The sequence below is a fragment of the Lonchura striata genome, chromosome 1 (genome assembly GCF_050655825.1).
Source record: "Lonchura striata isolate lonStrDom1 chromosome 1, ASM5065582v1, whole genome shotgun sequence".
Lineage (NCBI taxonomy): Eukaryota > Metazoa > Chordata > Aves > Passeriformes > Estrildidae > Lonchura > Lonchura striata.
In genome coordinates this window covers 89,880,976-90,162,500 of record NC_140703.1, presented here as the reverse complement: position 1 = coordinate 90,162,500, position 281,525 = coordinate 89,880,976, and the positions used below count along the sequence as shown (strand labels likewise).

At 37.5% G+C, this 281,525-nt stretch overlaps 2 protein-coding genes and 3 long non-coding RNA genes across 6 annotated transcripts; 1 reads left to right on the top strand and 4 right to left on the bottom strand.

Moving 5' to 3' along the window:
* Window positions 1–60,214: 60,214 nt before the first annotated feature.
* LOC146768761 (uncharacterized) lies at window positions 60,215–215,509 on the top strand. The gene is made up of 2 exons (XR_014949709.1): window positions 60,215–78,746; window positions 212,764–215,509. It is a non-coding gene; the product is annotated as an uncharacterized LOC146768761 (long non-coding RNA).
* LOC144247152 (uncharacterized) lies at window positions 134,404–140,834 on the bottom strand. 2 transcript variants are annotated; one of them, XR_014949689.1, is made up of 3 exons: window positions 137,081–137,257; window positions 134,957–136,988; window positions 134,404–134,802 (listed from the first exon to the last, which is right to left on the bottom strand). It is a non-coding gene; the product is annotated as an uncharacterized LOC144247152 (long non-coding RNA). The 2 variants fall into 2 exon arrangements; XR_014949684.1 differs by having other exon boundaries at window positions 134,957–140,834.
* On the bottom strand, window positions 195,782–212,777 carry LOC110474680 (uncharacterized). The gene is made up of 3 exons (XR_002466142.4): window positions 211,639–212,777; window positions 211,047–211,143; window positions 195,782–198,054 (listed from the first exon to the last, which is right to left on the bottom strand). It is a non-coding gene; the product is annotated as an uncharacterized LOC110474680 (long non-coding RNA).
* A 42,747-nt stretch (window positions 215,510–258,256) lies between the features above and the next one.
* Window positions 258,257–266,706, bottom strand: LOC146768759 (uncharacterized). Its single transcript, XM_085558173.1, has 2 exons — window positions 265,913–266,706; window positions 258,257–259,977 (listed from the first exon to the last, which is right to left on the bottom strand). The coding sequence occupies exon 2, from the start codon at window positions 259,968–259,970 to the stop codon at window positions 258,612–258,614; it is 1,359 nt and encodes a 452-aa protein (XP_085414299.1). The 5' UTR covers window positions 259,971–259,977; window positions 265,913–266,706; the 3' UTR covers window positions 258,257–258,611.
* LOC146768760 (uncharacterized) lies at window positions 263,231–265,913 on the bottom strand. Its single transcript, XM_085558164.1, has 2 exons — window positions 263,983–265,913; window positions 263,231–263,499 (listed from the first exon to the last, which is right to left on the bottom strand). Exons 1-2 carry the CDS (start codon window positions 265,813–265,815, stop codon window positions 263,242–263,244), a joined length of 2,091 nt encoding a protein of 696 aa, XP_085414290.1. The 5' UTR covers window positions 265,816–265,913; the 3' UTR covers window positions 263,231–263,241.
* Window positions 266,707–281,525: the final 14,819 nt, after the last annotated feature.

Sequence of the window (281,525 nt, the reverse complement as noted above, 5' to 3'; positions counted from 1 at the left end):
CATATGACAGTTCTTCCAGTCTCCACAAGGAAAACAGTCCCATTTAATTTAATTCTAACATATTTCCTCTTGATTTCACCATCTGATGATTGAGACAGTGGACTGAGATTCAGAAGAGAGGTGGATAATTCTAGTCCGTGTCACAAATATTTTCCACCATCTTAAAAGACATTTACAGAGAATTCAACAAACCATCTTAGGTGCTGTCAGTACACTAAATGCTACAGTGTTGCCTCAGTCGTTGAGAGATCTCAATACTCCTCAGTTCCTCTTTCTAGTCTCTTGGATGTGTTCTTGACTGAAATGAGTTATCAGTACCCTGATTAGCCCGCAGAAGTCGTATGGGCAGAAGAAGATGGGGAGGGACCATAAGAAGCTGTGCAAGAACTGGAGTTAGGGAGAAAGGGGGGCAGAGTGTATTGGTGGGACCTGGCTAAGAAGTACTTCTTGTTTTGCAGCTCCAGAAAGAACTCCTTTGACCTCATGCTGAGAGTGAATAAAAGCAATCATATCCTGGAACAAGTGTTAAAAGTACAACCTTACCCCCTAAACAGAGTCCTGATTTTGGTTATTCCTTCCATAAACTCCTCTCATTGCACAGAGATGCAAAATGGAGACTAAGGCTCTGGATGCCAGCACAGGGCATATTTCACAATGAAATTGAAATCCTTTAATTGAAAAGACATCTGAAATATGGCTTGCACTGCATCTTGTCAAATGCAAACTTTAGCCTAGGGAAACTAATCATCCCAGGATGACTTCACAAAGTGGGACAAAGAGAAAGAAACTCCAAGGGTTGATGCACAGCCCATCTTCAAGTACTGTAAATCATACTCTGGAAATATCTCACTATAGCTAGATTTTGTAAATAGTCCTCAGGTACCTTTCTAAGTTTGGGTATCTCTTTCCTTCATCTTTGTAAAAGGGATCTAATTATATTTCTTTCTCTCAGAGGAATATTACAAAGATACCCTTATTCATGGCCATGTGTCAAGTTTTCAAAGTATCCATATATCAATAGATAAATAAAATATATGGTTTTATCCAAGCACCATTTTTATTATTGCAGATGTCTAAATGCATAGTGCTTATAAGAAGAAGTACTATCATTGAAAAAATCCAAAAACCAAATCATGGCTACTCTGTATATGAAATCGTTAACTCCTCAGTAGATCAAACAGAGAGACATGGAGAGAATATTTATGTCTGTTTAGTAATTATATTGTCCTTGAATAACTGCTATGAGATTCTTACCATACAGAATGCTTTCTTTCTCAACTGGACAATTAAAGTTTATGATTAAAAAGCAGAGGATAAGATCACTATCCACCCAATAATCTTTTGGTAACTATCCACTAATATGAAGCCAGGACTAAGAAACTAGGTTGAATTATGTCACTTACTTGTGATACACATGAGCTTTATCCTCTGCACGGAAACAATGACAAATATCTGGCTGCCTCTAGTCTTTCAGGATTGTAAACACTTTGCACACATTTTCTTCAATAAAGCTAATCAGGCTTAATATGGATAGGACTATTTAGTACTTAGTACCTTAGTACCAACAGTGCTAATATTTTCTTTGATATCTTTAACATTGATCTGGATGAGAGGTTTGAGTGTACCCTGTGGTGGTTTGCACATGACATCCAGTTGTGTGGGAATGTTGATCTCCTGGAGGGTAGGAAGGCTCTGCAGAGGGATCTGGACAGTCTGAATAAATGTGACAAGGTCAACTGTATGAGGTTCAACAAACTGGAGTGCTGGGTCCTGTACTTGAGTCACAATAGCTCCCAGCATTGCTACAAGTTGGTGACAGAGTGATTGGAAAATTGCCCAGTGGAAAAGGACCTGGGGGTGCTGGTACACAGAGGCTGAACATTGTCCAGAGTGTGCCCAGGTCACCAAGAAACAAATGGCATCCTGGCTGTCTCAGCAATAATGTGGCCAGAAGGACCAGGACAGGGATTGTCCCTCTGTACTCAGCACTGGTGAGGCCACACCTCAAGTCCTGTGCTCAGTTTTGGGCCCTTCACTACAATAAAAATATTGAGGTGCTGAAGTGTGTCCAGAGAAGGACAATAGTGCTGGTGAAGGGTCTGGAGTGTGAGTCACATGAGGAGAGGCTGAGGAAGATGGGATTATTCAGTCTGGAGAAAAGGAGACATAAGGAAGGCCTCATCACTCTCCACAAGTATGTGAATAGATGTGATAGCCAGGTGAGGACTGGTTTATTTTCCCAGTTAATTAGGGAGAGGACATGAGGAACTGACCTCAAGTTGAAGCAGGAAAGCTTTGGATTGAACAATAGGAAATATTTCTTCATTGAAAAGATTGTTAAGCACTGCAATAGGCTGCCCAGGGAAGTGGCTGAGTCACTATCCCTGAAGGAATATAACACAGGTAGATGTGGTACTTAGGTACATGGTTTAGTGGTGAATTTGGCAATGCTGGGATACCAGATATAATTATTGATATAAGACATCTTTTCCAGTTTAAAATATTCTATGAGTATATGAGTCTATATTAGGAGATGAAGGCTTATGCATTGAGAGGGTAGTCTGTCCCCTAGGAAGTTTTTAAATAGCAGAATAAAACTGAGAACCCTTGTCTCCTTTTTTAAAGAGAAAAACTGCAATTCTTGTTGAAAGCATAGAACAGGGTACAGATATTACTGACAGAGCTGAACCACTAGCCAAGAAATTGAGAAGTGCAACATCGCTAGTGATGTTCTCTGATTATTATTCCATCTTGAAAAACAGCCACAGAATCCAAGAATTAGAATTTTCTGTACATTCTTTGGAGTTGCCACTGTTTCACAGCGGTTCTTGTATGTCAAACAGGCTTGTGTTATCATACACTCAAGAAGAAAAGCACTTGTTTTACAGTAAGATACTGCACATATATCTGATATTTTAGACTATTCTAATTTTTAACCATTTCAACAGACAAAAATTGTTCAATTAATTTGCCATAAAAAAAACCAAAACAACAAATCACAAAAAACCAAAACCAAAACAAACAAAAACAAACAAATAAAAAACAACAAAAAAACCCCCAAAAACCCAAACCATGAAGAACAGCAACCAAAAACAAAACAAAAAATCCTAAAAAAAACAGGTAAGAGAAAAAAATGGATGTGTCTTGAAATCTAAGCACAGTCAGTCAGTTAAGAGTATGGTTTATAATCTATAACCTCAGATGTGATTTTAGGTATATTTTTTGGTCATTGTACTGAGATCTACTTAACCATAAAATGGAAACATAACAACAAAAAGTAGAATGGAAATCATTGAGGCATAGATAAGCTGATAATTTGCTATCTTCAAGTTAGACTGAAGGTTAGGTAATAAAAGTTCTTTTTACCATCCTATTACATTTTTCTTTTTGTACCATTCTACTATAGGATAATCTTTATTATTTCAAAAATTTTGTTTATTTGTATGGATGGATGACCTTCTGAAATCGTAATCTGGACAATTCACTTTCAGATCTCTTACTGTACTGCTTAGCTGCAACAGTCAAAAATTGGCACTTTCACAGAGCTAGGCAAGGGTAGAGCTGATTTTCTGTTCTGATTTCTTTCATTTGCTCAAAACTTATTTCAGTTTTATTCTGATCTTGTAGTTTTCTTTCAGAAGTCTTTGGATGATTAGCATATTTTTCTGCAGAACTGAGATGCTGAACACATTCAAATCCCCCACAGAACAGCAGCACATGCTGAGAAAGATTAAATAATACAGCTAATTGCACAGCTAGGATACATACCTCTTAAGTGACTATCACAGCCTTTGGTCATTTAACAGTTAAAGTGTATAATCTGAACTCTTTTCTGTCCCTCTGGGCAATGTTTTTAGAAGTCAATCAATTTCCAGACCTGGGGAAATTTGCATCCCTATAGAGTTTCTTCAGATACTGAAGGCATTCACATAATATAAGCAAATACGCACAAAAATGACTATTGCATTTCCACTTATTAGTGTTAGCAATATTAATCATGACTTTACAGCCTCTACATTCCATGTTCCATAAAATGAAATGTCAGTGGTATTATAAAAGGTCTAAGCCTATTTAAAAACATTAATACCATCAATAAATATCACTATTTGCTCATAAGGCTAGACACTGTAAGTGCTAAGTTCAACTCATCACTTGATTATGATAAGCTTCTTCAGTTTCAGTTCGCAGTTGAGGAAAGAGAAGAACCTGCTTCTCAGTTTGTTTTCTCAGCCTAATCTTCAGTTAAATACTCCTTTCCATATTAAGCCTGATTAGCTTTATTGATGTTTAGAATGTTTGGACCCAAGTGATCCATTTGCCTGAAAGAAAGGTGTTTCTTTTTAACATGAACACAATAGCAGGCAAAGATCAATGTTTTCAAGACTATTAAAAAAACTATCAGATTGCATGTTGGTATTTCTAAATACATCAGATATGTGTATTAATTTATTATTATTTTTACAATAAAAAGTGGTTTGCATAATCATAACAAAAGAAGCAGATTGGCTGCTGAAAGCCTATAGCACACAGTTTGTGTTTGTTACTTCTGGTTTCCAGATCAGAGGTTTCAAATATTTTAGTCTCACAAGAAAATGTTGTGTGTGTACTTCTTGTAAGACTTTTGTTACCAAAAATCACCATATCTTGTAGATGCTGGCCACATTAATTTAGGTTATGAAGTTGAATGACTGGCCTGTTAGCAATTCCTTTACACATTTATAAACAAAACAAAATTAATATATTGATTTACAGATAATTAATGGACTTGTCTGAAGGCACACGTCATCAAAGCATATTCCTTTATCTCAAGCAAATGCAGACAATCAGAAGTGCTACATTGAACCGTGTTTCTCAAATATTACAGTAAACAGTGAGCAACCATGGTCTGATGGAAATTGTACTCTTTTGTATTACTGTATCCCATACATCACATGCTCCTTTCTTTTGTGTAACAGAGAATATTGCATGTTTCATGTTAAAAAATACTGATAATATTATAGACAAAAAGTTTCATGAAAGTTTTGGTGAATTTGGTTCCCTGTGACATGTTATCCTACTACATCTGATGCAATTTAGCATTTGAATGACTGCCATAGAGTAATGGAAGCAGCTGTGGATTCTGGAAGTTTCGCATTCATGGATGACCCCTGGCGCTGTCAAAAACAGGCTGTGAACTAAGCATGCCCCACTTGACTGAAGTGATTAACAGCAACAGAGATATATAACTTACAAGGAAATCACCATACTATCATAACCTAGCAGAATTCAACCATCTAGTGTGATTACCTTCATCCAAAGTGGTCTTTTCATGCTCAGAAAGAAAATAAAAAAACAAATTAAAATATTTTAGGTGAGTTCCATCCAGTTGGACATAGACACATTCCAAATCCCCTAAAACAATGCACTATGTTCATGTAAGTTATGTCTCTGTAGTTATGCTTGCAAACAGACTTCTCTGTTTGCCATTCACAAAGTCCCATTTTGGGTAAGTTGTCACTCCTAAAAGACTCTTGACACAGGGAACACATAGGAGAGAGCAGTGGATATTGCTCACCTTGACTTTAGTAAGGCTTTTGATGCCATCCTCACTGATAAGCTAATGAAATACAGATTAGATAATCAGATGTATTAAAAAGTGACTGAACTGCAAAGCTCCAAGGGTGGAATATGAGCCCATGGTGTCCCTTGCAGCAAAGAAGGCAACTGCTCTCCAGCTGCTTCCCGGGCTGCATAGGAAAAGGCATTGGCAGCCAGTCAAGGGAAATGACCCTTCCCCTCTGCTCAGGCCCAGTGAGATCTGGGTCCATCTCTGCACTTACAGGTACAACAAAGGCACAGACATACTGGAGATAGTCCAGAAAAGGACCACAAAGAAAATTAAGGAGTGGTGCATCCTTCATACGAGGAGAGGTTGAGAGAGCTGGGATTGTTCAGCCTGAAGAAAAGAAAGCTCAGGGGGATCTTATCCACGTGTATTAATACCTGATGGGGAAGTAAAGAGTGTAGTCACCTTTTTCTCATTTGTGTTCAGTGACAATACAAGATATGGCAAGCATAAACTGGAATTTGGGAAATTCCACAAAAAATGTTTTTAACTGTTAGGATGGCTGAACATTGGACAGGCTGTCCAGAGAATTTTTGAAGTCTGTATCCCTGGTGATAATCAAAATCCAATTGGAGACAACCCTGAACAACCTGCTCTAGTTAATGCTGATCTGAGCAGGGAAGGTGGATCAGATGATCTCACAAGGTCCTAGTCAACCTCAACCATTTTCTGATTTGTGACTCTATAAATAGATTAAGATAGAAGAGCACTGCACCACTTCATAAATTGAACCTGTACTAAACTTAATCACTTTCTTTCAGATGTAACACTTGCTTTACAAATTCTGTTTGCTCATTATTTACATTTTATAGCTTGCATAACCTTGACCACATCTAGTTTTCACTGCTCTTCTCACTCCTGAGTTCTATTGATCTTGTAAATAATAATTGGGAGTGTTCATTCCCCAAAAGGTGAGTACATCCTCTAGAAAATCAGACTGGAGTCTCATAATTATAATCTTCAAACCTTCTGGCTATATCTTTTTCTTATCAATCATTTTCCTTTTATATTATCCATTGTTGTAATTGCCTCATGGTCTCTCTATCTTTCTGCAAATAAATATCATCAACAATTAATTGTAACTCTTTATTACCTTTAGCTCTGTCTTTGTAGAGATTTATTTTTCTTATTTTTAAATGAAATACTCTGCTGGAAAATTATGGTTGTTGTGTTTATTTGTATTTTAAATTCCCATTGCTTTGCCTAGAGGTTTGTGCTAGCTTTTTTTAAATGATTAAGTTAGTTCCATTCTTGTGGACTTGAAAAAGTTACTTCAATTTTAACTCTTTCAGAAAGAATTATCCACTCAGGCAAGAATGTGGTAAAAATAGATTTAGGAACAGTAGACTATTTTCAATTCCTTTTGATATTTTGCTTAGAATATTGTGGTGTCTCACCCCCACAAAATAAAAGGAAAAACATCAACAACCCATCAATGACAGCATGAACAACCAAACACTAAACAATTTAACAAGTCCTTTGAGGGAAAGATTTAGTGGCTACATATAAAATTTTCATTACTGTAGTCTTAGCAAAGTCACTGAAGTAAACACATTCAGAATGTTACTAATTCCTTTCTCTGCTGTATATTCTTCTTATTTCATTAATATCTTCCCCAAACCCAAAACTTGAGCTCTTGACCATTAGACAACAGTAAAAAGTTGGTTTTTTTCCTCAGTGAGCTTTGTTTTCAGTTTTCAGTTTGTCACCAGAGACATCAATATTTAACTTTCCATTAGCATTATGGTCATTGACTCAAAATAATTTACAGTGTTCAAGGGTGGATGAAGCTTGTCCAAGTAATGTCTTGATGCTGATGATTGTCTTTAAATTCTACCTGTAAGGAAAGATTATACTGTCTACAAACCAACAAATGCTCCAGCTTACAGAAAAAGAATCTCCATAAGCAGAGAACATGCTACCTGCAGTTCCAGGCTTGTGCAAGTGTAAAATCTGGTCTCACTAACATGATGGTGATAATGGACTGGATCAAGATCTAGGCATATTAAGACTAAAATATTGCAACCAGAAGTTTCATTTTTTACTTTCAATGGCCATAAGATAGCAAACCAAAGAGAGCCATCTTTGTATTGTCATCTACTGGATGCAAGTAAATGTTTTCTGAAGTTCTGAAGTACTTTTATGAAGTATTAAGTTCTTAATAAGAGAGAGTAAAGGAAAAATAACTATTCATGTACATGCAACAGAAGAGCTATTTGCAAAAACAGAACTCTGTTTACAAGTACAGAGAAAGAAAAGAGAGAGAGATGGATAGTTCTGTGTGTTCATAGTTCTGTTTTTATGTAGCATACACTGTTGTCTCTTCTGGCTCTCAGAAGTGTTGGTTGTAACTTGAGTGTCCTCTGTAACTAATATTTGTGATTCAGTTCTCCATCTATGAAACAGGGATACCACAAGTCACATGGGGATAACATCAGCTACTTTGTAAAGCATTCTGAGGTCACTTTTGGGTAGTGCTAAAAAAGAGCAATTCACTGCTCATTAATAAAGTCTTTCTTGCTTAATTTTTTAAAGGGGTTCCCTTTTTCTTGAAGCAGATTTTTGCAGAATTACCATGTATGTAATTATTAAATATACATAAATAGAGTGAATTTCAAGTGCCAGCAGTGGGCACACACTCTCCTTACTCAGAATTTCATAAAGGGTGTTAATATGCAGAGTTGGTGTGTGCACTTGGCAGCTGCACTGACATGATAGAGTGTCAGCTCCTTTGTTAATGATCCGCATAGGAAAGTATCCCACACAGGCCTTGACAATTGACATACCATTACAGTCTATTGCACCAATAATCCACACATTCAAGTGCTCCCCACTCTTCCAGGCAAGCCTGACACAATAGTCCTTAATAGCTCAGTGCAGCATGTGAACACGAGGCCTTGATATTAGACTGTGATGACTGAAAGAGATGATATGGCCTAGTGTATAAATGATCCATGTATTATTATAAGTACACTGATCCTCAAGGATCTTTGGATCTGATACAGTTTCAAGGAGAGCCTTCCTTCTAAAAAAAAATTACACAGAATATATGGATTTTAAAACAAAAGGTTTTCTTCTTGAAAAATTATGGCAGAAATGTAGGCTGACATCTCTAACATCTGTGCAGGGAACTGGAGCTGGAAAATGGTACAAAGTCCTGTTCCATCTTGATGACATTAAACTAGCACCTTCTTCCTTAGTGACAGCTCTCTGTGGATTGAATCACACATGCTGGTTGCTGTGCAAAAATAACCTATGACTCTTTTAGGGCTCTACAGTCAACAAGGCAAACCTGTCTCTACACCACCATCACTGCTGCGACCACAGCAGAGGAGGCACAACGGGATTAGTTATTATTGCTACCAAGAGCAGTTTAGCAACTCCACACAGCATGGAACTTTGCCTGACAGAATGGTGGGTGAATATTTACTCAAGAAGTTCTTACTGAGCTCCTCGTTGTTCCAGCTAGGTTTGTGGCATCTAAATTAGCTAATTTTTAAGCTAACTGTCATATGACAGCACAGTGTGGTCATACACTAAGCATCAGTGATGTGACAAGGCTTTATTACCTGAACCAGCTCTAAATCACCAGGTTCCTAAATTTTGTATGTTATTTTCCTAGCAACAATAAACAACAAACTAAACACTCAAAGGCATGAAAAAAGAACTCATATGCCGATACTGTCTTTGTTAGGGTATCCACAGAGAAATGTGGTAGCTGTAGATGAAAGTAAAAGTTCCCCATTTGTTTTCTATCATAATAACAAGATGCCAGTTTACTGGTTTTTCTGGATTTTCTACATAACTGTCAGTCTAGTTTAACTATAGTGCTGTTTAAGCATCTATTAGAGGCACATAGCACCTTAAAGACTTTTGTGGGGAATCAACCCTTGATTTTGTTCAGACTTTACATATATGTTAATGTATGTTTTGCAGTGATGTGACCCTTTAACACAAAAAAAAAAAACCCACTATCTAAGCAGGGATCATTGAATGACTATCAGAATTCATACCAAGTAAGAGCAAGCCTTTAGACCTTTGTGCAGTATGCATCCTTTAGTGCATTACCTTTCTGTCATTCAGTCCAATTGGATTGCAGTCATTACTTGCTTAACTACTGGTTTCATAAAGTTGAAGCTTCCTGACAAGTTGGAGTTTTGTGAGGTATTTTTAGTTATATTTTTCAGAAGAAATATTTTGAATGGTCATTCAGGCATGCCCTCTATGTTCTGAATGTCTAGGAAATGGAAAATGCCAAATTTAAAAAGCATTTTGTTTTTCCCCTTTCCCTGTTTTATTTAAGATGGGTTCTTTGACTCAATGTTCTCTGAAAAAGGATATTTCTGTGACCCAGGAAGGGGTCAAGAGGTTTCTTTCTCCATTAAACCTTCAAAAATTTCTTTTGGTTCTTTATTTGTCAGTTACTGTCAGCAGCATTCCTGGAATGGAAAGAAATGCTGCTACAGGACCTGCATCTTACCTTGGATATTCAGCACTCTGTTCTTAAAAGGAAAGCAGAGAGAAACTGGTTTTGGTGTCATTTAAACATATGTAAAATGAATGTTATATGGTATAACTCCGACTTGTTCAAGAAAATGGCAATACTTATAATCTACTCAAACTGACTACCTCATTATTGTAACATTCATATGATCATTGTTCAGCAGTCCTTGGAAACAAAGGCTATTTTTAGTTAGTGACTTTTGACATTACTTTAGTATGCATCAGGGCCGGTCAGTATGGTCTTCTGGCATTTAGTACAAAATTGTAATCCTAATCAAGAGGGGCAGGATTTGACTCACCTGACTACAACCCCCTGAAACTTAGATATCTACTCCAAGCAAATCTTCTAGTCTCCATTTAGAGTCAGCAAAGAAGTAGGCACTTCCAAAGGACATTTGATACTATTCTAAAATTGGTATCTAAGATAGAAATAACTGGAAATGCTGATCTTTTGCATAGTTATATTTAGGGGAAAGGGGTTCTGTGTATTTTGTTATGATCCATACACATCATGCTAGAACCTCAAGGTCCCAGCTGGGACTGAGTTGTACTGAACACTGCACGGACTCAAACAGATATATGAGTCATGCCATTATGGATATCAATAGATGTGGGGGGCGAGGGGGGTTCATGCTGTCTAAATTTAGGCACATAACTAGAGCACTTAAGTGCTTTAGGTCACTGCCTAAGCAGAAGATCAGACTCATTGGTGACACTTATCTCCCTTTGTTTTTGGTGGAGGGAGTATCTTGCTTTCTTGAAAGCTCTATGTGTCTGTGATTAAACACTGTGAATGCATTTTCCCGTAGTAGCTGCTCTTGAGAGGTCTTGAAGTTTGTTTGCTGGATCAGGGCTACTAAATATCTCAGGTTCACATCCCAGTACTATCCCAAGGAGGATCAGCAGGTCCACAGCCACTGTTTGAAGGAGGAGAGCTCATTTAGAGCTCAGAAAATTGACATATAAAAGACGACAAAATGGGTGAGAAATAAATACCCTCTGCCTTGCTTTGATTTTTCCCTCTTTACATATATTATGTCATGCAAATAATGACATTAATGCTATGCTTAAGATTAAGTTTATAATTGCAGAAAGTAAAAAATTTCAGATTTAATCTTCCTATCATAATACAATGGAATATTGAACACAAAGTGACAAAATTCCCACGACTGATGATTCTGCAATAAGGCATTATTAGCTGATTTTTTTTCTATTAGAGCCACTAGCTGAGTATTCAATACTAATAGTTTGCTATCTGTACAAAATTTTTTAGGGTGTTTTTGAGGTCTGCTTTTTCTTACAAGACTCTGCATCTGGACCAGAATCCAACCAGTAGAATATAAACAGAGAATGATTAGTGAGGGGGTGTGTGGGGTGAAGAAAGGAGAAGTAATGGGCATTGTGAAAGTTCACTCAAATGGAATGGAACTAAGGAGTTTTGGTGCATCCTTTTTGTTGCTTTTACTAATTTATTCTTCAATTAGAGTGAAAACATTAGTGACATGATATTATTCTAAGCTTATTGAATTAAGCATAACCATGAACTGACACTTTTGGAATGCACAACTCTTTGGCATGGACCTTGGGAAATTAAAATAAAATTCAACAAATATTGATGCCACGAAGAGCTGTACTCAGCTTTGAGCACAACACGTTTTTTTTTTCTTTTTCATTTGAATTAGATGGTGGCAGATTGGTAAGAATTGCATTTAATATAATGGAATTCCATAATAGTAAAAGGTAACCATCACAGATAAATATATAGTAACCTGTTCAGCCTTTTCTTAGTGTTTTATATTGTTATATAACAAAGCTTCTACCATCTATGAACTGCACTGTTTTGCTGAAAGCTTTAGTGTCTCATGATAGGTTCGAAGCACAGTATGAGTCAAAATAAAGTTCAGGGAAGTTATGTTATAGTATTTTTTGTGTCCATCCCCATAACTTCTCACTAGGTATGCATGATATTAGGTATGACTATTTCTAAACAAGTAAGCCATAGAAAATAGTGGAAGCTGTAATTATATACAACTAGGCCTTAGTTCTGTTACAAGTGCTTCAGATTATAAGATGAGCTTCTCTAGATAAAAAAACTAAAATTGATCTGATGGCTAATAAGCAAGTATAATGTATTATCATGAGTTACAGTTGAAGTCTACTATTATAGATGGAGGAGTATTCTAATTAATAATCCTCCTCAGAAAGGTGTTGCCTTCATGAATTGTGGTCTGGATGCTACAGGAATGAATCAAAGAAATAAACACAGCTTTCCCTATTTTCTTTCTCTGGTCTTTCCAGAGTAAACCTAAAAAGTATGAAAGATATGAGTGATTCTAATTCCATGGGTATCTTTCACAATGAGCTTTCATACTTAGATGGGCACTAAAACTGAATAGTTAGAATGTAGAACTGAAGCTTATACTGATTCATATGTATCTACATACAAGGATTTTGTTGTGTTCTGATCTCTACAGAGAGTCTTAAGAACCTGTTATTTTTCTGAAGCTGCTGCCATATGTTCAGTGGTATCATATAAAGCAAGCTGAAAATTATTAAAACTAATCTGGAATAGCAGATGACTATATGGAACACACACACTGATTTTCATCACCCTGCTGGTTTTTGAAATGTGGTCAGGCTAAAAGGCTCCTGGGTAATCATACAAAAGGGTAAGACATAACAGGATTTCAGTATTCAGTAAGAATTATTTCAACAGCGTACATGGGAATTACACCTGAGACTTGCTTTGAAGCCATAGTCCGAAATGCTTGTATTTGTACTTAAAATGTACTTTTTTGCTTATATTATATTGTGGACTTTGACAGAGTCTATGATAGAAGACAATTACCTGCAAAAAACATATATAAAACCTCTAACATATAGGAAATATTAGGTAAATACTGATGAAAAGAGCAGCCCTTCCTCACCACCATTACACACTGATCTCAACTCATCCAATATAATTTGAAATTACAACAGTGTGCTTTACAGCATTAATCTTAGATTTCTTACCCTTGTGCAGCAACCTGTATTGAGATATAATGCACTAAGAGTGCTGCTTTGTATAAACACAGAATTCACTTGTTCATTTTATCCTAAAAAATGTCATCATTTTTCTTGCTATTTACTTGATGTTTATTTACTAACTGCCCAGTAATCAGTTATAATAGCAAAATATGTATGTACACATGCACAAACATGCATACACGCATTATCCTTTTATAAATATTAAGTAAGACTACATATACATTATCTTTTTCTCTTAAAAAAAAACTGAACAGCACAAAAAACCCCATCAAACAATAGAATTAAATGGACCTCATATCCAAAATAAATTGGCCTAACTGCAAATATGCTAAGGATCATATAGAATTAACTTTGAGGAAAGTTAAGTGTAGTGTAACACAAGCTGTGGAATGAATCTGGGCTAGAACATAAAGACATCCAAATGGTGGCTCACTCAGAACACACTTTCCTTAGGCGTACGCGAGGTTGGTTCCTTGACAATTGTTTACTAGCAGCTTTTAAGACACAAACAGCTGTGAGTGACAACAGTCTGTCACAAAATTTGTCTAAGTTCATGGCAGAGAGCTGCAAACTCTGACACCTACTGAAAGAGGTATCGTATTTGCAAGCAGTCAAAAGTGATTGAAAACCAGATGAATCTGTTAGGATACCTCATGCCATTGAACACTGTTGCCTATGCCAAATATGCATTCGTAATCTACAATCTGTTATCTACTAGCACTGATGCTATAAGGTAGCATTGTTAAGTTTTTAATACATAGCCATCTACTTTGAAATAAAAAATCTTATTTAATCAAAAAGAAATAAACATGATTCATAAGATTCAACCAATTTATACCACAGATGGAAGATTTAGACTACTTTCTCTTCTGAGTTGCAACACTTTTTTATGATTTCTTACAGAATATAGAAAAAAAATCAACAAGAGGATTATACATCAGGGGAATATGCTGGAAAATCTATTGCTTTTAATTGTACAGAATTGTGTTTGGGATAACCACAGTTGTAATTACTTTACATGCATAGGCACTCTGCATACTACGATGGGCAACAGATATGGTAGTACTGTTTCTGTTATTTAATTATTAGAGTTGGCCTGGAAACATTTCTCCTTGATTGTAGTTAGCTTAATCAAATATGACTTGAGCATCTGAGTTGGCACAAACCCTGCAGGAACCCACTGAAATGACAAGGAAGTTAAAAGCTATTCTTTCATTCCTTTACATCTTAATTTGCCAATTTCTGGAAGGACCGAGGAACCAGGACAAGCGCCAGGAAGAGGCAAGATCTGTGAGCTCCTTTAATGGAAGTGTAAGTAATACAGCAGTGTCTGCTCCAGGGCTTCTCTACGTGTTGGAAGGCAGTGTCAGTGCAAGAAGCCATGTAGATTCCAAGGCTTGCTGTTACTTTTGCAGTCAAGGGTGTTTGCTATTAATGCCATGGGTGCCCCACTGTGGACAGTGGAAACATGCTAGAGCATGACTTACGCCACAGGGCTCGTCCTGGTCACTCTGTGGGTACTGTGCCCCTATCAAGTTTTCTTGGCATGGCATTTTGCATGATATCCTATGGTGCCTTTGTTCCCTCTGCTTGTCAAATCAGCAGTATTTTGTTTTACAGTCTTATGTGCATTGTGTCAAACACAACCATTACTTGGGGATTTGGGTGTTTATGGCAAGGTACAAAAATCATACATGAGTTTAACTAAAAATTAAAATATTTTTTTTTCAAAGTTTAATACCAGGAAACCAAACAAAAACCTTTATTATTACCATTCTCTTTTTTTCCCCTTCATTTTTTAATTAATTGTCAAAAGCAATTTAGTATTTTTCCACTCTTACCTATCCATTAATACTACCTGTGCAGTATTGCAATCAAGATCATTGTTATAGTCATGGACCCACTCTGGCAAATGCAAAGGATTACATTAAATAGAGAAAATCAGATATAGGAAAAGAAAACACGTTTGATCAGACAAGCAAAGTGATCAGAATAATAAATTCTTCACAGATTAGTTTCACATTTTCATTTATAGTATGATATTTTACTTCCCACAATAAGGAGACAACAGAAGAAGGTAAAAAAGGGCATCACCTCTAACAATTGTTCATTTACTGAATGCATCTGTATTCAGTATGTTACTTGAAAAATGTTTACTACCTTTTATCATTGTTGGTGACTGCATTAGCTGGGTTAATTTTGTTTGTGGGGATTTTTCCCCCATTGTATTTCCTGAAGCTTTTTAATGGAAAATCATGAATAATCTATAATAATAGTGTGAAGCTTCCAGGATTGTTGATATGTTTTTAAAAAAGATGAAATATAAATATTTTACAATAAGTCATTAGAGTTGCCAAGAAACATCTTTTGGGGCACTTGAAATACCCTGATTTTTCATGTCACATTTTGTTTATTAATAGCTCTCAACTATTTGCTCAAAAGATATTTCAAGACTGTATATATTTTACTCCATGTTTAGCAGGAATAAAAATTTTGCGAGAATAAATTCTCAGTCAGGATCCATTTTTGTGATGATGATAAAAGTCTGATGAGTGTAGTCAGCAATGTTTTGGGGATAAGTGTTGATGTAATAGTAGCTTTCTTGGTATTTAATACAGTGATATAAATTAGTTTCAGGTACTAAAAATTCAAGCTCTTTTGTTTTGATGAGTCACAAGTTGGAAGTATAATATACCTTTTTAGCAACATTTTAATTAATATGAGTTTTATCAAAACTTAGGGAGTTAAAATATGACCATATTTTAGTGGCTTTTTGACTCAGATTAACTCAGCCAACTTCTAACATAATTTTCCTTTATCTACAGTCACATGCCAAAGATAAACCAGCTATCACAAAAATTACTCTTTTAGTTTCATGTGTCTCCTTGACTTTCTTGTCAGTAGAAGAAGGCTATAGTGATCTAGAAGGCTTTCTAGATCACTATAAATATAAAATTGTCTCAGTGCTCGGAAGGAGCTTTATTTACCTAAGCCAATATTTGCAACTTTGTTTCTGCTTGTGATTCCAGAATATTTATTAAACAGCTCAGAACTGCTTGCTAAAATTGTTGTCAAGATATAAATGAGTATTCAAAAGAGATTAATATTTTTTTGGTGAAAAAAATAATATAAAAAGTTGGTGCCCATCTTCTCATATTTAGAAGTTTGTTAGAGCATAGTTTCTTAGGTCTTTAATTTTTGGGAGTATTGATTTGGTTTCTTCACTGTTTTTTAAACTACCAGTTTCTATCTTGCCTGTAAATACCCCTCTACTTTCACCTCCTGCAGATCAAACTCCATTTCACTGTAGCATGAATGTTTCAAAGCTAAATTATTAACTCTGTAGCCCACCTCCCCAGCCCCCCATTAATTTCTCCCTGCATCTTCCATGAAACCATTTTTACTCAAAAGTATTTTACTTGCACAAGAGTACCTGCCATGATCAATGAAGGCTTTGCACAGCTGGATTAATACAGGGTGCACTCAATGCTCTTGGGCAGTATTGTCATTGTGAAAACTCTGACAGAAGATTATCCCATCAGAATTCTTCCATAAAACACTGAGATAAAATATTTTTAGTCTGAAAGAAAATATGCACATTACTAAGCACCACAAAAATCAGGGAGTTTTATTCTTTTATGGCTAGCTACAAATATGGGATCTTGCAGGTTTATCTAGTTAGAAAAAGAAATAAGTAATAAACATTCTCAAGCATAGTTTTAAAATGTCTTTGCAAATTCAGTTGTGTTTCTGTTTCTGTCACTGACATATGCTGAGAGACACCAATTATTTCCAGATCCTTCACAGAGTTTAATGTATTTTTTACAACTATCTTAAATGCAGAACTGCACTTTCAACCCTCAGTTTCAATGAACTATTTTAGACAATACACTAAGGAAGCAAGATTAGAAATAAGGAATAGGCCTGTCAGGTAAAAAATTTAATTCAGAGTAGTGATTTTTGCTACTTGTTTTTAAATCACTGTATTTTGTTTTAAACATATGGGGAAAATTAATTTTCTTATATTTCTCTGTGTTCTCATCAGAGGATTTACTGCTAACATTGCTATCAGTTATTATATGCTAAGGTAGTCTCCATACTACCCAATCTAAATGATCTTACAACTCTATTGTACTTGGAATATACCTACATGAAAGTGACTGCAGTGGTGAAAAGCCTCATACAATAAGTTTAAAATATATCCTACACTTTGCTAGAGGTCTTTGAACAACTTGAAGATCCCTTTTTATATCCCTGATGTTTGTATGCAGGCTCTCTACATGAGGAGGATATGTCTTGTATTGTTAGAAAATATTCCAGTTTAAATTATCAAATCTAATATTCAAACAGATCAAAGCATTAACTTTAATTGACTAATTCTGTTACTGGAGGTAGAGAAGTTCCCTTCTTCCTTAGTACAAGCCTAGAAAGACCTGGGTACCTAATGAATTTCTGAGCATAGGATTGTGGGTCAAGGCTGAATATAAATCTCATGTTGCATCATCTGTATTTGGATGGTTTAAAGTATCTTTTTGAATGTTTACATTTGTGGCTTTATCAGTGGAGAAGTACAGTCCTTTCTTATTATATGGAAATAGGATAAATGCCATAGAGTTCTGTGAAACTTGTGGTGTAACACTATTTCTGTAAAACGATTATCTTTCCTGGCTTAATAAACTTGTCACCTGCAAAGCAGTTTATAAAATGTTTAAGCCAATGTTACAGAATAAAAAACTCAAACAATGATACTGCAGATACATAATGGTAAGTGTACTTCAGTATGAATAAATTATGGGAGTCTCAGGGAGCATCAAAGGAATCCATTGTTAGAAGAAATGAGTCTAAATATTTCCAAGCAAGAATATTTTCATCCAGGGTCTCCAGGTTGAAATGACCAGGTAGAGATACTCTGTTGCACTCTGTTACATCCATAACACTACAGGTATTTACAGACATGTTTCTCAACTCTTTCTTTGGTTGAAAATTGCAAGCAGAAAGGAAAAAGGTGCTGAGAAGGACTCAGGGTTCAGAGCCGTGCCTTGATTGAAGTATTTCCCTACCCCAAGTACATGATACACACCACCCCATACTGCTTTAGAGACAGAGCTGTAGAGACAGACTGTAGGCTTGGAGCATCTAGGTTAGGATTTTGGTCTACCTTACAACACATATTTTCAACTGGTAACGTGATTTTCCTTCATTTTACTTAACTCAGATTCTGGCCAAGGGAAATCTCACTGTCAGTTTCTTGCCAGGATGAACACCTTGGAAATATAAATAACTTGCTCTGGCTTAAACTTCTGAGCTTACTTAGCTTTTTTTTTCTTTGTTCTCTTGCCCGCTTGAGTACTGTGCATTATACCTTGAACTGCCATCTGTTTGATGTATGTCTCACATTATATCAAATTTATTGGCAAGCCTTTACTAAAAAGGGCAACACAGGGCTGCTCTGACCCAGGAGCAAAAGTAGTTCTATGTCCTAACTCTTTCCCTTAATTCATAGTAGCTGTTGAAGTAAAATAATAAGGTAATGATTTTGTGCCCAATGGATAGCACAGTTATGATACTGAAGAAAAAACTCTTTTGGTCTTTTTTTTTTTTGCATTTTTCCTGACTGCTTGTTCTCTCATTTCTTGGGAAATAATAAGTCAAAGTGGTACCCTGACAGGGTATTTCTTTTCTCCCAAGTTATTTGAATAAACAGATCAAATTGATAATGCCAGCATGGAGAATGAATCTATCAATTGGCAGACACTGAGACAGCTTTATCAGTCTATACTTGCCATATTATTTTGTCAAAGATCAATGCCAGCCTTTACCTGAGATAAGACAGACAATTTAGATAGACTCTTGGTTTTACCTACTCTGGCCATTCAAAATTATTGTAGTGAGGTTGTTTCAGTCTCTTCTCCCAAATAACAAGTGATAGGACAAGAGGAAATGGCCTTAAGTTGTGCCAGGGGAGGTTTAGATTGGATATTAGGAAAGAATTTTCAGCAAATGGGTTGTTAAACATTAGGACAGACTGCCCAGTAGTTAAGTCACCATCCCTGGAAGTGTTTAAAACACATGTAGATGTGGCACCTGGGGACATGGGTTAATGGTGGACTTGGAAGTGCTGGGAGTTTGGTTGGACTTGAAAATCTTAGAGAAGTTTTTCAAAAGAAATTATTCTACAGTTCTACACTTGCATTTTACATTGTAACAAGCCATAGAAATACAGATGAGCACAGTCTCTCAAGGGTTCTTTGTGCCAGGACATCACTGTTTCTTTATCACTTTTTGTTTTGTTTTGTTTTATTTTCACTTACACCACTTTCAAGACCTCCTTGAAAAATTGAATTTCAATTTTTCTCCCCCTAAAATGAATTTCAAGTGTGCAAACAAACTCTGTAAACACTTTCATGGCTAAACACCACCAAACTGAGAAGTATTAAATGAAAAAGATGTGAGGAAAATAGCTCAGCTCCTTGGAATGAAAAGGGTCCAGCACTAATCATTGTCCAGTTAGTTTACACACGTTTCTTGCTACGTTGTTATTACTTCTGTCCTTTTTAAAATGAAGCAAACATTAAAGTAATATTATTTCAGTTGAGGGTTGGTATCTATAACTTATACCTTGTGATGTTAATTAAAAACATAATTTTTATGTTCTTATCACAAAGGAAATATCATTTCATTAAAATCCAATTAGATTCAGACAATATCTGTAAAGACTACTGAATAACTGCTGTTTGAACATAGTCTGCTTTGTTCTATTTTCATCATCTGAATAAAAGCAACCACAACAAACAAACCAAAGGATTTCTTTTATTAATCTCTGAGGTTACAGATCCACTCGCATTTAGAACAGTGTTTTATGTGAAAAACATACCAAGGATTTTGTTTCACAGGCTGCGGCATGAATGACATTATTTTAGAAAATTCTTATTTTCTTTCCCATATTTATATAGTAAAATATATTTATTTTGTAGAATTGATGTCTTTGTATAAACAATTTGTCTGTGATGAAGTAAGTCAACATTTTCAATGTTACTAGAATGCTGCACAGATTAATGAGTCTGCAAGGAAGTGAGGACTCAGGATAACACATGGAGAGTGAAAAAGAGCAGAATTGTTCCTCCATTTTGTCTCACTATAATTAGCCTCTTGCTGCATAGGCCGTTACCTTGCCATTGATTTACACACTGAATTTCCTTGAATATCCTACTCTAGGAACTGAATGAGAAAAAAAATTTAATGCAGGATGCTTTTTCTGCATGAGTAAAATTTTGTGGGATATTTTTGGCTTTTAATCATGGGAGAGTAAAAAATCAATGGAATCAGATTGCAACACCTCTTTCCAATGGATGAAGAAAACAGAAGGAAAGAGTTGAATGAGCCAGTGAAATTGGGATTTGACTAAATGGAGCTTTGTGTGTTGACTCTAGGCTAAACACATTTTGATCCCAGCTGTAGCTTCTATATTGGATTTTGTTTCTCTGTTTACTTGCTTATTTGTTTGTTTAGAAGTTTCTTTTACTTCTGGTTCCAAAACATAACCCAAAAAAACAAAAAACCAAACCAAAACATCCTAAGGGGAGGAGGGCAGCTAGGCAGCTAGTGTAGAAGTCTAAAGTGTCTGTGTCAGAAGGCTGTTTCTTCTGATTCAGCAGTTAAGAATGGTTGTCACAAAAAGCAAGGTGCCCACAGAGGAATAGCAGTTGCAGCATTTTCTATCTGGAGTATCTGTAATCACTGACACAGGAATGCTGATTCAAGAAGTTTGCAAAGAAAGACATTGATGTTGATAAGAGCTGGAACAAATGGTTTTGTTTGTGCTAAATAACTGAAATTACAACCAAATAAAGATTTGAAGAAAACCTACAGAAAGATCAATGTTTGTATCCTAGTATTTTGCAGGCAACAAATACAGCATTTGTTGAAGTTTGCCTTATCTTACTAAAAAAATCAGTAATTCTATTTGAGAGTAGATTGTACTTTGATAATCTAGATAGTTGGGAAACAAGGAAAAAACAGCTTTTTATCTCTTACAGCAGGACTATGTAACAAAATGGGATTTCCTAGTTTTGGAGGCACTAGTCACCTGGTGGGAATGAGATAAAAATATCAGGACAAGAAAAGACTAAAATGGAAATCTGTGTGTGCTGAGATTGAAGTGAGGTGCAAGACTCAATTAAATCGGCTTTTAGTTAAATAAAGTGTTTATGAAACCAAATAAGAAGTTATGAGACCAAACTTCCTCATGGCTAATATAGGAAATAAGATGATAACCAAAAAATAAGTTTTAATGGAAAAGTAAACAACATAAAATTATACCAGAAGATATTTTAATTGTGCATGTATTTCTTTTGGTCTTGATGGAGCAAAAGCACTTGATGGCAAAAAAAGAAAGAACCCTTCTCTTCTTTCCAGTACTGTGCCTTAAAAATTCTGAAGTTAGAATTCTCTTCTTCTTTCTTATAGTATTCCCCACATTTTATAAAGCAGCAAATATTTTGATCTTGGCCTCAGTTCCTAACTCCTAATAAAACTTTGAAATAACTCAGTTTTAGACCTCACTTTGAAATTTGGTGTCTAAGTAAGTAAGTAAGTAAGTAAGTAAGTAAGTAAGTTTGTAATAGCAAAAGATTTGTGGACAATTTCAAGAACATTATGGGATGGAGCTCTGGCAGAGTCTACTTGGCTTTTCTTTGACATTGTCTGCAGAGAAACCTTCAGTGAATGAGCATGGCATGTTTTGTGGAAAAGATGAGTAACATAGAAATATCTTCAAGGGTCAGCCCAATGCCTGATCCTGCCATCATGCAAAATGGCTATTTAGAGAAAAAAAAACCCACACTGTACTACATATTATTATTGTAACTCTTCATTTCTGGAAGTCAGCATGGAATTGGAAAGCTACTGCACCATTACTATATAAATAAAATATAATAGATGGGCTTCACCAGTCATTTCTGGCAAGAAAAGCTACATGAAGCCTAATGTATCCTCTGCTTTCATTTAGAGAACTGTAGCTTTTGTTTCCCTTGTAAAACTACATATTTTGCCAAAAGTCAAGTTGCAATGGATATTTAATAGGAGCCTGACCTGCTAGAAATGGTTATTATGTATTGTCAAGGCAGAAATAAACCCTGGCAATACCAGCATAAAGCCTGATTTAGTTCTCTTGATAATCCAACTTCTCTTTTTCATTTTTACATCAGTGGGTATTTTTGCTGCACAAAACCCTTCATAATATAATCAAATATTATAATGCGGACCCCATTACAAAACAGTAGCATTCACACTGACTTCTCTGAGCTGTAGGCAATTTTTCCATTAGCAAATTAAACTTGGAGCTGTGCGAAACTTGCATTGTTCACGTATTTGTGTGAGAGAAGTGATAATTTCATTACTACTGTATTCAAAATTCGATTCAAGGTGGAATGACATTTTCCTTTCTTCAGAACTGTCATATTTTATAGGGTATGACTCAAAGCAGAAATGATTGTGTTCTTTCTGTCATCTTATTAAATCTTAGGGTTTCCAGAAGATTTGAAGATTTTGTAAATCATAGGTCATACTGTGACTATAAAAACTTAATGAGAGAAAATAACATATTTTAGAAAGATCCCTTTCAATAGTTCAGGTGATTGTGTTAGTTCAATGGAGCTACAAACGTAACCTTTTTAAGAAGGACAAATTATCTGTTGCTGTGTTTTTCTTCCACTAGCCCAAAATAATTTGTCCATGAAGTTTACTTTCTCTGTTTGCAAAAAGAAGAGGACATGGCTTCAAGGTCACAGCCACAAGAACCCAAAATCATAAGAATGGTACATTTCAGGAGTCAGCTATACAGAGACAAATCAGCAGATCCATCCAGTTTATCTTTACCTCCTTTCTTCAACACTGACAGCTGATCTGCATTTTACTGTTGAGTTGAATTATAATCTGACCAGAATATTTAAGAGAAACTGAAATAAATTCAGTTCAGGTCCTCTTGAGATAGGAAAGCTTAATAAGCTATTCTAGGAAATGCATTTCTGCATTTAAAACTTTTGATTACGTGGTCAGTTGGCTGGTTTTACCTCACTCTGCCTAATGACATCTTTGATACTGAAGCAGAACATGCTGTAGAAAAATCTCTGAGCAGATGTAGAAATGACTGGAAATATTTCTAGGAATAGAGTTCACTATTCCTATGAGTTAATTATAAATAGCCACTGATATAAAACCTCCATAATTTTGATAATTATCGTGATTTTTCAAGGTGTATTCCTCACTAGAGGGAAGCTTAGAAATCATGCTCCCTGAAGAAAAATATGAAAGAAAGTTAAAATAAAATCTTAACAATAACAACAGCAGCAACATTTTTTTTTGCTTGCATTCCAGAGCAGTTACATAAACATGTTTTCGAATGTGTTTTTTGTGATACTGGTGGTGGTAGTGATGGGGATGATGGTTGATGGTTCTGGGCATTGTATTTTTTTTTCAGGTGCCTTGTACAGGAAACATTCCTCAGTTAAAATTATCATGGCAAATATATCATCACAGATATCTCAGAACATACAGGTTAGTCTAATATTGTGCAGTATTAAAGTCTATTATTTAAAATTTTTCTTTTATTTTCTTTCCTTCTTTCTTTCTTTCTTTCTTTCTTTCTTTCTTTCTTTCTTTCTTTCTTTCTTTCTTTCTTCTGTCTTTCTTTCTTTTTCTTTCTTTCTTTTTCTTTCTCTTCTCTTTTTTCTTCTCTTTTTTCTCTTTTTTCTTTTCTTTTCTCTAAAAGAAAAAATAGGCAACCTAGAAATAAAGAAGAGGTAATTTGAAAAGTTGACAGATGGTAAAACATTGTGTCAGCAAATTTGAAGAATTGCTGATGTGGAGAAAGTTGCAAATGCTCTAAAGAAACTTGTGGCATTGCATCATAGACAATCAAACAGTTTAACAATATTGATGACCAAGAAAGCTAAGGACATAGAGTTATATCTGAAGAAAAAATATATTCCAGAAGGTAGTAGGCAGATTTTGGAAATATGTTCTCCATTAAGGTATGTAAGTCAGGATGTATTCCCTGTCATTGTATTAAAGATCTCCCAAATGCAAGAAATTGTAATTTCTCTAAGTTAGGAGTGAATTCAAGTGTCTGGATTATTCCTCCAGCTCCTCCATGGCCATCAGTTGAAAGATGAACCACATTTCATAGTGAGTAGAAACAGTAGAGTAGAGTAATTTATAATTTTCTTAAGAGTTTCCTGGGACTTCAAACACAGCTACACCCTTCATTTGTCGTTCTGTTGCCCCAGTGACCAAGGAACAGCAAAGCCCTAGAGAGCTCTAAGGTCCTTCTGCACTCTTGTCTGTGCTTATGCTCAGAAGCCAGGAACTATGTAAGTAGCATGATCAAGACTATGAAATTGTTTTTAGATCAAACTCTTCCCTTCACATGATTCTGGTGGCACTACCTTACCATGAGTAGTGATTGCAATGTTTCCAGCCTCAGGTGTTTCAGAACCAGGAGAACCCTTACATCCTGTAAATTACACTAAAAATTGAAAGGTTTTTCTTTTAGGAGGGATTTTTTTGTTGTTGTTGTTGTTAACTTTTCTGATTTTTTAATAGAATTTGTATAAAGGACCTTATAGATTGCAAGATATTTCTATTAATTGGGATTCTGTTTTCATTTCCCATCTGGGTTTCTTTGAGCCTTACTTATCCTGTGGGGTTTTGTTTTGTTGTTGCATGGGGCTTTTTTTGTTCTTTTGTCACACTTCTCAAGTCTTAAAGCTTTGATTTTATGTATTTATTTATTTTTAATGAAAGGAAAGATTCTAATGTTACCAAATGAGTAGTGGAGCTAGGGTTTTAAATATCCTGAGACTCATGATAAAATCACTGTAGTTGGCAGCACTGCTTGAATTTGGCACAAGATCCTAAAGCTTTAAAGGAAAAAGTGTGACTCATCAAACTTGCCTGGAGAGTTAAGGGAGCTGGGGGCAAGGGCTAATGGGGGTATCCTTCCATTTCAGTACTTCAGAAAAAAATCCACAGGATACAGTCAAGTAATTGTGCCAAGGGAAAAATCTGTTTGCTATACAGAGAATAACGATTTCTAATTATGTAACTAAATGAGGGGGAATGTAGAATGGCAGAGGTTTTTAAACAAATACAGGTACAAATACAGGTATAAACATTTCCAATTTTTCAGAAATACTTTAGCAAGGAGTTAGTAGTTCATAGGCCGGAAAAGTTCCTCACCTTTATGTGATATCAAACATAAAATTCTAAATACTCTTTAACCATTTGAATTGTTCTTTAATGATCTTTCCTTTCCAGATGAAATGAAATATAGAATTTGATCTTATGCTTTCTCAGGTGAATTGGATATATATTTGTCATAGTTTTGATCTGCCACCAGAAGCTAGCTTTAACTTACTGAATTCTACATGACAAAGCATTAGATTAAGTACATTTACATGTGCTAAGTCATAAAAATCACATCAGTTACTTGCTGCTTTACCTTTCTGTTGGTGCTGTAGTCTTTTGTTAATATGCAAGGTTATCCTCCTAAGCTAAACAAGCCAAACTACATAAGATAAAAATGGACAGAGACCTTTCATTAAATATTTTTCTTCATTCTCAGTTCTTGAATTCTTGCAATTAAGTTTTTTTGCTAGAGAATTTATTTTTATCAAAATGTTCATGCACAGATTATACATTTTAGTGAAAAAAAATCATCATAGTGAGGTCTTTGTAAGAGCCTTCTGGCTAAGCCATGCAAAAGGAAACCATCTCATGTTCTACTCTGTCTAAGATAGATAAAGTTATTTCATTTCTGATTTTCCTTCATCTTTAGACATAGATGGAGACTCTCTAATGCAAAGCTATAGTGGTTTGAAGGTTGGTTGGTTTTTTGGCTATTTTTGTTGGGTTAGCTGGTTGATTGGTTGGTGGTTTTTTTGGGTTTTGGTTTATTTGTGTTTCTGTTTTTTTTTTTTTCCTACTGGATTTTGTATTTCTTTTGCAAAGTATTTCAAAATATTTTACTTTGATGCCATATTGAGGTATAAAATCAGCACTCCAAAAGCAACCATAACTTGTGGTTCCCTAACTTTTGTAGTTTTCAGAGTTCTCTGTATTTAATATATCTCCTCTTTTTCAAGGCACTTGAAGCAGACAGGAGCTTCTAGATATATATATATATATATATATATATATTTTTTTTTTTTTAAGTATGTGTTTTAAAACAAGTATGTATTGGGATTTGAAGGAGCTTGTGTAGTTTAATTTGCTAATACTGTTATAGAACTGCTAAATAGAACTGTTATAGAAGTGTTACTGTGGATCAGAAAGGGAAGATGTTGACCTTGTTCCCAGCTCAGAGGACTCAGCAAAGAGTTTTAAGGATCTCCCTCTCCAGGACAGTTACCTGACACAGGCCAGTAGTCTGGGGGTTGTAATTTACTGCCTGTCTAGCTGTAGTCAGCCTCTTAGCTGGGTTTTTACCATCCCACCCTCCTGTAGTGGCATAGTATAGCTCCTATATGGGCAGCAAGCAGTTTTCATATACAATACTGGGGAAGAGAAGCTCTTTTTCTGGAAGGGTAAGTACTGAGAGCTCTTGGTAAAGAAGTACTTGCCCTTAACATCCTGGGTTTTTGTGTGCCATGTGCTTCCTCCATGCTGTGGGCTAATGACCTGCAAAATGTTAAGCTAAATAACTGCATTTTTTAGTTGGCATTGCACATAGCAACATTTGAACCTGGAGGAAATAAATGGTTTTGTGTAGTTAATTAAAAAATGCTCAATCAATGTAATATGCATAAAGTTTATGGGGCATTTTCTTACAGGCTAGGAAGTTGTATGTACCCAAATTTTAGTCCATTGTGAATTTTATGACTTCAGTTTTCAAGCCTAGAAAATTCTCAGCCAGTGGAAGTGCTGATAGTCCTCTTATCACAGACACTGTAGAAGGTGCCACTGTAATAATCCCTGCTTCTATAGTCATAGTCAACTTTTTTATACCCTATAGAAGTGGTAAATAATATTGGGACAAAATGAGTTAGGATACTTAGGATTCACTGTAGCAAAGAGAATCAGAACAACAAAAGCACTCTCACTGATGAAATTGGAAATGTTTTTTTTTAATTAACACTTCTAATTAGAATTTAACATCTCACTAGCTTCGTATGGGATTTTTCGCTTCCTTAACCTCACGGAAACCTATCTATTGGCTCTAAATAGGCAGTCACTTACCATGCACCACTTGAGGATTTCAATTAATCCCAAATCCTCTAACTTTGGTATGTGAACTTGCATTTTTCTCTGCATGCTATTCCCTCCTGTTTCAATTTTCTTACTAAGAATATTCTCAACATTATTTTTCTTCTCCAATTCTTTGCCTCTCTGTTTACCTGTCTATTTAAAAACTGTAGTATTTTGATTTGAAAATGATGGGACAATGTCATATATATGTAGGCACTGGTCAGGACTGCTTAATATAGGTCTGAAAAGAAAAACAGCTAGAGAAACTTTGCAGAAGCCAGAAGAAACTAGTCTCCATAAATTTTGAAGTGTAAAAAAATTTAGGTGTCCTGAAGTTGTTTGGCCAAATTAATAAAAAGACACATTTGAAACAAGACAAATGTATTGTTTTAATTGCGTTTCTCCTTACATGAAAGTACTTTTCCACAGCCATCTTTGGCTCTGATGAAACTTACCCCTCAACCACTAGCTGGATTTTGAATTTTTCATGTATAATCTCAGTTTACTTGAAATCTTACTGTGAAAGGATATACTTTCTATCATCTGAAATATAATTTCTATTACAAAAGGAAACAATAAAATTAATAAACCAATAGAAAATAATGGAAATATAAAATATTTTAGGTTAGAATGGAATTAATTGATTCCCTGTTGTCCAAACATGACCATTTTAAAGAAATGACAGATTTCTCATTATGGAGATGTGATAAATGATAAATTTCCCTGAAGCAGTGGGGAAACAAAAAAAAAAAAAGACCAAAACTCATGGTTTCCTTGGTATTACTAATTTACCTTCCTAAAGTGTTGAGTTCTCAAGTGCCTCACAGACTGATCACTAGTCAGTCCTCTTTCTGCATTAGCTACTTTTGAAGTGAGTTTACTTTGATGGCAAACTAAATAAAATTCTTGTGTACCAAGGGTTCTCTATGACTCATTATTCACAAATATCCTGGAGTTTGTCTTAGAATTTGCTCTTTTGTTAAAAATGTGACCACAGTGGCACTTAACAATGCCATTGTAATCTAACACATAAGGTCATTTTTGAAGAAACATATTTTAGAAAATATACTCTGTGTTATGGATTTTATGTATTGTTGTCAGTTGAAAAACTCAATCACCCATCCAAGAAAACCAAAAGTTCTCTAATTATAAGCATATGAACTGCCAGCTTCAAAATTCTCCATAAAAATAGCTACAGGATGTCATAGAAATCTTTTTGCTAGGTATCTTATAATACATCCTGAAAATTCAAGAGGGAAAATTAACTACAGGTAACTGTCCATAAAACACTGATGTAAACAGATCATGAGAATGTGCTTGCAAGTGAAATTTTATTCTGTGATAAATAGTATCCTCAGTCTGCTTGCATCTATTATAGCCAGAAAAAAACACACAGAGAAATACATCTCAAATGCTTATTCTTAGATGATGAAGAAAACCAAAAGGTGAAATTTTTCTTCTGTTAAATTCCTTACAAGTGTCACATTAGCCTGGAGATTGTGGGCATCCCAGTCTATATCCATACAAAAAGATCTTCATCTGGAGTTATTTATCTGATGAAATATATCTTGAAATACATCTTCATCTTTTCACTGAAAGTCACTTCCCTCAGTCTAGATCATCATTCACCACTACACATAGAGATATACAAGAGATACACAAGTATTCCACAAAATGCTATATTAGTCTTCCATTTTCTTGTGTCTCTTATGTTTTCTTATGTACAAAATTCTCCAAGTAGGGTAACATCCATGTTCTTGTCAGGAGAAAGCAAAGTCATAGCATCATGTAACTTTACTTGTAACTTCCAGTGCATTACTTTGCCTTGCACTAGAGGTTGATTTTGAAAAGTGAATTTTTTTTCTATCTAAGCATATTTAGACAGGCTGATCACAAGAAATGTTGCACTAAATTGTCTTCCATGTTTAAAAGGACCATACAGAAGTATCTGGAAAGGTGCTAACACAGTGATCAGGTGTTACACAGCTCTTTCCCTCTGACAGAGATGGATGACAGCTAGAGAATCATTTATTTGAATCTCCATGCAGTGCTAATTAGGCAACAAGGACAGACAACTGAGACACAAAGTGCGTGCTAGAAGACACTCATCAACAGTACCACAAAGATTTCTCATTTGTCTTTGCTATCCAAAGGTATCCATTGCACTGTGGAATTGCACTCGACGTTTGCACAGAATCATACCAAAGCCAAAACCAAAGGATCCAGTGGTCCAGATAACACAATGTGGTGAACGGAGAGAGAAAACTATGTCTAGAGCAAAATGATTGATGCCAGCTGTTGTACCTTCTTAATGCATATGAAGAATGTCACATTCCCTCTTTAACTTGCAGGATGTTTCCCACAGGTTGGTAGAAAGCAGCTATGGATCCAGCCATTTTCAAAAGTGGTCACAGAAAGGCAAAAGTTAAAGCTAGACTGGTCTTTGTTGAATATTGAGAAACTTGCATAACCATGAACAGAATATGGTGTATTGATAAAGGACTATGATTGCTTCTTGTTTTCCATCCAGAGGAAGCAACAGGATCATTGTGAGGATGATATAGACCACAATAAACTCTGGTTGTGGAGTGAGACAACTTTGTCAGGGTTGTATGGGGCTTTCAACCAACCTACCATCATTATAAGCTTGGCATCTTCAAGGCTGGACAGATCTGTAAATATACAGAAAAGGTGAGACATGAGGCAGTTGTATAGTTCTAATACTATGTATTATTTCTATACTATTTCTCTATCTAGAGTGTGTGAATATCAGTCATGGGTTCAGATGCTGCCTATTCAAAACAGATAGTTGGGATGCTCACTTCTGAATTTTCTAAAAGTGGTGTTCAAATTACATCAGCAAGAACACACTGATGCAGTTTGATCTGATGTAATAGCTGTCTCTATTTCAACACAGTTCCTGAAGTTAGAGAAGAACTCTTCAGTGAGCTTGGTTTCAACAGCGTACCTGTTCACCTTGCTGTCTTTAATACAATTATTTTGGTGGGAGATAATCCAGAGAGGTAGGTGCAGCACATTTAACACTCTTTTTCTGTTCACCTTGGATTCTCACAACTGAAATTAAATATTGAAAATCTCTTTCTGACAAGTCATAGGCATCCTAACACAAAACTCTTCTCTGATTATAAGAGATTATGCTGGAAGTGCTAGCTTTGTTTCTCCACCAAAAAGTGTATCTTTCACACAATGAAACTCCTTTTTAATGCATGTTAATTGTATTTTCCAGCTAGCTATCACCAAGGTGGATGTACCGCTCAGGGATAACTAGTCAGAGATTAACACATAGGGTCTATTAAAGAAAGAAAGCCTTCAGCAAAGGTGTGCTGGAGTCAGTCTTGGAATGAACATATTAGCTGAGGAAAACCAACCTGCAAGGAGATCAGAAAGCATCTCATCTTTTCTCACCTTTTTCCATCTCCACCCAAAAATCATTAACCCATTTCCTACAATGCTAAAAAAGTGAAGGGTAAAGAAAATAGGTCCGGTCATTTTCATATTGATCAAATTCTACAGAACATATTCTCTCATTCATCCTCCTTCTTATTAGTTCTAGTCAGTCCCCCTGTTTGCTTTCTGCTCCTCTCATGGATACACAGGCCCTCTTATCATCCCATTCTTTCTTTCCATTTTTCTTACTTGCAAAGAAGAATAATTTGCAGCTTCGTGTTGAGAACCTGTTTTAACTTATACTCAAGCTCTTCTAGATGTTGCAAGTGTCCCTGAGAAATCCATCAACACAGTAAAAAATTCATTGGGCTAATAAAACTCATCTGCATGTAAGCCTGTGTTGTCTACAGCTCTTTTGGCAGAACATATTTGCACTCCATGGGAAGGCTGGGCCTGACTCTATGCATCTGAGGAGCAATATTTGCACATTCATAAAAATAGCTATATGAGGAATGAGAAGTGAGGGATGGAGAAAAGCCTGGCTTTTCTCATATGCAGACACTAGCCATACCACCACCTTTCCTCATTCATAGGAGGATGCCTGTGCTGTTTACTAGGACAGCATTTCAGGCCAAATTCAGCCCTGCTGTGAATGGGCACAACTCCACTGGCTTTGTACAAAGGCTGCCTTCCTGAGAGCAGAACAGGGAAAGCTCTTTGAACAGTGCCAATAATTGCTTCTCTTTTTTTTTTTTTTTTTTTTTTTTTTGTATTCATTTTTAAAAGACAGTGGAAGATCAGAGGCAGCAGCTACAATCCACTGTCTACAAATAGCATTAGTAAGAACACAAATGAAAGGCTTTGTGCCACAGTTATATAGCACATCTAACACAAATAGCTAGGCAGTGAGTGGTTGTTGATTAGCTATGAAAGAGTGTAAAAAGCACAGGCGAAAGCTCTTCTATATAAGTCTCCTCTGCTGGGGAAGTAGATGCCATTCCTGATGAGGGGCCACTGGAGGGATGGGATGCAACTATAAACAATGTTTTGAAAGAAACAGCAGAGGTTTTAAATAAAAAATTTTCCATTGGTGTTTTTGGAAGGGCTTTGGACTGCTTTTTATTCAGGACCTGTGTGAGAAAGGCATGGTCTAGTTCTAGTGAGAAGAAAGCAAGGGAAACTACTAGTGGGAAGTAGGTGGAAATTCTTATCATGTGTCATCCATACTCAGCTACTTTGACCCAACATATAAATTGTGTAATTCATGTAGGGCAAATCCAACCATACTGCTAGTGTAGCCCACCAATCTATTGAGGACAGCTGCATAGAGCTTTTAAAAAATGCTTTAATATTTGACCTGAAAATACTCACTCTTCTTTTGCACAAAAAGCCAGTAAACCTAAAGTATTTCCCCTTAAACAACATTGCAAATGTGATTCTTTTAAGAAATAAACAAACACTTCACAAAGTTCTTTCAGGTAGGTATAGCTCTGGATCTCAAAAAAAAATGGCATTATCATGAAAAATTAAACCTGGTTTTATACTTTTTAAATGTCAGTCAGTGCATTACTTTGGGTAGATCTTACCCATTAAAACCAACCTTACAATGAACTTTATATGGGAGTGTGCTTTTATCAAATACTATAACTTCTAAAGGTTTAATTAAGTCAGTGAATACATGCAAACAGCTTTTCTTCTTTATCTGTTCATCTCTTTTTTCCTTTTTATCTGTTCTGCATGCAGCTATTCCTCAATCTGTCACAGACAAGTGGACCTAGAATCAGGAATCTCTCATGATCTTTGCTGGAGTACAGAACTCTGGGGGAAAATTTGCTACAGTCCTTGTTAGCAGGTGATTTACTGTCCTGCAGTTTTCTCTAAGGCTTTGCTAAAACATACAAGGTAAAGCACTGTTTATCACAAACAGTGATGCATAATAGCAGGAGCTGACCAAATTGTAATTATGTCACCAAAAAGTCTGTCAAATTTATCAGACCATTAGTGAGGGGACACATTTGTCTGCTGTGTGTATTCATCTGCCACTGAAGTCATATTTATAGGATTGCTTTTTAAAGGGAACATAAAGAACGTCCGGGAAACCTGCACTCAGATGAAAAACTGCATGATTGCTTTCACTGTTGCCAGCTTCCAAACAGTGGACATCACAGAATTTCATTCAAAAGCAGCCAGGAGTCTTTACAACTTTGTTTACAGCTAAGTCAGGGTTTAAAGGAAGATTTGATGGTGGGATAAGTCATGGCAAAGTCTTCCTTTTGGGAATGAATGATCAGTCTGTTACGTAGTACAGCTCTGCAATCAAACTTTTTATGCGTGATCCTGATCACTTAGAAAAATTTCTTTGCTCCAGTCTCTCCAAAAGGATTATTTCTTTTTGTACTTGAAAAGCAATAAGTGCATGTTTACATTGCATATGAGGTATAAGAAGCCTCAACCCCAAGTCTACTCTAAGTTTATGGGGAAAAATAAACAATTAGCTGGAATAACATTAAGCAGTACCTGATACATGAGAAAGAAAAAGACCCATCACAAGCACCATCTTAAAAAGCTATAAATTCTTCCAATTTAGTTATGCTGAGCCACAGAGAACACAGAGCCATCAGAAGTTAAGTTTTCCTGGAATATTTTTTATAATAATTATATATAATGCAATACATTGGAGATATAATGATACATTTTGATGCCAGACCATGCTGAGCCTCTCTCTTCCTTGCTCTTTTTGTCTGCTGCTACTTCCTGACTTGTTCATCACATGCTCACAATCCTTGTTCTTGCAGGTTTCAACATTCAACAGTAACTGGGCATACTGACTCTGCTCTGTGCCTCCTGCTTGCCTTGAAACACCTCATGCTAGCTTGACCTTGCCATAGGTCAGCTGTATAGCTGTAGCAAAGTATCCTGTGTTCATGTAACACTTGCATTTTTTATCTCCTTACCACTGCAGATAGTTGTATTATAAATACACAAATAACAAAAAAGTCAGGGTTTTTTTTTTTCATCAGGGCAGAAGATTGGCTGACTTATGCTTCTTTTGTTATATATTATGCCATGCTGAGCTACATGGTCCTGTGGGGAAATTAAATTATGTATATACTATTGGTAGGTGTGCTAAATTTCTTCAAAATGCTTTGGATGTGCTCTCCTTCATTCTCTCTCCCTCTGGATGTTATTATTTCACATTCAACAAGGGCCTACACAGGTTGCCTTTACATCTCAAATTCTCTCCAGATGAAGGTGCTGGAATGTCAGACATTTACTTCCAGCAGGACTTTCTATTTCTCACTATTTTTAGGCTACAGAAAAATGTAACAACTTTTTATAACAGTGAGCTTATAGATAATCAGAAAATATATTACAGAATATTCTTGGTCTCAGGAAAGAAATAAATAAAGAGTGACAAAAGTGACCTTGAGTTCCTATGAGAAACTGAGAATACTATAAATAAGAAAAATATGTATAAAAACTATAAGTAAGAAAAATATGTATAAAGGAATTTGACTGGATTAGGATATGCTACACTTAACAACTTGAGTGAACACATGCATCAATCTCTTCGGTGCTGTTTGAAAGTGTTGCAAGTGATAATAGCAATATTTTATTTTCTTCTTTAATATAAATGATGTAGGACTTTTGTGAACACAATTTAGAAAAGTTCTATGTCAAACCCTTAGCAGCTCAGATTTGGAAGCAACAGATCTAAATTCCTGTGAGACAAGAAAGACTAGGAAACACATGAAAGTATTAAGAAAAAAGAATATGTATTCTTGAACTCTTCCAAATTTAGATGAGTAAATTCAAGCTCATTGTTATAGAAGATTTGCTGGTTGTGTGGGTGAGACCAATTTAGTCTAACTGCCAGATAAAGCTGATGTTGAATTTTGGCCGTCTGGTTCTACAGACAGTGAGGTATTAATTGCGTTATTTTGTTTCATTAAGCGGTACCTGTTGTGCAATTTTTTTTTCCTCCTCTTTGTAAAGATTTTTTCCCTTCTCCTTGTGAAACTTCAAGAAACAACAGAAGTAAATTCTTATGTCTCATATTTGGAATCTGTCCAGAGTATACAGAGTAAGGTTTACGACTAAGTTATGTTACTCTAATGAAAATCAACAAGGCATATTTGTCAAGGCATCATGCTTGTTCAAGAATGAAAATTTTTCTGGATGCATCAAATCCATCTCAGCTTGAGATAGAACAGGGAAAAACTTCAGAAAGATTCACAGAATCACCAAATCACAGAATAGTCTGAGTTGGAAGGGACTCACAAAGATCATTGAGTCTCAATCTTAGCCATGAATAGGACATCCACAATAGTCACATCATGTGTTTGGGAGCATTGTTCAAACAGTTCTTGAACTCTGCCAGGCTTGGTGCCATGACCAGTTTTCTGGGAAGCCTGTTCCAGTGCCTGACCAACCTCTGGTGAAAAACTTTTATCTGATATTCAATATAAAGCTTCACCGACATGGCTTCAGGCCATTCCCTTGGGTCCTGTCACTGGTTAGCACAGAGAAGAGATTGGTGCCTACCCCTCCAATTTCCCTCACAAGGAAGTTGTGACTGCAGTGAGGTCTACCCTCAGTCTTTTCCAGGCTGAACAGACCAAGTGACCTAAATTATACCTCATATGTCTTTAGATAAAATAATGCCTCTGACAGGCTCTCTAAAAGAGTTTTTCTTATTTAGAGAGCCTAAAGCATTCTATTTTAGGATGTTCTCCAGGCTTTCAAAAACTTATTAATGACTTTAAGATAAGTGATGGTGTTATAAATTCTGGAAATTTAATGCCCATTTAGAGTGAACCAATATGAAGCAGCTCAAAACTGCTACTTTTGAAAACATAGTTTGATGACCTCACACTTATAAGAATTCTAAGGAACTTCTGGGCTCTGACATCTAGAAAATCCCAGACATCACACTCTCTGACTGTAAGCTGCAGTTACATTAGCAATCTGGCTGTAGTTGCACAGTGAATGCCCACAGGAATTCCATAAATACACTGTCCATCTTCAGTTGGACACAGTGTTTCACTCAGTTCTGGGCCAGATTGTTGGAAGCAGAGGCCCCTGTCATCAGTTCTGGACAGTTGATATGGAATTACAGCTCCTCCTTGGACCATTTCTCCCATTTGAAAAATTGCCATAGTGAGTTCTCCAGCCTGCCAAGTTGGCAGACTCCGTCCTTGAAGCTGGAGACCAGCCAGAAATCTCTGTGCAATTGTGAACCTCCAGTCTCAGTCAGTCATAGCTTTTATCAGCACTCTTGCTTATGTTCATGGAGGAACTTCCTGATCCTAATTTGGGCTCAGCCAAAATCCGTCTTCATTTTAGGAAAATGCTGAACAGGATCCTATTAAAATATTTGGATAGACTTGTACAGTAGACCCAGTCTCTTGATAGATTTCCTGAAGAGTAAAGGAGATTTACTAATAAAATGTGCTGCGGATTTCTTTCTCGTATCTTTTCAGCATGAAGGGACATAGTCTAAATAGCAATAAAGGACTGAGAAATTGCCTGCCACTATGACTCTCATCTGTTTATTTATAATAAAGTCAATCGGTAATTTTGCTAATTTCAGCAGCCAGAAACTTTTCTGGAACTTTTGCATGCCAGCTTTTTCTAATTGTTTAGATACTACAGGGGCATGAAGAGCTATTGGAATGTTAAGTGATATACAGCACATGTAAAAGCTCATAATAACATTTTTCCTTATCCTGAAATGCATAGGTAATTGAAAAGGTAAGGCTTGTAGAAGATTAAGAAAATGGGTGGAATGGTAATGGTGGAGATTACTAATAAAAAATCGTGGGTCTAGTTGAGAAACTGCAAAGTTGGAATGGCAGGTTTTCCTTCTTCTGATTTAAAAAATGCAGGGAAAAGAATTTTCTGTGGAAGTTATTTTCTCCTTTAATTCTGCATATCTGCTTTCTTAGGGGAGGTGAGGTGTGGGCCAGCAAATACTCTGGGAGCAAACTATCTCACATTTACTCAAAATAATTGAGTCTCCACTCAATTCAGCAGCCAAAGTTCTATACATGTGAGTGAAATCCAGGCTGCATTACAGAGTTAAGAGCATCAGAAATTGCAAATCAGTCAGCAGTCAGAATGCTGCAGCCTGCAAGTTATTTAACAAAACCAGACAAAGAAAAAGACGAAGATTACTAGTGTTAGGTTATGTGATTAGAGGCTCATTTCAACAAAGACAGAAGGACCTATGAGATACAGAGGTACCAAGAACCCAGGTACCCTGGCCAAAGGAAGAAACATAAGTCCCCGCCTTGCTCCATCACAGGGGTGGTCAGAAACACAGGCAGAGTGAGACCTATCACAGTGAGCTAATGGACACTGTCTTCCCAGGTGTTAACGCCACACAGCTGCTCCCTCACTCCCCCACCAATAGGATCAAGGAGAGAATCAGAAGGGTAAAGCTGGAAAACTCATGGGTTAAGATAAAGACAGTTTAATGGGGAGAGCAAAGGTGCACAAGCAAAGGAAAACAAGGAATTCTCTGCTTCCCATGGCAGGCAGGTGTTCAGAGAGAGCAGGGGGCTGTCACATGTAAAGGTTCCTTGGGAATGAGCATGTATGTAATGAGCATGATGTCATATGGAATATCCCTTTGGTCAGTTTGGGTCAGCTATTCTGGATGTGGCTCCTCTCAAACTCCCATGTAACCCCAAATTCCTTGCCAGCGTGGCAGTACAAAAAGCAGAAAAGTCCTTGGCCTTGTGTAAGTATTGCTTGGCAATAACAAAAAATATCTCTATATTATCAACTCTGTGTTCAGCACAAACCCCAAACAGAGCCCCATACCAGCCACTGTGAAGAAAATTAATTCTACCTTAGCCAAAAGCAGCACAACACAGCACCTCATGGACTGGGAGGGTATTGTCACTGAGCATGAGGCTCTTTGTGGGATGCCAGGGGAGAGCATTTGGGAATTGTACCTGACTTATGAGGGGAAGTTTGAGTCAGGAACCACAGGTAGGGAAAGGAAAGGATAAGAGAATGGGAAACATAGGAAAATAGAGATAAAAAGGGGTTAAAAGAGGCTATCCTCCTGTAAGCTGGGGGTGTAAGTATGTCTGGTAATGCCCTGTGCCTGATCAGCACAGTTTCTCCTGTTTTCTCATTAAAATCCACTTCTGTTTTCCTGGGTGAAGGGACTCTGCTCTGTGAACACGTGAGTGTATGGGTGTCTGAGCATCAGTAATGGCTATAAAACCACAAGTCATAGGGAGCTGTGTGCCAGCAGCTGGAGAAAACAAGTGTGTGTGTGTGTGTGTGTGTCTGTGTGTGTGTGTGTGTGAGCGAGCAGAGTGGCTGTGTCAGTGAGAAATCACTAGCAAACATCGAGCTGGCCTAGATGCTGAGTAGTATAAGAGGATTAGGAACCAAGTACTGAAGTGCCCATGAGTCTGGGACAGAGACTGGGGAAATCAGGGTGTCTGCATGGTCCGGAACCTCCAGAGCTGAAGAGACTTTGGAATCTGGCATTGGCTACACGTAAGACTGCAGCCTGGACCAGGTACCAGAGACATTGTTTTACATTTCTGTGCATGAGGTAACTTGAGAAGGCCAAAATATCAGTGGGCCAGCTACCAGCATTCTGGATGTCTATAAGTCTGCTACCATGGGGTTCCTTAGAGTGTGTGCTCACCTAATTCTGAGTTCCAGCATCTGCTCTTGGGTCTGTCCCTGTGGGTTCACATGCTTGAGACCACCAAGTAGGAAAATCCAGGGTCCAAAGGCAGCTAGTGAATAAAGTATGAGTCTCAGACTCACTATTGGAGTGATCCACACCCCATAAATGTGTGTACTTTACACTAAGAGCTTATTGTTCTGATTAGCCAGAGAGGGAGCAGGATAAGATCATCAGGGCTGTTTGCTTATATGTGAGCATTGTGCCCTGTCTGTGCTGCTCTCTGTGCCTGGTTCTGTGCATTTGTGCACTGAATTATGGTGTGGGGCTGCCCATTGGAAATACCTGCTCAGCATCTTTGCTGGACAGACTTCAATGCATGGAGCTGTGGCAGCCTAACCTGGTCTGCACTCTCAGTAAGTCCTTACTAATGTTTTTATGTTTAAGCAGACATTACACTGTTTGCCTCTGGACATGTGGTAAGAGAAAAAACAATGAGTACCAACAAAATGGTTTAAGAGAAACATTTTTAAAAGCCCCTTAAAAATTAATTTATATTCTTATGAAAGTTGTAATTTGCTACAAGTATTTGCATTTGTAATATGCTACAAAACATTGTCAGAAGTTCACAATCTACCTCTTAAAGTAGTGCTCTGCTTGCTGGTACAAGTGGCCTGCAGAGCAGAACCCAGCTACAGCTTATTTATCCACTGATTTATTCATGCATGTCCTATCCTTACATTATTCATTCACGTGACTTTTGGCATTCAAATACACCCATGGTGCTGCCAAATACGGAGGATGTTTTTCCAGGGCTAATGTTTGAAGTTATAGCACAGGGTGTTCTGGCTAAAGACTGCCAAACTGGCACGCTGGTAACTGATTAAAACTGTTACAAATACAAATGAATATCATTGTTATCTTGGCTGGTCCCTCTTCACCCTCAAAAAGAAGGTATAAAACTTAAAACTATCATTTTCTTTCAAAAGCCTTCTGCTGGAGGTAAAAAAACAGAGCTGGTCCTTATGAATTGATTTCTGTGTCATTCCATCATTGTTTAAATTCTGCCCATAGCAAATATCTGCCCATAACATGCCTTAATAAACTATTCAGAGAAATATGTTTTTAACACAGTTATTACAAAACTCTCCTGTCAACACCTTTGGAAGTTGGAGTGAAAGAACATCAGTCTACTGAAAGGCTGGAATTTTCTGCACAGAATAAACACCAAAATCTGGTGTCTACCTGTGCATGATATCAGATAGAGTATTGTTGTGGCGCGGCACGCGCTCCTCGCCGCGGCACCCCGAGCGGTGCCGTGCTGGGCGGTGAGGGAAGAGAACGGGCGGCCGCTTCCCCCTGCAAGCTCTGCAGTTCAGTTCGTGGCACGCGGGGACAGACGAAGGCAACACGGGACTTGGGGGTGAACAGGATGGTTTTATTCAGCGAGCCCCAAGACCCCCTCGGGGGCAGGAGCAGAGGTTTTATACAGAACTCAGGAGGACGGGTGTAGGAACAGTAACCAATAAGGGAATAGCAGGGGAGGAGTTTAGGGCAGAACTAACATCTGGAAGCTGAGGAGGGGGCTAGGATGAATGACAGGGAAAGTTCCAGGGAAAGGGGCAGGGAAAGGGAGGATTGGCAACTTGGAGATGAGGGGGTTAGGGGAGAGCTAGGGAAGACTGACACTGGGGAGAGGAGGAGATTAGGGATGGGGGGGGGGAAACAGATATTAAACAAATATTAAATGAAAGAAAAACACACCACCGCATCTTGGAAGAGCCTAGTTCTCCCAGGGAACTCACTCCAGAGGCCAAAGCTGCTTTGCAGAAGGTTCAGGAGGCAATGTCTGCCAGGCAGGCCCACAGGTACGATCCAGGCCTGCCCTTCAGATTCATCATATTGGGCAGACTGCCACACCTCCACGGTGTCATCTTCCAATGGGCAGACACCCTAGGAAAGGGCAAGGATCAGGACAAAAGGGACCCACTCTCCATCATAGAGTGGGTATTCCTGAGTCATTCACGATCCAAAAGGTTGACACGGCCACAAGAGCTGGTGGCAGAGCTAATCCGTAAAGCGAGAACGCGGATTCGGGAGCTGGCGGGGTGTGACTTTGATCACATCCACATTCCTTTGAAATTGGAATCGGGCCAATTCACAAAGGCAATGTTGGAACACCTGCTGCAAGAGAATGAATCATTGCAGTTTGCACTGGACAGCTACACCGGAAAAATTTCTGTTTTGAGACCGGCCCACAAAATTTTCAATTCGGAAATCCAATTCACTCTGTCAACGAAACAAATTCAGAGCAAAAAACCCTTAAAGGCTCTAACAGTTTTTACGGACGCGTCTGGAGGGTCCCACAAGTCAGTAGTAACTTGGAAAGATCCTCAAACTCAGCGGTGGGAGGCAGATGTTGTTGAGGTGGAAGGATCCCCTCAAGTAGCTGAGTTGGCCGCAGTCGTTCGAGCTTTTGAGCGGTTCTCTGAACCTTTTAATTTGGTAACTGATTCGGCCTATGTAGCGGGTGTAGTGTCTAGAGCACAGGATGCAATCCTGCAAAGTGTCTCCAACGATGCCCTTAACAGGTTGCTCTCTAAGCTGATAAGGCTAGTCTCCCACCGAGAGCAACCGTTTTATGTGATGCACATCAGGTCACACACCGACCTGCCGGGGTTCTTGGCCGAGGGCAATCGCCGTGCTGATTCCCTCGCTGCCGCCCCCGCACAGCTGGCGCCGCTCCTGGACAAGTTCCAGCAAGCAAAAATAAGCCACCAGCTTTACCACCAAAATGCGCCTGGTCTGGTCCGGCAGTTCCATCTAACCCGGGACCAGGCCAAGGCCATTGTGGCCACATGCCCGTCCTGTAAGTTGCTCCCCCTACCAATCGGTGAGCGCAGGGGCTAATCCTAGGGGTCTGAAGTCCTGTGAGGTGTGGCAGATGGACGTTACTCATATCCCCTCCTTCGGGAGGATGAAGTACGTCCATGTCTCCGTAGACACCTTCTCCGGAGCAGTTTTCGCCTCTGCCCACACAGGGGAGAAGGCCAAGGAAGTAGAGAAACACCTGATACAAGCCTTCTCCATGCTGGGCGTCCCAAAACAGATAAAAACAGACAATGCCCCCGGGTACACGTCCAAGGAATTCGCAGGCTTCCTGCAGCAATGGGGCATAGAACATAAAACTGGCATCGCCTATTCCCCGACAGGTCAAGCCGTGGTGGAGAGGACTCATCAAAGCATCAAAAGGATGCTTAAACAACAACAGTCGTCAGCTGAAAATGAGTCCCCCCAGGTTCAGTTGGCGCGGGCCCTTTTTACCATCAATTTCTTAAACTATTCCTTCGAGTGCCTCAACCCCCCCATTGCGAGGCACTTCAATTCCTATGAGCAGAGCAAGGTCAGAAAAAAGCCGCCAGTTCTCATTAAAAACCCTGAGACCTGGCGGCAGGAAGGACCCTATGACTTGGTCACCTGGGGATGGGGGTACGCTTGCGTATCCACGCCCTCAGGCCTGAGATGGGTCCCTTCCAAATTCCTCAGACCATATGTCCCTAAGACCCAAAAGAGAAAACCGGACAGTCCTCAAGTTGGGTACGCCGCCCTCCGATGGCGGAAAAGGTCCCCCTCACCTGATCCCCCCTCTTCCCTCTCTGGCTCCCGGGATTCTCTGTTCCCCTTTGAGTTGGACCTCCCCTACCTCGACTATTAATTTCAGTTGCTTTCTAAAAAAACAGGACTTTTGCTGCTGCTGGGACTCATTGTGTTTATTACAGGCTTTAGCGTAGTGATGAACTGGAACCCTTGAACAAGGAAGGGTTTCAAGAAGAAGAATTTCCAGAAAAAGGAAACATCTGGTTTCAAAATGAGCCCAGTGACTGTGAAGCCCCCGTTTAAAGACTTACTTTATCCTCTTCACCTTTCTTTCTTTTTAAACAAAAAAAGGAGGAGATGTGGAGTTGCGTTATTTGTATGTTTTATTATCCCTGTATTATGTATTGGTTTATTCCTTTGTACCCCCATATACAACTTGGTTTACCCCCAGTTTTCCCGCCTTGTCCTCCCTTCCCGCCTTCCCAGTATCTATCCATCACCCTGGAAGGGGCATTTTACCCCCCCCCGGGTGCCTTGTCTGTCACTCGGTGCCCCTTCCCATCTATCCAGAAGCTTCCACTCAGGGCACCGGGTGATTGGACGAGGACCTGGGGCTCCCCCCATATCTTTCCCCCATTGGACCCCATCATATCCCCCCATCCCGGAGCCACCCCCTATCCCTATCCCCATTGATTACCGGTCTTCCCCTCCCTTACAGTTTATAAACCGGTGCAAGCACCTTGTGCTTGTTCCTGTTGGCTGGCACTGTTCTAGGATATTTGGCCCTGTTGGGCTACAATAAACTCGGACATAGCCCCCAGCAGGATCCGCTCTTCATTTACCACTGCGAGGCTTGCTAGCGCTGCCCGGAACCCACGAAGGCACTCTCCAAACCCCAGCTGGGAGCGGCGGAGGGTGCCTCCATCGCCCGCCCTCACCCCAGGACGAGCTAGCCGGGGCTGAGATCAGGGATTTGGGGCGGGAGCGCGGCAGAGTATCTGCTTTGTTATAAGCAATAGAGAGCTTTTCTGAAGCTGAGTTACACCTCATCCACCTTTACTCACACTTTGCATCCATCCGCACTGTGTCCGCCTGTACTTCTAAGTGGAGCTGTATACGTGCAAACAGTCTATTTTTAGTCCTGTTTTTCACCTGATAGCACATATGCCCTAAAAATAAAAGAAACCATATTTGTTTGGTACCAGATTCTCCTACATACATTTGTCATTCAGACCATTCAAATACTCACTCTTTTTTCTGTTTCGATATCTCCTAACAAAAGATACAAGCCACTGTTATTTATCTCTGCACCTAATTGCTTTGAACCTCTTTTTTTTCTTTCTCTTTTTCTTTTTTTTTTCCCTGGCTGGAAACACATTGCCATTGATGCCATGCAAGTTCTTAAAAAAGTAAAATCAGAAATTAAGAACTATGACAGTCAGGCCTGAGACTGTAGTCTCACTGGCACATCTCTCTCAGCTGGCTGCAGGGACAGTGAAACTGATTTCACATTAGAGTTATGCGATTTATAGGAGCATGTTTTTGATTTGTGTGCTATAATCTTCTACAATTTTCTTAATCAGGCACAGAATGTATTTTTTATCAAAGAGTCTGCAAATTTTCATAATGATTTCTTATTTTGTAGAAACAAAAAATGAAAAATCTTTCCATATCTTTCAGTCTTATTCTTCTGCTCTGTCTTCATGTTCAGAGAGAAATTTTAAAATTTTTCCACTTCCCAATTTCTTCTGCTTATGCCAAGGTTCATAATTCTATACCATGCATCTTCTATTACATCCAGCATATGATTCCTTGACAGTGCTATCTAGATTCAAGTAAGTCTGTAGGTTTATTTTTCATGTTTACCATCATCTTCACCTGTCTGCTACAGAACCAATAAGAAATCAACTTGTGTTATTTGATAGAGTTAAAGCCAAATAAAAAACTGATTTACCAGGTTAACATTCATCCTTACAGAAAACCATATAATGGTTAATTTTCAAAGCAGGACTTTTTTCTGTGTTTGCTTGCCATTTATTATGTTCTTCGAGGCTGAGATGGTCTTGTTTGGGCCAAAACTCACATAAGTCTCCAGCACAGTCAAGAATAAAACAATCATCCTTGACTCCTTTTCCTATGCTTTACAATTATTCTGATATTTGTGACACCTGGCTTTCAAGTTACTTCCCTGCTCTATCCATACATTTTAGTGGATGCTTTTATCATTTCGCAGCTTGCTTGCTGACTTCTTGTTGTTGTTGTTTTAAAACCTCTTTACATCAGCTGACTTGTCAGGGTCATGATCTACCTATGTCATATTTTATTTTATAACTAAGAGAGACTTTTTTTTCTCTTCTTCTGGGGCTTATATTCGTTATGGAATAATTCAGTTCATGACAATATTACCTTCATCATTTCTTTGACATTTCCATCTGCATTTGGGAGGCATCCAAATGTTCATGCCAGTTGTGTTCATTGCACAAGAATTTTGGCATCAAAACCACTGATGACACTTTTTTTTAAGAAAAAAAGCTAAAAAAACAAAACCTAGCCAGTTTGTCAGTAGGCTTCCTTCTTCTTATTTTCAGTTCTGGCTGTCAACCCATAATATCATCAAAGTAGCTAGGTCTGTTGAGGATAGAGTAGAGAGAGAAAGAAGTCAAGAAGCTTCAGAGGAATAAACAAAACAGTGGTCAAAGCTGCCCTGTCCAAAAGACTGGGCTGGAAGTTTAGAGAAGAGGGAGCTAATTATATTCCTAAAAAGAAGAAAGGAGGTATGGGTCACAGTATGGGAGATGGAGCACTTCCCTTCCCTTGCCTTTGTAATCTGAAGTCTGTGGGGACAGCACAAGAGCAGAGTTGTATTCCAAGATACTGCATTTTTTAAATATTTGTAAATGCCCTTTGCTGAGGTTTCTGACTCTAGGCACTTCTGTTTGGCTGCCAACAGAGATAGCTGACTACAAGGATTATACAATATTTAAAGCTGTATTGCCAAATTCCCTTTCACCACTTTCTCTTTTCCTTCTGAAATAAAGTGTACAAAAATTACAGCTGTGTTGCCAAACTATGCTGCAGTGCTTCACAGGAAATAATACATATTTTCCATTCAAATAACATCCTACAGCTTTTATAAGAGTATCTGGAACAATACCTCCATTTTCTTCTGTGGATGCATTGGCAGTCTTTCTTGCTTAGTAGCACCTCATCACCTTCATTCTTAAGATGGACATTTTCTTGATGATGCTTTGTGGTGTCCCTGATGCTCATTTGCTTTGTCCTGTGTTAGGTCACTGACACAGGAACGAGATGTTTTGAACAAAAAAATGCATAATGCAGAAACTCAGTCATGGTAAAATTTTACTTGCACATTCTTATCATGCAGTAAATATCAGTGAATCAAAGTAAAGGTAGAGTTTCATGAAAAATCACCAGATTCATGCATTATGATGAAAGTGATAAAATATTTTAGGATTCTGAAATTCCTGTTCATCTAAAAAATGTAGAATATAGAGACCCATATGTGAGCTAGGCTGTTTTATTTGTCTGCCATTGGTGGAGACTGATCCAGCACAGTTAATCAGATTTTGCAATTGATTTGTTCGGTCAGCTTTATGTTGTCCTGCAACTGTTTATTTCTTTGTTTTCAACAGAACAACGATCTGTGGAAATTACTTCTTAAATGGCCTTTCACATTGTAGAATACTGGGTTTAGGTGGCTTAGTGCTGTTCTAGTTGGTCTGAATCTTTCTTAAGAAATGTAAGGCTCTATTTTTTAAAATTAGCAAACTTTTCTGCATAGGACATGTATTTTTTTTTTCTCAGTACCTCAGTATTATCCAGGATTTATCAAGAATCTCCACATTACATTTTCTTAGAACAGCTGAATTTTTCCAACTTTTAATTCTGAAGTAATTTTTCCCATTTGTTCTGAGGTTCTAAATCAGACTCCATTTTAAGGCTCATCCCTTTCACTTGTTAAAACATGCAAATGATACTTCTCAATTGTTTTCCGAACTGAACAGTTTTAAAGATGTTACAGCGTACTCCTTGGGCATTTCTGTAAACTCATGAATCTAAAATTCTCTTGAATCATCTTTCTAATGTGGATGTTGTTTAAATTAAAAAAAAAAAAAGGAGAAAGGAACATCTGCATGTGCAGAATCTCTTGAAGAATAAACAATCATTTGCCTTGCAGGACAGCAAAAGTATAACTTTCAGATGCCTTCTGCATTTTTCTGTCTACCTGAACCAATTTACTTCCTGCAGACTGTCATATCATGTTCTTATTTCAGCTCTTGAATGGCTCTGGGATCTCTTTTGAAGAAGCATTTGTATTGTGTATTTTGATGTTGAAATTGGCCTCAAACAATGTTTATTTCTGGATCCTCTCACTTTGCATACAACATGCTCATGAGTCCTGTTCTTAATCACTTTCTCTTTCTTCAACATGACAAGAGATTGCTAATTTTCTTAGTATTTAATTTACTTTTCTATGTTCCATTTTCACTTCAGAACCATCAGCAGAAGACAGTATAGAATGACCAGTGGTTTAAGAATACAGTTTCATAGAAATATCAACTATCACATCAAAAGGTTTGTCTTCTGGAGTAAAAAGGCTTGTTTTGACAGGCAACAAGTTACAGGTTTCTGTTCCCATAACACTAAACACTTTTTGAAGCTTCTCTGATCAAAATTAGTTATTACATACTGTGCCAGCCTTTTGACATAGGCAATCCACTACTCAACTGATCTATCAAACAAATATTCATTCTTCAAAAGACAGAGAATTTAATTTTTTTTCCCCCTAAAACTATATGGTATTTTAAAGTTCCAGTGCTGCATCCTTCCATTTTCTTAGCATTACACTTTTGGTTTGGGACCTGTACTGGCCCTGGAGAACATGAGTAACTATTCATTCTGGAATCCAAGTATCCACATTTATTAAGTGTATTCAAGTACACTGATTATATTTATTTGGCACTTTACTAGACAAAAGATTTTTATGTATGGCAATCAATTAAAAGACCTGAAGTTAAGTTATTGATGCCCCAATTACTTGTAGCATTGTTAGTTGCTGATGTCAGGCTAAAGAGAATACCTTATCCTTTGACATTTGGATTAATTTAAAAAAACATCCTGGTAGAAAACTGTCACTTAATATGACCAAATATCATTCAAATAAACTCCATCTGACCAGAGTTCTACAGCCTTGGAAGAAATATACATCAACTATATTGGCTTTAACTTTTGTTTGCATATGTGTGCACTTTTGTTTCTACGTGTGTTTCATTCCCCTGCAGCTTTGGTTCAGTGGTTCTTCTAGTGCAAGCTGATTCCTGAGGACCTCACTGCAGCTGGAGAGAAAATTATCTTTGGGAGGAATTACTAATGGATTAGGCAAAATGGAAAGGAAAACACATGCCCATACTAACAAGTTGTCATCAAAGAAAAGCAGCATTGTTCTTCTGTTTAACACAGGAGGACAGCAATTCAATCTAGTGTTTGTGCAAGGCAAAGAATAGGGGATATACATATCTGGGAGCTGCAATAGAGAAGAGTGCAATGGAAGCAGAGGACATCTGTGGAATGGGAGGTGGTATCAAAGACAACTTACTGAGCGTTTCTGGTGTCATTTCACCATTTTTTTGTCCCTAGGTAACTCACATTTTATTCAGGCATTTGGTTGAGAGTGTTATGTGTAAGACAGTATGCTTTCAAGCTGCCTGTGAATTAGTGCAACACAGTAGAGAGGAAAATATCTAAGGGAAACCAAATAAAGCAGAATTCATCTTGTAATCTATACACTAAAGGCAAAGGGAGCCACAAAGGCAACATTGTGTCACTGCTACCTGTTTCAATAGAAGGTGAGACTTTAGAAACTAATAAATATGCTGATATAAAATGAAGTGAGTATACAGGAAAACCTATCTTCTAACAACAGAAGTGTAGCTAGGGATTGCTAGAATCCATTAGAAAGAGGTATCATCCCTATATTTGAGAACAATAGCATTTACCAGTTTTTACCATCGTCATGAACACACATTTGATGGCATTTAGAGTCTGCAGAACACAAAATAATGTTTGTCTAATGTAAAAGATGTTTCTAATCTCCATTTGATGCAACTATATAGACCCAGAGAAGCCTAGACACTTGAGAAGCATAGGCTGGCAAGAAAAAAAAAATTGGGGTTTTGTACATATAAGAAAAACTCAGAAATCTCTAGCCAGCAACCCTTTCTTCCCAGGAAAAATTTAACAGACTGACTCTGTGTCAGGGTACCACATATTACAAAGCCTGTAAAGCTGTTTTGTGTTTCCTGGCATGAGTTCCAGGAGAAAAGTCCATAACCATTTGAGCAAAAAGTGGCCTGCTGATGTGTTGAAAATACAAAGGTTTGGTCTTATTGTTCTTGTGCATATCAATTGTAGCACATTTAAAGCAGTTCAGCACTATTTGAAATTGATTAACTTCTTCATCATGCACTACAGACAGATGCATTTACAGACATGTGAGATTTCTAGCTGTCTCCAGCTTGTACAGATATATCTCACCTACAGCCCAGTGATAAATGTACTTACCTGAAACTGAAGGCACACACAGGGATTATAACCACAATGCTGAAGTAAAAAAAAAAAAAAAGCAACAATTATTTTCACAGTCCTGAGCTCATGAAGTAGTCTGAAAGATCAAGAGAAATGTTAAATATTATTTTAATACTAAGGCAAAAGCAATTCATATTCCCCAGAAAGTCAACTTAAGCATACACAAGAGCCTGACTAGAAGTGATGAAATATGGAGCAGGAAATGGAACCAGAAACTCTTCCTCATCTACTGCTCACTGCAATAACATGTTCTATGAAGAGTGGGTTCTGAGTGAAGGAACAGAAACATTAACCATTTCAGCTGGTTTTGTACAGAGGTAATTGTGTTAGGAGTTGTACAAAAAAACAAAACAGGTGGTCTCTACCTATTGAACTCCATTTTACACCTGTGTGTGCATGGAGATATAAGTTAACTTATACATATGTGTCTGTAGTCAGATGGGAATGATAGCGTAGTACAGCTGAAGCCCACAAACAAAAGGGGAGCACAAGGCAATGATACAGATATGGCAAAAGACATAAGCATTTTAGGATGCATCACACCAGTTCTCTGGCTGTTGACGGTTTTCTTGATGGTCACCTAAACATAAAGATCGTAATTATGGTGATCTCATATAGAGTATACTGTAGTAATCCACATCTGAAGGAAGACTGCATGTTTCCTGCCCAGCAATAAAATAACCTCATTCCTAGTACAAAAAGATGAGGTGATTTGACCATATAGATCATACAAAAATATGGCTGATATTAACATAGGGACTTGTAACACCACACTTGTCTACTGCATTTCTTCAAATATCTTTCCACTTCAATCCTGTTTAAAAAAAAATGCAAGCCATTTACCTATCTATTGCTTTGTATCTGCTGTTAAGCATCACTCTGCTTACAGAGATTTAAAAATGGATTCCTAAGAGAAGCTGTGTCATAATTTGACTCTGTCACATAATAGGGCAAAAGAGGTATGTGCTATCAAGGATGGGGAATTTTTCTGTGTGCTGTGTTGCACACTGCATTAATTCAAGTAATTGAATTTTCAGAGTTTTCTTGTGCTAACAGAGAAATGTGAAAACACACTGCCTAATGAAGAGAAAGACTGCATGCATTTTAGCAATTCAGGCTATTACAATTCATATCAAATTTACTTCAAATTTTAAAGTTGAAACATTTTAAGCAATTGAAAATATTTAAGGCATTTTCAAAATAAGACCAACTTCAATAATATGAGCAAAGTTAATAAGTTCAATAATATGAGCAAAGTTAATAAAGTTAACCTAGGATTTCCTAGGTTTCAATGTTTTTGTCATACCACAGCAAACAATTCAAGGTAAATGAATGACCTAGATAACTAAATCAGTGCTAGTCATCATTAAAAAGAAAAGAACAAAGAACTGCAAGCTGAAGTGAGAGTGAGAGTGAAACAAAGTAAAGAAAGAGAAAACTACATTTGAAAAGAAAAAATAAAATGTGGTATTGTGTGGATTAGATACATTCTATTTTTTTCTCAGTGTTTTATCTTTTTTTATCTGGTTTATCAGTGCATGAGTCACTTTCCTCAAACCTTTGTTTTCCAATGTCCTTAACTTTATCTTGCTTGTGTCTTGAAATTGGACTGCTACTATTTCACATGACAAAGTTTCTGTTTATGTGATAGTCTATTACTTGGCTGTGGGCAATTTTTGTCCTTCTAATTTAAAAATACTATTTTCCTCTACCCTTGCCATCCTGAGGCATTTGGTCTAGCTGTGTGGTTAAAGTTGTCATTCACCCCCGAATCAAAAGATCAGTGGGAAGGCAAAGTACTTCCTGAACTGATTTTATGGGCCAAACAGAAAAGATGACAGTAAGGAAAGCATCAGTCAAATATAACATTTGTGTCTATGGCTGTCATAAGAAAATATCTTTATATAACTAGAAAAAAAATAGGTACTTTGCTCGAGTTGGCTGAATAATTCATTGTGAATAAATTATCCAGCAGATGTACTCCCCACACACTGCTTTTTGTTTGTTTGTGAATGGTTTGTGAACAGACCTTTTCTTCTGCTAATGTATTCCTTATTTGGAAATGTTCACCAGAGTCTGCAAATCAAAGATGCTTCCAGAAAGGTATTTTGTAGTAATGTTACCCTTCTGGGTCAGTCACATGGTGCATCTGAGTCAGAGCTGTATCAGTGGTGTCCATAAGAATGGTAGAGTATAAAGAAATAACATGAACTTCTCATTGAGATTCTTCTCTTAGTAAACCAGTGATTTTCAAACTTCCATGAGGGAGATTGCATCAAGGTTTCTTAGCATAAGTGTTTGTATATTCATTTGCCATGAATGTGCCAAGTTACTTTTTGGCTCACTGTGGCTAGGATTTTTCCTGTTTAATTCCACCACCAGTAATCAGACATTATTTTCTTGTTAAATTTGCTGCTTGGTCCATTTTTCTGTTGTGGACAGTCATAAGTGTTCATAGCTTTCATGATGGTCACTGTCATGTAAACACAGAAAACCAGTTACTTACTGTTGAGGCCACTCATCCCATCCTTTTTTACTCTTTCTGAAATTTTTCATAAACCTCAGCCATCATCCTTTCAGTTTTTCTTAATTTAAACAGCTTGAATCTTTCATTTATTTTTCAGTGGTCCTCTTTGTAGATTTCTTATGTTTCTTTCTTTATTCCGTGTTCTCTCTCTGATGTGGTTCAGCAAAGAATGCTGACCAGAGCTGGACAGAGTACTCCAGCTGAGGCTCTACAAAGCTGAAAGATTTGCTCATTTTTTTGCAAGCTATATTCTACTTACACATCTCAGCATGACGTTTGCCATCTTCAGAACAGCATGATATCCTTGGTTATGTTCAGATCATAGTCTAGTTACTTCTTTGGATCTCTTTCCAAAAACTGCTATCTAGCCAGCTGTTTCCCATCTTTTGTTTCTAAAGTTGATTATTCTTACCTGTTTTTAATACCCCACGCTTGTCCCTGTTAGATTCAGACCAGTTTTCTGAGACCTTTTCTCTAATTAATGACCATGCCTTCTATGCTACTCTGGTGAGATGCCACCTGAGTACTGCATCCTGCTCTGGAACTTCCAACATAAGAAGCGTGTGGGTCTGTTGGAGTGGATCCAGAGGATGGCCACAAAGATGACCAGAGGGCTGAGCTCCTCTCCTAGGAAGACAGTGAGGGAGCTGGGGCTGTTCAGCCTGGGGAAGGGAAAGTTTCAGGGAGACCATATAACATCTCCCAGTACCTAAAGGCGTCCTAGAGGAAAGCTGGAGAGGAACTTTTTAGAGAGACATATAGTGACTGGACAAAGGAGAATAGCTTTAAACTGAAAAGAGTAAGTGTAGATTAGACATTAGGAATAAATTCTTCCCAGAACAGCTGTGGAAGCTGCCTCCCTGGAAGCCTTCAAGGCTCGTTGGGGTGGGGCTTTGAACAACCCAGTGTAGGGAAAGTGGCCCTGCCCATAGAAGAAGGGCTGGAACAAAATTGTCTTTAAGCTCCCTTCCGACACAAACAGTTCTGTGATTCCATGAGTCTAGATTCTAGGTCTGACTCCTGTCTATTTCAAGCATTCTCATCTTCATTTCCCATACAGATTTAAGATTGTTGTGGTTTGTTTGCTCTATTGCTTTCATTGGGGGATTTATTATTTTATTGGCTCTCTGTTCTGTCACGCATTGCTCATTATACATATATATAATTATACATACTATCGTTAATAATAGATATTGAAAGGGTTCATAATCTAGACAGACCTTTTATAGAAATTATGTTTTCTGCTTGTGCCTCCTTTCCAAGAAAAAAGTCATAGCATATTTATTCTTCTCTAAAAACCACACTCAAGTGAAAGCACTGAAAGACAAAATGGATTTAGTATCTTGTCATATGGAAGCAATGTTCTTTGTTCAACTTATTTGATGCATTTTCAGCTCTACAGGATCACTTTTAAGAGGGGTACATTGTAAAGAACACTGTAGATATGCTTGTGTAATCCAGCATCCTGTTTAATTCTGAATCCTTTTTTCCTCAAAAGTCCTAACATATATTAATATTTGAGTATCATACCATGCAATACTGATATTCTTAGAGAACTATCATGACTCTTGGTCAATAGTAATGTATTTGGATCATTTACATTTAGCAGCTAAGTCACTGGATGCTGTTTGCTGTGCTACCTACTGTTATCCTTGAATCTCGTCGATCAGTCCAGATCCAAGCTACAGCAAGAGACATCTGCACAGCTCAGGTAGCCTTCTCTGAGCTTCAACTGTAAAAAATTGTTCTTCTAGTGCTGATATTCTCTAGTACAACCTCTCTCCAGATATTCTTATATCTTTCTCATTTACTCAGTCAAAATTGTTACAATTAAATCATTGTTTCTAAAAAATGAAAATTATAAAAATTTGTATTTTAGAGCAAAAAATATAATGGAGAAGTTAGTTTTCTGATATAAGAATATATCAATATTTCTAAAAACAGGAAACCACTCTCAGGTTCAGTCAATCACTTCAAGAAGGCTAATTGTGCATTTAGAATTAGACTTATTAATTTATGTATTTATTTTACCTTTTGACAAATTTTGTTTGGTTCTCCTCCAGAAGGTTTCAAGCTGAGTAGTGACTGTCATGCGTGGGAAACACAAATACGTACTGTATACATAATGTTCTATATGCAGCAGTGTTCTTTTGAAATCTAATGCTAACTAGTAATGGAGTAAAATTAAAAAGGATTACAAGAGTGGTGAAGGGAAAACTCCACTGCTGTCCAAGAGCTGATCATAAGTTACTACATTCTGGACAAACTGGGACATATAACTGAACTCCTAAAATTAGTGAAATGTTTATGAGTATTTTGTTAAGTTGGCCTTATTATTGAAGAATATATATGGTAAACAATTACCATATATTAAAGAAAGAAGAACAAAAATTATTTCTTTGTGCTTTCACATTTTTTCATCTTCTCTCACTTCCTTTAATAACCTTTGCAGAAAATTTTTAGAGTAATTGAAAATATATTTGATTTGTTTATTCAAACAAATAGTGAACTTAATTGCTGGTACAAATTTACAACGTCTTGCTAAAAGAAGTTCTTATACTTTTTAATCTTTTTGTTGGTGCCTTCTGCTTTTCTATGTCAAACTTCTATGCAGTGTGTCTGAGGTTATATTCAGGGTAAGTTAATGCCAAAATGCTAATGCTCTAGTTTGCTTTCCATTTTTCAAATTCCCTTCTCTAAGAATTTTCTCCCCTGGGAAATACCTTTAAATATGACATCCCAAAGGATAAAAGAACACTAATATGACTCTTTCAGTGTCTGTGTTGGTAATTTCATAATGTTATTTCTTCAAGAGAGAAATAGTTGTACTACCAGCCATAATACCTCTCCTCTAAAATATATAATCTCCTAATGAATATTTTTTGGCCATGACCAGCACAATGATTGGCAGAATAAGATGGAAGAATCATTTATCTTGATGAACTGCCTCTGCTGTCATCAGACCTTTCACACTGGTATCTTCTATATTTGTCAGCATAGATGCTGTAGCTCATCTAATTAACTTCTAGTAGATTCAACAAATATGTAAGAGAAAATTAGTATATTCCGCATTGAATGGCAGTTTTTCAAATGGCCTGTAAGTTTGATGTTCATCTGACTAAGCACAGTTGTTTTATCATAGAACTATCTACATCCTAATTAATAACCTTTGTCTCTACACTTAGTGGACACTAATTTTTGGGACCTGGTATAATCAGCCTAAAGTTGTGAATATTAATATCTCTAAGCAAATTACTTTTTCTGATCAGTAAGAACAGACTGGTTTTTTAAGGAGAAAGAGAGGATGAATATCATAACATGGCATTGACTGATGTGTACTGAAAAGCAGTATGCTCTATGGGTACCTAAAGGTAAAATCTTTGTATGAAATTCACACACTGTGTTAAAACCAAGTTCATGTATGAATAAATTGCATCAACACACCTGTATTGATTAAAAAAAATCAAACAAGAAAAAGAAAAGAAAAAAAGAGTCTATTAAGTTGTTCCATCAGGGTTTAACAACTTTTATTACTTTTTGGTAGCCTAGTTGAATTTTATGAAACAAATATAATGATTACACTCTGCTTTATCTGTGCACACCTTATTTGTAATGATTTCTGAATCAAGTAACTATAGTTCATTAAATTCAGTAGTTTTTTCATGTCTATTAATCCACGTGTCCCAAAACAATACGTGATTTTAATTTAAATATGACTACAAAAATCCAAACTGTTATTTTTTTAAAAGAAAGTCTCAGTGTGGAAGACTACATAGAGGATTATTGATCATTAGAGAAGTCCTGTGTTCTCAATATAAATTTTTCAATAATAGTCTTTATTTTCCTATGCAAGCTCTTGTGCACCAGCTTTCTACTTCATTGGCAATGACATTGTCTTAAATGCCCTCTATTTCAGAACTGTATTGCAATAACATTTTAAAGCATTAATTTCAAGAACTATTGATTATCACTATACCAGGTAACACAGCTCTGGTGAACAGTTGGAAAGAAATTCTTACAATTGCAAACCCCAAGAAGTCATAAATTTCCTTTTAAGAATGGAAACAGTAATTTAGTTACTTTTTCAAAACAAAGACACTAACAAACAAACAAATTAAAAGATGGGAGCTGTAGATATCTTTGTATTCCAGTGACGGGTGACCATGAGTTATCTGTGTCCATGTTGCTCACACTGTGATCTTCCATTTGGGTTGAATCTGGACTTGCCTCTGTCTCACTGAGGTCTGTGGAGCTAATTATCAAATGAGGTGCTACTGAGAAGCCATCAAAGGCAAGCTAATTCTGAGGCTGTCCTCCCATGTTGTACACTACTTACAATAGAATAATTCAAAATAATTTTTAAAGTGGATTTATACTGAAATAAAAAACCTTTATTATTTGCAAGTGGAAGTGACTGGAGTAAAAGGAGAATCTAAATGCTTATGATTTTGCAAACTGATTGAATGATTGAGTATACTATCATTATTATTGCAGAAGGTCTAGAACCATTGGGTGCTACATCAGTAATAACTTACTTGTTGAAGTTTCAGTGTGAGGAACAAGTAGATTTGATTTAGGCTAAGAAGTTCAGAATTATTTAACATTACCTTATCTGTCACTGGTAGCAAACACTGTGTTTTAATATTGAAGAGCTACTTTGAAAATACTTCTCAGTATATTGTACCTAAGAATCAAAATAATTTATAAAAATTTCAAAAGTTATTTTAGAATATAGGCATGCAGTATCTAAGAAATCTTGTTCAGGTAAATTAAAGAATTTGCCTTTGGAGACCAAATCAAGGATACTCGAGTTTTAAGTTTGTTGTTCATCGCTTCCTTGCTTTTCAAACATCAAACAATTATGTCATAACATTTCACTATGATTTTAAGGAAGAATCAGATCAAAAAGATGCTGCCATAACACAATTCCTCTCCATCTCTTTAACAAATGTATTTATGACAGGGTTTTCTGGGTTTCAGATTGTCAAATTCCTTGGTAAACACTGAGTATTCACTAATGTAAAGAGAAGCAAACACTTGGTACTGATGTGATCTCCCATTCACCAGCACAGTATCTATGTTCTAAAATCATACCTTCATATGTGCTATTTATCTTGCGCCTCATTATTATAAATGAAAGGAAACACAATTCCAAAGATAAAGGTTTCTAAGGTCAGTAATATGGTGAAGAGTATAACATATTGAAAAATAATTTCTTTCTGACAAAGAAGTGACAGGAAAAAGGTGAGGCTTTGAAGGCATCAACTTCATTCTGGAGTTACCCACTGAATGAAAAGCAATTATATATGAAAACTTTTCTTAAGCTGTGTATCTGGAAAATATAAACACTATGATTATTCAAAAAATACCTACAGACCTACAATTTTGAATATATTCATTTTAGCAGACAAATTTTTACAATTAACAATTAAGTGAAGGAAATAATATTATAATAAAGAAATATTAATCTTGGTATACCTTAACATTTAAAAAGTTTGCTTCATAAAAGTAAGGATTCTGCAGGATGCTCCTTCAAACTACAAATATATGCTGGCACACCATGTAATCCAAATGGTAACTTGTTTGTTCACTATTTCGATTTAGTAGAAAATCCCCAAATGCAAGCACATTTCTGATACTATCCAGTTCATGTAAATGCAAAATCTTCCTAGAGTGTCATCTGCCAAAATGTTCTGGTATTTAATTCACTCTGCCAGTTTAGTCATCTTTATGGAAACGCGTCGCAACTGGTTTTCACAGCATCCCTAAACTATATTTTACTTTGAGTCTTAAATATCATTGAGTAAATATATTAAAAGGAATGTCATGTACTTCATAATAGAGCAATCAAAAACTGAATAAATGGTGTGTCCAATATTTCTTTGTTTTCTAATCCTTTTGTTTTGCTTCATTCTGTAAGTCCTCTGTGCAGCTGAATAGAAAATGTTATCAATAAAGGCAAGCCATTAATCCACCCATGACAAAAATTAAGATATATTTGTCCTTTAAGGCTGACTGCCTCTGTTCTGTTCAACTATGGAGGTCAATAACCTGTAAGTGTTTAATGAATATTGCTATAATGTTACTTTCATTATTGAATTAGAGATGGCTTTGAAGAAGATATAATGGTTTGATCTGTTTTGTTTTATATTTATTAAACTTTCAAAATCTATGGGTTATATGTCTTCAGTTAGTATTTTGAAAGAGACTGAATATTTACATGAAATTTTCATAACGTAAATATTTAAAATTTTATAATAAATAATAATATTTCTGTCAATTAATGAATACATTTATACTTTTGTAAATCCTAGCAAATCTGAACTAGATTTATTACTGTAGACTATTTCACAGTCCTGGGATTAAATTATTACCATGTAATTTTATATAAATATTTTATATATTCATTATTCCATGTTAGTTAGTCTTTATTATCAGCAGATTGAGGAAATGGAAGGGCCAATTAAAATCACAAAGTTATCACTGTTAGCAGAATAAAAAAGTTCCGATTCAAGGAAGTTCAGAAAAGGAACTTAAACCCAGATGTAGCTGATCTGTTCTTTCTTAATGAAAGCTTATAAAGGCATAAAACAAGATAGTTTCACTTCTGTTAAATGTGCAGTGAAGATGTCTGAGAACAGGTTTACCTCTAACCACAACACTTTTACAGTGATCTACAGAAACTACCCTCTAATACTTTTCTAAACATACCAGACCACATATTGAAGAATGTTTCTGGCCCTCAGCCACTCAAATTGTATTAAAAGACCAAACACTGGTCTCTGAAATTGTCCTAGATATTTACACTGCTACATATTTTGCAAGTTCTAGCAAGGAATGAAAAGGAGGAGTCTCCCTTTCTTCTGCTTCCAGTGGTATATGGATTTTGTTATTTTACATAGTTCTAAGATGACAATTCCTTACAGGAACGTTAATAGTAGTCCTTATAGGACTTTTCTACAGAAAGTCTGATGTTCCAGTTTTCCTAAGAAAGCAGACTGGAACCTAGATTCTTTAGACACACCAGTTATACTGTTCAACTATTTTCAAAAACCTTCCCATATGTTGAAAATGAATAATCCTTAAACAAGCCATTAGATAACAAACTGCACAATAGGAACATTACAGAAATCTAAATTATATTTTAAAGCCTCTTCTACTGTCTTAAGTTGATGTCCAAGATGGCTTAGAGCAGCCAACATCACGGTGCAGGACATTGAACAGATATATTATAGAAGATACTTTTTTTGATTACATATATTCTTAAAGTATGTACAGCCTTCCATTCTTTTGTATTTCACAAAATCTTGACATTCTCCTTTATTTTCTCTTTTTTCTCTATTCTACAACAATATATCAGATACAGCTTAACCCAACTCATGGAACCACGCAGAAGTATGAGTTGGAACCGTTATTGAGTTATTCATTTCAGCAATCCTGTTACTTTGCTTCTATGACAATTTCATGATTATGTTTGTGTTTAATAATTTTTTCCTTAAAGTTTTAATTTTTTAATTTTTTAATTTTTTCCTTAAAGACTTAAAGTTAAGCATGTGATAAGGTTATTCTACAGTAGGAGTCAAATTATTCTGAAATACATATGCCTCATAAAAACCAGACATACGTATTCTAAGATTAGAAATATAAGCAAAGAGGAAAACTAAATCATGGGGTAAAAAAAGCACCCAACACAATGGAAAAATAAAATAATTATTCTAGTGCTCAGAAAGAGGTTATACATACTAATATGTCATCCCCACTCTCCAAATGATATTGCAATCACTTTCAAATGGGAAGGAATAGAAAGGACACAATGAGTGCCATGTCTTAAATGCTGTTACCAATACCTCAACATTTCCATAAAATTTCTCCTGTTGACCATTAGATATCTGTAATTTGAATTTAAAAAATATAGATACATATTTTAAAAAATTGTCAAACTACTAATAAAATTAATGTGAAGTTCAAATTTTTGTGGATGTGTGTGAAAGGACAATTATTGCAATCCATTTTCTCAGCTCAGTGACAGGTCACAGTCTACTCTTCCTGCAGAGCTGTCTTTTAGAAATTGCTGTTTTATTTAGTAGAATGTTTTCTAGCTGTTATAGTTGCAAAGAAAATATTTGTGATGTGAAAAGGGTATTAAATGGAGCAGTGTCCCATTTCCAGATATAATGCCAAGTGAGATCCATTCATCAAACGAGGCTATTAACCTTTATACCGAGAGCCTCACTTGTCAATATCTTTACCTTTCATTCCTATGATCATTTTATCAGAAAATCTGATTTTTTTAGTCCCTCATTCCAGACTGCCAATCACATCTGCCAAAATAGCTAGCTTTCTTGATGGCCTTCTTAATGTAATATGTTGTAAACATAATGATCTTAAATATATGAATCTGTGGAAGAGTATCATTTAAGCTGTACAAAATAAGATAAATAACAGTGCTTCTATTTTTGCTTGATAGTGATATTACTATTTACATTGCTGGAAGCACATTGTACATGATTAGTCAAAATCTTCTGTTCTTCAGTTAATGCATTCTGCCACAGAAGTTTGAGTTTGTCATTTTATAATGCCATACAACTCAAAATCTACATCTTAAAAATAGATGTATGTTTTATATCTAAACATGCAACTGTATCTAAACATGCTACTGTGTGAAAATATTGCTATTCTTTCATGTGTCTAGTCACATCTTTTACTGTCATATGTTTCTTCAGTGCCTGATCTTGTTTCCTCTTTAGATACAAGTTTCTCAGTAATTCCAATGTCCTTTCCAGCACACTTTTTTCAATCCTACAACTCCTTAACCTTTCTCAATTCATGGGATTGAATTCTACTTAAGAAAAGTTCCAGAGTCAGACATTTAAGTGCAGATATCTACAGGTAGACATGTTTCCTAGCTCACTCCCTTGAAAGCTGTCTCTCAATTTGATTGATCATACATGTATTTCTAAAGCACAGAAATACACAGGTTATAATACCCTGTGGTAACCGAAGTATTCACATGCTAGATATGATTAGAGACCTAGGCATATACTACAGTGATATGAGAACTGATCCTCTTCTGGAGCTCAGTTCTAAGCCCTTACTACATGAAAAACTCTCTGAAGCATGTCCAGAGAAGGGCAGCAGAGCTGGTGAAGGGTCTGGAGCACCGGTGTTGTGAGGAGCAGCTGAAGGAGCTGGGTTGTTTGGCCTGGAGAAAAGAAGGCTCGGGGAGGACTTTACTGCTCTCTAGAACTGCCTAAAAGGAGGCTGTGTGGCCAGGTGGGGGTCACCCTTTTGTCCCAAGTAAACAGTCCTCAGGCTTTGCCAGGGGAGCTTCAGGTGGGGCATAAGGAGGAACTTCAAAGAAAAAATTGTTAAGCACTGGAACTGGCTCCCTAGTGAAGTGGTCGAATCACCATCCCGCAAGGTATTTCAAACACAGGTGGATGTGGCTCTTGGGGACATAGTTTAGTGGTAAACTTTGCAGTTCTGGACTCAATGGTCTTTTCTCAATGATTCTATGCCAGAAAGGATTTACAAGAGTATCTCAAATGCCCTTCACATTTAGATGACTGAGATTGGTTACTGTTAAGCATTGGAGTCATAAAGCAGTTCAACTGAATGAAATCAGGTATCTAGTATGAGGAGATAAAAGCTCTTTACATCCTGCTGGCTGTATTGACCAGCTCTCCACTGATTACAATGGGTAATTAAGATTCCTAGGGCACATTATGATGACTATGAATAGACACAAGCAAACTGAATCTTACCTGTGCTCCTTGTTTCTTTTTTCTGATATTTTTCATAACCTTTTGCACCCCTGGCAGATAATCTCTTAATTCTATTTTCCCTCACATTAATTTTTGCTCAAAGTTCAATGTTTTCAGTGTAGATATGAAGTCTAGAGGTCCATCTTTGTCTCACTTTATAGTCAGTGTAGGAAAGCAGGCATTTTCAGAAAGAGATTAATGGATTTGCTCTAGGTAGTAACTCTAAGACGATAATAATTACGGCTCCAAGTTCTTATTTTATTCCACTGAAAATTTATATTAGGAAAACTATTTGTGAATACAACATGAGAGTGCAAGCTGAATAAGTTCTGGAAAGTTAAGGATTTTCTATGGTATATCAATATTATTTTTTGCTTAAACACAGATGAGCAGTCTATTTCTAATTTAATGCAAATTATCTAATAACACATCCATTCATATTTTACTTTCATACATACAGACACCATGCTTGACTTACTAACCTCATATGTATTTTAGAACATTTAATAATAAAAATAAAAAAGAGAAGGACCCCTTGCATGCAGTTTATGTGTATCCGTCTGTTTGTTTTGGCATACTGAAAATTAGAAGAGCCCAGGGAATGCTCACTCATCCTTTGCAAACTTGCCACTTAGCTGCCAATATTTGATCTCCAATCTTACATCTTGTTTATTTTGTTTGTAGTGAATTATCATTATGGCATTGTGCCTTTTGAACAGACTTCATTGATATAAAATTGTGCTCTGATCTGGCCAAGTGAAAAATATGTAATATCTTCTAGCAATGTTTCCAGTGAGAATCCTTTTAGGATCCCTTTTAAAAACAGTTAGCTGGACATAACTCCAAACCAAAAAATGTTCAGCAGTGCAGCCATTGTCAGTCCAAAATACCTTGCAAGTTAATAAGAATGAAAACCAATTCTTGATCAGCTTTTGATTGTGATGTGAGCAACTTGTATATAAGGCCAGACTTGTAATTTGCTTACTGGACTACAAATGGGCACACGTATCTTGTGGCAAGTCCCAGCTAATGGGACAGTGGAGAAACATAGTGAACAGTGTAGAAAGCATAGAATATAATTAAAATTGTGTGCAGAAGAAAGAAATTACTATTCATTAGACGGACATTTTTCTATACAATTAGAGAGGTGTATCAATAATTCCACTTTACCTGTATGTATTGTATAATTGAGAATTCAACAGGCAGTTTAGGAAAGAAATACTCCAAATCCATTTTGGTTTGTTTGAATATGGATTGTGAGTTTTAGTGCTGTGTTACTCTATTTCCATAATATACAGTAAGTAGATGTCAAGGAGTATATTAATTTCCTTTTCAGAGGAACATAATAATTTAGTTTTAATTTCAATGTAATAATTCACTATTCTTTCAGGTTCTAATACTTTAAGAAAACTTTTCCAGAGTTTTGAGTTTAACCTAAACTGGGCACAACTGAAGCTGATCATCATATGCATATACAACCAGTGAACTCTAGTGTTGCCTAACCTGGAAGCATCTCTTGAGATAAGGGAAGGAAATGTCTCTTTCTTGCTTTTCCTCTTAGTTACATCATGATCCAGATTTTCTTATCTCCTTGGTGAAGCATAATTATGGCAGGTGGTGAAAGGACCATTGCTCCAATCCCAAAAAGGATGATGATACTGTCCATACCATATGGAAGGTGTCAATTCAGTTCAATCCTAAGTACTTTGGAGAGAGCATGCATTTAACTGTCCCAGCTTGGTTACAGACAGCTGTAATGATTATAGAAAAAAAAAAGTATAGCTAAAAAAAACCCAAACAAAAACAAACAACAAAGAAAAAACCAACCGAAAATAAACACAAGAAACAAAATATCCCCATTCTTAAGAAAAAAACCCACATCATTTAGAATTAACTTTGCACCTCTGTGTCTAATCACCTTTGTGGTTAGACATCACTCATTTACAGATAAATTATGTACTTCTAGGATAGCAAGAAGGTCTGATTCTAGTAGCTTAACATAAAATAAATTGCAAGATTTTAAATTCCTGCTCTAGGGTTTTGTCAAAGACTGTCAGAAATTACTCAGATACTCTAAGGGGATCAAATAATGTCATATTTACTACCTGTGAGTTGGGGGTGTGTGTATGTGTATTTTTTGAACCATCTGGTACCAGCTGAACACAGAATGACCATTTAAGCCAGGCAGTAGAGGAGCTGAGCCAGGTATATGAACCCTGGGGGTCTAACATCTTAATTAATGACCGGGGTGATGGGCCACAGTGCACCCTCAGCAAGTTTGCTGATATGAAACTGAGAGGAGTGCCTCATATACCAGATGGCTGTGGTGCCATTCAGGAGGAGCTCGAAAGGCTGGAGAAATGGGCTGACAGGAACTGGCTGATGTTTAGCAAGGGAGGATGACCAATCTCACTTCTGGGGATGAGTAACCTCAGGCATCAGTGCTTGCTGGGGACTCACTGTCTGAAAAGCAGCACTGCAGAAACAAAAAAAGCCCAGCAATCCCTCCCTTGTGGCAAAGAAGGCCAGCTGGTTCCTGGGCTGGAGAGGTGTCACCTGAAGGCTGAAAGAAGAGGCCTTTTTCTCTCTTTTGAGCCCTGGTGAGGCATATCTGGATTTCTGGGTCAGAGTCAGGGCTTTGCAGTATAAGAGAGGCACAGACATGCCATAGCCTGTCCAGCAAGCTGCTATGAAGATAATTAAGGGACTGGAAAATCTCTCCCTGAGAGCTGTGGCTGTTCAGCCTGGAGAATAGATGGTTTAGAATCCTACAAATGTATACAAATACCTGAAGGAGGAGTAAAGACAATGCAGGCAGGATTTTCTCAGCGGTGCTCAGTAACAGAAGTGAGGGATGATGTGCACAAGCTGAAATTTGGGAAATTCCACCTGAACATAAGGAAAAGATTTTTTTACTATGAAAGTGATCAAAGACCAAAATAGATGCTTCAGCAAAGTTACAGTCTTCATCCTTGGAGATATTCAAAACCAAACTGAGCATAGCCTTGAGCAACCTGCTATAGCCTGAGCAAGGATCTAGGACTAGACAATCACCAGAGGTTCCTTCCAAACTCAGCTATTTTTTTATCTTCTTATGATATTGGTGGTTAATTTTAATTATAAAACGGATATATCTCATTATTGTCCTAACCAAAAAGAGAAATAAATATAGAAAACAAGATGCATTGTATTTCTTTATCTGAAATACAGAGGTTATCTTCTGAAATTTTCTGTGAAAATTTCCAGCCAGTGCAAAGGAAATTTTGTCTGGGAGATTTCTTAAATAATGGCTGTAACAGAAATCATTGCAATGAGTCTGGTTGGGATAGATTTTTTTCCTTCACAATAACCTATATGGTGCTGGGCTTGGAGGAGGGGTTTGGGGGTTGTGATAAAACAATGGTAATATCACTTCAGTGTTCTAGTTTCACTAATTAAGCTGTCTTTACCTCAATCCACAAGTTTTCTTTAGTTGTGCCCTTCAATTTCCACCCCCACCCTGCTGGGGGAAAGTGAAAGAGCAACTGTGTGGGAAATTAGCTGCTGGTTGGGTCAACCCACCATCACAATAATTTAGACCATTTAGATCAAATACAGATATGAGCTCACATAGTAATCAAACAACAGCTGAGGCCTAAAAAACCTACAATAAACACATTAGTATTTGAAATTCTGTTATGTTAAGCAAAGACAGAAATACCATAGAGATTTCATGACACATGGAGTTGTATTTTGTATCTGCTAGAGCAAGATTAGTGATATGAATGACTCTCAGTCATCAAGATTATTTAGCTATCATTCACAAAATTGTAGCAGCTCTAGACTTGTGCTGTTTGAATATCTTATGATAGTATTCTATTTAATTGACTGTACACAGACTAAAAGTGACAATTTTGTAATATTGCTTTTTATTTCACTTTACTTTGGCATCTGAGAGACCACAGAGACATGAGCAAAAGGGCAGTGAGCAGGGCTTGAGGAAAATTGCAGGAGACAATCTTACATCTGCTGTCATCTGAGTTTCACTGGTAATGCTTGACACTTCTGGGGGAAACAAAATCATTAAATAGGTATGGAACTTAAAATAGTATTTAGCACAAGCAGTCTATTTGGAATGTAGGACTGATTTCAGTTTTTTGGTTCTTCAAGGAGTGCTCGCTCCTTGTATCCCCCTTAATCACTTTTTCCCTAAATCAATGAGCAGCCCCAGTAGATGAACATTTCTTATTCTTCACCTTTGCCTAAAGTTGTACTTTTTAATTATGGGCCATTGCAAGTGAAAAGTAATGCCTATTAGTCCATCAGTTTAGGACAAAGGTGGCTTTGCAAAATGTGTTTCAGATTGAGTATCCCATTATAGCATTTTCTCTGTTTGAAATTTATATCAACATAGTAAAAGAGAGTATCTACTTGGTTTTAAAAGTCACAATAAGAATATTTAAATATAAGAGTGTTCATTAATGTGAAGTACATTGCTATTATATATAGGCCAGATACCAGTGCAAAATATCCTGGTTTATTGAAAAGTTGGACCTGATGCCAGCTTCCTAGGCACTGCTAGAAATGAATACAAAGGTCTCATTTTCAGAAGTGACAGAACTTTTATAACCAGATGCAGCTGGAGCAGCACTGATTTCCCAGAGGCTACTTAGCATCCCATAGTTGATATTCAAGGCACACTTTTGAAAAAATTGGACTAGAGGATACTAACCCCATTTGTCCTTGTTTTTATATTTGGAAATATCAGCGAGCAACATGTCTTTAGCCTGAGAGACATTGAGCTGTTTCTTTATTCATACTGGTACTGTTTCCTAATCCAAGAGCAAAAGGCATGTGTGCATCAACTCCTGCACACCACTCTGAAAGTACTAAGTATACACCACCCTGAAAACTAGTTTTTGTTCAGCTCAAGATTTATCAAGAGTTAGGCATATTGCTTAGAATGAGCTTTTGGAGATTAATTTTCCTATTAAAATTAATTTAATATAAACACTTTTTAGTATTTGGGTAAATTAATTTATTTTTCTAAATCTTCTGCCTTACTGGCTAGACTACATGAGACTATTTAAGAAAAGCTATTGTATGGGAGAGCAAATTCACCCATAGGAATTCAATTCTTTTTAGTCACCTGTATGTTCACAAGACATTTTTAGTTACTTATGCAACTCTTTCTGGTAAATTTTAAAAACTCAGGAGTAAAGAGCTATTTCTTGGCAAATGGTTAAGTTTTGTATTTCACCCTTATAGTAACTCCTACTGCACTTCCCTCAGTAGTAATGCTGAAATAGTTCTGAACTAGTAAAATAAACCTTTAAAAAGTTTCAAGCAGATTTTCTTGATTTAAAAATGATGATTTATGATTATGCGAACTGGGTTTAATATGCATTAGGAATTCAAATGCTGTTGCAATAATTTTTTAGTAAAAGCTGCTTTTTAGAACTACCTTTGCACATTCTCTCCACAAGCAATAATTCTTCATCTATAGAGTAATTTATTTCTTCTGGTTTTAATATGTTACAGATGAATGGTTGTATGTCTTTCCTGTTAGAGCATTACAAGACAGGCCACTTTTGCATTAGGCTGGTACTACAACAGATACCTGTGGTGCTCTTCATGGTTCATGTGGTACTAATTTAAATGGGAAGTTGCACATATTTCATTGAAACACTTGGTAAAGCCAGCTTTCACAGAAGGGTGCAAATGATGGACTGTTCTCTGTGTGCAGCTGAACTGCTCTAAATGTGTCAGTGAGGGTTATGGATCATTTCATTCACCCATCAGCTCTGGTCCGCTGTGTGTACAAATCACAGTATAGTGTCATCCAACAGAACATTCCTGACAATACTAGAACATTTATAGTACTGCCATTTTTAATAGGAGTTCTGCAACCCTGTTTAAATAGTATTACTTCTTTAACTCTTTAAACTCTGAATTTAAAGTGATTTTTGGTTTTCTTCTCTGTTAGCTACAGTGCCCTCAATTTGGATTTTTTGCCCATTTTTCTTGACTTCATGGCTAGTGAGAAAGGAAATAAGAGACAGTCAAGGTTAAGTTAGATCTAGGACCTACAAAGCTTTCAGTCTACATAAATGGTATGTTATTTTCTGGGCTTTTTTCTGGGTTTTGTTTTGTTTTGTTTTGTTTTTTTTCCTTAGAAGTGATCTTTGGATAATTCAATATCCTTTGAGCATACAGTGCCTTTAAATATCAAACAGTCCACCTTCATTCCCTGTCAGGAATTGATTGAATTGATGATAAACATTTTGTCATTAGTGAGCCTTTTGTCTTTCCATTGTCAGGATGAAAAACATTTTTGGCAGTTGCACTACAGTATTTTCCCACTATCTAAACTTTACAGCTGAGAAAAGAAAGAAATGCAAATGAAACCTTGTCAGTGGCTTCTTCACATGAGTGTAAGAGACTGCACCAAGAAACCTAGTATAATTACAACTGTTATAAAAGGAAAGGCATGTATTTTGTTTAGGGAGTGGTCAACTATTTTAGTACTTACTTTTTTTCTCTTACTTTTCCTGTGTTAGACCTGATCCCTTCAATTCCTAATTAAGGCTTGTGAGTATTCAACTTCTCCTGAAGAACTTGGCTAGGTGCAAGGAAGAATTTCACACTGGTGAAGTTAAGGTGGCTTCTTAAATTTTAAACTCTTTTTGAACCAAAGCTGACCATTACTTGACATTTCCAGGCTCCTAACTCATCCTTTCAGGTTTCTCTGTGGACTGTAGCAAGACTCATTGTCTATCTTAGAGACCAAAATTAGGTGTTTGAACCTACACCATATGAAAATCTCCTGGCTGGACAATTATGGATTTAGAAGCTTATATTTAAGACATAGGGTTTGAGAAGTTTTAGTTCAAATTTTGACAATTGGTATTGTCCCAAATCAGTTTACTATATTGTAGCCCTCGAGAGTGCCTAATTTTTGGTCAATGACACTTTGTATACCTAATTTCTGAGTTTATACAGCACAGTGTTCTGCATATCTCCTAGATAAAATTGGGGTTGCTCTGAAAGCAGCACTCATCAGCAAAACAAGGCAAAAAACAGCATTATTTTTTTAATTGGACAACATAAATTTTTTTTCTGAATGTGGCTAAGCTTGCAAATCTGTCCTGGCTGAGGTTAATAGCACCAGAAATATTTCTTTACTTGAAAGTAAGATCCTGGCTCATCACTGGCAAACATTGTAAATGTAAGGGTATCACCCACTGAATATGGGTTACCTATTCCCTTCTAGCTGTGGTAGAAAATAGTTCCCCATGAAAAATGCAGCAAGTGTCAACAATGCTTTATTTTACTGTTTCAATCAAAACCCCATGCTCATGCTATGTACACACATTAACAATAGACCCACAAATAGGACTATGAGGTATTATGCATTCTTTTATTCTTAATTGAAATGTATCATGGTTAAAATTTCTCTTAAGCTCTTCACAGAAACTGAATTTTTCAATGCTTTTAGGTACCAGATTAGAGGTGGTTTGGTGAGGTCACTCTCCAAAACCAATGACATCTTCCTTCTGTCTTTTCTTCCCTTCCTATTGACAGCATGCAATGGCAGCTCAAGAGGTTAAAGAAATAGGGAGATGAATAGAAATGTCTTACAGTGTAAATTTCCCTGTTGCAAGAACTACTTACTTTATTCTCATATTTCATGTCAGGGTAAGGGCCAAGTTCTCCAACATTGGAACAAAATTCCTGTCATAATTTTTTAATTAGTGATAATTAACATGCACTTTATTTGACTTAGGAGTATAGCATAATTACTCCTTGCATACTCTTACTACAGCACTAGCTTTTGCTTCTAAGCTTTTGATTTTTCTGTAAATTTCAACACATATTTGCGAACATATTTGAAAAGAAAATCACACTCTAAAAAAAAAGAAAGTTATTAAGTTGACTGTGAGGACAGTTTTGAACTTAGTTTTCCTCTTATGTGTGTGATCGAAAGTTTTCTACCATTGACTTCACTGAAAGTAATGTGAATTACTATTTCTGCCTATATAAATTAATGAAACTCCATACTGGTGTCAGTAAGCCTGTCAACATATAATAACTAAAGGATTTTATCATATTTATGTCTTTTTCCCTGTGAAATTATTACTGGGTTTTTTTTGTTTGTTTGCTTTATTTTTAATCTTTGTTGGCAACATCTCTCCTCTCAGAGCTAGAGGGCAAGGACCCATTGTTGGCTTCTGCAGATATGCATGCTGTGTTATGGAGATACTCTAGCTTCTCCTTAAATAAACCCTAACAATACCATTCATCCCCTGTAAATTAAAAGAAAAGCTATTATACTTTCCAATTTCTGAAATTAAAGTTGACAGACAATGGCGATATGCTCTGAATATATGATTGAAATTATTTGCAAGATTAAAACACATAAATTACTCCATTTCACACCATGTGCAAATAATGTTTCTTTCTGCCCCTTCATACAAGACTGTATGTTTGGGAACAGTCACTTTTTCTTTAAAAAAATCTATTTGTTAAAAATGAGACATGATTTCCTGCCAGGGAAGCTGACAGAGGGAAAAAAATGGTGATGGAGAAGATTCTTTTAATCTGCTTCTGAATGATCACTCTGTGATGCTTCTTCCTAAATTCCCTAGCTAAAAGCCAGCCTCACTACAGAAAAATTACTCATATCCATTTCCCAAATTGAGTAATGGCAAGCAGAGACTCTTGGAATATGTCTGTGCTTCACAATGAAAGGCAGTGTTGGACGTACTCTGGCGCGCTCGGAGCAAGCTGCTGAGTCTGAATAGTGCAGATACGAGCGTGTGACGCAGGAGCCATAAAACCACATTAAAGTAGCATAGCCCTGACAGACAGGACTAATAAGCCCATATGCAGTACCTCCTGCTCCAAAGATAACCCACTCCCAAATTGCTTGGGTACTGCAGTGTGGGACTTCACACACAGACAGTCTTGTCAAATGCCACACAGGAATTCTATTCTCTATTCTATTCTGCAAGGGGAGGCTTATGGCTTCATCTTTAGATCAGTATAGCCGGGTATTTGAAAGCCTGTACAGAGATGGGGCAAATCAAGAAAAGCATAAAATAAAATTTTGCTGAAGGGGGAAGTTCAGCATGGCTCACTGTTGCTACTGCTTCTAAATTGCAATATTTTCTAAGGGGAGTTCCTATTTAGAAGGATTGAAAATGGGTGATAACTATGATTTTTTCAAAAGTGGGATTTTTTTTGTTGTTTTTTTTCTACACAATGTGTGTCTAGTATTGTGCACCAAGCAATTTTCTTACATAAGCCTGTAGAGAAACATGCTTGCCAGTGACACATGGTTGTAAGAAGTTCAACATTATCTTGAATATGTGGTCGTGGTTGTTTGACAAAGCATTAGTAATGCAGTTTTTGTTTGTCAAAAGAAATAATAATGAAAAATGTGATAAAAACTTTAAGAATCGGGCCACATTTCACAAATACGTATTGCTTAATCACCACTTACCCATTGACCAATATGATTCTAACAATGAACATTTGTTTTCAAGAAGACATGGCAAGTTCTAAACTGATTAACAAAACATTAAATGAGCTTTTCCTTTCCCATTCCTGTGTTCATTTTTTTGAGCCCCAGTACATCGTATTCCTACATCTCACACAGTTATGCAATGTGCAGGTTAGAATTAGTGGAATTCCTAACTCATGAGAGAATTGCAAACTCTTTTCCCATTGATATTCCACAAAGGAAGTTAACTTGGAAACCAATGTGGTTTTGGGGGAAAACCTGAATAGAGGTCTTAGTGGTGTTCGGTTTTCAGGAGTTGGCATGTTGTTCAGTTTTGTCCAATTATCAATAAATAAGAGGGATTAGCTGCTGGTAATGGTGCAGTGGACAAAAGATGCAGGTCACATGCAGTGAATTCAGAAAAGTGAGAGTGTACTTAGGAAAAAAAGCTTTCTTAAATTAGTAATAAAAAGAGATGATTAGGTTAACTGTTTAGTTTCTAAAGTAGATAAATCCTGATGATATGAATTCACTGCTGAATTATACCCTGAGTGATATGTCAAGGTTCATCTAACTTTCATCTTCTTACTACAAAATAATCATTTAGCTCTTCATCTAACTTGCTGCAAAAAAAAAGCCAAGCCTTTGGAAACTGATGAATATGACCTTGAGAACTGAAACTAAAAAGAAGACAAACAGAAAATAAGTGAAACTTCAACTGGTTAAAATGTAGATTAATGATTTTAGAAGTTTAAATGTCACTTTATTTGCCTGAAATTTGCCCTGAAAGGAAGACTAGAAATGCTTAAGTCTCTAAGTACAGAATGTGAGCTTTAACAGAAGGTATTCAGTAAAGAAAGTATGTTGATTTATGTTATGAACTGTTCCTTAGCTTTTATATTCCCTCTTTCAGTATCAATTTAAGCAGTGAGGTAATCAAAGTTAATTAAGAAAAGTTTGGTATTTAGAGTTTAGAGATGCAGATGCTTTGAGACTGATATTTTACACTGTCCAGAAATCTGAGAAACAGTAGATCAGGACTGATTCATACTCACAAATTAGATTGGAGGCTTGGTGCAGGGGGTAGAAAAGCACCTTCTACTGAGCACATAGATTCTAGGTATCCAGTGAATCTTTGCCACACTAGTTCTTCAAGTGAACAGTGGAAAAGGACACAGTAAAGCAGGTAAACATTCTGCATCAGAAATTTTAGCCAGTAGAACATTATCTAAAATATGACAATAACACACTGCCATCAGCTGATAAATCCTACTGGACAACACATCCCCAATAAAATATCATACACAAGTAGTTTCTAACCAATTCATTGTATGTCTGAATGAATAATTTGTGGAAGAAGTGAAAAGATAGCTTATAGTATTTGCAACATATTTTAATTTTAAAATTCCATTTTTTCTGAAAGCTGGAATGATGTACACTCTCAGTTTCTTTTCAGTACATGGAAATTGTTATTTCAAGTTAGTTTAAAGCCATAGGAAACATGACAGGCACAGAAATGTCCACTTGTAGCTCTGTTGTTTAAAATAACTGTCTTAGATGTCTCTTAAACACCCTTTCATCATGCTTGTGCTGAGTGCCAAAAATAGATACCTCTGTCTGCTTTGTGTATTAGTTTTTGTCAACAAGCATCAAAAGAAATAAAAAAGGACATGGCTGGGCAGTTTGTTCCATGAAGAAAATAAGCCACCAACATCTTATAGATATTCTTTGATTCCTTCTGTGTTCCCAGCACAAGATGAAGGTCTGGGAGTGCCAGAGCAGAGTTCCCCTCTTTTATCCTGGAGCTGACTAGAGCTGTTCAGGGGCTGTGCTGATGAACTTCCAGAAGTTTGCCTCTTTTCCAGTCAGCTACCATATGGTATTAAACACAATGCACATAGCAAGAGATGTTGTTCTATTTTGATTAGAGGAGGTTGTAGACACATATTCCATTTTATGAACTAAAATACCTGCTGCACTTGGCTTGTGGACTGTACTTTTCTCAGGTATATGGCCTGGAAAATGGCTGATCTGTGCCAAGTAACTGATGTTTATCAACTTGCAGCTTTTTATGAACGCAGGGGAGAAAAATGTGTATAACAGGATTATAAAGACTTGAATCAAATCCAGACAAACTGTTCTCGTTTTCTAATCTGCAAATGTAAATACTGTTCTAGCTCTTAAAGTAGGAAAAAAGTGTAACTTTCAAAATAAAATTCTATTAAACTCTGCAAAGTTAATTAATGTAATAAATATTCCTGTGCTGTATTGGGTGGCAAACCTAACACTATTATCTCTTTCTATTTTCTTCCTGGGTAACTCCGTACCATCAGTATTCTAAGGCCTTGAACTATATACAGTACACTCACCTAACTGTCACCACCCAAAGCCAAGTATTTCAGGAATACACAGCAGCAAGTTATAAACAAAAAGTGGTTATGATTATATTAATTAACATTTGGAGCCAGGATTTTCTATCACAGTTTTATTGTAGAATGTTGTATACATTCCTTATTAAGAGGCTATAATTGCTGGAAGTGAGATAGAATGTTTGTTTTATGAGACTATGATTCTATAATAAAGGTGGCAGGAAAGGAGATGACTGACAGAAGTAAATGACACATATATTTAAGAACTTCATTCTCTACAATTTGCAGACTATGTCTTGTGATATCAACTAATCTTGTCACTTTTTATTCAGGCTCTACTGATAACTAACTGGTTCACTAACTTGGACTACCTTACAATAATGGATATTCCATGCTTGCTACCAAAATCTCTCTACTCACGGCTTGATGGAGTCACTAGGAGGCTGTCTCTGTGATCAGAGAAATGAGGGAAAGGAAAGCAATGTCAGTCTGCAAACTCCCATCTGTTAGAAGGGTTCAGGCATAGTTTAGTGATTGACAGGTACAAAAGAGCAAAGAAATCAGGAAGCTGAAGTATTTAAAGAAAGGTGTTTACAATGTTTGTGTTCTGATGGAGGATTTCTTCATATCCAAGTATGTCACAAAACTAAGTTTTGTGTCCTTTGGCTCCTAATAAATTAGTAAGTTCTGAATTCAGTGCTTTCACAAAATTTCCCAAACATTATCCCTACTAATGCGATTCACTTCATGCAGTAGTTTATTCACTTTCTGATACTCCCTGTTCCAAGATGTGCTGAATCTGACCCATACTTTTACTAAGCTTGCTGTTCCAAAATTCACATTGATTTTTTGAAATTTATTTGGACTGGCACCATGGAGTAGCACAAAAATGTGGTTCTATATTAATTAAATATATAGTACACTGACAATATTTTAGTTATATTGGGATATAGTGACATCAATAATATACATCTAGATATTTATCTTGTTCTTGGCAGAGAATGCTGGATTATATGTCTAAGTGGAAGACAGTCCTTTGCTCAGCCTGAGATACTGCCAGCTATCTCTACTGTGGAGAAAAGAAATAGAAATGGAATTTCTTCCTTTTTATTGTGGCTATTGTTGTATTTGAGAAGTCATTAGAGCCTTGTTTGGGCTCTCATCCTTTTTTTTTTTTTTTAATTTACTACAGTGGTTGACACTCCAGTATCAATGCCTTGGTTTTGCCATATTAAGAAATCATACATATGCAAGTAGTGGAATAAATTTACACACTTAATTCTTCACAAAAGTTTTGGCAAGAAGTACTTACATTTTATCTTTTCTGTAACTAAACTTTGTTTTTAATACACTAAATTTCCATTTACTTCTGAAATCTCCTCTAAAAGCCGGGTTGAATGAAAGGCAAAACCAGCCTCTTCTTCAAAAAGTGTATGAAAGAAGAATGAGCAGAGAAAATATATATAAAACAAAAAGAAAGGTAATATACACACACTTATGTTTGTTTCCATGTGCAACACTGTGATATGGATACGCTTTTCTGCTCATTTGTTTAAACAAGAAAATAATCTTTCAGGCCAGCCTTTTTTTTTACACAGATGATAATGACACCCAAGTATATGTGGGGGTCTAATGGAAGAGTTAATCTATCTTTGAGGTAATACATTAATTATTGTAAGTAAAAGCTCAGAATTTAGTGCTCTGGGCTTTCATTTATTGTTCATTATTCTTTTTCCCTTTTAACAGTTCTGTCTGTGCTTAGGGATATGCACATGCATTGTCTGACATTTCACTGTAAATTAACTAACCACTATCTTACAGCCATGTAAGGTGTAAAGAGCGAAGCTTAGAGAGGGTAGCAGAACCAACTCAAATAAAGTTCATTCTCCAAGGGCTAAAGATAAAGTTATTGGGTTGAAATCATAATTTTCCAAGGATATTTTAATTTTTTAAAGGAATATAAAATTGTTTTCAAAAATTAAAATCAAAATTCCATTTTTTGAGGTTTCATTACAGCTTCAATAAAAACAATTAGGCATTGTAGGTACCTGAGCAGCAACCTATGACTTCACTGCACTTCATGCATCACCTCACAAATCCCCTGATCCCCAAACCCTTGTATTACTCTTCACAAACACATTTCAACATGTGCATTTCATTTGTTCCCTAAAAACATCCCCTAAGCCCACTACGCTGCATCTGTGTGAAAGATTTGCAAGCTGTGGATAAGCATGCTGTGATTGCTGACACTTGTGAGGCTGGAGGGGTATAAGGAAGAGCAGAAATGTTCAGAAACCTTTAGGTGGGAGAACTTCCCTCACCAGTTAATCAAGCAGACCACAGAGGACTGGTTCTGCGTGGCTCTAAGACAGCTCTAAGTCCCTTCTGCAGCAATAGGGACTGTATAAAAACACAACTGAGGCATGACTACACAAGACAAAAGATCCAAATGGGGTGAAAATGTCAAAAATATGAGAAAATGTTCAGTTCTGAAAGCATTCACTTCACTCTTGCATATGTATATATTTCTCAACAACTTGATTAAAACCCATGGGTGTAAATCTTCCAAAAAGGTAAACCCTTCTACACAAAAGAGTCCTTATCCCACAATTCCTGAGCAACTGATGGTGCAAATAGGAAATCTGCCACAAAAAGAGGCTTAGGTGTTGGACAGCTTCCTATACATTGGGCAGAATTCTCTGCAAAGTGCACATCTTCCCAACCCCAAGAGAAGTCCATGGAGAGTTGGTGCTCTGTACTGAGAGAAAACCTTCAGCTCTGCAACCACACTGGGTGTTGTACCATTATCCTCAAGGACATGAGAAAAACATTATTTTTTATACTTGTGATGTCCTTCTTTCATCCATAGGGTCATGTTTCAGCTCACTGTCATGCACGGGCGCCCTCGTCTCCTGGAATACTGTCCCTTTCCTCTCCTGCACAAATAGCTCCCATCCTCCTTGTTGAAAAGCTCCTTCATTTTCTGGCAAGGGTTCCTGTAGATAAGGAATGGAGGACATGGAGAACATGAGTGGTGGAACATGGATCAGGCCACATTGCCTAGCAAGGCATTTGCTTTTGGAGACAGGAACTTCATAGCTGTGATCTTTCCAGACTCCACGTGTATGTACATGTGGTAAGTACCCTCCAGCACACTCACAAATAACAGATTTTTCTTTATTGTCCCAAATGAGACAGGTTACCTGCAGCCCAGAGACTGTTTTAAACTGTGTGAGCAATTGGGGAAAGCCTAAAAGTACATTTATCCTGCTTGTCTCTGAGATATGGGGTTTACTTGGTGCAACACATGCACATAAAGGTCTAAGGATTCTTTGACAAAAAGAGATGCAGCTATGTATGTATCTGAGAGATGATGGAGGTTTAAATGTGCACTTTCTCACCTTTTTCTTACCATTTTCAGAGCTCTTCCCTTCTGATCCACTGATATGTGAACAAGTATATGTATACTGACATATATTAGTATATAAATATTTTTACATATGTGTGTATAAATGAACTTGGACTTCTTCTCTGATCCATGCATGAACAATTTATGGGTAAATTATACCCCTTAAAATTGCTGAACTTGTCCCAGGTAGACATGGATAAAAAGATCACTAGCTATACCAATTGATCAGAGAATCCTGTTCTTGATAAATAGATATTAAAACAATATCAAGATCCAGTATGCCAATCTGAATGGTTTCAACTGAAAAAATATCCTAATATTGGAAGTCTAAATAACAAAAAACCCTTCAGAAGGGCCCATCGTGGTAAATGGATCTGCACCTGTGGGAAACATCAAAGTCAGCATGTCTTTTCCTTTGAACTGAGTTCTCTTTTATCATCCATTTTTCTTCTATGTGTTTATGTATAAAAATACAATATTATTAGCACTCTCTCATCTTTCCACCAATATCATGAGTTAATACAAGTCAGAGCAATAGATAAGTTATGTTTTCTTTGGAGATATTAGTGCAAGCAGAGGGAATTTATATACCTGTTCCTATCCAAGAACATGATGGCAAAATTTTCAAATGTTTCCTGCAGAGGTCTGCTTCCACTAAAATCAGTATTGCTTCAGAAATTCATACAAACTCTCCTGCTTCCAAAAATCACATTAATTTTCTTTTAGTGGAACTTCCTTCTATGTTGTCTTAAGACTGAGCAAGATATAGATACTGTAAATAGATACAATAAAAATTGAATTCAGAAGGGTTTTTTTTGTTCTGTGATTAACTGTGGGTGGAGAAAGGTTGGGTCACATGCATGGTACAAATACATTCAGTGATACCAATTTCCTGTAATGTTTGCCCAATAGATTGCTCATAAATATTAATGATTTTTCAGCTGTTTTGGTTTTTTTTTTTATGTTAGTGATACCATTTTAGGGAATAGTTATAGATTAAAGGCCACATTTTGACAATCTAGCAAGAAAATTATTCTAAAGACTTTCAAATATTAAGATCCTAAAAATTAAGCTAAATATGCATTCCTTATCCATAACCCCATTATTAATTAAACAGTATTCTTGGAGTGTTCCTTTTCAGAGTTTAAGAATGTAAATTACATCAACTTTAGACTAAATTCTTCACAAAAGGTAGCAATGTATCATGAAGGGTTACTATTCATTTCAAGAAATCTGCCAAAACCCCTTTTTCCCTTTTTTTCATCTAGGCACATGTGTACTGTTTAAAATAGGGACAAAATATTCAACAGAAGATAAAATTGAAGCAAGAATTGCCCATAATGAATAAAGAGAATACAATTTATGAAATCAGTAGTATTGAAAGCATCTAAGAATAGCATTAACAATATCAAATATGAATTTTGAAGACCCTGTCAGAGCTCATCTGCTATTTTTACATACCTTAGTCTTAGCAGGAGGCTTACAGTTAAAAAAAAAAAAAAAAAGACCAAAACCACAAAATTCTCTGCATAGCAGCAATAAAGATGGGAGTCAGGAAAAAGCAGTTTTACAAGTTTCCCCTTGTCCTTTGCTCCACAGATCTCTTTTCCCTCGAAAGGGAGTGTTTAGGACATGTCAATTTAATATAATCTTTGTAAGTCACTCTGTTGGGAAGTTACACTTTCATTCCATGTTTGGTTGTAAGCAATCTACCTGTCCATATCTTGCAGGGAGTAATTAGCAAAAGCATACAGAGCATGTAGGGCAGTCTACCTCAAGTGGAGATTTTGAACCTAGGAGCCTAGAGAAAATGATATCAGTTTTTTTCCACAGGATACAATATACTGCATCCTGTAGTCATGGTATCTCTCTGCTAGAGAATGAGCAGGAACTCACAACCCTGAACACTCCTCTTAGGAGCTGTAATGCACATCTATAGGAACTTTGTGTGACAACATGATGAGTGGTGTCTTTGATGGTATCACAAGCCTGACAATTGTCACAAGAGAATATATCCTTCATTGTTGCCTGTTAAACAACAGTATCTTATCCATAGGGGATACTCCCAGTGCTTGCAGCTATGTTGGAAATATTAGAAGGTCCTTCTTACCTTTATTTGTTTCTTGACTCCTTCCATTCTGCAGTATTTTAGACAAATTATCTATGAAGACAACATGTAAGGGTGATTTTTCTAATGAACTCTTACTGAGACTTCCTCTGCACTCTCTTCAAGGAAAAAAAATTAAATTGTAGAAATTCTTTGCACATAGAATTACCTACTCTTTCTTTATTTTTGTTCCTCTAAGCTTTAAACAGCCTCAGTTTGTGATTCTGAGATCTCTAATTACAGATACATCTCATTACTTCTTGACTGGCAACATTTTCTTCAGCTAAATCCAAAAACATTGACCAGAAAAGCCTCACTCCTCTAGCAGACTGAATACTGCTCACTTATTTGGAAGCTTTCACCTGGGGCTCCTGAGGGTGTGAGCATTGTACCCGGTTGAGCTATTAAATGACCAGCATTTCCCAAAAGAACGTGAAAGGTATTTATGATATTTGCCTTACACACTTGCACGTCTACAACTGCATGTTTTTGTTAACTAGAGCCATGAGTTTCTTCTTTGTTGCTATCCTTCTGTAATATTTACTGAACTGTTGGCACTACATGCTGAGCTCTTTGATATAAATCATCTTTCTACTTTTAGCTTTACTGATATGTATTTATTTATTTTAGATAAAGTTTGTGCTAGAACACATACACACATATGAAACAAATATGTGCACTTTAAAGGAGCTTAAAGAATAAAATCCAAATGTCATGAATTAATCTGCATATTGTGAAAAGAGGCAGTAATTCAGACTGAAAAGATGACCATAGAAAAGTGCTTTTTTCTTTCTTAAGAAGATATAAAAAAGAAGATATACATTTATGGGAATGTTTCTTAGTAAGGGTAATAATATTACAAGGGAGAAAAGAGAAGGATCAGTCATTCATTAGAAACTATTTTTCATTCTTCTGAAATATGAAAAGAGAAAATGAAAGAAAACACAGTAAAATCTCATTTACTCCAGAGAAGCACAGCCTTGTCAAGGATATTATCATCAGGATTTGAATTTTGTTCCACAGTTAACAGGATTTCTTTTTGGCTAAAAAGGAATTTCAAAGCATCATTAAAATAAAACACCGTCTTATTTAAAAAAGAAAATAAATAACCTTAATTCTTCTAAAATGATTTTGACAATTAGAAAACACTTCTGTAGGGCAAGGTCAGCAGCTTCCTTGTTTATTTTGTGTGGTCTAAAGAAAGGAAGAGTAAAATAAGTGCACATCATTATGCTTTTCTAGTAATGAATTGTTATTATTTCATTTTCTCGTGCTTTAAGAATTCTCATTGTGGGAATATCTTTAACTAGGAGTAAACACTAGTTTACTCATTATGAAGGGTGTGAAGCAAACACATATTTTGCACACTTTAAATGGATTGTAAAGATTTGAAAAGTTTTGTTTAGTGTTCATTTTTGATGGTGGATTTATTTCTGAAATAAGATCATGCTTTCTCAGATTTGAGAAACTACCTAAAAATGTTGAGAAGAACAGAAGAAAAAGTTGATTTTATGAGTAACCTTACAAAATATAAAACATGAGGGTATCTTAATGACATCTTTTCTACTGGAAACCATCATGGTATGGGTAGCTGAGTAGAACAGATATTGCTCCAACAATACAAATTTCCATTTTTTGGTTTCTCTCTGTATTAAAGAATTGATGCAAACTGATGAACTGCAGGAAAAAAATATGGTTGTGTAAAATACCATGTATAATTCCATTAATTTTAAAGCATTTTTAGGGTTTAGTTATTTATAAACTATTCTTATTCAGCACATAATGGAGCATTATTTTGAACTGGAGCCAAACTTGGAAATTTTTATTAGAAATGTCAGATTGGGATATTTGACCACTTAAAAAGTCTTCATCTATAAGACTTTTGAATCAGAAGGTTATTCCAAACCATTTTTCCTAAACACAGCTTAATTTCAAACAAATTGACATTTTCTAATGGAAAAACTATTATCTTTAAAGAGAATTTCTGAATGCAGAATTCCTTAAATCAAGAAATACAAATTACTTCAGACACTCCTGTATTGTTTCTACTTTGTTTCTTGAAGACATCTTGATGGGATATCCACTTCCAGCATTTAAAAGGCTGTACTACAACTCATTTATCTTTCACTCCTATTTAAGGGTTGTGCTGTGACCTGTGAGCAGGACTCTTCATGGACATCAACAGAGGATCCATTCTGGCACTTGTATTGCCAGCTGACAGCAAGCAGTCTCTCATTTGGGCTTGGATCCAGCACCTGGTTAGATGTTAGGGCAGCATTGCAGAATGACTGCCTTCCTCAAAAAGACAAATATTTTAAGGATGCTGAACACTGCCACAGGTGTTAGGTCACTGGAGTAAATATTCTAGGGTCTTTAACAGTGATGTCTGAGTGGGTAACTGTCCCAGCATCTTTAGTCTTTCCTCCCTACAATGATATTGTTGGGGATATTGCATCTGTTAAACCTTTGGAGTATAGTTAAATCAAGAGTAAGACATACCCAAATGGGGAGAAAAAAGAGAGTGTCTATGCAATGAAATGTTTGAGTTGAATTTTCTTAATCCCTCTGAGATGTACCTTTCTGTGACTAACATCTCTGACTAGAAAATGTGTAAAGTACTACATGGTCAAGATAATCTGGGCAATGTTAGAAGCATATATGAATGGTATATATTATTCCTATATATAGAATGAGGTGTTTTAAATGGATACTTCATATTTTAAAGATTCTGTCACTGATTAATGTCCTACAAAATTAAATTGTGCAGTTATTAAGGCAGAATATACTTCTCATCCTGCCCACCAAAACACTCAGCCACTGGGGTTTTATTTACTGCTTTTGCAGTCTATTCAATCAGTTCCCATATCACCCCTCCCCTCTGCCTCACCTGTCACTTCCACCTAGCAGGCACAAAGCTCTGCACACACACACAGAGAAATTCAGCATTTTCTGCAATCAACCAAATAGCCTGAAGTGAAAGACAAACACGATGCCTGAAGCAATATTGCTTGATTAACAATGAATAGTTCTTTAAAGTGATCACATGAACTTTAATCTGAAAGATTGCTTTGAATTGTTAAGGGTGGATTCTGTTGCTATGAGAGTTGTCAAACAACTGTGGTGAATTTAATGTGTAATAGATGATAACCTTTGTCGGTTTTAATATTGAATTCCATGTTACTGATCCTAGTAAATAATCCTTACCTTCCCCTAGTGAATACCTGCTACATCCCAAAGCTCTACGCAGTACGCAAAGACATTTTAGTAGAGCGTTTTTCATGTAAAGCACACATACTGTATAGATCTGACCTCATCACTGGTTGCCTCAGGCTATCTCCTGTATACCGTCTGTTTTCTTTATTTTCTCCTGAGGTTGTCATTATCTAAGGTTTGTAAATATTTCAGAAATTTGAGACTTGTGCAGCAACTGAAAATGCCATATTACTGTTATAGTGAATTTTCAGTAGCATTCAGACATTAATTTTTATTTATTTTATCTATTTTAGTTCTGGATAATATAAATTCTATGATGCATGATTTAGGTGTAATTGAATTTGCAATCTATTTACAGTCATTTTAATCAAAAGACTCCAGATAAGCATCATTTTGATCTTAGTTAACAAAGAAACAATATATGTTGTTACTTTATATTGTGCTATTTTCTATTTGTCAAAGTGCTATATAGATTTTATGGATATTTTATGCAAGTTTATGCATGAAACTCAGCTGTTTGGAGAAACTGCTGACCTCTCAATTGAAGGGAAAAAAAACACAGAACACAAACTGAAAACCCTTTTGTCCTTTAAAAATCTGTAGGAATGCAGTATGTATCATAAAGGACACGTGTACTTGAAACAAATTAAAAGAAGTACAGAACCGGTTCCTTCCCAGAATCTTAGTATATATGAATTTCTTTGTATTAAAGCAGCCGTCATTACTGAATACTTTTGCTTTCATGTAATTATGTATATATACTTAGAAGAATATCTTGTATAAAGCAGAAAGCTACAGAAGCCCTTTAAAATCTGCTTTGAAAATCATGTGTGGCATGAATTTTGGCAGCATTATCATCATATTCATATTTGCAAATATACTCTAATTTTTATACCAGCTCTTGTATCTTAGCAATAATTTACTCTGATATTAACATTAGTATCTAATTTTCATATCAGATTCTTCATTCCAGTATAATTTATTTCAATATTACATTGCTAGCCATACCTGCCTATGTTGTTCTACTTTTGTAGTTGCCTTCAATATGCTTCTTTTTAAGATTCATTGTGTTAAGACTGTGATGATACACCACCAAATGGAATAGAGAGAAGAATGTGCATAATGTATAAAAGATGTATTGTGATGATAAGGAGGCTTAAAAGTGTTGACGGATTTTTAAGATTGTGTTAAATTTTTTTATAATTATTTAATTAACTTATTTATATTAAGATCAGAAAGTTCATTTGCTTTTCACCCATGCAAGCTTTACAGATAAGAGGGAATTCCTTGAAATTTTGCTTAGCATGTTCTTATACTGAGTCATGTGGATTTCTACACTTTATATGAAACATTCGAAGTGGAGGCAATAAGTTGTAAATGACATGAGAAAAAGAAATCACAGTATATTTTCTTTTCAAAATATTTAGTGTCTACAATTCATCTGTGAACCAAGTAAATCACGGCTTCTTCAAGTGCAAGGATCGAAACCAATTACCATTAGTGACCATCGGGTGCAGCCGATCCTTTCTGTCCTGTTGCCTGAATCTCAATGATCTCCCAAGTGTGCCCATGCAATTTAACAGGAAGATCAATACACCGCAGCAGTTAGCAGCAGCTCTCTTGAAGTGCTTCACAAAACATGCTACATTTCTCTACCGAATAAATGTCAAAACATTCCAACAGCTACAATTCTTGGGAGAAATTGTTCTTGTGAAACATTATTGACATACTTTAACCCACATTTCCCGCTGCTCTCCAGCTTCCTACAGGCCAGTCAATTCTGATTTGGCAAGGGCCACATCGACACATGTCCCCTGCTGACTTTGTCTGTAGGCATGAAAGATATCACGATGCAGTGCAGAAGTCCTGGGTGTCAGGGGTCAGTGGTCCAGCTCTGACCCAAGGTCAAGGTGACAACAACCTCTCTCCTGGGACTTGTCTTCATCTCTAATATGGCCTTGGAAGCAATCAATATCATTACAGAGCTTACTTTTCTAACAGAGAGTGCCACCTGATCTAAGCATTTCAAGACGATGACTTGTAAGCCTTGCTGCTTGAAAATGTCTTCATTTTCTCACTATACTGCAAAACATCTGTATTAGGTCTGCCATTGTTTTTTTTTCATTTGTTTAATGTGATAAATTAAATTGATTCCTTTCACTTTTTAATGGATTTCTGCAGCCTGGACTTTCTTGATCTTTTCTTGTATCTTTAGAGTTATTGCACATAGCTCAGTACTTTCTCCCACCATCCAATCTCTAAATAATTTTTTTATTTTCTTTCTTATTCTTGCTTCTTCTTATTTTTGTCCCTATTGTCTATTAGTAATAATTTTCTTCTTTATTCCTTTCTAGCTTTCAGGAAAGGAAAACTCAGTGCCACTCTGGATTTACACACATATACACACACATACGGACAAACACACACACATAAAACCCATCTTCAAATATCTTCTTAAAAATATAAATGAAATGCAACATCCTTACTGTTTTTGTTAGGCTATAGAAAGGTAGTGCATTGTAAGAAGTAATTATGCACATTAACAAGCTGATAACCCTGAAATAGACACTTTTATCACCTGTTTGCAAGACCTATAGTAGTTTTCAATACAACGAAATGTTGCTTTCTTCAGAAATCTGTCATGATGCCTCAGTAAAAATTTATTATAGTTGAGGTTTTTACCTCTTTTAATGTTTGGGTTGTTTTGTTTGGTTTTTTTCCAGGTATTAAAAAAGCCTCCAACAAACACATACCCCAAACCAAAGCAAAATATGGCAAAATTTAAGTATTTTTAAAGAAGTGCTTCTATTAATTGGGCTACACTAACAGAATTGTTGGTGACTTGCAACCAAAATATTAGCGGAGAACTAGAATCTACCTATATTTCGTAACTATAACTACTCAGCTTTCTCATCACACGCAAAATTTGGCTTCAGATATATTATACTGCTGTGACTCACATCTAAAGCAATATTTTTGGCTTTGGACTTTGTTTTACTTTGTTTTGTTTTCAGTTTTATCTATCAGTCTGTGTAGGACACAAGAGGTCTCCATAGCAGAATGATGTAAGGACACCTTGATCTTTTTGAATTAAATATTTGCTTTCAGATTTTCTAGAATTTTTGCATTTTCATTCCTGCACAAATGCTATAACAGAAACTTCCAGTGTATGATAGCTAAGGTATGTTACAGACTTACTTCTCTAAAGTTAGGGCAGCTGATCTTCTTATCCTTCATATCTATTTTTCTATCTATTGACCAAGTAAATGACAGATCTGTCAGGACAGAAATTGCCAACCCAAGCAAAGAGAAAAAAAAAGAAAAAAAATCCAACACCAAAATCAATCAATATTGTGAAAGAGAATTAAAGAGAATTCCAAGTTTTCTTTGTTCCTTCCTAATTTCAGATGAAAAAAAATTATCTTTCTATTGAAAGAATTGCAGGATATTTCTTTATGGAATCAAATTATCTTTAATAGGGAATTGTTGGTGGATTTAAATGCAATTGTAGGACATATATAAGGAGACTCCAGTGTGCAGTAAAAAATTAGGCCGAAAAAGAGTCATGTTATGAAAGAAATCTGGATGGTCAAGTAGATTTGTCTGTAATGTTAGTTCTATGTTATAAGAAGAAACTATTAGAGAGGTAGAGAAATGTAACAGTGGAAAGTCTGAAAAAAAAAAAACTTTAATATAGATCTCTTACTTTTTCTGAAGTGACATTTGTGGCTGACATAGAAGTAAGGTATTTTATGCTGTGTCTTAGAATATAATGTGATGAGGGGATCTCCACATGTTGCCACATAACCAAAAAATCAAAATATATGCAGATATGAGTGCTCAGTATTTTTTAAAATATAGATATGTATTTAAATATCAGGGGTTAAACATGTAGCAAGCATTCTCAGTGCAAACATCCTCTCCTTCTCCTCTGCCTTGAAGAACTGCAGAAAATAGTGAATTTGTCTGTGGTAAGGAACACTCATCTTTTTCAGCATTATTTGAAAGAAAGATATCATCTGTTTTAGCATTCTTCTCATATATTTCACTTTCAAGTCTGCTTGGGAATGTGTCTTCTTATTAGGACCATTATCATTTGTATTTTAAGACTAAAGTAGTTTAGTTTTAGAATCTGAGAAGTTACTGAGAGATCCAGAGCTAAGCTCCATTAAACTCTTTGACCTAAACCCTATGAAGAGCCATTAGTTCAGCAGGAAGAACATTATTGTGCCAGCACACAGTGTGAGTACAAATCCTCTTCCGCCTCTGTCTGCCAGCTTCCCTCCTCCTAAAGTATTATGTTTTATATGAAAAAGCAGAGAACTATGTGAGGCCCTAATGGATTATCAAATGAAATATGATCACCAATGGATATGTGTTATAGTTAATGTTTCATTAGTTGTAGTAAGAGCAGACAAAAAAAGTTGGCTTTACTCTATGTTTTTCTGACTTAATTTCTAAATGAATGTTAAATTAATGTTAAATTATTTACCTCCTTAATTTTCAGTGTCAAGTTGTTTTTGTCTTTCCATGTTGCCTTGACGTTTACAGCCCCCTCCATCATAATAAAAACAGCATTTTTAATGGGAGCTTCTGGGTTGAAGATGGAATGAAACAAATGGTTCATGAGAATGCAATTGCTGTCCTTCTGATAGTGGGTGACATAGAACAGAATGACCCCCCATATCAGGAATGTTGCTTAGGAAAGGAAATGGTATTTATCAGTGATTTTACTCTGATATCAGTCAAGGGCTCTGTAACCCTTTGTGGGGACCAAGTGTGAAAGCTTATTTTAGGTACTGTCTTTCTTTTCATAAATCCTTATTGTAGAATAGAGGATTTTGGTTTATTCCACAGCTGAAGTAAGCACCACAGTGTTTTGTGTTGGCTGCTGACCCAAAGACCCATCTTTTTTCATATCTACCTTTTGCAATTCAAGTTATTTCTCCTGAAAGCACTAGCCAGTTGCATACTTTTGGAGAAAAAAAATACAGACTTCGCCATTCAGACAGAACCTACGTCCATTCCAAGAGCATGGGTATGACACACCTTAGTTTGGTGATTCCCTGCAGGAAAGATCAACAGCTGCAACCTGATGATCCTTAAGGTTCATGTGTTTGCATTCACTGTTTACAGCCTGAAAACTGGACAATTCTGTACTAATGACACTGAGAGGTGTTTGCACTCGTGATCTACTACTCAAGCAGAATATTCCTTAGGAAATTATCAAACTTCATAGAATAACAGATTCATGCAATGGTTTGGGTTGGAAGGGATCTTAAAGATTGTCTAGCTCCAACCCTTCTGCCATGGGCAGGGACACCTTCTTCTAGACCAGGCTGCTCAGAGCTCTATCCAGCCTGGCCTTGGACACTGCCAGGGATGAGGGACACACAGTGTCTCTGGGCATCCTGTGCCAGTGCCTCAGCACCTGCACAGTAAAGAATTTCTTCCTTTTACCTAAACTTGCTCTCTTTTAGTTTACAGCTATTACTTTTTGTCCTTTGAAGGTCCTATGTGACTTTCAAAAAGAGCCTCCCCATGTCTCTTCTAGTCCCCTTATTTTTTCAGCATATTGGAATGTGCTGAAAACTCTCCCTGGAGTCTGCTCTTTTCTAGGCTGAGTAGGAAAGTTTCTCCAGCCCTCTGATCATCTTAGTGCCCCTCCTTTGGTCTCACTCCAGCACCTGCTTCTTATGTTGGGTGCCCCAGAGCTGGATGTTCTTATGTTGAGTGCCCCAAAAATGGACTCCAGGTAGAATATCTCATATTATTTCTCTACCCTGTATTACAATGACATTATACAATGATTTCAACAGTGCTGCTGCGGTTTTATTACTCGTGCAAAGTAGATTTCAGTTACAGGAATTGTCTTCTGTCACTCTCAAGTAAGGCTGAGGTCTGAATTTAGTGTAATTTTCTCTAATACTACTACCAGCAGGTGTTTCTTATTCTGTAAATTGAAGAAGCCACAGAGAAGCTCAAGAAAAGTAATTTGCACTCTGCCCTGGAACCCTTTGGCTCTAATCAAGTCCAGAACACTGGGAACTTTGTTCATTTGTGCTTGACAATTTCTTATAAACTTATTTTTGAAGTCAGAACTTATTTTTGAAGTCAGCAGTTGTGTTTCTCTATAAAATGCAGAATTTCAGAATTTGAGACTTATCACCTGCAATCTCAATAACAGTCTGGCCTTTGAAATATCACCTTGTTCTGGATACTAAAATTTAATACTTTACTTCAATCACAAGGGACATTGGCCTATGATGTTGTCAAGACCCATAATATAACAGATGCAGAAAGGCTGACAACAGAACAGCATGTTGCTTATAAAATCAAGCAAAGCACTTTTTTGTTTGAAAAGAACTAAGACAGCAGGTTTTTCGCCTCTTCTCTTTTAACAGTTTTCAAAGAATAATCAAATACTGTTGGAGAAATTGCTTAACTTTGTAAATACATAGCTTTCTTCACTGTGAAAAACCCTCTAGAAATGCTTTCCATGTCATTTTCCCTCAAATAAATCTTAATTTCAAGTGTTTCATGATTTTTAGAGCATCCAACAGTTCAGCATTGAGCAGTACATAGAATAACAGGTGAGTAAAATGATGTTTAACAAATGATTACTTGAAGCAATTGTCCAGTGTAATGCTCTTTTCAGTATCTCCTTTTATACAGTAATGGTCTTGGTTACTAAGGACTGAATGCATTTCAGCATTTTTATGAGCACTTTTCTTAACCCATTCAGTTAGCAATGTTCCACTCCAGTGCTGGTGACAATACAGTTGCTTCAGCAAACAATGAGGTCAGAGACACTTGCTACTGACCTCAGCAAAATAATCAGATAATCAATTGAAAGGAGAAAAAAACAGTTCTGTGCTCATCACCATAGTATTTAACTGTAATATATAAAATGAAAGTCATACCAATTAGCTTTGTCTGTTATCTTTCTCCCCTCATCCTAAAGAACAAATTTCCCTGATCTTCTTCAGGTACGCTATTCCTTGTGGGTTAAATCCTTCATGTTCACTCTGAGGCAGTCACTCCATATTGTCCTGAGCATGAGGCAAACTTTATTTAACAATTTCATTTACCAAACAGAGATATCCAAGAATAATCCACAGCCTGTGCATAGTTTTGGGTTCTTAACCACATACCCACAGGGAAAGGATGCCAGTCCCTTAGTCAAGGTGCGAGCTGCACTGAGAATGGAGACGGGAGATTTTTTTGAGATCTTAGATTTGTAAGTAGGAACCTTTGTGCAGTTTCAAATTTGCAGTTCATTGCTTTCTCCTGAAATTCTTAATTAAGAAATAATAAATTATAGACTCATTTAGGTTTGAAAACACCTTTAAGCTCATGGAGTCCAACAACTAATGAAGAAACACAGGTCAAAAAAAAGTCATGGGGAATAGGCAGAATTAAAATCTGCCTGGCCTGAGAGAGGTTTTCCTTTCCCAGTAAATTTTTTTCTGACCTTGTTGATGAACTAACCATCAAGGCTAGCCAATTCATTCTTCTCAGCACACACACAGCTTCTAGATTTTAGTGAGCTCCCATTTGTGCTGGATTATAAAGTCAGATAAGAGGACTAAAAAGAAGGTCAAGCAACTTGCCTGCAGTCACACAGCAAGTGAGTGGCTTAAGTTCTATCTGATGACAATTAAATGGGCACTTAAAATACAAGAAATTCAGATTGACTAAAAAATAACATAAATGCTTGAAAGTACATAATGAGACTAGTGAGGAACCTGAACAGTCTTTGTTTTGCCCATGAGGTGCTAAACGTTTCTAGCTTCAATTTTTTGTTCTTTTATACATAATCACAGATGGTATTATTTTCAGATGAGGGTCCTTTTCACATGTCTTTTGGAGGTCTTCAGTCCCTGTCTATTGAAACCTGAAATCTGAAAGAACAAGTATTTACATACAAACCACAGGTGGAATGCTGAAAATGTGCATGGGATACTGTATTTTCGATCACTTTAGTACTTATTTATGTATGTATATTGATGTATGTGATGCTTCATCAACATGCTCACCTTTGCTGTTTTCTAGTAAGTGCTATAATTTGATGATGTGGTTTTAGGGGTTAGGAAGTTTGTGTATCCAAGTACTCTAACTCTGTGTTTAATGACACTTGTATAAATGGTAGCACCTGGAGTCTTCCTCTCAGTTTCAGCAAGGTACTTAAGCACATGCCTGGCTTAAAGCAAGCAAGCAGTCCCATTGAAGTTAATTAGACTTCCCTTGTACTTAAAGTTAGGCATGTGCTTAAGTACCTTGCTGCATTAAGACCTTAATGAAGATTGGGGTATAACTGCCTTTGTTGCAGTGTGTGTAATGTGAGTCATTTAGTGCATTCAGTGTGGAGCTGGGAGTACAGTAAAGCAAAGCTGAGTGAGTACAAACACTGAAAGGTTAGGATATAGTTTTGTAGTTGTTGTGGTCAATGGCCAGACTCAGCTGCTTATTTTAGGTAATGGTGTCTCCCAAGGGCTTCTTTTCTATTTTTTCACCTGCATCAGGCAGGGCTCACAAGAAGTGTCTTTGTTGTATTTTAGGGGTTTTAGGTACCAATATTGATAGAAAGATATTGATTTCAATAAGTTCTCCTGGCTGGTTTAAAGATGCACGAATGTTAACATCTTTTTCCCGGAGGACTGGATCTGAGGCCTTCTGAAGTCAATGGGAAGGCTCTCATCAGCTTTAATGGGCTTCAGATAAGATCTTTAGGAGGTGAGAGAATTTCTTTGAGATCTGTGTTTTGTATCTCAGCCAGAAGTCAGCATTTCACTGGCTCTCAGCACTAGGGCAACAAACTGGAGGAGGACGGGGAAGGGGAAGAGAGTGAGGGTACACCTTGGACCGAACAGTGGTTTGAATTGCCACCTCTCGTGCTGTAGCACCTATCAATAAATTAATATGTGGACAATACTCACTGAAGAACTGATTCATATATATAAAAATATACTAATTTACAAGGTATGTGTGGATTACAGCACAAGATCATATAGCATCAGGACAAAGCTAGAAACTTTGCTCTTTGTCATTTACTGTGAAACGTGCAGAGATATTGACTTTGGTTTTAAAGAAATTTTTTAAAGAAATTTTACAGGCTACAAGGATAGAAGTAGTAAAATCAAAACTTAATGCAGTAGTAGGTTGTTTTTCTCATTCATATTCCTGTTACTGAGATGAGTAGACCATAAATGGCAGTTTCTGAGAGGTTTACAAAGAAGAATTCTGGTGCAAATCCCGTAGCTGCTTTTGGTTAAAGAAATTAATCCCATGCTTTTTATAACCATAGTCTTTAACTATTGCATATTATAGATATGGTGTAATGTGGTAGAATTTATTTCCAAATGGACATTGCAAACACACCCTTTATATTTATGCACTTTGTATTTATCAATATAAAAGTAACCTGTAAGAAAATTACACCTGTACAGACAAGTCTCATTGGCTTCATATGAGTGTGACTTTTGGACACTTTGCTTTATAAACTAATTGAAAACAGTTTGGAAGGGAAGAAATGCCAATACTTGAGATACTTTTAAAAATTGTAGTTTTGAGGATGTTGAGGCTTAAGGATGGCAGGAGAGAACATTATGTGCAGGTCATGAATGCTGTGATTTGAACAAAGGAAGAGAGGCAGTTTGAAAGCATTAAACATATATAGAGCAGCATACATTAGACCACATCAGACAGAACCTTTAAGATCCTGAATTTATCAAATGACAACATTCATTTTGTACTATGTAGAAGACAACAAGAAAGTCAGCAACTTCATGTGCTGACATTGCAGTAAAACATGATTTTAATTAGCTCACACAGAGGACACATTGAGGAAAAAGTGACATTTCATTGAGGAATATACTATTAAACACAACCCTCCTTGACCTGCCATTTATCAGGGTGCAACACAAAAGTCACATGACTCATCCTGTCTTTCTTGTTGTCCTTTGAACCCTGGAAATTCAAGGTTCATTTGCAGTGACATGGGATCCTCCTGGTTTCTTGACACACAGAAGTATCTGCTGCTTTTCTGTACAGTGATGAAGAGCAAGATGCACAACTCTTTATTAGTGGCCAGTTTGAACACCAGAATAGCTGCACATCAGGCAGCTTAATTTTTGAAGTTATCAACTGAGAAGAGTTGAGGAAAAATGGAATGAAAAAAGAATCTTCCTTTAGAGAAGCACCAGATTGTCCTCAAATTAGAAAAATTAACCAAAAACAGAAGCACAAAATGAAACTAAACATAGAGCAACTAATTTAGGATTAGTGTCATGCCAAAAATGTGCTAGACTTTGGTTACATGCAAGTATGAAGTATATCAGTTGCTCTTATTATAAACACTAATGAAAAAGGTGTGTTGTATTGATACCCCTATTTAGACCTCAGAGATGAAGAAAAATGTAAATAGAATTTTACCTTTTTTTCTATGTACTAAACAGTTGCTAGACCCAGCACTGTAGAAAAAATAAACAAATCAGGAGTCAAACATATCCAGTAGGATGTTCAGCTTTCTGTATTTCATCAGTTTCATTAATAACCCTGGAGGGAAATTTCTGTGGTTAAGGTTCAGGAATGGAACTCAGAGGCTTGTCCAGTCTCTAAGTCTGCCAGATTCTCCTTCTGAAACCGAGCAAGTTAGTGACCTATTAGTTCTATATCTATAAAATGGAGATTATAATTTTGTATCTCAAAGAGGGGTTGTGAGGGTAAGTCTACTAATACCTCTAAGATGCTTAGATATGAGGGTGATGAGTGCCATAGAAAATCCTATAAATAAATAAAATAAACTGTGAGAGCCTGAGGCACTGGAAGCTGCTGCCAAGGCTGTGCATTTCCATACTCCCTTTCTGCGGGAGATGTGGCTCAGAGCCAATATGCAGTCTGAGAGCAGCTCCTGCATTAGTAGAGTGTGTGTGTTGTTTGTTTATTTGGTTTTCACAAAGGGTATCCACTACATAACCAAGGTAACCACAGTCTGTTTAAAATGAGATGGTGCTGTGATGTGGTGAATCTGATATGCCTAGTTTTGGTTGCTGTCTGTGTTTTTTCTTTTTTTTCAGCGACAAACACATTTCCTAAAACCCTTCAGGAATTTTTTATCTGTGTGGGTTGGTTCAATTGCTGTTATTTTCTTTGGGATTTCTGTTTGTTTATTTGCCTGTTGGGCTGCGCTGGCAGCTGGCAGGTCTGAGGGGCTAGCCCTGCCACCCTGCAGGGTTTCCACAGCACAGGGCCTGAGCACAGGGTCAGCAATGTGAAACATTTTGCCAGTTTCTTTGGCAGATTTTTGGGACTAAGGTCCTGGCACCAACGTGGCAGTGCAAACAAGAGAGGGGACCTCTCACAAAGGAGATGACATTTTCTACAGCAGCTACTAAGGGACCTACAGAACGTTCACTGTTGCTGGGCAGCTTTACCCCTTAATCCTCCTTGCTAATTGGTGACTGGGCATCATATCACACCTACTCTGAGCAGCCAAGAGACTACATACATGAGTGGATGTAAATGTCATCAAAATGGGGCTGGAGGGTGTTCAAGTCTTCTTGTTGACCATGTCTTTCCATGAGTTCTATATCCACCAAACTGTTTCTCTATAAGCCAAAAGAGCTTGCCTAGAAAAAATTCTGATCATTAAGCAAAATACTTCTTGTTGGATTTTGAGTCCAGACCTCCTTTCCAGGTTGAGCAGGAATATGAGTAATGGCCTTTTCCGTTTGTCTCAGAGAAACATCCCATAACTCCTTTCTTTCTTTATCATCTTTACATGAACTAAATGCATCCAGTCTTTTTGAATGTCTTCATAGGCTTCTGATCATTCTTGTCAAAAAGACACGTCAGTTCTAAAGTGTGATATTCAGGTACTTTTACTAATGTCTTCAAAACATGAAATAAATAGATTTGTTTTTTTAATCTTATGTATATTTTTCTCTTGCATTTGCACCACAGAATAAATTTTATTTTTTCTTCAGAAATTTGATGCTTGTAACACATCAAACCTGCAGTAGGGATGATCCATATAGCTACCAGTTTCTAATAAAAATTTCTGTCCATCAGTTACACTCTATCCCATATTCATTGAACATTTATCTTTTAAGTAGTGCTTTGCACTTGTCCTTCATGAATTTCATCCTCCCTCCCTGTATTCTTTTCCAGACAATTTTGCAAATCTGTCAAGGTCATTTTGAATTCTCAGCTTTTCTTGCAGTGTGCTGTGGTTCTTTCTTTCTACCTTCCTGCCATTTGCATGACCAGCAAGGATATTTCTTTATTCAATCACTCTTTGAATGTGTTGTTATCCATGTAGCTGTATTAAAAAAAAATGGGAAGAGTGTAACTTTTGTGAATCTGATGTTGGTTCATATGTTAGAAGAAGAATGAGATGATAGATGTGATCTAAGTGATAATGTTGCTCTGCACCATTATTTTAACTCACTGAAATGGATCATACTTGAAGAAACCAGCTCACTGATTATTGGTAAGTGTTGGTAATCTTAAAACCTACCACCCTTCTTCATGTTACCTTGGTAAAGGGCAATACATACATATTTACATACACTCATATATAACTATATCTAAGTGTACATGCATGTGTATGTATATAGTATCTATTTGTTGCTTCAATATTCCTAATACAAATAAATAATAAATAAGGGAGCTAAATAAATTAATAAAATAAAATGAGCTCTTTGGAGGGACTCCTATATTTCAATGGAAAATTCCCATAATTTCTGACACATCGGTAGGACATCATCTTTCAAAATCACATGGTGTCTTTTTGTTCTGCACAGAGCTGAGACCTGAAAATGAATGTACTGAGGCCTATTTCCATTGCTTTTGAGCACAGGCTTTTTCATTTACTTCTCAGCATAACAGTTGGACTGCACAGAAGCACTGGAGCTTAACAAAAAAGACTCTCATCTCAGACAAAAACTGTAATTATCACAGGGGAACAAATTAAACAGAAAACCCCACTGGAATGAGATTTCCACATATTTAGAGTGTGTTAATACCAATAATATGGTACATACTAACAATAGAATCTTTCTGTAGCTTTTGTAGTATCAGATATGAATAAAAATATGTATGATTACACTGCCTCAAAAGAAACAAGATGCTGAAACTCTTTTGTGGATTATTTCTTAAATGTTTAGGAGGTGGGGAAGTTAATTTGAGAAAATTTGGTGTATTTTATTTATAAGTGTTTGCATTTTAATCAGTACTGATCACAATGGTATTCATCTAGGCAATAAAAGGGAATTAATTTCAAATACATTTGCTAAAGTACAGTATGCTCTGTACAAATATACACTTTTAAACATTTATTTTACCTTTATTTATTATATTTTTATTATTTACAATTATTCTTCCACTAGTACTGTAATCTGCCGATCACATATATTAGGTGCCCATTAAAATGGGCATCTATGAAAGAAGGAGACTCAGAATATCAATCTTTCAGTTTAGTCTATTTTCTTAAGGGAGAAAAAAATCTAACACCACAACATTTGCAGATAAACATATATGTTAGTGCATATATGTGTGTGTGTGTGTTTGTGTGTGTGTGTGTGTGTGTGTGTGTAAAAGATCAAGGTGCTAATGATGGAAACCACAGAAGGGAGTGTGTCAGCAGATTTATTCATGCCATAGGTCTTACAGACAATAATCATTGTTTCAGAGTATTATCAGAGTCTTATGTAGTGATATGTATATAAACCATGATAAGATTTAGTTTTGCTTCAAAGTCCAATGATCCTTCCCCTAACAATGAATTTCATGTGCATCTCTTTTTCTTGAATTTGAAACTATGGCATGTATTAAGCCTGCCTACAAGTGTGCACACATATTTGTGTACATAAATCTCTTTCATGTGAACATAGAAGAATGTTACAGTATCTTCATCTGTTTTCAGATGCACTGAGTCCCTGAAAGATTGACTTTTAATCATTGTATTAGATAATATCATTCAATTCTAAAGTAGTCATAATATTTTTTTCTTTTCTCTCTTTTCCTTTCTTTTAAAATTATCCTACTGGAACTAGACTGGATCTTGGATTTTCCTTGAAATAAATAAATTGCAAAGCTCTGTAAACAGCAAACATTTTTATGGTGGGGTGAAAACATCCTGTTTGAATTTGCACAGACAATATTTATGTTTAAGGACTTATCTCTGTAACATTATTGACACATTTGGATCAATACTTTTAAAGATTTCTCTTTTTTTTTTAATATCAAATGCTGGGATGATTTGTATGTTTACCTTGATAATATACACTTGTCTCTTTAAGGTGACAGCAGATGGTCCAATAAGAAGTGGCAGAACTAAGTGCTGAAAATATAGCAGCCCATCTCAAGCTCCCTTAACCATAAAATCTATGAATTTATGCTCAACTGAGCGATAAGACATACTCATGAAATGTCCAAGGGTGAATCAGGGTGGTTGGAAGTGTACCTATTTCCCTTGCACAATGAGAAATTGTTCAATGCACTGTCTAAGTGCACACACAATATTTAGTAGCTTTATTTATCAATTAACTGCTTCCATCATGCTCAGCCTTTGTACATCATAGTGTGCTGCCGAGAATTGCAGTACTGCTTTGCCTTCCAGGTTTCTGTGTTAATGCACATTTTGTAACTCTCCAAGGTTAGTTTAATACTGGCATTCCAGCGTGAACAGTTTGATAGTCTGGGGATTAAATCTTCAGAGGATATAAGTCAGTGCATATCCACATGGCATCACAGTTTGCATCACAACACCATCAGGTTCACTACTTAACACATAATTTCAGGTTATGTGTGATTTCCCAGACAGGACTTTATCCTTCTTCATGTCTGTATCTGTCTCTCTGTCATTCCCTACACTTCCCATTATAAGTTATATTCTCTGCTCCACCTGTTCCACAAAACACAGCCAAACAGAGTACCAATGCTCTGCTGTGTTAATCAGATGAAGAAACTACATCACAAAAAATATTCTAAGCCATGGGTTTTCTTCTGAACCGTGCTATGTCAGTTTCATGACCTCTTCCTGAAATGACTTCTGGTATCGAACAAGCCGACTGCGTATCTGTTCCTCTACAGAGGAACAGCAAAACCATATTACCTGATTAGCCATTACCTCTGCTGTATATGTTTTCACCATCCTTAAGCTTACTGGAATGTAAAAGTGTTGCCAACATCATCCAGATCGAAGATCTTTGGACACATAAATTAATAAATTTTATTTTGAAAAAAGTCAGTGTATTTTCTGTGGAAGTTCAAGGAAAGTGATTATACCATTTGGTGTTAATAAAGTAGGCAGGCAGACACAGAACATCAGCAGCCAGAGAAAGGGAAAGATGCCATCAGAGAAAAGGACTACTTATCATCCTTTTCTGTCAAGACATTATGGGCCTGGCTGTGATGTAGCATGGCCATTTTCTGCATAAAGTTAATTTAAGCAGCCCAGGACAGATTAATCCCCTGCAAGAAATAATTCCTGCTTATTCTCCAAGCTGCCAGTGTAACAGAGGAAAAGAGCAGAAGCAAAGGGAGGAGGTGGGGGTTGTTGTACCTAATGCACTGTATCAGTCCTCAGTCCAGGAATCTGAAGTAGCTGCATGGTTGAGATTGTTACAGGTATTTTACAGGTGGATGGTTTGGGAAACAAAAAGTTTGAAGTCTTGAATAAACCAAAAAGCAATCACAGACAGTAGGGAACACTGGATCTCCATTCTCTGCTTTCTGAAGGTAGGAGCTGGAGACAGGGAGAGAGAATATGCATAATGTATTTTATATGCAAAACACAGTACTGTATAAAAACAAAGATCACTCACAGTTTTGCCATACATATATATAGCATAACATTAAAGAAATTGCTCATCAAAAAAGCGCAGTGATTACACAATAAAACATTTTGAGAAACAGAGATATAGCCTGGGCCATTCTCCAATGAAGAATTTTAAATTAACTAATGCAATTATTTTGACAACTGTAATTTCAGTAAAATTAAAATTCTTGATGTTGTATTTCATCATTAACACATGGTTACAAGAGCCATATATGTCTCCCTCTATATTTGTCAATGGGTTGTTCCAGAAGGATACAAAAATATCCTTACTTCCTCTAGTTGCAATTTACTCTATATTTTGCTCATTTGCCAGCATGTGAAAGAACTAGTTTAGAGTCTGCCTTTGTGATTTAGAGTCGAATGTAGTGTTGTACAGGGTCAAAGTGTTATAAGTTTGGTAGTTGTGGTAGACAAAAATACATCAGAAAAACTGTATCTCTTTTTGAGCTATTCAAAAAGAGTATTGCATATTACAGCATCCAAGTGCCTCTAAGTGACCAGCCCTGGGTGTGTGCCACATTGCTGGGCTGCCACATCAGTTGTGTGCAGTCCTTACATGCCCCAGTACTGAAACAGAGGCTCCATCCCTTCCCATTGCCCCATTGCCCCAAGAAGTCATTCTGACAGACCAAGTGCTGCAGAAGCAGGTTGTGCAGCTACTTTTCCCTCTTTGCACATCCCTTCCTTACCTTTTCCCAGTTCTGTGACTAGTGCAAATCCTAAATGAAGTGTTTTCAAATGCTCTAAAATCTGTGTAAAGCCATATTCTGCTAGATAAGGAGGAATGAAGTTTTAGTTGTTAATCTTTCACTTTTAATGAACTTTTAAATGAGCCAAATATTCTCAGCCAAGTGACCATCCACCTGTGGAGGGAGTAAAGGTTAGTTCTATTCCTCTTCAAGTTCCACTATGCAAGTTTCAGAATTGCAGTTCCAAATTTCAAAGAAGGAGGTACTCAGGAAGGAAATCTTATGAACAAAAACAGCCAGAGGCTACAGGAAGAGCCTTTGAGTAAACAAGGGGAATGAGAGACAATACTTCCTGGATTTCAGCAAAGAAGTTTCCTTTCAGAATACCTCAGGTACAAACAGATAATCCATCCTATGCATCCATTTCTTGTGTGGCTTGGGGCAGAGACTGCGAATGTCTGTAGGATGTCTCTTCTGGTGGGCCACAATTTGAAAATTCTATTCCAAGAAAAACACCTGTGATCCCGATAGAAGTAATCTTCCTACTCGAGTGCCCTTATGACATTACAGTACATATATTCAAATCACTGAAGGTGTGACTATCCTCCCAGCTTAGGTAAATATCTATTCTCCTGGAGTCAGGCTCATTCGTAATTGCATCTTCATTTTATGCAACAACAGACAGCAGAGACTGCTAGGAGTTATCTGCTGCTGTCTGGTATGTAACAACACTGGTTTTTCAGACCTGATTAATTAATGCAAACTGAGTTATTAAATTAACTTCAGTACTTTCACAGAGCTCCTGAAAATAATTTTGAAAGTTGCAATAGGTATTTTTTAAAATAACATATCTCTTAATTGTGAAGAATATAAGAGAAGTCATGTAACTATTAGAGACTAAAATTCCTGCTTTAACAATCTGGAGGACAATCTGTGCAACTTCTTTTCATGAAATAAAATGATGGCCCTTGGAGGAACAACAGGAGGATGCAAGAAAACTACTCACTTAAATTCTTGCATTAAATAAGCTTAAGAATAGAAGTTTGCAAAACTACATATCTTCTATAGACCAATCATAAATTAAAAGCTGATGCAGTACAAGCAAAATGAAAACAAATTTTAGTCTTCATTTTGTTATATTTTTTCAAAATTTTTAGAGACATTTAAAGCTTAGTATGCCAGTGATAATAAAAGGTTTCAAGGAGCTTTAGATTCCTAACAAAACCATAGCTTTTACTAAGTCAGAGATATGGAGGAAAAATTATTGTGAACTGAGTTAAACTGGGTTTCTCTTTCCAGCACCCATTTACTAACAAATAAATTGTACAAGGTAATACATTTGCAATTCCACTTTGCCATATAAACCTTATTTCTTTGCAGTTGCAGGGTTTGGGGTCCACTGATCCCTCAAAGTTGTTTTCCTCTCTTGCTGATATCTTTTTAGTTACAACATTTTAGTTGCTTGCAGGAATTAGCTCCTTTTGCTGCCCAATCATTACCACAAGTATTAAGCTAGTGCTTCAGTATTTTCCTAGGTGTCTTTTTTTGCTCAAGAGCACTGTCTTCCTGATCCTCAGCACACTTGGGTAGTCCTAAGCTCTCTGATTACCAGCCATGGCCAGTGCCAGTGGTATGGGTGTCCCTCAAGAGTTCCACTATGGGAACATGAAACCACGTACTTCTGGACATACTCACAGCATCTTTGGAGAAAACTGATGGTTTCCTTTGTGATATGCATCAGAAAGAGAAAATCTCAGCTGATTTTACACTGTGGATTTCCTAAGTGTTATTTTTCTTCACTGTCCCTTCCCACCAGGTTACCTTCCAGCTCTGAAGGATAAGAATAGCACCCACTTCTTCAACAACCTAACACACTGCAGGCTGGGCTCCTTGGCAATGCAAACCAGCTCCTAGCCTCTTCTGAAGTTTAGAGATTCAAGCCTTTGCAAGTTCAACCTTGTAAACAGTGAATGGGATAATGCTGATGATTACTTCTGATTGCTGGTCTCTTCTTTTTGTCAAACATAACTCATTTGAGCTGAATACTGCCATCCTTTCTGCCTCTGCTTTTCCTGGTTTTTTTTTTGTTTGTTTTGTTTTGGGTTTTTTTTGTTTTATTTTGTTTTGTTTTTTGGGGGTTTTTTTGGTTCTTTTTTTTTTGTGTGTGTTTTCATTTTTGTTTTTGCATCTTTGTTGTTGCTGGTGTCTTTTTTTTTTCAGACTGGCTGAACTTTGTCTTTTTTAAGATAGGTATGTAATTCCATGCGATTCTTTTCTGAAGAGTGCTTCACTTTCAATAGTGCCCCCCTTTAGCAATTTACAGCCCTAAACTGCTGTGTAAAAGGACACAACAGTCCCCTTCATGTTGTCAGCAGGTTCCTAATGTAAAGATATTCTTTCTCTCTCGTTTCACATAAACTCTGGTAATACAGATGCTTTAGTCCTTCCTTCATCATCTGAGACCTCTTGTCTCCAGTACTGAAGCATGCCCCAGGTCTCACTCGGTGCCTGCTTTAGTGAAGCACACATATGCAGAGACCAGAGCAACTTTGTTCTGGAGGCAGAGGTCAGCCCAGACAGCGTTTGGCTTATGAACATCTGTGCTTTGTGAAGAACCTGACAATGTAAAGCTTATTTCTGTTCAGGACGGTACTGGAGTGAAACCCAAGCTGAGGCTCCATTGAAGTCATAATGCCTGTTAATATAGATGAATTTTTGTGCATGCTTAAATGCTTCCCTCAGCTGAGCTAAAGAATATAATTCTCCTTTTTTTTCCTCTAATAAATAAATTTATTTTCTCCTGTACATTTGTCTGTCTCTCTATTTTATCTTCTTTATTGTTTGTGTTCATCTCAAGTACTGTTCACATTGGTTTTTATTATTAATTTTTCTACCACTTTATCACATGTTAGAGGGGGATATGAGTGGATGCTGAACAGCCAGCTTTAACAGTAGGTCATAAAGTAATGTAATGCTCTGTAGAGATTCAGGTCATGCCTTCAATTGAAGATAAAGTGTTTTTTACCTCTATCATGCCAAGAAAATTAATGTAGCCTCTACTTGCCTCTCTCCACCTTGGCATCCCTTATTAAACTTAGAGCAATTATGATCTGAACATTTTTAGGATGACAAACATCAGGGATCACCTGAGGTTAATGTCAATTAATAGGTTGTGGCAGTTATGGGGTAACTGGCAATTTGGATGAGAAAATGAAAGAAAAAAAGAAGCAGAAAGAGGTAGAAGGGGATAATATTGTATGGCTTAGAAACCAAATATAAAAGTTAAGTAAGCACTGATACTGATAAAGGAATCATTAGGAGTTAAATTCCTTAGCATCTGTCAGTCCATGCTGTTATGTCACACTGATAACTGCAGCACGTGAACGACAGTGTCTCTACAGCCAATATTTCATTTTCATCAAGGAGTTTCACTGGGCACGTGGGAGCTGTCAAGGCCTGGAGAGGTGATCTGTCAGAAAGATGTCTGCAGCATTAAGTGTTTATGCCATTTTAAGAAGACCAGGAACAAATGTTTTGTAATTCCTGTATATACCTGTGAATGGCTGTGCAATGTTTTAAATGTAATGTTTTAAACCACTTCTTCCTTTTTATCTTCAGGTACAACTGAGCCAGATCCTTTACAGACATAATTTGCTATGGTTCTTTTGATTTCACCAGGGTTGTGCCATCTGAAGCTGAGACCCAAGAGATTTAATATCCTCTGAGTACCATATATCCCAGAGAAAATAGATTTATGTAGAAAATGGTTTTCACCTGGCATAACATACTATGAAGGAAAAATGAGAGACAAGAAAACAAACTGTCTGCTTTCCTAAGTTAGGACTTTCTCCATTCCAGTTAAGGAAGTAAATAATAAGACATTATCTATTATTGCGTTCCTCTATTATTGAGTCAGCTTTAAATAAAAATCTTGATTAATGCACATAGATGTGTTTATGCATTTTTATACATATGAGATATAAAAAATGCACATTGAATTTGATTTTTCAATTAGACACAATTAGATTGCAACAAAAAATAAGTGTGACACTGTCAAATTTATATAAATTTGCCATGATTTCATATCTCATGGGAGATCATGAGGTATTTCCAAATCTTACTAAGTAATAAAAACAAAATATGATTTCATGAACAAGGTGTTATCACCAGTGTCACAGTAACTGCACCCAAAAATCAGGCACACAACTGAGCATAAAATATGTGTTAATAATAAATTTGGATTTCAAGCAATTATGTCTCACACCTATCTTGTAATTTCCATATTATTTTTTATCTGATATTAAAGGCCAAATATTTAACGATATTTTGAAGATGTACAGTATCATTTTTAGTTTCCTAATGCACAAATGTTTGGATATATGAAATGCAAGGTAGGTTATAAAGAAAGGGTAAGAAGAAAATCAAAATACATAATGTGCATACAAAAAATACCAAATTCTCTTGGATTGCACCAGTTGTATTCCAAAGACTTTTTCTTTCTTTTTTTTTTTTTTACATTCCTTCTTTCATCTCAGACAATATTCAGGTGCTGCTTAATAGCCTCTATTCAATGTCATTGAAATATTCACTGGTGAGGTTTTTGTTTCATTCAACTATTACTACTTCCATTTTTATTTGACTTCATGAATTTAAGCCTTGCAATTTATCTTAAAAGCATGTAATGAGAATCACAGAACCATGGAATATCCTGAGATGGAAGGGACCCGCAATGATCATCGAGTTTAACTCCCGACCCAGCACAGGGCAATCCTAAGGGCGGCACGCTGTGAGAGCTCTGTCCAAATGCTTCTTGAACTCGGTTGGGCTTGGTGCTGTGACCAATTCCTGGTGAGCCTGTTCCAGTATCCAGCCACCCTCTGGGTGAAGAACTTTTCCTAATGCTTAACCTAAGTCTCCCCTGCCACAGTTTCCCTTGGGTCCTGTCACTGGCCACCACAGAGAAGAGATCAGTGCCTGCCCCTGCCCTGACCCTCATGAGGAACTTGTAAACCACAATGAAGTCTCCTCCAGGATGAAAAGACCAAGTGACCTCAGCTGCTCCTGGTATGGCTTCTCCTCTAGACCTGTGTCTAAGAATGAGCTTTTTTGGAACATCTTCCGTGGGCAGATTTCTAGGGAAAGTCAACTAACTTGGTACCCTATATCCATAGGATTTAAGAAAAATAAGATTCTTTACCTAGCCAGTGCAAGAGTATTTGTAAATAGAAACAGGGAATCATGTTGTACTTTCATGGCTGCTTAAGAAATTAATCTGCAGCTATCTCTGAGACATATTTTAATTTTAAGGCTGGGAATATGATGAATGCCATAAAAAGGATGCTCTGAACACAGCTCCAACATATTCATGTGTGTTTGAACCTCAGGGTATGTGTCTGTTATGTTTGAAACCACTAGTCTAAAAGAAAGAGAAAAAAAGGTACATTTTGAAAGACCAAAAAAATTCTACTTTATCTGTAACACTTTTTAATGCCCACATGGTAGTGAAAAGTAGGGAGATAATATGTGGATTATTTAAAATTATTGCATATCTTCTTGCTTAGAACATAAGTAATTACATTAGTACATTTGACTACAAAAACAAGAAATAAATTCACATTACTTTGTTGAATCTGTGTTAGTGGACATCCTTGGTGTGTAATTCAGATTAATATTTATAGCTCTGCATTAATTTCTTGTACTTGGCTCTGTAAATTTAGCTTGGAGGACACCAACAACTGTGCTTAGTTTGTGATGCAAAGTCCAAATGAAAAAAGTCCATGCTGATTGAAGTCCAAAATTATTTCAAAATATAAATAATTTGTGCCTCTGTCTTTCCAAAGTGGCTGAACTTAAAAAATCATTCCAAGTTATTTTTTTTTCTTTTTCAAAAAAGCCTCTCAGCTTCAAGATATGGTGTTTCTACATTATAATGTGAAAGATGAACTTGCACATGTATGTATATAATTTTTTCAAAGCAAAAAAGCCTCTTTTAACTTTCATATTAAAATCTAAGTCATGCTTGAATCTCCTAGAAAGATTCGTCATCTGTCCATCAGAATTCTGCCCCTGCATTCATGGTTTTCCACATCTTTTTAAATGCAATTCTAAATATTTTTCTTTCTTTCAAGACTAATATTTTGAATTAGCAAGAGACATTTACTTTTTACGTACTTTTCTGTATTCAGAAGTTCTAAGATCCTTCCAAACAAATCAAATTGACAGTGTATTGGGGGCTGCTTGCTGAAGCAAAAGGCAGCAGTACTGGTCAAAAAGACAACCACTTTAGTACTTGAAATACCCATAGGAAAGTTGCATCAAAAAAACATTATCTCATGTGAGGGAAGATGGGCTTTTGAGGCAACTAGAAAATTATCCTAGGAGGTAACTAGAATTGATGAAGAAAAACATGTCCTTTGAAATAAGAAATAGCTTTTAGGGTCTAAGGAAACATTAAACTAATAAATGGTCAGATTGATGCAGGAATTGCAATGATCATGTATTATTAGATACTAACATAAAAGATATGGCCCAGATTAAACAATGTCAGGGTTTGTGCCTAATTTAAGTAGACCCCCAAAAATATTTAAATCATTATTACACTGTCAATAGGGGACACAGTGTCTGTAATCCCAATTAAATCCATGGAAATATAATTGTCTGTCCAGAAAATGACAAAAGAAAAAATCACAATACATCAAAATTTTACTTAGTTCATGAGAGAGGTTTTTTTGCTTTGCTTTTATTTTTTGTTTGTTTTTTTGCTTGCTTTATTGTGTAGCAATATCTAGAGTAGAGGCAAATTTTACATTTTAGCAGTGCTTTTACAATAGTTCCTGGCTTTATTTTCCTAAACTGCACATAGATAGTTTCTGGCTTTACTACTACCATTATGTGCTGGTTTTGTGACATTAATTTGAGATGCTGTAGATAAGAGAAGCAATTCCATTCATGAAATCAAATTCTGCTTGTAAGTATGCCTTTCAAGAAAAAGGAAGATCTGCATTTCTTCTAAGTGTTTGCAGGTCATGCATCTGTGTTAACTCAAATAATGGAAGCCAGGATTGATGATTGGCTGATTCAGTGAAGCTCTTGCCAAGAATTTTCAGAGATTAGGAGGTTGTTGGAAAGATATCAATGAAGGTTTAGGGATCACTGTATGAAGTATTCTAAATTAACAGCTAATGGATGTTTTTAATAGCTCTTTTATAGATGAGTGCAGCTGAATGAAAACTGACAAGAAAGCTCAGCTTTGCTTGGTATGAGCTTTAACTTTTTTTCACACATGATGACCTGCCTCTGCACTTGCTTTCTCACTTTATTTCTGCATAGGGTAAAAATTCATTTATTTTATAGTTAATAAACATATCCATGCACACTTTGATCTTTTTGGGGTTATTTTGTTTTTGTTTTTGGTTTTTTTTTTAAGTAGTAGATAATTTTTTTCCTAAAATGCTGCATATACCCAGTGCTGGACTACTCTTTTCCAAAGATTTGTTCATTCATCCTGCTGTTTCTGGCAATGTTCAGTTCTTGCAGAAATAGTGAGCAGACATGAAAAAAATGAATACTCTTTGATTATAGCTGGTGTAATCAAGTTGTCTGACCTTCCTGGTGCACAAAGAGACATGACTTGGGTATTCAATATTCAATTTCAGTGGCCCAAAGAGATGAATAAATATAAGGGAGACAGAGTTCATATGAAAGTATACCATTGGGACAGAAAATAAATGTCTTGAGTTTGTTTTTTGCACTAGAGCTCATATGATTCTGATCACCTCCGTTGATGCCAATGGGCTGTCAAAAGACAGTATTTTTGTCATAGAACAGGGACAGATGTGACATCATTGCTTCTGCCTAGTTCACAGCTGCTTAAAATTATCTAAATGTTTTAACGCTCAAAATTTTGCCAAGAGGGATTCAGTGACTACCTCTTTCAATATAGAACTCTATTTGTGCTTTTATGTGTGCTCTCTTTCATTTCTGCACTATAAGCATATAAGATGAATAAGAAATATAGTTTAAAATTTTGCATTTACCTTAAGGTAGACAAAATATTCAGGAAAGAAACATCTTTTCTTCATACTGAGGCTTTTCTGTTAATATAGAAACAAATGTTTAAAATATCTAAATGAAAAACAACACATATTCTTAAAATTGACCCGACATCAAAGACATTCCAGTTGCACATCATTTTAGAACTATTTGTCAAATTTCTCTTTTTACTCACAGACAGGCTGTGCAAGGAAAACATGATGTTAGTGTATGTTTATGTGTGGATAGCTAAGTCAAACTACATATTTCCAGTGACTGTAATTGTGGCTTAGACATCTAGGACCAATGTGAAAAATACATTTAGACAATATGTTTTGGTGTCTGAAACTGGAGTGGAATCCTGCTATAAAAATCTTTAGATTATGTATCAATAAAATAACAGTTATTTCATTGTATTTTATCTTGTAGTATTGTAGTACATTCTGTAATGATGAATTCTGAGAGCTATCTCCTATTGATTGATATCATCCCACAAGGACATAAATTCACTGCTTTCATTTTTAATAAGTGCTATGAGAAGCAAGACATTTCAAACTTTTTACAAGCCTTTTAGATTAAACATCTTTATGTGAATCTGAGTAACATCTCAAACAGGGATATAGGTAAAGTATATAAGGAAGCATTACAAAAGATTTTAGTCTTTATTATCAAGACTAATTGCCCTATTATGATCATTTATTTGTAAGAAACCATTAACTTCTTAATGCATTGTGGGCAGTAAGATTCTCATCAACATATTCTGTAGTATATTTAAATCTTTCTTTGATTCAATCAAAAAAAAAAAAGGAAAAACAGGATTGTTTGATTTTGAAAAGGAAGCATATATTCTGGATTTTTCCCTGATACTATCACAACAAAAAATAATTGAAAAACACAATCTTATTGAAGGAATATTTTATTTTTTTTTAATTTTCAAAAATACCTCAGTAATTTCATACAATATCAGTAAGGATGTGCAAGTGATTCCTACCCCAAAAAATCTTCACAAAGACAAAGAAACAGCATTAGTACTGTTTGCATCTTCAGATCTAATTCTTCATTTATCTTTCATTTTGCTTTTTTGCTTTTAATATTTATACCCATTATGGTCAAGTTTTTGTATCATGATGGTGCTTTCTAAGGGAAAAAGGCTGACTTCAATGATAGGGATCTATCACCAAAGTGCCAGTCTGTCTTTTTAAAAAAATGTATATGGAGTATGATTGAAAAGAAAGTACTAGCTAAGTGGAGGTACAGCTTCCTGCCATCTAGGGAAAGATAACTCCTCACAACTGTATTCTTAAGCTAGCACCAAATATTTTAAAGGAAAAAATCTCAGCGAGAAAAGCAGCATCAACATTTTTAACAGATTCAAGGTCCCTATCAAAACAAGCATTCAGGAAATTTGTTCTTTTGAATTGGAGAAGAGTGCAGCAAAGCGTGATTTTAACACATAACTAGGGAAGATATGCATGAATTCCCATCTTAAGCTCTGTAACTGAGTGGCATCTTTGGAAGAATATATGTAGTGTCTTAGCAGCTACACTTACGACCTCTGAAACTAGGCTTACCAGCTTCCCAGGTCTTGCACCTTTTCTCATATTATTTTCCTATCACTTTTTTACTAGTACAATTGCTCTTCATTAATGCTTAAAAGAATCTTATATTAGTAATGCAGATTTTGCTGGTACTTTACATGAGTGAACTGTTCAAACAAGCCATGAAGTAAACACCTTTGGGTAACTGATGAGTGACCTGAAGCTTCTAGGAGTTAGTGGTAGTTGACAAGAGAACTTCAAAAATTTAAACAAAGGGCAAAATAATAGGGCCTTGAATTTGATGCATAAGGCAATGGGAAAAACACAGCTGGTGCTGGCACCAATGGAGATGGGGAGAACTCACAATCTTTTAGGCAAGCTAGATAATCAGCACTGTGCAAAGGACCACTGCCCACGTGGTGACAACTTTTTAGGCCTTTAATTGAAGCATCTGAAGCTCCTAATTTCTCATATAACCTTCCCTGAACCAGGGCTGCTGCATATGATATTGCCTAAATTTGGAACAGATATTCTGGATGCCACCAGGTTATGCCAACCTAGGTCACTCCCATAAGGATCTATGAAGTCAGGAATTAATCTCCTGATGAAAAATCCTGTGCAGCAGAGGTATCAGAAAGCTTTAGGGGGCTGTGTGACAATGCATCCCCCTCCAGAAGAAAAACATCTTGACTGAAGGAGTCCAGAGACCATGAAACACCTGCAAAAGTGCCTCCAGATGAAGGACACTAGCTGGAGCAGTCCATCAAAAGCAATCTAACAGAGCATTCTGGGCATTGTCATCACTATCACTGGGAGTTGTAAGAAGGGTTTGAGGACATTTGTATTATCCAATTTGTACCATCATGTTAAAATACTGCGGTGCATAGTACTGGAAAATGGTATCTGGGAGTCATTAATAAATACCTGGGCCAGAACAAGGCAAGGTTATCACCTTTTTGTCAAAATAATAGAGATACTTCCATTAATGGATGACCCCAATCACCGTTGGACAATAAATATAAAAGCATAGAGATGAAAAGGTTTTTCAGACTACAGAATAATAGGGAGATATTACAAGTTGGTTTCACAGATCCAGATAAAGTTAATTATTAGTAAAGATTCTTTTTTGTCATAAGAATTGCAATAATATTGAATAGAAAAGGATATATCTACAAGAGCATTTTAATTTCTTAAACTCTCCTTCCAGATATGGGAGAAATATATGGAAGTAAGTCTGTATTTCCTGACCTTGGCAGATCAAAACGCAAAAGGTTTTGCCCTCAAATGTCACCAGTGGTTTGGAGTGAAGAACCTTTTATTAACATTTTCAGAGTTTCTGGGTATATTCCCTTTAAGAATTTCCTTTCTAAAATCTGCATGCTAAATTATTCTGCAGCCTCTTCAGATCACCTATGTTCCATTGAATCAGGACACATTTTTGCTTAAGTTATGCAGAGGAACAAATCCTTAGTTTTTAGCCTTCAGCTGGTTTCTAAAAAGTTAGGGTGGAAGAAAGAAATTTTCTGTAATGTTCAACTTAAAAAAATAAAAGCAAACAAAAAGCAAAACCCTTTTCATATTAAATGTAACAATCTAGGCAGAAAAGTATATAAAAATAAGTACTACACCACGGCAGACAAAACATCTATATTTTAAAACATATTGGACTATGTGGTGAATTGAAGAAAGTTTGAAAATTCTTGGCCTATATTTTAAAGAAACAGATGCAATATTAATTTAAATATTATCAAGTAACTAGTCTTCTTGGAGCGAGAAAAATTGAGTTCCTATCTATTTAAAAAAATAACCTTTCAAAATTCTTAAAAAGAGCCACGATATCTATTAATGAAGAACATGATCATACAATTAGTGGAGTTTATGCTTTATCTTGCTATTGTATTTTGACTAAGAAAGCAAAGAAATGTTCCTTAAAATGATTATGTAGTAGCCTGATTAATTTATTTAATCTTAAAGTAAGAAGTAAAAGTACTTTTTACTTTTAAGTAAAAAGTAAAAGTCTGAAATGGGTTAAGTGCAATTTATACAAATACCTCTCTCTTATTCCAATATGAACCAGACAAGCACATACCATTTTGGCAGATGGTTAAAATTCATCAGTGTCAGGAGAAGGTGGAAATACCTTGGTTATAAGAATAAAAGAGTTTAACCTGATGTAAAATTGCCAGACAAACTTATATGTTTGTCTGTATCTCATCATCTTCTAGATTTTTTTAGCAGAAATTATTTCTGATATCAAATAATTGGTTTGATTGACTTTTTCCTGCTAGACTAGATCAACGTAAGTAAATATGTATGAGTATTTAGTGATGGTCTATATATATAATATGGAAATAGTCAATTAAAGAAAAAAAGCTGCATGCAACTGCTAGAAAACAAGTAAAACAACTAAAATGCAAAATTAAATACATTACAGGCATTAAATACAGTCCTGTTTTAAACAGAGTCTGTTTGTAGGTGATGCTTTCCATGCTGATAGCTTCCAGTGGCCTTTTAAGCTTTCAGGTGCACACATTTTTATTTAGGTATCTGTTTAATTATAGTCTGTCTTCAGGGATTGTCATTTGTATAAGAACTAATGTAATTTTTATTTATGTTAAGTGATTGCTGTTGTATGCATAAAATGTGGATCAAAAGTCACACACTTGGCTGTTGATCTGCACTTACCTCTGATTTTTGCCTTGTGGATGAAAATACAAAAGCTTAAACAATAAAGGAATATTTGGATTTTATTACTTTCATATATGTAGCACAGAATTTGGGAGCATTTATGTCTATTTTTTATATACTTGCTAGGAAATCTATATATAATGACTGAATTTAGTAGTATCATGATGTCATGCATATCTTTCATACTTTAACATAGATTTTTGGGAAGGAAAATAGAATTTTCTGCAGGGTCACTTCTTGAATCCCAGTAATAAGAATTCCCACAATGAATGCAAACCGTATTACAGTATCAATGTCAAAAAAAAAAAAAAAAAAGTATAGTTTGCATTGGTGGTCCCTTTTTGCATTGGTGGTCCCTTGTCTTTATTTCCCTTGCCTTGCCTTGCATCTACTTCATTCCCTTTTCCTTCCCTCCCGTTCCTTTTGCCACTTAAGAATTTTAAGAACAAACTATTGACTTACCTGCAAAACCCATTAAACCTTCAACTCAAAGATGTTATGACAGAGTTTGTAGGCAATTTACCCCTTGGGAAAAGCAGAGATCAAAATTCCTCTAAGGAAATTATAGGTTTACTGGTTAAGAAAATCTCAAAAGGCTTCCTCTCATCCACTGTGAAATTTGAGGGATTCACTTTCAGTTCAGCTTTTGTTTCCAATGCATTCCATTCCTACATCTAGAAAATAACCCCAGATGTTTGGATGGAGCTCTTGTGTAGTCAAATAAGGACTGAAGATATCTGTGGTTTCATCCAACTGACCAAATTAAATGGACGGAAACCAAAGCCAGCAATATGGCCTTCTGAGACATTTAGGATATTTAAAAGCTGTCCACTAAGAATGATGATCTTAATGCAATTTTCAGTCTATACAAAGACAAAACAGAAGAAAAGCAGTCCAGCAGCAAGAAGTTGCAGAGCTGCACAAGATATTAATTTTAAGATGCTTTTGAGAAAGATAGAAACTGTAAAGGTGTATAGGAGTGAGCTGGAGTTCATTTTTACCACAGCAGCCCTCACAGTGCTGTGCTCTGCACAGGTTGCTGGAAAGGTGTTGGTAACACATCAATATTTTGGCTTCTTCTCACAAGTTCAGCACTGTCTCTCTAATACCCCTCCATCAAGGGACTGGGAGTGGGCAAGATACTGGATGCACAACTCAGCCAGCAGACCCAAATTAACCAAAGGGGCATACATACTATATGATGTTAGCTCAGATATAAAAGCTAAGGAAAGAAGAAGGAAGAGGGGGTCATTGTTATTCACAGTCTTTGCTTTCCAGAGCAGCTGCTATGCCTGCTGAAACTCTTTCTCCCAGGAAGTGGCTGCCATTGCCTGCCAATGGGAAGTAAACAATAAACCTATTTCTTTTCTCTTTGCTTGTGTGCATGCAAACACTCATTTTTCTCTTAGTAAACTGCCTTATCACAACCTCTGACTACGTTCCATCTCATTTTCCCTTCCCTGTTCAGTTGGGCAGGGAAGTGATGGAGAAGCTTGGTAGCACCTGGTGAATGGTGGGCACCTGGCATCCAGCCAAGGTCAACCCACCACAGATGGGAACAGGGTTAATTAATCAAATAAGTCCAAACTCAGGAGATACAGCAATAAACATTTCCCATGATAGAAGAGGTATTTTCTCTAATATACCATTTGGGATGTATCACTATAGAGACAAAGTTCAGCTGTACTCAGCTGTGACTATCTGACAGCAACCCTTTTTCTTATAAACTCAGGAAGAATGTGTATTTGAAAGTACTTAATGACATTTTTTAACAAATAAATGAAATAATAAAAGAAGTGCAATGCAAACAAAAAAAAAAAAAAAAAAAACAACTTAAAAACCCCAAATGCTTAACTGATAATTTTTGTGGCATGTGAAGGGAAATCCATGCTCTGCTATTTGTTAGGCTGGATCCTTTTACTACCTTCTTGTAGACCAGGGAAAGGCTCCCAGCTCCAGGCATTGCCCATGTTGGGTGCCCACAGCCTCAAAACAAACCAAACTATCCACTAATAAAATATTCTTGACCTTTCCTACATAACAGCTCCATGCAAATGTTAATCTGATAGTTTCCTTGCTTCATCTGTATTTTGTAAAAGCCCCACAAACATCTCTACTAGAAAAATTCCTCTAGAGTGTAATGCTTGTGGATTCATTTGTACATACATGCAAACTTAGGGCGCGTCTAGCATACAGTCACCTCTAGTTTTCCTCACACTTTCTTCTGTTACCAAAAATAAAACATTCTTTAAGTTTAATAAGTCTTTCTCTCCTTTAAGTCCACTCAAGCATTGTTTTGCTGGACTTGTGATGTGCCTACTCAACACAGGATCAAGACCATAGACCAAACATTTTCAAAAAATCAATTCATAGCAGTGAGATTTTCTATGGAAAGATAAGGCATCCCAGGAAACAGAGCTCCCTAACATGAGAATTGACATTGCAAGACTGGCAACATATATTAGATATGACCTAAGACTGAAATAAATTATAAGTATTAATTTATAAATATATTTTTAAAACTAATACCTTTAAAGGCACCATTAACAAGGTGATTTTTAATGAGAAGCTTGATTTGGTAGAAGCAATTTATCATGAACAGGCTGGTTCAGTCATTCACAAGACCTACTCACCTACCCACTTCTGCACCAGTATCCACTACTCTGAGAGACATTCCATGACAGATACATTGTGCCAGATGAAAAAGCCTCAAAGTGCCTAAATGCAGCCTGGATATCACCCTAAATATAGTGGCAGGCTTAAAAATTAATGCTTTTATTAAAATTATGCTAAATTTCAATGGCCTTCCTATAGAATCTTGCATTATATATGCCTGAATACCAAAAGAATTAATCATGATTAAAATTATTGCAAGAAATACCAAAGGAAGTAAGAATGATTTGCCACTTATTATAAATTGTTGCCCATTTTGCAATAAGGGGCCAATCATTACTAATTCATTTGATACTTTTTATAACATTAATCATGACTAATTCATTTGGTATTATTAATGTAGATATAACATGAAATTCCATTGCAATTTAGGTATTTATTTAAATGTATCATTAATTTAAGGAGTTATCAATCCAAAACGTCAGCAGTTTTAGTCAAAGGCTATATGTAAGGCACCTTCCTTTATTTTTACTTAAGAATTCCTTCTTTTTTTTTTTTTTTATGGTACTAAATGATACGAAACAGCATGTATTAGATTTATTTTTAGTACCTGAAAAAGGCAGAAGCAGAGTAATCTACAGTCTAGAACCCCAGTCTTTCACCATGTACGAAACATCATGCTTTAAATGACCTGCTAACATTTTAAGCTGAGCACATGTTTAAAGACTTTTTTCAGAAAAAAGGTTTACTTCATCTCCATCTGGGAAATCTTTAGTCTGCCAAAGTAGCTTTCATGTTTGGAAAAATTGTGGGGAAGAGACCATTTTGACAGCCTGAGGATTTTATAAGTCCTATGGAACTTCTCACAAGTTTGGAAATTTTAGACAGTACCAATTCCAACATCCAATGTCTAAAAAGAATCCCTTAAAAACTACACTTTTTCTGCTGGAAGAATTTACTGTCATGTTTTCATTAGATAAAACATTTGTTTCTTCATTTGTTGAGCAGCACCACTTTGCTCTGTCAAGCAGTGAGACACCTTCTGTGCTTTTACACAGAGTTATTTTCTTTTCCATGTATGTGTAAATGGATGAAACCAAGAGCTAACAAGAAGTCAAGGAATGTTTATAGGACAACTAATATTGGCTTTAAAAAATTCACAAAGTATAAGAGGCGAGGTTCAAGCCATTCACAGAACAGCAGAAATCCTCGGCAGAGAAGCAGGTTATTTACCACAGCACATCAACGGCCTCCAATGAAAACCAGAGATCCACAGACAAAAGTTCTAATGAGAGAAACAAGAAGAGAAAAGTACAGATAAACCAAAAAAACCCCAAAAATGCTAACTAACAATGTTAAAAAAAAATAAAAAGTGAAAATTAATCTGCAGCTCCTCAGATTACTGTGGGGAAATTTGTGAAGATTTTTGTGTTTTAGGCTGCATTAGTCTACTAGAAATGTATATTGTTTTCTTTTATGAGATTTTTTTATATTGCTGGTGTCCTTGTAAGAATACGACTCGAAAGGCCTCATATAAGTTCAAACAATTTTCTCTAGCTCGCTAAACACTCAATGCCAGCACCAAAAGTCAGATATTCATGAATATCTGGGACTATAAATGTTACTGGATGAAGAACAAAGGATTAGCTAAACATCATACTTGTATTAAAATTCCTTACTTACTGCAATTTTTAGTTGCTTGTCTTATTTTCAGCCAATTAAACCATTAGCCAGAGCTTGGAACTCACCAGTGATTCACTTCTTACTCTCACAATATGCTTTCATAGGTTTTGCCTTAACTATTTGATGACCACAAAGGGAAACTGCTGTCTCCAAACCATCAGCAAGAATTTTGTCCAGAATCATGAATCATGAATAGAGAGGAAAGGTAGCATAGGTCGACAACTATAATCTCTCTTCTCTAAATCCATTCCAGTGACTCTTCTGGTAACCCCTGCCAGCAGACAGCACAAGACATCAGCATTGAGGCTTTCCTTAGGGAAGATATGTCCCACTTCAATAGTGCAAGAAGGGGTTACTTCTGTATTTATAACAGTTTTTATCACTGCCATCTTAATTTCAAAATCCATAGCTGGTGTTATTTAATAAATCTGGACAAGATTAAAAAAAAATTTGGACAGCTTTCAAGTTGTGGTTCACCACACTTCTGAGAGGGAGAAATTCTTCTGTGGGTGCCTGCTTATCACAAAGTGATATGAAAAAGAAATATATATAAAACTGACATCCGCTTCAACTTTGCTATAGAATATTCAACACCTTCCACTTTCATTTGTATATTCAACGATAACATTTAAAATTACTGTGGTCACCCTAAAGGATGTTAATTACAATGCAACTCAGCAGCCTTTATACAATATAATTGCAGGTTACTAATGTTCATAGTATCCATTGAGGTTGTAATGGGGAGCAGAATTTAGCTCATGGATTTTGTGATGAAGGTCTTACAGCCATTTCTTGTTATTAATCCTCTTTAACACTCCCTACACATCATCTTTTGTTTGTTCCCTTAATTCAGAGTGAGTTTTATTTTTTATACATAACGGATATCTTACTTATAGGCCTGACAGGTTCAGATTTACATATTGTAGATTTAATTGCTTCACATTTCACTTTTTGATAAGGTTCTCAGATATTAGGCTATATTAAAAGGGGATGGAGACTAATACAGGAATTATTATAATGTCATTCTATAAATGGAGGTTTCATACTCATGTTGAATACTCTACTGGGTTTCAGTCACATTTCAGAATGATACAGTAGAAGAAGAAAGGTCTGAAAAAGGGCAGAAAATACATATTAGTTGGATACGGAGTATTCATATGAAAAGAAATTGAAAAGATTATTTAGTGTGAAGCAAAAAGAATAGGAGATGACATATATGAGTGGTACAGAGAAAAGCAGAGTGTAGTCCTCACTACTCTGTTTTACACTAAGACACAGAGGGCATTGAGGGAAAAGAAGAAGCAACAAATGTAGAAGTGATAAAATGAAATACTTTTTATGGCATTGCATCTTATAATTAGCCTGTTGAACCGACCACTGTATGTTATTATTGAATAATAATTGAGGGCTGCTTGGAAAGTTTCAGAAAAGATAAAGCAATTATGTTAATAAAAATAGCATCTACAGTGGAAGTGGGTAGAACAAGTTGGTAAGCGATACAAGCTCTTGCAAACCAGAGGAGAGTGCAATCAGGGCCAGAGACTGCTCATGCTACTTGCTATCATTTTACTAGCAACTGTACAACTGTAGAAGGCCTTCCCTTCATGTTTTCCATCTAAATCCCTGATTTGAAAGAAAAACAATCCTAAAAGGCACTGGATCCCATCTGGGATCCCACAACACTCTATAGATAATTACCTGGCTGGATTTCTTGATGGACTGGAAACAACATGAACGGGTTGCCTGAGGTGACCACAACAACAAACAACAAACACGTAATGTGTAATGCTACTTGTGTTACAGGTGATAACATCAAAGGGATACAAATAGAATTTAATTTAATGGTGGAAAAGGCTGTGTGGAGCCATTCAATACAGGTGGCAAATGCAATCTCTCAGACAGGAGATGCCCACACCACGAGCTGCTGTATGCATGAAGATTTAGGAGCAGAAGTATCATTTGCTGAATTTTCCTGTTGGATCTGCTATTGGCTACCAGCCAAAGTGAGACAACCCTAAATCTCTTCTTTCCTGTGGTTTTTGCATTCTGCTGATTGTCTTCAGCAGAAGTAGGAAAAAAAAAAATGCAATTCCTTTATGTTCCTGAAGTCCATGTCATTGCATGCCATTTTCAGGACCATCGCTGGCAGCCAAGAGCCACATCCGTTTTGTGCAACAGACGGCCTTGCTATCTTTCAGTGTTGACAGAGGATAAAATCTGTGAAGTTTGTGTGTGATTTTCAGTTTCAGGGAGATAATCTTTAGAACAGGCAGCTCTGATGAAGCTAAACGAATATCCTATTGATAGATTATGGAGGATTTGAGGTTTTCATTCAATGAAAGATGGACTGACTATAATTACATTTGTTTCTTTTGCAAATATTCTCAGTCATATGACAGCTTTGGGTTAATTTGACAGGGTGTTCAGTATCCATCAATATTGATAAAAAATTTACAATTTATGTCATGCCTTCATTGTCCAGTAACTTGTCTTAGAAATTTTCTATTTCCTATTCAATATAATATTAAATAAAGTTCTTGATCTAAATTAGTTTGTTTTCTTCAATACAATCATATCATTCCAAACAGATAATGCAGTATTAATACTGCATTCTCGATTTTTATTTGTTAGAAATATGCCTTTTACTATTCTTTGCAGTGAATGCATGAGTAGCATAAAGCTGTGCTATTGTGTTAATTTGATTTTAGTTGTTGTCTTTAAAATACTTCACTTATTGTTAGTGACATATGAGAAGTTCGAACACAAAATGTTTTTTTCTTTAAATAACAAAAAGCAACCTGCAGTTCCAACAACAGGCAATTTTCTATGGCAAGGCAGCTGATGCTTTGTCATTAAGGATTTGGACTTGTTGAACTCATATGACATGCAGACTCATTTAAGTTTCACTGTACATTTCCTGTTGTGTGGGATGATCCCTACTCCTCTATTTCAGAACTAAAAAAACCTCCAAAAGAATACAGGAACAAAAGAAAGGCTCGAGGTTAGGCGCCTTTCAGCACATTTCTATTTTTTTCTCCTAATTTTTCTCCTAAGAAAAAAGAGGACTTGTTAAAGTTTACTTTTTTGATTTTATTTTAGTAACCTGAAAGAAAAAAGAAAAAATGAATGAATGAATATGAAAATGTCCTGAGTGCTGAGACAAAACCACAAAGTTTTATGGCAAAATATTTCTCTGAATCTTCATGATATTCATATTGTACCTCAAAAAGTTTTTTCTGGTGTGAGCAACACTTCTTGTCTCCCTCATGACTACTCCCAATACACATTTCTACCAGCCCACATCCAACAGTCTTGCCAATCTGTACCACCTGCCCTCCACCCCTTCAACAGGCTCTCTGTACATTCCTAGCTACAGTCTTCATCCACACACCCCTGCTTCAGCTATTCAATCTGTTTTTCAGTTAGGGAAGTGCTCTTTCTTGCATTTTAAATTGTATTTTCATCATAAAAAAGAAATGTCCTTCAGAAAATGTCCCGGTGTCTTTCCCAACAGAATTTTCTTTGTGTAGATTTTGTTTAAGATTCCCTGTTTTGCTAGAGTACTTCAGGTACATATTGTAAAAAGCAAAGGAAAAGAACACATTTTCCGAACATTACAAAGGAAAAGAAAAAAACAGACCACCTTTTATTTTAGATTATGGCCGTGCTTTACGTTTTGCAGTTGGAGTGAATTGGAAGGAATTCTTACATTAGTTTTAATTTATATTTGATTTATCATATTTGTTTTTTGCTGGCATTAGAAAATATATGCATTCCTTCTTTGGTCTAAATTACTCATATGGTCTGGGAGAACATCTGTATCCTCTGGGAGAACACAGGTAGGTGCAGGGCCTGCATGGAGAACAGGGAAGAAGAGCATTCAGCATCCTCCAGCAAAACCTAGAGAAGCAAGTCAACACAAGGACCAAGGAAGTATTAAAACATCCTGTCAAGTTTACAGCATTACTGCTTCAAAAGTTTCCTGTGTTCTTCACTACCACCCAAACTTAATGGGCTCATTTAGTACTTGCTTCTTAATGTAATGCCATGAGCTACTCTTCATAGTACCAAGGGCAGCCCCTGACCCAGTGACAATCCTCAAAAGACAGGAACCATGTTTCTCCTCTTCTCATATCCCATGACTTGTCAAGGGGTGCACAGGTATTCCAGCTATGGGAGGTGTTCAGGCAGAAAGCACTTGCTTCTCACCCCTGCCTAGCACCCATGCTTTACTCAGGCAAGTGATAATAACAATGTGAATATCACTGCAGGCACTGCACTCACTGCCAGATACTGTGAGTGCTGGAGTTGGGAAGCTGGAGAAGCAGAAGCACAGAGACACCTTTAGCCCTGTTACAGTCTGTGCCTAGTCTTACAGGCAAACCCTAATAAATGCAAAGGACTTCAGAACCTAATGGTACTTACAGGGGCAAAAGGCTCCTATCTCTTAAGTCACCAGTCCTAGCCTCAAGTCAATGAATAATCAGAAGCAGAAATAATAAAGTAGAAAGTGTATTAGGCAATAAGTATTTTAAAATATGAATAGTTGTATGCTAAAATCCTTAAATTATAGTAATATGAATATTCTAGAAATATTCATTGCATGGGAGTGGAGGAAAATTATTCTCTCTTTTAACTGTAGCCTCTTTGCAGGTGAATGTGAGACTGATTCCAGCTTGAGTAACACCTGACTCCCTAACAGCTTCCCTGCAGCCCTCTGGAAACGTTCAATGAACAAAGTCTCCCTTTTCCAGGGGAAGTCTTAAGGAAAAATGAGATTATTGTTAAAGACTGTGTAACTTTTAGAGACCTCTTTCCAAAATCCTGATGATTTTTGATTGATGTCACTGTGTGTCACAGAGATAAAGTGCATGTACAGAAGCCTGGGTAGAAAAAGTTTACAGTATTAATTTGTGTTATACCACTGCAGAGAAAAAGAAATCACTTGATGCCCTTGAAATGAGGTCATTTTCACATTCACTAATCAACAATAAAAGAATGCCCAAATTGTCTCATTGATCTAGTAGAGTGTGCATCTCCTCCATCTAAGTTATTAACTGAGGAATTAAAATGAGCTTCCCTGCATATTTATTCCTCCTGATATGTTTTATGGATGCAATATTATGTGGGTTATATTTTTTTTAAAAAATATATCAGCTTAATTACAATAATATTTGTTCTAATTTTTTTGTTTATTTGGTACCTGCTGTTGAGGAAATTTTGTGGGTTTCCTTAAAGTCTAAATGTATTGCATTAAATAGGTTTGAGGAAAAAAAAAAAAAAAGGTTGGGTTCTAGCCTGCTGAGTAAACATACATTTCACAGTTAAATACATAAAATAATGATTACATCCAATGGTCATGAGGGACATGTTTTAGGAGTATACTAATTAAACTACATCCTTCAGACAACATGTTTCTACACTTACTAGCAATGAACCATATCTGATTTGTCATTAAGTAATTATGAATGCTAATGAAAGTAAAGCACCTTTCAAACAAGGCTTCAGAATAGAAATTAATCATATATTATTTTTTCTTATCCTACCACACAAGGGTCATCTAAACAAAAAATGCCAAGGATATAAGACACACACAACAGAAGTTGCTAGTTTTGCTCAGGCTTCAGTGCATACCTTTGTGGAGTTTATGATGCATGCCTATGCTTCTAAACTGAGAGAGAGTGAAAAAAAAAAATATTTTAAAGTATACTCAGTAATTCCAGCCTTGATCCAAAAACCGCTAAAGCTTATTTCAATCTTCCATCAGTAACAATAATAATTAGAAGTTCTTGCTCCTTTTGCAGTTCTCAAAGAACTCTACTAAAGCTCAGGATGAAAAAGCCCACAAACACAAGGGAGTAAGTGGAATGAAATTACTAAGCATACTGAGTATTAACTCCAGAACATACAGTGCATTACAATTTCTCATGCCTTTTTCAGCTGAGAGATCTTAGAAATATTCTGATGGCAAAACCAACACAATTTTTGACCAGACAGGGATGATTTCCAGAATGTAGGCTATCGCTTCACACCTCATTTGCCACCCTGGATATGCCCATAGAAAGTTGGTACTGTTTCCTCTCTCTTTCATTAATAAATTAAGATCCAAAACTGTGGTATGCATAACTCCAGGTACATTAGCAGATGGTCTGCACAGTTTTTCAATCTCCAAAGTAAGTTGCTTGTGGTGGAGACTTCTGCAGCTCTAGGAGAAATTCTCATGAGGTATATTCCCTATACTATTTTTTTTCCCAACTTCTAACATTTGCCCAAAGATAGACATAATTTGGGCTCTTCAACCTAATCAGAAAGACCACATCAAGTTCTGTATTATTCTTTAATAAGGATCAATAGAAGCACTTCATCTTCACAGCTAGAAGGGAACATTAGTTGTATTTTCCATCAACCTATTTGCAGCAAATGTGAGTTGATTTACCTTCTCATTGTGTTGTAAATGTTTTCCTTCCTTTTGACTTGTCTTTGTCATCCCCTTTGTACAGCTAGTGAAGTCATAAGTCCTTTGAAACAACTACCTGCTCATTCTAATTCTTCATTGCATAAACAAAAGGTTGAGTTATGAACATAGTTATCATTGCAAATGCTTCTATAATCCTTAGTTCTGGGAAAGAAAATGGCCAATAACTTGTGAAAGGTACTGTGAATAGATGTGTTTAGGGCAGAATAATATGCTTTTAAATTGTGACTAGCTGTTTAGGACCCTTTTTAAGGCAAGGGTCTAAATAACTGATACGTTATATGCGGCCAATTACTGAGTAAGGTACACTGAAAAATCATGTAGCACATCTTATTCATATAACTTACGATAAGAGGTGCTATTCAAACCCACAGATGTCAGCGTGTAAATTAGTAACTTCTCTGTTGCATAGAAGAGAGAAAATACAAGTGAGACAATGACAAAATAAAATGTAAAAATAGTACAAATGAGAAAAGCATAAAAACTGAGAATTACGAAAAAATGCAATGACCACTAGATCATTCTGACTTGAGATTATTTGGTTAAGCTAACTTTTTTAACCACTACTTACATGTGCTACACAGGTTAATAACCTTGATCAGGTTATTTTAATGAAAATGACCAAGTTTGTACACAGTAGGGTAAAAAAATAACTTTTTTTCAGCACGTGGCACTTCATTTTAAATGAGAAAATAGCTCCAAGGGGCAATATAATTTTCTATGGGAATCCTTTGTCTTCCTAAGATTTTTGAGAAGTCATCAGCATTTCTGCAGTGGGATTCATCCTCTCTGACTCTGGCCTCTGATTTGTGGCCAGCTGCAGGCACCAGCTAAAGTGACTATCCAAGCCCCTTTTACTGTCAATGACATGAAGGCAATTTATCCCATATCCAGGTGGTTTTCTAGGATAACAAATCAAGTACTAAAAGTCTCTTTATAGATGAAGGAGGATAGAGTTGCTACATATTGAGTCTGTGTACACTCTAGATGGCTACAGATGGGCATATGAATCCCACCTGAAATGCGTAACATGTATTTGTCTAAAGCAGAGAGATTTAATCCACTCTGGCTGAATACAGCCATTGTTGCATAGTTACCAGGTGTGACTAGAGTAAGTGGACACTCATTAAGCAGAAACTGATGCTTAAGACACTGAAATCATCACTAGTCAGCCAGCAGTTTTCAGGAGAGTTGCCAACACTACTAGTTATTTCCTAGCCTGTGGGTGTAAGAAAGGCAATAAAAGACGCAGATTTAGTAACTTCAAACTTTCTAGTACTGATTGCTCCCAAGGTAGCAGATTCCTTATACCTCATACGTGCTCCTTCCTCTTTTAGCTGCCTGTTGGGAGTTCCCTGCCATGTACAAGGTTCTCCTGGTACTTGTTGCACTGAGGATGTTTGACTGTAAATGATGATTAGACATTTGAAGTGCAGGCGCATAGAAACTGCAGAGTGATGAAGGGAGAAAAATGTAGAGGTTATTATCTATACTGTAGGCTAATTTGCACTGTGATGAGGAAAGCCCCCATTAACATGTCAGTTCTCCATGGCCATGTACACCAAATATTCTCACCTGTTAATCATTTGGGGCAGAAATCCCTGTTGAATTGATCTGGTTACCCAGACTAGAGATGAGTGTGATGACTCATCTGACTTGTTGTAGATGTCTACCTTGGGATTACATGAATTGCATATCTTGGGTTCCTAGTTCTTTGTAATGTGCTTAAAGAGAGCCCATGTTGAACTTCTATATTGCTCAGTTAAATAAATTCCCGCATAAAAAAAAGCATGTCTGGGTTGATGGATGATCAAAGTAATCATCTAGGAAAAGCTACCTATAAGGATAATACTTCTGAAAATATTTTTTTAAATTAAGATTTATTTTCTTTTTGGTTTTAAAACCTTTTCTAATAATTAGCCCAGTGTTGTGATATAGTTGTTTTAGTCTTCCATACCTTGAGTATGCTGTGATAAATGGCCTGCATATTTGCCAGAATTTTTTTCCTTGTACTCTGGCAGTAATCACTAATTTTGTTCCGGTGCAAAGCCATAAGACTGAATATGACACTTATAATGGAATCCAGTATGAAACATTTAATATGGAGGTATTATTGAGCCACTACATTTCCGGATCATTTTCTAACTTCCTTTGACTCCAAAGTACTCTATCATTTTCATAATTAATATGCTGCAGCAAGCAGCAAGACAGTTACCCAAGAGAACACACAAACCAGGGATAAGAACTGGGCCTCTGCAGCTTCTGAATCATGGCTCTATATCCACAGCAGCATTTGTATTTTGGGGAGGTTTAAAAACAAACCCTCTGTTTCTTGTCACCTCAAGTAAAACCTAAATTATTCAATTATGAACACAATTGTACAGAATATTTTGTGGAAGTTAGTAACACACCTAAGGTACTGAAGATGATCAAATTGCTTTTCACAGAATTATAGTAGCAGTTAAAAGAAAACAATCTAAACTGTGCTAAGGAATATGGGAATAAAAATTGAGGTGGAAAATAAGGGGAGATGGTGAGTTGAGAAGAAACTGTCCATACATGTAGCAGCCCTTGAGACAACATAGATTTCTTACCAGAAGACTCAGAGATGTTTTTCTGCTGTCTGCAGTGTTTGCAATGTCCAACCATGCTTCAGTCTTCCAAAACCTCCAGGCTCCTCATGCAGATTTGCAGCACTCTACTTTAGGGTTGGACTTCATTGTAGAGTCCATTAACAAGAGGTGCATTTGTTTATATCAGCTTTTACTCACTTGTATTTTTCAAAAGTGAGAACTGCGCATCAGACAACACATTGATTTTGTAAATAGACTAAAATACAATTTCTTTGTTGATTGGAGCACCTAGTGGAAAACAATAGCAAGGAAAATGGTTAGACAAATTATGAAGATGACACATTTGAACCATGTAGTTTGTTTGTTCCTCTATCCCTCCTGGTGAAGTGAAAAGCATGTCATATATTACATTTTTGGATGTGGCATGCCTTTCACTTCATTGACAGGTATGTTATTTGTAACAAAACCCAACAACCCTTCCTCTTTTCTATTACTCATCCAAATCATGACAGTAATCATGGTTTGATAAGGGGTCCAGCAAAGGAGAAGTTGTATATATTTGAGGTGTAACTGTAATTTCTGACAGTTTCAGTGTAAGAAGCTAGGATGATCCAACATGAAACATGTCAGATTAGCCAGAGGGATTCCTACTTTTCTATAGAAACACACTTTTATTTCAGTTTATGTTGTTTCTGGCTACTGAGATGAACAAGATGGGTCCAGCAGCAGATGAGAAAGCAATTTAAGATTGCTGTGTAGAATGAAAAAACTCAAACTAAACAAGATATATACCATACAAAAGAGATACTCTTGGGAACTGTACAAGCCAAAGGGATTGTTAATATCTGGGAAAAAGTTCTGAGATAAGGGTCAGCTTGAAAGCACACTATTAAGAGTCAAATGTTGTTACTAGGTGACACGGTAGGCTGTTTAAACAGAACATGCATGATGGTTTCACTCCAGTTAACATCTGCATAATGAGCCAGATGTTCACATTAAACAGAGATTTTAGAGTTGACATGAACTGTGTTGGTGGTGTCAGCAAATACACTAATATTTATCCAAGTTAGACTGCCTTCAAACATTTTCATTCTCATTTTCTGTCTGTATATAGGCAACTAGAAGACCCCTCCACAAGGTCTAAAGCCGAACTATTAACTAACCTCTGGTGAATGCAAATCCCATACATTGATAGGTTTCCAGTTCAGCTCAATGCTCTTATAGGCCTTTTCTACCCTGAGTGATTTTGTGACTCCAAAGGCCATGCAACTGGGTAATGTTCCTCCTTTCTCCTCTGCAGGCTGAAAGCTGTGTGGCAAAAGCCATAAGGTAACAATTAGAGAGGCTCTTGGCCCAGGAGGATTTGACTTTACCACTATGATTTGGCCAGGTATGTGTGATAGTGTCTTTTATACAAATCTACAAGTTCTAGAGTACATCAGTAAAAAATTTTAGGGTCAGGAATCACTCATTCAGCCTGGAAAGAATTCTAATTTGTTCAGGGGTCAGGTCTAAACAACTTCAGGTTACTTCAGGCTGTTTCTCCTACACAGCTTGTCATCTTGGACTAGCAACCTGATTTCCTCTGTTCTCGGATGGTGAATAGTGACAAAACTCCATGCTGCCTTTTTCTTGCAAGAGTAACTCCCCCTTAGCTTGCTTCCAGATTCAGACTGTTAGAACACTGCTTTTTTTCTTTGCCATCTTGCATGAGATTGTAAAATTTATGTGCAAACAGAGACTAAATCTTTTTATTTTAGCTTCCCCTCTGACAGATTCTATTGTATTTTAGATCCAAAACTTGTTCCTGCCTATTTGCAAGAGACGGTTTATAACAGTAGCCAGTTTCCTCACAGGCCTTTCAGTTGGACTCCTGACTAGCTCCTCGTACAGAGATGCTCTCAAAGGCCAGAGAAAGGTCTTGGGTCATACTATCCTGATATAAATAAGACTGTTTCATTCACTTTCTTTTTTTAGTACTGTTACCAGTTATTAGTAGTTGGAACATGAATGTTTATAATTTCCCTGCTGTTTCAAATCAAGAGAATCTTTTTATAAATTCTAAATTTTGTGAAAATTCTGGTCTTTTTTATTTTGCCTTATATCCTTATTTCTTAGGTTTAGTTTTTTTCTTTCTTTATCCCCCAAATATCTTTTGACAGCATCTCTAATGAAGTAAATCAGTGTAGTACTATTGGTTTCATCGACATATGCCAATCTTCAGCTACTAGATAACTGGCTGAAGTTATTCTTAATCCGGAAGGCAATTTTAATATTTTCAATGTTTTTCAGTTTGGGATACTAAATTTATTTGGTTTAGTCTGCAGTTTGTTGATATAAGTGCTAAAAGAAAATAATACTAAAAAATTAAATACAACAAGGAAAAGTGCTGAGGATTGATCAAGCTTTAGATCAAGCTTAAGCACAATTTCTTATGTAAAATAAACAAAATGAAGAAAAAGCATGATATGTATTGCAACATTTCAGCAGTTTTTCTGAAGCACTATGACATGACACATGATGTTCTAAAGCAGTTTTTAACTCTTTCAGTGTAGCTTTGCCTCAGGATAAAACATCCTTTTAACAGCCAGTGTAAGGAAAACGTGAATGGCCTGTAGACGTGCCTGTAGGCTATGTGCTCTCTGTCACCTGCTGTATTACCCTGACTTTGAGAAACATTACTTCCTCACACTTTAAGGAATAGAACATTTCTCTTTCACTTTGTCCACTAAGGAAAGCTGACTCGCCTTATTCTGATGTCCGGGGTTTTAAAAGAGCCCCCCTTTTTTTATCAGTTTCTTTGTTCTCAGATTATTGTAAGTAGATAAAAAAGGCAGTAACAAAAAAAAAAAAAAAAAAAAAAAAAAAAAAAGGCCAAACAAAAAAACTACAATGTTTTGCTTTGGTTGGATTAAACTGTGCTACCTTTTAGCATTGCCTTAGGTTTGAAATCAAGACGAATGAAACTACCCTTACAGGCCTGTTCAGATGGTGTTATGATGCATCCCTGCCCAGCTCTCTATGTGTCAACTAAAATAAATGTAAAATTAGTGAGGCTTATAATTTCCAGAAAAAAAGGATTTTTCAGATTTTAATCTCTCCTAAAAATTGTTATACTTATAGCTTCTAACTGACCCAATTAATCAAAATTATCATGTCTTATGTATTAGTATGTTTCTAAAGACAGCACAGTTTTGTCATAATATTCTTTCATTTATTCACTGCTTAGAAACTGTTCCCAAAACACTTTTCACTGGCTTAATTGTGAGAGAAGTGAGGAGAGACTTGCCAATTGTTTTCAAGAAAACTCCACTGTATTATTAAAGACTGAATATGTTTCCCATTTTATATTGGCAATAAGCTAGTAAATATATTCTACACAAATATGTCTGCTTATATACAAATAAATGCATGTATATGTGTATGTATGTATATAGAGAAGGTCATTTTATACACAAAACAGAGAGGGAGGGAGGGAGAAAATTACTGTATGCCCTTTAAAACTATCAGATTATGTGAGTTAGTTTACAACAAATCATATACTAAAAAGAGAAATAGAGGAATAAGCCCTACTCTCTCTTTCAAGGATTCCGTATGAAAATCACCTTTTCCAGAGAAGCAGGGTAGTAAACTCCACCAATTAATTGCATATTTTTGTATCATCTAAGGTAACAAAGTATGCATTCCTACATTACCCTTTTAGTGCTGTTGTAGTACATGCACTATAATGCTTCCGTATAGTAAGCCGCTGACTTTCTACTTGCATACCCTTTTATAGTTGAAATCTTATTCACTTGTCTTCATGTATCTGTACAAAAACCTCCAGTTAAATTATAAATTCTTTGGAATGTGAGATGATTGCCTTTTACTGTCATCTCATGCTTGAGAAAGAATTGCTTCCAAAAAATTCTGTGAAATTTCTGGGTTTAGGCACAAAAACATAGCTAATTTCAGCTGGATAAATTTCACTCAAACACAACAGAAATCACAGAAATAAAAGTTTGTTTTCAAAACACACTTCTTCACAGAAATGCTGTGCTCTCTCTTCTCTAGAGTTAATTTTTCTGTCAAAACCAGTAGATTGAAAATCTACTTTTGAGTTGAAGTGAAAATTTCTTAAATCCTTTATACCTAGTGATTAATGCCACATGAACATTTTTACTGAAATAGTCCCCTCTACCCTTTCTTTTAAATCTTATATATTCTCCTGTTGATACATTTACTCCTCTGCAGAGCAGTAGCCCCTGATGTCATTTGTTAGACATTTCCTTCAAACTATTAACACACCAGTGTGCAAATGACCAGAGAGGAAAAGGAAGGGTGAAGTTGCAGAGCAGAAAAAGAGGAACAAATATGAAGAGGGCTGAGCAATAATTTAATTTCACATCTTCATTACTCAGGAATTACCTCAGTCAGAAAAATACAGAGGAGTAAACCCATCTGCACAGTCCACTATAATTTAACATCTCTCAAGCTGTAATCCTTCATTTAATGTAACACAGATATTTTATGTAGAACTGCTAAGGCACCACCAGATATATGAGCTACATGCAACTGAGCTTTACAGGCCAAAGGTTTGCCTGGTGAATTTACTTCTACACAACAACTGATGGAAAAATCTTTGAGGACAGATAGAAAGAATAAAGAACTTGAGCACAATTTAGCTCAGCTTGTAAAATCTGTCTATAAATTACCTCATTCAGAAAAACTAGCTGTTCAACAGCACATTAAAGTTCAAAGATACCTCACATATGAAACCCACAAAACAACCCAATAATTTAGAAGTTTGTCTGTTAAATTTTGATTTTTGGTATTCTCCACCACTATCAACCCCAAATACATCAGCTATAAGCATGGGTCATAACATGACTAAAATTAGCAGGAATCAAACATGTCCAGAAGTGCTGCAGTTTCACATTAATTTTAGATCTCAACTCCCAAACATGTAAAAGTATTCCTTTCTAAATTCTCCTACTATCTCACTGGAGGCATAGGAACAAGACATGAAATTTTTCTATGGAAATTATAATGTTCAGTGTTAGGAGAGGTCTGTGTTCTAATCTAAGTTGAAGTTTAGATTCTCCTGCATCCTTGCCAACACTAATAATGCTACTTCTTCAAGAGCTCCTCACTCCAGATACTATTGTTGTACTCACAAAATTATTCATACCTGCCTAAGTATTTCAAATATCGGAATAATTTTACAAACACATACTGAGTTAGAATCATAGACTGAGCCTTGTAAGGCTTATCATCCTCATTTTAAAGTAGTAGAGGTGAAATGACTTGCTCAAGGCCATGACATAATTTGGCGGGCAGAACTGGGATTAGAGCACAGGCTTTCATGCCTCACACCTCATTATTGTACATTGTTCTGTCTCTCAGGTTGAGAAACCAGGAAGGTTTTGGTAATAGATTTCCCATGTACTTCATGTTAGCGTGTTTAGACGAGGTGTCAGAATGAAAGCTGGTCCACACTGTGTGAGCATTATTGAAGCCTGTTCACTCTTCAGCAGGGTTTGAACTCAGCTCCAAATTTACCCCTTCTTCAGCTATCTTCCATGTCTCAGCAATAACCATACTTGTACTGATGCCACTACCTTGGGGGTTGGTGAAGACCTTCAGAACTCTTACCCAGAAGAGATGCTAGGCAAATCTAAAAATAATGCCACTTCTAGTGCTCTACCCTTTTCATTCTGGACTCTTTGATATTACTATGATTGTAATGATTATTATTATTATTGGTGTTTCCATCAACATTTTCCTTTGTTACCGGTTCTACTCTCTGTCAAATAGATTGGTTACTAAATGGATTTATGTCTGTAGAAAGGCAAAACAGAAGTAAATCCATCCTGCTGTTATTAATATGCTATTAAAAACCTATTTGAATCAATGGTAACCTATTTGAATCAATGGTACCTGTTTGCTGCAAATCTCTACACAGAAACAAAAAAAATGTTTGCAGAATCTTAAGGCATGTGGGAAATGCACCTGTGTTGCTAGTTCCCAAACAGTCAAATTGCTCAGTAATAAAGTGTTTCTGTAATGTAGCTGTTTTTTTTTAATGGTGATTTTGAACAAATGCATTTTCATTATGTCTGAATTTCATTTAATGTGTTTTTACAATACATGTTTGTGGTGTATCATTTCAGAAAGAAAGTAAGCTCCATCTAAAATCGCATTTGATTATAAGAGTGTACCCTCATACATATCTAATAAACAAATAAACAAATCAGTTTGATCTGTTATGCAGATAACACTGATATGTAAAATATGTTCAGGACTAAAAATGCATTTTCTGTGCAGAAGTTTTCCTTGTAGAATGCACAGTGAATTTATGTGAACTGTATACAGCACTGAGACTCTTTTATGTAGCCTGTTTCCCTGGCTGATAGCTAAAAGAGGTTAGGCTGAATCTCAGTGGATCAATTAACAGAGGGACCTGTCCTTCAACAGAAGAAGATCTATTTCAGGATTTGCATATCACTGAAAAAAATTACAAAGCTGAGATAAATACAAGCCCGATAATAACTCACTGCAGGCTTGGCTTCATTCCTAGATTTCCTTGGCTGTTTGTCCTAATAAAGTGTCTCCATGGCACTTAGGGCAGGAAGGTTATTAGTAGCTGTCAATCAAAAGAAGGAGTATGCATCGACAGGAGGAGAAAGAGAAGAGAGGTGACATTCATCCTCTTTTCTCACTTATATTGGGTATAAAAGTCATTCAGAGCAAGTGGTTAAAAAGGGACAGGTCCCTCTTCATCCCCCATGGAAAAGAAGAAGAAGGTTGTAAAAAAACCTAACCAACATACCTGCCTTGGTTACCAACAATTTAATAATAGTCTGGAATACATCAGTCACTTCTCTTTAGCTTATTAATGCTGGGGTGTTTATTAATGCCAGGGGATATGAAGGACATAGACACAAAGACCAGGATAAAGATTTCTGACAAAACACTTCTGGTTGGTATTTTAGTATGAAAAAATGATAACTTTAAGCAGCTCCAGTTTATGATAAAAACTTAAGTGCTGCATTAGGAAGTAGTGTATTTATTTCATCTTTAAGCTAGCATGGTTGCGGCAATGAACACCTTTAAAAAGCTAGTTAAAACACAGAATGCACATTTATTTTCTATCTCATTTAAATCAAATACCATGATCTAACTTTACCAAGCTGAAACTCAGAACTGATCTATACACCAATTAATTAATACTTTAAAGGTCTTTAATTTACTGTACCACTTTCTTAATTAAAGTATATCTCCTGCTAAAGCACATCATGTCTATATATGCATATTTTCATAAGTAACAGAGTCCATAGAGTGCTAATTGATATCCTGGTCTCCAGACAATACTTTACTAAATGAAATGACAATTATAACCAATTAAAATTCACTTTACATACCACTTCACCTATTTTGTATGTATTATGCATGAAGACAGAGAGTACATTGCCTCACTGCTCAGGATTTGTGTGCGTCTGTGCAACTGATGGACAGCTCTAAGGTATTTCTTTTAGCAAGCTCTTTACCAAGGGTCATTTTTCAGGCTCATCTAAAACCTATACTTTGCTGTTACATAGATACATCAGTTGATAAAAGCTATGAATTGCTTTGTATTTCATTATTATTGTTATTATTATTATTTCCTTTGACAAATGTGTATCAAATTTGCATTTACACCTTCAACTTGCTATAAAAAAAGGGTTTTTAAAATAGCACCATGCCTAATTAGAAAAGCTAAACTTCTCTCAGACACAATGTATGAGACATATAAATGGCGCAGCACTGCACACCTACTGAGGGGAGTGTGGGAGTAACGCAGAGGAATGAAGTCAGTGGGAGATGAGAGTGTTTGGAACAAGCACCTCAAGCTTGAGAGCACACGGCTAAAAAGAGACATTACACATTTCATGCAAGAAGGAGCTGCTCCCAGTATTCCACTGAAGACTGAAACTCTTGGTTTTGCAACCCACTGTAGCAGAGCAAGGACTGTCTTAGCTGGGGCTGTCACTCTGACCTAATTTCATGCCTGTGGTGGGGAGTAGACATTTCTCTGCTAGCTGAGGTGGGACCTGCCCTTTGATGTGCACCTTCTGCAACTGGGGCAGGTCCCGGTAGCACTTAGATGTAACCTGCTGCACGGGGAAGCCTTGCAGACCTGCCCTCCAGGCAGTACCTATACCTCCAGTGCAGGCCCACTTCTCCAAGCCAGTCTGGAGCAGCACGTGGAGCTCACTGCATTGGTGCCACTGCCAGGTAACCCCAGTGCTTTTGTAAACAAGAAGTAAATTTACCTTTTGGGAGTTTTTCAAGTAAAGCCCACAAGTCGTATAAAAAGTGGTGAACAACATCAAAGCTGATAAACTCCACAAGCCTCTCTATCCCCTTTATCCTTTGCACATATACACCCAGGAGAACCCAGGATCTTGGTGTGATAAGAGGAAAAGCAAAATAAATGGAGATATGTGCCTTAAAAAAAAAAAAATCTAAAAAGAGGATGGACATTTTTCTTGAGGTAGTTTCCAAAAAACCCAAACCCCTCATTTGTCTTCCATCCCTCCAGTTCAGTCACGTGAGCCTATGGGTACTTTTCAGGCTGACTGGTGTTATCTCTCCCAGTCCAACCAGCTGAGTAAACTTCTACATTTTCATACAGTGAATACCACCAAGTAAGAAAACCTTTATCCTACCTTTTAAATCTTCCGTGTTTGCTCAATGAATCATTCTGAATGCTGGATGAGGTAAAAACCACAGAGCCAGATCACCTCCTCCTGTTATCACACGCAGAGGAGAAGGCTTAAGGAATGGTGTGGGTCGTTCCCACACATTTTTTTGAAGATGTATTTGACTGCTACCCTGTCACAGGGTATGGAGTTTGTTTTCTCTGGGGGAGGTCATGAAGCCTTTTAAACACATTGTTTATTTGTGTAATAAGTGGCATCCAACATAACTATCAGCTTCAACCACAGACTCCCTGAAAGTGTTGATCTAGAGCTGTACATGTGGGTTATGTTTTCTCTAAGTCACTCAGGACGAAGAAGAATATAACTTGTCCTTCTCCCTTTTTCTCTGTTCTCTTTACCCAATCCACCTCAATCCCCTTCAAATTGCTATAACTCCGCATCAATTTTCTCCCATGACAAATCGCTCATGGGAAACACCTCTAGGCTCAGGACCAGAGCAGGAGTGGTGCTGCAGGGCTTAGTGAAACATTGCTCTCTGACAGCCAGGGCAAATTCATTTGTGGAGAGGGATCCTTCTGGATTCAACTTCAAGCTCCTTGAAGAAGAAACAAAATATGAGAGGAAAAAACTTGTAGCAAAGGGGCTTGGAGTGTTGGGACTTCTTTGTTTCTTGAGGAGTGGAAGATTGTGCTTTTTGTTTGTTTAGGGGTTTGTTTTATTGCAGGTCTGTTTGTGAAATTGCAATAACTGAAATTAGGGTATTGACATTATCTTGAACTACCTACTTTTTTGTTACAGGGCAGGCTAAAGTCAACAAAAGTGCAAAATATGACTGCAAGTGTTTTCCACAAGAACAGTTTTGTGGCAGTTGGACAAATCTAAGCATAGCTACAATAGGTGACATTTAAGGCTTTATGCACATTTTGTTCATACTGAACATTTGATGATTTCCCTGCCATTATTTGTTTTCATTCTTGCAATAGACTAAAATAAAGTTACAAGCAATAAGTAACAGATTCCCATTTTAATATGTGACCCCAATTTATAAAATCTCTAAATTACAGTTATTCACAAAGTAGGGGAGATAGGATGTGCATCTACCACTTTTTTATTTAATATGTTATAAAATGTTCTTAGTTTTTTAGGTGGAGAAAGGCTTATTGTTGTTTCTGGAAATTAAAATGAAATACACAGTTCACTGCTGTCTGAGTGTCTTAGACTGGAGCCTCTCTATTGAAACTCTAGTATCCTTATATCAGCCGGGGAGGCAGCCTATTGACTGCATGAGCACATCAAAACTGAGTCTATTTTATCCATTACCAGGCCCAACTTTGTTCTGGTATTTGTAAATAAAAATTTTCCTTCTCTTTAGAATTAAGTTCAAAATTCATTTTTAAAAAGATTCAGATTATGGAACTGGGTAGTTCAAATATGTTATTCTATATGGAGTACTGAAATATATGAAAGCTGCATTCAATTCACTGCATTGTGAATGTATGATTTTATGAAAGCTGAAAGTGTCTTTGACTTTCTATTCTAAATGGAAGAAAGATATTCATGTAAAAATATATGAACTGTTAAGGGATAGTCAATCTACAAATATTCATGGCAGAATTTTTTTCTCATCTATTTAAGCATAGTTTAGGGGAAGAACAAATTTTTTAAAGTCTGTTTAATGTAATTCACTTGGAAACAGGAATCTTTCATTTAAAGAAAGGAGGAGGGGAAGACAGAAATGACAGCCAAGGGCTCAGGTTCTCATTTTAACATTGGCAAAATGTGAATAATGTTACTGTTTCAGAATTACTTCAGCAAGTGTCTTTACACTGATATATTTTTTTTAAAAGCAATTCTTTTATGTTTCTCTATCAATACAAGTGCTATAATTTTTTTGTTAATATTAAATGTAATGCTGATCTAGATTGAAAAATTCAATAGGATGAGATTTGTGTTACCTTATTGTTATGGTTTGACACTGGCACAATGCCAGTGCCCCCATGAAAATGTGATCCCTACCTGGAATGCTGTGAAGTGCAATCTAGAATAGAGCAAAGCAGGCCTAAGCTTGATAACAGGAAAAAAACTTTATTAAACTACCACTACAAAAGAAAAGAGAAAATTAAAGAAGGGAAAAGAAAACACACAAAGATCTAAATGAAAACCTTGCAAAACATTCCTCCCTCCACCACCCAACTCCAACAAACCACAGTGAGACACAATCTGGACCCCAATCAGGTTTCCACCCTCCAAGCAATCAACACTCAGTCTATCGAGGGAACAGAGTCTCTCCTGTGCCACAGACCCCCCAAGAAACACAGCTCCACATCCTGTGTTTCCATGTCACACATGGCACCGCCCGGAGAAAAAGTTTGCCATGGTGACCCTTCTCCTTTCCATGCACAGTGCTCTCACCACCAATGCATGGATGGTCACTGCCTTTAGGATTTTTCCTTTCAAGGATGCCCTGCCAAGAGGGGAGAAAACAACAGTTTAGTTTTCATTGTTTGGGACCACAGTCCCCCCCCATTTTCCCCTGGGGCCGAGGGCTCAAGAACAGAGATCTTCTTCTCTTCTCTTTCCTTTCCAGGGAAAGGGGGCGCCACTACAAACCCCCTAACCTTTTCTCTGTTCACTCCACTTTTGTCTTTTTCTTAGCTGAAGCAGGTCTCTTGACTCACTGGCATCCTCCCAAAACACAGTTCTTCTTGACGGAGAAGATTTGGTTCAGGTTGTGGCTAACACGGAAAAGTCCAGCCAAAAGCTACTCCTTGTCCCCCTCCCATCCAGAATTCCTCCTTCCAACATCCCATCCTAGGGTCCAAAGTGTCCCTCTTCCTCTCTTTCAAACCGAGGAGGGGAAAGGAAAATTCACAAAGCTTTCATTTCTCAAGGAAGGGTTAAAAGTCCGAACTCCCAGGATGGCTCGATGCCCGGACATCCAGCAACTCCCACGCACTGGGCACCTTGCAGCTCCCCCCGCTCCTCCTTTCTTGCGGCTTTCTCTCTCCCTCTCGGGAGAGACACTCTGGGGGGGGAAATGGAGACATCCCAGATTTCTTCCACCCTTCCATCTGCAGGGGCCAGCCCGGTTCCAGTCCCTCCACCCTTCGGAGTTACCTCCATCAGGCCATGGGGGCTTCCCCTCCCCCACCCAGCTCGTGGCTGGGCGGGGGAAGGTCTGCACTGCACGCTGACCGGAACCAAAGAGAGCGAGTTTCCCTGGGAATTCTGCTTTCAACCCCTCTGTGTTTTCAGAGGCGTGTCTACTTTCAATTGGTCAATATCTAAATTGACCTCTTCCTTCCGGGAAAAATTATCTTTCCGTGTCAAACTACGACATTCTACCCTTCGCCTCTGAGAACACAGACTACAAAAGAAAAAAAAAAAAAATCATTATCAAAATTACATTCAACACATTCTACATAAAACAGCAATTTACACTAAATCTCCACCCCAATTCATCTTAAAACCCAACACATGCTTTGCTCTTATTCCTCCTGATCCCATTTCACAGCATTCACCTTATCACTATCTTATCTTATCTTATCTGATCTTATCTTATCTTTTCCCGGTCAGGGAACCAAATGTCATGGTTTGACACTGGCACAATGCCAGTGCCCCCATGAAAATGTGATCCCTACCTGGAATGCTGTGAAGTGCAATCTAGAATAGAGCAAAGCAGGCCTAAGCTTGATAACAGGAAAAAAACTTTATTAAACTACCACTACAAAAGAAAAGAGAAAATTAAAGAAGGGAAAAGAAAACACACAAAGATCTAAATGAAAACCTTGCAAAACATTCCTCCCCCCACCACCCAACTCCAACAAACCACAGTGAGACACAATCTGGACCCCAATCAGGTTTCCACCCTCCAAGCAATCAACACTCAGTCCATCGAGGGAACAGAGTCTCTCCTGTGCCACAGACCCCCCAAGAAACACAGCTCCACATCCTGTGTTTCCATGTCACACATGGCACCGCCCGGAGAAAAAGTTTGCCATGGTGACCCTTCTCCTTTCCATGCACAGTGCTCTCACCACCAATGCATGGATGGTCACTGCCTTTAGGATTTTTCCTTTCAAGGATGCCCTGCCAAGAGGGGAGAAAACAACAGTTCAGTTTTCATTGTTTGGGACCACAGTCCCCCCCCATTTTCCCCTGGGGCCGAGGGCTCAAGAACAGAGATCTTCTTCTCTTCTCTTTCCTTTCCAGGGAAAGGGGGCGCCACCACAAACCCCCTAACCTTTTCTCTGTTCACTCCACTTTTGTCTTTTTCTTAGCTGAAGCAGGTCTCTTGACTCACTGGCATCCTCCCAAAACACAGTTCTTCTTGACGGAGAAGATTTGGTTCAGGTTGTGGCTAACACGGAAAAGTCCAGCCAAAAGCTACTCCTTGTCCCCCTCCCATCCAGAATTCCTCCTTCCAACATCCCATCCTAGGGTCCAAAGTGTCCCTCTTCCTCTCTTTCAAACCGAGGAGGGGAAAGGAAAATTCACAAAGCTTTCATTTCTCAAAAAAGGGTTAAAAGTCCGAACTCCCAGGATGGCTCGATGCCCGGACATCCAGCAACTCCCACGCACTGAGCACCTTGCAGCTCCCCCCGCTCCTCCTTTCTTGCGGCTTTCTCTCTCCCTCTCGGGAGAGACACTCTAGGAGGAAAAATGGAGACATCCCAGATTTCTTCCACCCTTCCATCTGCAGGAGCCAGCCCGGTTCTAGTCCCTCCACCCTTCAGAGTTACCTCCATCAGGCCATGAAGACTTCCCCTCCCCCACCCAGCTCGTGGCTGGGCGGGGGAAGGTCTGCACTGCACGCTGACCAAAACCAAAGAGAGCGAGTTTCCCTGAGAATTCTGCTTTCAACCCCTCTGTGTTTTCAGAAGCGTGTCTACTTTCAATTGGTCAATATCTAAATTGACCTCTTCCTTCCGGAAAAAATTATCTTTCCGTGTCAAACTACGACACTTATAGAAATAATTTTAAATCTTATTTCTGATTTTCAAGTGTCTACTTTTTAAATTTGTTTCATATGAAATATGGTGGACATATCTCAGATGCAAAAATAATTCCTGTATAACTTTATTTTGCAATTACCAAGATTGATTTTTCATTAAGTGCTTTTTTGTTGTTGGGTTTTTTATTTTTTCATTTACAAAAGTTGTTTTGTGCAGTAAATGAAGTGCCAACGCAGACAAATGTAACCAACATTAAGCTAGCCAATAGAGTTCAACAAACTGCTCAGGTCATTAATATAATTTGTTTTGGCACTGTTACATTTCCTAGTGGTACTCTGTGTAGTTTGCTGGGCACATCAATTTGTTTTCAGCTATTGTGAAATTGGATATCCTGGCTTTCATCCAAAGCACCCTCTCAATTTGCATATCTTTGTTATCATTTCAGGTTCTCAGAACATACTGTGGACTATCACACCATCTGCACCAAGATCCTCACATCCAAACACAAATTAAAAATGAAACTGTAAAATTTGCAAGGAAACAATACAGACCTTTTATCTCATTCTCCCTCTGTTCATTTTCAAAAGAGAAACTTGCTTGTAGCCAAGCATAGCAAAAAAGGCTTTTATTAATTGGACTGGCATCAAGCATGCATACATAAAATTGTTTATTTTTTCCCTATAAAGGGGTTGCCTGACATAAAAGGGTCTTTGAAGATGACATTCAGATTTTGACATTTGCATGATATTGTATAAATATCAGAGGTAGGAGACTTTTCTGACAAACCAGATGGGTCAAAAAAAGCACTTCCAGAGATAGATATTAGTCTTTTACTTAAAGGATATTAGCTTCTCCTCAAAGCTGTGAATTATTAGGCAGCAAAAACAAACATATTTTTCTCAAACCATGGCTTATTTAATTCTTTCCAATCCAAGTAAACCGAGCTTGGGGAAAATATAAAATAATGTCATTACTTTTGAGGGGGGTTTTGTAATTCAATTAAGATCACAGAATATAATTGAATCTTGTCTTTTGAGTGTCACAGAGATTAAATCTTATTGTTGAATTTACTGCTTCTTGACGGAGCTAATCTCAATTTTAAGCATAAGACTGAGTGTTTTTTGAAATACAAAAAGGCACTTTAGGCCTTAATTCATCAATATTGGAATTATGCAGAGAAAGATTCTTCCTTTTAGCTTCATTCCTTCATGAGCTTTGATAGAAACCCACAGTTTCTGTTTTTATCAAGGGTGCCAGAGGTGAGTGAGGAAAGAAAAAATCTGCAAACCTATAATAATTGTAGAGGCACTTAGTAGGGAGGTTTGCTGACTGTGTACTTCAGCAAAGATTTAAAATGAGGGAAGACGGAACCTCCTCCTTTTGATCATGGGAAGGAATAGCACAAATCTGATTATATATGTTGACCCTTCTTTATCAACAAAGAATAAGCTACTGTCAGCAAGCAGTGCGCAGGAACTAGCTGGTTTCATGGTGCAGGGTGGGAGAATGACCTGAGCACTGTCTCTGAGCTTGCTGCTTTTGATGATGTGTTGCCATGCTGTTCAAAAACTCCACGGTGTGAACCTACGGTGAGAGGAAGAGAAAAGAAACAAGGAAGACAAGAAGGGAAGAGGTAGGAAGGGGGAGAAAATGAAGAATGAAGAGAGAGGAGAGGAAATGAAGCAGAAAGCAACCACTTAAACCCCAGCTTCCACTTGACATCTTCAGAGGGTCATCTTGCCCTTATATTCTTAAAATTCTCATATACAGCTCATGACTGACAGCTGAATAAAGGAGCAGATTCTCAGAAAATTTATCCAATCCTTAGAAATTCTTTTTCTTTCATAATTTATCCTTTTTCATTGATATAAAATCCTCTTCTGAAACGAATGCATTGCCTTCATTCAGACATTTGACTTGTGGCAAAAGAGGTCCAGTTTTAGGTATTTTGTCTTGAAACATAACACTGTGCTGGTCTAAATAACAAGCTATAGCTGACCTGTCTTTATGTGCCTTTTTCTTTTCATTCCATCAATTTTACATAACCCTAAACATATGGCTAGGGGCTTCTTCCTTCTCTGATGGTTCCCCATGTCCCCTTTAATTTTATAAATCAGTAGTGGCTTTCTTCTTCCTTACAATTCTAAATTGGTCACTGCTTTTCATGTCCCGTCTTCTGCATCTGTCCTTCAGCCAGACACCATAATCACAGTGCAATATCTGGTTTTCACACTCGTTTGGCCTCCAGACCCCTACTAATTCCAGTCATGCTCCATACAATTCTTCTTTTTCCACATTTCCTTAGATACACTGCTCCAAATTAATGATACCTGGCTACCATAGTCAGTGACTATGATAAAGCTGTCTCTCAGTTCCTGCACTGATCCATATCCAACATTTCCTTTTGTGTCTGTCTTTCAGTTTGTTCAGATTTTTGCAGAGAAATTCATCCTGCTGTAGGTGGTTGCTTTTAGAAGACTCAAATAACATAGCAATAATTAGTTCACAGCTATATTAATCTGATCAATTATGAAGACTAGTGAGAATTCTTACATTGAAATATTATTAGTAATGATTTGTAATAGTGGCAATACATTTAATAGTGCATGCAATAGTGAAATACACTGTTTACTGAAGGAAATAAGAACTTTCATTTCAGATGATAAAGAAACTTATTTTTACATTGACCTCTTGGGGGCAGAGGAGTAGGGATGGAGTATTTGTGCATTCCTTGGCATTGGCTTTTTCATTCAGAAAGTTGGTGAAAGTAAAAGTGTTGCTGAGCTTTGAATTAGGTCCATGAAAAGTCAGAGAAGTTAGGGTTCACCTGAGGCTGTTGAAACATTGGGATTTAAAGTAGTAGTTGTAAAAACACAGGCACTGAGGTTTTTTCTCCCCAGATAGGATGCTTTAGAAGAGGTCAACTTCAGTCCACCTTTAAGTTGTCAATTGTGCTTCTAATACTTAAGACATTCTGACTTATCTAGCCAGTGACATAGAAAAGAAGCAGCAACACTTAATCCCAGTCTTAATAAACTACTACTCATTTCTATATCACTGGACTGGTGGGCATTCTGCACAAACTAAACCAAAACTTAAGTCTGGGTGCCTGAGCCGATGGGAAGACTCAGCTCTGCACCACTATGACCTGAGAGTAGACACCTCCCTGTCACTCAATACATCTGAAGCACTCTATAGTATTGGCTTACCCTAATGAATACATGGGACTGGTTGGCATCAGCTCGTATTATTTTTCTTGTAAGTACCAGTTGCATGAGGTAAAATAGCCTGGGCTTAATTGAAGCACTGCAGAACACCGTTTCAATACACTTTTAGGTGTTTTATTCCTGATTAGGATTCTTTACTGTAGCTCCCTGTTTCCACTTCTCACCTCCTTCTCTGAAAATACACTCAGTCTTTCATTGTGGCCTGCTATTTTAAATAAACAAATCTTCATTAGAGGGAGGTCAATCCACATGTATTGGAAAAATGCCAATTCAGGAAATTACATTCTCCTTACCTAAATAACCCTCACAGTTTCATCTGTGAGGAAAAAAAACAGACAAAATGTGTTCTTCACTTTTGGTCAAAAGATATAACATAGAAGCAGTATATCTAGTCACAGCTAAGCAAACTGGCTCAGAAGTTGAATCCTATTTATCTATATTCAAAATATGTGGTTTCTGAATTTTTTTCAGAACTGCAGTGAATATTTTAGAATAGTGAATATACAATACACAAACATGAAAATCCAAAGTTTTTTCAATACTTTTTTTTTGCTACAACTTATTCTCTGAGGACTGAGCCCTATACTTTCTAAGGCCCTCAGTCGAGAAAATTCTCAAAGGGAAGATTTATTCCATCCACTTGGTATGAAGAATTTCATAGAACATCAAATGCAGACTTGAAGACTAAGATTAAAATGCAGCAAATATCATAGGATATAATAAAAGCACACATATTCAGACTGAGAAATATTTTCCATTACATATATTTTTCTGTCTGTTTCTGAAGATATTTCTAGACCATCCATAATACATTGAAGGGAGAGTGTCCTAAGTTTATCTATGTTTAATGGAGCAACCTATTGCTCTACAAGAAGAAATCTGCTCAGATTTGAACCAGTTTGCAAGTTGCTAATAATTATTGTTCCTGAATAAGTTTTAGTTACTGGAATTTATTCCTGATAAAGGCCTTGAATTTCTTGGCAGGGTGTCCTGCTATTAACAAGGACTGTCTGGATATGATAAAAGCTGAATTGGGATATAGGTCACACTCTGATCACTATTAAAATATTTTCTATTTTCCTCATAATATTCCTTCATCTAAGGTCTGGGAACCAGGGTATCATTAATTTTAGACTTACTCCTTCTAAAGAACTAGTGCTAGAGATTAAGTAATTTTTAACATAATGATTAATAATCTCTCTTATAAACTCCGTTTTGTATTGCACTGGGAAATTATCCACTATGAATGAAACTAGGCCTTAATTACAATAACCCAAAATCTGAGACAATTGAGACTATCTTTTAAAAAGGAATTGCAAATACAAGTATTTAGATATTTTGTCCCCAAAATTGAGCCATTTGTTATTACAGGCTCTTCTCCATCCTTCATAATGGATAAGACACTCAACATAAGAATCTGTCATCATACATATCATTGGTAATAGTTGATGCTGTTGATAATTCATGAGTTGAGAGGCTTGGACATGTGAGCTCCTTGAAAACAAATTCATGCATGACAGTTTTTTTTTTTTTAAAAACAATTTTTAAAAAGCATGAAAACCAAATGACAACATAGCCTCCTTATATCCTCCAGTTTTTTACCACTTATAAAAAAAAAAATCTGATGGCAGAATCTGGTGGTGTACAGCTGTAAACTTTTCTACGGAAAGTCTCCCCTCCAAATATTGCATGCTGCAAAGTTTCTCCTACTAGTATTAAAGACAAATTTTAGTTGCTTAAGTGAGGGACTGGTCTATAAGTCTGCACAGTGGCATGCACACCTATGGTGCTATATAAGTACATAAATAATAATTGTAATTAATGTGTCTCAGCTTCCTGATCTGGAAAGGATTAATTAGTTGAGGAGGATTAATTAGATATTGTTAGCACAGTACTTTGAAGATGTAAAGTGCTATATATAAGTGCTAAGTACTACTGCATCGTGATTTTCATGTTCTTTGTGCTATACTTAGTAGATTACAAGTTCCAAGATTTCATTTGCCAGAATATTTCTGAAACTGGATGTGTCTGTCTTAGGGACTGAGTCCACGTAGTTATGTTTGCATACAGTTTAACATTAAAGCCTTGTGTAAACAGATCTGCTTCAGTTTATAATTGTTGAAACCATCAGGGTCATATTGGCAACAAAATACTTTATAGGCTTTGTAGTTGCAAACGTCTGGTATACAGTTTTATACAAATAAATACTACTTTGATGAAAACTTGAACTTCTATAGACTAAACAAAATGGTGCTAAAGAGAACTTCCAAGGGGAGGAAAAAGTTTTTTAGTTGCAAGAGGCTTCAGAGACTCCTAGGTGTTGTCGCAATGCATACTAGGTAACATTTCCTGCCTGCCTTAATAAAATATCCATTTTCTTTTACTTGCATGGAATTTGCTCATCAAAATATATGACACCAAGAAGTTAATGGACAACTGAAGTCTGAAATTCTAGAAGTAAAAGTTCAGCTAAAAGTTCTCTAAACTATGGATTAGTGTTTGTAGCATGTTGACAAGAAGACATTTTAGTTCTGTTTGACAGATTAAGCATAAGAATAGAAGTTCATTATGTTACTTCCTATTTCCCCAGGTTCAATTAAATTCAGTCAGATATACAACTATAAAATCATTGAATGCTTCCTTCTACAGCTGTACACAGTCCCGTAAAGCAACACAGTCAACCCTCTTCTAAAGAATGTTTAGAGCAAGATAGAACCAAATGTTTGAAGCAAGAGAGAATGGAAATAATTTTCACCAAGTCCTATATGTGCAACCTAAAACTGGAAACTTGCTACATTTCTCTTATCCTGTTACTTATGTTGATGTGGAAAGACAAGCAGCAAAAGAATTCCTGAATGGTTTATTAAGTCAGTGGGAATCAATGATGCCAGTGTTTCCTTGGTACCATCAGAACAGCAGAGAACATAGTAGGACACCATTCACATCAGTGAATGTTAAAGGCAAGACCAGTGAAAATAACATTTTACTTCCATTTTGCAACCTAGAAATGACATGCATCTCTCAAACCAAAGCTATTAACACCCTTTATTAAAGCCTGCATGCAGCTTCTAAAAGCATGGGTATAATGAAGTGTCTAGTCTCAAGTACGTATCAAGAAGATCTTTGTGACCAACAGGATAATTTTTAAAGCTTTCCATCCCTTGGCCATACATGTTGCTGAAATTTGGTGTACACCAACTCTGCTGTAACTACTGGTTACCCTAGTTATGTAAAGAATAATTCAGATTCTTCAGTCAGCACAACATAATTTTCTCAGTTCTCCTATGCCACAGCCTCAGCTTGAGCTATATCAGTTCATGGACAGATTAGCTGCTTCTATTACAAAAGCAGAAGGAAGCATGGCTATATTCAAAACATTTCAGCCAGGTCCTGAGGTTATCTGTTTAAAATGGTGCAATAAACCACTATATTAGCAATGTATAGTCTGTCTAATTTTGCAAAATGCTGGTCTAGTCATCACTTGTCACTGCTACCTGGTGCACTCCCTCTAAATGATTTTTTAAATTTATTGTTGTAAATATTCTCCTTAAGGACTGAAAAGTATTCATGGAAAGAATGAAAAAGAAACTAATTGAAATGTCCAGCTCAAAAGTTGGCATCAAATCACAGTTAACAAAACAGTTATTCCTTCTCCTTCTTGCTTCATCAGACACTGAGAGTACTCTGCCTACACAGAATCACACAGAATTACAGAACAGGTAAGTTAGAAAGGAACCTCTAGTCCAACCTCTCTGCTCTAGCATGGTCCCCTAGAGCATGTTGCATAGGCTTGCATCCAGGCAGCTTTTGAATATCTCTAGGGAAGGAGACTCCAAAACCCCTCTGGTGAACTTGTCCCAGTTCTTTCTCGAAGGCTAAAAAAATTGCTTTAGACTTCTCAGTATTACTCCCAGTTTTCCATAGAATAAAAATACCAACAAAGCTTTGATTTTGTCTAGTAGGAATTAGGTTGCTTTTTTTTTTTTTTTTCATTAAGGATCTGGGAACAGGGAATTGAATTCTTTGGTGTTTGATAGGGTATGACAAATCATTTTTCTGTGGATGAAATAGAGTTATTGTCTGCATATTTTTTTTCTATGTTCATTGAGAACTGAACTCAAACTCTAAGTAATCTGATGATATGTAAGGCAATACCTTTTACACCCCTTCTAGCAGGTCATTTTATGTCAGTAGCTTTTGGCATAAAACAGAAAGTTTGAGGAGACATGTAACATACTATCATTATTATTATCTTAGAAAAATACTAAACAAGTTCAAATGAGACCTTCTCTCAGAAGCATAAATTAGCAGGTCTTTGACAGTGTTTGCTATGAATTTAACAGGGTTTGGATATTTTTCCTTATTTCTTTTTCTCTGTCTCTTTTGGCAAGAGTCTTCTCAGAGGACCTGAATGCTGCATTTGCTGGCTTGTGGCTGGGTTTTGGTTGATATTAGATGATCGAGCAATGCAGGACACCTATGCCAGCTCGCTTGAAAGATTCAGTTTGCAAGTAAATTACATTAAATAATAAATAATCAATAATAAACTATGTCTGTTTTTAAGCTTCCTGTTTGGGGAACATCCATTTAAATAACTACCTTCTTACAAACATGATTTTATCACATCTGTTATCTCAATAGTTATTTCATTAATTGATGGTTTGCTTTTATTTTGCTTTAGATAATTTCTAGGTCTCTCTCTGTCAATAGAACAAAAGGCACATCCCCAGTGAAGTCTAGTAGTTTTTCCTTGGCCTCTTTCTGGAGCTTTCCAGTTTCCACCTCAGTTTATTTAGTTTTAATATTTATAGTTCTTTCAACTACTCATGCATGCTCATCCTTTGTACAGCTGTGTTGACATGCCCTTTGCTTTGAAACATCAGTAAGTTAATTAGGGTGATGAAAATACTGTTCAGTTTGGTTTCAGTATGACACACTTTGGTTTCAAAGAGTCATGTGAAAATTATCTTATCTTTCACTATATGATTATTGTGATTTATTTTGAGTTTTCCCTGTTGGCTGATGTGCTTGTGGGTGGAGATACAGCTCAGACTAACTTCTTGGGAAGATTTTTAGGTGCACAAAGAATATTCATGTCCTGGAATTAAATGAAGAAGAACAGGACTCTATGTAGCATGAAAAAGTTTTATTTCTACAAGGGTATGTTGCTACAACCTTCATGTAGTCCAGCTGACACTGAAGCCTTCATTGGTCGTTAGTCCGTAACTATAATAACAATAATTATCTAATTGGTAAGAGTATCATTTTGTCTTTAAAGATGTGCATAGCTTTTAAGTTCCTATGTGGGCTGTATTTAAAAGTCAGCTGTGAAATATGCAAATTTTCAGTACCTTTTCTTCAGTATGTCTTGAAGTAAATTTGAAAAGTTGTAATACTCCACTCTCAAACAAATGCACGGAAACAATAAAAGCCAGCCTTTATTGAAAGAGTGCTTGACATTTTCTTTGTCAGCATATCCTACAGCTGTGGATCAACTGCCTACCTGAGGTTAAGGTAAAAGTGAGTACCTGTCTAGCACGGGAGAGCATGGTCACTTCATCAGTGTCAGCTCGTAACAAAATTTGGCTTGTGCAGTGAAGGGGGAAAATAGCTCTCATCATCTCAGACCAGATATTTGTGCAGGCCTTTCCTGCAAACAATAGCCACCATGCTCAAGTCATACTTTCAGCTTGATTTCCAATCAATTTTGAACCCATGACAGACATAAACCAAATTTGAAATATGGATAGGATCAAATGTCAACAAATGTCATGAACATAGGCAGCTGAACAGGATGAGACCTTATAAATATACCACTATAAAACAGACTTCAGCATGAATTCAACCTTTATGAAAATGAAATATTCTTTATAGGAGAGAAATACTGTTGGTGTCCTAATTGTCAAACATTTTGTTTGGAGAAGTACAAAGCACAAATATATCAGAAAATGGGTTTTCTTTGTACTGTGGCATGTGAATTTTTTCTTTGTACTGTGGATCCTTAGTCCTACCTTTTCAGCAACTGGTCACAACAAAGGTAATCAACTACCCTGTTTTGAGGAAGGCAAACCTCCTCTAAAAGAAACAGATATGGAAGAAGAGAGAGGATGTTGTTTTGTAGGGACATAAAAAAAAGATCCTGAAAACTAGGTTATGACTGACATGATCTCCAGGTATTGGACAAGTTCCTTTTATTGGCAGCACTAAAAAAGGCAGATTGCTGTAAATTATCTGCCCTCTTCATTCCCCACTCAGCATTACATCTGCAGCCATCTTGAGAAGACATTTCTTCTCCTGTACTTAGAAACTGAAGAACTGGGACACTGTTAAGTGATATCCAAAAAAACACTCAGAACCACTCATCTCTCTTTTGCATATCTTAAGTCCTACAAATATTTCCAAAATCTACCTTCATGCCAGCAAAATAACTGAACTTATTAATTATATTATAGTGGTTGAAAAATGCTATGGCATCATTGCAAACTAACATTTACTTACCACTATATGGCCCTTGTGTTGAGATCCATCCTCTGCAACCACAGGCCCCAGAAGCCTATAATAATCTGGAGTAATCTTTGCTGCCTGTGTCATCAATGCAAAGAGAAAAACACTTTGAAAGGTGATTGAACCTCATCACCTTAGGAAGACATGAGTTTTACTATCTCAGAATATGCCTTATCACCAAGTGGAAGAAGCCAGGCAGATTGGCTTGACACCTATCTCTCTGGTTGGTTATGAAATATGTAGTGTTTTTAATTAATTCAGCAATGGTTTTGCTATTTTTCTAAGCAGTTCTATAAGAAGAAGTAATTCTGCACTAAATGTCCCAGTCCCCAAAAAGCAGAATGAGTAAGGATTTTTCTCTGAAGGTAACCTCTGCTTGTGACCCAGTAGAAGAATAGTCTGAATTTCCCAGTCTGATCTTTCCAAAGGGTAGAAAGGAGGTGCAGAAATAGAGTTACAGTGTCTTTATAGTTCAGAAAATAGAATCCAGTGCCTTCCCTTTGCCCAGTATGGAAGCCATTCACATTTTTTGTCTGTTCTAATAACATAAGGTTTTCCCAAACACAAACATTTTCTTCAAAAATAATAAGGTCTCAAGAGATAACAAAAAAAATATACTGCTCTTTTTTTACTTTGCCATGTAGGTTCCAGAGTGAGAGCATGAATTTCAGTTTTTTCCCACATAACAAAATACTTTGTGTGCCCATATCCCCTTAAGATTTAGGACCCTATTTCAAATTGTTAAATTGCCAAGGAAGGTGATACTACATACAGAAACTTTAATTCTTTCTATAATGAAGGAAGGGAACTAGTGTATTTAATTTTGGAATCATATTTTAGTGAGAGCAACAAGGTTTCTATTGAACTAGTAGAGTCTTGTCATATCTAATTTACTGATCCAGAGTTTTGTAAAAGCAAACATATATAAATGTATAAGTTTCATCTATAATTGGGAAGCATAGATAAAAATAATTTGACATTGAAATTTACACTTAAGAAGTAGTGCACTTCATTGCAATCAATTTTTCATTATGTTGTTGAGATCAATAGCTACAAATAAGATATAAAACTGTATTATTGATGTGGCACATGTCAGTATAAAATGCACAATTTTCTGTAGCATTTCAGTGGAGGAAAATTGTATTATACTATTTCCAACATTATACATATTGGTCTGTAGAGAATGCTTATTAAAATCAATGTACAGTAAATTACACTCAGGGATATTTTACAAAATAAAGTTCAGAGAATTTATGAATGCTTCAAAACAGACAAAATCACCTTGGTGTGTAAGTATTGTTCTAAACACCTCTTTGGTAAGGGGACCATCCAACTTGTAGGATGAGGAAAGGAATGCATGGTCTCTGATTTCTTGGCCAGCCTAGACTAAGCTGCTGGGGAGTCAGGTTCTACTTGAGGGTACTGCTTTTGCATGAAAACAGTGACTCAGCTCAGACAGAGATGATAAATTGCTGCTTCTGATTACCAAGAGGTATTGGTGAAATAGTGCAGCAGCGTGCTCACCCACCTCAGACTGCAGCCCTGCTATCACTCTTGGACTAAAATGAGCATCTGAAAATGGTCTAGAGATACAATTGTAAAGTGCCTGTGGCAGGGGAGTGCTGACTCAGCTCAGGACAGGTCATAGTCATGGAACAACCCACATGAAATCACAATCAAGGACAGAACATCTAATCTGAGATTATTATTGATAGATGAATTTTGAAAGGTAAGGTATAGAATGAATAATAAAATATATAGAAGAACATTTGACCTCAGATAAAATCATGAAGAATTTTTTCTTTGTAGGCAAATCATGCAAAAAACACAACTTTCACCTGTACCTGGTTTCCAGTGAAAAAAACTATTTAGGATTAAAACATTTTGGAGAAGCAGTTATATTCTGCTTTGTTATTTTTTTTCTGTCTTTCCCTTCTCTCAGACATATTCCAAAGTACACAACAAATGTTATGCTTACCAATTAATGAACAGCTTCAGCATTCACTGAATCAACAAATTTAGTAGTAAATAAGTAGACTACTTTTCTCTGGCAGTTCACCATGTTATAGCCATAATTGTGTTGACTTAACTGATATAGTACTTGATGACATTGTAAATACAGTTTTGTTTCTTTTCATAATAGACTGTTTTCTACAGATATTGGAATGCAGGATACTACAAAACAGAAAAACTGAGGGGAAAAAAGAAATTCTGTTAAAAATAGATAATTCTGTTAGACCTCAGACCTCACTAATTATTCTATATATTTTAAGAGTAGATAAATTAGGCACAAAATGTGTGGATTAAAACAACAGTATTTTGTGGAGATGAAGATGCTATGATTTATGAAGATGTTGTCCATATGTCTATTTCCTTCCACTTCTAGTGTCTCATGACTGATACCAAAAATCTCTCTTACTTTCAATTCAGTGCAAATAAAGTAAAAGGACTAATTATTTGGCTGATCAGTACAAACTCTTCTGGGTTGCTGCTATAGTTGAGTATTACATGTCCTGTGAAGCTTGCAGTTCATTATTTCTATAGAATCAGCTGTGTCTTCTTGTGAAATTCTGATATAAAATAAGGTTAAACAGTTCAATGACAACACATACACATAACCCTAAAAAAACATACCTCAGGTCAACTTGAGCAATAGTTGGGCCCCAGTTTAGGCTTAAAGGGAAAGTGAAGGAGATGGCATAAAATACGGGGCTCTATTAATAAAATTGTTACAAACATTTTTAGAAATGTCACTGTGACGACCAATTTAGATAAACTGGATAAATATTTGTTAGGCATTACAGAGCCATCATTATCATAGCAGTGGTAAACAGCATCATTTTAACGTACTTGAAAATGTTGCCTTGTACATTGATTGAAGAACTAACAAGAACATTTGAAACAAAGCACTGATCGACATCACAGTGATTTTCATTAAAAGTGCGATGATTTGTTTAGATATGCCACTGTGAATGCTAAAAAGCTGCTCAGAACAGTTGAACATAAACTTTACTATCACTGTGTAATAGCTTTACCTGCTAAAGTGGCAGAATTTTTAAATGCTCAACCTACACACAGCATGAGAACTGAATGCTCAAATACTTCCTATCCATCCATCCATCCCCGTCTGCTTTCAAGGGCTGTTTAGAGCCCCTTTCCTTCTTCCAGGTTCAATTTTCTCTCTACAGTTTTTGTGACACCTCTCCTTTTAAATTTCAAAATTCTTTTCTCATGCACCTTTTTGCTAACGATTTTGGATCCTGCGTTCTCTCTCAAATCCTTGGCTTCCAATAATTTTCCATGCTTTTTTCCCCCCTACTATTTGCTGTTGCCATTTCTTGGTGGTTTGCAGTATTTATTCTCAACATAAGAACACCAAGTATAGAAAAACAAGGAACTTCACAGGTGTGATTAGAGGTGGGGGAGGCATTACCTTGGTTCTCAAGGTTAAAATGTATGGCTGAAAACTGTGGGATCACTAGAGCTAATGGGAACATCACCATAGTTTTCAAAAATACTCTGATTTCACTTAGTATGAAAACCATTTTGACTTCAGTCAAGATCCTTGAAGTCTAGATCACAAATATATCATTTTATGTCATATGCTAAACATCTGACTTAATCAGACTTATGAAGTAGGAGTTTAACAAAAGGTTCCACTATTTACACCTTTCAGGATGCTTTTTTACTGACCTCTGATAAAATACATACAGGGAAAATGTTTCCAGGTAGTAGTTAATCAGATAAGTGTACCATTATTTTACTTAAGTAAGACAAAGAGGTGACTTTTTGTACTTAGCCAGGTACTCATTAGACATTTTTTCATCTTTTAAGATAATTGGATCTGAATTTTTCCGCATTTCTTGGAAGTGTGTCAAGAAGATTTCTTTACCTTCATAAATTTAGTTTTCTTAGTAAGAGGTGACCTTACTGTCAGAATTCAAATGCATAAAGCATCAAGTGTCAGGGAAAAGCCTTTAAATAAATAATAATTTTTTTCCTTTTCAGTTCTAGAAGGCTCTTCATATTCAAATGTTTCCAAAAATTATACAAAAGATTAATATTGAGATTAGCTGCAAACTCCAACTTACCATTTTCTGTACAGCCACTTTTTCAACTAATTTTTCTGCAAAACTTAAATGTTTTACAATTCTTATTTTCAAGGGAATTCCAAGAAACTTCTCTTTCAAGGATAAGACTAGAGGGAAGGAGAGCTGCTGGATAGGGGTCATTATGTATATGTAGATCTACATAAAAACTTCTCAGTGCTTGCTGAATATTTTCCTGTCCTCAGAGTCAACGCCTTTTGTGATGAACATGACAAACTTATGAACCATTACAGATTACTTTGGAATGTTATTCTTCAGTGCCTGCATGTACCTAAAAGCTTCTACCATTTTTGCCTAGTAATAAAAGCACAGAGTTGTGATTATGTTTAATATACATCACACTACCTGCATGATAAAATTGCAAATTCTAATATCCATAGGATATCACATATATTTTTCACTAAGTCTTTATTCACAATGTGTAACAAGATTTGCTTAATGAAATAGGTGCACCTCCTTTGAGGAACTTCTAAACTTACTTTTTTCAGAAAGACCCTTTCTGTTAGAATAAAATAAAAAAAAGGCACAAAAAATATTTTTCTTCAAAAACATTGGACTAATAATATGAAGTGACATGCAGATGCAAGAAATAAAATTGTAGGTATTTACAGTAGAGCCAAGTTCTAGGAAAATGTGTATTTCTTTGCAATAGAAGCAAACTAGCAAACAGAGTGGATTTTTTTATTCATATGTAGATCACACAGGCTTTAAAAAAGTTATGTGTTAAAAACACATTTTTAAAACATCAATGATTTATTTTTCTTTGCCAGTTTGGAATGATTAGCTATAATGCGGATTGCCACTGAATGGCAGAAATCTGCTGACCTTTGGGGTAAACAGAACAGCCATTGCTCTAAGATGTAATGATCCAACCATAACTAGTTTATTCGACAATTTCTACTAGAGCAGAATCTGTGTATTTTGTTCCTTCTCAACACACTAAAACTGCACCTGTTTAATTATGCTATTGAATTGGATGACATTTCACTGTTTAACACTCTATTCTACTTTGTACAAATCTGCATGGGATGTTCAGGGCCCTTTCAAGCCAGACCGACAATTGCTGTTCTGGATTTGATCAAAAGGTGGTCATGCAGAGGAGCTGCAGCAATTCACAGAGACAGCTTTTAACTAACATAAGTGTAATGTAGTCACTTTTATGAATAGACAAAACAGATAGAGATGTATCTTACTCCTCCCTTTCTTTCCTTCTGTCTTATATGGGTATGCTTCAGACTGACTGAAAAACATCTATGCAGATGCACAGGGATCTGTTCACTGGTCATATCCCATTTAATGATTTCCAAAGTTTTCATCCCAAAAACTAGGGAAAATTGTCTCCTCCTTACATTTCATTCTGATCTTTACTTCCCTGGAGTAAAAAAATAGTAATGCTATTAAAGGAAATGGAATTTGATTAAAAGCTCACTTTATTTCAAATCTTAGGGACTTTATCAAGCTGTGCCTGCCCCTTCATGTCAGGAGTTGAGGGAAAACATTTAATTTTACCATATCTCCTTCCTGGTCATCAGAAACTGTTTCAAGTCTCAGGCTCGAGAGGAGAGTTAATTTAATAGCATAGCTATTAATGAACTCCAGTACTGGTACTTCTCTCGGTCATACACGACATAGTCAATAGATTTTAGTGTTTCTCTGGTAAACATGGGAGAGACAGCCTATTTTATGACTACAAGAAAATCCAGGCTGCAGGATCTGTGCCATGGTGCGAGCACAGGGAGATTCATGCCAATGCATAACAAGTATAAATCCATTCCATTGAGAGGAAACATTCTGTTCAGCAGGAAAGGGCTTGTGGGCAAAAGCTTTATTTCTCAGGACTTCTGCTCTGTATTCATCAAGCATAGCCTAAGACTGGTCCCAAAGTTCAACTTTAAATATTAGACACCAAACACTGGTTTTGATTACACCAGAGTAAACATGAGCACTTTGGTGGTCTCAGCTGCATAACATAAGAATCAGTGCTGCAGTAAAGTGGAACAGCACTTACCAAAATGGAACAACTTCCCCAGCATTTCAGCAGCAACTGCTTTAAAATGACACGTAGAGTTATATCACTCTAAAACCACAGAAGGAAAAGCATAATCATCCCCTTATTGCTCATAATAATTTTCAAATGCATTCCTAAACTTTGTGTAGGGTCTCTCAATGCCAGTATAGCTTGTCAACAACATTTTGGGACATATGTGACAACAAATGTTTAAACAGGTCTTTCCATTCAACAGAGGAATTAAGAAACAGTATGTCCTTTCAAAAATTCTTTCCTGTACTTTAAATCCAAGAATCTTAATTCTCTTTTCAAAGCAGGGTAAATCAGAACAACTCAGCTGATATCAAAGAAGTTACATTGGGGGGTAAATCTCGCATAATCTATCAAAAAAATCAAATTCAGTGCATCTATCTATACACACTTACCCATGTATTCTATGTTATCACTTAAGATGTCTTTCAGAAAGAAAATTAAAATCTTTATAAACCCCAAGACAGGGTACATTCTCAGCTTCAAATGCAGTTTCAAAAAGATATTTAACCTCTTTATTTTGGAAAGCAATTAAAATATCTGGTGGAATATTTATGACTCAATTAAACATTTAAAATATTGAAAAGCTTTGCAATTATATCTTTGGTTTAAACACTAAATATGGCTATGTCAGAAAATACCTGCAGTCTCTATAGATTCCTGACAGGATTTGTTTTTCACTTTTGCTGAAAAAGCTATTCTTTGTAAAATATTCCCACACATGCCTAAGTTTATTTCTCAAAGCAATACCACAAAGGATATGACCTCTTTACTCCTAGTAACCTTTCATGGTGCTGAATTGACTTGGACATTGGTGCCAGTCAACACAGCTTGATTTGCTATGGTAAGAATAAGATTATATCTAACAGACTATGTCATTTCCAGGTTCAATAGGCACAGATTTAAAACTAGTCCTCTCTTTGACCCTCTGGATTCTCTTGAACTATTGCACCTTCTTTGACAATGTTTGTGAATGAATGAATTCATGACGACTCAAGGTTATTTTAATGATAATGGCAATGCGCTCACAAAGGAAAAAGGAAAAGGCTAGTAGTACTGGCTCTAGTGCTTCTTCACCACAGCCGACTTCCTTTTTGACAGACTGACTGTGGAGTGAATTCCTGTTTATGGTCAAAGGCTGAAAGCTGTTGTGTGTCTGCAGCAGCGCCGCTGCTACTGATCTGTGAACATGACATGCCTGATAATATTGCATTGCCATGGCAACAACAAACACGGGGCAAAATTCTATTAGCTGGAGTGACTCACTGAGTCAAACAGATAATGTGATGGGCCTGGCCAACTGCCCAACAAAGGCTTATGTGAAAGTTGTGATGAATTAACTTTGCCTTGTTATGTCTGTTTTTTGTATAAATTCTCTTCTCATTACTTATCAAGTCCTCATATTTCTGGTGGTTGCTCAAAATATATGTATTGCAGGGAAATACTTCAGCAGCAATTAGCCAGCCTGATGCTTAATATAGGCTTTATGCTGATTTGTTTAAGAGGTGTTTTTCTCTTTTCTTCCTTTTTCTTAATTTCTCTGAAGGTGATTTATGTGGAAAGATAAATGCAATATTTCTCAAAAAAAAACCCCCAAAAAACCAATAGTCCCCTCCAAACTATTTGACAATGTCTGAGGGGTGGGTGTGGCTTGGCACAGTGCAGCATTTGCTTATATATTCATGTAAGCTTCTCTTTTAAATAGATATTCCCTAGTGCTGCTCTCTAATCTGTACAAGCAAGCAAAAAACCTATACCAGGCATAATCTAGACTTTATCTACAGTATTTTAGGTCACTAGTAACTGAAATGAAAGGTGCCAGATAACGTTCTCTTTCATGACTGTTAAAGTCAATAGCAGTATCTCTAACTCACAATCATTTCAGTGGAACAATTCATAACCAGCAGTAATCCAGGTATCTGCCTATGGACACTCACCATCACTTCCAATGTTCATATACTCAAGCCAATAGAGTTAAGATATAGCTGCAAGCCACCAAAAAAAGAAGCTTTGGCCAGAAATGGGTGACTGGCCTTGCCTTCTAATCGCATTCCTATCACAACCCTTTCTGCAGAGAAGTTCCCATATGAAAGGCAAAAGGTCAAAGCAGACACTAAGGTCACAGAGTAAAGAAAATCAATGTATGAGACCAGAATGCAGCAGGGGGCACTAAGTACTTGCAGCCCTTCAGTCCTGGAAGGGAAATCCCAAATGAAAGACTCAAAAGTATAGAACTTTAGTGCTTCAGCCCTAGGTCTGAACATAAGAGCTTGCAATTGTGGTACATACGGAGAAAGGTAATAATCCAAAATAAAAAAAAATATTCACTAAAACTAAGAAAACATTAATTTTCATGTTCAATGGCCATGTTTTACTCTCCTGAGGGGTAAAAAAATTCCTGCAGAAAAAGAGAAGAAAAGCAACCATCTATAAACCATCATACTAGGTTTGGTGTGATTAGGATTTGGTGCAATTTCCCATCACTTCTGTGACACACATAAACACAGACACATCATGATGTCAGAATATGAAAGTCCCAAAATCTGGGACATGAACATGGAAGATTATATTTTTGCCCAAATTCTCATTCTCTTTTTGTTCTGCAACCCATGTACTAGGTCTCACTGAAAGGTTTTTCATGAGGCACAGTCAAGGCTGCCACAATGCTTTTCATGCAGAGAGACTCACAAGATCTTATGGAGAGCAGTGAGAAAATAATGCAGACATGGACACAGTTACACCTATCATGACCTTTCTGGAATCTAGCCTGCTCTTCTGGCTTATCCATTTTGAGCTGCTCCCTGACAAGAGGAGAGTATTTTGCAAGGTGAAAAACAGCATTACTTTACTGAAAAAATGGTGAGATCTACACAGTCAAGGTTACATTCAGTATGCAGATAAGATGATATTTTCTGGTTTTGGACTACAAAAGTATCTGAATTGTACCTGTGGGACACTTAGTAAGTTTTCAGCTTTAGCTGTCATAGTCTCCTGATCTATTTGGGAATTTTATGGAAAAAAACCAAAGATACTACATCATTTTTTCACCATTCTTAACAGAGACTCCTGGCACAAAGGGCATAATTGTTTGACCTACAACCTGTTCTCAGAAAAAATAGTCAATGTTGATTTAAAAATTTTGCTTGACAGAAAATGCATGACTACCCTAAGCAAGCTGCTTTATTATTCTCATCTCAAAATAAGCACTTCTCAGTACTCTAACATTCCTTCTAAAACATGCCACTCCCAAAGCAGTGCAATTTTAAATAGCCATTTTATCTGACCTGTTGAATAATTTGCTTGAAAGTGTCCTTTCTGCATTATGGCTCAGAATTTGAGAAATATATCAGAGCTATTTCACAAACATAGATTACATTAAACATTAAATTATAACACTTTTTTCTCATTAAAAACAACTCTATAGCTCCAACTTCACTCCAAGCTTTTAGATAATGATCTTATCTTGGTCAGAAACATGCTGGAATAAAGTAGTCAGAGAAGAGTTTGTTTGAACTGCTCCTTCTTCCTCTAGGCTGAGAGATATATGTATAAAATGGAAAGTTCTAGCAATTCTAATAGGGAGTCTCTCCCTTCCATTCCCACCTGCAGGCTCACCAGGTGTCCAAAATTGAAACACCAAGATGTTTCCTATCCCCATCCCAGTAGGAGCTGCCTCTGGGCAGTTTTCCTTACCTCCTGTTAATGGCCCATCAATGTCTTGCCCCACGACTCAGAGATAACACTCTCCAGGAGCCAGTTCTGTTTAACAGGTGATTAAGAACACATCTCGTGACTCAGAATAACATCAGCCTATTGTGAGATGCTCCGCCCAGGGGAGAGGAGCTAGGCATTCCCACCTGGATAAATCCAGGGATTTTGAAACAGTGAGGCAGCCTTTCCATAGGTTTCTGAGAAGACACAGCAACCACATCTGCCATCCCAAGAGGACTGCAGCCACTCCAATTTGTACTGCTGCCAGCATGCTGGCCAGAGGGGTGTCAGGTTGTATTCTGACTTTGTCAGTAGTTTTCCTTTTGTATCATTGCATGTATTTTTGTCTTTTTTCCCTTTTCCCATTAAATTGTATTTCTGACTTGGCGTGTCTCACTGGTTTTGCTTTCAAACCAGAACACCAGGGAATTTACAAGTCATCCTAAAAATATGACTTCCTGGGTTAAAAACATCCCAGCAGAGACAAGGTGATAACTGAGACCTTGATCATTCTATTCAGAGACCTACAATGGCATCAGGCAGGGCTCTGACTTGTGTTAGGGTTTTCTTAAATATAATTAATACACTTTTCACGAATTTTAAATATTGGTTTAGTTAGTCCCTTATTTAGCTTAGTCCTTCATTCACAGAAGCTACAGCTGTACTGCGACAAGAGGCTAAGTGCTCAGTGCTTTTGGCAGATCCCATTAATTAACTGTGGCAACTTTTTTTAATCCAGAATTCTCTCCTGCCTCTGCTGCCATCCTGGTCTTGCTCTTGCGAAAGCATTGCCGACATTTAATTAAGTTGATACAGCAAAGACAGCTTCCATTGCTCTCCTAGGAAGCTCCAGTTCCCAGACAGAAGTTCGGTTACTTGGATGGAAAACCTAATTGGTTGCTTTTGTTAGATAAGCAGCTAAGTGTATATAAAGGTACCTTTTTTGTCTAAAAAATATAATTTCAATCTTGAAACAACAAACAAGCAAATAAACAGACTTTTTAGAAAGTTTGAGCTATTTCCATTTGAAAAAAACCAAAAACATCTAATGAAAACAAAGCCACAGCCATAGTATCAGACTATTTTCTATTCAGTAAGTGATTATCAGATTTCAGGGTATAAGACAAAAGTTGATGCAGGTTGCATGCATTAACCAGATGTAACCAAAGATGCTGCTGTCACAGATTCACCACTACACCTCCTTTCTTGAAATGAGCAAATACCAATTTGCTCGCATTTACGCAGTTTAGGGTTTCACCTTTCCAAAACCAGACTAGGAACAACCTGGGTTGGTCTTTTTTTATTATGACTGTTTTGTTGTTGTTGTAGTTGCTTATCATGTAGCTAATAGTTATTCAAACCTGTTGAGTGCGAATCAGCTTCAGTCCTGAGCTCTTTTTGTTCTCTGTAGTCATTTGGATGTACTTAGAGAAGGCAGCTGGGATTGACTTTGGGAAAGATAAAAAATGTGTCATAACACTCCTCCACAGAAAAGTTCATATTTTGCAGGAGCAAGGTCTCAGTGCATCATACCTGGAAGGACTGGGACAGGAATCTGTTCATTTTTTGGCAGATTTTTTTTTTTTTTTGTGAGATATTAATGACAAGGGGGACAGAGGTAAACTTGTGAATGTATCCCTTTTTTCCCACATAACTGGGGACGTTTCTTTGTTGAAGTGCACATATGTATAGATAGGAGGGATTGCAAAGTTACTGTCTAACAAAAGCTACAAGATACGCAACTAATTAGAATGGAACTATGGAATCAGAGATTTATAAAATCATTTAGTCTGGAAAAGTCTTCTCAGACCTCAAGTCCAACTTTTTGGTTTACCCACCACTAAACCATGTCCCTAAGTACCTCAGCTAGTGGTCTTATAATTAACTCCAGGCATGGTGATTCCACCACTTCCCTGGGAAGCATGATCCCATATTTGACAATTCTGGACAAATGAGGAAATTATTTCTAATATCCCATCTAAATCTCTCCTGATGCAACTTGAGGAAGAAGGGGGAGAACACAACTTCCTTACAGATCCTTTCTCAAGTATTTCACTAAACCTGTGGTGCCTGGAAGATGAGCAGCAACTGCTACTCTTACTCATGGTGTTGTCACTGCATTGTCTGGTGTGACCTGAGGATGCTCCAGCAAATTAATGGTTCCCAAAACAAAGCTGCAGTTGTGGAAGGAAGAGCATTTTCACCATCTCCATTTATTCATCACAGGTGAGTCCCTCGGCCTGGCTTCTTCTTTCAACCATGGCTAGGTAGTGCAAAGCTGGATGCCTGCCGCCTACACACGTGGCTGTATTTCACCACATGCTGCTACACACCCAGGGGTGCAGGAAGCCAGAAGGTCAGCTCTGAAAAATAGCCTGAAAGAGTTTAAATAAGCCATGTCACCTTAAATCTTTTGTGAGTACTTACCTCAATTTCAATTGAAACACCCTCATTTTTACATCTCAAATGTCATATGTCTGTTTTTATAGTTTTTCATCTTTGGTCCTGGAATCTAACTCAGATGGAAGAATGTCACAGGAAAGACTCGTGAAAAGAGGTGAAAAAAACTGTACTTAAATTGTCAAACCACACAAAACCAAAAAAGTTACAGGCAATGAAATTTTCTTATACAAAGTTTGTAGCCTAACCCAAGTAGGAATGTTACGGCAGCTCTGGAATAAGCTTCTGTGTGCCTGAGACTTATCTGAACACAATGTGAATGCTAAACTACATGCAGTTTGCCCATCAGTAGGTGAGAAGGATCTAAAAGAGAATAATACAAAGCATAATTAAGAAACAAAAAGTTTTTGTTAATCAGTTTGCCTTCCCCTCACCCCAGGTTAGATTTTCCCTAGCTGTTAATTAAGCTCTGCTGAAGTTACTAATCTTGATGAACTTTTGGTAGGATGGAAGCATAAGGCTACTGCTTATGGTTTTTTATGTATACTCTCTAAATACACTCAGACAAGCTCATTCCTTCTGATCCTTTTCTGCTTCTTGTTTGGATGCACACACACCACTGGAAATTAATTATGCTGGAAGACAGCAAAATATTGGGCTGAAGTACATTGGCTTGGAATCTTATATAGGATGTCAACAAATCAGATTTACACGCAGCAAAACATGCCTGGAGCAATGTTTTAATATACTTCTTTTTCTAAATTTCACAAATTGTATGTTTTCCATTTTTTAATTAATAAATTATCAGGGATGCTCATGAAAGTCAGAGAGTAAATAGCATTGCCTAAAACTAGACACAGAGTTGATTAGACAGAGCTCCTATTTCTCCATGCCAGTCTGTCAGATGAGGAACCTGTTCCAAGGAGCCTGCCCCCATTAACACACAGAAACTGTGCTGGGGCACACACACAGCAGAGCTGAACTGCAACAGATTATGCAACCCTGCAGTGTATTTTAAAAAGCTGTTGTGGGGCAGAAACTGTGGGGTTTTTGTTGGTTCTGTCCCTCTTCCTTAGGATACCAATTTGTGCCTGAGACTTCTGTGTGACACCAGAGGAAGATCAACAAAACAGCTGCCTAAAAAGCAATCAAAGTTGTATAATTTAAGCAGTGTTCTGTCCCAGTTCTCAGAGATAAGGTGTTATCACACTAAACCCTGGTGCCAGCCTAATTTCAGAAAATTCTCATCTTCTCTATTTTTAGCTTACATATATTTAAAAGATGAAGTTATTTTAAATTAAATACATTTAAAATATATAAATAGAGCAAAAAAGGTGCTGCACCCAGAATAGCTTTATCATACTTTCAAAGTTACATTTTCATTTTAATGAAAAAATAACATTAAATAGATAGTAAAATTTGCCTATTGGAAGATGAGAACAATATAACCACAACATTGTATTATTCAGTGGTAGCAAAAGGAGATTTCATCCTTGGCTGTCTAGTGTGATGTTTATTTTGACATCTTCAACAAATAAGAGAGGCCACTGTAGAAGATTGTGAGATGTTTACAGATGCAGGAGTCTGGAAAGTCAAGTCACTGTCAACTAGATTTTTTTTCTTTTTGATGTGAAAGATCATGAGGAGGACTCTGTATTATACGTAGACAAGAAATAAGGCACTGATGCAATTTTTTCATGCTCCCATGAAATCATGCTACAGAGATTAAAGAAACATCCATTGTGGTACTCAGCTCTCTAATCCAATCTAGTAAAATTATCTCTAAGTTATAAAGTGATCAAAATTTGTATAAATTAGACACCCAAATTTTTTTAATAACCTTAAAGGAACCTGATTTTCATGAAAGATTGAACAATTAATTTTGGAACAACTGAAAATAAATAAGTAGTTTGTCTTACAATGAGTTGATGGAATAGGTTTGAAGGCCAATAGGGGTGTTTTGATTTCTAGCTGTTTTAGCAGAAGACTCAGCAGTGGTATTCTCAGGTGACAGGAGGATCATTGTATGGAAAATAAACATCAAAGTCAGAAGCATATTCCATTAATTAGAAACAATGCAAACATTTTGAAGAAAAGGTGTCTGAAAATCTGGACTTACCTGACATTTTTGCCTAACAATTTAATTTTTGTACTAGTATATTATGTATCCAATTATACTGGGAAAGAGATAATATTTATATTGTTTATAAATGCTGATTTATCTTAAAAATAAAAGAAATTGAAATTTTGATCAAGATGTTGAATGCATTAATTCAAGATGTCTCTTGTAACTGCTGATAATATTTTATGTACATACTCATAAAAATGTTATAGATGCCTAAAAAATAAATATATTAAATACAAATAGAATTTATTATGGAAGGTAATTTTAAATATTTGATGATATACTTAAGGATTGTTAATGTTCTTTATTTTCAGATTAAAAATTAATAGGGATTTCCATCCTTTTCATCTTTATTAGACAATGTCTAAGTCATAATTATTTGTTTCATATATTATAAACATTTCATGAATAAAACTATTTAAAATAATAATAAAAACTATTTTCCTTTAATTTTAATGACTGGAGTGCATGATATTATATTGTATGCAGTTACAATGCACATTCAGCTATTATTTCGCCTGCATTTTCTTTGCTTGAGAAAGAGGTTTTCCATTTTTAAAATGGAAAAGCTAAAATTTATCAAAAAGCTAAATATTACTGATTTTTCTAAAAATGAAAAAGGAAAGAAGTTCATATTGAGTTCTTTGAGTTCATATCTGGAAAAAAAATTCTGGTTTTCCCTGGGATAATTTTACTTCTTTAGTATCAAGGTACTTTGGGAAAGTGCTCCAAGAGCACTTTGAAAGCCTCACTTGAGGAAATAATCTTCTGCTTAAGGAACATGGTGATTGAGAGGGCCCTCACTGCCCAGATGAGCTTTTGCTGTTCAAGACTTGAAGAGTTTTATACACAGTTTCAACGCCATTTGCATCCTAAAATCTGTCAGGAGATGACTGAGAGTAATTTGTTTAGGCTGAAGATAAAGCATGTTAGAAATAAGGCAATGCTCTGCCACGTCCAGACCGTCCCTTTCTGGAATTTCTGCCAGTGACATAAATTAATGCAGGGGCTGGGGGCAGGAGATGACCTACCTGTGGCCTTCCTTCCCATTGAACTGCAGTTGAGAAATTTAAAATGCACTGTGAGGTACCTTGTATCCCTAATTTTCCTCATTCTTTGTAAAAACATAAATTTTATACTGTATTTTTTTATATTATATATAAATTATTTATTCTATTGTGATTAAAAGCTACAACACATATATTCCCGAAGTTGAACACTGCCACTTTCTTCAGGTAAGAGCTAATATGCAAAAAAAACTGTTATTCATTAAAAAATGTTAAAGTTTTTCCTCCCTTCCCCAAATGGTGCATCAGCTTTTCCTGTTTCTCATTTGGCATCTATCTTAATTTTTTTTATACTAAAGATTCCTTGGGAGCTCTGAAGGCAGTCCTGCCTTGCTTATTCCAGTAGCTCTGATAAGTATTTAGGCAAAAACAATGGAAAAGCTTTGCATCATCATGAAAATTAACTGTTAGGTATAAGCTTTCACAGCTTTTTACAGGAAAGGGAGAATTTTCCTCCTTGGATGACCCTGGAAGAAGCTGGACTTGGAGGACAATCACACTGCCACAAATAGGAGGAGGTTGAATGAACCTTTCTTTCAGTCCCATGTTAGTGTATAGAAAAGGGAGGCAAAAGGGCTGTGGGCTTCCTTCCAGAGATGTTGTAATAAGTCTCCAATGAATGGAAAGTTTGGAAGTAATTTTCAAGACAAGATCTAGTTGGTGTAAATATCTCCAAGGAAAGCAAAGCATAAATAAGAGTTAAAGCAGGGAGAGAAAACAAAACAGTGAAAAACAATATATGAACTTTAATTATAAAGTCACTTTAAAAAAGATTTTTCTTGCTTTTATTACTTTTTTTTTTTTCCTTTGGGGTATTTTTATTATTTTTTGTTCGTATTTTCACTTTTTTGGAAAGAAAGGTAAGGATAGGAAATTGGAAAAGACAAAAATACATAAGAAATAAGAAAAGAGGAAGGGGAAATAGAACATTGTTTTGTGGTTCAGAAAATGAGAAAAATTAAAAATAATACTTAACACTTTCAAGTAAAATTAGAAAATTATTTTAAATTCTTTTCCTCTCAAAAGATTTTCACTGATTGTAAAAATTTATTTTTCCATGATTAAGAACAGAGCCCTTTTAGATTTTTCTTGTTATAGCAGAAAGATCCTAACTATAAAAATATTTCTTCTAAGTCATTCTGCCTTCCTTCTTTGTCAAAATCAGAGCTCAGGTGTTATGCTCTCAGAACTTGGTTTGATTGAAACAGTGCACATGTATGCTTCACTGACTTTGGACAAGTCATTTTGGATAAGAGTCATCTTCTCTAGTTTAGATTTTTAAGTGTACAGCAAAGCATCTAGACTTTATTCCTTTCCACAAGAAAAGTCTTCATAGGATAACTAATCTCATCCTAAAATCAGTGTATGAAAGATGCTGGTTGAATTCTTCCCTACAACTTTAAAGAGAGCCTAGGGTGATTTTCCAAAGCTTAAATGGCTATATTCTAGTCATCTAAAGTTAGGCAAGATGATTCCCATCCATAATTTCTCTCAGTTTGCCCCTCTGTACAAAAAAGAGATCATATTTCCCAGCTTCCCTGGGATGGTAGATACCTAACTTTATTACAGTTTGCAGAGCAGGTTGCATTTGCTGGACAAAGGTGTTATATAAATGTAAATTATGACAGACAGACTGATTGAAAAAGATAAGATCCTAAACTCTGGCATGCTAAAGTAGCATGTCAGATCATATGATCTGAAAAATCCCAAATACAGAAGTCAAAGAGGTCCAGGCTGAGTTGAGCCACAGGAAGAGCTCTCATCAAAGGGGCAGCGGGTTTAGTTACAGCATCATCATAACTCAAGGGAATTCCAAAAATTTCCTCATTTTTGTTATTATACGAAATTTTATGAAGTTACAGAGGAAAATATTATGAAAAATATGTGAGTTTTACTACTTATGCATTCCTGAACTCATAATTATCAAAAGTTTTAGAAAATGCACAGAATTTCTTTCTGTGGACAAAGTATATAATTGTTCTTCTGATATTTTATCATACTGGTGGAATGAAGGGAATGGCAATTTCAGCTGTGAAATGTAAATTTCACTTATGGTACTGATGGTGCCTATAGGAAAATTAAATATGCATTGTACAATGCCATATGTAATTCACAATTGTGTATATAAAATGACTGATGCAGTAAAAGGTCAGCAAACACAGACACATCCATGCTATAAAAACACTACTAAAGTGATTTAAAAGTGAGTCAATAGGAAAAAAAAAAGAGAAGAAATACCAAGGAAAACTAGTCTAACACAAGGCATAAAAGTTTTGTAGCATGAGTGTGTATTTCTGGACATAACACTGCTCAAACAGAGCAAATTTCCCCATGGCAAAGGGACACAGTGCAAAGAGACAAGCATTTATGCTGTTCCTTATAACTGTTTTATGACAAAAATGAAATTATATTTGCATGTGTCACCACAAGACTTCTAAGTCTCTTTTCTCTCCCATGACCTGAACAACAAATTTTAGTTGGATCTACATATTAGGCAGTCATCTGACTTGCAATACATCTAGAGGCCAATACACAGGGATAGAGTGATTCTTCATGCATACACTGGGCACAAAGATGAAACTAATAAATAATACACTTCAACTGAGGAAGCCTGCAAAAAATACTTAATTAAAGGTATAAATTAATTTTCCAGCACTTTTAGTAAATGCCTTGATTTTTTTTGGTGGTTAATTTTAATTTCTCTTGATATATTTGCACATGCTTCCAGAAAGTATGAGGCCAAAACTTACACTAATTACTTCCTAGTTGCATCCACAAATGTGCCTTTGTACCAGTATTTTTCGGTGTAAAGCTAATACAAAAACCTCTCTGTATTTACAATCACAGAGTGGATTGCACTCTCCACTAACATCTAGGAGGGATTTGCAAGTCATCCTCTTCACAAAATTCTGTGTTTGGGAACACATTTTTTCAGTCTCTGACTGGGGAAAATACCTTTTGGAAACAGAGAAAGGAGAATGATAAGCATTAAGTAGCTTGTGCAAAACAATGAATGACACACTACTAGTCCATCTGCTTTTGAGCATGGTGGAGGAATCTTGAGATCTGTAAAGTTTTTCTTGAATTAACTTTCTGTTGCCTGGATACTAATGTGAAATGCCTAGTATGAAACAGTAGATAAAGCAGAATCATTTTATGCATTTGCAAGTGCATACATAAGTTATTTATAATTATTATTGCCTGCTCTGTTCTGTTACAGATCCCTTGTTATCTCCTGTGTACTAAACAATGAAAACACCACACTACTGTTAGGTTAAAGAGATGAAAGAAGATTTTTTTCATTTGGGCTGAAAAGTGAAAGGTTAGATCAGTCTCCAACAGTGAAAACCTAAATACACTGTAATGAAGGATAAAATGTCCTCTAGCGTCCATATGATGATATGATCCACCCTGACTCCAGAAGGAGAGTCATAGAGCAACACATTTAGAATAAGCATAGGTAAAATAAAATGTTCACTTTCCTCTAAAGATATGAAAATTTCTTAGCCAGTCCATTCTAATCAGTGAAATAAGCACAGAATCACAGAATTATAGTATGGTTTGGGTTTGAAGGGACCTTAAAGATCATCTTCCAAACCACCTGCCATGGGCATGGGACACCTTTCACTGAACCTGGCTGCTCCAAGCCCCATCCAGCTTGTCTTGAACACTTTCAGTGATGGAACAACCACAATTTTTCTGGAAGCTTGTTCCAGTGTTTCACCATCCTTATAGTAAAGAATTTCTTCCTTATAACTAATCCAAGTCTGTATTCTTTCAGTTTAAAGCCATTACCCCATGTCCTATCATTACATGTTCTTTTGAAAAGTTCCACTCCAGCTTTCCTATAGACCCCCTTTAGGCATTGAAATGCTGCTGTATGATATCTCCGGAGCCTTCTGGTCTCCAGAAGGAAAAACACTGTCTTCATGTAGAGATGCTCCAGCCTTCTGGTCATCTTGGCAATACCCCTCTGGACCTGCTGGAACAGATCCACATTCTTCTGATGTTGGAAGCCCCAGAGCTGGACACAGTGCTCCAGGTGGGGGTCTCATGAGAGCAGAGTAGAAGGATGATATCATCTCCCTTGTCCTGCTGCCCATGCTGTTTGGATGCAGCCCAGGACACAGCTGGCTTTCTGGACTGCACACTGTGGGGCCTTGTCAAGCTTCCTATTGGCAATCCCTCCCAAGTTTCTCCTCAGGGCTGCTCTGCACCCATTCTTCACCCAGCCTGTATTTTGTTTGAGATTGCCCCAATCCAGGTGCAAGACCTTGCACTTGGCCTTGTTGAACTTCACGAGGTTCATAGAGGCCCACCCCACGTCTGAATGGCATCCCTTCCCTCCAGCATGACAAACAGCACCACGCAGCATGGTATCATTGGCCAGTGAGCAAACTGGTGTTAACTCAGTGCCAAAGGTGCACTCAGTCCCCATGTCCATGCTGCTGACAAAGATGTTAAGCAGTGTTGGTCCCAGTAGTGGCCCCTGAGGAATGTGATTCATCACTGATGTCCACTTGGACATCGAGCTGTTGACTGCAACTCTGAGTGTAACCATCCAATCAATTCTTTACTGGGGGGTTTGTGCATATTCCAAATGACTTCAGACATGTCAATAGTAAACAAAAGTGCTCTCTACAATTTAAACTGTTCATTGTTACTACTACCAGTCAGTAACAATAACATTGCAGAAAAAGATGTGTACAGCTTCCACTTCACTCTGTGAAAAAGGATTTCCACGTTCTCAAAAATTCTTAAAAAGTACATTAAAAAAAAAAGAAAATGGTGCTGGGAGGCGAGCACTTGATCAACTACAGAAACAATGTCCATAGGTTCATACCACATTTATGCAAACGTACAAATCCTCCAAACTTACAAGACAATATTTCTCTATATTTTATAATAAAAACCACCAGCTCTTTACAAACCTGTATGGCTCACCACCACAGTGAAATATGTACATTTAATAGTAGCTGCACTGCATTAGTTTGGTCAGGAGATTTTACTAAGCTCCTGAGATCAAACTGAACGACCCTATGCAGAGGATTATTGCAACTGACTGCAGCTACCATGATTTATGTCAGCTGTCTTTCTGTCCATGTTGTTCTTTAGGCTCAAATGTTTCTTACCCTGTATTAGCTTCAGAAGTTTCTTTCATTCCTTCATTTTCAGGACAAATTATTTTCCATGCCATTTCAGATTACATTGCCTGAAAAGATCACTACAATGTAGCACGGATTTTATATATGAGTTTTCAAATAACAGTCTTCTTAGGAAAAGCGTTCAGTAAAAAAAAGGAGACTAGGCTTTGCTCTCATTAATTACATATATTACCTTTAACCAAAAAGAAATACTATCTGCTCTACAGAATTTTCCAAGACCTTCAAAAAAGGACTTTATATTCATTTTGATACCACCTAGCACCATGGCATTCAGTTTTGATTGGAGCTTCTTGCTGTAATCACACTTATAAAGTTATGATAAGAAGAGCTGTAGTACATAAATGGTCTAAAAACATTTTACAGTACAATATCTTGTGAAAAGCAGACATCTGAGTATAATATACTTTGCAGCTATCCATACTCCATGGCCCTGTGACATTACGGACTACTGTCACTTCTAGGTGGAGAAATTTGTCATTCATATGATGAGCATTGTCAGTAAGCAGATTTTTCCACCCACCCATCTCCCTTGCTTTCTTTGTAGTGTTAGCCCCCATAAGCTGTTGGTGGTGAATGAGACATGTTCAAGTAGAGTTCCCTGCAGCAACCATTGCCAAAGAGCAGCTGAGAGACTTATAATGATTCACTGGTGCACGATAGCTCTAATTTCCTCTTTCTGTTTTCAGTTTCTCAACATTTTCATTTTCTGATATTCCAGTGCCAGGACTGCTTTGTTCCTTTTTTCATAAGGAAACAGTCTTTGTTGTTTAATTGAGATAGGAGAACAGGACAAAATTTATTCAGTATGTTTCTTTAGACCATTGCATGTGTATTTATATGTATAGAAAAATGTGTGTACATGTGTGTGTATATGTATACATGCATATAAATATATATATGTGTGTATCGAGCTCTCTCACTCCATATAGAGTAGCAAATCCCAGCTTCTGCCATCCGCGCTACCCTCCAAGAGAGACAAGCTTTAAAAACATCTCAGCTATCCAAATTTGCCTGAGGAGATTTTCTTAACTCTCTCCCATTCTGTCCTTCCCCCAAATAACCCAAATATATGCCTTCCTGCACTACCTTCAAGTGCGGTAGATCAGTGACAAAGTAAAACCTTTCTTTCCAAAGATTTCACTTAAAGATTTTAGAAGTCTTTAACTCCATTAGGTATAATATACTTGAGAAAAGTATAGATTTACCTTAGAAGTCTCTCATTCTCTGGTGCTGCCTTTTCTGATTATGTTTCCCCAAAGCACAGTTTAAGGTGTAGTTTAAGATTATTTGAAGTATAATGTATACTTTATACAGTACATAAAATTTTACTTACTGTTTCTTAAACTGTACTTTCTGAGAGGTGTCAAGAGGGCAGAACTAAATCCCAAGACATTGTATAAGTGATTATCAAGTGAGAGAGCTTCAAAAAGGTATTAATCCTTCTTATAATAAAAGATGTTGTATCATACTTTTTCCCTGGGTATAAGAGGAAGTCCCTGCTTGCATCAAAAGAAACTTGTGTTGGTCTCTGCAAAATAACTCTAATAAGAGCTCTCTTGTTAATAATCCAACAAGCTTGCAGGCCAGATTTTTACCCTTTAAGTCAAATAACACATAGTCACATGACCTTATTTCAGAAATTGGTCTGATCTTCCAGCTCCCCTTTTAAAATAAAATTTACATCTCTGAAAAAGGCAGGCATGTTCAAGCCCTGATCATGCAGGAAGTCTGTAACAAGCTGATCCCAGTTTAGTATACACTCAGGCAGACCATCCTGGCTATACAAAATACCACTCCTGCTTTTTCACAGAGTCTGAAGGATGAGAGGGTGTCATTTCCATCCAAAATGCATGAAAATATCTGCAAGAAAGTGAAAGAAGGAGAAACTATGAAATTTATCTCAAACACATTACAAGTAACTCACATAGGCATAGCCTCTATAAAATAAAAAATTAAATCCATATCATGCCACACTATATTTCATCCAATAATTTTGTGTTCTAATTATCAAACAAATCACAGATTTTGTGCTGGTCACACCAAATTTATGAACTGTATAGTACAATAGTTAATGGACTCAGTAGTTAATTCCCCCTTGTATCTTCTCCAGTGATATTCAAGTATTTCAGCTGAGATTTTAATTGATTTTCACAGTAGCCACTCGTTAATAGGATAATTTGTCAATAAAATAATAAAACAATTGTTCCTCCAGTTTAGCAGATAAAAAAGTTAAGGCTTATTTCATTAATTGCAGGCAGCTGTAGGGTTTTCAGGATGAAAGATATAAATCTCAATGGCACTGTGGAAAACTAGGTCAGAGGGCAGGAGAAAATTAGTTAAGCATGATGGACCAACAGTGACCTGCACAGGTGTTTGAGCTCACTTTCTAGTCATCACTTCCTCTGTTCTTATTTGGTTCTGGCAAAGCCCATAGGTCAACACATGTACTCTTGTGCCTGGTTTGAATTAGAAGCCAGCCTAGAGCTGCTCACTCCCCAACTCCAGATAATGTTACCTATTAGAAGTAAAACATTTTACAGTGTCTTTATGTTGTCATGTATTTCCCAAGGAACTTTGTTTACATCTGTAAATGACTCTTGATTCTTAAAATAGGAAAATTAAAATAGAATTCAAATTATCTACAAAAGTGGAAGAAGAGCATTACAAAGGAATAAGTGTTATTCATGAAGTCTAGAAGACTGCAGTGAAATAAAATATCTATTGAAAATCAGTTCAATTGATAAAAATGTGTTCATCAATCACATTGAGAATCCTCCCTTCCAACACTAACAATATAAGAATTTTTCCCTCTATAAGACTTTGAAAGTAGTATTTCCCATGTCCCTTGTTTTCAGTCTTGGATTTTTTTTTCATTTTTAAGAAAAACAATTTGTCTTCATGTTATTTTTTATTAAGTTAAAACTTAAAAGAGCACAAAGAGCTAGCTAAAAACTCTTCTGTTTTATTGTAACTAATTAGGTTCAAGTTTCCTGAAGAGAGAAAAGACTGGTTTGACACCATGCATTCTGTATTATGTGAGCTTACTGTATTAATATGTCAGACTGAATATGCCAAAAACTGTTGTTTGATCTTGATTGAAATCTTTCAGCAATGCAAGACATAGCTCCAACAAGTAACTCAGCCTCCTACATAAGTAAAATAAAATAGTCTTACTGCAGAAAGTAGGACAAGGGCAGTCTTAGTAAAATAGGTGTTTCTGAAGCATAAGTAGTAGAGGGTTTACTTACAGAAATGATGCAGAAAGGGTAAGAATAAGATCACTCATCTTCAGTGCTTCTTGTATAGAATGTTAAGAGATCGGTCATCACAGCTGTGTTCTGAGGCATAATTTGCTGCCCTTTGATGCACCTCAAATACCAAATACCTGTGCTATTTACAAGTGTAAGCAAGTGTATATATTCACCTATGCATGTCTCCTGATTTGCAAATACAGGTGAGCCTGACCATGGCTTTGCCTGATAAGTGTAAATTACTGACTGATGAATGTCTTTGTGCCTGCATTTGCAGAGGTTTGGCAGCAGCCTTTTTGAAATATGATTTTTCTGGCTTATCATGATATCCTTCTCTGTCTCCCTCCCACAGCTGACTTTTAGGCTTTACAGTCTGATTTTTTTATATCTCATTCTGAGGCTTTCAAGTAGTGGGTGACATTGTTTGTTGGGGAATTTCAGAGTCAAATCTCCTATTTCATCAAAGACTATGAAAACTTGAAATAACTTTAGCACAATTTGACAAAATTTCTTTGTTTCAAATTCTCAGAATAAGGTCACAAGAAATTCAGAGGACAAATAATTAAAAAAAAAACCCACAAAACAATTTATGTGATGCTTGACAGTTCACATTTTAAGCAAGCAGGTTCATCTTAAAGAAAGACTTATTTGTCCAAGAAAAACAAGGTAGTTTAAAACCAAAATTCTGCTTCACATTTTTAAGAGGGGTTTGGTTACCTTGCTGCTTCATGGCAATGAATTCAAGTGCTCAGTTGTTTGCTGGTGGGAGTTTCATTTTAACTTCCTCGGTTACAACATTGTTAATTCTTAACCTACCATAGAGAGCACTTCATTCCAAACACCACTGAACAATATTCCTATAATTTCTCAATTCAATCTCATTACTCTTCTAACATAAAAGACATTGGGAAAATATAGTAATGTTGTTTGTTTGCTTGTTTGTACATCTAAGTGCCATAGGTACTCATTAACTCCTCCTTCCAAGGAAACATCTTTTTCAGCTGGGCACTGGTGATACATTTTTCTCACCACAGAAATGCAGAACATGCAGAACATGCTATTTTGCCATCAAACACTTGCACCAGTACCACTAAATTAAATCTTACCTCGGTCTTCTATAAAGGAGGGATAGAGTAAGAAAATAAATAGAAAGCATTTCCCTTTCATAATATGTTATAATTTAATGAAGATGTGCTCATGTCACACAATGCACAAAGAAAATAATATTTGCATTTACATTTCAAAATCAAATTTTAGTAACTTTTTCAAACTAAGTACAATAATAATTCAATGTAATGATAATTTAAAATGTGTGTATATATAGAAAAAGGTGTGTCAAATATTGAGTCAGAACCCCCAACTGCCTTAAACCAATACAGGCATTTTTTCACTAGAACTAGATCAATTTATATTAAATGAAGAGCTGAACATTGAGAACAGATATATTGATAATAGGAAATAATTTTTAGCTTTCACTAAGAACAGACAATTTCTGACAGCAAAATTAAATAATTGTTTTCATGTGTCTTTAAATCTGTCTACAAATGTTGAAAAATATTATGCTGGTTGAAATAAATATTTTCCGAAGCCTTAGAAATCAGGTAATTTCTTTTGCTTAATTTCTGAGTAAATCATATGTATTAATGGAAAAATACAAATGCTGCTTATATCTTTTGTAATTAAAATTATAATTGATTCTGGCATTTCTACAAATGTGGTTTTGTGAAATTGTATCAACACTGTATTAGAAAACCTCCTGAAAAGCTTTTCTTCTGTCACCCAGGAAAAAATGAAACAAAAATTCCAAACATTTCTTGAAGAATCGCATGGTCTAAAAGTTTGTGCCTAGAATGTATAAAGGAGAAAAAAAAAGTATATATTCAGAGAGACAGTACACAGAAGTGAAAGCAGCTGAACTTCTTGCAAACCACCCTCAGTTGTGAAAAGAGAGAGAACAGCGGCTACCATGTGGCACAAAACCTAAATATATATTATTTTGTTCCTTTTCGTTAAGACTGCATAGGGCATAAGTTGTTTTCAAGCATGCCTCGGACTCCTACAGCTCCAGCTGTCATGTGTAATTAAACATTTGGCCTCCACAATTACTCTACAGTGTACATATGCCAGTATTTCAAGCCTGGAATATGCATTTCAAAGAAGAATAATTCCCTGGAAATCCTAAATTGACAGGAGCAAAGACAGCCTGAAGGAAAGTAGTCAGAGAAAACTGTAAGGTCGGGATCTAATGATTAAAAAAGAAACTTCAAGAAGAACTTCAACCCTTAACTAAACCAATGGGAAAAAGAACGACAGTTGGCAAGCAGATTTCTGCATAGGGATCCTGATTAGGGAGCCTCTTGGGTTAATTTAATATTATCAGTGTTGTTCACCTTGCTGTAGTATGCCTTACCATTAATACCATTTAAACAGATTTCTTTTTTCTTAAAGCATATTTGGCATCATTTATTTTCAATGAATACTGATCATGGCAATATTAAATTTGATGATTCATATTGAATCTGAGGTTGATTTATAGCAAAGGGAGTTGGTTTTTTGGTTGGTTTGCTTTTTTTTTTTCTTCCCCTGGTTCACATGCTTGCATTTACTGCTGGTGCTGTTGTCCTAAGTAATGCTGAGTTTGCATTTCAGTTGGGAACCTGGGTTTTTAGAATATTTTATGAGGACCATTTTGTAAAGAAATAACTACATACCCTATTTCTAATGTGTTTCTAATGTAAAAAACAATGTATTTAGAGAAAACAAACTGCTTTTATACAAGGGGGAAAAAAAGAAGTTGGGATGCAATAAAAATTGAGTGAATAAATTTATTGTGTACAAAATCATTTTCCTTTAGACTGTATCTGGGGTCTAAGGATATGTTTTCCACCCTAGATCATCTGCTTAGTAACAGTTAAATATAAAGGAATATGAATCCAACAGCGAGAGGTAGAGAGAAAAATATAGTGAAAAAATGAGCATTCTTCTATTACGACATGTGAAAATGCACTCATCTACTTAGCTTTCCAAAAGTTAGATATTTAAGCCTGAATCGGTTCAACATAGGTTCCCTTTTATACTGAACAGAGAAAAATAAGCATTTCCAGCATGCAATACACTCAATTCATTCTACACTAAAATTATTATGCATCTTTGTAATTATAATGCATTATTCTTCAATAGTTATTCAGAAAGACATTATAAAAGACAGATGCATATGACTAGAGCAGACCTAGGTATCTAAATTTGAAACATCTGCATTAATCTGGGTTGAATTCCTGCTTTATAATTAACCTTTTTTTTCTTGATTCTTAATATCCTTAATGCTACTTAGCTTTAGATAAAGTAACAGGAGGGCAAGAGCACTTCCACCAGTGAAACTGTACCAGTGACAATGGAGAATTACCCCAAAAGACTGCTATCACCCTGCTAGTTAGTACTGTAGGCATGCCAGCCTTTATTTCATTTCTGACTAAACTAAGGCATTTATCTTTAACTGACTGTAACTTACTATCTTAATAAAAAATTAAAGTTCACATCATTGTAAGGTGCCATGGCATGACAGCAAGTTACAATGCCTGTCACTGTGAATGATGGAATGACAATAAATTCATGTGAACTCTCATGCACAAACACACATACAGGGAAACAATTTTTAAATGCAGCTTGGTATTAGGCTCTAGCCTGTCAGTGTTTTATACTGAAAAAGCATCTTTGGGAAAGGAGTAAGAGGACCACAATATGACTGAATCATCAACTTATTTTCAGCCCTGTTCAGGTTAAAGTACAAGTAAAGTCACACTAAACTATGTGTCACTTTTCCCATGATTTTTGGTTTCACTTCAAAATCCAGTTCTGCCAAGTCTGAAGCTGTTGATAAGGAGTTGACTACAGCTTTTCCTCGTTAGAGCTGATCACTGAGGCACCAACTTGGTAAGTAGGAGCTATCAGCTTCATTGACTTTAACTGCTAATTTCCATATTTCTTTTAATAGCTGCTAGTGTTGCAGACTATTCAGGAGAGAAGGCAGCCTACCTGCTAATTCTGGCAGTGGAAGTAGCTTTGGAGCACTGGCATGAGACTGGTCCTTCTGGTTAAAAACACAGAGGAGTAGCTCAGAGATAACTGATCTGTGTTGTGCTTCCCACTGCTCTTCCCAATTCTGCACAAGTCAAGCCTGGAAAGGTTCTAGCTCCTGCACTTCAGCTTTTTCCTCTGCATTTAAAATAAGCAAGCTAAATCCACAGCTTGAGAGAAATTAATAGTATTCAACTATTGGAAAAATGAGTCACAATATAACTTTAAAATATCAGTACAAAATTACTCCTTAGAAGTCCCTGCCTGATTTTTCACTCCTTCATCCTGGGACAGAAGAATTATGCTGTTTCAAAGGAATCTTTTGTTGATTTAAGTTGATCTAGATGTCTCAGAGGATAGGGGCTTCAAAATCGAAGCCCAAACATTCACTTATTAACCACATACTGCACATTAAGGGTGTGGTGTTAAAGCAGGGAAATAATTACCTCAGCTTCCCCCACCACCAATCCCATTTCCCTTTCCTTTTCCACACTTTTTTGTTTTCAAAAGCTATCTGACCTTTTCCTTTCATTCTGAGAAGATGACTGTTGGAAGTAGGAAGGATGAAGAGAGGGAGAAGGTAGGAGAGAGAAAGAATGGGAAAAGAGAGGGTTTCACAGGGTTTAGGAAACTGTCAGTATAACAAAAAGGCACTGATTGTTATAATTCCAGTAAAGTTCCTGTAATTGAAATAAACCATGTGCTGCCTCAAGGCTGTGGATCAGGAAGTAAAATCTTATCTCTCCTCAAGTCAATTGAAAAAATATCATTGACTTTGGTGCACTCAAGATATCTAATGAAACTTCAGAGGTTCTTTAATTGTTAAACATGCTTAATTCTGAAAAATAAAGGCATGTCTGGAAATTTCACTCCATATTCAGACCTCAGTGATTTTCTTTAATGAAAGTGGATGGTCTAGAATATTGTCTTTCCCATTGCTACCTCCTATTGTTGTTCTTTTTGCCTACTTTATTATTATGTTCATTGCCTCTGTTATCAACCAATGTTCTTATCCTCCAGTTGCCTGTCCAGATGAGCTCTGGAATAGCATGATGCTATTTTGATCAATATCCAAAAAAACCAAAAAACAGTATGAAGTGAAAGACACCATTTTTATCTCTCAGTGGATGTTCCACAGAAATTCTTTAAGCTTCTTGTCCCTAAGATGGTCAAATGATCCATTCTGTCCCACCTTTTCTTCCCAGAACTAATTATAAGTCCAAAAGTAACTTAGCATGCTGGAAAATTTTACATTATAAAAAATAGGTTGTAGTAAGTGGAATTTGTCTTTTGATCTTTGGTCCCTTCTTCTTTTTACTGAAAAGTGAAAAACTTTTTTTCTTAATGAAAACTTGCAAATTTTGCACCCTGTGGGGATGTTTGCCCACTCATTTCTGAAATCAGGGGAAGTCTGGAGATTTGGAAGCACTTTTTTCTTTTTAATCTAAAATTCTATGTGCACTTATAAAGTGAGGAATGACTGCCTATGTAGAAGTAGAACAGAAATGTGGGGCTCATAGTGAGTTGAAAAATAAATGTAAATTGATAGCACAATTTTAAGAATACAATATTGTATTCTTATTTTGTGGGGGATTAGCAGGGTTGTCACACATAAAATACAGAGCACAATTCTGTCCACCTACCCTGGTGAGGATGGAGTTCTGTGCCTACTTTTGAACATCACACTTTAAGAAAGATAAATGGGAGAAACCCAGAGGAGAGCATGAAAAATGAGATAAGGTTTAGAAGACATGACCTGTGAGAAAAGGTTCAGAGAATTAATTTAGTCTAGGGAAGAAAAAGAGACTGAGGCAGAACATGACAGCCATACTCCCATACTCTACCACATAAAAGATGGTTATAAAGATACTTTCTCCGTTATTGTGGGAAAAAAGTAGAGCAAAAAGTCTTAATTTAAAAAATCAGTCTAGATATTAGGAAAAAGCTTGTTATCGTGACAAAGTCCCAGAGAAAGCTGCCTATGAAGTTTCATTAATCCCTCCCTTTAGAGGTTTTTAAGTCAAGCTAGAAAAATACACATTTTTCTACGTCCAAGGAAAAGTTCACCCCCTTTAAGGTGCGCAAGATAACCCCTTGAACTTCTTTCCATCTCTAAATTTCACTGATTCAACAACTTCTTCAGACTTACCTAGACAATCATAAAATGTGAGGACAGCGCTAGGTGTTGACAAGGCTCCCTCTTGCTAGTCACACCTAGACCTTTAAAGCCCTTGTGTATGATGCATTGGCTGGGTCACAATACTGTCAAAGATGCTATCATTTCAAAAGAAACAGCACAGCCTCTCTGCTTTTGGTGGAGTAGGTTTGGAACTTGATGATCTTTAAGATCCCTTCCAGCCCAGACCTTTCTATGATTCTATGATTTTGAAGACAACATTGAGTCAAATGTTATTGATGCAATATTATCTTCCTGGTCTGGAGAATTCTGAATCCATTTTTCTGAAATATGTGAATATCCTTACCTTTTATGCATCTTCCTGGGCTCCACTGCTGCTCATGATGGAGTAGGGTGTGATTTATCTCACCTGGCTGAAATAATTTAATGTCAAATATGGGATTCAGTTAAGTGTAATGCTGGTCAAGTCCTCTATACTGCAAATGAGCAATTTCAAATGACTAAATTTAGCAAATTGAAGTCAGATTATGGTTATCTTCAGGCTAGTTAATTCATCCTGGATAGTTTCTGGAGCACTTTGGCTGTCCAGATTACATGCCTACTTGAAGGTGAACTGGCTAGCTCCCCATAGTGCTCTGAATGGATTGACTTAGGTTTCAATGGACACTAAAAGTATCCTGGGCAATTCATTCATGCACAGGCATGTGTGTGGGGTACCTGAGGCACAGTGTATCTGTGGATCCAAAATCTTATTTTGGATTTTTACTGTAGGATGAATTGAATTGGACTAATTCAGATGTCTAGAATGTTTTTCATGCTCTATGTTGTGTGTACAGAAGGATGCAGGTATCAGTATTTCTAACAGTCTGTCAACAGGCACCTATGTTCAGGCAACTGAACTGGACCTGCAATTTCCTAAAAGTGCCCAGTTGCATCCACTGATTATAACTGGAATTTTCTACATAGAAAATTCTCTAGACCAGGAAGATAACATTACATCAATATAATTTGATTCAATAAAGGAATTTGTCCTCAAAATCATAGAAAAAGTAGAAAAAGGAGAAATCTTACTCTGAACTTCTTTACACCAACATATGTGAAGTTAGAGAAAATGAACCCTCTCTACTATGTCTACACTGACAATATAAAAAAGGCTTTCATGTTTAGGTAAGTGATTAGGAAGCATGAGAAGATAAACGTTTTTTGAGAAACGACAAAGAAATGAAAGGAAGGCATATAAGTCCTAAAAAGAAGTAGAGAAGTTGGAAAATGGAAAATGAGGAAAGAAAATAAAAAGGCCAGAATTGTGGTTGTCATCCAGAGAAACTCTTCTCCTTGCTGCTTTTTACTAAGATTAATAACTCTGTACTAAAAAAATATATGTTGGAAATAACTTAATTGTAGCTACAAATAAAATATTTTATCCTAACTTCAGCATCAATACAAATAGCATATAAAACACATCAGTTTGAAAGCCCAGGTGCCTAATATAAAAATGGAATTAACCTCACCCTCTCTCAAATGAGTTTGACATCTCAAATGAGGTTTAAGAGGAATAGTGTGGGTGTGAAGGTAGAGTTCTCAGTAGTCATGTTGCAGAGCATTAGTCAATAGAGAAAGACATCTTTCTCAGTATCATTCACACATACATCCAATCTGCTTGAGCATCATGAGGCAGTGTGTGCTATATTTTCCAATTTGCTTCAAAGCTGAAGAGTTTGGGATTTTCTTTCTTGGATTTCTAGGACTACTTTAACACTTTACCCATTGCTACCATCAGCTTCCTTCTTACCAGAATGAGTCTGTAATTGAATCACACATATGTAATAAAAGTCCCATTTTGAAACTTAAAAACTTACTGCAGCAATGAAAACACTTTATTTATATAAGAATCTGTAGAACTAAATGTTTTCACTTATATACTGTATGAACCTTAACTAATAATTATGTTCAGCAGAAAATTGTCAGTCTTTCACAATAATAGTACAAATAATACAAGAGCTATGAAAGAATAACAAGCAAAGCAATGATTTTGAAATTACAGCATAAAGTTATAAGTTAAAATATGTGTCATTACAATCTTTGTATACTAAGGTATCACTGAAAATTAGTCATTTTGCATGTTAAAGAGTAGCAGCAGAGACTAGATGGGAATAAAATATTAGAATACTCATTAATTTGGCAGGCATAAAAGGTATAACAAAGGATGGCTATGAGGACAGTATAAAAACTCAGTCAATGGTCAGTTCAGAAGTGAGCTTATGAAATATGTCAGGTCACCAGAATTTCCTAGATGTTCATTTCAGCAGCCCAACATTTCCTTAGCACTGACCAGGAGGATTAAGCACCTTTTGATTAAAAATAAGTAAATAAAAATTAAGCTAACGTATTGAATTTACCTTCCCTCTTCCATCTGAAGTGACCACCAAGAAGTAGCACGGTGTCAACAGAGCAACAATACTGGTAGTTCCTGTAATGTAACATTTTACATTAGGAACCAATTTGGAGCTGCCAAAATTGTTTTACATACCATAACAGCTGTATTATGGCAGAGTAGTAAAAATGTCTTTCAGTCAATCAACTCACCTGTGTTTCAGCTGTTTGTGTGCAGATTAAAGTCTCTAAATTCAGCCACCACTTAAAAAGTTCTATGTGCTAAGGCATACTCATCTGCTTGGCAGCTGTTTCCTCACCTAGGAAGTAATTCCCACCCACCATGGGCTATTACCACGCACACATCTACTCTGTTTTGAGTAGACAGTGTTTAGAGATCATACCTCAGTTTTTAGACTGAACTGTGTTCTCCAGTTCTAGAAGATCTTACTGAAAATCCTATTGGAAGAGATTTTCTTCCACAAAAGATTTTTTTATTGAAATGTCAAAAAGCCAGCTCAGCATACCAGTGAATTTATTCAGTATTTTTTAGCTTGTGATTAGGTGGGTATCTGACTTCATATTAAGAACTACCTGGAATCTTTTGTAGCAAGGATTGAAAAGAAGTTCGCAAAACATTTTCCTGTAAGAGTCTGCTTTCTGAGGAAAATAAGTAAGTCAGTAAAATTTAAAATTTGATATTATGATATTATCGGGTTTCATTATTAGGAGAGAGATTGTTATCATCTATGTCATCAATTTGATGTCAGACTGCCCTGTTGTTCCAGACCTGCTAAAGAGAATTGGTGTTCATTACATCAGAAATGTAGTAGTTTCTAAAGAACTTTTGTAAGACCCTTACTTATTTATGTCTTTAATTCCAGAAGAGAGACCCAAAGTCCAATGTGCACCTATACGTTTTAAATATTTAAATTTATAAATAATAAGATTTGACAGGGTCACAGCAAAAGTGGCTCAGATGCAGTATATTTAGGTGGCAGATTTACTAAGAGACTTAGAGCCACTGACTGGCAAATCTAGTTTGGGCTGCAATATTTTCCCCATTTGAAAAGAGCAGAATTTGTGTGCCACCTTTACTCCCTTCATTTACACTGTTTATCGCTTGTTTACAACACCTTAAGTTCACAATTCATGTGCATTATTCCATATCTCAAAGTGTAGAAGCAAGGTTACTGACAACAGAGGATTGATCCACAGAAAACCTTAGAGCCTTGATAAGGTTTTCAAGACACTTTGTTGTGGCAGTTGAATAATCTGAGCTGAAAATTCTTCTGGTTTTTTTAAGTTTTTTCCTTCTTTCCAACTACACGGCAGACAAGATCACAAAAATATAATGTCAAAATAAAACACATCTACACAGGTGACAGCCTCCAGAAGAGTCTGTGACGGACGTAGCATGGAAGTATAATTATACTTTTGTTTTTGTGGAGGGTGGTCTTTTTGCAGGTCAGGACTGAGGTCCCTGGCTGTGTAGGGGAAGTAAATCATATTTAGGTAGCCACTTTATCCTGACTTGGGAATGTCAGAAAATGTAATCTGAGGCAAAAATAATTTATTCTATTTTATTTTTATTTGTTTTTCATCCTTCAAGAGAAATAGATGGAGATTGGTAGAAGAGGGATGTAAAAGTGCACATTTTCTGAATGTTTATCCCACCTCCACCTGTACATCCCCATACAGGAATGTCAGATTACACCTTGGAAGTACAGATAACAGAGAAGGCATCAGCCATGGGTGTGGCTGACTGTCAAGTCAATCAAGCCTCTTCTGGAAAGAAAACACAAAGGATCCTGACAAAGAGAACTTCCCACAGTTTTTTCTCTTTGGCCATTATGCTGTCTGGTTGGTTTTCCTTCATCAGCCTTCTTTGGGGGACTCACAGGTAGCATCAGCTAAAAGCCACACACATTGTGAAGGGAGAGGATCATAGTTGTGGGTCAAGTAATTTTGTGGGAGCCCAAGGGCCTCACTATCCCTCTCCTGCCCCTGTCTTCATAGTGCCACCTACAAGCACTCCGACATGAACCGTGTAATGGTGCTTGTCAGCCACTGTGCCCTTGCACCATGTAATGGCAGGGGAGAACTGTAAGCCACAAAGGTTTATTACTCAGACTGAGTCAAAATAGAGTCAAAATCCTGTCTGACAGGAAAAGCTCATCACTGTGAAAGATGTAAGTACAATCCTACTGTGGTCAAACCTTGTAGGACCCAAATGGAGCACAGAGCTGTGCTGAGTGGGTGAGTTGCTTTGGGGGTACAGCACTGTGTCTAGAGCATTGAGAAGGTACCTTCTTCATCTCCACCCACTGTCCGTCTCAGGATAAACAGAATAGATTGCTGTGTTTGCCAAGATTGCTTCTGAGCTTTTTGGTGGTGTTGGTAAATTGTGATTACACAAGGATTAAGAGGTGGTCTGGGGCTGGAGTCAAAGTGCCTCTGCTGTAAGAAGGAGCATGGAAAAGGAAAGAGTGATATGAATGAAAGGGGAAGAGAGGGACTGGTGAGCCATGAAAATTTGGGTCTGCTGCTTCTACTGCTTGTGCTGATCAGACCCAAACTTCCCTCCACAGTGACTGCAGCCTGTTCTGCTATCTGCAGTGGCCATGGGACCATTCCATAGCCATGATAATATCCAGCACCGTAACTGAAATCAAATATATCCAGATGCGGGATCCAGGAAAGAGAAAGAGCAGAATATTTCCTTCTGTTCCTGAAATAAGGTGGAACCGTAAAAAACACTGAACAACCAAAACCAAACAGAAAACAAGGATTCCTCTTCCTTTTAGCAATTAATCTGTATTTTTAAATCAACACTGTGTTCCCTAACCTTTAAGGGAGTATAATCATAGAATATTCTAGGTGGGAAGGGAACCACAAAGATAATTGAATCCAGCCCTTGGCCCTTCACAGACTCATCCTCAAGAGTCACATGCTATGCCATAAACTATTGTCCAAACACTTCTTGAACTCTGTCAGGCTTGGTGCTGTGATCATTTCCCTGGGCAACCTGTTGCAGTGCCTAAACACCCTCTGATGAAGAATATTTTCTTAGTATACAACCAAAACCTCCCCTGACATAGCTTCATGCCATTCCCTTGAATTCCGTCACTGGTCAGCAGAGAGAAGGGATCAGTGTCTGCCCCTCCTCTTCCCCTCATGAGGATTTTGTAGACTGCAGGGAGGTCTCCCCTCAGTTTCCTCCAGGCTAAACAGATCAAGTGACTTCAAACATTCCTCATAAGTCTTCCCATCTAGACTCTTCATCTTTGTGTCCTTCGTTTGGACACTGTCTAATAGCTTTATGCCTTTTTTTATGTTGTGGCACTCAAAACTGCCCCAGTACTCGAGGTGAGGCTGCCCCAGTGCAGAACAAAGCAGGACAATCCCCCATCCTGCCTGATGCCCAGGGTTGGCCTTCGAGGCTGCCAGGGCCATGCTGGTTCACGTTCAACTTTCCAGCAAAACTATGTACAGATAAACCTGTCACTGGTATTTTGGGAGCTGCAGGTAAAAATAAACATGTGAGGTGATTAAACTTGGTTATTGAAAAATATACACTTATCAAAATATATTTATGTTTATTTGAATACACCAGCAAATAATGGTGTACTGAAGACAGCAGAAACCATAATACTTAGGAAGGAAAGCAATGATGAGATGAAAAAGAGGGATAGAGTACATATTTGATCAAAATTCTCTACTGGTTTAAAAGTATAAAGCAATTTATTCAACTTATTAAAGTAAGAGTTTATAAAATACCCTTGGACTCTGGTTTGTACACTTATCAAATTCAGAACTTCACATATAAAAATGACTGGAACTTGATTTCTCATCTCATATAAAAATGGTGATTTATATTTGAACTAACAATAAGTCTCAAGACCCACAACTATCTCTTAGTGAGGTAGTTTTTCCTCCCTGGGGGAAGAGAAAAGCTATTGGAGCACACATAAAATTTAGGTGCTTTAAGAATTTCTCCAGGACTTCTATTAGATTTGCTATCAGAAGAGACAATAAAATGGGAATTTATGTTTTTTCCTTAACAAATCTTATACTTTCTGATGTGGTACTTTGTCACAGCAATTAAGGTTGTTCCTTGAAGTACCAAACTGAAAAGTGATGCCATGGTGTTTATTTTAGGTTTGAACATTTAAAGAATATGAGGAGTGTTTGGAAAATAAAGTTCATGTATGTTATTCACATATTTTTTTCTGACAGATTGCCTCTTCACAGAGGAAGGGTATGGCTTGATCATGACTTACAGGAAGAAATACTGATTTAAGCTGCTTTCCTCAGTAAAGATTGCAGCCATGTAGAAAATAAATTTATGATTGCAGTAAGAGAAGGCAGAAGAGACTGTACCTCCTCTAGGTAAGAACAACTTCTTAATATGTACTGAAAAGAACTGGCAACAAAGGAGTAGAACAACTGTGATGTGTCATAATTTCTACTGCCAGTGCTGGGTCACTTCTACAGTATGACAGTGTTATGTAAAATATCTTTAAATAGTTTGTAGAGGGTTTATCTCATCCAGGCACTTCTTGCATAAAGTCTGCTGTGATGCTAGGGATACTTACAGGACTTAGCTGGACTTGATATGACAGCTGGCAAATCAGGGCTGGATACAGAAAATATGCTGGGGTACCCTTGGCAAATGTGGCAAACCCTGAAGCACAGACTGCTGGCCTCAGCTGGAGCACAAGTGCAGAGGAGCTTCTTTTGGTTGTCCTTAAGGTCAAAGAGAAATGGTTATGGATACTGGACTGCTTCTACTTTCATTCAATTACTGTCTATATTAGTATATGGAATATATTAGCACTTCTAAGACAAAGAGCAGAACCTCAAAAAAAAAAATCTCTAGCTGTGAATACTCACTATTAAGCTAGAAAATAAATTTCATAAATTTTCTCATTCTCTGGCCCTATGATGCTTTACATTTAGGGTAATGCAGAAACACTTTATTACTCTTGTGGGTCTTGATTAGTTCAGCTGTCTCCCAGGGAGCAAGAAATAGGTCTGAACAAAGTTTATTCTTCTCCTACATCCCAACAGAAGTTTCATGCAGTGCTTTTCATCTCTAACATATTTTATAACATGAATCCAATGTATGACCCATGATTTTCTAGATGCAGGAAGTCAACAGTCACATAAGAGCTCTGCACATCATTCCAGATAGACACAAGTCAAGAGTTAAACTCCAGGCAGAAATCCCATCCTGCCATTTTTTTTTTTTTCCAAGTGAGCATGAAAGAAACAATGGCCACTGACATTTCATTACTTAGACATGATTACTTGAATTGTAAATAGTAGTTTCACTCAACCTACTCCAGAGCCGAGTATCTTCAAGCTCAGGGTTTGGAGGTAACGTTGCCTCCTAACCCCACTACATTGCTATTTCTTTAAAACCCCATGAAGGCTAAGTCTCACATAAGCAACTTGAATATTTTATTTGGAAGGTTTTGCAAACAATTTATTCTGAATTACTTCTTTCCCCCTGCTTCTGTAGCATCTAGAAAACATCTGTTATTTAACGTGGAGACAATGAAGCAAGGGAAGAGACTTGTGATCAATTGAATCAATCTTGAATAGAAACCAAGTGATCATCAAGCCAATCTATCACTCCCCTCCTCAACAGGACAAGGGGAGGAAATGCTACACAAAGCACATAGGTCAAGATAAGGATAGGGAGTTTGCTTTTCAATTACTACCTTCTTCCCAGGCTCAGCTTCACTCCCACCTCTTCTATCATCTCATTCCTCTAAGTGGTTCAGAAGGGCGGAGAAGAAAAGCTGTGATCAATTCATAATATTTTGTGTCTGCTGCTCTTTCTTCCTCATGTTCTTCTCTTGCTCCAGCATGAGATCCCTCTCATGGGAGACAGTCCTTCACCAACTTCTCCAACATGGGTCATTCCTGCGGGCTGCAGTTCCTGAGGAACTGCTACAGTGTGAGACCTTTCCACAGAGTGCCATCCTTCAGAAACAGACTGCTGCAATGGAGGTTGCTCCTGGGGGTCACAGGTCCTGTCAGAAAAACTGCTCCTGCATGGGCTCCTCTCCACAGCCTGCATCTTCCCTTGGGTCACAGCCATTTGCTCTGGCATGGGGCCCTCTGTAGCCTGCAGGATATCTGCTCTACAGGCTGCAAGAGACCTTCTTCTCCAGCACATGTCCTTCTTTGCTGACCTTGGTGTCTGAGTTGTTTCTCTCACACTCAGTCCTCTCTCCCAGTTGCTGGGCAGCAGTTTTTACCCTGTTGTATATATGTTACCACAAAGCTGCTACTGCTGTTGCTGTCAGGCCCAGGTTTGGCCAGTGGCAGGATTTTTAATTTAGCATGGTACAAAGGTGAAAGAAAAAACATAATTTAAAGATATGATATTATTAGTAATTGAAGAGATTGACTTATAACTCTGGGAGTTCTTTATGCTGCAAATCTTTGGAGATTGGGAGAAAATTATTGGGAAAACAAAATATGTGATTTATCTGATGTATTTCACACATTACATCCATATTGACAGTCATGAGATGTGACATGTCTGTAAGTCAGAAAGTATGCCCAGAAGGCCACCTACATTATGACCAGCACACAGCTAACATAGTTAAAGAACAGACCAAGCAAGTAAAAAACTTGTCTTGGACTCAGCTGTCTACATGCTCATCTCACACAGTGATCACCTTAACTAGATAATGGTGTGAGGTTTTCACATGTTTTTTTTAGAAATGGCTGAGAATGGGGGACTACTTTTGTGGTAGCTCTGTCACACCAAAATCAATCTTTTCAACACTGGTGATTCAGCTTTTGTTTCAGGAAAATGGGGAATGAAATACAGAATAATCTTAAAAGATTCTGGGGAAATTAATTAATTTTTAACATGTCTGCAGTGCTTTAAAAAGAAAAAAGATTTATACTTGATATTAGGTAAACTCATGAACCTAATGAGACATGTCTTACATATCACCACTTGAAGCCATTGCTCTCTTCCACAGAGTTGATTATAAAACATGCTCCAAAAATGCAGATTAATTTTCAGGAGATCAGTCAACAACTTTTCACTTCTTATGAACAATCCAAACTCTTCAGATTTCTTTGATTTCTTACAGTCAATTCAATATGAAAACATGTGCAGTAAAGCTGTAATAAACTATCTCTTAAAGTAAAACAATCACAAATCTGGTTTATGTGCCCTAGTGGTCCAAATGTAAATAAGTACTCAGAAAGGGGAAATTAGCATAATAAGCATGAATTAACTGACTGAGATAAACTAAAAATGGATCAAAATAATTCTGCTTAAATAGAAAAATATCTTTAAATTTGTGTATGTCTCTTTAACTTCTTAATATTAACTGAAAATGCCACAATCCTTCATGAAAGGTTATTTCTCTCATATATATCCCTTTGGCTGTAATCTGGGAAAACCAATAAGCTAATATAAAGAGTCTTCTCTGAAAGCAATACTGTACATTAACTAAGACATGGAAAGTACAGGAAAGCTAAATGAATTATTTTTCTTTTGAGGCCATTAAAGAAGTAGGGATATGCTGCCAACAATACAATATGCAATGGATGTGGGTCTTTTTCTCCCTACAGATATACATTTGTAAAGTTTTTCCCTGGACTCATTATGTGGTTTGTTTGGTTGTTTTTTATTTTTTTAATTTTGCCTCTCCAAACATTTCTGAACAGACTTAGCATCCAGGATTGTATATAACACTTGAAAACATTCAGTGGTGATTCTAAACAGTAGGAACCCATTTAATATTTCTGAAGTTCCCAGTATTTGTGTCAAATAGTAGACTTTCAAAACTGATCACTTATAATCTTTCACAAAAATCATGCATGACATACAGTTAGAAGGTTTTCAGAATCACATGCATCAAGGATTTTGTCTGCTCTCCATGGACTTGCAAAATTCCAGCTCACATATTCGGCTTTAGAAACAAAAGAAAAATGTATCTAAACAAAGATTTGTTGGAGTGTGCAAGAATTATATTCATAATAATGCCAGGTATTGCAGTTTAAAATAAATGGTATATGAAGAGAACTTTGCATCTTTGCCCTATTAAGAATATGTCTGGAATTTTTGTAATTGCATCAAATCAGTTTTGATCTTTGCATCTATCTTGGAAGGTTTTGAATAGTTCAACCAAACATGCTTTCAGCATTGATTTGTCATTTTTTTCCTAAATGAATCTGAAATTTTATGTAAATTAATGACACAGTGATTCTTTGAAAATTTTGTGTCCACAAATCTTTTTTTTTTTGAATCTTTTATTCCATTTTCCAGCTGATCAAAGAGATTTCCTTAGACAGGAGAATTTTATAAATAAAACAAGCAAGTATACTGCAAATTTTAAGCAGTTTGGTAGATATGTAGGTAGAATCTAAATTAGCACATTGTCTACACTGACCTATTTAGCTTTAAAGCAGAGCTGTGAGAGAGTAGTAATCAACTATATCCACTTTCTCTACATCACACTTCACAGATATCATTTAAAATGTGTTTATTTAGTATTATCAGAGGACACTATGCAAAATATCCAGATTGTAAAATCCAGGTATAAGATTAGAAATAACAATACCATAAAGTCTAAAGCCCCAAAGCAGCTCAGTATTTTCAAAATTTAAAGATAGGTATTTTGAGTCTCAAGCAATAAGAAAGTGGCTTTCTTTGGAGCAGGAATTAGCAATTGGAAATCTGTTTGCATGTACCTCTTGGGCATTACAATCCCCTAGGCATTTTCTTTAAGAAGGAGGGCTTGGCTAATAATTTTGAATCTGAGTCTTACTGTTCTCCCTTTGCTAACCTAAATACCCAGCTTTTCTTCTGTGTTTATTCAGAGCATGTGATCATCTGCCTAAATATCACTCACATGGGGAAAGAGGGCTTATTGATATTTTTACCAAACCTGCCTCAGGAGACACAGAATCAATTGTATTTTAGAATCAATTGTATTTTTCTCTAGACAAAAGATTAACATACTTGGAAAAAAACACAGTTTCTCATCTGAAAATCTTCTAGGATAATCAGAAAGTGATAAAGTTGGAAACATCAGTGAGATTTGAGGAGAGGTGGGATTTGGGGATTTTTTTTATGCCTTTGATGGAAAAAAGGAGGGGAAAACCAACCAAACAAACATGTTGGGAGTAATTTATACATGCCAGACTGTGCAACAGAAACACAGCTTAGGAAGGCAGTAAAGTGGAAAACCAGGAATCACCTGCGAACGTGAAAAGAGGGTGTCTCATAAAAAGTGCTGCCACCAAAATGCCATAGTAACTAAATCCTGCTTTAGATTATCTTTTTCTGGTCTAAAGGTTACAAAAGAGTGAACAGAAAGGCACTCATATTTTTTCCTGATACCTTTTGCAATCTTGAAAACCTTTATATTTCTGCATGCTGTATTCAGTCTTTTCTCAATTAGGACAAGAGAAATCATTTACCAAATTGTATCTTCACATTCTTCTACTGCTGGTAGCTGTCATTCAAAGTCCAGCCAGTTTGATGTGTCAGTTTCTTTGTTTCTTTAATAATTCCTTTATTGGTAACAAAGGATATACAGGAAATAATAAGTAAACTTCTGAATAGGTTAATGTTTTTAACATCAGCAGTTATGCTGATGTTATCTGAAAACGAGTTAAAATTAAGAGTTCAGGCACATAGTGTACTTGTATTTTAATGAGGTGATTTGTGTAGACCTGTCATTGAGTGTTAACATTTACAAATGCAATTAATTCAGTCATATAAAACAAATATTAGATAGTTATATTTTAATGAATTTAAACCTATGTATAAATGCCAGCAGAAAGTTCCAATCATACTTAGTCAGGAATATGCATTAATCTTCCTTAGTTTTGCTCTATATGGTGCACTAGACAAGATCTTCTGGCAAAATTAAAAATAAATGCCTACATTTGACCTCTGACTCATGCAGTGTGGAAACATACAATATTTAGGTTTTAATTGTGCTATTTTTCAGCTGCACCAAATCGGACCATCTGTCCAAAGTCTAAACTAGATTTGTTTTTCTACATATATTGAAATGCATTTTTTAAAATTAGGTTTTATTATTATTTCTCTATAAAAAGTTCAGAAATATTTGCATATTTCCAAACAGGAACAGCCCAACAGCCAATTAACAATAAAATATGCATTGAATAAGAAAAATAAATATTGATCTGCAAAATACCATGCCAATTTGTTCTCACAGTAAGCATCTTTTCCCTCCAATCAACTGATTTTCTTTGACAAAGGGACTGGGAATAGGAAAGTGCTTAAATGAAATATAAGCGAATGTTGTTTATAAAGAAGAAATGTATATACCCATGGCAAATACTTCAGGCCAGATTTCCCTGCAACTTTCAGTTTTTGTGCTTCACTCAAAACAAAAAATAAAACAGATCCTAAAAATCACATTTGAAAAACTATCACAGATGGTGATGCTTATTTGTATACTTGCTAGATAATGCTCACAGTATAATATATTTGCATTTTATTTTCACTCAGAAGTTGCCTCACCATAATTTCTATTCCAATAGAGAGGTCTCTTCTACAGCATGGAGGGAGATGGTGGCAAGAGGACTTTAGCAGTATTAAGATGTGACCAGAGGCACAGAATGCTATTATTACAGCAAATCCTTTGGAAAGATGTTTGCAGAGCAGACAGGCTTGCAAGAACCTGAAGGCTGATATTCCGTGACTTAAGGCTGGTTGTTCAGGAGACCACTGAAGAATGGAATCTTTGGATATCTGTGCCAATTCACACAAAGCGTGGTCTGTTACCTTGAGGAGTTTGACCTCTCCAGGAAGAGTGAGGCTCCTGTATCTCTGCTTGCTTGCTCTCATCTTGCACTCAAAATGGCAAACCCCAGTCAAGCAGCAGTGCATTTGCACTGCCACATGCAAGCGTAACAGACGGTCTTCCCATCCATAAGAACAAATGTCTGCATTTCAGGAAACACTTGAAATTACTTTAGCCAAATAAATACCCCCAACATTTTTGAGCCGTGCCACCGTTCAGATTGTTCTGCTGTTTTTCTTCCTTATGTCAGCACCACTTCACACTCCAGACATGCTAATCCCAAAATATCTACACAGGAGCTTTAGAATTTCTTATATCTCCACAAGACACGGGGATGAAATGTAGATGTTTTCAAATCCGACATCTGTATCTGAGTTAATCACCTTAGCCTTTATAATCAGTAAGTGGGTAGGATAGGAATTTTTTGGGAATGGTTCATCTCCTCCCAAAAGAGAATTTTGTCAAGTGATTGATGATCTAAATGTGCTTATTAGTCTCCAGAAGACCATGGCATGACTGACTATATGACTAGAAGTTAGGTGAGAAGAATCCCACCCGTGGTGATGTATTAGGTAAACAAATGGTATCAAAATTTCCCAAAATAGATTAAACAGATGACTGCTGTAGTTTAATATCAAGCATCTCCCCTGAAGTGCCCTTTACTTTATCTGTTATTGTCAAAATGAAGACATGAAGACCAATAATGAACAACTGGAAAAGTGCATGTTACATAAAGGTGAAAAACATCTGGAGTGTTCTACAGAGGATTTGATGGAGGTTTGATAGAGATGAATGTAATTCAATGAGCTAGAATTCCCAACAGCAAAATAAAAAAAGCATAAAAAAGTAAAGGCAGAAAGTAAAAGAAAGCTGCCAGATTCCAGACTATTATTTCTGTAGTTGACAAACCCTGAAAACGTAGCTATTTTTGTTAAAGATCCAATAATATTTCTGTGAAAATAGACTTGATTATTAGCAATATTGAAGACCCAATTCCTGAAATAATAAAACTTTTTAATTTGAATATGCACTTAAAATAACATGATGAAAAGAATATATGACCAAAAATATTTTTTTCAGAACATGAAAGAGTATGTTTCAGAATAACCAGCTGCAGGGATAGAACTAATGTCATACAGATTTTCAGTTTTGCTGAAGTATATCTTTCTAACAGAAAAATGGTAAAAATATTTAGTCATATAAGCAACACTGAAGTTATGTGAGTAAGCAATACCTGTTTGCTGTAGTTTTGTCTATGACTTGGGAATGAGTACTGAACTGCAATTAAAATTCTTAATGTACAATATCTGGGGTTCAAAGTCACACTTTTTTAGAAAATTCTTGCTCTAAGATCTGTATTTATTAATAGTGTTCCTATCACTTTAATACTTTAAGATGAGCCAGTAGTGGTATTATGGTATTGTAAAGTTTTAATACTAATAAATGTTCCTATGGAAATAAAATACCTGTAAGTTAGTGCTTTTATGAGTTCGAAGTTGATTTATGTTATGCTGTAACCCCTTTCTGAGGAGGATGTCTTTCTGTAGCTTAGAAATATCTATATTGCAGACTACTGTATTTCTTTTCACCTTTCTAAGCATAATAAACAGTTGAGTGGTTATGTAGAACTCTTAGGAAAACTTGAACTTAAAAAGAATGGCATACCAAATGATAGATATATTTACCTTTTAATAGATTAGTTTAATATTTAATTTATTAACCACCACTTATTTCAAAGATTTTCAGATTATTGACAGTTTATCAGAATTTTCTACTGCATAGTACAGATAGAAAGATAAATACACCTGAAACCATTTCTCTCTAGGATATTTTCCTCTCAGTGTCTATTTACTACAGCACACACTCATTATTTGTGACTAGTGTGTATCCAGCATGAGACCTCAGAGACCACATATAGATTGCTGAACTAGAAATATTTTTTAAATTATTTCAAGTATTGTTGTTTAATTAGTTTTAAATTATGTGTACTCCTTTCATTATTTTATGCTGTCGTCTGTTGTGCAGTCTTCTACAGCAAACCATTGAAAGGCTTGTTTTCTTCTAGACTGTTTTTGTTCTTAGGGGATTTTTAGTGCATTACCTTTATATATCTTATAATTCTTTAAGTATAAAAATTGCTGAGGACTCCTCAGCAGTACTAGAAATAGATTCAGTTGGCTCCTAACTGAGTTTGTGTTTTCCTCTTCAATCTCTTGAATATTGTGTACAAACAATACCTGTAAGACTGGAAAATCAAATCATGAAGCTTATACATATTTTTCCAGAACAAATTTTTCCCAACTAAGATAAGTACAGGCACCTACTACCTGAGTATTTGTTGTGTGCTGCAACTTTACCATCCTTGCTGATCTAAACCAAGAGAATTTAGTCTAAACCAAGAACCACTTGCATGTGTCATTGTGTGTCATCACATTGTATGTGTCATATGTGTCGTCATATGCCTACCATAAGTATCACTGAACTTATTTATTGAACTTCAGATTCTCCAGACCAGACTAACCTACAGCTAAACAGTATGCAGGCAATTTGCTTTTTTAGAGTGAACTCTTAATGCAGTACATTTTTAAACAGCACTGCCATTAAATTGTCACAGAACTGACCAGCTACTCCCATATTCCTTATGCTTCTTCCTTAATGGAGTTAGTCATATAAGTGGGGTCATCACTTCTGCTCAGTTTATTTCCTTGTTTCAGGTTAGGGGGATGAGTAAAGCCAAGGTGTCCAAGGCAAATACCCAACACCACACTCTGAAGTTGATACCTTACAATCAGACAAAATCCTAGCAGTAAACCACAGCAATATGTAGGCACAGTGAACAAAACAAAACATCACAACAACAATTAGGCAGTGTAAACTCTAATCTCTGGGTCAGAGCATTTGCTTTCACTATTTGAAGGGTCTTGTAGGTTCCTGCTTTGATTTATTTACTACCTTTCTAGAAGTGGGTCAATAAAAATGCCTTTATAAACATTCAACACCTACTCTCAGCAGTCTTAGTTGTCAGCATCAGTTGTCTACACCATGTACAATAAAACATTTTTGCCTAGGGAACTTCAAAACTGTGGTTTTCAGTGCATTTTTCTCTGTGGCTTTGTAAATAACTGTAACACGGATACCTCTTCTCTAGGTGTTTTATCTTTTTATTTTTCCTAGAAAATCAGTATTTATAGTCCAGGTGTGTGAAAAATCCCCCCCAGATATCAGATGTAAGTATCGGTTCAGATTTTAGTCATGAGCTTCCCTTTTTTAAGATCAATTAGATCTCAAAACAAGGTCTTCATCTTAAAGCAAGATCTTCGGCTAGATCCAACAAGGACTTCAGCTGTAATTCTACAGTCACAGTAGAAATATTTCTCAGAGGGATATATTGGTTATACCTTGAAAGAAAGTCACTACCTTCCCACATGCTCATCATCTACTCATGTGCTGTTATGATTGTAACAAATGAGATATACAAGTTTTCAAATAATAGTATATAAGAGACAAAAGTAATTGGATGCTTTTGAATAAAGTGTTCAATCTTACTACATAAATGAACAGAAGCATGTACATATACAGCACTACTTGTGCTGTGTACTTTACTATACACCAATAACATAGACCTGTCCATCACCATGAAAAATAGAGAAATTTTAAGGGCTATTGAACTTTTGTATGCCATCACATTACACAGGTGCTTTTCTAATTACCACACACTGATAACATTGTCAGTATTTAGTGATCACCATCCAAATTTCTAGTCCTGTTGCGATGATGATGCAGTATTTATACAAGGCTGGCAACAGGAAAACAAGCCAGGTCAGAGACTCATTTCTCATATTCTCTTAGTTACTTTACATTTTCCCTCCCATTCAGCTGGCAACATTGTCTAGTTTTATGTATGCATCATCTCTGTTCTCTCTCCCACTCTTCAGGTATCTCTCCTGAGCCAGATGACCTCCATGGGTGTACTTTATCTTCATTAATACATGGTGGTGTGGTGTGGTTAATTTGATCCAAACCTGAAGGTTTTTATTTGGTCAGACTGAAGAATTTGGATCAAGCAAGTATTGAAACACACCCACTTACCTTGCTGAGCATCCCAGTGAGCATCTGTATCCTGCTGAGTGAAGTCCTGGTGCTTCCTGCTTTTAGCTTTCCTGAGTGGTTTGCATAATAAGCCATGGGAGCAGGAGAGGGGAGCAGAGTCTAACTCTTTTAACACTCTAAAAGTTGTTGCTCCCTTAATTTATGATGATGCTCTGGAATTCAATAAGACACCATTCAGTGTGAATACAGGCATTGGAATCCCATACTGTGCTACTAGTGAGTTCACTTTCAAGGTGCTGTAAAGCAGAACATGGCAAGTAATTACACCATTGAATAGAATAACTTGCTTTAACTATAGCTGAATTGCTAGAACATCTTTTTAATGTATTGTTTTAAAAACTTTTACTCATATATCCATTTCTCTTTTTCTTGTCTCAAAAAGGACTTATACAGACTTTCCAAGTTTAAAATTTTATTTGCCCTCTGTAAAAGCTCAGATAATCTTCAGTGATAGCTGTGACAGGTTTATTGCTCCAGTAATTTTTGCTGTCCAAGTGCAAGGGATAGCAAATGAACTGAGGGACACCTACCACCTGATAACATGACTCTGACTAGCTTTTACAGTAAATTCTGTGTATAGTCCTCAGATGGCAGAATGCCTGATGAAGTCCCACTTATTTGCCCATCTACATGCCCACAGGCATCGTATACATGTATTTCAGAGACCTTTCAGCAAGCCTACTCAATAAAATTTCAGTCCATTCCAAGTTTATAAGGGTTCAATCAGGCAGATGTTAATCAGTGAATTATGCATAAAAAAAGGAGCAGCCGTTTCCACCGTCTCCAAGATACTTGCCATAGAATCTATTATTCCACTACCACAATTGAAAAAGGGCTTAGGTTTCAATTGAATCTCTTTTGCAGTCTCAAAGAAATTAGGGCTCCTCTAGGCTGATACTTACTCTAATGAGCCTGAATACTGTGAAACTCTCCCTATCCATCCCCAAAAAGGCTTCTCTGACCATAAACAAGACTGTATCTCTGGAGGATTTCCTATGCTCTATTGATCTAAAGGTATGCTTTATAGTCTCTCAAGAATGGTATTTGTCTTTATATCAAGTTCAGAACCAGTAAAATTGCCCCAGACAATTTTATTCAGCTGATAAAGAACTGCTCATTTTAGGAAGAGAGAAGGACTTTTGCTTTGTTGGCCAATTAATCAGAAGCTTTTTATTTATTTCCTGTGAAAATTCTTCTTTTTCAGAAATCAGAAAGAATTTCAGAAATCAGAAAGAATTTCAGACAATCTGACAATTACTTTGCTTTCTGGCATGTCTAAAACAAGAGAATTCAAAGAGCCCTTTCCATATAGGCACTTATATTTAATTTTAAAAAATCCATTATATTTGATACCTAATTTAATTCACATACATGTCAGTGGAAAACTTGTAATTAACTTTATTGGAACTCAAGAAAGCCACATTTCTGGTGAAGTATGTACATACATAGAAATCCAAGTTGACTAGCATTTTTCTATGCTAGATAGTACCCATAAAATGACAGGAGTAATGCTTCAATAAGCATGCAATCTAAATTAGTCAGGTAAAGGAAAAGAATAGAGAGAGAAGGAGTAGGACATGAAGAGTACACAAGGACAAGAGAAGCCAGGGAAACACAATTCTCTTGCAAGTGTAACTAAAGATCATCTCTCACTTCCTCACTGGAGGTGATAGAGGTACTGACAGGTATTACTAAGACATTCAAAATAAGTGGCTGCAACTGTAAGTGAAAACTTAGTTTGCCTAAATTTTGATGTAGTTCTCTTACTTTGCTGCAAGGGTGAAAGTGCACTCACGATGTTGCTCCACTGAAAAAGGTAATATATGAAGCAGAACTCCAAACACACCATGAAAAGATTCATGTCTGTCAGTGTATGTAAAATGCATGTATGTGAAATCTACTAAGTTGATAGGTTTGAGAGATATTGTGACCATTTGCATGATAGAACAGATAAGCTATTAAGGATGAACTGACGTAATTCTGGTAGGATCTAAGTTACTGAAGAATAAAGTATAGAGATAAACATATTAATATATAAGAGATGGAAAGGAAAAAACAAATCATTGGGAATAGGTGAAATTGAAAAAAGATAGTAGCAGAACAGTCCTAATTGCATCTGTATTTGCCAGCATATGCCCAACATAAAAATTAAGGAAAAAAGAATGTTCATTACAACACAGAAATTGTCCTTATTCTTAATTTTTTCACTGTCCTTTCCTTGTGGCTGACAGAACTTCCTTTAGGGATGAAGGAGAGTAGATGGTGTTAAATTCATGAGTCCCAACTTATGATAATTCTAGTTAATTCAAAATATGATTTTTTCTTTCTGGCATGTCTAAACAGACATACTTCTTTCTTATAGGTTTTTAGGATTTTTGGTGCTTTTTAATTTAAAATAAAAACCTTTTCTTCTTAAAATCATATGGTTAATTAAAAAAATTTTGAAAATGTTTGAATATGATTTTGATTTCTGTGTTAACTTTTATTTTGAATAAAGCTGCTTTTAAATGATGTTCCAAGTATGCCTAGTATTTGCTTTTTGGTATCAAAGTGATTTCCTCCTTTGTTTAATGGTTTGCCAAATACTTCAGTTCTCTTACTTCTCTTCACAGTCCCTTTCAGTAGCCTGTCTTTCAAGGAAAAGCTGAGGATCTAACCAGTGGGACACCAGCACCACTGCATCCCAGTGCCAGCAAACATTCAGAGACTCACTGGAGAAATGGAATTGCTTACTGCAGGTGGTTTCATCATGCAGTATTAAGAGTTTAAATCACTAAAGGGCAAACCACAACCTTTCTCTGCGTGTCTGTGAAGGCAACAGAACTGCCAAATACTGAGTAAAGTGAGCAGCGCTGTATTTTAATGACCATCTGAAATCTCCAGTTAATTCCCTGAGTTTTTAGAGAACCATGAGATCTTTGACACTTCACTGAAAAAATATATTGCTTTTGAATTATTTTATAAAACTTTCCTTGATCATGGGCTAGAAAATGCAGGTTTTCTTTGTTTTCTAGGTTTTGTTTTTCCCTTGTTTTCATTACCTCCATAAGTTGATGAGTTTTTCTGGTGACATTCCTTTTTTCTCTTGTGAGAAAAGGACCTGTAAACTGTTTTTATTTGTTTTGATTCAAAAAACATCCTTGTCTTTCTCTTGACATGATATAGCATTGCCATCTATTTGACCCAACTAAATAAGAAAAACCCATTAAGCTGCAAAGGAAATTTTAGCAGGGTTTCAGGACACTTGGCACAGAAGAGAATTGAGCTGCTCTTTAAATTTGGAGTTTTACAGATATACTATTCAAAATACAATAAAAAACATGACATAAACTCAGGAGCGATGAAATACTGGTCTCAGCTCTAGGTTTCTGAAGCCAGAGCACCAGGGTGGTGGTGGCTGACAATTGCTACAATAGTTAAAGCATTCCATCACTCTCATTGTATCTTACCAGACAGAAACCAGTAAAGCTTTATACCACAAGAATTTTAGGACTTCTGCTCAAAGAGTACAAACAGAAACACTACAAATTAGGTAGCAAATCTTGACTAAAGATGACTTCTGGTTGAAGGATGCTGCAAGCCATGGTTGGTTAGCTTTCTTCTTGGGCCACGTTTGATGTTACTTGTCAAGTCTCAGACACAGAGAACTGGGGAGGGAAAGGAGACAGAGAGAGAGAGAGCTGCAATTAAAAATAGGTATTTTCTAAACTGCAGACTTGTATTTTTATAGCAGGTATATTCTTCAGTTCAGACCTTTCCCAGGGTGAAAGGAATTGGTTATTTCTCGTACAATTTAGCCTATGTCAGGAGGGCTATTTTAACTGCAAAGAGAAATATGTGAAACTGTCAGCTGCAGACCTTTAATTCCCAGGCTTATTTTTGTAAACAATGATGCCATATTTTTACGGCACACTCCCTTTCACAGAGATATAAAGATCAAAAATGAATCTTTCATTTTGTATAACTCTTCCACACAAGCATAGCTCTTCCAGAAATATAATAATAAAAACCCCAAAGTGGTAAACAACGTTCACAGAGGGAATATAGTTTAAGAAATTCACACAGTATACAAACATGTAATGGTACAAAACCTGCAACATGAGTTTTTTGTTACATTTTAACAGTGTTTCCTCAAATCTTCAAAGCTTGCTTGATGGTTTGCTGAAGTAATTGAACCACTCTTGAGTTGCTTTATATAGGACATCTTATCTTTCTTTCATTACCCAGTCCGTGGCTTCTTTTCTATTCCCATGAAATCCATGTACACACTTTAGAAGCCCTCCTGAACAAGCTTGCTTCTAACTTTCACAGAGCCCTTAGCACAATTTGAATACGAAAGAGATACTGAATAAAAAGCTTTAATCTCTTGTCTGCTATTCTTCTTTCTTGCCTCTTCATCTCCCCCACCTCCTCTGCCCCCTCCCCCTTCTTCCAAGAGCTTTTCTGTGTTAGTAAAGTGAACACTTTCTGTGTTAAGTAAGTGTAATGCTGCTGAAGATGCATTGGGAGAGTGAAACCAAAAGCCTGGCCTATGAAGCCTCTTTGCCACAATTTAGCAATAATTGTACTGCATTTACTTGCTCTTGAACTTTTTGCAGGTAAAAGATTGGTAAAGAGCTCTCCTTAACAAAATCACTCAATCAGTAGCAAGCATAGGTAGTATCAAATGTGCCCTCTACCTCAAATACTGTGGGGCTCTTTCTTCTGATACCTCTTCCCTCAGTTAACTGGAACTGCTTTGAAAGGGCTTTCTGTTCTCTGCTCTCTTGTCAATTTGAATGCCAGGAAATGAGCCCCCTTTGTGAGATTAATTAATAGCAGGAGCTGATCGGCCCAAGCCCAATTGCCACGCAACAGAGCTGTAATTGCTACTTTGTGGAAAGGAAAGAAAAAGTTTTGGTTGCAGTTTAAGAAGAGGGTTTAAGGAAAGTTCTTTGAACTAGAGGTCTCAGTGCACTGGATTAAGGCAAGAAGCAAGGATGCCTTTGAAGTTTGTTAAGAGGTTTTGGAGGAGAAAAAAGTTGGGTGGCAAATGGGAGCTGGCAACATCAAAAGCATTTAACACCATTCCTCACCTGCTTGTATTCAGAGCAGGGACCACAGGCTGGAAGCATCATTTGCTTGCAGTTTAAGTGGTCACTTTGGGGCTCTATTTGTTTTGATCGGAAACTGTACCATGTATACATCATTATGTGTATAAGGCTTGTTACACCTGGATGTACAAGAGCTGCATGTACCCTGTTACATGAACATGCATATGCATTACATGTAGATGTACCCACAATCATGGAGTTCAAGGTAATAATTGACATCTGTCAGTTTTCCTCTTACCACGTCTCTAATTGCTATTTTGTTTATTATTTGTGCATTGATATAATAGTAGTCACGGATTACTGATATTGCTGGTCCCTCAGTTGATTAAAAGACTTAGTAGATGCAGGTTTTTCTAAATTATTCCAAGCATTACAAACACATATATTAGGCAATATTTCAAAAGTTAAGGTCATCTTCGGACAAAATTTGACCAACGGAGAGTGGACAGAAGTACCTTGCAAATGCCAAGGCCAAAAGCAGGCATGGCAGAAATCTTTTCATGATCTGGAAATACAAACTCTGCGACAAATTAACATCCCTTAATCTTTTTAACATGTAATGGTAAGGGTGAGACTCCATAAGCAGAACACAGCTCTGAATCCAGCAGGGCAATGATCCTGGAAAACTGCCCTAATGGAGGCTGGAGAATTACCTTGGAGCCAGGGGATCCTCAAGTGCAGAGGAGCCAAGGATCTGTTCTGACTCCACCGTACTGCAGACCCCATGGCCAGAGCCCATATATAATGGTAACATTCTCAGAGGCACAAAACTACCTTGAAGGATGCTACTAGCCAGTGGAGCTTAGAGCAGCCTTGAGGTGTTCTGAATTGCACAGATGAGCCACTGTCAGCCCTGGAATGCAGACAGGGCAAAGGTGGGGAAAATCTACTTTTCTGCATTTCCTCAGCATTTGCCATTTACATCATCACAGTCCACAGGTCAAATTCACATCTCGTGTGATCTGAACATAGCTAGGGCCTTATGGAGGATGAATTTGGCCCTGGATCTATATTCTCTTAATAATAGGACAGGGCTGCAAATTAGGCCACACAGGTCTTGCCACAAACTTGGTGAAGTTCTTTAAACCACTTCCTTTTAGAGGATGGTGACAGTTTTGTTTTGTTTTAGTTTTTTGTTTTTTTTTTTTTTTTTTGCTTTCTATTTCTACAGAAGCAAGTAGAAAGGACTTCTACCACTGAAATGGTGTTTCTAGTCAAATATTCAATCCTCTCAACAAGTAGGTGTTTATGCTGTCAATTTGGGTGGTGGAATGAAATTTCAGAGTGGTATCAGTTTGAAAATCATTCAGGTCTCATCTATCTTCCTTACAGTTTAGGAATAATAAGGAAAAAGGGGTTTATTACATTTAAAAAATTCCCAGGGTCAGCAGTTTTGTATAATTTCCTCTTTTCAATCTTGTGTATAAGAATAAAACAGAAAACTAAATGTGCCTTCAAATAAATGTCAGTAGGTATTTGAACTCTGTCTACACCTCTCAGTCTAACCCTTTGAGATGGTATTTGATCAGCAATTTTTCTTCTCTCACCTTCCAGTTCGCTGCAGTACTTTAAAAGTTACAATTAAAAGATAATGTGAAATGAAGGCTTGCTGAAACAAAAATCCAGACAGAAAAACATTTTAATGATGAAGGCTTTAGTAAGATTACAAATTAAATATTGAAAAAGCAAAAACAAAACAACAACAAATAGCAACAGAAAAACGAAACCAAAAAACTGAAACTAAACAACAGTAAGAAAAAGCCCCAAATCAACAAAAAAAAAAAAAAGACAAGCCATTTTAGGTAGGATTCAGAATCCTTTGCCTTCTCCAGCCTCAAGTGGACTCCCACTGCCTATGAAGCACTAATCTGCCCCTCTAAGACAGGTGGGACAATTTGCATGGCTGTCTCTTTCCAGCGTCTATAAAGACAGCCTGTCCGCCTGACTTAAGGGAGCATGTCTTGAAGAAGTTGAGGCTGGGCAGTAGCAAGCCTTCACGTCATGGTTAAGAGAGAGCTTTCCAAACACTGACTGATGCACTGGAAAGAGGCATTCTGTGATTCATGTTCATTAATGGCCAATACATTTTAGTTTATTTTTGTAACTGCTTAGAAGAGCACCAAGTCAGATGCAGCATAAACAGTATCACCAGACAGAGCGCAGTAAACCTTCATGTTGTAGTCCATTTCCAATAGATCCAGGCATCAGTTTGTCTGTCTATCTATCTATCTATCTATCTATCTATCTATCTATCTATCTATCTATCATTTTTAACATCAAAGTACTTCACAAATTAGGGAAGCCCTCTTGAGCAGCAATGATAATTGTCCCATCTTAAGCTCATGGTAATTGTCCCATTTTAAACTCCAAAATATTTATGGCGGGTAGCTGAGTGACTCTACATCATCTCTTCTCCACTTGCATTTTCCTGTTTTATCATTGTACAGCCTTCCCACTGTCCTGCAATACTCTCCCCAGAGCTATTAGAATCTTCAGCTTCTCTATAAGCTTATCTGCTTATACATCACATTAAAAGACAGGGTTTTTTCTCATATAATAACCAAGAAGGAAACAAATATAAAAAATTTAAGGAAAAGACTAATTCTGAGGTTGACTGGATGAGCTGTAGTCAGTATATATAATATTTTGGAGAATATTATACCATTGACTTGTAAAGTTATCTGTTGAACTCATTTTAAGCTATCTTTCATCTCAAATTTCATCATCTCATCTACTAGAGGGTGACTTACTTGGAAGTCAAGCCTTGAAAACAATTTGTAATTCTGACTATTCTAGGAGATCATACGGAGGCCAGAAACAAATGCAAGGTTTCAAGAGGCACCAGTTTTCACCTTAGGACATGTAAAATTCTCAAACTTCAATATCCCAAGGTCATATTGCATGTCATAGCAAATTTTACTTACCTTAGGCAAAGCAGTGATGTAGATCTTTATTTAAACACACAAATTAATTCACAAAATGTGAAAGTGAAAAGCCCCAGCCTTGATTCACAAAATATCTACAAGATACCCAAGCCAACCCATATATCATTGTGTTTCAGTAAGGTTTTCTATAATTACATCTGTTAACAAATGTAGCAAATTCAATTAAAATTTAACTGATAGTGCATTGAAGAAAAACAGGTTCACTTCTATTATGTCAAACACCTTATTTTATGCCATGCATGTTAAGGTTTACCACTCCTTAAGGCTTGCAACTGCAACATTTTAACTGATATCTGGAGGCTTGTAATTGTATGTGTGCACATCAATTATGGATTGGATTCAGCATTTTCAGATAACTTCACCAATCACAAAGAGAGCTCAGTGGTCTCCTGGCATTTTCGGAGCAGTTTGATTACAGGTGTAATACATACAGCCTTGTTAGCTCTCAGTGATGAGGGATTCCCTTCCCTTCTGGGTTCTAGCTGAGGCACTGACCATTGCTTTTCACTAACAATTTCTTTCTGCTCCCAAGAGATGTTTTAATGAGCCCCTCCGACATGGCCAAAGGCAAGAAATGTTCTCTGGGCCAGTGAGGTGAAGAGCCAAAGCTTAGCCTACTAGGCAAGCAATAATTAATAAGGCATTTTTGATTCATCTCAATTCATTAACAAAGTTACTTTTTTATTATTATTATTACTGCTAAGCAACACAACGTTAAGTCTGTCACATTACTCACAAGTATTGAATGAAAAACTCGTGCCAAGGTACGCAAAAAAATTTAATTTATGACAAAAATAAATGAATTTGGAATACTAATTGGGAGAAAGCAACTGACAGATAAAGTGAAAGATTGATTTTAGGGGAAATGGAGAAATCTGTTTTCTGCTTATTTTAAGGACAGGGAAAGAATTCTGATTAGAAATGTATAGCCAGCTAGGTTAGTAGAGGTTTTTAGATTTGTCTGAAATTTTCCTTAAATTCATGGCAATATGCTAATCAGGCAGAGTGACTGTGGGGCTGTGGTCTGTTTGGATTAATGGCAATAGCTCACTGAGCCCTAAGACTCTGTTGCCCCAAGACAAACGGTTTGTCAGGTTACAAGCATTGCTTCTTTCCAGTTAATATCTTTCCTTGCTTCTTTCCAGCTTAATATCAAAGATAACTGATTTACAAAGGACCAAACTTCTGCTGGAATAATCTAAACAAACTGCTAAGAGCTGTTTAAGGGATCCTTCAAATTTTTGTTTTCATAAGTCAGGATCTGGAGAGAGACAACCAGCTTTGATAAGTTGTTTGGTATTTTGCTTTATTCCTCCTTTCCCTACATCGAAAGAAAAAAAAAAAAAAAGAAAAAGAAAAAGAAAACATTGCCAGGAAGGGGAGTAATAAGAAATATTAGTTAAAAACAGGGTGCATCAAAACTGAAGCTCTTTAGAGATATGGAGGGGGCATCAATCACTTCTGTGGGCACATTAAGCTGTTACATATTATAGCCATCTCAGTTTAAGTGGTGTAAGGCTCATCTCATTTGCATTTGTTGTGTTACAATCTTGCTTCAGGCCTGTCTCCACAGTGAATAAGGTGGCTGTGCAAGGCAGCTTGTGGCTGGCATAAAGGATATGTCAGAGTCAAGCTGCTTCACTAATCAGCTTTGCTGGGGCAGATACATGATAGTCTATGTGAAGAAATTTAGATAATAGTATACAGCATCCACTGGAACTGTATATAGTGTATATAGGGCTTTAGACTAACTTCTAATCCTTCATGGAAAATTTGTAAATACTGCAGTGATGTTCTAGTGACCTCTAAAGGCAGCTGGTTCTCGCTGTGTAGCACTTTTTGTTAAACCTCCTGCTTTGTAAGGCATATAATGCTAATGTTCCTGAAGGCTCTACGCGGAGAATTTCCCCAAAACTATGTTTTCTCCATTAAACCTTCCACGTTTCATTGCCACCTTCCCACGCCTCACCACTGTCCGCAGGAGCTGAACCCCGCACCGCAGTCCTCCTGCCTGCCTGCATCCCCTCCTCCCCTCAGCCGCTCGCCGTCCTGCCTTGCTCTCCCTCCGTCTCGGTCACGCTGCCGTCTCAGCGGGGCTGCGGGACCCAGCCGGGGCTGCGGGACCCAACCGGGCTGCGGGACCCAACCGGGCTGCGGGACCCAACCGGGGCTGCGGGACCCAACCCGGGCTGCGGGACCCAGCCGGGGCTGCGGGACCCAGCCGGGGCTGCGGGAACCAACCGGGGCTGCGGGAACCAACCCGGGGCTGTGGGACCCAGCCGGGGCTGCGGGACCCAACCGGGGCTGCGGGACCCAACCGGGCTGCGGGACCCAACCGGGGCTGCGGGACCCAACCCGGGCTGCGGGACCCAGCCGGGGCTGCGGGACCCAGCCCGGGGTGAGGAACCCAGCCGGGGCTGTGGGACCCAGCCGGGGCTGTGGGACCCAGCCGGGGCTGCGGGACCCAACCGGGGCTGCGGGACCCAGCCCGGGGTGAGGAACCCCGCCGGGGCTGCGGGACCCAGCCCGGGGTGATCAACCCAGCTGGGCTGCGGGACCCAGCCGGGGCTGCGGGACCCAACCGGGGCTGCGGGACCCAGCCGGGGCTGTGGGACCCAGCCGGGGCTGCGGGACCCAACCGGGGCTGTGGGACCCAACTGGGGCTGCGGAGCCCGGCCCACAGCAGCCACCGCCAGCGTGGCCCTCCCCGGGGCTCGCCAGTGCTAGCCGGTATCTCGTGCTGTGGTCTCGCCTTCTGTTCCTCCTCTAAACAATTTGGCATCATCATCAACTTTCCTGCATCCAGCAGGTCAAGCCAGGGGCTCTATTAACATAGAATAATAGCAGTACCGTGCCACAGGCCAGCCAGCATAGGTGCTGCTCTGAGTCGAGTGTGACTGCACTGTTAAGCTGGCTAAAAAAAAATGTAAGTTTTTTATAGACGTTACTCTTCTGTTTCATATTTTCTACTCCTTTCTTTTTCCTTTTGGTGATTTTAAAATTACATTTATGAGAGAAAATTTTAAAAGTAAATAAATAAAAGGAACAAGAAGAGAAGGCTAGAGTTGACACTCCATTGCCCTCCCTCAACTCTTTCCAGCACAGCGTTTCCAACTCTCTGTAGCACTATATTCTTCCCACTGTCATTGCCCTTCAAGCTCAGCTAGCAGGTCTAGCGTGCCATTTTCTTCAGTGTTAGTTTGCAAAGATGGCCAGATCACACAGATCAGCCTCGCCTTGTCTGGGCAGGTCTCTCCTGCCATGCACCTCTCCTGCATGTTCAACTCCTCCACTCAGCAGCTCTGATGCTGAGCGTAAGATGCCCTGCTTTGTTTGCTTTAGTCGTGATTAAACAATTAAGCTGGACATTTGGGTCCATTTGCACAATAGTGCACACACACATACACACAACATGTTTAGAAGTAGATGATAAATAAAAAGCTATAAATTGTTTTAAATGCAGGTGAATTCTCCAGAATAACAGGTCGGTAATGTCTTTTCCTGCTCCCCTTTTTTAAAACAACCTCTTCCTCACAACCACCAAGACTCCCCCCGCCCCCCCCCAATACACACACACACACACACACACACACACACACACACACACACACACACATGATGAAAGACGTATAAAGTTGAATAGTGGGGAGATAATAACTCTAATGGTAAAGGTCCCAGCGTACGTATACCACCCTGCCTCTGGCAGTAATCCTGGCTTTGGGGATCTGAATTTCCTAAAGATGTATTAGTGTCTTATACACATGTGCTCTTGTGCACTCATAATCCTTTTCACTAGCTTCTTAGCTGCATGCTTTGTATTTAAATTTTCCTTCTGACCAAGTAAATCCCTTTGGATGAAGTGACAGGAGCTTTTCAGCACCCATAGCTGGGTGACAGCTGGTGTAGAGGCTCTGAAAGACTGCAAAGTGTTCCTTACTAGCTTTCTTCAGGACCAGTGTCAGCCACCAGCTGAGTGATTTGTTAGCTCCCCTTTGGGCATCAGTCAGCTGAAGAGGCTCACATTAAAGGCCAAAGTAATACAATAGATATTAATAAAAAAAAAAAACAAAAAAAAAACCCAAAAAAAACCCACACTAATATCTGGTTTTACTGTGCTTTTAATTAGGTGCTTATTCATTATATGAGAATACAGCACGTTTTCATTAATTCAGGAAACCCTTTATTAATACTGTATGAAGTATGTATGCCTGCCTCAGAAATACACTGTTAAAACTTTGGCTTAAAAGACATAATTGTCAAAAGCTTTTCTAGGAGCAGCACAGCAGTTGAAGCAATTTACTTACAGATCACAGAACAAGATGTTTGTATTTATTTCCCCTCAAGTAAAGTTTCCCTGAAAATGTCCAATGTGTAATATATTCTGTTATTTAATTCTAGATTTGAAGGTTTGCTTCTCAGGGGTTCTGGCAAGTTTTTGCTATTGGAATTAGTAATGAGGAGCTCTGGAACTGTGGAAGTAAATCGTGCAGGGTAATCAGGTTGTTAAAGGAAAAGCAATCCAAAAATGGGACTGTTTCAGAACCAAACTGGGGCTGGATATAGCAATGCAGGACACTGCCTGCACACACTTTTCTAAGGGGGTGCAGGCACAAAGGCAGGGGAGAAATTCTCTACCATTTCTCCAGGTAAAGCAAAGATTAATTTAAAATAAGTCAATTTTGAAACACAGTGGCTTGTAAGATAAAATTTTTAATTATTTATTGATCTCTAAGGAGATGGAAGTACTGAGCTAGGTAAAACTCCCACAGCATTCATGTTGTTTTTCTTGACTAAGGACTGTTGGCTTAGACCAAAGACTTATGAGAATTGCTTTGCAAAAATAGTAATTAATATTCAAAACTTTGTTACTGTGCCACCCACACACATATTTGTGAAAAGAATCTCAACTTTAAATAATAATCCAGACCTGTGGTAATCAAACATGTAGAAGTATTTTAATTGTATTATTTTATATAATTTATGCTGTAATAATAAAATTATCATTTACAAACTGAGATATAGGAAATTGTGAAGTTTCTTTCTCTGGGCTGGTATGGTTTAATAAAGTTGGAATCTGTGTAAAGAGAATGCTTCTCTTTTTTTTTTTTTTTTTTTGTATGTTTGTTTGTTTGTTTCCTTGTTCTAGAAATGATTGGGGGTCCTAAGTGAATAAATCAAAATTCCAAAAATACATTAATTCCTTCAAAGCTTTGAAACATTATTATTCCTAAAACAAATATTTAAATGAAAACTACAAATATCTGAGGCAGTTCCCAATTCAAATTTTGTTCCTGATTACTAAAATTAAACCAAATTTGGGTCTTTAATTCATGCTCAGTAAAATCTTTGAAAGTAATTTCTGTAAGAATGCTCATTTTCAAAGAAATATAACAGTTTTCAATATCATGCATTTCACTCAAAGTTTCTTTCCATTTTAATCAGATCTGGAGGTTTATTGTCTGGTTTTTTTTCTGTGACAGTTGCTAATTGAATAAGATCTATTTTGTAGAAATAATAAAATTCGCAAGGTGCTTCTTATCTGTGAGTGATAGATCACAGAAATGAGGAAGATTATTCAAATGACTTAAAATAAAACATTGTTTTCTGGCTCTTCTTTTTACTTTGGAAGCTTAACAAAACCAATTTACAAAGAAAAAGTGAGGTTTTTTTATTTTAAAACCTTTTCAATTTCTCTGCAGAGGCAGTTACATACATATCACAAGAATGTACAACGCAGTTTCAGTAAAGAGATAGCATTACCTTTCATAGACCAAATCACAGATGTATTTACAGTTCTCACTCCTCCTGTACCCTTTGAATGTATTCTTGCTATTCATTCTTACATCTGGATTTTGACCCTTCTTTGCATACATTTTTCACACTTCCAAAATATACTGCTGTTGAGCCAGAAAATAAACACTCACTAAAATCTCAAATTAAGCTTCGCCCTGAATGAGTTGTTGAGGGACCTGATCCTGCACTTGCTGAAGTCTGTGGAAGTTTTAATCACAAATCACACAAGCAAATGAGACAAGGGGCCTTATAGTCATAATACCTGGTCAACCTTTTGAGCTGCAGAACTGAAAGCTTTCTTGTAAGTGTTGTAATTCTAGAAATCTGCTAATAATAAAAACGGAATTTGGGAAATTTTTAGTTTGAACTCAGGCATTTCACTTAGGTCATGATCCCAAGCACTTCTTCAGCATGTTTTTCCCTTATGAATTATTAATACAAGGCTTGTAATGGGCTCACAAGTCACTCCAGAGTCCTTATTAGTAAATCATGGTCACAATATCAAACTGAAAAATTCACAGGATAGTATAGTAAAGATAATATTTAATGATATTTGACAGAGAAAAAATATACAATAGCAAAATATAAGAGTGTGTCTATTTCCTCTAAATATTAATTGTTGTTTTCCCTAATTGGGTTAATCAAAGTTCCTTAATATTTCAAGCTTTTTTGGTTTGTGGTTTTTGTTTTGTTGGGTTTTTTTAATTCTTCATTTAAGAAAATTTTTTCTGGTTATTTTATAGCAGCTTGTTTTACAGTTTACTAATTCACTCTCTATATAAAACACCATTGGTGCTGTTTTATTTTTATTTTAAATATACAGCAACTTTAAAAAAAATATATAGGGCATACCTTAATGTTTGGTGTCTGTTTACATTTTCTGTAATGTAGTCATTAAGCATACAACGTAGACTTAAAGGATGTCAAAACTGACAACCACACTATGATTGATGATGCTGTGCTAGACTAATTCTTACCAGGTGTGGTGTGATGTGAATTCAAATGCAGCTCAGGGTTCTTATTTGTATTAGTAAAGTTGTGCTTTGTCAAAGTTCTGTGACTTCTTAACACACTAAATCCATCTTCTAATCCAAGTTTTTCTTCGCCTTTTTGCTGTATACAATATTTTTTTTCCTCTTTCTCAGCAAAGCAATCCTTACGACTTCGTCTTCAGCCAGGGTTTCTTAAGACATCCAGTTTGTGCAAATTCCAGAAAATACCAAGTCTGATGAGGTTATGTTAATTAAGTGTAAAATCTACATAAAAGCTTCCTAAGTGACTTGAGCTAGGGTAGGCGAAATTATGAAGGATGAAATTCACTCCATCAGCATAAAGCATAAACAGGAAGCTTTATGTGGAGAAGCAATAAAATACAAGATCTTCAACCAGAAAAAGGGCTACAGAACAGACTTCTTTGGTCCCTACATAAATTGTCTTCATTGTCACCCCTTGTCACTTGCAGAACATGATGAGGCAGCTTCAAGTTATTATGTCTTGTTAAATGTCAGATGTAAACATTGGGTGCCTGCACCGCACCTTTGAAAAACAAATAAACTTTTATGAGGTAGCAGAGAGTGCTGGACCTAAACTTTTACGCTTTCAGTCTTTTTTTTTTTCTCTCTCTCTTTCTCCCCCTTCACCCTCCTACATTTTTGATTCAGACCTTACTGGCACATTCTCATCAGCTGGATCATTCACTGTCAAGCCAAATGTCCAGCACCTTTGGTAGCAGAGAACTGTGTTGACCTGGGGTGGGCAATTGAATTGTATCTTTTTGTTTTCTGGCTGAGTGATTTATTCTGCTTGATTGTGTTTATCTTGATTATATTTTATTAACAAAAGATATTGATCTTGCAAGCGGAGCCTCAAGGAAGGAGAAAACATATAACAAAATTCTTCAGAGTCCAATTTACCTCAACAGGCAAATAATCTAAAAATTTATATCATCTGATTGACCAAATCATAGCAAACCACATCAAATGCATCAAATGTTATGCTGCATGAAATGAAAGCACCTATTACCCCTCACCACTACCTCCCCCTTTCCCTCACCAAGCCTTATTTCACTCAGGTCTAATTTTAAGTGATTGCTTTCTCATGCAAATATCCATTGATTTGAATGAGATTTTGCAAGGGTAAGGGCTGAGCAAAGACTTTGGGATGTGATCTTCAGAGAAAAACCCAACCCCTTCTTTTTACGGATACAGAGAGTCACTGTACAGGAAAGTTATTGTACTATTACTGCACAAAAGTAGTGGAAGGAGGGCCAGCATGCGGGAAGGTGACATATGCAATCTGTCTGCAAGGGTCTGACAGGCTCTGCTTGCACAAGCACCAGTGTGGGGGGGAGGCAGAGGCTTTGGGCATCCCCTAGATTACTCAGATGCTTCTCTCCAGGATTACTTTGAAATACACTGAAGACATCTTTATTGAAATACACTGGCAAAGCATGGGGTAAGTGGAGAAGGCCAAATTTTAAGTTTGCTGGTAAATCATGTAGTTGCCCATACACTGAAACATCAGAGAAAGAGTATTACTTTAATTTGTCAAAGTTCTGATAACAAGCTCTGAGGATGGGATGGCAATTTTATAATTTAAACAAAACAAAACAAAAAACCAGAACAAAGAAAGCTGTTTTCTTATATTTAGATAATTTTTTGTTGGTTTTTGGCTCTTTTTGATTTCAGTTGTAGTAGAGGCCTGAGGAAGTCACAGTGACCCCTGCAGGCAATAGAGTATCCTCAAGAAAGAGCTCAGGAAATTAGTATTATAATTACATACATTTAAAAAATTTATATATAAGATTACCTTTAGTTGTTCCTGTTGTTGCTGTTGTTGCTAAATCCCTTTTTCAGTTTCCTCTGCATTTCCAGTGTTTGGAAACATGCAGGTGAACTTCAGCAAGCTGGAGCAAGGATTTTGATGTACAGGAGGACAGGATAAAGCAGGAGAAAAATTCACTGGAATTAAGCTTAACATCTTTATTTGTTAATACAGTCTGTGCTTACAAAATAAATCTAAGTTTTTGACAGCAGAGCAATAGATGTGAGGAGTGATCCCTAAATTTGGAGCCCTGACAATCAGTCTTTCTTCCCCATAAACAAGAGAAGTCTTGAATTTCTAAACACTTATTTTAAAGTCAGCATAGGTAAATGCATTTCTTTCTGAATGATTACACTTATGAATTAAAATTCTAATTCTGTGTCCACTTTGAAATCTCAGTGATAAACACTAAAAAGATTGCTATGCCACCCACTTTAAAGTAAAGGAATTAAAGTATGCCAAAGGCTACTTAATTGACATTCATGGCTAGTTTTATTTGCTATTTTTAAAGTACTCCTGTGTAGAAATAGTTGTCCAAAGAAGTCCTAATGTCTCTATAAAAAGTATTGTCACTTACTTGAGAGGAGTAGGCATCCTGTGCCAAAGAGCATGCGGACTGGATCACCAGGCACATGGCAGTCACAGGAAGGAATGGAGATACACTTCTTGTTTAACATGAGCAGCATCACATCTGGGTGGAGCTGAAGAAATTCTTGGAGGTCTTACTAGTTTTTGACAGATCAGTCAGTGCTGTTTTCTTTGCTTCACTCATACTTCATCTCAGTTTACTTATAGGCATCAAGTTTGTTTCTTGCTGCTGGAGTCCTCTATTTGCATTGCATTTTGGCTGGTTCATTTTAAGTGGGCTGGAAAAGACTTTTTCCACATTATCAGCTGGTGTTAATGGGGAAAATCTGATAAAAGCAGATTTTCCAGGAGGCCTCGCTATGCAGGGTTATGTACTAATGTTGATAATTCTTTGTTGCATCTGTATTTCAGACTTAATAATATTAGGCACTTCTTTGCATTACTACCATTGTTTTGGCAGATGTAGAGAGTGTGTCCTGACAGATTTGTGAAGGGATGAACTACTTAGCTATTGCTTCCCCTAGTTCTGTTGTTATAGCTATTAAAAATGCAGCCTTCGCTTTAACAGATCGTCTATCTTACTTACTGCTCTTTTTTTTTTTTTTTTTTTTTCTCTGAATCAGTAAGATATCTTAGTGATGGTTTAGAAGCACAGAAAACCAAAGCAGAAGAAATATATGTGGGAGATCTGAGCTAATATATTCCCATTTGCAAGCCATATGAGGTGCTCTCAAAGTGTTCCTCTCACAATTCCCATTTATATGTATCACCCTTGTGGTCAGTTACTGTTTCTTTACCAACCCTCAACTGAGCCATGGTAATATCATCTTTAAAATGTATGGAGAATGCGAAATAATGAAATTTAAGGTAAGTCTTTTTCACTTGGGGCTGCTCTAACACACCTTTTCTTACCTTTGTTGAAGGCTGAGAGAGCTCACAAAGCTTTTGTGGTTGAACTGCCACATTAACCCTTTTTGCCATGCAATACCATTGATCAAATGTCCAAGCCCATAATTGTACTTTTGTAATATATATTTCTCTTTAATTTGTAGCATGATTTAATCTTTCTTGATAAATAAATATTACACATTTTTGTCTATCTTTATTTCCCTAGGAAGAATAAAAGGAAGAGGCAGGCAGTTCCATATCCTTTCATCCCCACAGGAGTTACAGAGGTGGAAGAAAAACTGCATGGAGCAGAAGAGACATAAGTGGGTTTAAGCAGAGGGCTCTGAAGAGGAATTATCTCTGAACGTTATGTGCTGGCCAACAAAGTACGACTGATAACTTCCAAGGCCATTGTGGACCTAAAATGCTAGCAGTGGTCAAAGGAAATTAAGACTTTTATTAGGGGTCCCTATGTATCATTTTCCTGCTGCAGGATTACACTGCCAGCCCTGCAGAGGGAGATTTAGCTGGGTAATTCTCATTAAGAGGCAAACCTCTCTGACTCCTCCAGGTGCATTGCCTGATTAACTGCTGAAGAACCAGGCCCTATGGTTGGCCCAGCTGAGCTCTAACCTGTCTGCCTTTATGCAAGAAAAAGCTTCACATATCAGCTCCAGCTCATGCTGAGGAGTCTTAGTAGGCATTCTAATCCTAAGGGGAAACATTTCATTGCAATGCACAGCGATTTGCATTCTTTCTCAAAACTCTGCTGTTACATTATCCATTTTTATCTTGATTAAAAGAGATCAAGAAGTGCATGCTCACACACTACACATGCAGTTTTTCCATACAGGAGTCCTGGAACTCACACTGAAATTCTGACTCAAGGAGATCTGGCAACTTCCAACTCCTGATGGATTTATGCTGTTTTAATAATAGTCACAATTTATTGATAATTAACAAGGAGGGAAGTTACCAGGTTTTTTGTTGTTGTTGGGTTTCTAAGATATTCAAGTGTTTTCAGAAGTATCCAATGCCAAAGACTTAAACGCTGCAAGAGCTCTGAGTCTGTGAACATGATTTTAATGGTACTACAGAAGGTTAACCTATGGTATTAGTTACTGCCACACACAAACAGGGAACTGAAGATATATGGGCACAAGGGAAATTCCAGAAGGTAGGCATGAAATTGTCCAAGTGTTCATGCCTCTAGTTTATAGTCTGTATTACATAATTCATCTCCAACATCTTCCCTCTAGAACTGCCCTGGAAAAATAACTACATAAAGCAGGGCAGGGCAGGTATATAAATAGCAAAAGGCTCCTTCTGTTCTATGCAAAATCATGGACAGTGTTTGAAACCCTCCATCCTTACCTTTACCCTTTCATGAACACTAAAAAGATTAGGGCACATGGAGCAGAAACTAATCCCTGTAACACCACTGTCATTTTTTGGGAATTGGTGTTTCCCTGTGTTTAGTGTTCCACAAATAAAATGTGTAAAATTACTCTTTGGCTCAAAGGAAACAGGAAGACAAGTACATTGTAGAGTAAATGGTAGTGAGGTACTGCAAGGGCCTACATGAGGTGCCTAGAACAGGGTGATGGCATAGTATAAAATTGATCTGAATATGAAAATTAGAAAACATTTATGCAAGATGTCTCAACTAATAGCAAGATAAACCAATGACCTGGTATTGGCGACGTTGCCTGTTTTCTAGAATAGATTACTCAAAAAAATTGATTTTGGCTAAAAGTCACATGTTTCCTCAGAGATAAGTCTGTCTTCCTCTCCAAACATTGCCTTTCTAGCTCTGGCCTGAATGGATATTTTTATACATAGGCACATGGAGCAAGAGATCCAAGCCAGAAAAAAAAGGTGGAGAGGTGAAAATCTCAAATTAATTTAACATCTCTTGTTCCATATTTTTCAGTGAGTGAGAAGTAACAGTTTTGAGGCACTTACTCTAATGAGGTACTCAAATCAACAATACCTATCCACATAGGAATTAGTAAATGAATATATCTGGAGAGAATCTGGTTCACAACAGCAGCATGACCTGCTCAAATGAACTACTAAAGAAGGAGCCTTTGTGCTTTTGTAATATGGATTTTCAGCTTGCTATTGCCACTTCAAAAACCTAACAAACCTTTTTGGTCCAAAACTAGCTGTGTGTGTGTCCAAATACACAGATAGTAGTTATCTGTGTGTGGTATTTTTTTTCATAATACCCAAGTAGAAATAAAATAAATTTTCCTAAGTGGAGGAATGGGAATCTATCCCTGCCTGATTGGATATTTCAGTAAAATGGTTCCAAAGATCATTGCTACAGTCAGTCTTTTAATTTATGACTAGAAAATAAGTAATAGTGGAAGGTATATAAGCACAACTAGAAAAGGTAAAAGGATTTAGACCAGAACAGGAACAAAATTTTTCAAGAAACTGAGACATCAAAAGAAGCCTCAGGCATTCTAGCTCTTCGCAGCCAAGGAAAATTTGCTGTTTGTTGAATCTTACTTCTCTTATGTCTGCATAAATAAAAACGTGCCACTAGTTCAGCCATTGAAATATATATTCACTGGACTTAGAGCTATCAGTTGCAGAGTCCTCACTCTATGGCCTCCTGGAGCACATGGAATTTTCTTTGTAACACTATGCTTTTGAAAGTTACAGGAGTAGAAGATTAATACAATTATAAAGCCCAGGTAATTTATTCCCATGCCCACCATACTGTAGAGGATTATGTGCTGCACAACTGATTGTCACAGTGGAAACTATTGATTCCAGTTCTACTTGGTTTTTTAGCTGTAGGTCAACTGGCTTGAATCATGGCAAATTTGCTACCTTAAAGTTATCTACAAAGTTTAGTATAAACCACATCAACCCACAGCATAAACAAGAAATGAAATTATAAACAATTTGTGATATTTCAGTGAACAAAAATATTAATGAATAAATATTTTCTTGGAATGTATGTAGAATGCATGCTCTATGTTTTCAATCCTAATTTCAGCTTCTGATGAGATGAATGAAATATTCACATCCCAGCTGCTTCTGAATGTTCTAAGTAGAATTTCTTGGAGCAGTGTGAGCAGGTGGTGTTCCCACACAGCTCCAAATAAAGTTTATACATGCTAGGGAGGCTGGATGCCTTGAAAACATGGATTCCAACAACTAGGTTTCTTCTAATGCACATGCTTGGTCATTTTGTCATATGGCTGAGAGATCTTCCCATGGACAAGGGCACTGGTATGGAAATGTTGCCTGGAGCCTTTCCTGCTTCCAAGCCTTAGGCCATAGTTTTCTGTACCTGAGCCATACTCTTCTCTAAGCTGCATGCATTTTAGGAAGTAGATTGTTTCAAGACTTTTCACAATTTTTTGTATTGTACTCTTTTGTACTTTTTTGTACTCTCGCGCCAAGAGTGTTATACAGAGTAGGACATGAAGTTAGGGAGGATATCTGAGGCTGCCAGGCTTGTTGGGACACTCCAGAAAAGTAGGTCTTGTAGGGTTGGGGGGGGGGGGGGGGTTGGAGGCTGTGATGCAGTGGGGTAAACCAGTTTAATCACAGCTCAAATCTGGTTTCTGTATAAAGACAAAATGATGATGTGCTATAGCCCATACCCCAGTCCCACATATCCCCAACAGGAAATAATTTTGTCTGCTCTGAATTGGAGCCCAAATCAAAATTAATAGTCATGCAGCACACAAGGTAGGGATTTGACACCTAGGAAACACATTGAATGTAAGTACTCACAAAAATGTCACCTTTAGCAAGTTAGCCCAATCTTTGATTTTCCTAAGCTACTCCTTGAGAACACAATCTCCTGTAAAGAGACATTCACAGCTACTCAAACACCTGATCTGAACTGCACCTTAGAGGACTGTTCTGACTACAGAGGGAATGTAGGAAACTCAGCTTCACAAGATTGGAGTCAGCTTTTGTGACTTTTCATTTCTCTGTGATCCATTTTGACTTGGATTTTTATTTTCTTTTTAACTAACTCAGCAACAGAACCTGTATTTCCCATGCTGTGTTGCAGGCACTTTTGGTTTTCTCTAGTCTGTTGAAGACTCTGCCAGCTGCCTACCATCCTATGCTCATGGAATCATGCAAGGGAGAACAAAAGGGCATAAGAAAGTTATGTTTTGTCCTTTTTGTCTTACCAGAATCATAGTATTCTTCTAAGTAGAGGACAAAGAATGAAGCCATAGGACAAAATCTTCACTTTGGGCTAGATAGGAAGCCTCAGTCTGGAGAAATTTTGCTGTGGTGAGTTGTACTGCTGTCCATTTCTTCTGTTTTATGAAAGTGATGTGAAAAACTTTTTAACTTATTCAAATATGTACCTTTTAATCCCCAGTGTGAAAACTCCATCTAACATAACTTTTAACCTTGCAAGTTGCTTCACCAGCCATGTGGATGCAGTGCCATTTTCAGTGTCAGCACTTGATGCTTTGACAACAATGGTCTTGGACTTCCAGAGCCCAAAGCAGAAGTTTCTTCTTGAGAAGTCTCACTTTATCCTTTCATTATAACTTTTGCTATTGCTACTGTTTGGCAGTGGGGGTTAGGAGATTCATCACCTAAAGAAATAGAGTCAAATATTTGCTTTGAATGATTACAGCTAAGATGTCCTTCCACAGCAGTGTGCCTAGATTATTGTGTACTCCTTGCTTATGAACACTGATCATATTTCATAAACAGAAAATATACTATCCTGGTATTCTAAAAAAATAATGTACATTCACAAATTAGCTTTTATACTGTATTTCTCTGATATAAATAATAAAACACTCTTTTCTACCTTTTTTTTACTGCTGCAGCCCCTAGAAGTCTTTACACTATCTCTCACTGTGATAAACTTTCTTAGACAGCATCTGTTAAGGGATCTCTTACATTGTAAATAAGCAAGTTATGACTATCTTTCTTACCTTTGTATGTTTAACTGTATTTTCTAGAGCTATGTATTTAGAAGGAGGGTATGAGACTTTAACATTCAAAGTCCAAACCAGAAAAACACGTCATCAGACAAGACATCTGGACAACTTAACAGAATGATGAGAGACCTCTCTACTGATTTGCTCCTGGACTACATATAGATCTCTTAACATTTTCCTAGTGCTTCCAGAAGAACAGAGAATAAAAAAAATCTGTTGTGTTTCAAAAAAAGGTAATTAAAAAGAAGGGTATCTAAATATATATTTTTATACAAAAAATTTCATCTGTATGTATCCATCTATTCACATATCTCACCCATGGGATCCTCACAAACACAAATATATTGTAATATATTACTTCCTTAAAATTATTATTTTCTTAAAAGTGAAATTAAATGGAACCTGAGCACAAACATGCCATTTTCTCCAGTGAGAAGTAGCAGCTTTCAGTAAAGGATTAAAACAGATGCTAGCTTTTCCTGACTTTGAACCATTTGAGGTGAGTATTATATCTTCTGATTCACAAGCTACAGCTATGGTTTTAGTTCTTTCACATCACTTGACTATTACCATCTGGGGATACCACCAAAATGAGCTTCATGCACAGAAAATTCTAGCCCCTACATTTTAATGTGACATCTGTTCTAACACCTGATTAAATTCAATAAGAATAACCCCTCAGAAGCCAACAACCACAAGGAAAAGAGTATCTGTTGATGGCTTTTAGAATTTTTTTTTAATTTCCCAAGACTGGAGGCCCTTGAAATTTTTTGTTTTCTTCAGTGGAAACTAGTAATAAAATGTGATGTTAAAATACATGTCTTTAACCACTCTGACCAAAGGAATTAAAAAGTTATTGGGCTGAATCTCAAGACCAAGTGGAGCAGATGCATCAAGGGTAAACACACCAATTCACATAAAAAGACATGTAAGTATGATTGAGATATAGGACAAAAGACCTATTCAAGACATCCAAGACACACAGAAGTACTACCGTAATAAAATTCTTATCTGATTATCATAGAAGAAATGGTTGTTAATTTTAAAAAATATTGATTTTTACAAAGGATAAAAGAAAACACTAGATTTCGCATCCAGCATGTTTTTCTGGAAACAGAGCAATTAAACATGACCAAAAAGGTCTACTGTCTTCTCTTTTTTTCTCTTGAAAGTAGAAATATTTTCTTTCACTGGTGTCTAGAAGATCCAAAACACCTCTCTGCAGTCAGTATTCAGGAGACACACAACATATGGTTACTGAAAACTGGCAAGAGAACAGTTTCTCATTCTCCAGTCAGGCATTTATTGAAGATGCTCAGAGGACTATCAACACAGCAAATACTCTTTCTTGCTGATGCACTTTTTTGCTGTAGTGACCTAGATAATCTTCTGATAAAAAAGGCAGTTTAATCACAAAGCTCATTTTTTCAAAGTCAAGTGTTCAACATGCTTTGTTCAAATTACTGTATATAACAGAAAAATTGAAAAAGAGTCTTGTAGGCATGAACCTTGCTTTTCTGCTTAGGATTTTTTTTCAGTTATTTCTGTATATTTTTACATATGGTGCATTTTTGTATCTTTACACTCACACTGTCTAGTAGTTGAGGTCTTTCTAGAAGCTCATGTGGCTTTATGATCTGCAGAAAAAAAAAGCCAAATATAGTGTTTCTAACTCTATAATTTAAATATATATAGAATTTATAGGAAAATATTGCAAAACAAAAATCAAAGCATTAACCACATGTTTTACTCTCTGAATCTACCAGTCCTTGCCTGCCTTTTTCTGAATCCAAATAAATTAAGGCTTTTTACTGCTATCAGAATTCCTTTTGTTATGAGTATTTACATAATTTCAAGCTATGGCCCTGTCTTCTTGTGCTAGAGTCCACACAGTACATTTTTTGTAACTGAATTCCAATAAAAAGGCACTAGTACATCCTAAAAACAATTGGTAATATCAGAAATTCTTAAAATGCTCTTACTGCCATTGTTGTAGGCTTAAGGGTGAATGGTGACCTAGACAAGAACATGACCATCAGAAAATTAGGCCACCCTTACACTGAAATAAAGAACGGGAAAATTACTGAGATTCTATCAACCTGGAAGTATTTATATCTTTTTAAGAAATGGCTTGTAATACACATCTTTCCTTGAACAAGACCAAAGCAAAAAAAAAAATTAGGAGGAAAATGCTTAGTTTCCCTAGACCTGATGTCTTCAAAGACAATGCTGTCCTCAGCCCTTTGGTAGGCACACAAAGGAGTGAGCCAGGACACAGCCCATTTCATCTATATCCTCAGGAAAGAGCCATTGGTGACCCACTAACTGACATTCAGTTGGCAGATCCATGAAGAACTCACTGGGAAAGTGTCTGCAAACATAGCCAAGGAATTTGTGGATTTTCCCAGACTGGACATACCCAGAAACCATCTGGAGAGGGCCCTAGGCAACAGCTCTAGATAGCTCTGCTTCAGCAGGAGGTTGGACCAGATGATCTCCAGAATTTCCTGTCAATCTCTGACATCCTGTTTTTGTGTGATTCAGTAACTGTTAAAGCCCTGAAATATCTTACATCCACAACCAATATAGTGTAGCATAGGAGGTTAGATAGGCTCCTGTCAATAGCCTGAGCTTTATGGCTAAAAAGAGAGGGTGGAGAACTAGAATGAGTAGAGCTAATTATCAGGTCATTATTGTGAAATAGTAATGATGCCTGAGATCTTAAGGAATAGCTTTCCTAGGTCACTCACATTTTATAAATGGCACTAGGAGAGCTTTCTATCTGCTCAAAGGCAACCTGGTGGAGTGCACTTGCTAGAGTATGTGCTCAGATGGGAAGGAAATGTTCACGCGGGATGATAAAAGAGGTAAGTGGCAAATTCTTCAACCACCCCTCAAACAAAACACAACATCTGACTTCAACAGTGCAGACAGATTTATAATTTGTAACAAATCAAACATGAACACTAATCTGATGTGTTTAGCAAGCATGGCATCTACAATCCTGGGATCATAATTTATTTTACTTAAGACTGCCTAGTGCTATAGGATGTACTTTCTGGCAATCTCACCCCCTTTAAACCAGAGGAATATTGTTCCCATTGAATATTTGGCAGATGTTTTTTCTTTCAGTTCCTAAAATGAACCACCTTACAACATTTTAGAAATAGAAGGCTGAGCTTCTATGTTGACTCTACAGTAAGATCAGACTTCAGAAAAAACACCTTTATGTAAGACTTTGTGTAATGATTTTCCTTCCCACTTCTCTGCTCTGGAAAATAACAGCTCTTCTGTCAAGGGTTTTGTGTAGTTCTGTGAGTAAACTTATGCCTACACTGTAGAAAGATTGCAATACCTGTGTACAATCATAAGCATTCCCTTGTGAACTCACAGGGCAGGAAAAAATGTCAATGAAAGAAAACTAGAGGAACAAAAGATAAGAAGATAAGTCTACTGTATGTTTTCACATCTCTCATAGGTATACATTAAATTTCTTTGGAAACCAAGGTAAAAAGTAAATATTTAGTACAAGACAAACTATCAGAAAATAATATTCAAATAACAGGAAATGGGAAATTTTCAGCTCAGGGATTTCAGAGACTCTAATATTTTTATAAATTTCTTCTTATTTCTTGTAAACCAAACAGAAGATACAAAAATGACATATTGCAGGATAAATGGATGCTAATGTAAGCGGTCACTTACATTAGCATGCTGAGCAGCAAGTCCATTTGAATGACATAAATGGTAACTTAACAAAGTCTGGCACAAGCCCAGTCTTTCAGAAGCAAGGTGCCTACTCCACACGTGGAGTGAGGACTTCCAGATGAATCATCAGTGGGAACTGGAGAGTCTGAAAAGGGCTTGCGCCTAGACCTTTCACCTTCATTAAAAAAAAGGTTGCTGTTAAATTGACAAAGATTGAAAAAAGAAATTATCTGAGGCCTGGAAAACCTACCTTATAGTAAATGGGTAAATCTGTTTCCTTTACATGAAAAGGTTAAGAAATGACATGACAACAGTCTAAAATTACCTGCATTATTTCTTGTAATGGAGTCTTTAATCTAGTAGATAAAGGCATAATAAGAAGGAACAGAAGCTACATAAATACCAACTGAAAATAATCTCTGATTTTTAAGAGTAAATGAAAATTACCTATTGAAACAGATGTGGTGGTTTCTCTGGAACCTTTTAAAATCAAAATAGATATTGTGATTTTTATCTCTAAATCCTGACACATATATAAATTCATAGGGTACATAAATAGTAGAATAATTAAATAATATATATATGTACATAAATATATTGTATATTAGAAATAGTTGATATGGACTACATCAAAATATCACTGAGAATTGCCACTTTTTAATTTGAGTGATACAAAATTCAACATTACTATCAGTGTTAATAGTATCTGTTCAAACTGGAGTTCATTTTTATTGCTATTCAGAGTTGAACAAAGAGACTGTCTTCTGTGGTACAGACAGAGCTCTTTCATTCACCAGGGGCTATGTGTTGATTGAGACACCCCTGTTTTGGCATGATGCAGCTCTATGATCATTTATTTGCATGGATTTGTATGGTTGTACTTCCTCAGTCCAGACTTTCCTTCTCTCTCAGCTGTTACACTAGATCAATAACCAAGTAGCTGGGAGGAAGTTGAAATGCTCCATACATTCTTATCCATATGTGAAGGTGTGGTGTATGACCCTTGCAGGTGCCTGAGATGCCACAGCACTGTTCAATCTATGGAGTAGTTATGTTCCTTTGGTACCCTAAAATCCTCCTTCCTTAGCTTGGACTGGAAGCACATATGAGGCCACCCAGTCAGATCCTGACAGCTGAGCCCCCAGACTGCAGTCCTTGCTGATTTATCCTGTCAGTTTGTCTCCTCACAGCCACCTTCAACATAGACATTACTCAATTTTCAGTAGACCAAGCTGCAACCTGAGCTCAACCAAACACTCTGGAAATCAAACTGATTTGATCAAACCTGGATGTTTAGCAATCTGAAATAAACAGACTGTTATACTGGTAGTAGATAAGAAGAAAATATAGACTAAAAGAGACAGAACAACTCTCAGGACTTGTACTGGCCTTTAAGCATTTGCTACATATAAAAGAATGTGAAAAGTGAGACAGCCCAAATCCCATTAAAAATACTGCTTCATCTGACCCATTTGGAGTGCTGAGACAGTGAATAGATCTGACTGCTTATTTAGAAGTATTACAGGCGTTGTATTGGAACAACTGATATAAAAACACGCTATCCCACGCTCCCACTTTTCCTGCTATTTGCCAATTCGTAATTACAGTATGTAAATACACAGCAGAATGGGTCTTTGGTTAATCAAATTGATTTAATTGCCGAATCCCCACAGATGAATGTGAACAGAGTCTTCTCTTTTCTCATTTTTTGTTGGCAAAACATAACCACACAAATGACAAAAATTCCACCAGAAATGGGAATGGGATTTGAATAACTCTCTTATTGGAGCACTGCTAGAACACCTGTAGTCAGATTCAAAAGACTTCAACAAGGTAATTCCTCATAATTTTAGACCTGTAAATGATTACTTACCCTAGAGAAATAATTAGGCCTTTGTAGATTATCAATGTGTATATGTCTACTTTTTATAGTAATCTGTCATTGTTTTTCATTTTATGAATTACATAATTAAAATTCAATAACACCAAAAAAGTGCTGCAAAGGGTTCACCAGATATATTCTCAATTGTCCATATTCTGAGTATAAAGCTCTTGTCATAGTTATGAGTATTATTGTAAATATCATGTTTAGTACATGGCATATTTAGTCACGACATTATCCTGATTTCTTTTGGCAGGTAACTGATTCATATAATCTGAAGAAAGAAAGCCTGGAGATATCCTTGACAAAACTGTGGGTCATTAAAAACTGATTTTTTCAAGACCCAGTAGAAACACATGTAAATTTCAGAGTTTTGGACCTGCATTGGATGTATTCATGCTACAGACCCAAGAATTTTAAATTTCTCCAAGCCAGATAAAAGGGTTTCCCAGGTCCAAGCTCTATAAAAAAAGCCAGATATATTCCTGTGTAAGCTTTAGTAAACCTTTCTTTGTATGTTAAGAAGTTATGAGTGCACATTCCTGTAAGGGTGGCAGCCTGCAGGATTTGGCTGCCAAAATCCCAGACTCATTCCCTGCTATAAATCAGAAGTGACACCTCAAACCTGGTATTTGTGGTAAGATAAACTAACCCTACTTTTACATAGAAGCTTTGTCTCAATCCCCTTTGTCTCATAACCTGGATGAATGTTGTGACCATTCTTGTACATTATACAGAGGGAAAGAGGAGTAGTAGTAGGAGTAGGAGTAGTAGTAGTAGTAGCAACAGCACAGATTTTTCTTAAACTGTTCTTTGAACAAAGCCAGCTGTCACTGTAAACTGGGTCCCATTCCACAGGCATCTGAGTGAGCCTGTGAGAATTTGCTCATCAGAGAATTCTGAAAGAATATTGTGCCTTGGTAAGGTTTAGCATATGTAGGGTTTAGCATTTTCTGCCCTGCTAATTTACTAAGCTGTTTCTAAGAAAACATAGATTTCATATATTTTCAAGGTCTGGTTCAGTTCCACATCCAGAGACCTGCATTTAGATGTCTAAAAGTATCTGTCTGCGTGTGAGATGGAAGACTGGCTTCCCACCATATTAATTCAAAGCCTAGTCAACATGGTCAGGTGAGTCTAGAGTGCTCTTTGGTTTACCAAACAGATGTTTCCTTTCCATTGACTTAACTGAGCCTTGCTGACTAACAGCTCAATTTATTTATCTAGACAGATGCATTTGAGGTGGCCTGATAGCTTTCCTGGCCAGTTGCTATTAGTCCAGTAGACCTCAACTCCTCTGTTATATCTGTCAGGCCTGTGCGGATATCTTAGGTACTTTAGAATGCCTAAACATCATTAGCTGAATATGGTTGAATATCACAGCTGTACCACAGGCTTATACTGTTAAAGAGGCTTAGCCATCAGCATACTCATAGACACTTGCATCTAAGTAAATTAACCTAGATTTCTGAGTCTGAAGGTTTGCCCTATTGGTAAAACTCAGGGGTTAGTTAATAGCTGACACAGTTTTCTAGTTAGGCACTGATAAGTCTTATTCTAATGCACCTATTGCCCTTATTCAGCTCTGTCCATAAATTCTTTGAGTAAGCTCAACCAACTCTAGACTACCTGAGCCTTGAAACAGACTCACAAAGGTCACTCATATTTCACAAATAATGGTACTGCTAACTTTTGATCTCAGTAGTTCATGGGTACACTGATTTAAATGCTTACTATACATTTCTTTAAGACTCAGGATGAAACTGCTGCCAGATTTCAATTCTAAAGAAAATAAAATTCTTTACATTGCTTTTGTATTTGCTTTGTGTGATAACCACCTTTTCAGCCTACTACTAAACTCAATTAGAAATTCTTACTTGTGCTGCAGTGCTCTGCTGAGGCTAATGAACAAAGTTTCATAAAATCAGCTTGTGACCATGTGATGACTATTAAAACTTATAAAACCCTTAACAACTATCATAAGAAAATCAGCATACTATGGAATTGTTAGAGGGTGCATCGTGAACCAAAGTACTTCTAGCTCATCAGAGCTTTGCCTGTTCATGCTGGAGCACAGACCTGGTTTTAAGCAAACAGATGGAAATACAAATATCTGATATTCCTATTCCACTGTGTGCAACAAACATGTTTAGAAAGAGGAATTACATTGACCTTGAAAAACTATTGCACTGTACTCTGCACTCGAATTCCTTCCTAACTCCCTTTTCTATCACTTTCTATCAGTTATTTATGAAAGCAAGTTATTCACATTTTAGTTTTTTAAACTATCAAAATAACTGCCACACAATGTTAAGACATTTTTATTCCAATAAATTAGCAGGTTTTAGAAGGCTTTAATAATTTTCTTCCCTTCCACCCTACTAGCTTGCTGTACTATACTATACCCTACTATACTATCACTTGCTGTCAGCCTGGATAGTAATCCTTTCTGTTGGTGTTTTCTGCCCTAGTGTCTCTTCTGGCAACAACCAGAGTTGGCCCCTCACAATTGTCCTTCTCCTTCAGATTCTGGCTAGAAAACTGATAGTGTTGTGGCCAGGCTGATAATTATTTCACAGTGCGACTTTCCAGTACTGTTCAGAGATGCTGAGAAACATTTGCTTTGGAGAACGCCAGACATGCCTGGAGACTTACACATGCTATAATTTTTCAGCAGTCAGAAGCTTTCCTAACATTCAAGGCTTTCTGCAATTCTGTTTTTCTTGCTAATGTCCAATATTTGGTTTATGTCTTATTCCCTTTGTATCTACATTCTCAGCATGCTTGTTTTGTGTATTGTAGCAGACGGTGCAACCAGGATACTTCTTCATGTAGTTTTCTACATGTGAGCTGTTCAGACTAGGTTTTTCTTAGAGAAAACAGATGTCTATTTTAGCTTGTACTTCACAAAGTCCTCAAAGAAGGTCAGATGAATTGAATTAATCTCCATTGGCCACAAACGTATTTATTTTAACTAACAGAAACATATATATACATACTTCAGATGTCTATATCTATACAGGAATTTGACCATAAGATGAGCATAAACTGTCTTTCAAAAATCACATGATCTCTAATAATAAATTTTGCATATAAGTGGATAGCATAATAAAACATACAAATAAAATTTATTGTCTAATCCTTTATACTGCTTTGCTTTCTCCACCGTGCCACAAAACACCTATAACTTCTCTGTTTACTTTTTCTTCTCATGTTGAGCTTTCATTGTCCACTGAATACTTCGACACTGAAAGTATTGTGCCTAACCTAACAGCCACTCGGTGAAGTAATCCAACAGCACATTATAGGTGCCTACAGAAACAGAAACATCCTGGCCATAAAAAATAATGCCCTTGAAAAGCTATTTGGAGAAACATTTTGTTCTCTATAGTCTTTCAGAATGAAGATGTGTTGTATGAGGTATTTTATACATGCAAATGCTTCATTTTCTTTAAGTCTTTATAGTACTATTTGTTTTCAAATGAGTTTTGTGGTTGTTTCATACAGCAAATGTAAAACCCAGGGTACATGTCACCATTCTGTGGTTTGCCATATACTTTTCTTTAATAAATCATCATTGAAGATGTGAACAAGTTTAATTTCACAATGTAAATATTTCCCTTTCCAATTCATGTGTTTGTATGTGTGTGCCAAAACCAGATTTTTCTAAGAAGCAATCATCTAAAAACCCACAAATTCGGCACAGCATGAAGCTATGCCAAGTAATACTCCCATGGAAAAACTGCAAATGATACAGACCATTTATATTTATGAATCCTGAGCTCGAAGTAATACCTATGTTTTTATTTAACTTTGTTTGGAAGCCATGTTCAGTGATTTCTGGATTCCTGAGAACATAATGATGCATATAGATCATAAATGACCCTCCTGCTGTTTGTCTGCTCAGAACAGACCTTTGATAAATAAACAATCTCAAACATAACTAAAGTATTGGTATATTCCAAACTTCAGGAAAACTTTGAAAACATGAATACTGGCAAGAGTATCAGTTACACAGAGTTATAGAATAAATTCATTTGGAAAGGACCTTTAAAATCAAAGAGTCCAGTCATTGACCAAACACTCACCCATGACCATGACACAGTGATTAGAAAGTGGAAATGCTATTGGAGCCCAATGCCATCCACCTTTTGAACACGGATGTGCCATGTTTTACAGATTACAGCCATGTTAGCCAGCAATAAAAAAGGAGAAGGGCCGTTGTCAGACATGCTCCACGGGAATAGTTGGAAGAGACAGGCTCTAGCAACATGGATATCTGCTATGCCTCATCTTCAGCTCACGTAAATTAGAGGTGTCTCTGCATCGTGCTTATCTGTGAGAGTGGCAGGAAACCATCTGATTTTTGGAACTGTTTTCATTGCCTATTGGACTTCAAGTAGAGCACTAAATGGAAGGACTCTGTTAGTGCCCACTAATCCAGCAGGGAATCATAGACTTCTGATTCAAGAAGATAGAGAATTCATCACTTGGGTGATGAATTTTACTGTGAAGAGGTTATTATTACATATAAAAAAGACTTATCTTATTTTTATTGAGTTTCTTTCTGTTGTGTCTGAACCAGTTGCATCTGATATTAACTGGATTTATGTCTCAGTTACTTGCTAGAACAAAAATTCTGTGGCATAAATGGCCTTCCAACACACTAGAAAAAAAATGGATTACAAAATACAAATTTACTTTTTTGAAGGTTCAATGTAACAAAAAAAAAATCTTTAATCCTGCTTGCTTGTTTTATGTGCTGGAAACCTGTGAAGCTTAGACTGTACTAACTTATACACCTCAGTCACAAGAGCAACTACACAGACTAACACAGCTTTTGTGAGATCTGTACAGCTGCATCTCCCATTCATCTACTGTCTGAAGTCACCTCCTTTATCACTAACTTGGTGTCTATGCACTACCATGACATTGTATCTCTACTACTTCTGTGACAGCAATAAAGATATATACTAGAAGAAGCACAGCTGACATGCTCTGTGTTCCAGTTATTGTGTCCTTTCAGACAGTACAATGGAGCAGATAAATAAAGGCAGAAGTTCAACCATTTCCCAGTGTTGTGCATCCCAGCGTCCTCAGGAGCAGAACCTGAGGTTCAGCCTGTGCTGTTGACTCTTAGCTCAGCTAGGTCTGGGCAGGCCAGACCCTTTAATTCCCAGGGCTCACTGTTGTGAGACTTTAGTCACAGAGCTTTTCAGAAAAAAGACCTCACACCCTTTCCCCCCAAATTCCAGACAAAACTGGTGTCCAAAAAAATCTAAGAAAAAGAAATTCCTTTGCCAGCCAAAAAAAACTTGAAGCTTTAGGAGAATATATATCAGGGAGATTTCACGTTTGCATTCTCTCAGTCATACTTCTTCACTCTTGCTCCTCTCAATTTGTTATGTTTGGCCACATTGCTGGATCTGCACTACTTCAGCTCTATTGGACTCCAGGAAATCTATAATTATTATTTAAGGACCAGAATTTTGTCAAAGCAGTACAGCCCAATTAATCTTATTTCTTGTAATAAATCTAATAAAATTGGGGTTTGGAAAACATATTCATGTTGTGAGCAGTAGAAACAAACCACTGAGGCAGACTCTAAATGTCCTCTGACTGGTTAAAGCTTTTTTAATGATCTAATTTGCCCTAGAGCAAGCAGTTACCATCATTTTGGGACACTGTGATTGCCAGATGTAGTAGCCACAGAAAAGGAAAGTTCCAAGAACAACATGATTTCTGGGGACACTGATGTTTAGGTGATCAGTTTTCATTATCAGACTTGGTGACTATTTTCAGGACTTATACCACAGTTACTAACATTGTTTATATTTAAATATAAGACTGCCAGAAGCAAGTTAATAGCTAGGTTTTGGGTTATTCCCTGTTCTTAAAAGAAGATTCATTATCAGATAATCAGCTAGCAAGCCACATACACTAGCTCTACGCATACACCCAGATCTCCCTGGACTCATGCACAGTCCTCCCCAGAGATCAGGGGTACTCCTTGCAAGAACAACATTTGCTAATCAGAGGCAGGCACCACAGGCCAAGTCTCAAGCATAAAGCTCTGAATTCCCATCCTAGGAAACAGTGTCAGACATATTGTGTATGTATTTTACTGAATGGAGTTCCACTAAATCCTGTACCTCAGGGTGTGGCTCCTCTTGATAGAAATATAACAAACAAATTACCTTCATTTGTGTTTTATCCAAATAAAAAGTGCAAGACTAGAGTGACTGTTCAAAATAAACAAATAGTCCTACCACCCCTTTCCCAGCTAGAAAACTGCATTTCAGAAATGCATTGTTATTAGAGGTAAGGAGAGAGCCTTAGCAAGTGCACATATGCTGTAACAGAAAGTCCTTTAGCCTCTTAGAAAAGAAATTTCAGTACTGACAGAACGAAGACCACAAGAGCATCCACACAGATTCTTGAAATTAATCCTTCCTGATTTAAAGTGGAAGACAGCAAAATTTTTATTGAATCGTCTTACTGCTCTCAAATTATTATGTGCTTTACTAGATTGCAGGTCAGTCACACCAATCTGGAGGATATTATTTTTTTTCCCTTTTCCCCCCTACTTATTCTTTTCACTCCGACAGCACTATTGATGAAGACCTCAGGAAAAAATACCAGTGCCCAAGACACTTTGATGGCCTTTCCACTGTGTAATTATACTTACTCTTGATAACACTAAAGACATGCCTTATTGGTAGTGGCACAGGCTGCTTTCCTTTTCACAGAGAGATGGATTGTTTCTGCAGGCCTTGATGGCCTTCAAATTATCTGAGCACAGAAAAGAGAGCAGAGTGAATTTTATTTTAACTCATTTTATTTCTAAATTTATTTCCCAGTAGCTAGAAGGTGATGACTGCCCCAGCAGTCAAGTCAATTGTTATCTGTGGGACTTGATTATGTTTAGACCCAGTCTCTCATTTTGAGCAAGACACAGTTAATGAGGAGAGAAATGAAAAGTGCATTGAGTCACAGTGTGTTTGTGGTAATTTGTGACACATTCACTCTACTCAGTTCTTTGTTTATTCCTTCCCCCCTCCACACAGGTCCTGTAGAAAAAGGAACAGATAAGCGAATTCAGTGGTAGACAGTTAAGGGTGTTGAAAGTAATGAATCTATATCTCTCTATCTCTTTCCCCATTGTTGGCAGTAATTGGAGCAGTGTTCATCTATACAGTAAAATGCCAGTGAAGCCCATCTTAATGAAACATCTTTTTTTCCATTATTTTGCAACACATTTTTCATTGACACAGCTAGTTTTTATTTTCACTATATGCCTTTTTTTTTTTGCAAGCTCTTTGCCACTCTTCTAAATAATAGTCCATTAAACAGTTCACAGTGTGTGTTCTGTAGAAATGTAAAAAAGTGATTGGATGATACTAATTAAGGAGAGATTTTGTTTCCACTTACTGCAGATCAATGGTGGGTTACATTAAAGCTGCATTTTTGTGATGAGTTTAAACACAAAAGAACAGCTGTGCTAAATACATATTTCAAGGCTTACAGGTAGGTCAAATAAATTTTCCTTTCTTTGCTTGTCTATTTCAAAACTATAGAAAACTGTATGCAAAGAATAGTAGTAAAATAAAAAAGGCAAACTTTTCACTGCAAATATTTTTCACTTGTAATAAAAACAGCTAATTCAGGAATGCCAGTTGCAATACATTGAGATCCTGTTGGCTTTTCATTTAATCTATAGATTGCTATGCATTAATTTTAATGAGACTTTTTTCCTTCTGTTTTCTACAGTTGCCACTCTAAGGTATTCCCTCTCTGATTTATGGTAGTGCTAGATACAGGAATAAAACATATTAGTGAAAAAACTCTTCCTGTATTCAAACCCACAATTCTTTCTTTAATCCTCAATTATTCTGAGCACAAAATATAACCAAAATCTCCATACAGAGATATGTTCATATGCAAAGAAGAGTGGCAGCTCATTCCAGTCAGATCAATTAAAATAAAAATTCACTATTCGTTGGCATTCCTTGATCAGCACGAACAACATTCAGAGGAAATTCACCTGGTTGCCTCCAAGTAATGTAATGAATCCTGAACATATATGACAAGGATCTAAAAGAAAAAGTGATTTTCAGGCACTTGCTCTAAATATTAAATGTACAAAACAGTTTTAAAATCAGTTCACTCTATTTTAGAAATGTATTTTCTTTGACACAGGATTCTATATAAGGAAACTATAAGCACCCTGGTTTTATCCAGTTCATTTCAATATCAAAAGCACACAAGAATTTTTGTTCACACTTTCCTCATACTTCAACTCTTTAGATCCCTATTCTAAACCACTATTAGCAGACTAGAATGAGTAGGTTTTGTATACCATGGACTAAGGAAGGTGTCTGATACCTTTGATTTTGTAGAAACCAAGGTCACATATAGATTTACTATTATACAACAAAAGTTTGTGCCAAACAGATAAAAAGGTCCATCTTTACTGTTTTAAGTTCAAACTATCAAGTCAGAACCATGTACCTTTGATCAAATCAGGTTAAATAAAAAGTTAGTTCAAAATTCATAATACCTTTGTTTCATGTTGAAATCTGTGTGGTCTCAAACTCTTGAAAGGAATCATGCATGCTAGAAATAGACCAAATTCTGGATGTCTCACTTTTCAAAGGGGTGCACTTGTGATAATTTTAAGAAAATGTTATTTGTATATACTGCACTTTACACTTTCTGCACAAAGACAAGAACATCCATGGCTAGTGTGAAAGGCCTGCTGTGAGTCTAAAGACTACTTGTCCATAAACACATGGACAGTAGCACCGGAGCTCCATGCCTCACTCCATAGTGGTCACCAACCTGCCTTTTCCACAGGTCATGTACAGCTGGTCTTTCCTAACATCATTACTGAAACACCTTTATCCTTTACACACCTTGAAATACAAACAATGCCATTTTACAGCACATTTTTGGTCCAGAAGGACACTCTGTTTAGTCTGTGCATCAGCCGACTGATCCCATGAAGGAAAAGGCTATTCAGCCACCAAATGTGAAAGCTTGTACGGTGTGTTACAGAATTTAAAAGCTGTGCTGGGACCAGGGAATGTTCAGCAAAGGCCTGTTTTCAAGAGTGACATCCACTCTTGAAGTGAAAACAAAGACAGTGGGAAAGCATTCTGCCAGTAACAGGGCACACTTCCAGTGAATAAAATGGTCTTTAAAACCTGCACTACTGTGCACCCCACGCTGCTTTTACTGCTGCTATGAACTGGATAGATTAGGGTGAGTAGCACAATTTTTAGTTCAATTTTGTTCAGTGTGTCTGTAGTTGTAGAATCCACATGTATAGAAACTCTTTATTTAAGCTTGGGTTATCACTGGTATTCTCACAGCAATTTATAAAAGGAAGCTTCTCCTGGTATAATTCATTAAAAATTAATCAACCCATTTCTGTGCAAATCTCTGTGACATGTGTTCTTTGATGCAGTGAGTGCTGAATAGTCTTTTCTTTATTATGAAATGACACAAATGGAACTTTCTAATTGGCTGTCAGTGATGTCATATCCAAGTAAATGAATAAGTTGGCTTATTTCTCTTATTACGAACATTATCCATGACAGACTCTGAGTTTCTGGAGCTCTCCTGTCCCTCTTTGGTAGTTAACATCACTTTGCTGGAACAATTAAAGTTATGCCTCTGTAAGATGATAGAAAGTTGCCAGGGCTTTTTCCTGTCTTTGTTTGCGTATGGGGGGTACTTTTCTTTCTTTTACTATGTTCCCCTACTGCCCACAGAGGCAATGGGGAACTTACCAATTGAAATAAGCAACAACTTTCTTACCCATCCTTTCACGGATGTCTTTTTGGGTAGTTTCATGGATTGTGTGTTGCCTTCAGGGAAGGCAAGGCGACCTGGTTGCAAGGAACAGCACGGCAGCCTGGCCTCGCCCGGGCTACTCGGGCTAACAACACACGCTGACACCAGTGTGGTGGACGGTCGAAAAGCCTTTATTATCTTATCTCATGGGTTTAAATAGTCTTGGGGGACTTTGCTACATCAGGGGGGGTTGGTAGGGTCTCTAGGGTTAGTCAGGAGTGGAAAACTACTGGGTTAGGTGTGGTAACATTCTTTGGGGTAATAGATAACGTGCTGCAGGAGGAGAGGGGTCTTCCTTTCCGTCACATCCCGAGATCTTCCGTTCTCCTGTCCCTATCTACTACATTGTGTCAAAATCAACAAGAAACGTGGTCACACTCATATCTAACTCATAGTTTACAGACTTCAAATAATATGCAGTAGTTTCATCAGCACAGCCACAAAACATACATAGCCAAGACACATATGGAAACAGTGAGATTTTGCTCTTGTGGTTTTCAGCTTATTTATGTATTTGGTTAACAGTGCCTCGTTAATGCAGAAGGATTGCCATATCTCCAGTCTTTCCAGGAGGGTCAGCTTTCACTGCAAGAGGATTTGCTCTCCAAAGAATGTGCTTTGGCAGGAATGGTCCAGCTTACATTTGTTTTTCTCTGTTAGCCATGCTTACATTGCTCTGTTACCCATGTTACAGACCTTAGATAAAGCATAAATGTTTTGCTTCTAGGAGTCACCTTTCAAAATCATATGGCAAGGTACCACATCCTCTAGCTATCCTCCAAACAGCTCTCCAAACCGAGATTACAAATTCATAACCTCTTTACTACCTCAGCTCCTAACTACATTCATCCTACTTAGTAAGCAGCTCTACTTTCACCTTCAGCTTATACCCTGCTTCAAGATCCCTGGTCCCCAGGCCTCTGCAATTTGACAGGACAGCCAGGACCACCCTCATGAAGACCATGGCCTCTCTTGCTCTCTTTGATCTCACATGAACTCTCATCACCTCCTTCTGACCAGTCCCTACCAGGTTTGTCAGGAGAGTGAGGCACTGCAGACCTATGTTGTTGCTGGGGGGAGTATAGAGTTTGGCATCTTCTAGGATGCTCTGCTGAAGAAAAGACCATAAGCTGATCTTCAGCTCTACACCTGGACTCCCTCCTCATGTTACCTAGTGCTGTGTTTAAGGTATATGAAGTAACAGAAGATAAATTCACCTGGAGACTCCAGTTTTTCAGGTTATTTGTGTACTGAATGCTCTTCCAGATGCCCATGATTATTACTAATCATACGCACAATGACAACACAGCTTTGGTAATTCTTATTCTCCAGGGCCTTTAAAAAGGTTATGGAATATAATGTGCAGTAATCCCAGCTGATAGAGTTAGCATGGTGCTACTCTAAGTGAGGTTGGAGCTTAGCAATCAGAGCAACTTAATTAAAATATCAAAAAGAGTGAATGCAAAATATAACTTGAGAGAGAGATGTAAGTGGCTTTTGCCAGTATCAGGTTGTCCCATCTTCCAGTCTCTGAATTTTCATTGGTTTGTTTTGTCTTGTTTCAGGAAAAAAATTGAAGACAGAGTTTTTTCCCTTTTTTCTGTCCTTTTAATTTCTGTTCCTTCTTTCCCCCTTATTTCTGGTAGACAATGGCTTAATCTAAAGAATAAAGACACCATATGATTATATAATTTTCTAATCCAATTATGGATCTTTGATATGGCCCCTTATCTTTTTTTCTTCATACAGATCACATGGTTCTTTAAACTTGAAAATATCTTTACTTTTCAGATCATGCTTTTACCTTTCCTTTGCATTTCACTAAAACACAAATGTGTAATATTTAATTATTTGATTCCTATCTTGTGAAAGGAAGATTAATAGAGACATTAATGAATACAGTAATGTAATCAACAGTTAGCTTTCCTAGAATAATTTGATTGGGATTTCATTTTACAATATAGGTGAAAACCTGGCTCCAGTAAAACTGCAGCATTCCCATGAGAGTTAATAGAACCAGAATCTCATTACCAACTTCCTGATGACCTGAAAATTTTCAGTATTTGCCACCATGGTCATTTGACACCAGTGGAAATGCTCTGCTTCTTCAATGTGTGTTAAACTTCAGAGGAATACTATCCAAGCTCCTCTGCCTTGGAAAGAGGAAAAGCTTTGTCCACAGCAAGGATCAACATCCCAGTTAGGCAGCAGCTGTTTCAATGGTGTATATAGAAGCAGCCATAGTCGCTATTAGGGCTATTAAATGCACTCTCAACACTTCTTAAATCCTGCATGTGACCATTGGTGACAAAATGAGTATTAATCACACGTGCATTTTTGTTAAAAATCATCCACTTGTTCATTTACTCTGCCTCCCTATAGAAGTTTGAGATTTTCCTGTAAGCTAAATTTGAAAGTCTCATGCAGTACTTATAGAAGTACCAGAATTCTTTACGAGACACAGAGGAGGCATATAAAAAGTTTTGTTATCCTTGGTGTGATCTTTTATATTTACTGTAGCTCATTATTTGATTCAGAAAACTCTGCCTTGTTCACTTATCTTTGATGTTAGCAGCATCTGAAAGTCTAATATAGACATTTCTTTTCCTATTTTTTTTCCCCAGCTGTTGTTTACATATTCTCTCCCATGTGTAAGCAGCGGAGTTACAGTGCTGGCCCTCCTAAAGCTGGTTGCTGAAGTTCTTGTTGGTTTGATAAAGTGCAAAACAGTCCAGTCTAGATCCTTTTGTCTTGTCATAATGATGGCAAGAATTAAGGCTCATGATAGGGATCACAAAAGAGATTTTTTCCTTGCCCTTTTGCATGGAAGCTTAACTCCTGCATGATAAACAGAAACCCTGCATCTGAACTTTCAAATGTACTGTGAGACATTAACATTTTTCTCTTGTCATTAGGACCCATCAAAGGGACTGAATGGACACCAAGGCTGTGAGCAGGAGCAGCATGGAGAGGACAGCAGGTCAGTAGTCATCAGTGACAAGATGATTCTGAACAGTTTGCTGTGCTGTGACAGCCTTCCTTCCCTTCCACGGTGTACTTCCTTTCTCAGCCTGACAGTGCTCAGTTAACTAGCACACACAGTGGCAGCTTTCATGTGTTTTATCTGAGATAGTATCAGATAAAATTTTATAGTAGAGTTGTAGGAATATGTGTGTATAAGTGTAAAATAATGGAAATTCAGAACAATACAGAATAAAACAAAAACCAGTAAAGTACTGAAGACAGCACAAAGATGAGAATCCTATGTTGGTACACATTGGAAATTCAAAAACTATGATCATTGTTCTGAAGGTTTTGAGTTTCCTCTGTGCTCCCCATTACATTCTTAGGTAAATTGCTGTCTGTTATCTCTGCAAGCTTAGGGACAGGCAATGAAAGCTCCATTGATGCTACTGCACAGGCAATTGAATGAATAGGAACTGTGTAAGAGTTGATTATTAGTAAACTAGAAAATAAATCTCTAAATATTAAAATATTTAAGGGGTTTTTTTAGGTATTTTGATTTGTTGTTGCAGGATGAGACTTATGTATTGGGAATTTCACTGAATATCTTCCTGTTGTTCTTGTTTTGTGTATTTTTCTTTTAAACCCTCTGCTTTGTATCCCTGCTACATGCCTCTATTAAAACTGATCTACAAAAAGAGGTTTAGCAAAGTTTATAAACTGTGTTGAAGATGGGCTCCCCTGACTCAAAGTGCTCCTGAGCATAAAATAATTTATAACATCAGAATTGCTTCCTTTTTGCTTAGGATGAGCTCTTACCTGTAAGTCCCATGAGATAATATGATCATGAGATTTTGTAGTGTTTCTTATCTCTGAGGCAAAGACTTCTCTCAAGAAGAAAGATCTTGATGGAAGACCCACTGTGTGGGGCATAATTGCCAGTATTTGGGTGGCAATTATGCAGGGTGGGAAGCAGCTACAAGCTGTCCTATGATAGTCACAGGCGGGTTCAGTTAGCTCTCAAATAGATGCGAGCAGGGTGAACACCATCAAGTGTCCAAAGCTGCAGCCCTTCAGGAGAGCATCTCACACCCCAGATCTGATGCTTGTGAAAAAGGTGCAGCCATGAGGGGCATGAAAGACATGGGAAGATGTCCTTGGTGACATGTGATTGGAGGCACGCAGAGGGGCTGCTGAGGACATGGCTTGAGATACATTCTTGGAAGGAGGCACTCCATGATGGAGGGCTACCTTCCAGGGACTGCAGGCATGGACAACCCGCAGCAGGGAAGGCCATTCCTGAGGTACTGCAGCTGAGGGCAGGGATATCCTTGAGAGCCTTTACTACTGAGTGACTTATATCAGAGTGAGGATACCCTTAGGGGTTGTGACCATAGCTGATTCATGGGGCAGAGAAAAACCATTAACAAGTGATGAGAAGCAGACAGAAACCATTAAACATACAACCCGAAACCTTCTGGGCCACACGTTTCCTCATCTTAGGAACTGGGATTGTCTGAGTGTAACCCACACAAAAAAGGCAGGAAAAAGTCATCATGAACTCAGGGAAGAGAGATTTGGCTTAATATGAGCCCAGATCAAGGAGGAATCCCTTCACTTTTTGTAGGTGTTTACTTTTAAGTTTCTCATTTGCTAATGGAGTTTTTTCCCAATAAACAAATCACTGATTAGAAGTCTGCATAACAGGGCAGTAAATTAAAGTTAAAAAGGATAAAAAGTACTGAGTCTAGATTGTTTACCCACTACAGGCACTGTGATGCTGCTTGTCATGAAAGACATGCATCAGTTTTAAGATCTTTTTGCCTGTTTCCTTGGCTAATGTTCATTCTGTATTTCAGATGATGTTTAAGCAAAATAGAGATTTTCTTGTTGAATAAACTGTGTTTGAGCTTCACTATTTCAAGTTCAGTTTAGCAACATTTTATCCTTTTCCAGTAGTGGATCTACAAAATCTAAAATGGAACAAAATAGTAAGTTCTGCAGACAGCAATTTTCTCTCAACCAAAAAACACAGTAATTTTATAAGGGGGTAGAAAAAACACAGTAAAGTGGGTTACCTTACAGAAAACTCATATGCTGTTAATGAAAGGATTTTAGTGTATCTTGAAGTATTTTTCAGCTTCCACAGACATAAAATGCCCGAAATATTAATATTATCATAGAAAAAATAGGTTCAGATTCATAAATCATGATCAGTTTCCCTTATCTGGCAAAACTGAGACCTAGCCTTAAAATTCCTCCGTAGTCCACATTCAGGAAATCATCTCTACTTATGGTAGTAAGAGTCAAACATCAGTTTATAGTTAAGCACCTGCTTAAGTGCTTTTTTGGGTTATGTTCAAAAATGAAATGTGTTCATGTCCCTCATGTGTAGATAAGGGTCAGATATAAAATTAGAAGATAGATTTAGATTCCAGTCACCTTCTCTTTAATTAGTGAGTACTCAGATCAGAACTTCTATATGGGACCATCTGGGCAGTGCCACTTTTAATGCTGTCATTTATTTTTCTATTTCATCACTGGATCTCTTGTATTACAGGTTTATGTTTTTAAATGGTATCAAAAACAAAGATGACAAGATTATTCATTTACTGGGTTAAGTTAGAAAAATTATAACTGAGGATGTGTTGGATGAAGTCCATTTACTATTTTGAGTAGTTTTTGCATACAAAGTTTTGAATATCAAAAACTATGTGTTCTGCTAAAAAATCTCTAATTGTTTGCATAAAACAACTTTTTAATTATATTTATATTATATATTTTTATTAGGGTATTATATTATTTTATCAGGGTATGTTCCTTTAGTGTAATATAAGTTAACAAAATTTTCTTATTCTCTACATTAAATTATAGTTTTCTAATCGTGTGAATTTCATTTTAAATATCATTGCTTCAGTTGTCAGAGAGATGGACAGAACATGCGAACCTTAACAGAACATCTGCTTCAAAGTGCATATGCTGTAATTTATGGCCATTTCAGTATCACTGAACTGTTGCCAAATTTAACAGGATTCAGTACTTCCATAAAGATTTTAGCTTAAAAAAAATATCGTCCTTAAGAATAAAATTATACATGTGGTATTATTAATTTTAAGAGACTGAACAAAGATTCAGGTAAAGTGCCCTTGAGACAGCAAAAACTTCATAAACAAAAAGCAAAAGGGTTGGGTCTTTTGTGACAAGGGGATCGTTATAAACATGTCATTATTCAACAGAAAATATTTCCTAATCACAGGGAAAAAAAATGAAATTTTAAACATATTTCTGCAAAATTAGCAAACACAGCCTCTTCTCTCTTGCCAGTTACTGGATGGTGAAATCTCTCAAAAAGTTTTAGAATTGAGCAAGGAAGTGTCACAAGAGTATGGATTGACATCTGCCTCTGTCAGGTTTTTTACAGCTTGCATAAAGGAAGATGAAGGCACACTATCACATAGGGAAACTTACCATTTGACAGAAGAGGGCATTTTCTGACCCGACCAACAGTGCTGGGACTTAAGTGAAGGCTCCCCAGAGTGGATGGTTTAAAACATTGATTCATTAGTCTGTTTAATCTTTATGGCTGCTAAGGGAGAGATCCTCCTTGATTTACAGTCTGACAGACTGTCATCTCAAGAGGTCCCTGATCACTGTCCCTCCACCAAACTGATAAAACAAAAATATAAACCCTAGTACCCACAATGCATAGAATTAGCATAAGGTTCAAGTGGAAAATGGAAATAAAAAATCACAGAGGACTGAACTCAGTATAGGGAGAAGTGTCTGTCAGGGAGCTGCTCATAACTCCCCACTTTGGGAATGCTGTTTTCCAGGCTCCATATATAGTGCAGCCTCAAATAACTGAGGGAGTGTAGAAGCAGCATAGAAGAGCTCAGACCCTCCACGTGCTGCCCACTCACCCTCATACCAGCTACACCATTCTACACTGTGTGTACCAGTATAAACTGATGATATAGGCCAGATAAATGAAATATTGTCACTGAAGAGGAAGGTAATCTAGAATAACATGGCAAGGTTGGAACAAAATGATCTTTAAGGTCCCTTCCAACCCAGGCCACTCCATGATTGCATGGTTCTATGACCAACCAAGATGGAGACAGCTACTTTGTAGATGCAGAAAGTTAAAGAGGAGGAATTTCATTTTGTATGTAGACCAGTATTTGGCCATAAATTACTCCTGTGGTAATGCAATGTGTACAAATGGAAAGATGTGAATAAAGAAAAAATCAATATGATTATATTTACTGGGGGTGATAATGATCTCTTTCTGGAGGCAGCAAGGGCCAGCTGGGAAACCAGGGCCTGGTATAGATCCAAGGGTGAGGCCAAAACACCAGCTCACACCTGGTGATCTGGGGTCAAGATCCGACTTACTGAGGGAACCTTGGGTTCCCAAGAAGGGCAGGCATGGCTGTGGGGAGGGGCCAAGCCTTGGGGCTGCGACAGGACCTGGCTCAGCAGGGACCATGGCCAGGGCTGTGGGCAGCTGAAGACCAGCCCCACTGCAGTGACACTGACTGACCTGGAGTGTAACATGGGGCCCTGGGCCCTGGGCAGGGTGCAAAGAGCTCAGGGGTGGTGGGCAGGACCAGGGAGGGCTGGTAGTGCCCTCATAACCCTGGCAAAATACAGCAGGACTATTACACTCTTTTGGTAAGCTTGCTGGGTGGGTAAGATAGGACAGGAGTCAAAATGAAAATGTCATAATTCATGGGGAGTTGTCCACACGGAGAGAACAGGGTGAGGCTCCTCAAGAGGCTAAAAGTCCACTCAGCAGAAAAAAGGCTTACAGTGTTACCAGGCAGAGAACCCTTAGGGTGGCTTCTGACACAGCCCAGGACTGATCCTCACTGAGATAGTCCCAGAAGAAGGTTATGTAAAGAAAGACAGCAGTATAAAGCCTCCCTTGTCCAAGAACAACTCTTCATAAGCTTTTCCATGTGGTGGAAAAACTACCTATAAAAATAATAACATAAATGCTCAGAAAAAGTCAACTCACTCACATTTTTGCATAACACTTCCTGTCGCTCTTAGTGTCTTCTGTATGGCCAGAAAATGAGGGACCCTGGCACTGGCATTTTTAGCCATTAAAAAAATTAACTCATACACATACAAAGACAATCTGAATATCCAAAGAAAATTAATGTTCTTCCTGATAAACCTTGGTGCTTTTTTGCATTTACCTCTCTGACTGTTATTTCTGCTTCTCAGGTACTGTAGCCTATATTAACAGTCACTTTGGGTTTAACATCGTTAAACGTTCACTGCCATGTCGCCACAAATCCCACATTCCCCTTTTCTCTCAGGCTTAAAAAACTCATTTAACACTAAGGGCTAATTAATTAACTGGGTTTTCCTATATTTAATGGAGGCTACCCTAAACCACAGAACCAAACCCCACTGAAATTTAGTTCACTGGGGCAACCTATAATTATACCCTAACATATTTAACCACTGTTCTAATTCATATTTATTGTTACAGTAGAAGTATGTATTATTATTATGAATATTCTCATATGGAAAATTGCACAAACTACAGTGTGCAAGAATATTGTATCATGAATGTACAGGAAGAGCTACAGAAGCAGATGCCATAGGCATTAGGACTGGATTTCATTCTGAATGAATAAATATAAAAAATTCAGGGTGAAAAAGAAAGACAAATGCATTATTTAACAAACTAGTAAACTCAAGGAAAAAGATCTTGCTCGATTTTTATACCACATTCACAAAAGTTTTCACACACCTCCAGATGGTCAATTAACTTTTTTTTAGTGTTGGCAAACTAGTTTTCATTATTTTCATTGTCCATATTGGCTTCTGTAAAATTAATTTTTGTTCATTATCCTTTATTTACAGATGATTGCTAGATAAGCACACAAGTTCAAAAAGAAAATCAAAGAAGTGTGTGGCTGTTACTTGATGTAGGGTGTGTTAGAAGGCAAAGATGACTGTGGGGAATGAGACACAAACAGGTCATATAGCACTGTATTGTTATGAACATCTGCTTTGAGTGTGTTGGTAGGACACAGAGGACTGGCACCTGCACCCTCTATGCTCAATGGGAGCTCTTCTACTGACCTAAGTAAAAAATATTTTTGAGCTTCACACAGCTAAAGAAGAAAACATCCAGAGAAAACTCACTCTTTTAGAGATTTTTTTGGTTTTACTAAATTAATGAAAAATTTTTTGCAAGTTTTTAATTTTTTGCAAAGACAAAACACAATCAAATTGTCATCCACCTTTACTCTGCAAAACTTTCTTTTAAAAGAGTGAAACATTTCAGTGCATTTTATAGTGCCCAGAATCTCTAGGTATTCCTATATCCTGAGATGCTATGCCATGTAGAAATATGAACAGTCTTGTCCCATAACCTTCTGCATCTCCATGAGTCTGCAGAGAACAATCCAGAGATACTGATGTGGATCTTTGCAGAAACCTATCTGTATAGGTCAGGATGTATACTTGTGTATGATAGTTTTCCAGGTGTGGAACCTACCTTCATATCTCTCCACAGTTCAGCCTTGTACCTTTAAAAAGTCACTCTCAACGGAGTAGTAAGCTAGTGCATCAGAGATACAAATGTACATTCAATTCCTAACACTGATTGAGAAGTCCACCTCGACAAGGTAGACTCAAACACATCCGTGGCAACTGTCTGTTCATCATGAGCAGATCACTGGACACAACAGTCTACAAGAACCAGCTTTCCAACTGGCCTTACTGTTGTGAGAGAGTGATAATTATATTCATTGGAATAGTAATGACAATCATTTTTCACTTGGGCTATACAATGAAAAAAATGGTAAATGCTGCATATAACTTTGTCAGTGCATTTAGTTTTTTGCCCAAGGCAAAAAAAATTTTGGAGCACATGTAAATATTTGAATCCATTAGGAAACACTGAGGTTGGGGCATTCAGACCACATTGTTTGTAAGCAGGTGCATGGAGTTAGCACGTATGTCTGAAAAAACAAAGGAGCAGCAGTGTTTAGAATAAGCAATAAGCAATAATAAGTAAGGAAATACAGACTTAAAATCCAATATGGGGTAACCAAAGCTATGGAAATGTTAATGAATTGTATTCAGCAGAGGTAAAGTCAGCAGGGAGAAAAACACCAGTACCTGGCTGTGACTTAATTGTTACTTTACAAGTGTTTATGTGCTCTGTGTTTAATGAGTGTAGATTGGGAGTCCAGGACTCAATTAAAAATACTATAAACAAAATAGAAGAGTACAAAGGCAAGGAGAAAGCATGAAGAGCACACACTCTAGGGCATTGTGATTGGGAAAACATCACACAATGTAGAAGATGTAGCCAGATCTAAAGGAGCAGTAACAAATGTTCAAAGGGATTATCTAAATGGTTCAGAAGTAGATTTGTCTGTGACACAAGGAGTAACTGCAGCTGAGAAAATGATAAGGAGACCCTTTATCTTAAAGGCTGAAGTCCCATACACTGGACAGAAATTTGACATGGCTAGTAATATATATTTAGTGTTGAAAAGTATTTACTTCAAAAGGGCAGTGTGCTCCACAGAATGTAAGGATTCACTCAGAGCTGTCATTTTTTTCTTTTTTTAATATTATAGGAGTATCAGTACTCAACTGAAGATATGGTTCAAAGGGCATCATCTTCCAAAAGGTCTCTCTCTGTGCTTCAAATAATGTACACATGCACACAAATCAAGTAAAATAATCAGAAACACAAAGTCAGCAATAATGATTAATAACAGAAATAGGAATCAATGAATTACATGCCACTCTTTGAACTACCCAATTAGGATTTTAGATACTATGAAATCAGTGACTGTAAATTCTGATGACAAGGCAATTTGGTTGTCTCTTTTAGAGCCCCACAACCACAACAGTAGTGTTTCAGGCATTGTATTACTCAAGTGGGATGGAATTACCAACCACCTGCAAGTCACTACCCTTGGCAAACAAGTTATTGTCACTTTTGATTCTGACTGTTAGCAGTATCACTGGTTTCATCTCACAAGACAGTTGGTGGCTGTTAATAAAGCCATTATAATTAAAATAATCAGTTGTTGCTTCTGTTTTGATTTAGCTACAAGAAAACAATAGTTAGAGATGTCAACTTTCTAAAAATGGTCAAAATTGAGATGCTTATTCAGAAGCAGAACCTGGACACCTGAGGAGGCTGAAGTACTCGCAGTATGCAAGGTCCTTCAGCTAAACAGGGAGCTCCAAAATGTAGCTTTAAGGATAAGGACTGCATCTACTTTCAGGCATTTATGTCTTCACATTTATCTTTGCTTTAATGGATGATGATTCTGTGTCCAAGATATACTTTGCCTACCTTGTGACCACACCGTCGGTGTTTCCAAAGGAAGAAAACTTTCACTTCTCAAAACACCTGTGCTTTGTCTCACACAGGAGAACAGTTCTCTCACACCCAAACCTGTCTCAGCAATCTCTGCTGTGGGATCTCCTCCTGTGAGGACCTCACATACCATTAACACCAAGGGGGCAAGATGACCCTCGTTAAGAAAGGCCATGCTGTCATCAGCCTCAGGGCAGATGAGAGCTGCAGGCAAACTGAGTTCAGAGAGTTTTCAGGCTGTCAGCAAGGACAGTATGGATGCTGGGTATTCATGATGAGATATCCAGTAAGATAATAACTGTTTCATTATTATGTTGTATTTAAAACTATTCTGTCATTGTTCTTAATTAACGTTTGGGTTGCACATGTGGAAAACTCTATAAAAAGAAGCTCTCCATTATTATTTATTTCAGCCTGGATTTGTTACCATGCCTTGAGAAACTGTTCAGAGATGCTACATAGTGATACTAATACATTATCCACAGACCACCCCTCTACCCCCCCACCCCCATATTCTTGTATTTTACAACCTGCAATTGCATAGAATCACTTATTGCCAAGTGGTCATTTTCTCACATTTGTTATGACAACAGGATAAATGCCAACGTTTGTCAACATCTTGTAAATGATGAGTCTTAATGAGGCAATCTAGTGTTTCACCCCTCTGAGGAATCTCATAATAGGATGAGCAAAATATCAGGTTAAAGGAAGTGGGAGGTAATCCCAGGGGATAGACCTTTTCTTGTACAATATATTCCCCAAGGTTTTGCTTGGAGTAGGTTCTAGGATGCAGGCCAATTTGGCGTACCCCCTTGTAAGAAATTTTAATTGTATTTTTATCAAATCCAGCAGAAATGCATTCTGCATGTTGAATCTGTCAGTAAGCAGTGCCCTGGGAGAAAATAACAATATGAGCTTTGAGAACTTTCACCTAAAACATGAACTTAAAGTTACCCTTCCTAGGATGAAGAATATACCTAATGTGCTTTTTCTTGATCTGTCCTGCATTTTTCATTTGTTATTTTTGGTTTTTTTTTAATTTTGATTTTGTAAAATATATTTCTGCCTTTTGTGCTTGCTAATTTATTCCAAGAGGTTTCTCTGTAAAAAATACAAGGCACATTTCAGTCCAGAATTTCCTTTTTAGTTATAAGCCAAAGTGGAAGAGAATTCTTGCATCTCCTCTGAGCTTTTTAATATGTTGCTTTTTTAATATATATGTATACTACTCTACATTTCAGAATGCTGTGCCTTAAAAACTTGAGTAAATAAAGGGCCCTACAAAGGTAATAATTAGAAGAAGACAGGTTTTTCAGGAACAAGTACTATCACTTCATCACTCTATAAATGATACTGTAGATAATCAAGAGATATTGTGTTTTAATAACAAGAAACATATAGGATTTGGGATCCAGCCAATTTTCTAGCAGAATTAGAATTCATTATAAATATTTTCTTTAATATCTTGCAGATTTGTTATTTATTTGGGTCAAACTGAAAACTCAAAGAATGTCAGAGATTTTATTTTGGAGAATTCAAAAATAAGGAAGCATAAGTTAAGCACTGTTACATTAACTTATAACATTAAGTTATAGCACTGTTTTGGCTTTAAAAAAATCCAGTGGAAAATTACTCAATCAACATAATCTAGTGGAATATATTGAATATTATTGAAGTCATTCATGCAAAATTATGGAAATTTTAGAATTGCATTAAGGTCTTGTAACTACAATTCAATATTTTATATATCACATAGAAATATAGTAAAGCAAATAACTAAGTGCTTCTGTAAACTTATATTCATGTTTTTTAAAACAGAATTGTTTGAGAGTGGGTGGGTGTTAAAAAATTAATTTCTTTAAGAAATTCTTTGATTTTATTCTGGCTGAAAAGAATTCTGAAATTTCAAACTTTTTTGGGGATAGACATTTCAGATGCCTTTACACATCACTACAAGTGGTGAGGGACCCATGTTAATTCTCTAAGATATCAGGCTTCAGACCACCCATTTCAATCCATGAGGGTTTTTTTTACCATATATATTTCTTCCTAATAGTGCTATCTCCTTCTCCTGGGATCCTCTCTGTATCTACAGTGTCTTGAGAAAGGCAATGTATTGATATATTTTGATTTTCACTTTTGCTGTTCACCTGCATACTGGAGACATAGTTTAACTGGATTGGATTGGCCATGACTGTGCCTTCTGCCAACGGAACTGATGTTGTAGTCTTTTCCTACTAATTGTTTGTATAACAACTGCTAATGTTAGAACAACTGCAACTGGCTCTGGTCTGCATCTGTTTTGTTTTAATCATCATTTAAATGTTAACTTAGAGTCCAAGAAAGGAAGGGAGACCTGTGTTCCACCTGTGCATTGCTAACAAGCCCCTAGAGCAGTATACTATTTTGAACTTTATTAGCCACTGAATTTTAAGCAGACCAAATTGTCAGTGTTTGCATTTGTAGGTTCCTTCACTGAGACTGTTTATATAAATATAAGTGAGAGGGAAAGACAAGGAATGCATGAAGGGAGAAGGGCAAACAGAGGTCAGTCCAACCATGAACCTAAGTGAAATGGAGTTTTCTGATTTTCGATGAGACAAAATGTGTGAGGAGACACAGATTTTGGTACTCTCCTTGAAGCAGAACAGATTTTGTGACTTGCAAACTTATCCACTGAAGTCACAGTAATAAAGGGCAGGTGAGTGAGGTATGTGAGGCTTTTGCAGATGAATGGTGAGGAGTAGCAACACTGATGTTACAGAAAACATCCATGCAGTAGTTGAGGACCTAAATTATCTTTCATAGGAAATAAAATAACTTATTGGTTCCTTCCTTAACTCTGGGGTTCAGAGGTAAATACATAGGAAAAAATTCATTTCTTGAGGCAAAAATCTAAATTTCAGATGATAGTAAAGAGTTTTGATACAAATGAAAGCATGGCACTGCAGGATGTACTATCTAAAGGCAGAACATACCCTTTAATCCCACTGTAGCTCTTTCACCATTAAATAGAAGTGGCAAGATTTCAGGAATAATTTAGAAAGGAAGCTATAGTAAGACTTGGCCTTCTGACAGTCCTCCTCAATTTCTTCATGAGCAGAAAAGACAAAACATTTTTGGAAGGGGACCAGCCTGAACTACCAATAATAGGCCACCCAGCCTTTCTACCACTCACATTTTTATTTTTTTTCTGATATATCTATAAATCTTCTCTAATGTCATAACCGCAAAGTACTTTCACACACAAAACTTATATTTATAGTATTTATATAATTTATAGTAAACATTTGGGAGGAGAGAATAAAAGCAACTGAGATTTCAATTGAACCTATCATAAGAGCTACTTCCACTTTAGTAAAAGAAAATAATAAATAATCAGCCATTCTTACATGATATTATATTGTATTTTCTTTACTTAAACTAAGGCAGGATGGAAAATGAAGAGTCTTCAGATTATAGCAGACTAAAACCACTTATATTTATTCCTGGATAAATTGTTTCCTAATATTCCTGAGACCTTTCTCCCCTCTTTTTCCCTCCTTGCCCTTCATTTCTTCATTAGTAACTGAAAATTTAACAATTTGTAAGCATTACTTTTTAGGAATTTTTAAGGAAACTCTTCATTTTATGTAACAAACATTCTCCTGAGCCATCTTTATGAAAATATTGATTGACTCAGGAGCAATTACTAGCAAATAACACTAGATTGTGTTGAATTCAGTTAGCTGTACAGCCAAAGGATAGCTCATTTCTGACCAGAGGCAGATAGTTTAGAGAGAGGACATGTGGGAAGAATCACCTGCCACACATCTCATCTGATGTATGATATTCTTTTTCTCCAAATGGAGTTTCATCATCTTACATCAGTTGTGGCTCACTTGCAGCTTTCCTGCCTTCATTAGGACACTTGGACATTTATGCAGAAGTACAATATTCTTTTAAATGTATAAATAATAAATAATAATAAAAAATAAATTAAAAAGAAGCTCTGAAAATACATTTTTATTGCTGTGTAATGTATATCAAGATTTTATCATGATCTGAAACAGCTGAAGAAATGATAATGCTAAATGTCTCTATTCCTTAGAAGTGATTGCATACACAATACATATAGTTACCTATGACAATACATCTGTATGTAAGTGAAGGGTTTCTTGCTGAGTGACTGAATGCAAGCTAACACTAATAAAACTATATCACAGAAACCTTTTCCACAGTTCCTGCCTCATGTCCATGTTTCTGTTTCTCACCTCTAACCAGCATCAGCTCCTGTACAGCTGTTGTGGTTTAATCCCAGACATCCACAAAGCCTCACACAGTCACTCACCCACCCTCTTCTCCCCAGTGGGATTGAAGAGAGAATCAAAAGGGTACAAGCTGGAAAACTCATGGCTTAAGATAGCAGTTTAATAGGGGAAGCAAAAGCCACACACACAAGCAAACAAAAACAAGGAATTAATTCACTGCTTCCCACAAGCAGGTAGGTGTTAAGCCGTCTCCAGGAGAGCACGGCCCCATCATGTGCAACAATTACTTGGGAAGACAAATGGCATCACTCCAAACGCCCCTTTCTCTGTATACCTCCCCCCATACACTGAGTATGATGTCACAGGGTTTGAAATATCCCTCTGGTCAGTCGGGGTCAGCTGTGCCTGCTGTGGCTGCTCCCAATCTCCCATGGACCCCCAGTCTTTTCACCAACATGGCAGTGTGAAAAGCAAGAAAGGGCTTGGCCCTGTGTGAGCGTAACAAAAATAGTTCTGTATTATCAGCCCTGTGTTCAAAATACAGCCCCGTGCTAGCCAGTGGGAATGAAATTAACTCTACTGCAGACAAATCCAGCACAACAACTGACCAAAAAGCCCTCAGTGCAGCAGTGTCCGTAAACCATTGCTCAATAACCCTTACACATGACAATACCATGAATCCTTAAAGAACGTGGCCTCCAATTGTGGGTTCACTCAGGTTCTCCATGTGAGATGAGATGTTGCACATTCCTTCACTTCTCCATTGCAAATCTGGTCTCTCTATGTTACAAAGTTAGACATTTCCAACTGGTAAGAGAATACTGCTGGGAATATTAGCTAAAGAAGTTATGTCTTTATATTTTTAAATTTACAAAAGAAAGCCAGAGAACAGACCCTCACAGACCCACACCCAGGCCCTCACAGATCCACTTTCCACTGAGGCAAAATTGTTAGGCATGACTTACTCCTAACAAATAATTTGATCGGGCTCTATCACCTCCTAGCAAATCTCAAGTGATGACAAAAAGGTGACACTGTTGAATGATTCTACTTTCATCTATTCCACATAGTTAAGGGGTTTAGTCTAATAAATTTGACTATATAAAAATAAGTATAAATTGTGACAGAAAAGATGCAGCTTAGTCCCTGCATAAAGAGATTTGTTTGGGTTCTTTCCCCCTCACATAAATAGAGGTCTTTCTAGGAAGGTGAGTTTGTGTATGTATACTTATCTTCAATTAAGCTCATGAAGCTCGCAGGGAGGCTGTAAAGCTCTGTAAGCTCTTAAGACTGGACGGCACTACCCCATGAGCACAGCATTTAAAATCAGTGGAGACAGAGAACCCCTAAACATAACACCCTTTAAATAGTCAGACCTTGTTAATCCAAGCTTAATTTAACCAAATACCCGAGTATCTGAAATGCTTAAGTGGCAACCTGTCTCCAAGTCTGAATGTACCTTTGATTTGTTAATCTGATCGTAAGGGTGGGGGTATCCTGTATGAAATGAAGTTTGCAAACAGCTTTGGATTAATCAGTCTTACATGCTACAAAACAAAGTGGATTCCTGCCACTGTATTTATCATCAGGAAGGGCTGGCACCCTCTTTCACTGGCTGATTTATAGAATTGCACATTTGGCATAGCAGAAAAATATTCAGATGGCAGAGTTTTCTAATAAGGATGTGTAATGAATGGAAATAAGGGGAATGTACCTGAAATTATGCACCTCACTTTTGAGTACATTATGTCCTGGTAGCTTAAAAAAATAAGTAAATCTTTATTGGAATGCATTAAGTTTCTGGACAACCTGACTAATACATAGCAAATTTGTCACCTTTAAAAGATTCATTTGTGCTTATTTGGTCTCTTAGTCATGTGTTTGTTCTGTTATGGTTCCAAGGAAATGCTGCACATTAAATCTACTAGATTTTGATATAAGTCTGCTTGTAATTTTGGTTCTATTCAAAGAATTTCTTATGTTTGATATCTATAGGACATTAATGCTGGGGCATCTGTCCATTTCCAAAAATGAGCTATCACACATCTGGCTGCTGGTAATAATTGCTTTATCAACGACTTCTTCTCTGAGTCAATAACCTCATTTGGACTGTAGCAGGACAGGTTTGGTGTACAGCCTATCTTACATATCTAATTTTGTAGCTCTGTGTTTCTGTAGTATACATGAGACTGTCAGATAGACCCAGTGCCATATAGTTTGACTTCTTACCAGAATAAAACACATTTCTGAAGATGCAGTCTCATGTTCTTTCTCCAGAACAGGAGAATAATTCTATATGTTTAATATTTTAATAAAATTCAAGGACAGGAATTAGCAAAGGAAGGTTTGCTGGATTTTTTCTTGCTTTGACTATATTCTCCATGTATATTTGCATACGTATAGAAATATTGTGCCTCCTTTTGGTGGCATAGTTGTTGTCACCTGTGTTAAATGCAGTCATGATGCAAAAAGGCCTTGTGATGTTATCAGAGTATTCATTTAACAGATAGACTATATATTATTCTTCCCCCAAATCACGTTTTTCATGTATTTTTTTCCTATCACATTTATGAGGTTCAAATACTTCTCATTATGGGGAGTTATTGCATTGAAAACATTGTTTTGACTACCATGGAGTCATTTGCTTCAGTAAAATAACAGTACATAATTTGGACAGATGAAGCACTAGCCAGAAGTTTTATATGATTAATGGTGTTAAGGTATGCTGGTGAACCTACTTGGGTTTTCAGAAGAGTGCAAATAACGTAAGTTATATGTTGTACCTACTGCCAAACGCACCACAACCACACATGAAACTGTTTATGATAAAGAAAAAGTGTCAACATAACCATGGGAGGGGATCAAAACTGAGCAAAAGTTTGGGCTTCCTGCTATACTATATGTTCTGGACATAAAATATAAATATTTAGATCATAGCACTGTTTCTATGAGGTCCTTTTTTTTGTTTTGTTTTTTTCTGTTTTATTTTGGTTTCTTATTATTGGTTTTGATATTGCCTGGCACAAAATGCTTAGCAATTTCACTTGGAAGCCTGGAAAAGACACACTATAACAGCCTGGTACAGTTTTGTGCACTGCAATAGATTGCCCAGAGATGTTTTAAAGTTTCCTTCACTCGAGATACTCAGGAAGTATCTGGATGCTATCCTGTGCCATGTGCAGGATGACCCTGCCTGAGCAGGTTGGACCAAATGACCCATGGTGGTTTCTTCCCACCTGACCCATTCTGTGAAGTCTGAGGTTATTCCATAGTGCAAAGATCCTCAGAGCATCACTGACTCAGGCTGATAAATTGAGCCACTTTAGAATATCAATATGTGGGTCAAACTCAGAAGTCACACTCAGAATCTACTGTGCCCTTTCTAAAAACTCTGCGTGTCTTTTTGAGTTGAGCACATCACTTACAAAACCAGTCATGTGGCTCTGAATTGAGCTGACTTAGGATCACATTTAATGTTTAATAGTTGGTGTGTTTAAGGCCAGTGGTGATACCTAAGAATCACTGTTAACCAGCATTTATCTACTCCTTCCTGCACTGGTTGCTTGCAATTCAGGAAATTTCTCTTAACTTGTTTGGGTCTTTGTCCCTTATTATATTAATTTTTGAGTCTGAAAAAGAATATTAGATAAATTAACATTTGTCTGTTCTGACAGTATTGCTCTGACAAAAGTAGTAAAGATGTGAAACAAATGGCTATTGACATGACTGATCTTGTCTTCTTTGTAAACTTAATCTGCACTCATCCATTTTACTGTTCTTCATTCCACTACCCACACTGCAGTAATTCACATCTTTGAGAGCCACATGGTGACACTGACACCTAAAGTGTAAGGTAGCTCCCAGAGTAGATGTTTACACAAGCTGTACACTGTTACATCTACAGTGTACACCCACAGCTGTGATAAAATAAGTCAGTATAAAGTATTGACTCCTCCTCCCTGACTGTGATTTGCATGAACATCTAATCTCTTCATCCAGTTTTGCTTTCTGTTTTGCCTGGAAGTGAGCTATTGATATGATCCTGCTCTTTCCTGTTTGATGCAATACTCATCACATTGTGCCTGCCATGTCTCTGGCATTACCCATCTGTGATATTGATGCATGGGAACTAATTCCATTAACAAGCTTGCAGGCTGATGAAACTCTTAGAGTGAAAACACATCTGCATTCTCCTTTCTCTTTCTCCATTGCATAAAACTCAAAGAACCGATCTTCAGGGCCTACCCTACAACCTTATTGATATTAGCAGCTTGATGACACACCCTATGTGTCTGTTAGCACTGTTCTGTATCACTGTCAAGTAAAACAGATAATTGATAATATCTGACACAACTAGGCAGGAATTCATAGCTTCACAGAAGACAGTGTGCTGATTTATCATCCTGCTGGTAGGGTGGCTTGGGAAAACTTGTCTTGGGATGTAAAAGGAAAATTGCTTGAATCATGGAATTCTTTGCCTAAAAATTACTATGCAAGAGGGTGTACCTATTTGTCTAAAATATCAAGCTTCTGTGTGGCTATTGCTGAAATACAGAAATAGCTATTTTTAAGAACATGGTTATTTCTATGTTATGTTGCTTCACAGATGCCTCAAAAACCAGTGGAAAAAATCAGAATCCATTCTGAGGCCACAGAAAACAAAAAAACAACATCGCCCTAGCAGTTCCAGCACTGTAGCATGAACTACTCTACAAGAGTAAAGTAACTGCAGCTTGAATTTAAGCTGACAAATCATCCCATTGTACATCACCTTCTGGAGCCAAGAATGCAAGTTCACTTTAGAAGAAGCTAATTGCGCTGGAAATATAGCAGTAAGAATCATCTCATTAAACAAAAGTATATGCATGAAAATATTAGAGGACTTTGTCCCAGCCATGGAGATGCAACATAAGAAATTCTATATGCTCTTTTTTGCTCTTTGTTATTCAAGAGAATGTCGCTGTATGAGCAGTCAGTTATCTAATAAGAGAGAAGGGAAAACCAATTTATAATGAAGTGGTCATTGAGGTTTGTGAAGAAATTAATTTTATTTTATCCCTCAGGGCTATCAACATTCAAAAAAATTGCTGGAGTTACAATGAGGTTTGAAGAAAAGAGCTTCCTGAACTATGCATGTCCAACTGATCAGACACATATCCTCATTCTGTGCCTGTGAATGTATTACCAAGATAGGAGAATATTCCATTGGCAATTTTTTGTGTAGACAAGGTAGAGTACTCATGTACACAAACATTGGATGCACAGTGAGCAATACCAAGATATTTTTTTAAATGTGCCTTCTTTCAATAAGGGCAAACCAAGTAACCAAATCATTTGGATTAAAGCATCCACACCACTGTACAGCTAAATTATTCTGGATTTTTCTGTTTGGTACACAGAGCTAGAGAAGAACTCTGTTTATTTGGATTTATTCCCTTTTTCATTTTTACTGGAGATCAGTAGTGTCAAAAAAGAAAGAAGATGCGTGTATGCATAAATGAAACTGCAAATCACGCAAGCACTACTTGGAAAATATTTTCCTTCATCCACCTTCTGAAATTCTTAATGAATTTCTCATGTCTCCAGCACTGCAGATCAGGTGGCTGCTGATAATTTGGGATCCTTTGGTTTGTTTCCAAGAAATGGAAAAGTATATTGCACAGCTCAGAGTAACTGAGAACAAGTTCTTGGCAGCTGAAATATGACCTTTTGGGTCTAAAATAAGTCTCTTAGAGCTTCATCGTGTTCTGTTATCTCCTCTTTCACTGTTATGAAATTCCTCTCAAAGTAACTCAGTCACCATTCTCTGATAGTTTTCAGTCTCCTTTTCTTCTCTGTTTAACCTTACATTTATTACACTGTTCTGCTTCCATTTCTCTTCATTCTTTGCATTCCTTTCTTGTTTCCTTCTTCTCAACTTCCTGCTCCTCTCATCACTATCAAAGTACCCTATCAAATTCAGAATTCTGTTACTCTCTTGGATGGTCTTCTACGTAACAGATTTATCTTTAGTTTTCCAGACACAGTTGGAGTTTCTCCTGAAGAAAGGAAAACAAGAAATTATAGAACACTTGCGTTCTGTACATATGGTGCTGTACATGAAGAAGTAAGAGTTTTATCTATAAGGCTTGTTCCTTCTCTGGATTTTCCATTTTTACCTACATGTAGATCCCTACATGTCAGACCTTCATTAAAGAGGTGATGAGACAATTTCATCTTCAAAATTTACCAAGAAACTTTTCCATGAAGAAAAGAGGAGGAGAAAGAATGACAAGAAACAACACAACTAATAGATAGGATCAAGAGTGGATATCTTGAAAATTTTCCACACGATTATTGCGTTAGGATGTTTCCACAGTTTCAGAAGTTTCAGTTTCTTGGTGATAAGAAGCAGAAGGGCAGGCTTTATTCTCCTGTACAATGGCCAGCAATAGAAATCAAGGGAACAGCACTGTTCTGTCTCACAGTCTGTTTATTGTTCACGGTCTGTTGCCTGTGCCAGAGAATCTTTAAGTTGTGTATTAGAAAAATGTTTTTTCACCTGGAGGGGGATTGGGCACTGAAACAGGCTTTCCAATGAAATGGTCTCAGCACCAAGCCTAACAGAGTTCAAGAAGTGTTTGGACAATGTCCTCAGGCACATAGAGTGATTTTTAGGATTGCCCTGTCCATGGCCATAGTTAGAACTGATGATACTTGTGGGTCCTTTCCAACTCAGCATACTCTATGATTCTATGACTCTATGTCAAAATGGAAAGGAAAACAATTAATCAAGCCTGCTATCATTCCAGCTATAGTATCTGTGAAGAGGAGAATCTGTACTTGATAGATCAGCTTCTAGAAGGACAAATTAAACATACTAGAAAACTAAAATTGTCCTAATTTGTCCTGAATATGTTAGACTAAGAATTGTCTTCATTATAACCTGGCAAAAATTGTATTGTTTGTACACTTTGAATCAACATCAGGTCAGGAAATTTGGGGAGGTAGAAAGCTTCTTTATAAGAATTCATGACATCTACTATTTTGACTGTTATATTTACAATTCTCTTACAAGCACAATTTCTTTTTCTAATATACTGAAGAGCTGGAGAGTATTGCTTGAAGTTGGGCCTTTATTAATTAATATATTTATTAACTTAAAACCCTCTATAGTTTTGAAGTTACTATTAGTAACTTAGTGAAAGGAAAAACTGTATTTGTGGATAACAACACCAGAGGCAACATCAGTCAAATCAAGTAGAGAAAGCAGATATGTAAGAACCCACTTAGATATTTTGTAATAGCCAATGTAAAAAATCGGAAGATAATTTACCTCCATCCTAGGCTTCTGTCTTTTCTGTGCAACAAACCTCTTCTGCACTCTCTGAATGTGTGAATAGCTCCTAAAAGCTGTAAATAAATGTCTCTTTGGAGTTTTATCATATTTGTGAAGAGATTGTCTTACATTCACAGGCATTGTCTTCTGCTCATATTGCAAATCCATTCTCAGGTATTCTTGATACATTTTAGGTAGAGCTTCATTAACAAAAATTAAGTTCTTTCATGTCCTTTTGAGGTTGTATCTCAGATGTGGATCCAAAGCAGCACCTGCATGTGACATTCACATATACCTACACCATTACTTCATTTTAATCTGCAGAATTATTCAATTAGTATAAATTGGACAATCATGTAAACCAGCATATTGCTTCCACATTGTACTGGGCTTACATGGCAAGGCTTTAGCATTTTGTGGTCTGCAGGTGTTATCTGTGAGATGCCAAATGGCTCCAAAATGGATTCCCTGTTGTCCAAAGCTTAGACCATAGGTGATGCTGGCAAATCCTCACATTTCTGAAAGGGTAAAAATGCTGCATAACAGCTGTGAGCCAGAGGAGTGATAAAAAAAAGTGTGAGAGAAACAACCCTGCATACACCAAGGTTGCTGAAAAACAAGGAGGAGGAGGTGCTCCCAGTGCTGGAGCAAAGGTTTTCCTGTAGCCCATGACAAAGGCCATGACAAAGAAGATTGTTCCCTATGCAAATTGAAGAACCAAATCAGAGTAGATATCCACCCAGCAACCCACAGAGGACCTCACACTAGAGCAGGAGCAGTTGTCTTTATATCAACTAGGTAAGATTCAGGTGTTGATCTTAGCATGTTCTCCCAGGCAGTGGAAAGGCTAGACCCAGACCTATGGCATAGCTGTAAGGCTGATTTGCATTTTTCACATCTATGGGGATAAAATGACAAGGAACCTAAGAACAAAACTTATAGAAATGGTAAACAATAATAAGAGAGGAATGTGACTCATAACTAAGATAAAACCAGTAAGAGCTCTGAAGCAAGAAGAAGGTTAAAAAAGCTTTAAAAGGAGTGAGATTCAAAACATAAATTTGAGCTAAATTAAATATTTTGTGTTTAAAGCCCTCAGAGTAATCAAAATAACTTGAGGAATGTGAACAGGCAGAAGGAACCACACTAAAGAAACAAGCCATTGTAAACTGACATTTGTTGTGATCTTCCCTATTTAGATAGCCTTATATGACATTTATAAGTAGACTCAGTTACAAAGAAGACTGAAGGGTGACTTGACTTCATGGCTCTCTACAGCTTCCTGAGGAGGTGGAGAGGGAGGTGCTGATCTCCCTGCTGTCCAGTGTTAGGACACATGGGTGTGGTTCTAAGCTGCACCAGGGGAGGTTTAGACATTGGAATTATCTCCTTACCAAGACGGTGGTTAAAAAATGTCATAGGCCTCATAGAGAGGTGGTCAATGCCCAAAGTGTTTCTGTGTTAAAGAAGCAATTGGACAATGAGCTTAATAACCTTCTTTGACTTTTCAACAGTCCTGAAACTGTCAGGCAGTAAAACAAGATGATCACTTTAGATTCCTTCCAGCTGAAATATTCTATTCTATTCTATTCTATTCTATTCTATTCTATTCTATTCTATTCTATTCTATTCTATTTCTATAAAAACTGTACCTGGTATGAGTCCATTTTCTTTACAGTAAAGTAGTCCTACTTTCAAGTTATTTGGAAATTGCTACTAAAATAATTCCTTTCTCCAGTATCTGACCCATAGTCTCTGGTTTCCATAACCCTGATCCACCCTCAAAGGTATGAGAGTGCTGTATTCCGTTGTCCCATACCTAGTAGGCTACATTTCTGTGTGCCATTGTGTATGGTTTCTCTAGACATATAAGGCTCTTTTTGTTGCTTTCATATTCATTATAGGACTTTTGTCTCTTAAATTCTACCATTTCAATACTGTAATGTCACTAATTGCTTTCCATAGTTTCTTCAAGTTCTTTCTCTTCATGGTCAGATTAAAATCAGTGCAGTTTGTAGTGATGGATAGAAAAAAGTTACAGATGGTAGATCAGTTCAGACTGTGTACGCTCTCATTTATGCTGCAAGTTTTTTTTTTAAAGATTTTTAAAGATACATTTCTTATGGTGTCATGTGTTTTCAGATAATCCTCTGAATGTGGCAGAGGTGTGGATGGGGAACACCACTTCTGCCCCATTCCTAATCCACATTTAAGAGTATTTGCAAACAGATATTATTTCACAAGAAAAACAGATTAACAGATTGATTTATTTTCCCTCTTTCCAAGTGCTACTTTTAAACACAAAGAAGAAATAGGCATTTGGAAGCAAGAAAGCAGGAGAAGAATGAGGCTTCTGGGTCTCTGACCACTCTGCTTGTCAGAGAGCCGAGTCCTCGGAAGCCGGATAGCGTAATGAAATCTTCCTCTATGAAGGCGGGACGGCTCACAGGCGGCTTTATTCCAGGACGGTTTATTGAGGAACAGCAATTCAGGGAGCGAAGGGAAAACAACCACTCCGGGAGGGAGCTCGCTCTGAGAGCGCGCCGAACAGGGGGCGGAATCGGGATTATAACGGGGACAAGAGAGGGAGGGTCCAGGCATGAAGCGTTCAGTGAAGGAAGGCTTCGGGGGCAGAGTCAGGGTCGAGTGGCAGGGTTATAACCAATGAGGGTAAGGGGAAGGAGCGGCTTCAGGGAAGGAACCAATGGAGGTATAAAGAACAAAGAATTTTCTAGCACCAAGGGATGACAGACATACTGATTGATAACAGGGGAGGCAGGGAACTACACACCTGTCACCTCCCAGGGTAATTCGGGGGGACAGTTTCCCAAGTCCCCTCCCACATCTCCCCCGTTCTTGTTAATTAAATAAATATTTGCTAAAGTCTTGGTAAGCGTCTTTTTGAAGATGGTTAAGGCAACTGAAATCAGAAGGATAATTATGAAAATCCAAAAGAGTCCTTTTAAAATGGAGGCTGCCCACCCGGGAATGCCCCACTGCATCAATAGTTTGTGGACGGGGTCCACAGCCGAAGTTTCCGTTTTGATGTCCTGTACTTCGGTCCGGATCCGCTGGATGTTGGCTTGGATGGAAGTGCTCCGTGATGTTAAATTGAAGCAACACAATCCTTCGAAGTCCTCGCAGCTGTGGCCATGGGCGAGCAGCAGGAAATCAATAGCCGCTCTGTTTTGTAATGTGGCTTGCCTGGTGGTTTGCTGGTCTGCCAGAAGATCGGAGAGGGCGGCAGACGAGGCGTTGGCATGCTTGCTTATCCAACACTCCAGGTGAGAAAGCTCACCGAGGGCCTTAGCTGCTGCATACCATGGTAAAAAGATGGATACAGCGACCCTCTTTGTTTTTCCCCAATCGTAAATTTCGGAGTCACAATTTTCGTCGAATTGAGCATATGATCTTTTGGTGCGTGCCAATTGTCTTTCTTTTTTCCAATCTAGAATTTGAGTTCTGTTTGGAGTGAGGGTAGCAAGCTTGCCAAGGCTGCATGGGCCTCCCTGGAGCCGAGATGGAATTCCCGACCATACTCTGTCCCCACAGATAAGAAACATCCCCCTGGGCAATGTCTTGGGATGAGTGGATGAAACTGAAATCATCTGGCTAGTATAATTGCACCAGGTTTGGCTGTTATATTTTTTACTGATAGGTGTTACATCTTTCCGGTATGTGTTTTTGGCCAAGTCAATTCCGTGCCAATTTTGACTTGGCCTCCTATAATAGAATTTGACACAATATCTAGCTGTGGAGGACCCCAGTAAGTCCAATTCTTGGGGTTCCTCTTTGCTGTTGGGCAAAATTTTGGTCCACTCATCCCAAGTATCGACCGGGTTAGGCCTCCTACCCGTGGTTCGGAGCAGGTCGGAATTGGATACCGGCCAATCATCAGCTACCAAGGGGACCCCTACCAGGCAAGTGGACAGGGGATTGTCCACGTTGCCCATGGCCAGACATAGGTTATCCTGCTGCAAGGACTTTGCCAGCGTGATCCAGACGTTTTCTTTCGGCTGTGGTACCACCCAGCCATCTGCTACAGACAGCCACAGGAGGATGGAAAGCGTGGCTGCAACCAGCTGGGCGCAGTGGGACATCTTCTGTTGTTTCTTTTGGGTGAATGATGTTCTGGCAGCCATCCTAGTACTAAAATTAAACAAAACAATATTACCAACATACATTTGGTTCCCTCCCCTCCCCCAGCTCCCCCTTTTGGGTTAAAATAAAAATAACTTTCAGGACGGAGGGGTAAAGGGATGACGGGTTAGGTATGAGGGTAGAGGGAACGGCACAGGAGGGGATGGGGTGGCGGAAGTTGTTAAGTCTTGCAGAGGTAGGTATGTCCTTGTGATGAGGACCCGGGAGACGATGTTGGGTGGTCTTCCGGTCCTCTTCTTTTTTCTCCGTCGCCACGCCACTGCATTATCTGGTGGTGATTGTGATGGGGTCGCTGGGTTGCTCCTCGCTGGGGGGTCCGTGGTAGTGCTCTCCAGGTACGGTTTGACGTATTTTCCAGGAATCCATTTGGGACCCTGGGCTGTGGAAACACAAGCGTACCCTCTCCCCCACGTTATCAGAGGGTACGGCCCTGAGATGATTTTTGATTCTGGGTCTCTGATGAGGACTGGCGGACGCTCTTTCAAAACTGCCCTGGTGTTATTGCAAAAGTGTCTGAGTGCAGGGGGATTCGGCTCTCGGTCAGAACAATTTAAAAAATTAAGAACATAAAGTGCCTTGCATAATCTTTCAACTGGTGTCATGGCCAGAGCCGAATCGTGTTGTTGTTCTAGCAGCCTTTTTAACTCTTTGTGGGAGCGTTCCACTATTGCCTGTCCTGTGGGGTTATGGGGAATGCCGGTGGAATGGGCAATTCCCCATTGTTGTAGAAATTGTGCGAATCTTGTCGAGGTGAATCCAGGCCCATTGTCCGTTTTGATGGCTTTTGGGACTCCTAATGTGGCAAATGCCATGAATAGATGTTTGATGATATCTTTTGTTTTTTCACCAGTGTGGAGTGACGCGAACACGGCCCCAGAAAATGTATCTATGGACACATGCAGGTATTTCAGGCGGCCAAAAGGATTATAGTGAGTGATGTCTGTTTGCCACAGTTCCAATGCTGCCAACCCTCGGGGGTTTATCCCCGTTGGCAGCGGTGGAAGGGCGAAGGACTGACAGTTTGGGCATGTGGCTAGTATGGCTTTGGCTTGTTCTTTTGATATTTTAAATTGTCGGGCAAGGGCAGGTGCATTTTGATGGAAAAACGCATGGCTGAGCCTTGCCTGTGCAAAGATGTCTGGTAAGGTTAATGAAAGTGCAGGTGCAGAGTAATGAGATGTCATTGCAAGGAGGTCGGCCATCCGGTTCCCCTCTGCAATAGCTCCTGGCAGGTCTGTGTGAGCCCGGACATGCATAATATAATAGAGTTGCTCTCGGTGGGAGATCAGCCAGATTAATTCTGTGAGCAAATCGAATAACTGTTTGTTTTGAACTTCTTTGAGCAGGGCGTGTTCTGCCCGTTCTGCTACCCCGGCAACATAAGCCGAATCTGTTACCAGATTGAAAGGTTGCTGAAATTTTTTGAATGCTCTCACGACCGCAGCAAGTTCTGCGATCTGGGGGGAACCTTCAACCAGTTGGATGTCAGACTCCCACTTCTGACTCTCCGGGTCCTTCCAAGTGATCACCGATTTGTGGGATTTTCCCGACCCATCAGTGAATACCGTGAGAGCACCTTTAATAGGTGTTTTATTTTTGAATGACTTTGGGGCCAAATATAACGTGTCTTTGAATATTTTATGTTTAGGGTAATGAATGGAAATCTGTCCAGGGTAACTGTCTAAAGCAATTTGCAAACTTTCGTTTGTCTGAAGCAGGGATTCCAATTGTTCCAAATTAAGAGGTAGGTAAATGCACGCCGGGTCACACCCTGCGAGGGTCCGGAGGCGTTGTCTGGCCTTTATTATTATCCTAGCCATCAACTCTGCAGGAGTTGAAATAGTTTTCGCTGGCTGGTGCGGGAGAAACAGCCACTCAATGATAAGGAGTGGGTCCTTCCGCTCAGCGTCCCATTGAAAAAGCAGACCATGGAAGTTTGGGCACTTACCCAGGATGGCAAGGGTGACGGGAAGGAGCCGATCCACACGGTGGGCTTGACGGGATCGTATGGCCTCAGCGACTCTCTCCAGGGCTCCTTTGGCGGCAGGTGTTAGCTCGCGAGGGGAAGCTAGGTCGCCATCTCCTCGTAGCAGGTTGAAGAGCGGCGCCAGCTCCTCCGTGGTGAGTCCCAGGAGAGGTCGGATCCACGTGATGGTACCGCAGATCTGCTGGAGATCCCGCAGGGTCCGTGGGTCGTCTTTGACGGTGACAGATTGGGGCGCGACAGTCCTTCCCGTAATGTGAAAGCCTAAATACTTCCATGGCGCTGACAGCTGGATCTTTTCTTCGGCAATTTCAAACCCTGCAGCTTTAATGGCTTTAACAGTTTTGGAAAGTGTGATCTGCAGATAAGCTTGTGTTTCAGCGCAGATCAAGACATCATCCATATAATGCAGGATGATCGCTTCAGGGAACAGCTTTCTGATCGGCGAAAGCGCCTGGGCCACAAAAGTTTGGCAGAGCACCGGAGAATTTTTCATTCCCTGGGGCAAAGTGGCCCATTGGTACCTCTTATAAGGCTCCGCCCTATTGATGGAAGGAACGGAGAACGCGAATCTGGGGGCATCTCCGGGATACAATGGGATGTTGAAAAAACAGTCCTTGATGTCAATGACTGCGAGCTGCCAATCCCAGGGAAGCATGGAGGGTGAGGGAAGGCCAGGCTGCAGGGGGCCCATGTCCTCGATTACCTCATTGACCCTGCGCAGGTCTTGGAGCAGGCGCCATTTGTCTTTGCCAGGTTTTTTAATAACAAAGACAGGAGTGTTCCAGGGGCTGGTGGAGGGTATTAAATGCCCCAGGCGGACCTGCTCTTCTACTAATTCATGGAGCGCTTTTAATTTCTCCTCCACAAGGGGCCACTGGTCCACCCACACTGGAACATCGGTCTTCCAATTCAGCGGTGGGGAGGTGCGCTCCGCAGTGGCCCATACTAAAAATCCCATGCAGGGCTAGGGATATCGAGGCGGGCACCCCATTGGGACAAAACGTCCCTGCCTAATAACATGATGTTAGATGAAACAACAAAAGGCCGAATGGTGGCAATCTGTCCCTCAGGGCCCTCCACACTTACCAGGTGTTTGCTGCGCATGGAGTTGACAGCTCCTCCCACTCCGGAGATTGTGCCACAAGGAGGCACCAACTCCCAGTCGCGGGGCCACTTTGACCGGGGAATGATGGTGACGTCTGCCCCGGTGTCCGCCATCAGGTCCAGTTTGATGGACTTTCCCTGAAGCGATAAAACAGTCTCAATCATTGGTCTGGATTTGCAAACATTTTGTGTGAGGAAGACAAAATTGTCTTCCCCGGAGTCATGTCCAGCGAAATAGTCCTGTGCTGGTGGATCGGTGAGGTCGGCCACGTCGAGGAGGTACATGGCAGCGAAGGGGAGCCCCTTGGTGATGGTGCAAGGTGGTTGATGGCAGACGACTGAGACGGTGACCTCGGACCCCGGCTGAAAACACACCACTTCAGGAACGACGGTAACACGGTCTGGTGTGAGCCTGCAATCTCCGAGTATTAACACTGTTACCTCACAATTACGGTAAGGGGGTTCCAGGAACCCAGCGGGAACTCTCACCAGGTCCTCATCCTGGAGAGTCACAGTGATGGAGCTTTTGAGGACCCGGTGAGTGTCTGAATTTAAGTTGCGGGTTCTACGGAAGAGGCGGAGCCCGTCGTCGTGGCTCCGCCAACCCTCCGGAACTGTCCGCTGGGCCACCGGTCCTCCCGGATGGTGGGGAGGCCTGGGCGCTGTGAGGGGCCACTTGTTGTCCTTGCGCGGCCCCTCCCCGCGCTCCGCGACCCGTTTCCCGCCTGCTGATGGTAGGGCATCGGGTTCCTGGGTATTGGTCTTGGGGAGGGTGTGTACGAGTAGTGTGGTTGCTCCGGGGGCCAGTATGGGCAGTTGGCTTGTATGTGGCCCATCTGGCCACACCCGAAGCACCGGATGGTGTTCATCGTCAACATCGCCTCCCCAATCCCCTTACTTACTGCAAGGGCGACAGTGGTCTCGGTGGAGGCGGCTTTCGTGCAGGCCTCCACCATCTGTGCGATGGTGGGTTCGGGGTCTTGAGGTAAAGTCCTTAATATCTTCTTTGTCTCGGCTGTCGCGTTGGTCATGGCCATCTTTCTCAGGAGCTCTTCCCTCGCTGCAGGATGGTCTATCTGCCGGTCGATGGCCTCCCTCAGCCGGTCCACGAATTTTATGAAAGATTCCTCTGGGCCCTGGGTAATAGCTGAAAAGTTCTGGAGCGGGGTTTTCCCATCGGGGATTTTTAACAGTGCCGCTCGGCCAGCCTCCTTGATGTCATCTAGGACCTCCGTGGGTAACAGTATTTGGTCCTCTGGCTGGCTGAACTCCCCCTCCCCTGCCAGGGCTTCTATGGCTTCCTCTCCCTCTCCAATTGCCTCTGCTAAATTGTGTTTTTTCAGAAGAGGCTTGAGGAGCTTTCTCCATTGAATGTCCCACAATAAAAGCTCGGTGGGAGTGAGCAGGGACTTGGCAATATATTTAACGTCATGCTGGACCAATGTATGGCCCGAGAAAGCGAGGTCCAATACATTCTTAAAGAAAGGAGAGTCTCGACCATAGTCTTTGGCAGCCTTCCTCAGTTCTTTAATCTCCACATATGGGAGTTGCTCCCAGTGTGGCCGCTGCCCCCTGGTCCTCACCACAGGTGCTGCGAACGGCCCCAGATCTCTTGCGAATTCTAAATCCCCATCTTTAATTGCCTCTGCCCTGATCCGGGCCCACCCACCTCCCGGCCTAGGTGTGGGCCGGGGGCTGTCGCTGTCCTCATCCTCATCGGAGGATGAGGCAGGACGAGCAAGGGCTCGGACCTTCCCCTTGGCCGGTGGGCTTCGGTGGCATGAAGCCCGGCAGGCCAAGATGGCCTGCTTCCGGCCAGGCCGACTTCCGGTTCCGGTGGCGTGGGAACCAGAAGAGGCCTGAGGGGAGGCGTGGCCAGGCTTACCCACCGGGGCGTGGCCTTCCGGCAGGGGGTTCCCTCCCACCGGGGCGTGGCCTTCCTGCAGGCCGGTCCCTCCCACCGGGGGCCCACCCAGGGGTGTGGCCATGGGGGCTGGAGGGGCGGGTCCCGACGACGTAACAATCGACGCGGTGGTAGGGGCGGGACCCGACGCAGGGGCGGCACTCGACGGAGGTGGAGCCTGAGGGGGACTGGCAGGGGCCCGAAGGGAGTGAGGAGGTGGAGAGGAGGCGCCATTTTGTTCCTCGGTGGCGGGCTGCTCGGCCATGTGGCCGGCGCCATTTTGTGAGGTGTGGTGACAGAGATCAGGAATCGAATAACATGGTTTTAAACTGGGTACAGGGGTTTGAGGGCTTTGGGGACAGGAAAGAGTCGCACTGGGATGGCCAGTCCCAGGACGAGGAGAGGACAGAGTGGGGCGGGGAGCAGCAGGGAGACGGTAGCAGCCCTGTGCCTGGTTATGGCAGGATCTGCTGCCCGACCCACCCTTAGGGGAAACCGGGTTAGGAGTGGGGGGGGCGGAATGAGGGTTAGGAGAACCGGGAACCCAACTCTCACCCTTTTGTTTAAATAAAGTGTAAATAGAATGAAAAAGTGGAAAAAAATGCCCCACAGAAAAATTCCCCTTTACTTGTAATGCGTATAACAGTTTCCCAATATTTCCCCAGAAAATAAGAGAAGAAAAATCATCCCTGGAGGTGTCAGGGAAGTTATCGAAAATAAGATTAACAAAAGCCTTAAGGTCCCTCTTTTTAAAAGAAATGTTACCCAAAACAAGGGAGGATTTAACGTGGAGGTAAAAATCCCGCCGGGCAGGAGACAAGCGATTGCCCATTCTCACTGCAGAAAAAGGAAATCCCCAAAGAGACAAAGCGAGAAACGAAAAGGAAAAGAGACAGGGTCGGGTGCCAGACAGGGCACCAGGAACTCACCACAAAAAGACCGCTGTCAAAACGAAAAAGCCTCTGAGGGGGAGAGGAAGCGCTGCAGGTCTCGTCCCGTTCGGAGTCTGCTCCCAAACTCGAAGTCGAACCAGGACGAGGTGTCTGCAGCCCGCGAGTTAGGCGATCTTCTTCAACGAAGAGCAGCCGCTCGTGGAACTGGCGGCGAACGGCGCTTTTCGTCCTCGGGCAGCCGGATCACAGAGCCGATGCAGCCGAGGAGACGCTCTGCGGCTGACTCCTGAGAGGGGCCAGTCTGTTCGGGCGCCAGTTGAGGCTTCTGGGTCTCTGACCACTCTGCTTGTCAGAGAGCCGAGTCCTCGGAAGCCGGATAGCGTAATGAAATCTTCCTCTATGAAGGCGGGACGGCTCACAGGCGGCTTTATTCCAGGACGGTTTATTGAGGAACAGCAATTCAGGGAGCGAAGGGAAAACAACCACTCCGGGAGGGAGCTCGCTCTGAGAGCCTCGAACAGGGGGCGGAATCGGGATTATAACGGGGACAAGAGAGGGAGGGTCCAGGCATGAAGCGTTCAGTGAAGGAAGGCTTCGGGGGCAGAGTCAGGGTCGAGTGGCAGGGTTATAACCAATGAGGGTAAGGGGAAGGAGCGGCTTCAGGGAAGGAACCAATGGAGGTATAAAGAACAAAGAATTTTCTAGCACCAAGGGATGACAGACATACTGATTGATAACAGGGGAGGCAGGGAACTACACACCTGTCACCTCCCAGGGTAATTCGGGGGGACAGTTTCCCAAGTCCCCTCCCACAGAAGAATGATCAGATGCTTCTAAGCAGATTTGCCACTTGAATTTTCCATGTTGCACCCATTTCACAGCCATTCTTTGAAAACATTCACACTGTTTTGTGGGGCTGTAAACTGCCCAAAACTAAATAGAACTAAATGCTTTAGAACAAAGCAGGAGCTGGTCATTTCCTGCAATATCTAGTCTATCTCCTTCATGCCTGGAGCAAGGAATGAAGGAAGAAGGGAGGAATGTCATGGTAGAAGTTCCACAGTGCTGAAGTTCAGAATAAATCTGTCTCCTGGCAACTCTGCACATTTGCTTTCCCTTCCCTCTACCCTATGTTGTGGTACAGCAGAATACAAAGTCAGCAACAACTTTATATCTTCCTACTGAAAAAAAATCTGAATGCAAGACTGAGTAAATATAAAAGTGAATCAGAAAATGGAGTCTCTCCTGCCCAGACATCTCCATCCTTCCAGGCAAAAAGATGATGAAAATACTACTCCTGAATAATCATCTGCCTTTTAAATCTAGAGACTTGAGGAAGAGGAGAGATTCTAGTGTTGATGCCTGAACAGCACTCCTGCTGTATTGCCCAGTGTTCTAGTAACAATACCAACTGCTGAGGTCTAAAACTAGTCCTCTGCCTACACCTTGCTCTCCCCATCTCTTCCTAACTCTGTTTTCACTCTTGCCGCTTCTAAATTTAAGTCAGATATCTTAAACTAGGACATGAATGTTTTAAGATTAACATTCAAAACTCACTTTTACATGAGCTTACTACTCTCTGAGCCAGTCTGCTTTTGGCCTCAGATGGAGCAGGTTTCCCTTTATCATTTTTTTACTTCTTTTTGTCTCAGAAAGAAGTGAAGCAACCAGGAAAATGGTTTTAACTAACACACAATTGTTATCATAACTGGGATTAAGGAGTTAATATCCAGCTGAGTGGTGGTAGCCTCTGAAGATGAACTAACTCCCTCTCTTGCAATTGTGGTATTGAGTTCAAATCTGCATATATGATGGACAGTCAAGCCCTGCTTTTCACAGGCACTGGCCTCAACTTACAGATGGACAAGGCCTCAAATGACACAAGAAAGCTCCCTACCACACTCCATTTGTCTAAATCACATTCTGTCCCCAGTGATAAAAGAAGAAAATCCATTTTAAGAATGAACCTGCTCATAATATCCACATTTCCTAGTAAGGATTTTTCAGGCAGGAAGTAGTCCAAAGGAAGAGATTTAAAATATTCTTAAATTTCTTTTATGAGCCAGTCTATTAGCTCCTAATTTCATAGACCTTTTGACACAATCAAAGGCAGCTTTCCCTCTTGTCTTACAGGTACTCTGTTCCAAGCTGGAGCCAGAAATAAGCCTGTATGTAATGTGACTCAGGTGACTGATCACATTAAAAAGAGTAAAAACCAGTGACAGAAAATTTGCAAAGAACGAGTGGCCTGCTATATTTTGCATGATTCATTGTTGGCCAGCGAATAAATTTATAAAATGACATCTCAGAGACTGGGAGAAAAGAGTGGGTGGCAAAGAATGCAATGTATTTCTATCACTTCTCTCCATCTCTATTAACACAATGGCAAGAAGAGGTGGGGGTGGGGGGCTACCTGCTGCCCTAAAAGTTAAGCCAAATGCAGAATTTCCTTTGCTAAAGGTTACTTCAGCAACTTCCAGTGTGTGCTTGTTATTCCCCAAAATTTCTTTCTGCTCTGAAATCCTGTGCTACCCTCCTGTGACATATTCCTGCATGTGCTCCACTGAAGTTTGGGTCTATTGTTTCACAACAAGGGAGCTGATCCTTCAGCAGTTACTTATTTATTAAGGTCACTCGAGGTCAGTGATGTGGATTTTATGGGGTGCTTTTTTTTTTAGAATATGGTCAGTGTGGTGTGTTGGAATTCTTTTAATTTTACAAAGAGAGAGGTATATGGTGGGGGAGTTTCATTTTAAAATTAGGTACTTATCAATAATCACGTAAGTCTATAACTACATATTATGCATAACAGCAAATTTTCAGTGTGTCACCATCCTGTCCTGATTTTGGTTTGATACTAATGGGTTCATATAGCTTTTCATGACTAGGATCTTAGTTCTTTATTTTCACTGAGGGCTTGTTTTTTGGTTTGTTTTTTTTTTTTTTGGTTTTTTTTTTTTTTTTTGTGTGTGTGTGTTATGCAGCAAGGAAGGGCTACTCTGCCTCACCTCTCACATTTCCTCCTTGCCTGGGTGACAAGGGATTTGTTGACATTTGCTGCATGTCCTGTCGCTATTATAAATCGGAAGCTACATTTCAAGCTTCAGCACACTCAGAGTTAAGCTGCACTGGAAAGTGACAACGAAAAATATAAATGGAAGAAATTTGAAGATGTGAAAAGGGAATTATTTGGGGAGCCTTTTATTTTAAAGCATTTTAAAATGGAGTGAGAAAAAAAATCCTTGTCAGGATTTTTTAATGTAAACTTTTTAAAGTTCGATTGGGTCTTTTTTTGTTTTGTTTTCTAAGCTGAATGCTTAAAGTTATGGTTCTAACTCTTTGTTTAGTCAGCAGTTTGCCACTCTCAAATCTTCTCCTGAAACAATCCTCAGTACAAAAAAATATAGGTTTTGTGATAAAAATTTTCCAGAAATCTGAAAGTGCCCTTATAAATAGTGCTTGTTGTCAAGATTTTAAGGAACTGAGAAATTTGATGAAAACCCCTCACATTTCTGCTTATATAATATACAATAAATGAATACCAACTATTGCAAAAAAATAACTAAGAAAACCAAAAGCAAAGTATATTTTACAAATCATGCCAAATAAAATATTTAATCTGACAAGATATCAATATTTCTTTTATAATTTCACTTTATGGGAAATTTCTAGAAAAATGTTTGTTCTTTTCTGTTCTGTACCTAAAGGGAAGCGGTGCTTTTTATCAGGATATTTCTCCTAAAACTCCAATGAATTTTCTTGTTATTTGTGAGTTTCATGTGAACTTAAAAGGAATGTGAGTACAAATCAGTTTATTTATCTGGGCTACTTACAACGATGTCTGTTTGGTGAAGTGTAACTCAGAGGCTCAATTTTATAAAGGTGGCCACAAATCAAAAGCACAATCCTTAAAAAAGTAGAACAAAAAGAATGCATAAATAATAAAAAAATATGTAATTCAAAAATATTTTTCTTGACCTATTTTAACTTTTTTCATTATGTTTTTTCTTTTTCTTGGGATAATTTTCTGCAAAATTCAAACCTGCAGATAATTTCGACCTCTTTTCCTTTATTATTAGCTATTAAATTTTATTTAAGCGTGATCGTTTTTAAAGGGATGGGTGGAATAAAGTGAAGCTTCTAATTTTGCATCCTGCTCTAATCTCCGATTTGAGAGGGCTATACTCTGGGGTTTTATCTGGGGTTTTACATAGTAATATACGGGCAGCAGATAGAGAGATGTGATATAAACCCACACCTTCGCGTATCATCCTTGAGATGGGCCTGCATGTTTTGCACTGGTGGCTCACCAAAACGCTCCCTTCAAATCAGCTAATGGCCCTGTCAGGGAACCTCCTAATTTTTTTTTAGTTAGGACAGGCTTGGGGTTTTATTTTTTGGGCGGGGCGACGGGTTTTTATTCCGAAACGGCAGTCCTCCTGCCCTTAACTTTAATGCTATTTTCAGACTTGGCCAAACGTTTGATTTTTGTAATTATTGCTGGGATTTCCTCCCCCTTCCCCCTCCCCAGACGAAAACTAAAATTGTGATTTAGATATTTGGTCCCAGCGGCCCTGCCTGTGCTCAGCAAATGGTTCCATGTCACTCGCTGCATCACAATATCGGAGTGGCGGCGCTCGGTGGCAGCTAATCCTCTGAGCCCGTTAATAAGCTTAGGAGCACGTTCATTGAAGACTGACGCGTTAGTCACAAACAGGGAGAAAATATCTACTGGGGGAAGCTGAATTGGTTTTAATCATCTGCTAATCACCAGTAATGAGACCTACTCTGGGGAAGAAAAGAAAAACAGATAGTCAGAGGGAGGTTTTGTTCTTCACAGCGGAGTAACAGGGAATGAGAGGGCAGCTGTTATTAGGAGAGAAAGGATGGAAAGAAAGGAGGGATTTGGCCAGACCAGATGAAACTTCTTCTGTGGCGCACTGTTTTGTTAGCTGAGTGTTTCTTTCATTCAGCCTCCAAAACTTCAGATCTGTCAGCCCCTCTGAAAGCCCCGGCCCACCTCTCGGAGCCGCCGGGGAGAAAAGGCGCCGCTGCCCCGCCCCGCGGCCCCGGCCCGGCTCCCTGCGCGGCCCCTCCGCAGCCGCGGCGCGGCCGCGGGGCCGGAGCCGCGGGGCTGGGGCGGCTGCAGGTGGGTCTGGGAGGGATGGGGACGAGGGCGAATGCTCGTCCTTGAAAACGCCTTCCTGCCCCTCTCCTCACCCGTCCGTCCCGGGAGGCTGGGCATCAATGTGGCTGCTGGCATTTATCCCGAGAGAGCGACACGTCTGCCGTGCCCCTAGCAGAGCCTGGCTGGGATGTCGGCTCCCCTTCCCACCGGTGACACCTGAGAAGAGCCTTCGCCTCGAGAAGCAGGCGTCACGTTCTGCAGGGAAAGTGGAGGCATGAGCGAAGCGCTGGTGCTCATTCAGAAAAGCAGTGACGTAACTATGTCCCATGCCCTGTGCACATCACCGTGCTCGTTTAGTTCCATGGCGCTGGTGTGAGGACCTTTGCAAGACCCTGGATGTGGCAGGTCACAGTTCCTTAACAGTAGGCCCCAGGTATCTCCTTCAGCTGGATCATGTTCACTTCTTTTTAAATTTTAATAGGGTTTAATTTTTGGCTTGTAATTGTGCATCTGGCTCAGAGAGAGGAAGAAAGCCCTTAGCTACATCTTTAAAAATCCAATCTTGGATGAGCTCTTTAAGTGATTATAAAGTTGACTAAGTGTAAAAGCTTTGCAAAGGCAGTAATTTCAGACACACTTCTGGCTGCTAAGACATGTCTGTGTTTCATTTTCTGTATATTTTTAGGGAGCTTAAGTGGGGTGGGTAGCTCACTCATTGGGAAAAAAAAGGGGGTTTTAAATGTCATGTTTCATTTGGCTGTATGGAAATGCTGAGTATCAGATGTCCTGTCAGGAAATAAGATACACTGATCTACAATGTGCAAACATTTTATTTTGAAGAACTCCTTCACAGTCTCACTTCATGGAAGTGAGTTGCCCAACTTAGTCACACAGCAAAGAGAAGTCTACATCCTGATTTAGGTTTAATTTCTTGGTTTAGAGCTCATGGCAACAGGATATCTGAAAGGGAAAGTATGCCTTTTTCTGTAGTTCCAATAATTCTTATCTTCACCATCAGGAAACAGGTCCCACTACACTAGGATGTGAAAAGAACCTTAGCTAAGATAATTTTTTTAACCTCTTCTTTATAACTTATTAAGAGTGGAAGCAAGAATTACTATTTTACTGAAGATCATCACAACATCATGTTTCTGATTTTGGAGGAGGGCTCTCTGGTGACCTGGGAATAGCTGGTATCAATGAGAAACAAAACACCATCAGGCAGTTTTCCAGGTTTTTTCAACAGAAGGGCTTGAGAAGCTTTACATGTAGGGAAAGATGACCTTAGTACCATCTAAAGTCCTTTGATTTATAGTGAGAAGACAGAGCCACTTACTTTGTAAAGAACAAATAAAATCCGGAAAATTTAAAATCCTTTCCCTGTGTCCTAAAAGGACTGACCCATGTGTTGCCATTTACTCCTGTTGAGTTACTCCTTATTGTGCAGCTCACCTTGAATGAAGAATAGATTGATTCTTAAAAATGGATATTTATTTTGGGGACCATCATCCCCATTGGCTTCATAGAGATGCCTGAAAGGTCTCACACAAAAGGAAAAACAGCAAACCCCCCCTAAAAAAAAAAAAAAAAAAAAAAAAAAACCAGGAAAAAAATCCCCACACAACCTGCCATTGGAAACCAAGACTCTTCAGAGGTGTTCAAGGGAGGAAAAAACCTCTTTCCTGCCTGTTCAACAGCTCTATGATTCTCAAGCCATAAAGTTATGAATTGTTACATACCCAGTGATCCCCAGCAGTAAGGCAATGTGCAGAAAGTGGTGTTTCAATATGTTAGATTAAAATTTGAGACTGAAAATGAATTTTAAAAAGTCTCCCTATTCAAAAGAAAACAGAGATGCCAGCTACAGTCTTAGTGATCTCATGTATACACTCCCTCCAATTTGAAGGCAACTTTTCCCTGATAGTGAGCATGTCATCAAAGCCTTGAGGTAATGTTTAATTGCACTCTTTTTCTTTTCTTTTTCCACAAGTATATTCAGCATTGTACTGATGTTTTCTCAGTTAGTTCATCTGTCTCTGTATTTTATCTTTCTGTCTGTCAGGCTTATTAGCATATTTTGACAGATTAAAAGGCTAAGGTCAAACAAGCAAATCCCCAAAGAAATACTGCTAATTATTGTCATATGTTTTTTAAATACTTTTGCTTCTTCAAAGAATTTCATAAGGAACTAAATTCAACTTTGCAGTCTGTTTCTTTCATGAGCCCCTCCTCTCTTTAACATCACTTTTCCTAGCCACCCTCCAGTGCCCCTACCCTCACTCTCATTTCTTCAGGCAAGCAATTAGCTTCTTACAAAAATGCAAGACTGTATTTCAGGTAAGTTGCATTTGGTGGAAATGTACCTGGAGTACATACTGATACACACCCAGTGAGTAGTGTTCAATGAACCAGCAAACATGGGTCTGGATGTTTCATGATGTCTGAAGAAGTAAAAGACTCTTTTTATTGCTGAAAAAGCAACATAAATACCCTTCTTCCAGAATCCTGCTCAGGGAGTAGTGGGAGTTGTGTACACCTGTGATCAGCAAAGGGGTCCTTCACACCATAGCATTTTCCCTCTTTGTAGGGTGAGGAGGATTGGTTAGGATCTGGCGGTAGAGTCAGAAGGCCAATGAGCTGCATGCTTGTACTAGATGCAGTATGAACTTTTCTGTACCTTCAGCTTCTCAGAAGACAAATCAGAGCAAGCAGATGGTCTGAGACTGAGTGTAAAAATTAAAATAAAAGGCAAATACAGAAGTCCAACATACATGCTGTAGGGAGGAAGGTTGCAACCACAGTCAGCTGAACACTCTCTGGATTAGTTTTTGGCCAAGGTAAATAATAAGGTAGGAGCTGGTCAGATAAAAGATTATATTGGCTTCTTATGAGGGTGAGACAACAGGTGGCTAAAATAAATAGAGGGGGAGTGCTTTTGGAACAAGATAAGCAACCAAACAGTCCTAATTAACTTAATGATTAGACATGTATTTATCTTATGTGTCCACTTTTCTATTAATTTCCAGTCCACTTTTCTATTAATTTCCTGTGTTTCAAGACAATATACATGGTTTTTAAAGGACTAAGTTTTTGATGGGTATGCAAAGGTAGCATTGCCAAACCTTGTTCATGGCAGGTAAATCATTACATGGCCTAAGACAGTGTTCATTAGCAGCATTGTCAATCATGTAGGAGTTCTGCTAGAGAATTGCTGATGATACGACAGGGTCAGAGACAAAGATATTCAGTCTCTATTCATTCATCAGATTTTTTTTTTTTAAATTAATTTACAGCATGATAATTGAGTCAAGTTTATTGTGCTGCCCCTCAAACAATGTAGGATTTGGTGATTATAAATCTCTTAGTACTGAGACCACACAAAAAAGAGAAAAGAAGGGAAAAAGATTAAAAGGTAGGAAGGAAGGAGTGTTGGGGTAGGATGGGGAGATGAAAGCTAATTGCTAAAATAAATATTTTAAAAAGGGAAAGTTTCAAATGGAGAAGAGATCTCTTTAAGGTCAGAAAAATAGTTGAGAAATGAAGTCCCCAGTTAAAGAAGTTCTTCTTAAGGTGAAGGGCTAAATTGCCATTCATGTATCTATATCCTCTGAAATTATTTCACTGATAAAACCAGTGTGTATCCATCCCAGGGGAACCATACTGCCTTAAAAAGTGTTCTTTCTGCTGTGTTAGAGAGCCCTTTTGTAAAACATTTTCCCCTTCATACATGCAACTGTGCATGCCTGCGTGCACATGTGTGCATGTAAGGCCTGTGTGCTGAATAGGTCTCTGTGTCACAAGATTTAAAAAAGAGGAAAAATAATATGGAACAGGAAAGTGAAAATTCTCTTTCTAAGGCAGAAACAGAAGTGCATTCTACATGGAGGAAAGCCTTCTTATATCAAGCTGGGCATGGCTCTGATTTCCAGCACAAATGTTTAGTGCTGCATTTCCAGCCCAGGAAAAGGGGTTTTTAAGCCTCCCTTCCATGACCTGCACCCTCTGCACACTTACACCAAAGACTTAAAATGAGTGCCATTGCCATCATACACAGGCTTTCTGTAAACTGATGTTACTGGTAAACATGTGCTTGCACATCTACTTTCCTCAGTTTGCTGTTTGGCTGATTTCAGACACATGATAAGTAGCTCATTCCTAAATTTTCATATAATTATGTTTAAATATAATTTTGAGCAATTAAAATGAATGGGAGAGGAATTTATATGAAATCTGTCTCAAAATAAACCTATAAAAGTGTCACATTCCAGGGTGATTTCTTAAACTCTCTTTCATACAGCAACCATGCTTGTGAGCTCTCCTCTCAGACCCCCGAATCTTTTCTGGGATTCATCAGGCTGATGCTGAACATATTTAAATCCTCCCCATAAAAGGTTTAGTCTAAGTTGCTTCTCCAGTACTTGTTTGAACATTAAATATGCAAATAATCATCATTACACTTCCAACAATTACACATGTTTGCGAGCACCATGTCAAGTACTGGCAGCAGTGCAATCATTTGTAAAGACAAATATTCCATTCCAAGAGATGTCATGCTGCTTAGAAGATTTCTTTTTGTATTAGTAGCCACACTGCTGCTTCATAAAGTGTGCAAATGAACGTGACAGTGCTGCCAATAGCTGCCAGTTCCTTCCTCTCGGCAGAGCAGATGTCAATCAACCATCCCAAACAGACAAGGCCTCGGTACTGCCGCAGACATTAAACATGTAGGATGGAGAAGGGAGGGCACAAACAACACAGGCAGTGCAGGGGCTCGGCATACTCCTCACTCTCACTCTCCCTCCTCCTTCTCTCCCTCTCAGCCTCTCTCCCTCTCTCTTTCTCTCTGAGGAGGCCCGAGGCCGTTGGAATATTTTAATTTCTGATTTCTGACTATATTATCATGTGTTTGTAACAGATGAATTGTAATTTGTAGCTCTGAGGTGATATGAAAAGCTGCCTGCGACCGTAGGACAGATGCAGGCGTGTGTGGCAGACTTCTCTCCTCACTGCTCTTGCCTCCTTCTCTCTCTCCCCTACTCTTTATGTAGTAATGGATAATTGTCAGCATTCACTTTTATCACATCCAAAGTAGCAGCTTAGAAAAGATGCAACTTTAGTCAGGACTAATCTTGCCTTCTCCTGAAGTGGGAAAATCCCAAGTATTTCAGGGTCCTATTGATAACCCTTGTGCTTTTTTTTTCCATAAAAGACGGATGACTCTGGCAAGCTTGGGAGACTGCAGATAATGGGATTGACTTGGTACTTAAATCTCAGTGAACCAAGACAGCATAAGTAATTAGTGAATTGGATCCATACTGGGGTGCTAATGATGGCTAATACTGCCCCACACCATTCTGAAACCCACAAGATACACATCCATCTCATTCAGATAAAACCGAGGGGATACTGTTTTGCGGGCATCATTTATTTCTTTCCCAGCACAGAATTTATGCCCCTTTAAAAAAATAAATCTAATTTTCATGGAGTGACATCCACAAGAACAAGTGACCATTCTGTCAGAAGAGTTCATTATGATCACAAATACCTCTGGTGTTTTTAATTAAGAAAGGCTAATTAAGAGAAACTATGCATTTATCTTCTTATCTAGTTGTCAAGGGGAAAGTCACAAACACTAACTATATGCTGTTTGAATGGGAGAGGCAGCTCATATTTTTAATCGTTTTTGCTTTTTGTTTTTGAACAGACTGAATCCTCACAAAGGAGAAAGTTCATTTAAGAAAGTATTTCTTTTTTGAAACCGATGCTCCAACTTTTGTTAAGTATAGTTCAGCTTCCTCTCCTGATTTTCCTCCAGGTTAGTATAATCAGGTAGAAACTAACATTCTGCCTCATTTTTCTTTTCCCACAGAGTGATAGCATTTTATCAGGATAATTTAGATAAATGCCTTTCCATAGGGTTTGCTTATCCTTCCAGGAGCTATGATCGACAAACAGCCACATAAGATGAATGGCATAGTGTTTTGATCAAATGTATTCTCATCTAAAAGTAGAGAGGGTTTCAAGGTGAGGGGAATGTCTGTTTTCCTCAGATGTGATCGTCAGAGGGTGGTCCTCCCCCCTCTCCTCCCCCTTCCCTGTGCCCTCCAGTTTGTTACAGTGGCTGCGAGTTAGGATGTTTCTGTGTTCGAGCGTGCGCATTGCACGTATCAGACACTAAAACCAGGGACAGCTCGGTAGAAGATATTTAACTTAGTCTAAAAGTCTTAGTATATAGTTTTAAAGAGAGAGCTGAAGATAGGAATGTTCGTTGTGAGGCGAGACTGACAAAGAAACTGGGAACTCAGGTACCCAGCTTTTGTGCTGCAACCTAAACCTTAAAGCTGGAAAATTCTTTCCTCTTTCAGCTTCTTATTCTAATTTGGCCTGTTGTTAAGGGACATTAAAAAAGGTATGATTCGAGGAAAACTTGGACTGTAGTTTATAAAGAGTCAAGATGCAACATTACAGACTAGAAGCAAAAGAGTCACCTGCCAAACACTATTTTTTCTTTTATTTCCTTTTTTTTCCCTTTTCATTCAGATTAAGATGAAATCTTTCTTTTCCCTTAATTCTGTGCTGGGTTATTTTGGCAAGTATCTGTGTAAGTGTATGTGTGAACACAGTAGGCAATGCTTTGAAAGAAGAACTTCATATTCAACATTTGAGGAGAAAAAGCTGTTTAATGCAGGGGCTCTTCATAGTCCTTATAAATCTGTAACTGATTAGGAGGCATTCAGAGCTAATGTAGGATGAAAAGATGGGCAGATTGTCGGCTGAGAAGGCGGAAGCGGGGGTTGGTTGGGGTAAGGGTCTGAACTGGATTATAGCAAACCCAAGTTTTAGTTGGGATGGAGCTAAAGTGTTAGCCTGGAGGCAGGCAGGCTGCTCTTCATCAGTTGAAATACTCTCACCTCTGTGACTCTGCTTCTCAAAAAACAAAGATTCTTCCTGAAAGCACTGCTTTGCAAATTGAAGCTTTAACCTTATCCTTTCTATCCAACCCCTTTCTCCTTTCTCCCTTTTTTTCCTTTTTTCTGCACACAAGAACTTGTAGTTTGTGTAGATGCATGTATTTATAAAATGCCAGATATTTTTATAATATTAATAAACCACACAATCCTTTAAGCCAAAAACTGAACTCTGCCACTTCCTCAACCAGGTTTCCTTTTTCATTTCTGCTTATCACTGATTTATCTGTCTTCCTCTATTTCCTAGTACTTGTGGTAATACTCAAAAATAAAACAATTAATAATCTTATTTTCACCATGCAAGATCTGAAGTACTTTATCCTGAAAAAGCCTGAAATTTTTCAGTCCACATAAATAATGAGGATTCCCCTTTTATTATGAACAACATTAATTGTGAAGCAATGTAGAAGGGTAGGGTAAGAGTATGAGAAATATTGTTTTTAAGATGTAAGGATAGACCTTCTGAAAAATTAGAATATAACTTGTTAAGGATATTTGCTTGTATTTCTTACTATAATTGTTCCCCTTCTATGGTTTTATCTATTGGAAAAGCTTCGCTGTTTATCTTCCTAACTGCCTTCATTTTCCCTTGAATATGATGAATACAGCTGCAGGACCCTGCATCTCAAGTCCTGGGAGTTTGCAGATGGTGGGAGTCTAAAGAGTTTTCTAGCAGAAAAAGAAGTGCCTCTCTTCTTTTGACCTAATTTGTTCAAATATTTAGTAGTTACTCCCATTTCTGCTGTCCTCCCTAGAAACAGCCCTAGAAATTGCAGGCACTGACAGAATTAGTAACATCTCTGGACAATGTAATCTAAACCACTGCAATTCTCAGTTTTTACTTCTGAAGTATCATTCCCAATTTTTCCTCACTAATCAAGAAGACTTTGATAGAAATCGGAAAGAAAAAAAAGCTAGAACTGATATATGATTTACCCACTGACACCTAAGATTTTCACAAACTATTAGCAGAGTTGCAGGGCCTGTAGTAAACAGTATTAAATCTCACTCATACACTTGGCTAAAAGCAGATCCATATCCAAGGTTAAAGAAAAGGAGGGGTCATTTTTATGAAGATACTGACCTTTTCCAAACTAATATCTGCCATGCATTTCTTTTTTTTTATGTTTCAAAAGGAGATGAGTTCATTTCCACATCCTTTCTAGCAGGATTTTGAAAGTTACAGTAACAAAAAAAACACAAACAAAAAAAAAATCTTCAGAACTCTTACATGAACCTGAAAACAGGATAGCCTACATTAGTGAACTTCTTTTTTGATGCTGAGGGGTGGAAGTTAAGATTGCACTTGTTTTTCCTACCCATCATAAAATTTAACATGAACTGCTTGAGCATTTTCAAATAACAGAAGAAATATGGAAGAATGAATTCTGAATCCTTCTTCCCTGCTGTAAAATTGCCAGATTCTTGTCTGATGTGGGAGAATTTGCAGTGCACATTGATAAGTAGTAGAATCAGAAAAGGTTTATGTAGAAGGAAAGTGGAAGCAATAGAAATAAACAACTCTTTCATTCGACTTATTTTCATTTTCAATGATTAACCATATATGGCAGAAAGACAGAAAGAAGCAAGTTTTATTTTAAAGGAAGCAGCTCAGAATATCATACTTTGTTTTTTACATCTTATACTGGATATCAGGATGCTGCTGAAAAAGTACCAGAATTAAAAGTAATTCCCTCAACTCCAGCAAACAGTCCCAAAATCTGCCAGATGCTGGCATATATCCACTGATTTGAAAGTTTGAAAGAAGGCTAAAAAATTTAGGGATAGTTTTTGTTTGTTTGTTCCTGACCACTGATAGCATGGGCTAGCAGCTGGTAGAAGAATAAAGGAAAATGTGTGTGTATTGGCAGCAGACAATTTATAACGTGAAGTGATTATTCCTCTCAGTCTTAAACATCAGAACTTGTGTCTTAAAAAATAATAATTTGCTTGGACAATTTTACAACTGAGCATTTAGTTTTTTCCCATTTTTCCTCCTTCAAAGATGTGTTGGAATTTGTAACCAACAAGATACATAATTTATCAATCTGGTACTTTTTTTTTTTTTTTTAAGAGGCGTGTTTCAATCTTGTTCTTTTTAAAGCTTATTGCAATTCTAGCTTGGTAAACCTACATCTCCACCTAGTGGTTTCATGGAAAGGGGACGCAGTAGTTTTTCAAAGAGCGCGAGCTTCCAGATAATTTGCAGTTCAACACCATTCTGAAGAACTTGCATTCTTTCTGAAGGAAATATTTTTAAACTTGTGATTAAATATAAATATATAGATAGAGATATAGATATAATTAAATGTTGAGACTTCTTTGCCATATGCAATGGCTCTTCTGTTTCTTAGTGTGAATAAATACTTTCAACAGAAAAACAAAATTTTAGCACAGCATCAGTTTGTCCTGTATTTTTTCTAACTCTATCCTAAACCATGCTCGGGCAGTGCTGGAAAGTTCCCATCATTCCTGCAGCCACATCTCTAATGCAGTGTGTGACCAAAGGTACAAACTAAGCACAAAACAGCTAGCAAGACTTTGAAAATTCCCTGCAACCTTTGCTTTGCATAGTGATGTTTTTTTATAACTCTTTGGTTCAGGATACTTAATATCTGCCGTGAGGAAATTACAAGAAATCCAGGCAGGGAAGAGGCATGCACAAAGCGTGTGACTTAGCTACCAGACCAAAAGATATTTTTAAATCTGTTCTGCCCTTTCCCCAAAACATTAATCTTGTATTTTCTTGACTTTCCAAAAGATTCTATCTCCAGTTTTTCTTTTTACAAAATTAGATATATATATATCTCTTTGAAAGATTCTCTTTCACAATAGGGAAGGTAAAAGCCCCAGTCCCAACACAGTTGCTTACTGTCCCATACAATCACCTTAAACCTACCCTGCAAGAGATACCTCAGCATATTAAGAAGGCCTCTTCAGTTACAAAAACTAATATCTTCCAGTACCAGCAAATTGATTCCCTTTAAAAAACAAAATATAGGCAGAAATGGAATTAATATGATCCTGCCCAAAATATCATATTTTTCTCAAACACAGTTCTCATTCCTCTTTCATGCTTCTGCAGTGCCAGCCACTTCATGCAGCAGTGAAAGTCTAAGTGATTTTTGGGGACTAGAATCCTATTCTTCTAACAAAACCACCAGTTCCATAGGACTACCCAGAGTGCACAAAATTAAGACTGTGCCTAAACCTGTGCAATATTGAGTCTTTCTCATGGACAGTAGATGTACTGTTAATTAAATGCTACTTGTAATAAAATATATTAAAGTGATTGAAGCTGCTGTAGCTGCAGTGGGCCTAAAAAGTACAATAATCCTTCTGTAATGTAGAATCCTCATGTCAGAAACATGTACAGTGCTCAGAAAGAATATAATTAATGAACATTAACATATATACTCAGAGACAGAATATATGAAGAGGGTGCTTTGGGACATGATTAAATTTTTTGTGACTTCAAATTAGGGAAATTTTGAAAACTTCCAGTTCAGCAATTTCCAATGATTAAATGGTATCATAAGTTTTCTCTGAAACC

Coding starts and splice junctions, on each gene's coding strand:
- LOC146768759 (XM_085558173.1), bottom strand. CDS start 259,970: ATGGCTGCCAGAACATCATTCACCCAAAAGAAACAACAGAAGATGTCC.
- LOC146768760 (XM_085558164.1), bottom strand. CDS start 265,815: ATGGGCAATCGCTTGTCTCCTGCCCGGCGGGATTTTTACCTCCACGTT. Junction 263,500..263,982: donor AGACCACTGTCGCCCTTGCA/GTAAGTAAGGGG, acceptor TAATACTCGGAG/ATTGCAGGCTCACACCAGAC.